The sequence below is a fragment of the Tachypleus tridentatus genome, chromosome 1 (assembly GCF_004210375.1).
Source record: "Tachypleus tridentatus isolate NWPU-2018 chromosome 1, ASM421037v1, whole genome shotgun sequence".
Taxonomy (NCBI): domain Eukaryota; kingdom Metazoa; phylum Arthropoda; class Merostomata; order Xiphosura; family Limulidae; genus Tachypleus; species Tachypleus tridentatus.
In genome coordinates, this window is record NC_134825.1 from 27005829 (window position 1) to 27294186 (window position 288358).

Sequence of the window (288358 nt, forward strand, 5' to 3'; positions counted from 1 at the left end):
CGAGTTCGAACCTCCGTCGCACCAAATATGCTCGCTCTTTCAGCCGGGGGGACGTTATAATGTGACGGTCAATCCCACTATTCGTTGGTAAAAGAGTAGTACAGGAGTAGGCGGTGGGTGGTGATGACTAGCTGCCTTCCCTCTAGTCTTACACTGCTAAATTAAGGATGGTTTGCGCAGATAACCCCCGAGTAACTTTGCGCAAAATTCAAAAACAAAACAAACATTCAGAGTCAAAACTCGGAGCTGCTTATAGCAAAATAATTGTTGAAAATTTTATTCATGTCAAGAAAACCTCAACAATAACATACGTTAAATCTCCATTTTAATTCTTAAAGTTCCATCATATTTTGGAATGTGGACATTAATGCGTGATTAATTCCAAATAACTTAGTGTAAAATATCCTGCTTGTGGAATAAAATCTGGCATCAATATTATTTTCATTTCTGTTCTCCCATTATTTCAAACATGAATGTTGAGCTTTTCCTGCGTGCGCAGATTTTCAACCGGCAGACAAACGAACGTTTGAGCACACACCTTGGTTCGCAATATATATAAGATATAGTTAAAACTCAGAGAGATCAAAACGATAACGCGCACCTTCTACAATTTAAAGTGTATTGGGTTGTTCTTAAGCACAGAGCTGGATACACTATGGGCTATTTGTGCTATATTCACTAAGGTATCGAAGCTCGATTTGTAACGTCTTAAACCTGTGCATTTACTTCTGAGCAACTAGATGACTACAATTTCAAAGTTCTACGAAATAATCCTCATGAAAGTGGACAAAATTGGAAGAGATTTCAGTGTTTCATATTTTGAAGTCTTCTCGCAATATCAATAAGAAATTAAACAAATATATCTCGAAAAAACAAGCTTTTTAAAAAGACAACATAATTAGTCAGCTAGAAGTGTAACAAAATAACACTTATAAAATAAAATCATAAACCAAAATTAACAATAATTATTTATGTTACAGAGCAAAACAATATATATTTTGATAAAAAATTGTAATACGAAAATGTGACATGTTTTTCTTCATTTCACCTAATTCCATCAAGTTTTGATTTCGACTGCTCGAGTATTTTACAGTAACCTAGTATCAATACTAACCTAAATTGGTAAGTACTTTCTTTGACGAGGAGTCAAGCATCCTACTCCTAAGGCCATGCAAATGAAATGACGCAGAGTAACAATCTTCTAGGTTAACTTTTTAACCGTAAATTGAGTCATAACAAAACCTTTTTATTTCAAAAAAATACTCTTTAATTGAATGTACGTTTGTTTTTTGTTTGTTTTTAATTTCCCACAAAGCTACTCCAGGGCTATCTGTGCTAGCCATCCCTAATTTAGAAGTGTAATACTAGAGGGAAGGCTCTAGTCATCATCACCCACCGCCGACTGTTGAGCTACTCTTTTACCAACGAATAGTGGGATTGACCCTCACATTAAAACACTCCCCCGGCTGAAAGGGCGAACATGTTTGGTGCGACAGGAATGCGAACCCGCGACCCTCAGATTACGAGTTGCACGCCTTAACACGCTTGGCCATGCCGGGCCGAAAGGAATGTATTTCATCGATTTTTAATATTATAAACGAAACTTAAATAAAATTATTTTAACCAAAGGGGTAACTGGTAATTAGATAGTTAAATATAAAATAAAAATCTGAGTACAAGTTAAACATTATCACTTTAAGAGGACTCGATAGATTTTTATATAGTATATCTAAAATGTTTTTTCTTATAATAATGGAGTATACTGCAGTTAATAAAAGTGACATTAATTTAAGTTGATCAAGTAAAAACAAAATAAAAAAGGAATATTTTCATTTTTCTTTCTCTTATTTTGCCTGTTAAAATAAAGTAATAATATTCCAATAATATCTATTCTTTTACCATTGTTTTATATCTGAATGTTTAAACGGGTGGATAAGTTATCAATAATTCACAGTAGTAGAAGCAATTATAAATAATAAAGTAATTATTTTTTCATGTTCTTTTCTTTGTTGTAGTGACCTCTGGTGTAAGTAAAAGCTGTTGCTACATCCGGCCGAAATAAAATTCATGATGGATTGGCCAGATGAAGAGTGAGATGTATGCAATACACTCTAATTCTAGGAGTTAGAAAAAGTGTATTTCAATTAAATTGAAGTATGTCGCGTCTAGCTGACTACTTTGTGATAGTTGGTTTCGATCACGCAAAAGCAAGTAAGTACTGAGTTATATGTAAAAGTAATATCTACTAAATGATAGATCAAGGGTATTTGAACCTTGAAATTGAACAAAATTGAATTTTGGACCACATTCGTACGAATCATAGTAAATTTTCAAAGTATCACGAAAAGTATTGATCAGTTTGATGTTACTTTTGTGTCAGTGTAGGGTGTTGCCAAGTCAATCGAAGGAACTTATTCTATGAAGTATTATAGTGAATTTTAATAACATTTTATTAATATTAACGTGGCAGTTTTTCTTAAATTGAAAGTTGAAACTGAGAGTTGTACTACTAGTTGTAGTGTAATAAATTAACCAGTCATTATACTCACTTTCAGTTCTAAAATACCCTTTAAAACTGACTGGTTGAATATGGGGATGGTACTAGTACTACTGAGTAATAGTGGTAGGGGATAGAAGAAATATTTATCTTCTCCTTGGAGATCTTCAGACTACAACAATCTCTAGTAGGTATCATAATAAAATGTGTAATGTGTTCAAAACAAGGTAGTGGAAAATATAGTTGTATACTTCCATCTATGTCTGAAAAGTTATTTCACTAACTAATAAGTGATATTTTATGTTCAAAGTAACACAAAATCCATGCGCCCCAAAATACTCACTCGCCACCCTTTTCCCACCACCAATAAAACCCAAGAAACCTGCTGCATCATGCAAAAATACTGGGCACACCCTGTCTTGGTGTCAACACTAGTATGATGATACTACATACAAATTAGATACTCTAACTGCACATATTACACATTTAACTAGATAACTATTATATATCTTGATATCCGTGTATTTATTGCTGTAGTCATTCAGTGTTTCACATAATATTCCACTAAACTATATTGATTGAAGAAAATATTTAAAAACATTTTGTTATAATATTACAACTTAAGTATTGTACTGAAATAATGAGAACAGACAAATATGATTTTACTTACAATAATTTGGTGAAGTTGATAATGTGGCAATAGAAATTTGTGATTTTCCAAATTAAGATGAGATTAAACAATTAACAAAACACTACTGCACTTTTACTTACAATTAAGATATTTTATTTGTGTTTAAACTTTTACACTGCATTGTGTAATAAAGACTACTTAGTTGGTTTGTTGCATGATTGGTAGAAAGAAAGCAGAAAAAGCTAATAGTAAGTCCAGTCAAATTGAACCTCTGTCACTAATGGTGTGCCACAGGGATCAGTGCTTATAACTTCAATTTTCATATTTAACAGAAGCATAGTTAGTAAATTAATAAATTTTGTGGATGTCATAATGATCTGTATTAAGGATGTTGAAGTACATCAGAATAATATGGATCAATTGAAATGTTAAACCAATAGTATGTGGAAGATATTGGAGTATAATTATTTAAATTACATTTAATGTAGATAGAAACACTCAGTAACTGTGATTAAAGAAATGTATCTTCACATAATGATGGTGAAGTCACTCAGACCATCAAAGCAAACTTAACACCTTAGCATGATTGAGTTAAATTGGAAAGAAATGATTTCCTGAAAAATATAGGATGTACTTTAAATTTTGTCTTTTCTGAGTATATAGGGATGGATTTGAATGATCAAATGTTGTCCATAATCTTAACATGATAAATATAAAAGTTTTTTTTCTTGTTTGTTATAATTTTTCAATTTTGATTTAAGAATATTTGTAGATATATTGTAAGATATACCATTTTTTGGATTTTTTTTGCTTTAATACTTATCACAACTATTTATTCAGATTTTTACTCTTTCATTCATAAAACAGTCCAATAACCATAGTGGTTGTGCATGCACTTGTACAACTATTATTGCCATGAATCACTCATGAAGTTGTCTTGTTTAATACTAGGAAGACCATAACACTGAGAATTGTACATTTAATATACAGTGTGGAGAACAAATTACAGATTGATTAAAATCAAACAAAAACTGTACTTTACATTTAAATCTTTAGAAAAGATATACAAGATTTAGTGAAACTTAATACTATTTTTCACAGTTATAATCTAATTGAAAAGTCTTATTTAGTGTTCTGTACCAGTTAATACAGCTAATAAATATTATTACATGCAGCAACTTGTTTAAAGTATGGACAGTTATAAGTGATGTAACCCATAAAAGAAACCAAAAATTCATAATTCATAATATTTTAGAAATTAGGCATATAATTTTAACACAACTATTTGAAATGTTTCATATAAACTACAAGTTTTGTAACATTCTAATAAGTCTTAGGTACTACAAAAGTTGTATTTGTGGAAATAAGTTGTATCTCCTGTATTTTTTAGTATAAGTAATTTAACTTTTTACTGTTAGTTCCATACACGGACATTTGTTTTTTTTTAACAAGCTAACAATTTTGAGCTATTGAGTGTAGCCACTGTTGTATGTTATTTCCACATACTAGGTTAGTGAACCTCTAGTTTGAATGAAAATTTTCCTTTCTTCCTTATTCATGAATTGTCTGCATTCCATCTTAGTGATGACAAATTTGTTTTATGATGTTATCAAGAAAAATTAGGTGTAACAATATATCATGCTATGGCAGTTCATCTTGAGCAAACTTCATTAATATTTTAAATTTATTGGAATTTTCATAGTCCATACACTGTGACAGACAAAAATATCTTAGCAAGTAATAATGTTGTCCTTAGTGTTTTTACAAAAGCAATGGATTTTTCAAAGATTAGTTCTCATTTCTAGCAGTCCTTTCTGCTGTGGCCACAGAAAGATACAGAATTTTGTTACACTGTTACTATATTTTAACTGTCACGTTTTTTTACGTTTGGCCTAAGGTGTATTTTTTTTTTATATATTTTATAAAGGGATCATTAAGAATCTTTTGCTGATACTTGTGTGGGGTTTCTCATCCACAACTATTTAAGAAAAATGACATCAGTTTTGAAGGGTTGACAATAATGAGTCATTAGACACTGTTAGAGGGTTGGGATCATGATTACAAGAGATAATTTGTAACTTTGGGTCAGTGTAGCCTATTATTATTATTATTAGAAGACAGGATACTTAGCTTGCTTTCCAAAGCATCTTAACTTGTGAGTTAAGACATTGTTTCAGTTTATAGATCCAGTTGAAGTCGCAACTTCCACTAGAGGTTTATAAGTGATTCCTCAGGTGTGACAGCTTATACAGAACCCACTTAGATGTGTTCATAACTGTCAAGAAACTCTGAGAAGACAATTTCAGTATACTCATATTTCTTCACAAAAACTGTTTCTTGTATATTTTAACATGTAAATGTTAAGTATTAATGTTAATCTCCATCTAGGTTTTTCCTATGACCCATTTTTAGTTTTCTCTCATGCATGCTATGATTTGTATTGTTTTGAGACTTTTTTTTGTTCACAATAATTAGTTATTATCTTGATTATTTTATATTAGTGCCACATGACTGTTCTGATGCCTTCATTATCTGGGGGTTTCACTGATATTGTATCAATTGCTATGACTTTTATAATCCTTCGATATTTGTCTACTAGGCTGTGTTGAAAGATGTACATCATTTAATCAGCTGATAATCAGATGTATATTCATAAAATCTCTGCTAATTCATTTTTACTTTCACGGTATTTCAGTTTCCATTGGGAGATTAAGGTTTCAGAATTTCAGTTTGTCTCTTTCTTTCATTATCTTCCAGGATCCTGTATGTAATGTTCTTTGATACTCACTACATCTACTTGTACTTTTTATGCAGCCTATCATCAATGTATGTGAGGTCTGTATTTATGACTCATTTAGTGACCCATTTTTTTATTATTTTTGTACGATGACTCCTTTTGTTCGTCATCAGATTATTGTTCTGAAATAAACTCTTGAATTTGCCTTCCTTGTGTTCTTCAGGCTTTTCGATTCTGTTTTCTATTCATCATCCAATTTTGCCTTTTGCAGTTTCTGTTCAAATTTATATCTGGAAATTTTTAACCTTTTGTGTGAAAAGTAGTTATTGATGTACTTCATGGTTCCTTCAATTTTTTTTTTTTTTTACTGTCTCTTTGTGTTGCCAAAGGCAACAGGAAATTGTATTTTTTTTTTTTTAAGTTTTAGATTTATATCCCATCTCATTTATTATGTGGAAAAACTTTGTAGATGTAACCTATAATAATCTAGTTAAAATTATTTCATCAAAATTTCAAAAATCCCTATTTAACCTTCCAATTTATCAACCTTTTCAACCATATATTTGTTTTTCATGTTGTGCAGTGGTGTTTGGCATGCTGTGTTTTCTCCTGTAACAAAACTATTTGTTGGTCTTCCACAAACACACCCAATATTTATTTTTATCATTACATGGATGATTAAGAGAGTTCTTACTCAGTGGTTGTTTCATGCTCTATTTACCTGCCAATTAACATCTTCTCTGGTATAAGATGGCTTATTAGTTTAACTCTCAGTTTGTGCTTACTCAATATCATGTTCATCTGAGATTTTGTATTAATACCATTCAAGGAACTCTTCACCTTCACCCTTCTCCTTTGGCTTTGCAATTCTTTCAAGTTTTTGGTGTGAATACTTCTCTATCTGTTAAACACATCCTCTCTGGTTTGAAAATGATGTTTAAGTTTTATGACAGTTCCTATAATAACTTCTCTCATTCTTTCCAGTATATCATATCACATTAAAAGTGATACTAGTTTTACTTATGTGTAAACTGCCAATTTCATATTCCTCCCCTTGGTGTTGATTCCTGTACATGGTGAGGGGATCTCCCAGGGAATGTTTTGTTCTTTCAGTTTACCTCCTCTGGGATATAAACATCCACCCATGTGTTTGCTGTGTGTGGCAACCCGTGAAGGGGAGGAGAGGATCCTGGTGGTGGAGGGGTCCAACCCTAACACACCTCTTTGGCCCTGAATTTCTGTAGATGAGCGGCGTTGGGGTAGCCCCCTTGGGTCAGTCGGCTGGTTTACTAGGGCTAGGTCAACCAAGTACCAATGTTGGATGTTCTCAACAGGTGTTATGGACATTGCAACTGATGCTGGTCTCTGGATATAGTGCTCACGAAACCCTGGCATTGCTGCAGTGTCCTTGTTTGACATTGTAGTACTTCCCTTCGTAGGGCTTCATGGTGGGTGGGGTCAGTTGGCACCGAAATTTCCCTTTATTATGGATATTCCAATTAAAAATCTCATTAAAATAGTGAAAAAACAGTCTGTAGGTAAATGACCACATCTTGAAGATTCTGAGCAGCAATCCTCACCATCTGTACATCTGTTGTACCTCATTTTCTTATATTGCATTCACTTTCAGACAGACCTTTAAGGCAAATGTCTCACTTTTTCATTCAGAAGGGACTAGAGGGACTTGCTGGCTCTCCAAAGTCAGTAAAGAAGCTTTGATCTGGTGACATATTGGTGGAAACAACCAACATTCAACACAGTGAATGCCTTTTGCATTCAAAGGCAATTGGGGATATACTTATTGAGGTTACACCTCATGCTACTTTAAATTTATCATGAGTTATTGTTGAGAGGGATTTGAAGAACATTCCAGAGTCAGAGATTCTCACTGGTTTTTCCACCAAAGAAGTTTCTGTAGTGAGGCATATATCCACTTGCAAAGATGGAATTATGATGCCAACCAATGTCCTAATTCTCATATTTACATCATCACATCCACCTGCCATCACCAAGGCAGGTTATCTTAATTGCAGAATAGGGCCATACATTCCAAACCCTCTGTTTCCAGTGTCAGTGGTTCAGTCACTTGAAAACGTCATGTCGTGGTTCCTTGATGTGTGCTTGTTGTAGTGGCAAGGATCATGATACCTTTCACCCACCCTACTTTTGTTCTTGCCCTAAATGGTTGGAAGAAAAAGAGGTGGAGCATTTGAAAATGATTCATAACATTACTTATTCTGAGGCTCGAAAATTGCTGTTCACCATTTTATGTTGGATGTATGCTGCTGCACTTCATTCCACAATTACAGAGGGAGTGCAGACAGATCTCTGTCTTTAAAAGAATCGTTCTCTGAACAAATGAAAAGTGTTTTGACCTCCATGGTTAAAAAAGTTGATGATCAACTTCAACACCCATCTGTTCCTTACACATGTTCCAACAAACTCCAAGATCCACATCCTTTGGTTTCAGGTAGAGGCATTTCCTCGAATACATCTTCTCCCACCCAAAGATGCAAAACAATCATTTGTTCACATCTTCAGTCACTGTAATCCCCTTCCAACAACAAAGACCTGCCCAATCGACCCAGAGCAGGATCCATGGAGGTTGATAGACCTCTCTTGATAGAGGACAGTAAGGAAAAAGATGTCATAAACAGAAGGGTCTTCCAGCCAATTTGCCTACACATCATACAAAATGGCCACCGAGATACAATGGAACTGTCGAGGTTTACATTCTAATCTGGATGACATCAAAACACTGATTGCTTCTGACCATCCTGTATGTCTTTCCTTACAGGAAACATTTCTGAAACCTGCCATTACAGTCACCTTTCAGCAGTTTTCTTTTACAGAAATGACAGGTTGAGTGATGGATGAGTGCATGGAGGGGTGGCACTGTTGGTTGATCAGCATGCGCTCACCCTGTCCTTGCCACTCAACATGCCCTTGGAGGCCATAGCCATACGTGTTTCCTTGAGTCATACCATTACTGATTGTTCTCTCTACCTGTTGCCTGGAGAGACATTTGATCAATCAGACCTTGATGCTCTCATTGAACAGTTGCTGTCTCCCTTTCTCTTCCTGGGGGACTTTAATGGACATCACCTAGTCAGTCCTATGCTGCTATTAATCTCAGTTTGCTTCCCTTCATTATTCTCCCATTTTTCATGGAGGGTTTACAATAATCCACGAGGCAGTGATCATTTTCTTATAATTTTGAGAGACTGGCCATGATCAATGCCACCTGATCCCTCATGCCCTGTTGGAAGCTGGGTCAGGCAAACTAGCTCTCTTTTACTGCTCTCGCAGAACTTGATCCTGCCATCATCTGTGAGCCATCAATAGTAACTGACTGTATTATACAAGTAGCTGCTCATGTATACCTAAAACCTCAACATGTTTTCCACTATATCTTCATCCATGGTGGAATCCTGCCTGCTATATGGCACGGAAGGCTCAGAAATGGGCCTGGGATACTTTCCATAGATATCCCACACTCTTGAACTGCATCGCTTTCCAATGGGCCCGTCCACATGCTCGGTGGGTAAGACATCAAAGCCAGAAGGAATCTTGGATTAAGTTCACAACCAGCATATTTTCTACCACCAGTTCCAAAGTCATAAGGGACAAGATTTGAAAGGTCAGTGAGCAATATTATTCTATCCCCCTCTCAATCTTGCTCTGATCACCAGGAAGTAGCTGAAACCCAGAACATTGCTGATACTCTAGGTGAAAGCTTTTGCTGCATATTTAGCACTTTTTCTTCTTCTTCCACCTTTTTAGCCATGAAGACTCAGGCAGAGCTATCACCTCTTTCCTTTCAAGCTGATTGTCTCTATGACTATAATCATCTCTTTACACTGGTGGAACTCAAATTGGCTGGTCTGGTAGTACATCAGTTGGATCTGATGATGTACACTATGACATGCTGTGCCATCTATGTCCTGTTTCTCTTGCTATTCTTCTGATTGTTTTTAACCGGATCTGGCAGGAGAATGGTTTTCCTGATGTCTGGTGCTAGGCTATTGTCCTACCTTTCTTTAAGCCTGGGAAGGATCCCAAGATTCCTTGAAACTGCTGTCCATTTGCTTTTACAAGCTGTCTTTGTAAGATCTTAGAGAGGATTGTTAATGCTTATCTTGTTTGGTTCCTTGAATGAAACAACCTCCACTCGCCCACCCAGTGTGGGTTTCGACGACAGTACTCCACCATGGACCATCCTGATTTGACTTGAAATGTCAATCAGAGAAGCCTTTTTCACATGACAACATCTTGTATCAATATTCTTTGACATTGAGAAGGCTTATGATACAACATGGAGGTATGGCATTTTGCAAGACCTCCATTTACACTGCTGGCCAAAATCTTAAGGCCAATGAAAGAAAGAAAAAGAAAAGAAAAAAAATAATGTTTTGTGTTGTTAGACTCAACCACTTATTTGAGTAGAGCTTCAAATGATGAAAATAAGAAAAGGAAAAATAAAAATAGGAAACATTTTTAGCATTTAATAGGGAAAAGGTGAACACTATGAAAGTAGCCTAAATACTAGCTGGTCAAAAGTTTAAGACCATACTTAAACAAAGCCTTAATAGGTAAACACGTAATGAAATTTAGTCATTTGTGTTCAAGCATTGGTGTTGGCAACATCTCCCACTGACATCTCCTGTGTTACATTGGGTAAAAAACATGGCAAAGGCTAAAAGGTTGACAGAGTTTGAACATGGCAGAATTATCGAGATGCAAAAGCAAGGTCTTTCTCAATGTGCCATTGCTGGTGAGATTGGGCATAGTAAAACTGCTGTTGCAAATTTTTTAAAAGACCCTGAGGGATATGGAATGAGAATTTTAAGTGGTTAGCCAAAGAAAATTTCACCAGCGTTGAGCAGGAGGATTCGATGGGTTGTCCGGCAAAACAGCAGCTGATCATCGAACCATATTAAGGCCCTTATGGACGCAGAATGCATCTCAAGAACAATAAGATGGCATCTACAAGAGAAAGGCTTTAAAAACTGTAAATGTTTTCAAAGGCCATGCCTCCTTTCACACCACGAAACAGCTCTGTTGACTTTGCTGAGAAGCGCCAAACATGGGACATAGAAAAGTGGACGAAGGTTTTGTTCACTGATGAGAAAAAAATTAACCTGGATGGTCCATATGGCTTCCAACATCACTGGCATGATAAGGATATCCCACTGGATGCATTTTCTACATGACAAAGTGGAGGAGGTTCCATCATGATCTGGGGTGCTTTCTCTTTCCATGGAACAATTTTTTTATTTTCCCTTTTATTATTTTCATCTTTCACAGCTCTACTCAAATAAGTGGTTGAGTCTAACAATGCAAAATGCATATTTTTTATTTATGTTTATTGGTCATAAGATTTTGGCCAGCAGTGCATTTGGGTTACGTGGCCATTTGCCCATTTTTATTAAAATTTTTTTTCATGGACAGGAGATTCCAAGTTTGTGTGGGTTTGACACTTTCCTGTTCTTTTCTATTGGAACTTAGTTCCTGAGGTCTGTGTTCTAAGTGTCACACTTTTCACTATAAAAATTAATGCCATCGCTGAACAACTCCCTCTTACTGTTGCAAACGGGCTCTATGTCAACGACTTTCACATCTCATGTCAGTCGTTGAACATGAGGTGTACTGAGCGGCAGCTACACACTGCCCTCAATTGTTCACTGAAGTGGACCACAGCAAATGGCTTTAACTTATCTCTCTCTAAAACCATTTGCATGCACTTTTTCTGCCAACGGGGTATTCACCCTGATCCTGAACTCAGTATCAGTGAAGTTGTGCTGCCTGTGGTCCTTGAGACAAAGTTCTTGGGACTTATCTTTTACTGTAAGCTGACCTTTATACTACACATTAAGCAGCTACAGGTCAAATGTACAAGAGCACTGAACATCCTCCGTTTCCTCTCTTTCACCACTTGGAGAGTGGATCGACATTCTATGCTAAAGATATGTCGTGCTCTTATTTGATCGAAATTTGACTATGGATCACTGGTCTGTGGCTCTGCCAGACCTTTTGCCTTGAAGATGCTGGACCTCATTCATCATCAAGGATTTTGGCTCTTCACTGGGGCTTTTTGCACTTCCCCAGTTCAGAGCTTACACATAATCTCATGAACCTTCTTTGCACCTCTGCTGTTTGCAGCTCTTTACTATATGTTTTGAAACTTCATTCCTTACCAAAGCATCCCACCAGGGTTTGTGTTTTCCTTCCTTGATGGGTCATGCTTCTTCAGACTAGACGGTCTGCCATTGCTCCTATTGGCCTTCATATCCAGGTGCAGTTGGATGAATTGGGTCTGTCCTTGGATAAGATTGCTGTATCCACTGGTCAGCCCATCCTACTAGAGCTTCTTAAAGTCCCCAATTGTGACCTGTCTTTAAGTCATCTTTTGTGTTCACTGCTGGACTGTGTGCCATTTCTCTTACCCTGGAACACATAGAAGCTAAGCAGTACTCAAAGTGCACTATTTATATTGACTCATTTAGTTTTCTACTGGCCCTGGAATCGCTTCACGTTTGTTCACACCCTGTTCTTGCCGATATTCAAAACTGACTGGCCCATTTCTTCTTAACATCTACTTCTAATCAGTTTTTCTGGATACTGGGCCATGTTGGTATTTGTGGGAATGAGCTTTCCAACACTGCAACTAAATCTATCTGCTCTGGCACTATCACTGCCATGCCTGTTCGATACATGGACTGTGGTCCTGTTTTCAAGGCTTGGCTTTGGTCGTATGCTATTTATGTGTTGTTTTTTTTAAACTTTGTTTCCTTTTATGAATTTTACAAAATTTACTTTTAACTTTTTACCAGATGTTTGGTGCAGATAGCCTAGCTGTTTTGTGCCATAAAATACTAAATCAAACAACCAACCAACCAGTTCATATTCCTCCTATATTTTTCTGCAATGAACACAACTTGTATTGGACTATCAATCAAATTGGACTTTGGAAATGTGAAAGGAAGGCATGATACAATTCTGCTCAGAATTAAATTTCTTGCATGGCTTCCATATGCTTTAACTGGCTATCCATGATCAGAAAGACATAACTTGTTTTATAAAAGTTCTTAGTAGTATTACTGAACTAAATTCTCAAAAAAATAACATAAACATAACATTTCAGAAGAGAATAATTTTAAAAGAAATTAATCAGTATTTTTTAGGGTGGGTTGAAGACATGACAGTGAAGATTAAAGCTGTGAAACATCAATTTTGTACTAAACATGCTAATAAAAATTTTGAAATGTCAGTTACAGCTAAGAAATTTGTTAATTCAATTTCTCTACCTGAGAAAACTAACTGTAAGAATTGTTGCAATTTTTAACTATTTTAAGTAGCATTTATGTTGTTTATAATACCTGGTCTCTGTTAGTAGGAAACATTGAATTACATTGCTACAACAAAACTTGACAATGAAGGCAAAGTTCCATATAATTTCTTTTTTGCATGAGTGTTTTTTATTGTATTACATGTGAAGAAAACAAGATAAATAAAAATTGGAAATTTAAAAACCTGCAAATTATATTTGAGTTGTGAAAAAAGTAAGGAAACAATGCTATAGACACTGTACACATTATTTACTCAAACTGCAAATCCATATTTTGGCTCAGTGCTGTTACTTAGAATTACATCTGGTGGAGTACTTAAATATTCTTAACAGATTTTATATACCATTCTTCCTTACCTCCAGCAACTAAGGAAAACTATTAACCTATTGCTGATACATTTCACTCCACCTTCCATGACTCACCAGTAAGCCTGAGGGTTTATAATGTTGAAAGTCAGGTTTCTGTATTTGTTGTGGGCACAGATAGACCAGTTTGTAGCATTTTGCTTAATAAACATATACTTCAATGCATTGTAATAGATAAATATTGTCACTTGGAAAGCACTTAGCACTTCCCAAGCACTTCATTAGGCATTTAACATATTTTTTACTGATTTAGCTCAACAACCCTCTTGGTTTTGTGTAACTTGTGATGAAGTAATTCAAAGTGTCTAACTGTATCATTATAGGATTTTATATGTGTTAGTATAGTACTTTAGAGGATGTGTAATACTGGCTGTAACCAAATTTGCCATTTTATTTAGTTATAAATATATTCCAAAAGTTAATGCAGGCTTTTTGTCTTCTTTTAGTGTGAAGCCCTTATTATTAGCAGGCATTAATATTTTTATGGTATATATTTCTAATGTGTGTGATAGTAAGTTCAGCAAGTAATAATGTAGGTCTAGAAAGTTCTACGAGTTTTTGTCAGAATTTCTAGTTATTTCAAGAGTAGTTCATAAATAGAAGGTTCAGTGAAGCAATGAAAAAAAATAGTAAAGTTATTCCTTATCAGTAAAGTGAATAATTATGTTTTCATTTTACAATAAAGTTTTAAAAGTAAGTTTATTCTTACATTAGTATTGTGCAGTTGATGTCATTTGTAAACTTGGCCGACAATTTACCTATGTTTTTGAGCTTTGAAAACATTAAGGATAATATATACTAGTGTAATCTTTATATGGACCAGGTTTGGAATTGTTTTCACCAAATAATTTAAAAGAACTTGTTAACCAAAGATCATTGTGACAACTGTTGCATCAGAAATGAGGTTATATTGGTAGGTATAAAATAAAAGATGACAAATTCAAGGAGTAAGAGTGGAATTTTATTTGAGATAAGAAAAGTATTTAAGCAAAATTAAAAGGAATGTTAAAGAAAAGCCTAAGAGAAGACCAGAAAGAAGAGGATAAAGAAGTCTAAGAAGATTGTTACAGAAATGTAAGGAAGGAGTTAAAAGAAGCAAAGAAACCTACCATTTGAAGAATAATAAAAATAAATGTAATTGAAGAATATTGATTAAGTTATAGCTATAGGGTATGCAGAAGGTTTACAACAAGTTTAGACAACTTAGGAATTGGAGAACTTCTATGATTTGTACCTATTAACACCACTGCTTTGCCACTGTTACTGAAGGACTTTCTTGAACTATTCCAGCCGTAACAATACCAAATGTCATGTAACCAAGTGATAGACAAGGATATGATAATTATGCTGAAGCACAATAGATGTACATTCTTGAAAACATTCTTCAGTTGGTAATGGAATTTTAATCTGTTGAAGTTGCAGATAAAGTATTAAAGGCACTATTTTGAAATATGAGAACATCAGATCCTGTGGCAAGAACTGACAGTTAATCATATAATTAGTTTGATAGAATGGAGGAAATGGATTACAATGGAATTCATGTTGCATTTTGTAAATTAAAAGGACATTGTGAGGAACTGTAGATAAAACCCAGTATGGAATAAGAATCCCTTGTTTTGACCTTCTTAGATCATCTTCAGGTTAAAGTTCTTTGTCAACTTGAAGATGCAGTGGTTTGATTCCTATTGGTGGACTCAGCGGATAGCCCTATGTGGCTTTGCTATGTGAAAACACACACAACTTGAAGATGACCAGAGAATGTTGAAACAAGTTTTAATACCCATACCTGCCATCTTGAAATACATTTTTACTTCAAGTGGGTTTCTCATCATCACGACATAAGAATTCCTCTTGGAAGATATTAAGAAGAAGCTGTTATTATAGAAAATATGGTCATTACAGTCTACACTGTAATAATTCAATTATTGTTATTAAACCAAAGGGAAAATACCATGAGGATGTGCATTTAAACCTATCAGTTCAGAGAAACAACATGGAGCTAACCAGACATTAAAAAAATAAGAACTAACTGGATTAATGGGCAAAGTCTATTGGGGCACACTTCTCTTACTCCAAATAGATAAGAAGGTCATTATTTGACAAAACTTGTCCATGAGTTCTTGGGTTTATTGATGAATATTCTTGCAGTGTGTTATTCAATTGTTCAACTTGATTTATTAGTGAAAATAGGAAATTGGCTTTGGAGATAAAGAAAAAAGAAATTTGATGTAAACAGGTGGACATTAAGTACTAGCAAAAGATAAATTGGAAGTTACTGTTACTGTTGAAAGTTTCTGTGTGCTTTGTCTTGTGTAGGTAATAACATTGAAGAAGAGTGCATTTTGGGAACTGTCATCATGCATAGAAAAGAGTGCAAGACTGGACAAATTGTAAATAATTTCACAATGTATGACCAGAAAATCCCTACATAGCATATGGCAACTGCTACATCAAAGATTGAACTTCTAGTGAAAACAGGTAGTTTAGTCATTGTAATACCAGAAGTTACTTGTAATAAATCTTCATCTACGGACTTGAGCATAGCAAAACCAAACACTGTTATTTGCTGAAGAATTGTTGCTTGCAAGAGTTCTCATGGATGTGAAGAATAATGATATCAGACATGATTACAGCCAGAGAACACTGGGATAAAATGCTGCTGAAATTGGATTTTTTCAAGATGACATTGTATGGCTGTATTATATCCATTGCAAGAAAGAGAGAATTCCAAGGTTTAGTAGGTGTTGTTCTATGTACATTATAGAAGAGAATCATTGATGCGATTTCCAGAATCCAAAAATATAAGTGATCCAAACATGGATGTTATTTAGAAGTACTCTAGTGAGAATATGGCCAAATGGGTGACTCCAAAAAAGAACTTGTCAGCAGAAATTCAACCTTCTAAGTTGTCCAGAGCTACTTCCTATTGAAGCTACTCTCAGAAGATGATCAGGGGTGAAACCAACAGTTAACTTACTTGATTGCCTTCCCAGAAAGATCCTCTGCCAGCATTAAGACAGTGAGTGACAATAAGGGGCAAGACACCCTCCAGTTATATAATATAGGTATTGGTATGGAAGATTTATAAAAAGATTTAATGAATGAGCTATTTTATTGGTATTCATGATGACTAGAAACCCATTTGAAGTAAAAATGTAGTTGAAAGACAGCCTATATAGGTATTAAAACTGAAGATTATTAGGATTATTTAAAGGACTTTACAATTTTGGAAAGGAGCAGTGTGATGAGCAGTGTTTTTAATTTTGTAAATTACATATCAGCTAATGGATGAATAATATCAAGATCAAAAGCTTATTTACAGGGCTAGAAAGCTATGAAGATTCTCATGTCAGAATTTCTTGTAAATTCAAGGGTAAAATATAAATACGAGTTTGAGCAAAACATTGAAAAGATAGTTGTTCTAGCCAGTAGAATGAAGCATCCATTGGGTTCTTGTACAACGTGAGTAGTAAAAAAGCTTTCTACACTCTAATTAAAGGGATTTAGTTTGCATCTTTTCTACTTTGAGCCTTTTTCAGGTAAACAAAAAACAACTGGCTATGATGAAGAATCAATTAAAATTAAAATACTCTTATGAAGAACGAGATAAGACAATATTGAGTAGTAAAATTACTATGATGAAGAGCGAAATAAGTCGATAGTAAAAAAACAAAAACAAAGTTATTTATATGTAAATATCTTTATTTTTGTTCACACACACACACACACGTATGTCATTTGTCAGCTTTAGGTGCTAAGTTTCTGCGAAGCTTAATAATGTGTGTATGTATTTTTTCCTGCCCTCAATTCTTTTAAATGATATATAAGAAAACTTTGGTGTCGATATATATATCCTGTGATTATGTCACGTTAACAAAATGTAAGAAAAATTAAAAAGTGTAATGATATGACGTTAGAGGACTTTTTTTCCCCCTGAATGAGAAAAACACAATTTTTTTTTTCATTTTGTTCATCTTTCGCGGCGAAGTAATACATTTATCGCAGTTTACACAAAGCTTAACCAAAAAACTTTCGTGGAATTTATCTTTGAATAATATGATACTAGAAATCGCACTCATTTTGCATAATTGAAAGAAATAATCGTGTTATAGTAAGCTTTAACAAAATATGTTCATGTACACGATAAATGGTTGTTTTAATCTCGTTATGTTTTACTGACGTACAGAATGGTAGTATCTGGCCGTTCAAAACTTTCTTTGCACAACCAACCTTGGGAAAATCAAAAAACATACCGTGTTTGCATTAGGAAGCAATAACATAAGATTACTCAGTATAATGCATTATTTTAATACCACAGGTAGTGAAGAATTAAAACATTGACAACGTAATGGTAAGCAATCAAGAGAGGAATCTCGGAGTTGGAATTTTTAAGTTGGAAGAATGTTGTGGAATGAACAAAGTGCTAACGAAATCTAGTCCACTATCTTGTCCTAGAAAACATGTACAAAAAGTAGAATACAAGTTTCAAGGATATCTTAGTCTTCCAGTGAATCGGCAGTAATTTTACGAATTCACAACTCGAAAATCCCTTTTCAGTAGTGAACAATGAAAAACATTATGGGATTTTCAAACTGAGAAAGCAAGATAATATTCACTGATCCAGTTCTTAGCATCTTTAATACAACAGTACTTCTTTAAATACAAGATTTCTATAATAATATAATACCAAATTCTAATCACAGACACTAAGATATATAAGCCCTTGTCGTAGGCCTAATGTATGTTAAGCCTTTGTTAAGTACATCCTATATTCTATAAATTGTAGGTTGTAAAATTTTATCAGTGTAACAAATTTAATCTGTAAAAGTTAAGAATGTTTTTATATCAAATATATTTTCGTACTTTAGATGCGAAGATAAAGGGCAATCAAAACTGGATATTTTGTATTTTGTGTTTGTTTTTTCTAATGGATTGCTTTGAAATTTATTATGTAAAAGTTCAGTTAAACATATCCACTGGAAGTATGTGATAGTTTGAATTACCACGTTTTGAGCTACAGAAAGTGAAAAATCGCTTAACTATCACTGCTGTTAATAACAAACTGTTTATTGCAAATTGTTTTGGCCTCACTACACATTATCGTTTATTTTAATTAAACACTAAAACTATGTACATCTGGTTTTGTTATTTTGAGAAAATTAGCATTTTCTACAGCTTTCACAACAATGGTATGAAAAATAGGCTGTTTTTAACTTAAGAAATTACAAAATATTATATGTAAACCAAAAACATATATAACTTTTACTTTATCTGTTGGCCTTTTTACCAAATTGTTGCATATCTATGAATACTGTGCGATTACTAGCTTGATTTTGTTGATAATTGCGTATACCGCAATTAAAATCTAACTGTAAGATCTTTATATAGATAAGTGTGTCCATGTTAAAGTAGTACAAAACTGATGATTTTCTTTTGTACAAGTAATCAGAAACTAGGTATGAATGTAGTTACGATCCTATATTACCGTATTGCATTAATACGCAAAAACAAAAACTTCGGAACTTTGTAGTTTTATAGGTACGTTTTATGACATAAAAAACACAAACACCAATTATTAACTTATGCAGCAATTGACAACAGTACAAGGAAAAAAAAAACTTTCTTTAAAGATTCACTTGAAAGAAGAACTTCTAATTCAATATAATCACTTCGAATGTAGTATGTCGAAATTCAGCTTGAGACTAATATTCAAGTGCTGAAATTCACGTTAGATGTACAGCTACAAAGGTTAGTGTTCCATTGTGAATTGGACCACAACTTGTCAATATTTTCTTAACGGTTTTCAACATTTCTCAATAAACGCAAGGCTTACAAGAAGTTACGAAAGTTAAGAGTAATTATTAAACTTAAACTCACTAATTCGTTTGAGTCATAAACAAAAAAGCAATGACAACTTATAAGAAAATCCAACGATTAATATCTAGGTTCGAAAGCAGTATTTATGATCTCTGATTATTTATTTTATTATCTGGAAAGGATTTACTGTTAAACATTTATTTTAATATCTGGGTTTTTCAATTTGATGCATGTGACGTATATTGTTGGATGTGTGTTGCGCAAGTCCTGCCTGTTTTTTAAATTTTTAGAAGATTCTCGAGAATAAGAATCAACGATATGTTTTATGAAAATACTAGCGTATCTTCGAATATTGTTGAACGTTCAAGAATATTGCCTGAGTATGAAAGGTACTATCACAAGAAGCGGGGACAGTAATAGAATATTGTTTTGTCTCTACATTTATTATACTATAAACCTCGGAAGCTATAATTGTAATAAACGCTTATTAATCGGAAAACTACAGATATTTGACCAGGAACATACATAGATTTCGAACATTACAAATCTTTCAACTTTAGAGAATAAACGTCATACGTTAGTGTTTCCACGAAGTCATTTCGTAACTTCAGCAGAAAAAACTTATGTGGGAAGAATAAAGTTAACCAGCATTCCCGCCAAGTGAATTGTATCTGTGTTTCAACCTAAAAGTAATTTGCTACTCGTGGACCTTGACTGTTGATAAAATATTTAGTTCTAAACCAGATAAAGACTGGATATTGTTCGTGAGTTTGTAAACTTTGTGTATATAAATAATTATTTATGTTAACTATTTGCGATGACTGTTATTATAAATTGTATTGTTTTTTCTTGTATATTAAAGCATATTTGTGTCAAGAATGAAAATTGTGTATGAGTCGTGGCTGGCAAATATAAATGTGATACATATTAATATTTAATTAACTTCTAAATTAAAATTTACCACTACTTAACATTGTAATACATAACGTTTGTGACATATCTTATACAGAATATATAAAGCTTTAGAATGCATTCTGTAACCAAGTAACCCACGTATGCCATGTTATGAAAAGCGTAAAAAAAAAAATTGGAGAAAAATATTGTTTCATATGAAAGATTTGTAGAATTAGCTACCGAACTTGATACAAGGAACCAAACAAGATAGGAATAGAAGTGGACGTGTCACTTGATCCATCTAATGATTACATAGCAGGCAAAGTTATCATGATTTTACATGGAAAATAAAATCCTCACATTTCTGGGTTTCTGACTGGCAAAACAACTGGAGCCAGAATTTTCAATCGTAAAATCTCACTTTATTGTAAAATAGTTATAAAAATATTAAATGTAACTAAAGGAAAGTTGTAATGATTAGAGGTGAGATTCCATTCAAACACCAAACTTTTGGTGGATAAAGTGGTGAAGTTAACAATGTAAGGATTTTATTATGCATGTAAAGTTGAGGTAACTTCGTTTGTTTATGTGATCATTAGCCAGACCAAGTTATGTATTCACTTTTATCTCCATCTTGTTTAGTTCGGTTTACAAGTTCAGTAACCAGTACCATATATCCTTTTTATTTGGCAATAATTTTTGACTTTATACTCTTGTATATTTGCACCTCGATAGTTCAGCCGTAATTTTGTTCCGCAAGGGCTTTTACGCTACAAGTAGTTTTCGACATTTTGGAATTGTCACAGCACGGATAATCCATTGTATAGCCTGGCGCTTAACAATAGAGAAATGTATCTGTATTGTCGTTAGTGTAGTTGATGGTTTCTAACATTTATTAAGTAGGATTTAGTAGCTCAACATGTAATTATCACTCTACAAACTGATAAAGAAATTATGGTTACGTTAATGCTTTCACGCGTAAAGGGTAACTCACATGTATAAAATGGTTTAAAACAATTTGTTGTTGCTTTTTATGGCGTATATTCAACCTAGATTTTACTGGGCTCCTCATGAGTGTGTTAAGTGTTTGAGGCTTTGTGAACTAACAAAGTACCTGTTCTCCGCCGTGGGATTCGAAGGTACATTAGCCCTCATGAAGCTTTGCGCGAAATTCAAAAGCAAAAACAAACTTATACTTAATGTAGGTATTTATTGGAAAGAGATGCTTAAGTTCATATTCTTCATATGTGTGGTAGCGTTCTTTTTCGTATAGAAGTTCGTTTTCATATAGATTATTCTGAAAGTATTTTAGGGTTGCATGAATGAGTCTGTCAGTTAGTGGTTGTATATTAGCATATTTATGTGGGAAGGTTGATGATGTTGATTATAATACGATGAATGCCGATTTTAGGGTGAATTTTGCATTTTTTAAATAATTTTCTTTTTATTTTTGTGGGTTCAATATTTATCCATGCTAGACGTCGTATTATACGAGGTCTGTTCAAAAAATACGCGGACTGTTTGAATTGCGCGGCTCCAGTTGGTTCCAGGGGAATCCGCTTGGTGTCGCTAGGTTCGCACAGATCAGCAGATTACGACGCCATTTCTCGATTGCAGATATCTTCATTTGTGTATTAGCTACGCGGTTTTAAGTGAAGTGCGTTTTTCTCGTTTGGCGGATTTCAGAATGAATGACCTGAAGGAGCAACGACTTGCTGTGAAATTTTGTGTTAAACTTGGAAAATCTGCGACTGAAACTTTTGCTATGCTTAACACCGCTTACGGTGATGTTGGTATGAAGCGTACGGCATGTTTCAAGTGGCATGAACGTTTTAAGGATGGTCGACAGTCCATTGAAGATGATGAGCGTCCTGGACGTCCTTCCACGTCAACTGACGACCCACACGTCGACAAAATCATCACCCTGGTGCGGGCAAATCGACGTCTGACTGTTAGGGAGCTTGCTGAAAAGTGTGGAATATCAGTTGGATCTTGTTACGAAATTTTGACCGAAAATTTGAAGATGCACCGCGTTGCTGCGAAATTTGTGCTTCAGAACTCGTGAGTTTTTGGCGAAACACTCGATCACTGTTTTTCCCCAACCCCCATACTCACCTGACCTTGCTCCTTGCGATTTTTTCTTGTTCCCCAAACTCAAAAGACCATTGAAAGGAAGAAGATTTGAGACGATTCCCGAGATTAAGGCAAATGCGACGAAGGAGCTGGAGGACATTACAAAAGAAGCGTACCAGGACTGTTTCAACAAGTGGAAACACCGTTGGGATAAGTGTGTGCGTTGGGGAGGAGAGTACTTTGAAAGGGTCCCAGACCTGTAACTTTTAAATAAAGTACATTTTGTTTTATGACGTCAGTCCGCGTATTTTTTGAACAGCCCTCATATAATGGCTCTGACGTATTTAGTGTTATTTTTATGATGTTTCTCGCTGATGTTCCTTTGTTGTTATCTAATAACATTCTAGCGTAATTTACGCTTTTCCAAGCTCCGGCTGTTATTTCGTTTGCAAAATTTGTCCATGTTAATATAAAATCATATATATATCAGTCTTACTTTTGTAGATATGTCAATCTGGATAATATTTCAATCTAAATAAACTTCAAGTGAACGTCTACTAGTTTTGATTGATTTGGTGAATAGTACTACAAGAGTTTTGTAAACACATTAATTGTATTTTATATTTTTTAAAATATTAAAATATATTTAGCTGTGGTTGTATATTCGTAGCTACTAAAGAGGGTGTTGGTGAGCTCTTTCAACTTGCCAATGTCGTCTGGGAATTTCGAGGCGAGGTGAAGCCTGCATTAGGATCATCAAATAACATGTCGCTAATATACGTGATGAAAGGTATAGGACTAATACGTCTTCCTGGGAACACCAACTTCAGGAGTAAAATACTCTGAACAGGTACCCTCCATGTTTACGCTTTCTTTCTTCAGAAAGTTAGACAACCAGCGAATAATGCCGCGTGGTAATTCTATTTCCATCATTCTGAACCAGATACCATTGTGTCACGCAGTATTTAAAGCTTTCTCCATATCGAGAAAGCATGCGTCAGTGTATTTGTTTTATAAAAGTTGTCTGTTATTTTTTTGATTAGTCTAACTAGGAGGTTTGTGATAGCAGGAATAACATTGGAATTTCGAAGGGTGGGATAGGAAGACAAAATCTGATGTTATATTCGGAAAGAGCGAACCTCTGTAAATTTGTGGTATCTCATTGGTAGGGAAATTATGCCATACAAATAGTGACATTTCCCAGATACATTTTTAAAATATTAGGTGCCTGTTGTTGACTGTTGCAGTTAAGGATTTTTAGGAACTTGTGTGTCTCCACAGAAATATTCTCGGAATATTTTTCATTGGTAGAGAGTTAATAAAACTTGTCCACTGGGCAAGGAATAACGTAATTTCTACTCCCAGGTGTGGAGCAATATAGATTTCCTCCAATTGCATTTGAGTCTATACCATATATGTTAATTTTTCCCAAATGGTGAAAAAATATTTAAAAAAAAAAGTCCGACATGCTGTTGAAACCAATATCTGTGCCTTTTGTGTGGGTTGTTGTTGGATCATTGTTTATTATCATACACAATAACATTGGTTGTTTGATTGTTGTTGTTTTTTACAGAATTTTTTTATATCCCTTGCTGGTTTAGAGTATTATACAATGTAATGTAACTCGGTTGAGTAGCAGTGTGGAATTTACCGTATGACGCAATGATCACGAGATACAAAAGTGGTAATACACCTCAAAAACTTTGTGTCGAGTTCGTGCACAGAGAGGAGTGCAGCTGATGAAACATCTGCAGAGCAAACAACTCGTCGTGCTTAGCGTGCTTTGTGTGGGGGTAGCTGAATATAATCACGAAGTGACCAGAGTGATTGGGCATAATTAGATACATATATATGGATGTACAGGAACACATTTAACTAAATAATTAAGTTTAAATTGTGTTTATAAAACTAGTATTCGTGTATTAACTTTATATTCTTGGTTTCGTGAGAATTTCACTTTAATGTAGTGTAAGTGTATGTGGTATTAATGTTAGGTCATTAATCAATAAGAGACCAATAGGAGCCAGGAGTTTTCAATATTGTTAAGCCTCTTCGAGAAATATATATAAAAAAATCATACAAATATACAAAACGAATCAATATTGATTTTGTATTCTTCAAGTAAAGGCGAATATGTTAGCTCGGTTAATGAAGCCATGAAGGTACTCGTACATAGTGACCATGTAATGTTGATGCATGCTTAGTTTAGTTCAGTGTTAAGTATAATGTTTAAGAGGCATTGAAAAAAAATTATCTTAAAAGTCGTCGTAAACTGAAACTCGCTGCAGTGACGTAAGCCTAAGCATGAAATCTGATGAGAGCAGTTTAATTTGTGTGAACTAATTGTTTCACGTTCTTACGTAACAAAAGTCAAATTGATAAAAACATTAGATTTAATGATGTATATATATACATATTCGTAGCATTATGTACATTAAAAGCTAACGCGATATGTGTGCAAACATAATTTATTGCATAATATACTTTTCCAAATGAAAGTACATTGTGAACATCATTTGGCCCTTACATTAAACATTAACGTTGCGATTGTTTTTTGAAGTATATAAAAGTCAAATGGAGTGAGTTCAAGTTATCGAGGTTATTAAATGAAGATAATGTTTTTTAGAAGTTCTACCAATGAAGTCTGCCTTCTCCCATCCCTCCCCACACCATCTTATGCTACTAAAAACATCTTGGCTGTACGCTTGAGTGCAAGCATAAGAAAGTTTCGTAAGGAAAAACAGCTGGTGTTAAGAAAATAGATCTACTGTAATCAATATATGGAAACTGGGGTTGCGGGCAATAATAGCTCAAAATATAATATCTCTCTCAGTGTTCTTTCTTAATGGTTGCTGTTACATTTAGTGTGTGTTACAAAGTTTTTCCGTAACATCGCTGTTACGTTCATTGTGGTACTTAGCTCTCCTTTTAAATATTTTTGTTACATTCAGCATGCAACGTAGTTTTTCTTTTGAGGTTACTATTACATTCCTGCATGCCTAAGGAATTTAACTTTGTTTGAAGAATTTCATTTTTTTTTATTTTTTTTTTTTTGTAGTTGACTTTCCCAATCCAGAATGTATGGTCCATCCATATTTATTTAGTTACTACTAATGAAAGTGAACATATTGCAAGGATTAATTAACAAAACAATTCTTGGAAATACAACATTACATGACATAACGTAATATTTGAGATAATTTTCTTGGAGTGAATGTAGTTTTGTTTCTTTATTTGTATCCCTGAAAGCTTGTCACATTCATTGTATTGTGTAGTCCTTCCTTAAAGGTTGTTGTAAAATTCAATGTTACGTAGCTCTTCCTTAAAAATAGTTGTTGAATTGAGTACATTTGTTGTACAGCATAGTTTTTCCACAAATGTTACTTTCAGTGTATTTGTATAGTTCTTTAGATATTGCTTCAGGTTTTCCTTGGACTTTACAAGTAAATTAAAGATGTCAAATTAGTCTTGACCAAACCATTCATTTTTTCCTCTTACATTTTTATGTGGCTTTAAGACCAGTTTGACCTAATAAAAGATGGTTAAGAAATGTAACAGTAATAAATAATATAAAGAACAAATGGGAACGTTACTCCAATATATATTAAGAACTTTAAGTTTCATATAAAAGTTAAATATATGTGAAAAAAATCAGTTACTTTAAATTTTGAACAAAATATGTTCTGCCTGATGATAAACAATTTTGCATACCGTACCAACACTCTCATTAAGCTGGGAAAATTATGTTGGTATAACTCACATTATTGTGCATATGTGTTACATATATTGGCGACTTGTTAACTTTTCTAATCTGACACAATTAAGTGCTCATCACTGACTCAGTGCAGCTTTCATCAGCTTAAAAGCACAATGTGTTATTGCATATAGACAGATTTATAAAAACTGTGATATTATGAGATATGTTATTTATCAGACTGCATATAAGGAACACAGTCATTTTATAATATTTGCAAATGATTAGAGAATCTGTTAAAATGATTAACACTTTACATAGTTTGTGTGAAAAAAAGAATTCACAACAACAGTCTTCCAACCAGGGGTGTTCATAGAGATAGTTTGCTTAATGTGCTGAAGTCATGGTTTGTTACTCTGTAGCCAAATATTATTTGAGATACATTGTACTATGAGCATTTGTATAACATCTTAAACTATTGTTGTTCTTATGAGTTGTTTCTTGTTGTATACTGATTTGGTTCATGTATCAATCAGGTTAAATGGTGTCAGTGTATTACTTATGAACAGTTATAGCTTGAAGCTGTAAGACTAAAACAATTATAGAGAAAAATCAATTCATATTAACTGGTAAATATATAAATAAGTCTTAGATAAATTTTGAAAGTGACTGAAAAATTAGTTGTTTAAAACAGCTGCACTCACCATTGTTGTTGGGCTTAAAAAACAAAATGGTCAGTTTCCCATGAAATTAAGTAATGGAAATGATAGGCAGTTTTATCCAATTTTTTTGTAATGATGGCTGAAATTTAAGTAGAAATTATACTTAAAAGGTGTGAAAATTTTCTCTAAATATTTTAATACTAATTTGTTCTGTTGACAAGTATCTGTATGCCTGTTATTTGTCCCCTGAGAGGTTGACTCCTGTACCTGGTGGGGGGACCTCCCAGAGAAGGTTTTATATTTTCAGTTTACCTCTTCTGGGATCTAAACATCCATCCACATGTTTGCCGTGCAAGGTGACCTCTGAAGGGGAGGAGAGGATCCTGGTGGTTGAGATGTCCAACTCCAACACACCACTTTGGCGTTGAATCCCAGGATCCTCCAAACAAAATTTTAAATAAAATATTGAAAAAAACATTCAGTAAGTAAATGACCACGTCTTGGCATTTCTGAGCAGCAATCTTCAACACCTGTACCACCTGTTGTACCTTATTTTCTTATCCTACATTCTCTTTCAGAGAAACCTTTAGGGCAAATGTCCCCCTTTTTTATTCAGAAGGGACTTGAGTGACTTGCTGGCTCTCCAAGGTCAGTGAAGAAGCTTTGATCTGGTGACATATTGGTGGAAACATCCACATCTCAACACAGTGAACTGCTCTTGCATTCAAAGGCAATTGGGGATATACCTATTGAGGTTACACCTCATGCTACTTTGAATTCATCATGAGGAGTTATTGTTGAGAGGGATTTGAAGAACATCCATTAGTCAGATATTCTCACTGGTTTCTCCACTCAAGGATTTTCTGCAGTAAGGCGTGTCTGCACTCACAAAGATGGAGTTACATTGCCGACCAATATTATCTTGTTCTGACATTTACATCACCATGTGCACCTGCCACCATAAAGGCAGGTTATCTTTATTGCAGGATCTGGCCATACATACCAAACCCTCTCCGATGTTTCCAGTGTCAGCAGTTCGGTCACTCAAAGATGTCATGTCATGGTGGGACAATGATATGTGCTCATTGTGATGGCAAGGATCATGATGCCTATGAGTTTGAAACAAACTGACATTGTATCAATTGCAATAGCTCTCACCCATCCTACTTTTGTTTTTGCTCTAAATGGTTGGAAGGAAAAGAGGTGCGGCATTTGAAAAGGATTCATAACATTACTTTTCCTGAGGCTCAAATTGCTATCCACCACTTCATCTCGGACGTATGCTGCTGCACTTCATTCCATAACTATAGTTGGAGTGCAGACAGATCTCTCTCTGCCTCCAAGAAAATCATTCTCAAAACAAATGAAAAGCCTTTTGACCTCCATGGTTAAAAAAGTTGATGAATCAACTTCTATACCCATCTCTTTGGAGAGGGAACCAAAACCTTACATACATTCCAACAAACCTCCAAATCCACATCCTTTGGTTCTGCATACAGGTATTTTTCAATATATCTTCTTCTCCCACCTCAAGATGCAAAACAATCATTTGTTCGCATCTTCAGTCACTGGAATTCCCTTCGAACAGCCCAATTGCTCCAGGGCAGGATCCATGGAGGTTGATAGACCTCTCTTGATAGAGGACAGTAAGGAAAAAGATGTCATAAACAGAAGGGTCTTCCAGCCAATTTGCCTACACATCATACAAAATGGCCACCTAGATACAATGGAACTGTCGAGGTTTACGTTCTAATCTGGATGACATCAAAACACTGATTGCTTCTGACCATCCTGTATGTCTTTTCTTACAGGAAATGTTTCTGAGATCTGCTGATACAGTCACCTTTTGGCAGTTTACTTTATACAGAAATGACAGACTGTGTGATGGATGAGTGCATGGAAGGAAGGCACTGTTGGTTAATCAGTATGTTCCTATCTTGTCTTTGTCACTCAATCACTCAACACACCCTTGGAGGCTGTAGCCATCCGTGTTTCCTTGGGTTGTACCATCACTGTTTGTTTTCTCTACCTGTCACCTGGAGAGACATATCAATCAGACCTTGATGCTCTCATTGAACAGTTGTTATCTCCCTTTTTAATCCTAGGGGACTTTAATGGACATCATCCCCTATAAGGAAGTGCCAATATTGATAGGAGGGGTTGCTCCATAGAGCACATGCTCTCTGATCACAACCTTTTTCTTTTAAATACTGGTTCTTCTATTTATTTTCATGCACCTAGTCAATCCTTTACTGCTATTAATCTCTCAGTTTGCTCCCCTTCATTATTCTCCTATTTTTCATGGAGGGTTGACAATAATCCATGAGGCAGTGATCATTTTTTTATAATTTTGAGAGAGACTGGTCATAGTCGATGCCACCCAACCAGCTTGCCCCAGTGGAAGATGGATCAGGCAGACTGTCCCATTTTCACTGCTCTCGTAGAACTTGATCCTGCCATCCTCTGTCAGCCATCAATAGACGACTGTGTGGCAGCTGTAACTGACTGTATTATAGGAGCAGCTGCTCAATGTATTCCTAAAACATCAACACGTTTTCCACTATATCCTTGTCCATAGTGGACTCCTGCCTGTCACATGGCACGAAAGGCTAAAAAACGGGCCTGAGATACTTTCCATAGATATCCCACACTCAAACCGCATCACTTTCCAGTGAGCCCATGCACATGCTCAGTGGGTAAGACATCAAAGCCAGAAGGAATCTTGGATTAAGTTCACAACTGGTATATCTTTTACCACCAGTTCCAAAGTCATAAGGGATAAGATGCGAAAGGTCAGTGGGCAATATAATTCTTTCCCCCTCTTGATCTTGCTCTCTGATGACCAGGAAGCAACTGATACGCAGAGCATTGCCGATACTTTAGGTGAAAGGTTTTGCTGGGTATTTAGCACTTTTGTTTCTTCTTCCACCTTCTTAGCCATCAAGACTCGGGCAGAGTGATAACCATTTCCTTTTGAGTTGATTGTCTTGATGACTATTATTGTCCCTTTACACTGGTGCAAATGAAACTGGCCCTTCGTCAGTCTGGCAGTATATCGGTTGGACCAGAAGATGTACACTATGACATGCTTTGCTATCTATCTCCTGCTTCTCTTGCTATTCTTCTAATTGTTTTTAACCAGATCTGGCAGGAGAATGTTTTCCTGATGCCTTATGCAAGGCTGTTGTCCTACCTTTCTCTAAGTGTGGGAAGGATCCCAAGATTCTTTCAAACTACTGTCCAGTTGCTTTGACGAGCTGTCTCTGTAAGACCTCAGAGAGGATGGCTTATGCTTGTCTTGTTTTGTTCCTTGATTCAAACAAACTCCTCTTGCCCATGCAGTGTGGGTTCTGACAACAGCTCTCCACCATGGACCACCTGATTCGACTTGAAACATCAATAAGAGAAGCTATTCTCAAATTACAACATCTTGTATCAGTATTATTTGACATTGAGAACGCTTATGACAACATGGAAGTATGGCATTTTGCGAGACCTCCATATATATGGGTTACGTGGCCATTTGTCCATTTTCATTAAAAATTTTTTAATGGACAGGATATTCTAAGTTTGCGTGGGTTTGACACTTTCCCGTTCTTTTCTATAGGAACTTGGAGTCCTCCATAGCTGTGCTTTGAGTGTCACACTTTTCAGTGTAAAAATGAATGCCATCACTGAACAACTTCCTCTGTCTGTTGCAAACGGGCTCTATGTCGATGGCTTTCACATCTGGTGTCAGTTGTTGAAAATGAGGTATATTGAGCAGCAACTACAGACTGAGTGGACCACAGCAAACATCTTTAATTTCTCTCTCTCTAAAACTGTTTGCATGCACTTTTGCCTCCAATGGGGTATTCATCCTGATCCTGAACTCTATAATGGTGAAGTTGTGCTGCCTGTGGTCCCTGAGACAAAATATTTGGGGCTTATCTTTGACTGTAAGCTGACTTTTATCCCACACGTTGAGCAGCCACGGGTCAAAAGTACAAGAGCATTGAACATTCTTCGTGTTCTCTCTACCACCACTTGGGGAGCAGATCGAAGTTCTATGCTAAAGATATATCATGCTCTTATTTGATCGAAACTCGACTATGGATCACTGGTCTGTGGCTCAGACCTTTTGTCTTAAAGATGCTGGACCTCATTCATCATCAAGGATTTTGGCTCTTCACTGGGGCTTTCCACACTTCTCCAGTTCAGACCTTATACATAGCCTTATGAACCTTCTTTGCACCTCTGCTGTTTGTAACTGTTTTTACTATATGCTTTGAAACTTTGTTCCTTATCAAAGCATCCCATCTGCGGTTGTGTTTTCCTTCTTTGGTGGGCCATACTTTTTCAGAACAGATGATCTGCCATTGCTCCTTTTGGCCTTTGTATTCAGGCGAAGGTGGACGAAGTAGGGTCTGTCCTTAGATAACATTGCAGTATGCACTGGTCAGCCCATCCCACCATGGCTTCTTACAGTCCCCAATTGTGACCTGTCTTTAAGTCATCTTCTGTGTTTACTGCTGAATTGTATGCCATTTCTCTTGCCCTGGATTACGTAGAAGTTAAGCAGTACTCCAACTGCACTATTTATACTGACTCACTTAGTTCTCTACTGGCCCTGGAATTTCTTCACGTTCGTTCACACCCTGTTCTCACCAATATTCAAAAGGACTGGCCATTTCTCTTTAACATCTACTTTTAATCAGTTTTTATGGATACTGGGCCACGTTGGTATTCGTGGAAATGAGCTTGCCAACACCGCAGCTAAATCTATCTGCTCTGGCACTATCACTGCAGTGCCTGTTCCATACAATGACTGCGGTCCTGTATTCAAGGCTTGGCTCCATGCCAGCTGACAGTTGACTTGGAGTGAGCAATGTGAGAACAAGCTTTACCAATTAAAACCTTGTGTTGGACTTCGGCCATCTTGCTTTTGTGAGGATCGGAAGGAGGAAGTTCTAACTAGTCTATGCATTGGTCACAGTTTTTTAACTCATCGTTTTCTTTTGTTCGGAACTGATGCATCAGTGTGTTGTCTGTGTAACACTCGGATCACAATAAGCCACATTTTATTTTCTTGCTCTTGTTACGACTTGCAAATGCAAAAACGCAAAGGAACATGGCAGTGGTTTAGTTTATAAAGTGGGGTGATCAGGAACGTTCTGGTTCCTCTACGTCCCCTCACATGAGATGTATTTTACTGTATTTGAAACTTTACCTGTATTTAATTTTTAAGTTTTACTTTTTTGAGGTATGAATTGCAATGGGACATTATAAGATTGTCAGGTGAGAGAGAGTGAAACAAAGGCAGCACTGATCTTTAAGTACTTTGACACTAGAACTTTTCTCTTGATTGGTTGGCATGTCTTTGGTCAAAAGAAACTGGGAATTATGAATGTCTAGATAAGCAAGGTTAATGTTCCCAGAAGAATGTAGCAGCTGTTTGCTACACTGTCTAATGGTGCTACAGAGTAGATAAAACCAAGTTAACTATAAATTTTGTATGGTTCTATGTGCCCTGAATGTTTTATTTAAACAACACAATACACACACATATGTGAATAGTGAATAGTTAGATAGAATAAGTAAAGAAAGAAAATAAAGAAAGAAAGTTAGAGTGGTGTATCTAAAGTAAGAGGTTAAAGAGCATGCAAAAACTATCCTCAAGACAGAATACACAATTTACACACTTGCTCATTGTAATGGTTTCATCTTAACAACAGTTTTGGGAATTACTGATGCCAAGTTCAAAACTGAACAAAGATATTTCTACCAATGCCATTACAACTCTCAACGACTGTACCATTTTTACATGTTCTGTCTCGAGGTTTGTCCATGATGTTAGTGTTATTGGTGATGGTGATGCTGTCCACCTTGGTAAAGTTTTTAGTTTTTTAAAGACTATTAATCTTTTTAATGTCATTTAAGCTTTTTTAATTTATACATTAACCTTTTTTTAATGTGGTTCTCTTATAAGAATCAGTCTCTATAATTCAATTTGAAATTAGAAAATGGCCATAACATTAAATAACTCAATGCCATGGCTGGAAAGGCCAACTTTAGGTGACTGACACTGCTATTTGAACTATCCTTTAGTCATCTTGGTGTATTATTATAATTTTGCTACACGTCTTTTAAAACTTTTTTGTTACTTTTCTTTTTGAAAATGGCCATAATGTCAATTAACTCAGAACCACGACTTGAAATGCTAACTTCTGCTTACTGACTGTGGTGCTTGTACTTAACTGTTAGTCTTTTTGGCGGGTTATGATAATTACCATTATGCTACAGTAAGACCTTTATGACTTCTCTTACTGTAGTTTCTCTCTTTATGTTATAGACCAGATGTCATCATTGGTTTTATGCTATTTATGGTTTTAAACTCTGTTTTGTTTTACCTTAATTTCCATTTATGAATTTTATTACATTTACTTTTACTTTTGTACTGGATGTTTGGCACAGATAGCCTAGCTGCTTTGTGCCATAAAACACTAAATCAACCAACTAAGCCAACTAGAACCATGCTGTGTTAACTGTAGTGGTCCACACCCCTCTTACTCTATTTCTTGCCTTAAATGGGTGGAGGAGAAAGAAGTAAATGCTTGAATACTATGAATAATAATATCTCCTACCCAGAGGTTTGGAAATTATCCCCAACTCCATCTTCGACATATAATGCTGCACTTCATTCCACTGCCACAATGGGAGTGCAGACAAATCTCTCCGTGATTCCAGCAGAGTCAGTTGCAAAACGTCTGAAGAATCTTTTGTCCTCGGTGATAAAAAGAGTTAACAAATCTATGTCTACTTCTATCTGTCCCTGCCACTCCTTCCAGTGACTGCCAAGTTCCACATCCTTTGGCTTTGGGTATTTCTTCAGGTCCATCCTCTTCTTCAGCCCTGAGTAGTAAAACAACCATTTGTTTATACCCTCAGTCACTGTGATCTTTGTCTACAGACAGAGACCTGTCTACTCGTCCCAGGACAGGATCCAAGGATGTCAATAGACCTTCATCCAATAAAGAAAAGAAAGTGGTGAAAACCAGAAGGGCTTTCTGCCACATTTTCCTTTGCATAAATGAAAATTACCACTCTGATCTCATGGAACTGTTGGGCTTTTCATTCAAATACAGATGATATTAAGGATTTGATTGATTCTTACCATCCTGTGTGTCTCTCCTTACAGGAAACATTTCTGAAACTGCCAATATACTCGCATTTCAGTAGTTTTCTTTGTACAGAAATGACAAGTTGTGTGATGCAAGAGTGTATGGTTGGGTGGCACTGCTGGTTGATCAGTATGTGCCCATCCTGTCTTTGCCATGTGATACACCCTTGGAGGCTGTAATCATCCATGCTTCCTTGGGTCACCATCAATATTTTTTTCTTTACCTGGCTACTGAAGAGACCTATGATCATTCAGACCTTGATGCCCTCATTGAGCAATTACTGTCTTCATTTTTAATGATTCCATTGGACACAATCCCTTTTGGGGTGGTGCTGATAATGATGGGAGGGTTCATTTCACAGAGCATATTCTATTGCATCACAACTTCTCTCTCTTCAATACTGGTTCTTATACTTATTTTCATGCACCTTTTTAGTCAGTTACTGCTATTGATTTTTCTGTCTGCTCCCCTTTACTTTTCTCCTACATTTCCTGGAAGGTTGACAGTAATCCATGGGGCAATAATCATTTTCCTATCATTTTGAGAAAGACTAGCTGCAGTCGATGCCACCTGACCCATGTACCTCAATGGAAGTTGGACCAATCTAACTAACCCTCTTTCATTGCTCTCTCAGAACTTGGTCCTGCCATCATCTGCAAGCCATTGATAGCATACTGCGTGGCAGCAGTGACTGACTGTATTATCCAGGCATCTGTTCAGTGTACTTGTAAAATCTCAACACATTTCCCACAGTATTCTCATTTTTTGTGAGATCCTGCCTGCCACATGGCAAGGAAAGCTCAAAAATTGGGTTGGCATATCTTTTGTAGGCATCCCACACTTTTAAACCAGATTACAATTCAGCAGGCCTGTGCACACTCAGCAAGTTGGGCACCAAAGCCAGAAGGAATCTTGGATTGAATACTCCTCTAGCATCTCTTCTACCACAAGTTCTGAAGTCATATGGGACGAGACTTGAAAGGTTAGTGGACAGTGTATTGTGCCCTCTTTTCAATCTTGCTCTCTGATGGCCAGGTAGTCTCCGATGCCCAGAGCAATGCCAATACTCTCATGAACCTCCTCAATACCTTCAACATTTGCAACTGTCTTTACTGTGTGAATCAAAACTTCAAAGGCTTTTCTCATGCATCTTGCTCTTCTGCTTCATTTTCCACCTTAGCCATCAAGACACAGGCAGAGCTATTGTCTCTATGACTGCAGTTTCCCCATTATGCTGGTGGAGCTCAAGCTTGATTTTTATCAGCCTGGCAGTACATTAATTGGAGCTGACGATATTCATTATGAGATTCTTTGCAATCTCTCTACTGCCTCTCTTGCTATTCTTCTTGTTGTTTTTAACCAGATATGCAGAAGAATGTTTTTTCTGATGCTTGATGCTATGCTATTGTACTTCCTTTTCCTAAGCCTGGGAAGGATCCAAGATTCCTTTTAAACTATCATCCTGTTGCTTTGAAGAGCTGTCTCTCTAAGATTTTAGAGAGGATGGTTAATGCTTGTCTTGTTAGGTTTCTTGAATCAAACAACCTTGCTTTGGGCTGTATCCCTCTCCTTTGATAATTGCTCTGTTCTTCTGGATATCTGGCAGCAGCTGTGTGGTGAGTACTTGCAGATAAACCCATAACCTTCAGTTTATGCAAATTTCAACAATGAATGAACTGAGCAAATCAGTCCTTACTCATCATGAAGGGCTCTTGGAACAAACAAATTTTGAAAGTTTTGCTTAGATACTAGTACAGCTAAGATTCATTTTTTTCTGGTTTTGATTTTCAGTGCAAAACCCCAGCATCTTCTCTTTTCACCAGCACTAGATTCCATACTTTAGCAATCACTTTTGTCAGTGATGGTGTTGAATGCATCACTGAACTATTAATTTTATCAGCATTCTTCTTAATGGCATATAGTTGGCTTACCAAGGTTGTCAGCATGATCAAGGTACTGAGCAGCCTTCACCAGCTTGTACATGCTTTAGAATTTCTCATTTTAATTTTAGCATCACTACAGTCCTCTTTTGTTTCATGGGTAAATTAGAGCTTAGAGATTGGAGATGAACTTGTAGCATGTTTGGAAGCCATTTCTATAAAATGTACAGGAATGTAAGTTACACAGTCCACAAAATACACAGAAGAAACACAGTTTCACATAAAACAAAATAGTGTTATATGTTCTTGCATATAATGAATTTATGACAGAAATATAGTCTTCAGATAAGGGTGAACTTGAATATGTTAAACAAGTGTATAATGAGGGCTCCCAGTATTCATTAGCGAACAGAATAAATTGGTTTGAAAGTTTATTCTCCACATGTTTCATGATTTATTTATAGTTATATGTAAAATAAATAGTTTGAATTGATATTTATAATTATTCTTCTGTGACTTTCAGGAAGTGGTATTAGCCTTGGAAAAATTTTTCAACGGTTTCCAGGAAAAGATTGGGAAGATGCACCATTTATAGATGGGATAGAACTGGTGCGTATCTGTCAGTATATGTGATGTAGAACATCAACATAAAGACTACATTGATTCCTGAAAAAATTTGCTTATGTGTAAAGTTTTATGTACAGTTACATCATGTGATATTGTATAATTCTCAGGTTAGGTTTTGTAAGATACAATTTGTAGACAGTTATAAATTTAGTTTAAATAAAATGTTTTATCAGTTGTGTAAATACTTCTGATCAGTGATAAATTGCAGATCAAATAAATTAGGATGCAAATTAACAAAGTAGAAAAGCAGGCACCTGCTGTTAATCATTTAATTAAGAATTGTAATTTATGAGAAAATGCCACACTAATTTCTTTAATATTTCATTTTATTGTGATGATTATTGAATTTTGTATTCTTACCCATGTATAAATGATTTGATAAGAGAGTTACACTGAAAGTGCTTAAGTTTTTTTCTATGTGATGTTTTGATTTCTTGTTTCAAGAATAGGTTTTTAGTTTGATATTTTATCTCCTGTATTTTGTATTAAACAAAATATGTAAAAATGTTGTAACAGTTGGTGATAACTATTTACAAATACTAGTATTTGATACTGTGGGTATATGGTTTGTTATATTACAAAAACTTGAGTAAGTTGTATTAAAATAATTTTGGATATGCAATTCAGCAAGCCAGATGACATTGACAATCTGTTTAAAGTCATGATGTGACAGAGTGTACCAGAACTACATTTTAACATTGCATACCACTAAACATTAATTGCATTTGGGAAGGGTATGTAACAATTATCCTTGATGAGAAATATTCATCCACTTGGATTGTACAGATGTGTTCAAATAAGGGATTTAGAATAATCATGATGGGGATACCCTTTATTCATTATAGCATTGAGAAACAAAGGATCATTCAGAAAGATACCTGCAAAAATGTTGTATCTTAGTTGTGGTAAGTAAAATATAGTATACTGTAACAGGTAAAATTCCATGACTATAAAAGACATTGGCAAAATCCATCCATGTGTGCTATTATCTGAGACATAACATAATAAAGAAATTAGTCTAGAAATGAGGCTAATAGTGTATAAGTTTACCAAGATAAGGCTTGTAGTTATACCTCCCATTCAAATGTAATATCTATAACAGCTGGAGAATGAAATTGTTATTCATGCTGTTCCATATGAAGATATAGCAATTAAGTCACTAGATGCAGTGACCATGAATTTATGTGCAGTTGGACTGTTGAAGTGGACATTAGAAAATTATTGTTCTTATACACTTGATTGATCATAGACAACCATGGGAGGATGTCACATCCTCCCAACAAAGATTATTACAATGAAAAGTATACTGCAGGGTTTTGAAGATGAATGGTATTTAGGTAAAGCATGACCAGATATGGTAATATAAAAGTAATGACAAGGTAAGGCTCCAAACTATATAATGTACTCAATGTAATATAACTTGTATCTAGCAGTAGTTTTATTAATGGATATGTCATTGACAAGTCATATCTGTATTCACAGGTGTCCATTTGCTGCCCTAAGAAAATGAGAAACATAATTCTTTGTTCAGTGATGTCGAGAAAACCCATTTGTAGAGAAATATATATGTAAAAATGGCTAGTTTGGGTTGAGAAAATATTTTACGTAGAGGAGGAAACAATGTTTCGATCTTCTTCGGTCATCGTCAGGTTCACAAAGAAAGAAAGGTAACTGACCGGAAGCTGACCACATGTTACCCAGCCCTTTTCAAACATGTGGTCAGCTTCCGGTCAGTTACCTCTTTCTCTCTTTGTGAACCTGATGATGATCGAAGAAGGTCGAAACGTTGTTCGCTCCTCACGTAAAATATTTTCTCAACCCAAACGAGCCATTTTTACATGTATATAATTCTTTGTTCATTTAGCATATATGTATGAATATTTTATTCACTTCACAGTTTCACACTTTTTCATGGTGAGCTTTGTGGGTGCTCATGTTGTACTGTAATATTAATGAATAAAATCTAATTAGAGCTAAAAGCAATAGGCTATGATATAGAAATTTAGTTGCAGTGTTCTCTCAGAAGTTTTCTTTTGTCAGTTTCATTGGAAAAAATATTAAAGGAAAACAAAATCTTTGTTTTGTGTTCATAAAATTATAAACATCAAATTTTATAAATTGTCTACATTTTTCAGATAAGATCCAGTTAGTTCAAAATGCTATGGGAAATTTTGGAAGATTTTGGGACGTACTTCAATAATTGGGATTTACTTATGGTTCATTAACTCCTTAGACCTAAGTAGATACTGGTTGCATCTGACCAAAAATCCTGATTAATTCATTGGACAATGATAGTGTCTGATAACATTTATGTCTCTCTGGCTAAAAAAAGTAATCCAAACAGTGTTGTCATCCACAAAATTAAGAAAACTGAAGTTTCTTAAGGTGTAGTGATAATTAAGAAATAAATAATTCAGGCAGAATGTACAAAATATTACTGGTTTAAAGTAAGTTTAAGTTATTTGAAAGCTTAGTTGTGCTCAGTGAAGATAAATTGTGTGTATAATGAGAAAATGTTTTCAAATATTTGTAATGTAAATTATTTCTCTTGATTTTATATAGCATAAAACAATGTTCAATCTGGCTGTATACATTCTAAAATTGATAAACTGATGCATTAGATTATTTCTTGTTGCTATTTAATTTTTGATGATCATGAGTACTGGTGCAAAAAGTGTGTTGTTTTTAGTTCTGTCAGCCACAAGGATGGAGTCTCTCAACTGCTCACAAACAACCCACCTTTTTTGTTTCTGTTTTGACCGACATCGATGCCAACCGTCATTACTGTGCATGTCTTTCCTTCAACGAACCAGTGGCCATAACTCCCACCAAACCACCAGACGAAGAAGGCGAAGAAGAAAGTTCAGATACTTCAAGTGTTCGACATCATTCCATCATGTATGCTCCAAAATGTTTGGTTTTCATCTCCAGCTTAGACTATATTGCTACTTTCAAGGTGTGTTATTATCTCTGCAGTATTGCATATAACACAGCACTTTCACTTGAATGCCTCGCTATGTGATTGTTTGTTTAAAATATTTGCATAGTGAAGTTATGTGACAAGTTCACAGGTAATTTAAATTGGGTGGCATTTTGGGTCACATTCGTGTTTCTTCTTAAGGTCACTGTGAGCTGACTTGAAGGAGTAGCATGAGAGGAATAAAAAATGTCTAACTTAACTTGGTTGGCAAATTGTCCCAACTGCTTTGCTTTATACTTTTTACCATATTATGTTTGCATGTAATATTTGTAAATCGTTATTGCTTGTTTTATGGTTACATTTTAAGTGATTTGTTTTGCTAAGAAAATCAAGTAAAAATACTTCACTGTTTTTACTAGTGAGTAATAAGTTTGAATATAAAATGTCAAGTAAAAATTTTAAATACAAATAGTATCATAATTTAGAATTGTTTTTTCAAGTCTTTACACTAGGTAAGGGAAAATGTTCTGCATTATTCCACCAACTGCTAACATTAAAAATAAAAATTATGATGTTAAAGTTATAGAAATAGGACACTTATTTCTGACACTACACCTTACCTCTTCTCACATAATAGCTTTTCTCAATTAATGCTGCTCTCTATATGTTCAATTTTTCTACTTGTCTTAATACTTCCAATTACCTCCATGTGCTTATTGTTGTACAGCTGCAGTGATGCACACTCCTGGTGCAGCTTTTTGCCTGCTGTATTATAGTCTAACCTCACTTCTCAACTTGGCATTCAAATTATTTGATATTTTTCATCACACATTAGTTTTCAATTTTTTTTTTACTTTAGTTCTTGAACTTTTCAACTTCAATAATGTAAAGAGTTGAATTTCTTTTGTGAATTTTCTTTCCTCTTTTGACAACTCATTTTTTGCCAAGATTTTTTTTCTTTTTGGTAAACTTATCCACTTCATATTTAGTGATGAATTTGCAGTTTATTGTCACAACAACTTCAAGTGTTACCACTGTATGGTTCATCCACCTGTTACTGTGACCATGGTTATGACTATCTGCAAAGGTTTTTGCTCTCATCTGTAAGAAAATGGAGTTGTGCATGAAGGCTGAGGGCTCTCTTTACCTTCAGCCAGATCTTTACTACCCTGGAGATACTGGACAGGGTGATGAAGACATGAACAGCCTTTTCTCTCATCTTTCCTTTCAGTTGCAGTTAAGGCAACCTTCCTCAGGTTTTCTGGACTTGGTAAAAGAGGTTTGTTATGCCATATGACCCTTTCTCTTCACTGTTTCATGACACAGCTTTTTCTGATTTTTGTTTTGTTTTTGCTTTTTATTCCAATACCAGAGTTTATGGTGAGCATTTTGCTGACCATTTATGTTTGGGGATTAGCATGCTGCATTTCCCTCACTCTTCTGAGGATCATGGGAAGGCCTGCCAGTTGGCTTTGAATCCTTTTTATGGATTCTAAACAGTTATATTCTTTACTTTCATTTTGGGGTTTGGACTGTTATACCTCAGTTCATTTCTCCCAGTCCAAGTTCTTCTGCCTTCATTTAATCGTAGCTTCCGTCCTTTGCTATCTCTCTTCTGTTCACTTTGTCTGAGGCTATTCATTGTTACTTATGCGGGATTTTTGGGGGATGGCTGTTCTTTATTATTGTCCATGTTGGCACATTTATCTTTCCTCACTTTGTCCTTTTTATGCATGGGCTGGCATGACCATTTGGGTAAGGCACTCTACTCCTGATCTGAGGGTTGTGGGTTTGAATCCCTGTCACACCAAACATGCTCACCCTTTTATCTGTGAGGGAATTATGATGTGACAGTCAATCCTACTATTCATTGGTAAAAGAGTGGCCCAAGAATTGGCAGTGGGTGGTGATGACTAGCTGCCTTCCCTATAGTCTAACACTGCAAAATTAGGGGTGGCTGGCACAGATAACCCTCGTATAGCTTTGCACAAAATTAAAAAAAAAACAATCGTGCCATTTATAGAGAAAGTACTCATGAAAATAAATGTCCCAATGAAATTGTTTATACTTTCCCAGAAAGCAGTGGCAAATTATCTAGAAATCCATACTCAAGAAAATACCACCAGGTTCCAAGTAGTCACATGATAGTACATATATGAATGCTACTTTTCCCTAATGGAATTAATACAGACCTACATCATCGACATGACACATGCTCAACCATGTTTCGTATGGCTGAGTTACTTTGAATTAAAAGTTGTAACATTTTCACTTTATCGAATCATTTGAGTTTTAGTCGACTCAGAATCAAGTGTTTTGGCTATATATTCACTGAAAATTACCAGTTTTTGTTTGGTATTGTTAGTGGTAAATAAAACTCAAATTACAGCACAATCAATTGGCAGTGAAAGTGTAACTAAGTAAATTATCACAGTTTTGTTTTTAGTATAAAACTACAACTTGTGAGCCTAATAATGGCAGTTACCTAGATAAGACATCCCAGTCAAATTTATTAATTTTATGTTAGTTTCTTTGTAAGGAATGCAATGATCACAGTCTATCAATGTGATATAACTATGTTTAAGAACATGTAATGGTATGGTGTTAGTGTATGTGCAAAAGAAAGTTATTTTAAGCCTTTGAAGTTCAGGAAGTTCATGCGTTAAAACTGTGTGGCTTTAACTGCTCTTTTACTGGCATTATACTTTTATAGGTATGGTCTGTTATTGCACTCTTGATGCATTAGTCTCTTTTCCAGGGGTATCACCGAGTCCTTGGAGTCTTGTGGGGAGTTGGCCTGTTTCTATTCTTTCTTCTCCCACTTGGCTTTGCTTGTCTTAATCCTCCCCTGCTTCTGTACCTGTATCCTATTCCTTCTGTTCAACCCATTTTCTGTTCCTTTTGCTCGGGCTTCAGGGGCAAATTGTTGTAGCATTCATTGCTGACCTGTCTGCTGTCATTGATATCAGTGATTATCTGATAGAGGTCAGGGTTTACAATTTTCATCATGTATAGAGAACCTTTATTACAGATCCTTGAGTTCTACAAGTTTATCAGAAGGTCTTTCCCTTCTTTTTCATGTTCCTTCTCTCTTATTTTCTTTTCCAGTTTCCTTCCCTCTTTCTTGATTTTATATCCAGCCTGTATTTTTCTGAGGTGGTTCTGAACCTTCTTTCCAAATGTGCTATAGAACGTGTGGCTTAATCTCATTGAGGGCTCTATTCCTTGTTATTTGTTGTTCATAAAACAACTGTGAATGGGTGGCTGATTATTGACTTTTTCCATATGAACTATTCTACAAGCTTTTTTTTTTTATTCAACTTGGTGTTGTTCCTATATCTCCAGTGGGTGTTTACTCCATGTCTGTGAATGATAAAGTTCGACATGTCTGATGTGTACCTCTTTTTCCCAAAAATTCCATTGGTTCTTTTCTTTGCCCATGAGGACTGGGTCCACCAATTCTTAGCCTTTGAAATCAGGCTAGCCTTAGCACCTTGTTTTTTGTTGGGTGGTCAAGGATCATGTCAAATGGCTTTATTCTTAAGGGCTTCATTTCCATCATTACATGGACTATCAGCTAATTCAAACTTTGTTTTTAGCAGTTTCTTCCTGCCACACTCACTTTCTTCACAGAGAAGCTGTATGGGTGGGTTTGCTCATCAATTTATAGAAGTTCATCCTGTTACTGACATATTAACTTCTTGTTCATGTTGGGGTCTTTTCAAACTTCTATCTCATTTATGCCCAGCCACCTCTGAATTGACTATGGTCCATGGAGCTGACAGTTCAGGAAGCACAATCCTATCTTATTTTATTTGTGCAGGTGGTTCTATTGCTTTTGGGGGCTTTGGAATTCTTGGAAGCCCTTATTCTACTGGTTCAGGCCCAAATAAGGACTCTTCAGTGAGATTTACATGATCATTGTGACCTCATTAGGGATCCCCTTGATTTTCCTATTGATCTTCCTCCCTTCCTTCTCAACATTCTTGCCTGTTGGTTAAACATAGACACTATTACTATTAGGTTTCTCTTTCACTCCTCAAACCAGATTTATACATTTTTTACAGATGTATCTCTGACAGGTTGAGAAATGTATTTCGATTCTTAAGAGATCACCAGTTAGTGGTTGAGTCCAAGTTTCATTATCACTCTCCTGGAATTTTTGGCTGTTCTTTGAAGATCTGGATTTTTTTATTTTTTCCTATGAACAGCAAGTTGGTCGTGATTTATTTTGACAACTTGACAGTGGCCTCTTACATTATCTGGCAATGGGGCAACTGTTCTCAGTTTCTCTGCTTTCAAACATTGGATCTTTGATTCTAGGGATACAGCTAGCATGTTAACCTTCAGGCTTTCCATATCAAAGGGTTTCTCAATCTTGTTGTAGATAGTTTTCTTGTTTTGACAGAATTCACCCTTTGGAGTGGTCCCTGATATTCTGGTCCCAGTTCAGTACACCTCAGTTGGATGTATTTACCACCCATTAGCATGACAAACCCTTTTCCTTTTGATCACCAGTTCCACTACCTTTAGTGGTTGCAGTAGATGCTTTCAACCAGGATTGAAATAATCATTATATCTATGCTTATCCTACAGCTGTTACCAAAATTACCTCTTCCTTTCTTCCCATCTCTCCTTTGTCAATCTATTATTACTCCTTATCCTTATGTGACTGTTGCCTTATCCAAGTTTCCTCTTCCCAAATTCATCATCTCACTTTGCCCCTGGTTGGTTGTTTTTGTTGTCCATTGGAGGGTATCAGCCAAGCTGGCATATGAACTGCTCTTCACACTTTTATTTCATGCTGCTTACTTCATTTGGCCATCTCCTCTTCAGCCAACTTTTGTCTGCCTCCCATTGCAGTCTTACACACTATTGTGTAACTGTACGGAGGTAAGGTTACTTTACTTACCATTATTTCTGTTACGGTTTCCTTTTATGGTGCTTTTTATTGGATTTCACTCAATGACAAGTAATGCCTGTTCATGTATACTAATTCTTAAATTCTCAGTGTAAGACCAATAAGGTTATTAGTGCCCACTGTTAAGATGGGATATTCCACAAGACTGCTTTTAGGTTTTTCCTTGCAGTGATTTGTATCATAAACATGTCCATTCTGGACTGTGCACTCATGAAATAGCATTAGTAAATCAAAAGGGAATTGCTTCCCATCTGTCCAGTTCCTTCTGTTGTATAAATCAGGAGTGTATTGCTTTAAAAATAGGGTTTTATGGTCACTTATTGCACCTTCTCTGGTATTGCATTCCTTTGGACTATCCAATACATTTCACCATTCTTTCAGTGGAGCCTTAAGATCCTTAGTAGTGGGGTGGTGGACCATGTTAACTTCTTCCTGATTATGCTGAATATTATTCAGTTGATATTAGGATTTTGTCTCGGTAGATGGTGTAGAACACTCCTCTTACCGTGGCCCAAAAGTGTGGCACCTAGTATCTCCTAGTTGTGGATTGGAGATGATCCACCATAATGTATTTCTCTCATCTTGCTGGGATCCCTCATTCTACTGCTGCCTGGTTGTTGGTTCCCAGGTGGTACGGATTAGAGCTAGACTGGATAATAGTATTCACAATGATGCATGGTTTTGGATTAGGTTGAACCTCCACATTGCATTTCACCTTCCTACTGTCATCTGGATGTTAGTTCCTTGGAGGACAGGTGTAATTGTGTTGGATATGCACACATGATGGCTTGAGTTCTCAGAATGAAAGTGATCCACTACTCTGTGTTCCTGAGTCTGAGTTCAATAGTAGAGGAACTTCTTACTGTGGGCTGAATGATCTCTTCCCAGTTCTGGTTTTAGATGGAGTTGAACTACTGATAACACTTCAGTGTGCCCTAGCCCTATGATTAGGGTTATTCTATTCAATACAAATGCTGCAGAAGATGAGATTTTTCATAGCTCTTGGATTAAGTGACAACATAACTTTTAACTATTTTATTAAAAGTATTATTTTAAAATAAAGGAATTAAAACATAGATAAAAAAAATTTTGAATTATAATGTATTTGGTGGTAATAGTTTCATTGAAATGTATTGAGGGTAAAATGGCTCAATAAATTTTGAGTGTATCTCAATGATACACAGAAAGGAATTTAAAAATGGTACCAGTTGTCTTAGGGCTAGATACTCCAAACCAGAATGACTGGTTTTAGTTGGTTGAGAACCTTCTGTTTACACTTTGAATACAGATGGATGAGAACTCTCCTCCTACCTGGGATTAGATGTTCTTTTCTAAGTTCCAACAGTTTGATTCTGGAGTTGATATCCTGACTACAGTTGGACTTACCTTGTCCACTGTCTATCTGGAACATGTATAGCTAATTCTTCTTTGTCTTTTTGCTGCCTCTTCAGCAACACTATCATACTTCAAGGGAGAAGAGTATACTTGGTTTAGATGTGATGCAGTCGGCCAATAATATGTTTTCTCTTCACAGAGATGTCACACTTTGTTGGTTCTGTTTAGAAACATTCTGGAGGAAACTTATTTAAGTCAATTTACAGTGGCTCCTTCACCAAGTCACTGTGGGATTCCAGTTATTATGTGAGTGGAGGTAAGGTATTGTATTAGTAGTTATAAGTTTCCTACACAGAAAATATATTTCTGAAAGATACTAACTTCTTTTCACACTTTCCACCCTTTCTCCTCAGTACTGGCATTTTGTTTTTGGTACCTAATCTTGAAGTGAGATTAGAAATTTATCAAGGGAGAGACAACTGTGTTAAGAGTGTGTGTCTTGCTTCTATTGGTAGAGGACTGTTACATGCTTTTTCATGCTACAATGCAACTGTTCCACATTAAACACATTGGATAGTTTGGAGTATCAAGGCTAGTCATGAGAAAAATAGTGCATATAAAGGGTTAGGGGTCAAAGGCCATGCCATCGTGTTTGTTGACTTGTATTCAAAAGTTTATTGAACAACCATTTTATAAATTTATTTCAGTAAGTTTGAAATAAAACTGTAGATTATAATTCAGACTTTAATATTATATTTGAATTAATTTCTTAATTTAAAGTAACTATTAAAATAACACACCTAAATATTGATTTCAGTGAGTCATTGTATGTTAAATGCAGCACTGTTTAAAATTAGATGTTTGTGATGTCAAGATATTAAGTATATAGTTTCAGACAAATTAGGAACTCAAATTCCCAATATTAACAAGCTAGAATATGAAATAAGAATCTCCTATTTCTTTATTTTACTGAGATATGGCTTATTTACTGAATTAAACACAGTGGTCCGATTCACCTCTTTCTATTTTTGAAAACAATCCCTTATATACTCTTACTTCAATATATAATGTTAATAACCATTTAACACCTTAAAATCTCCTTCTCGTGGTTTTCTTAGCCATTTTAATCTGTGGAAAGTCTATCACATTCTTTCTAACCCAAATTTCAAGAAGGTAGTTTGTCTTTAGTCTGCTCAAAGTTTCATATTCTTTTTAACCTAAGTACATCTTAGTTAGTTACAAAGCTTAATAAATTATAATGACATTCTATGGTATTGGTAGTTATAATTGATTTTTTGGTTCTTCAACTATATAAAAAGAAAACATAAAAACAAATTATCTGTTCTCCATGTGCAAAATTTTAAAAGGCTAAGCAACCTATGTCCAGCAGCAACTGAGTTCAAAGGCCATGATTAGAAGAGATAATTGTTTACTTTACTTCTGTATTTATTGTTCTGTATTTTAAGAAAAATAAGTTTAATAATTTATTTCCAGATAGTAATAATCTATATATAATGTATAATAATTTAAATTTGACTGTATATTACAAAATACTAGTCTGTTAAAACACAAGGAAGACTAAAGGTCAATTTTATATTATTGGATACTAACGTGAGTGCATGTGCACCTTGTCAATTCAAGTTATATAATGTTAGCTAAGCATGACTCGAAGGTTGATATAATAAAAATGTATATACCATTATGATATTTAAGCTACGTAGATGAAACCTTTATATTTTCATGCTATAATATGTAGTCATTTTAGCATGAAAAAAGCATAGTTTAAATTTATTTCTTAATTTTTTTATGATGGTTACAAGGTTTATCAAGTGACAGACCACACATAACTAGGTTATAGAAAATAATACTGAATATAAAGTCTTACTGAAAACAAATGTTTGAAATGTATTTAGAAGGTTGTAGAGATTTTGCAAATAATATTTAAGATTTTTGGAATGAAGAATAGTTTTTTAATCCTAACATGAAATCACCTTGCACTCAAGCAAGTAATGAAACAGTCTTGATATTTTCATAAACAAATCTTTATTAAATATATTTATTAAAAAAATCTGAATTTTTGTGCACAAAAAATTGTAATCTTTACTAAAAGTCTACCAAAATTTGCGAAGATACAGATGTATAAAAAGTTGTTGTGCAAATACTTGACATGTGCAAATGTGTAGACAAGCTCGTGTATATTATGCAGAGCCTGTTGCAAATGGGTTAATTGAGAAAAACCTGTTATATTAAAAGTTATATATCAGAATGTAAAAAAATATTTTTCAGATTGTATGTACAAACATGACTTGTAACAATCAACCCATATCTTATGTATTCTAGTCCTACATACATTTATTTTAATTTTAATAGGCTCTTTAGTTTATATACAACTGAAAATTTTGGAGTAGCAGTTTTAGTTTTCCATTTTTCTGTTGATTTTTCATGTTTCTTTATAACGTTAGCATACAGGTAATTTAAAATATTAAGTTAATAAATGTAATAAACAAATCTTTAATTTTTAATATGTGCAGTTAGAAAATAATAGCTGGGAATTAACAGTTTTATTCAAGTTTACAACAAGTCTTCAAATAAGAGTATTCTGACCTGAAAGTATAAAAAAACATCAGCATGACTGATTAAAGTTTGGTATTTACAGAATTCTCTCTGAAAGACGAGAGGAAAACAGAAAATGTATCAAGAAATGTGAATAAGTCACAAAATGTAATATTTTGATGACAGTATAAATTTTCTGCTTTGATATTTTTTTCTTTAAATATAATGTTGGTTTGCCTTGAACATAAAAATGAACTTGCAGCTGTTTTAGTAATTTCATAAAAGCATGAACTCACTGATGGCTCCAACAGCATGAAGAGACTTAGTAGTAGATTCAGAAAGGATAAGGCTGTTAAGCACTGTACGTGAAATACGTGAAAAAAAACAACTCAAATGTAGCTAAAAGATGGAAGTGGAAACTTTTTCAGTTCATTTAAGTGCATTTTAAAATTTTTTTTAGTAGAAAGTGACAAAAACAATTTTTCCATTTTAATTTCTTATTTGTTATACTTTAGCTCCTTACATATCCTCAAGTTACAGGAATCAGAATCAAAATTTATAAATATGAAATTAAAATTAAAATTTTTTCAGAATTGTCTGGGAATCATTTACAGTGTGTATATAGAAAACATGCCAGTACAAATAGAAACTCTCATAGGGAACATCTTAGGTTGCATTCAAGTTCCTCCTCCAGGTAAGTATATTTAAACCAATCTCCTGTATAGTAGCTGGATGTATTTTTGTGCATTGTGTTTATGTATGTAACCACGTGTTATTAGAAAAATAATTTAGAAGCCAGAATTGAAATTGAAAAATGGTATTCTTGCATTCATTTTCACAGAAGAAAATTATTGTTATTTTCACACACTATGAATGATGTTAATGGACCCAAAATTAATGGAGTTATGTGGCATTTAAGCTTAAGTTATGTATGCAGTGATGGCACTACATTGTAATTAAGCATGAATTAGGTCATAAGAATGAAAGTCTTGAATTATTATCTTTATTTTCTTATCAGGATAATAGTATTTTTCAGTTTTTCTTAACAGTAGATTGTAAATTGTATGTTCTGTTTCTATAAGAAACTAAAACTTGCATTGCAAAACTTTTGAAATACCTTTAACCCTTAAATAGAAGCCATCATCAACTGATGTTGCTACCTACAACATTCCAACTGTCGATGGTACAGGTAGTTGATTATTACTCTATGATGTGTAATATTACATCCTAGAAAATTGTATCACCTAATGATGAAATACAATAGTCCAGAACTGCTAAGTGTTGTGTAGTATACTGTCACCAGGAAACTATACCACCTAAAACAGTGCAATATAGTGGTCCAGAATTGTTCAGTATTGTGTAATATTTTATACCAGTAAACTGTGTCAACTGATTATGAATATAAAGTAGGCCAACACTGCTCACTACTGTGTAGTAATCCATATATCTATTATATAAGTCTGTGGTATCTTAAGCCAGTAAGAAGTACAGTATGGACATTAAAGTAAACTTTATATTTCAATTATAACAGTTGTACTAGTGTCATTATATCTGATTGTTTAAAGGATAAAGCCTAATAATTTGAAAAGAAATATATATATAAAAAATTGTAAGTCCAATCAGATTTGAACCACAGTAATATATTTGGAAATTAAACATTAAATCACTTATGAAGTAGTTCCCTTCGTTTATATTATTTATACTTTAAGAAGTGTTACACTTATTGAATGGGAGAAGAATAATGCTTTTATACATTAAACACATTAAAACGTATTTTGTTTCATTTAACCTAAAATTTATTTACTAATAATTCTGTTCACTTGCAGGAGGGCCTCAAGTACGGTTTTCAGTAGGAGCAGGTGACAGACAAGCATTGCAACCCCCACTTAGTACCACCCTTCCTGTTTCACACAGTACCGTCTATCAGCTTTTTGAAGACCTAGGTCAGCATTTATACAAAAACAAAAGAGAGAGAGAGAGAGAAATATGCACAATGATTTTGGCACTAATATATAAAGTTTGTTTAATGTCTGTCATGTAAAAATTGTTATAAAACTGGAACAAGATGTTTCAAATACTGTATGAAAAAAATAGATTAGATAACTGGTATATAGGCATTTAAAGAATATAAACTAACCCTGGTTATGCCTAAGAAGGCACAAAAGGCCAGTATTTAGCTACAGGTTTCTGTGGTACAAGAGGATGAGGATGGTGATGAATTCCACCCATAGATGGAATGTCAGTCCATTACAGATTAACTCCAATGTACCCACTGGTACCTATTGTGTAAACTGAAGAAATTGGGGTAAATGTCTTGCTCAAGGACGTAACAATATGTAATGGGGGTAATCTTAGAATCTGTGATGACGAGAAAATCCACTTGTAGAGAAAAAATATGTGTAAACTGACGATGACCGGAGAAGGTCGAAACTGTTTGTTCTTCTACATAGAACTTCCTCTACCTACAACAGCCACTTTTACATATATATTTAATCTTAGAATCTGTATCCTTTGGCTACAAGTCCAGGGCAATAGCCACTTAGCCATATTACCCCCTTATATTGTTATTTACATGTAGATAATTAAATGCAAAGAGTCTACATTGAAGTGATAAAGTATAATATAGGTACATGTAAAACTGTATTTAGTTAAGCATAAGTATGGTGAAATTGTGATACCAGAATTTAATAACATTCGGAGAAGTAACATGGAGAACTATATTTATACATTGAAACACGATTTATTTATTTGTAATACCAAATTCATTGTAAAAAATTCTAGTGTTTTGTTTAGATGGTATGTTGTGATTATGTAGATCTAATAAGATATTTTGTTCAAGACATAATATATCAGAGGTTGTTGTAAAAATAGTGTTATGGTTTTAATGTAATTGTAGCACCAATTTTCTTTAGGTATCCACAATGTTGTTACACTTTTCTCTGCCACAATGACCGAGCATAAGATCCTTTTTGAGTCCAGAAGCTATACAAGATTAACTGAAGCCTGTCATGCCTTGACGTCACTTATGTATCCATTTAAATACAGGTACTGTTTGATGGTTTAAGAACATATCTTTTTATTTAATCATATCTTAAATACTAAAGATATCAGAGATGCATTATGGAACTGAAAGTATTGAGACATTATACTTTGAAAAGTTATTGTGTTTTACTACTGGAGTCCAATACTAGTAATAAGTTAATGTACCTGTGCTACCATTTTCAACTGATTTATCATTAAATTCTAGATTAATGATTTAATACCGAAAATGTAGATTTGCTTCATAATACAATTCAGAGTTTGCACAGCCCAACCAAAGATATTTTTTGAAGTGGCAAGGCTAATACTCTACATTTAATATATCTAATCATAGATTTGAGTATATGTTGCTGGGCTAGAACAACAGCGAGATGGTTTCATGAATCATGGCAAGTCATATTGGTGGAGCTGTATAGGTAAAATGGTTGGAATAATGAAACAATTCCCAGTTGATGTTATGTCACAGTATTCAATACAACTATCAAAGTAGATGTAGTAATGGAAAATAAAGTTTTTGTAATAACCTTAAAAGCCTTTTGTAGAAAGCAGTGAAATACCTTTCTGTTATATCTTATGTTTTGCATTAAAAATATTTTGCCCTGATGTGACATTTTGTCTTGCAGGTTGCTACATATATCCATACTGGCGTTTATAACTCTTTCATCACTGGCTCAGTCAATTTGACAGACCTTGTGACCTCTTTGTATTTGTTTGAAGTCTTTATAGATCTAATACTTCTGACTTTCAATACTGTGTGTATATCTTCATTAAATTTGACAACCTTACAGTTAATATAAAGTCTTTCACACACACAAAAATCCTTCTTTTAGTTAAGCATTTTTAATAAAATAAAGGTTTGTTCATGAATATATGGAGCAGCAGTTGTTTTGAATAGTCCGTGTGAAAAGTAATTTTCATGTTAAGATTAAAAATACTTCTTCTCAGCTCAAGAATCTTAAATCTTCTTTGGTTGATTCCCAAAACCTTCAAAATACATTTCAAACAATTTCTTCCAGTAAAAATTTATACTTTGTTATTTTTCCTACCTTAACTCAAAATTGGATCCATAAATTTGACCAATTTTGAAATAAACAAAAAAATAAACCTGAAATATTCTTCTTTGCTTGAATAACTTCAAATTGTAACATGAAACTATATTAATTTATCCCAAGTAGATTCAAGTTTGTAACAGTATACATCTATTGATAATTAACTTTTTTGCTCTTTTGTTGTCCCTTGAATCATTTGTAACTAGTGTCCACACAACAAAAGTTGCAAGTCACTTAGGGCATGTTTCATCATCAAATTACATTACCTATGTGCTGGTTGTGTGCATGCCTCATGAACCATTTTTATTATTATTATTTATTTTACTTAATCTAATCTTACATTTCCTAAAAAAAAAGATCCCCTTTTTTTTACATTTTAGTTTATTTTATAATAATAATAATTAAACAATAAACATGAAAAATGAAATAAAATTCTTGATGATTTTTCTTGCTCTCAATTGTTGAGGATATTCCAGCCTACATATTGTATACTAATGGTAATAGTGCATTAAATAATTTTTATTTAATTAAGTAATGCACCAAAGAACATAAGAATAATAAAATGCTAAAAGTAGATAATTTTTAGTAACTTTCAAAGTTTTTCTGGCTTTCTAACTATGTAACAATAGTCTTTCAACATTCATCCAAATTAACTCTTTTGATTTCTGTTGCAACCAAAGTTTTATTATAAGTAATATTGATGCTTATCTATTCATAACATAATGTAATACAAGACATCATTTGGTAGATGAAAAACTTTGACTTTCTATTGGTTATGCGAGGCCAAGTGGTTAGGGCACTCGACTCATATTCTGAAGGTCGTGGATTTGAATCCCCATCACACCAAACATGTTCGCTCTTTTAGTCATGAGGGCATTTTAATGTGAGGGTCAATCTCACTATTAATTGATTGAAGAGTAGCCCAGGAGTTGGCAGTTTTTGGTGATGACTAACTGCCTTTCCTCTAGTTTTGCACTGCTAAATTAGGGATGGCTAGTGCAGATAGCCCTTGTGTATCTTTGTGCAAAATTAAAAAACAAACAGTTCTATTGGTTATAGGTACTGTCTAATTAAATGTAAAATGGAACAATTAACATATTGTGAAAGAGACAATGTGACAGGTAGGTTTGACAGGAAAGGTATTTTCTGTTTATAGCTCTGTAACCAAGTACTATTGAAAGGTATAAAAATTACAGTATCTGAGCAATAACAATTCTGTAGGGAGCAATTAATGTTTAATTTCATACATTTTGAAGGGATGGTGGATAAAATAGAGAAGATGCCTAGAGAAAATATGTAACTGTGTAACACTAGAAGAAGTACGTGACTTTTTAAAATATTTCCTTATGCAGTTAGAACTTAAAACTTACCTTACTGTTAAGATATGGATTATTAACTAATTTTTTATTCCATATTAATTGGTGTAATGTAAACAAAAAGTATTTTAATAAATTGTTGAACATAAGACACTAAAACTTTGTGTCGTGTAGTGAAGGATACCTAGGTCGAAAGAGATAAACTACTTTGTTTGTAAACCCCAGAAAGTAATGAAGATTATTGTTCATACACAAGCTCAATCAAAATAGTCTGTTTACTAGCCAGGGTTTTGTTGTTTCAGTATTTTTGGTGTTAAGTTTTTTCTTTTGAAGCATGTGCAACCTGTATATAAAATAATAAAATGAAAAAAAAATTAAAATTTGTGCACTAATATTTGGAAGTTTGGCTTAAAAGAATGTTCACAAACAAAAGGTAAATATGTAAAGTTTAAGTTTATCTTACTTATTGGGTGTATGTGTACAAGACATGTGATGACATTGAAATCTTTTATTTTTTCATTAAAGATAATTAAACAAAAGTGATTAACAGAGATAAATGGGAGTTTTTTTTATAAATTACTTCTTTTGTGAATTTAATTTCCATTCATTTGGATTAAAACTCTTTTGTTTTGGCATGAGTTTTGACTAAGTGTTATTTATGCGAGATCATCATGGACTTGTTTGGTCAATAACATTCTTCGTTGATATTTTAAAGCTACAATTTAAAAATATATCCTGTTGTATCTGGTTTTAGATATCTGTTTATTTGTAAGTAACAGGGAAAGCACTGCTTTGGAACATATTTGATAGTACTTTGTCTTATGTTTACCATTTAAATATTTTATTATTATTTTGAGGTTATTTCATTTTTACCTCAGGCATCAATGTTGCTTGAGGTGTAGGTATTTTGATACAGGTCTTGAGATAAATCTGCTAAAACATGTTTCTAAGCTAATTGGACAATGCAGTGTTAGGTTTATGCACTTTTTCCTGAAAAGCTCTTATGAACTGCATACCTTTTCTGATCTTAAACAGATTCCCTTCCTCTGGAATATTTAGATGACTTGGAACATATTAGAAGAAAAAGAGAATGGAAACCACTTAGTGTCTCTACTTATCATTGTGTATGATAAGCTGAGATACATTCTTTTTTAAAGTTACCAAATGTTTTATCTTTTGTTTTCTGTACTAAGATGCTTCAAATCCTAACTCCTTCAATTTTTTACAAAGTACTTTTGATTGTTTCGGGCAGTTTATCATGAAATTATTGCATTTACTATCTGCTACACAATTTTTATTTGAGAGCTTACATACTTTACAGTTGCTTCTGATAAAGTATTTTTCTGCTTATCTACTCTTTTTACTGTTTTGCTGTCACTGTTTTCTTCTGAATCAAAAAGATTTAATAATGGATATTTTTTTCCAAACTGTGGTTCCTTGGCAGTGGCTCATAGACAATAAGTTGAAGCTCTTTTTAAGCAGAAGTCTTTCATGTTGTAGCTTGTGTTAGTGAATGCTTTAGCTCCTTTGTGATGGATGCTTAAGCAGAAAGTACCCACCAGTCCATGATATGCTCCTGGGACCACTGGACATGAACTCATTTTTTCTTATCATGAATCATGATAGTGGTTCATAATAGGGATCACAATGAATTGCACAAAACCCTAATAGAATGTTTGGACATAAAACACCTTGAAGAGTAAAGATTCAGTTCCAAACAATGCTTTAAAATCTTTACTATTGACTGCTAAGGCTGTACTTGTATAAAAATGCACAGAATGGCCCATTTACAATTCTTCTTTTCCAAAACATGCATACGTCCTTTCACATGACAGTTACTACTTGACTGTTAGTTTTCTTTTTTTCACCATCTAAGCATTGATCTAATTTTTTTGAAGTCTTTTATTCCCCACTTAACTGCCCTTGGCACTATTTCTCTTGGGACACTCTCCACCTACATCAATACACCCTCTATCTTGGTACTGTATATGAATGCCTCCTTCAGTTAATGTTGTTACTTTTTCTAGACAAAGCATTCGTTGAGGGTTTCTCTGTAGTAAAACTGTTAGAGATACTTTGAACTTTCTTCCTGTCATTTATTTGATTTTCATACAAATTTTTTTTTTTATTTGGGAAATCAGCATATAGCATGAATTCCCAAATTCATGTATTTATCACAGAGGCAAATCAGGTCTCTTCTATCCCATGTCAGGTATGTAGTGTTACTGAAGATTAGGTGTGGGGAGGTTGCTCTCAGTTCATTCTGTCTGTAACTTTATCTGCAGTGAGATGGAAAAGTATGTCAAGTCAAATGGTGTTTCTCTGGGGAACTCTGAGGATGCACATGAATGATCTTGGAAATTCTGGATAGAATTTAAATTTGCTTTTTCCAGTAACTTAATTTATTTTGTTAACTTTTCATGAGGTTGGTTTGGATCAGCTGTCTCTGGCTTCTTTTCTTGTATTGGTAAATTGAGTGTGTGATGTTTTGGGTTTTTTGCCAGTTGCTTTAGAGTCTGTACCTTCCTTGATGGAAGGAAAGTATGAGCACTTTGTTCTCCCTCCATATCTTGTCATTGAGTTTCATGCAAGGACATTTATTGCTCAGTTAAGCTATGCCTTTTTGTCATGTTTGAACCATGTGAAAGCACATTTAGAATTACGAAATAGATCAGTTCCTGGAAATATGAGGTTTCAAAATGGAGTCTGCATTTTGAATAGATCACAATTTTCTAGGATTTGTCTGACCTTAACTATGGTGCTGAGATATTTATCATCCCGTACATCTTTTTTTGTGGAAGCTTCTTATCATTCACCACATCAATTTGATGATGAGTTGGGATCATTATTAGTGTCCACGTTGGTTTGATTGTTAGCTTCTGCACTTTCCCTTGTCTCTTGGCTGGTATGTTGTTGAGATTTATGAGATAAAGACATTGTTGGGGGGCATTTATTTACCTGCTGCTCCCTTTGTGAATTGCATGAGGCCTCTTTTTTTTGACCATTGATTTCTGTGGGCATTCCAGTCTTTGGAATCAAGGGTTGATGTTGCCCATTTGCATTCATCCCTGTCATTGTTCTGCCTGCATCCATGAGGTTCCTTCACTTGGTCAAAGTACTGCCACTGGTAGTGGTGACTCTTGTATGTTTCTGGGATTTAAGAATTTCTGGATGTGTAGAAAACTTTACAGTGGATCCATGGGTACTATAGGTTCTTGCATCAGGATTAGTCATTCAGTTCAATCTTCATCATTAACCTCCCAACCTGTGATGTTTCTGTCTCCAGCAGATTCTTGGATTTTGAAAGTTTGTTACACAGCTATCAGAGATTTGTTGGTCAAAGGGCAGGTGAGAGAATCATTCCAGTTCTTCCAGGGTTTTATTACTATCTGTTTATTGAGCTCAAGAAGATGGAAATTTGGCATTCAGTCATCTTTCTCATCTAAATCAATTTCTAGATCTTCTAGATTTCGTTATGGAGTTATTTCTCACTCTGTTTTCACTTGTGCTCTGTTGGTGGCACCTGATTAGCAAGATTAACCCTGGTTTCTACTATTGTGGTACCTTCAGGTGTGTCCACCATTTCCACTTTTTCTTTGGTATGTTGTTGTCTCCTCCATACTTTTATCTCACATTATTTAGATCATCTTGTAGTATCTTCCTCTGAAAGTTCTTCAATACCCCATGTAGCTAAATTAACCACATCTCCTAGATTTTAAAGAGGGGTGAGTAGTTTTATTACTAATCTCATATCTTTTATTTTCCAGAGTCTTTTACCTTTTTTCATAGGATTCCATTCTGTGACAAGTGTTGCTCAATCAGGTGTGTTTTTATCAAACCAAATCCACACTAACAATCAGCAACATAATAAACTTAATCTCGGTTGCAAGAGGCTCTGTAGTGTGACGTTAGGCAGGCTGAGTGACTGGTTTGGTTTAGCCATTGGAGTTTCGACTAATACTAATTTTTACAAGATTCATTTATCTTAAGTGAGGATGCAGTGGGTGAATGGAGCACACTCGACACTTTACAGTTAAAATAAACAAGCTAGAGACTAAGATTTCATGAATACTTCTTTTATTAACTTTTCATATACTTAATAGTCACATCCAACTTGCATCTTTTCAAATAGATTAGCTTTTTTTACTTCAGTTAACACTTTTACTAAATATTCATTTCACTCTATACTATTTAATATGATAACTGATGTTTAGGAAAAATGGCATTAGAATACTTACAAAGGGTTTGGATGAGGAACAGTTGATGGTCTCATTACGGTAGTGAACATGTTGAGATATTGTAGAGAATCTGTGTGGACTCTGGAGGCAATTTCTTTCTCAGGAGAGCTCCTTGGATTGTGGAAACAACTTCTATTGTTGCAGGAGAGTTCTCACTTTTTGACTATTATACGGATTTTTCCTAGCATTCTCATTATCTACCAATTGTATGCACATTACCTCAGATGTACAACAGATAGTACTATTATTATTATATAGTTGTGTGATGTATTCATAATGTCATATCTGCACTCTGAGAATGGAGAAAAATAAAGATCTTTGTGACAGGAAATAGAGGCAAAACGGTTAGATCGTGACTCATATTGCAAATCTACATGCATGCAGGATAAAAATTTCTTAAAGTTGGGGGTTGTACATCTCTTAATAAAAATGATATTCTAGTACCATTCAAGCAAGATTTCCATTTTATTATGATATGAAGAACAAAAGTTAGTAATATTCATTAAGACTTTAAAGAGCATTGTTAACACAAAATTAATTACAGTTTATTCAAAATCAAGAGAAAAGTGTCTAAAATATTATCTAGCAATGCCTCAGTAAAAACATTCTATAAGACCACCAAGAGACAGACTGGCTCATATCACTGTACTGTGCAAGACTACCACTCATGGGCTATCATGAGTGAAGCATAAGGGGAATTTTATATATGTGAAAACAGCTGGTTTATGTAGAGGAGCGTAGAAGGTTGAAATGAAACAATTTAAGATTTGAACAATCTTGCTATCTGTTTAACAAGAACTTGTTTAAAGGTTATAAAGTTTGAGTGGGAAAACCTCTCTACAACAGTATTTATCCAAAATATTTATTTTTGGTTGAAAGAAGGTTAAATAATCTTAATTTTTTGGCAATATTTGAATCCTCTACATAAAAAATTTTCTCAACTCAAACAAACTGTTTTTACATATATACTTCTCTACAAGTTGGTTTCCTCATCATCACTGATAAGGAGGATCCTGTTTATCCCTGCTGATTAGTGTACTGTATAAATCAGGATCAGTTTATTTTTAAAAACTTATGGAAGTTGGTTCACCTGTTACAACAAATCTAGAGCATTCTTACTCAGGACTCTCAAGCGTGGTTTCTACTAGTGGAGTTAGCAGAGTTCCTACAACTCCTTGTTCTCCTCGTTTACAGTCATTGAGGTGGCAGACAGAGGTTATTTCTCCAAAGTGTTCATGTGACTTCTCTCCACTTTTGGGGAAGAGGACAAAGTTGGGACCCTCCTGCACATGACATTGGATGTTTTGTTTTACCCCAGAAATTGGTGGAAACAGCACCAATTTATATGGGAGCCTACTTGTAATGCTGCATATTTGGATTGAGCGAGATCATTCTTTTTTATCAATATTGATTTAGTACATTGTTTGTGGAAGAGTTTATTGTCTCTTCATAATTCCAAATGCAGAGGTTCCTTCCTGAGTCCTTGGTTGAGCATAGTTTCCATGATGACAAGAAAACCTGCTTGTAGAGAAAAATATATATGTAAAAACGGCTGGTATGGGTAGAGAAATCTCTATGTAGATGAGTGAACGACGTTTTGACCTTCTTCAATCATCGTCAGGTTCACAAAGATAGAAAGAGGTAACTGACTGATAGCTGACCACATGTTTTAAGGTGGTTGTGTAATTGAGTGTAGGAATGTAGAGAGTGTGCTTAGATGTTGGATTATATTTATTAATATAGGTATTGGTTTATTTTGGATTTGAGTTGTTGTATAAGTAAGGCTTCTTTAATTTTGTGTTTGCTTATGTTTGTTTCTTTATTTAGCATTTGGGTGTTTTCTATGGTTATGTTGGGTTTATTTGATTTGCAGTGTTTGAAAACCTGTGAAATTACGTTTTTTTTGTGTTCTTTGAATCTGGTTTCCATTTTTTTACTTGTTTCTCCAATATAAAAGTTGTGGCAGTTATCACATTGTATTTTTAAATAATGTTGGTGTGGTGTTTGTCAGTGTAGTTTTTACATAGTATAGACCTTAGTTTTGTGCCTGATTTTTGAATAAATTTGGTATTAACTGGAATGTCATATTTTGTTACTAGTTTTTTTCCAAATGTTGGTTATTTTTCTGCTGATCTCAGGAATATATGGTATGCAGCAGTATGCAGTAATGGTTTTTGTCATTTTTTAAATTTTGGGGTTTATTTACATTTGTTAGTTGATTTTGCTTTTTGTCTAGGCGTGTGTGTGTGTGTATAATATTTTCTATGGTTTGTGGAGGAAAATTATTGATGTTAATGAAGTATTGTTTTATATTGTCTAATTTGTCATTAATTTTATCTGGTGAGCATAGTTTTATGGCTGTGTTTATTTGGTTTCTTAGCATGTTGAGTATTTGTTTTGTTTCATGTGCTGAGTCCCAAGGAATATATAGTCCAGTATGGGTGATTTTTTGGTGGATTTCTTTTTTAAATTGTGTATCAGTTCTTGTAATTTTGAGATTAAGAAATATTTGATTACTTTCTTTCTGTTCACGTGTGAAAATAATGTTGGGATGTATAGAGTTAATGTGATTTGAAAAAATTGTGTGTTCTGTAGATGTGAATCCCACAATCATGTCGTCTACATATCTGTACCAGTATAGTGATGGATGTAATGCTGTGTTAATTGCTTGTGTTTCAACTTGTGTCATAAAAATATTGGCTAGAACTGGTGATACTGGGTTGCCTATGCTTAGGCCATTTGTTTGTATATAGTTGTGGTTGTTGAACATAAAGTTTGTCTTCATTGTGGTGAATTTTATGAGGGTTGCTAATTGGTTGTTGGGAATGTCTAGTGATGGGTTAGGGTCTTGGATATAGAGTTATAAGGCTATCTTGCAGGCTTTAGCAGTTGGGACTTCTGTAAAGAGGGATATAACATCGAAACTGGCCATTAAGGCTTTATGATTAAGTTGATTCAGGTTAGATTTAAAATTAAGAGTCATTGATGAATGAGCTGGTTGATGTTACATATTTGGAGAATGCCCATGCTATGTATTTATCAAGATTGTAATCAAATGATTCATATGTGGACATTATTGGCCGTAGAATGTCAGCTCTTCTGTATTCAGAAACATTCTGTACCTTATATATTACTTAGGCTTAATTACATACTCAATAAATTGCTGCATTTTCCTCTTAATATCTTTCCAGTTTTAAAGAAAACTGGTGCAAGGGAATCTTTGATCTGCCTTTCCATTCTCAACCGTTATGTGTAATTACTTAAGGCTGTAAAATAATGTCACTGTACAACATTAAAATCAACAATATTAATATTACATTTTGAGAAAGTAGAATAGGCTTCACTAGGTAATTACTGCTAAGAACATTTGTGATTATGATATATAAAATTAATCAGTTATCTTTCTCTTTCATAGTAGTTTGTAATAAACTTTGAAGTCTATGAAAGCTTCAAGACCAGTTATGTTATCTTTTAGTTTCTTAACGTATTCAGTTGCATAAGTTATAGAATAGTGAAATAAACCATTACTTCCTTATTGGTTTATCATTGTCAACAAACTTCCCAAATATTGTTTGGTTAGGAGTTTTATAGACATTTTTTTTGTTTTTTTAGTGAACTAGTGTTGTATGTTAGAATATCACACATTTTTCAACATCTTTTATTATTATAGGAAGTTTTGAAAATGTTCATGTAGCCTGTTTTCATGTTATTTTGCTCCAGAAAACTGTTAAAATTGTTTTGTTCAAGTTGTCTTTGTGTCTTTGTTGTTCTTCAGCAGTTAGTATCTACTTTGCTTGTGAAGATGTTGCTGTAACTTTGTGTCAAACTAGGCCATTGGTCATAATGTTCTTTGCTGGCCAAGTGAATGTTATCTTTTGATAATGCTTATCATTTGATAATGCTTATTCCTTCTGGGTAAAACTGAAGTTATCTTTTATAATGGAATTTCAGTTTGAAGTAGAGTTGATCCAATATATCTTGGAAGGCAATAATTATCATTTGATGTACTGAACCAGTTGGAGAATGACTGTCCAGCATTCATCAAGTACACACACTAGTTTGTTTTTGCTTTATATTTAATATTGTGTTTCACTGTGACAAGTCCATTCTATTTATTTCCTAGCTCAAAACTCCGTAATATAGTTAACTTCAGATTTAATTTACGATATTCCTGGTTATCTTCCCATTATAAAGCAGGCCTATCTTGTACTTGCACAGAAATCAGTTTGCCTGAGAGTACTATGAAAACTGTTTCAACAGATTTGGAGTTTTTGCTATTCTGATATCGTTCTGTAGCTGGTATCTTCAACAGTACTAGTTAAGCATAATATTCATTGTTTGTGTGAATATTTGGTTTTGAGTGATGATTTTGTTGAGATTAAATTTTCTTGGTTTTGATTTTTAGGTATAAAAACAAGATTTATTTTACCACTTAGATTGCAGTGTTTTTTTTTTTTTAATTGAAAGTATTAATTGTTTCACCATAAAAACTTAAGAGTTAGTTAACTAAATTTATTGATTCCCTAGCCATGTATATATTCCACTTCTACCGGCTGCTTTAGTTGAAGTTCTAAGCACACCAACACCTTTCATTATGGGTGTTCACTCATCTTTTAAGGCAGAAATTGTGGACTTGGTGAGTTGAGATTCTAATGTTGTTTTTAGTTTAACTTGCCCATTTGTTTTAATTTTAATACCTTTTTTCTGAGTCTCTAAAGTTACCTTAAATATTAGGAACTTATGTGGTTCAACTTGCTTTCTCATTTGTGCTTAAGGTTTCCATTTCTTAATATACAGAAAGTTTTTCTTGTATGTTTGTGTATCATGGCTGTAGCTGATAAAATAATAATTACCTGTGGTGTGAAATTAATATCAAATGTACTTATTCATTCACATGCTGAAGTATGTTTGGAGATGATCTCATGATCTGATGAAGATGTGTAATGCCAAATGAAAATATCATTGCCAAACATTTAAACATGTGAATAAAGTTCCTTAAATCCTTTCAGAAAATTACTAATTTCCACCTAATCTTTTTCACATGTTATGAATGTATAATTGTAATAGATGTGAAAACAAAACATCAGGAAGGCAAAATAAAATCAGCTTATTGATTTGTACTGATACTATGTCCACTGTCCACTAAAATGAGAAAAATATCATTTTATGAAAAACACTGGAATACTGTTTTCAAGACTGTGTTCTGATAAGTGTAATGTTAGCTGCACAATTTAAGCTTTTATAACATTTGTTGTAATTTAATAAGCAAATTCTAATGCTGCCAGTTTTGTTTTTGATGCAATAGTATATTAGGATTGGGGTGGTGGTAATTCTGTTTGTTTTTGTTATAAGAAGAAATGGATATTTGTTTTCAGTTTATTGCCATGAATATTTTATGAGTGGTAAAAATTTGGTACAAAAAGCATTTTGAAAAAGAAACCTTAACAGGACCGTTAGTAAATTATATAAGATTAATTGTTATCCTTTCACTCTACTTCAAACAGTAATTAAATTTAATATTTCTACAAAATAATTCCATTGATATATTTCACAAGAATTGAAATTGTACAGTCATAGTTTCACAAAAAACTTGTACTGCAGTTACATTTTATGACTTGAATATCAGACAGCTCATTTATAAAATCAATCATGAAGACACTACTGTGTCTGAAATTTAATTACTTCTAAGTAGAAGACTATATATACATGAGGGTAAGTTCTGCTAGTTCAGAGAATTCTTTCTGTTGACAAAACATGCATTAACTGACCCAGCCAGAGCTGATGATCAACATGATAAAATTAAACAGTTTACAACATTCAGTTAAATTTTATTATTGGAGATTCATGATCTTTAGATTTATTTTAGTTTGATTAGCAGTCACCATCTGTAGCTAAGTATTTATGATTGTGAAAAATAAAACTATTTTCAGGGGAATCTGCACAAGGAAAATTATGATTAAGTTTTTTAGTATTTGAAATGATGGTATATCTCATCAACTGTAGTTGTGTTTGATTAAGGCTGCTACATTGAAGTTGAAACTAAATATTAGTACCAATAGAATTATTTAAGTAAAATATGGTTTAGACTGTATTTCTTAATTTTTTTTATAATTAAGAAAGAAATGATTGATTTAAGTTATTAAACAATGTTTTTTTTATTTTTGTTTTTAGTTGGATGTAATAGTTGTGGACCTTGATGGTGGTTCAATTGCTGTGCCTGAATGTATTTCAGTTCCGACATTACCAGAACCTCTTAATTCTCAACTGTATACACAGCTATGTATGGTAGGTAATTTAAAATTATGAACATTTATTACACTATTACAAAGGATAATATCTCAATTTAGAGAGTTGCTCTAAAGAAATTAGTATTTTTGGTGTGAGGAAAGCAGTGACAATAGAATATTGCTCGTGATGTGAAGAGTTTATTAATGAAGCAGCACATATATTGATAATTTGTGCTTGCAATATTTGGACAGGGATTATAATTGTCATTTCAAGGGTTATTTAGAAAAAATCTTAATTTGATTGGAAAAAGATCCACAGATATTACACAAAGTATGCATATGTGCAGATGGTGTTTCAGAATAAACAAAAAATATAAATACAAACAATAAATAGAAAACTCAGATGATATGATAAATCTGTTCAAGCCATCATTCCTTAGACCCAAAAAGAAAAGCATTTTTTGCCTTAATTTTTATCTCAGAATCATTCATAGTGTGTTAACAATAAATATAAAATCATGTAGTAAACTAATTTCTTTTTCCAAGTATCCCCTTTTGTTTTAATTCTTTCTTTTATTTGTAATTAAAGTTTTTTAATTTTAAAGTTTTTAAAATTTTCTAATCCAACATGCTATTGAAAGTCTACTTTTAAAAGTTAAATTTGCCATATATCAAGCCTATTGTACCCATAAATTGTTTGTACTTGTATTTGTTTAAATGCTAAAATGTATGAATTTGTCAGATTTTTTTCAGAACAAATTAAAGCTTTGTCTTACTCATTTGTCTCTGCAAACACAACCAGTTTCAGAATTCAAACAATTTATTATTCCAACATAGATCTTTTGATCAAAGAAGTTGTAGTTGTTAAAAAATTAATGTTTTTTGGTTAAATAAACTCTTATTTTTCTTTTAAATCAACTGTGAAAATCTTATATCTGTTTTGCATATTTTGGGTTACTTTTGGTATTGTGTTGATAACAGAACTTAACAGTTAAGTCTTTAAATAAACAGGATGCTTATCATGTCTGTAATCTGATAAAAGTAATTGGATAAAATTATGATAAATGTTACATAATTTTTCTACAGGCATTCTAGTGCCTATATTAATTAAACATTTATTTGAAGTATATTTGTCTTTATTATTATTGATACTTTGTCTTTTCAAACATGAGCATATTTCTTATCTAATGAAATTAAGTAACATAAATACTTTTGACAGAAATAAAATCTTAAATTGAGAAGAACAGAATAAATGTTTATTTTGATAACTGTATTGTTTTCATAATTTAAGGTATTCTGCAGCTCTATGTACCTTCTTACATAAATTTGAGATACTTGTAAATTGTTGTTTTTGATGATGAACTAGTATTTGTTTTAAAAGATTCTTGTCAAAAATGTTATGGTATACACATTTTGTAATATAATTTAGTAGATTACACATAGAGTAGACATTAACCTGCTCTTTAGTTGTTGTTTTATTGTACAGCATTGTTTTCAGGTTATGCGACCAGAATTGCTAACAGCAGATGATGCTTTTCCTCCCCAAGAACAGAAAGCTTCACCACCAAACATACTGGTGAGTTACAAAATGTAGCGAGGAAAATATGAGCTGTAAAACTAGATGTCTGCTCCTGCTGTAGCATGAATGAAATTTGAATTTCAGTTTGAAGCTATAGCCATTATTTTTTCCTCAGAAAATAAAAAATGTAACTATTTATCAAATTATGTGATTATTATGAATGTGAGAAAATGGGAATTACTGTGGTGTAAAGAACATCTTGTAGTAAAGAGCTACAGTTTATAGTTACATCAACTTGTATTAGTGTTACTGCTGAAGATTTATGATAAACAGTCCCTTCCAGTGGGAATTTGTGTAACTGTTAATGGGGAAGCTTGAATAGTGTGTATTTTATTTCAAAAGAGTGTTTAAGATTATCCAAGTAAATGTGAAAGTTTTAACACTCGTGTTGTTTTTAACCTATTGTGTGTATATGGTATAAGAAACATTATTAAAGCTAATTCCATTATGGGCATGGTCCCCAAGGACCAGCCTTGTAATCGTTTTGTGTTTGTTATAATTTTCACACTATAACTTTTAGAACAGTAAGTGTATCTTCACAAAATTTTGCAGATTATTAGTAAACATTGCAATGCTTTTATACACAAAATATCAGATTTTGTTTCAAGTTTAAAGATTTTTTAAGCTATCAAATGTTCACTATCCAACATTCAAAGTAATTTTGATTCTAAGGTTAAAAATATTTTTATGCACCAGATAATTTGGAAATTTAACATATGAATATCTTTAACCTTCAGATAATTATTAAACTTTTTTTATAGAAATAACTGTCATATTTTATCTGTTATTTTTACTACTGTATCTCTGCACAAGGTTGATCAATTTGATTGATCTTGTAACAACCATAAAAAATTGAGACATAAATATAAATTAAGGTGTTTTTTTATTTTAGCATGACTACAAATTATGAACAAAAACAAATTATATATCTATATCTATCTATTATTTATATTTTCTTGACCTTTCAACCATGCTTGGTTAACATTACAAAAGATACAACGATGCAGCACATGTATTCTTGTGTTACTGTACCCAAAAGTATAAAACTAATCTTTGGTAAAGTAATTTGTCTTGGTTGTGTTCTAGTAATAGTATTTTGTAAAATATTGTCACATTTTGGTTATGATACATTGTGACATACATAAATTAGTACTATTTACAAATAAGTTCTTAAATTTCATTTATTTTTCTTGAAACATATAACAGTAAATAAAGAAGTATAGAAAACATTTCTTTCTTGTACTTACAAACTTTGTACTTACTTGCTGCAAGTTGCTAAGCCTTTTCAAATTTTGCATGTGGAGATTTTTTTAAGTTTTCTTATATGTATTTTGAAATAATGAAAAAAATCATGAATTACTATATAAATACCACAGCATTTCAGCATTTCATTTATCAGGTCTAAGCTGTATTTGGGTCTTAAAATTATTTTCTGAGTTCATTAACGTCATACCTACGTTATGGCTTGGAATCTAGTATGAAAAGAAAGTTTCCTGTAGAAATATTTTGCAGAGGCTGAAAAGCTACTTGGGGACATTCTGAGCTTTTGATTGTTTATGTACATCTCATTGGATGAAGTATGTATATGTAAGCCATCATTTTCTAAAAATGGAGAAGGTTGGTGAGGCCACCTTGATTGATTCAATAAATGTATTAATGTTTCAGAAAATAAAAAAGATAAGATGTTTTTATCTCAGATTCTAGCTGGTCAGTATTGGTAATTTTCAAAAGTATTTAATTCTTAAATTACAGATTTTGTATTTAGACACTGCAAGCATCTAATCTGAACCAATGCTGAACCAATATTAATTATAATAATTATAAGCAATACTTTATTGACTGTTGAATGCAGTGTCCTTTTCATGGGGAATGATATAAGCTTATGTTTGTTACCGCATCAGATATTTCTGAATGTGGTTATAATCAGTTAAGGTCACTGTAACACTTAATATTCACATATGTACCAAAATTTCAACATTGAATAGTTTCAACAAAGACTAATAGACCAGTATGCTTTGAAATTATTGTTTTTGTTTATTTCTCAATATGAACAGAAATATATTTTTGTAAATATTCTTTTTATTTATTTTTACACAGTAAATTTTTGGGTGTAAGGATTTTGAATAAAAATAAAATGGGATACAAACACATTTATTTACATTTTTGAAAAAAATTAGGTTTGTGACTTTGTTATTAATTATAAAAAAAAAGGCTTACTTTTAGTGTTCCATGTGTATAAAACTAAAATACATCTGCCAGAACAAATTAGTATCTGCTGTATCAGAAGGTTATAAACAGTAGATACTTGAGTGGTTTGTTCATGACTTTTTTAAGTCTTCTCAGTTACTCTATGGTATCAGATAGTTAAAATCTGCTGTTGATAACTATCTGCCCCTGCCAGTACAGCAGTCAGTCCATGTATTTACAATGGAGGGGTTCAATTTCCCTCTTTGGGCTCAGCAGATAGTCTGATGTGGCTTTGCTGTAAGAAAAACACACAAACACACACATTATAACCACTCATTTGGGTCACAATGTTTCAAGTCTTCTCAATTATCCTGTGGTATCAGAAGGTTATTAACATTAGATATGAACTATTCAATAGATCAAACAATTTCAAGTTTTCTCAGTTAACCTGCAGTATTAGAAGGTTGTTAGCAGCAGATATCAACTAGTAATTTAGCAACACTTAATTGTTATTAAAATGATGTTTTCACATATGTGATCTAATGAAATAGATAACATTATATTTCAATTAATTTTGTTTTGTTTTATTTTTTAGTTTGCTGTATGGGAAGGAATAAGGTGAGAAAAAAATGTAAAATCTGTCTGTATGAGTGTATCACGTTTTTAACACTTAATTAACTTTTTAGTATGATTTGTTTAAACTAATAATGTACAATCATTATTCTTCAGATATCAGTATATGATTTGTTTTCTAGGATAAGGAAATTCGAGCAATTTTCCTCAGAATGTTTACACAGCTATTGCAAGGCTATCGCTCTTGTCTCACAATAACCAGGATTCATCCAAAGCCAATTATTGCATTTCACAAGGTGAGAATGTGTTAACAGAATGTGTATGAATGTTGTATTTACAGTATTTTGATATTCTAATATGTACATGAATATGCTGGGTATTATCATTGTAGATTGTTTGTGTGAAAGCTAAAATATCTTTTAAGTTTCTCTTTTTCATTACTGCATAGTAGTTGTTATTTGCAATTCTTATTTTATAGGCAGCATTTTTAGGACAGAGGAATTTTCTGGATAATGACTTTGTGACAAAAGTGTTAGACTGTATGTTCTTCAATACCTTTGTTTCTGAACGAGGCCCTCCATACCGTACGTGTGATATTTTTGATGAGGTAAGTTGATTATTCATCAAAACATATGCAAATGATTTAAGTAGTTTGTAATAGAAAATCATACTATGATGGAACTGTTGCATATATGATACTGGAAAAACGTTTTTATTGTGCAATGTGCAACCCTTAACTTCACAAACTTTTTATACTGTGTGTATGTAGATTTGCATTGGGGGTCACAACTTTCCCATTTCACTTCTGTTTCTTGTCATGGAGAGCTTTATTTTTCTTCATTCTCAGGGTGCAGATATAACATCATGAAATGTTGCACATGTATCTGATGCACTGCCACCATATTTGTAAATATAATAGTACTGTCTGTTGTAGGCCCATCTAAATACTTCACAGGGTATGGATGGATCTTCATTAGGTCCATGGGGAAATGCATACAAGTTTTCAATTTTGCATTTTGCAGTTTCTGTGACTGCTTTTATGTTTTTTTTTTCACAACATCAATCCTGTTGATGAATCCTCACCAAATTGGGCATGAAGGTTTGTTGGGTCCATGAGGAGATACAGGCAAATTTATGGTTTCACATTTTGTGTTTTGCTGTTTTTATGGGAGTTTCTATTTTTTTTTTTTTAAATTATATATAAAACAAACAACTCTTCATGTGTTAAGATAACCTTTTATTAATTGTGAATTTACATAACTTTTGTACAGAGTACAGGTACCCCAGCTGCTGTTTAACAGTTGCCCTCAATGCACATCTTAATATCTACATGGGTGGAATATTCAATTTTTGTAATACTTTCAGATTCAAAAGGTGACTTGTTTGTTCTCATGCTACTTACTAAAAATACTAAACATTTTCTTGTTGTTAAGTGTAGTGAGCTGACTGTCCAGGCTAATTTTTATGGTTCTGAAAAAAAAGATTCAAAATTTATACTACTGAAGTATTCTTTTTTTTTTTTTGCTGGAAATAACTTTCAATTCATTATGAAAACATTTAGGATAAGAATAAAACAAATGTTAAAGCAAAACATTCAGTCTGTGGAGTGTCTAAGACCAAGTTTGGTAAGACCTATCTTATTGAAAATAAAGATATTAGGTTTCAAAATGCTGTAAGTTTTAAATTTTTTCTTAAATTTATTTTATATATATTTTTAATTAATTTCTCTAGTTATGTTTAACTACATGTGGACAACTGACTTCATGATTACCAGACTTCAGATCAAGGATGACAGAATTAGTTTGTAATAAAACTTGTGAAAAGAAATAACTTTAAAGAGGTATATTAATAGGGTTTTTAATATAATTATGTTGTAATTTATATAGAGACATTCACAAGACTACTATTTTTGCTGCAGCGGAGTACATATTAGGAAATTCTAGGATATAATATTACATCCAAATATTTTTAGCAAATTATGTATTGTATCGTTATATTAGAGGGAATGTTTATGAGCAAATGATATTTGAAAGCAGAAATCTTCCAGAGATAGATTTAAATAAATAAAATTTGTTATTGTTTACATAAAGGTTTAAACAGAGGAGCAAAAACTCTAAAGGGATTGTTAATGTTATGAGTCTGTCTAAAAATTTTTTGATGATCTTCTGAGCCAAATGTTATTAAAAATATCCTAGACAGATGCAGTCCATTAACAGTGTTTTTCAAGTAGACTTGTTTGGCTTGATTTGTAGACATGCAAACAAGACAACAGCTTATTGAAGAAAAAATCTGACAAGATATCACTATGTACTTTTATTTGAAAACAATTCTGCAAATTAAATTTACCATGACACATGCTTACCCTTTCAGCTGTGGTATCAATAGAATGTGATGGTCAATCTCACTAATTGTTAGTAGCCCAAGATTTGGTGGCAGGTGGTGCCTTACATCTAGTTTTTTTACTGCTAAAATAGGTAATAGCTGTCATATAACTTTGCACAAAATTTAATTTAAATCAAACTTTTATGTGTCTCCAGTGAACTGACAAGTATTATTCAACTCAGAATAGTATATGTTCTTTTCTGTGTTAATTTAAGGTAAACTATATTGCCATTATAATGTGTCGGGAAGTGTGAAATTTAACCATGCTGAGTGACACACTGTTTCATTGTATTGAAACTTTTATGTTAGAGGCATTATATCATTGAAATACTAATAATTCATAATTTTTTGGTCTTCTTAATTTATAGAATTCTTAAAGGACAAAAATACAAAAATTAAGTATCACCTTGTACATAAAACGTTTACTTAAGTAGTCAATCTTATCTCTGTTAAACATAAAAAATATATTCAATTTTGAGACAGTTGGGCCAAGAGAAAGAGCACTGTTACAATTGGGTAAGGTTTATTGTATTTTGTTTTAACTTTGAGATTTAGTTTAAAATATAAAGCAGTTGTGAGTTGAAATGAATCTCATCAGTTTGAAATTATTAGTTGCAAAATCACTCTTACCTGAAAGTAATTACCCTTAGAATTACTTCAAAGGTTACATTAGGAGTTAACACAAAGTTCAGAAGCAAAGGAATAGACAGTGCTCTTTAACAATATAAGATGCTTTAAATATGTCCTTGTGTGACATCATAATTTTGCAATTTATGTCATTTTAAAATTCCTTAAGAAACTAATTAGTAATTTGTTGTGGAATTGACAAAGAGATGTTAAGACATTATATTTCTAGAGGAATCCTTTTTTTTTATCTGATTATCTGTCATGGTGAAATATAGTTGTGTACCACCTAGAAAATAGTTCTTGTCTTAGAATATTTTAGTGTAAAATTGTTTGAAGTTTTGTGACAACTAAAGTAGCACCTGGGAAATATTTTTTGCAAGTCACAAAAATAGTAATTTTGTGATAGTGTACAAAAGTTGTTTAGTGTAATAAGTTTATTGATTTCACTATCTTGTTATTTTGAAGTTTGCTGTTCAAACTGATACTCTAGTAATTGTAAGTGATATTTCTTATTGAAGTTGTATGCAGGTGTGCAGGATCTGCTTAAATCAGAAGCCAAGAACTTGGACTCAGTGATTGGGCATATTCAAGATCTTGCTCAAGAGCTTTTACAAAATGTGAGTTGTAATGTTCAATTTTGTGATTTTTTATAAAATATTCTAACAGTAGAAATGTATGAAATAGGATAAGCCTATACATACATTTTTTACTTCTTAAATATTTTGTCTTTTTTGGGTACATCATTTTACAATTGATCAGAATGTTTAAGTAATCTTTTACCTTACTGAGCAAAGTTAAAATTGTATTGCAATTGTTAATTTTGACTTTGTAAATTTAGTGTTACTTATTTCACAGTTAGAGATAATATCCTAAAATGTAAAATATTTATTGGAAGTGAGTACTACTATTTTATTCTTGAAAGTAGTTAATTGTAAATTTACATTATTGTTTTATATCTGAAAAAACTTCTGCATGTTAATATTAATTTTGTTAATTTTAGCTTGTTTTGAAATGCATGTTATAAAGCAGGGGTGTGCAACATTTTTCGTCAGTGGGCCATATAACCAACTTCATCAATCAAGCGGGGCCACTTAAAAAACAAGCTTATTCGTGTACATGCACAATAAATTAAAAAAAAATCTCAAAATGCAAGCAATAATATTTTATATTTTTGCATGATGATCATTTTGGTGTGACACTTGAAATTTAGAGTCCTTGCAGAGCTTGTCAATATCAGCTTTGACAGAAGTGGTTGCCACTCTTAACTGACTGGTCAAATGTTCATCAGTCAGCTGACTTCTACATTTGGTTTTGATGAGCTTCATTTTGGAGAAAAATTGCTCACAGCAGTAGGTGCTACCAAAAAGGGAGGCAATTCTTTGTGCATGACTGGACAAATTGGGAAACTTTTCACGTACACAGAGTTTGTAAAAGTCTAGCAAACTGTTTTCAGAGAATTTCCTTTTAGTGTCCATGTCAGCCTGCAGTTCAATGAGTTCCATTTGGCAATCATCAGGACTGTCTTCCACTGCCAAATCAAAAGGTTGAGCGAACAATTTCAATCTAATTTCAGTTTGTCTGAAATCTGGAAATCTGTTTGCAAACTCATCACGCAGCTTTTGTACACTGGTTCCATATTTGGTGCAATCCAGATTAGGAAATTCCAGTTTCCTGGTTGCAAGACATGTAAAATGGGTCAATATGGCTCTTCTCAACTGAACCTGGAAAAGTTCCAATTTCTTCTCAAAAGCACAAATATGCTCAAACAACTTATTCACAAGTTGACTTTTCCCTTGTAGTTTTAAGTTTAAATCAGACAGATGCTGTGTAATGTCTGTGAGGAATGCTAAGTCATTCAGCCAGTTCTCATTGCTCAAGAAGTCCACATTCTGACGTTTGCTCTCCATGAAGAACTTAATCTCCTCTCAGATTCCAGAATCTCTTCAAAGTAGCAGCTCTACTAAGCCAACGTGCAGCAGAGAAGTACAAAACATCTGAATACTCACTGTCCAGCTCATCTAAAAAAGTTTTAAATTGTCGATGATTTAATCCTCGTGTTCGAATATAATTTACGCATTGGACGACATTTTTCATGACTTCTGCAAAATCCAGAACTTTGGTGCACAAGCTCTCTTGGTGAATAATGCAATGGCTTACAACCACGTTTTGTGCTCCAATTGCAGTTAGAAATTTCTTGGTGAATCCATTTGTCCTACCTGTCATGGAAGGAGCACCATCTGTTGTAACACCACATAATTTATAAGGATTCAGTTCAAACTTTTCTAAAACCTTAAGCACTTGTTCACAAATATCCTGTCCTGTGGTTGTGGAGGAAAGGCTTGCCATATCTAAAAACTCTTCGAAAACATCAAAGCCTGCAGTAACAGCTCTGATGAAAATGACAAGTTGGGATGTGTCATTGATATCAGTGCTTTCATCCAAAGCCAGACTGAAAGCTTCACACCTAATTCAATCTCTTTCAAAGTTTCTTTGATGTCCTCTGAAAGATCTTTTGTCCCGTGAGACAGTAAAGCGGGAAAGGCTAGTTTGCTCCACCAAATATTTTTTCTCTGGACATGCATATTCTGTGAATATTGTTAAACAATTTTAATAAATTCTCCATCACTGAAAGGCTTTCCCTTTTCTGCCATACATTCACAAAGCTTAAAACTCAGTTTTGTCACCAGTTCTGAATGTTTCTTGAAAGTGGTAAAACTCCTTGTTGCTTTTAATGGATGTTTTAAATGTTCAATTTTGTCCTTTCGTGCCTGACCAACAATTTCATCAAACTGGGAGGAGTGCTTAGTTGCGTAATGTCGCTTAATATTGTACTCTTTCATGACTGCAATTGTAGTTTGACAGACGAGGCAGACAACACCTTGATTATGTGGGACAACAAGATATTTTGTGCACCATTCACTGTTGAATAACCTTCCTCATCATCAATTTTCGTTTCTTAACTGCTGACATTTTACTAGCCCTGAAATCAAAACAAAAATTATTCTCACGAAAATAGCAAAGTAGAAAAAAACATAGAATTTATTTACACATGGAACCTCTTATGGACAGAAACACATGTTTCTAAATTGGCATCCCGATCATAGCCTTCCGGTACTTAAATTAATTGAGAATAGCAAAATACAGTGTGACCTCGCCTATTCGCGGTTCGCCATTCGCAGCCCCGCATATTCGCTGGTTATGCGCTGAACTGCGCTTTTGTAGGTCACAGAGACTGAAAGGGCTTTTCGAGGAGATTTCTGTTGTATTTACTCAATCAAGCCGTTTTATCAATTGTCGTCTTCACCAAACAAGATTGGACTGCTATTGGCTGACTGCCTCAGCTTCCCAACAACGCAAACGGCAAAGCACAGCCCGTAACGACGGTACAATTTAGTGAAATACATAACAGTATGCAATATTGCTACATTATTACTGCATCAATGAGTATAAGTATCATTAGTGTTTGGGAAGCATTTCATATAGTATATAATCGCATACACATACGTTTTAAAACTGCGCCCAATATTATGGTTTTTCGCTATTCGCGGGAGGGTAAAGAACGTAACCTCCGCGAATAACGAGGTCACACTGTACATAGAATCAGATGCATCTGAAAGCAAAAATTTTAATAAATTCAGTAAAACGTCACCTATTCATGCCCTAAGGAGGCCGACCAATCGAATTCGGCCTGCTCCTCTCTAGCAAAGATAATTTTAGAAGTTTGTCGAAGTGAAGCCTGGGAATCCCGTAGGGATCGATGCTTTTAAAAATATTCCATTTGCGTTGGATTACAGATCAGGCCACATGGTTAGATTACAACAACTAGGGCCACACTAAATGGCTTGGCGGGCCGGGTTGTGGCCCGCGGGCCGCCTGTTGCACACCCCTGTTATAAAGGAATAATATTATCCAAGTTGTTTTCATCTTAACTATCTGTTTCATTTACTTAACTTGATTTGACATATCTACAAAGAAATAATATGATGCTGTATCTAGGTTGTCTGAATCCAGAAGCCATTATTCGGTTAATCTTTGCATGACCTGGTATGTTAGCTACGAAGGAATGGCATGGTATTGTATATTGTTGTTTGTTTCCAAAAGTCATTGGTTGTTTAACTTTTGCATAACCTGGTAGGTTAGCTGCAAATAAATGACATGGTTCTGTGTACCAGTTGTTTGATTCCAGAAGCCATTGTTTGGTTAACTTTAGTATGATGTGATATGTATGTAAGTTATAAAGAAACTTAATTTATATAGTTTCCAGATTTTTAGATCCAGAAGACAGTGTTTGCAGGTTTTAGTAAATCTAAAATTCAAGTTATTAGAGAACTTTAATGATATGGTTTCTATATCCAAGGTGTTTGAGTCCAAAAGAAAGCAATGTTTAGCTAGTTTGAGCTTGCATATACCTAGTTAGTATATTTAAATGTAAAAGGCATTTTCTGTCTAACTTTACCATGATCCAACCTCTAGACTGTAAAGGAATAACATGCAAACTGTATCCAGTTCATTTAAATCTAGAAGATGAGGTTTTAATATCTAGCAAGATTTTGCATATGTTTCAGAAGAATGTCATGGTACCATCTCTGAGTCACTTGGATTTACAGTATATATTCTTGCTACTTTATTATAATATTAAACATATATTTTAGAGAAGTGGCATGAAATTGGCTCTAAAGTTTTGAATCCAGAAGGCAGAAACCTTTTTTTCTTGTTTGAATATGATCTGACATGTATTATGTGAAGAAATAATGGGATATTGTTTGTAAGTTGTTAGATTCAAAAGGCACAGTTTGGATACATTCACTGTTATCTGTAAATGTGTTCTAAAGGACTAACATGTCACTCTTCATGAGGTTTGAGCTCAAAGTAATGTTTAGCTCACTTTATTGCAATCTGACATGCTGTAAAGGAGTGACAGAATACCATTTTTAGAGTGTTTGATCCTGTAGACACGATCTGGGTTAATTCAACATAACCTAATAAGCAGGTTGTAAAGGAAGGATAGGGCACTTTTTTTTTTTTTAAATTTAGAAGAGAATGTGTGAAAACTTTAAGTTGTAAAGCAGCAACATTGATAGTATTCCTATGATGTGTAGTCCAGATGTTAGTTTGTTGGTAGCATCAGCATAAGCTGGTATGCATGGAGGAAGTAATCTTTACCAAGTTATTTTCAGCATGAAACATTTTCTCTTATGTAGATTTAGTAAATGCTGATCAGTAAGTAGTGTAACTGGAGAGCTGGTTTTCTATTTCTTGTAATATCAGTTAGAACTTGGTGATTAACTTTAATCAATATAACCATATATTTGTGAGCATCAGTTACATAGATCAGTATCAGTAAAATAGTTGATTTATTGAAATTACAGTTATAGTAGTGTGTGTGTGTGTGTGTGTGTTTTCTTACAGTAAAGCCACATTAGACTATCTGCTGTGTCCACTGAGGGGAATCGAACCCCTGATTTTAGAATTGTAAATTCAAAGACTTACTGCTGTTCCAGCAGGGAAACAGTTAGAGAATAATGCCAGGAAAATAATCAATTAATGTTTTTAATCCTTCCAACTATCTAACAATCAAATTTGTGATGAAAACTCACAATTGATCTATAATACGTATATGTATGAAACTAGTTAGTTTGAGAAAACTTTTCCACTCAGTTAATGTTAAATTTAATGTTAGGTTTGAAAAGTGAGGGAATTATATTTCTGACTTTATTTTAACTTTCTGTTCTTTAGGGTCCAAAATTATAAAACATTTTTTCAAAAAAATTATTTTTTTTTGCTTTCATGCAGGAAAATCCAAATCCTCAACCATATGTTCAGAAAATCCCAAAACCAACGGAGGGAGCTTTCCGAAGGATTCATCAACCAACATTTCCTTTGTTAGATCATAAACTTGTAGAGGACATTATGCGAGATGGTCTTTCTAAGCACACTCTCAGAGCAAGGTAGATGTTTTGTTTAGTATTATTTTACATTGTGAAACACATAAGTTGATGTTACAGCTAAGTGTGCCATAACATATAAACGACTTGGTTTTTTTTTGACATACTTATATCACCTGTACCCACAGATAAATATTATTAAAAGAAAATATAAACTTCATGTAATTAAAATTTGTTTATAGTAATTTTTATGTGAAAGTTCTCCAGTAATGTAAAATGTGTACACATTAGAACACAATAGAAAACATACCTGTAATCATTGATGTTGATTTATCTTTAGAAGATACAATTTGATTTTTGCAAAATCATATACTTTTTAATTTTCTAAAGTGGATTATGTTGTTAAACAAAATATCGATATAATAAAATCAGAAAAGTTCAGGCAGTATCGTATGATGCTTTTAGAAAAAGTAGAATTCTCAGACTGAAACCAAATAAGAATAACTATAAACAGATATTTGTACTTCTTGTATGAAGGCTACAAGCAGTTCGTCCTCAACAGCCACGAATTGTGCCAATGGGCAGTTTAATTTCCTCGATACATGATGGAAATCCTGTTATAACAAACAGTGCCCGACGTCTAGAAGTTATACGTAACTGTGTCAACTGTATTTTTGAAAACAAGATTTCAGATGCTAGAAAAGTAAGTGTTCTGTGCTGGATTGACTTTTCTTTTCAATTAATTAGAGAGTAAAAGCATCTGGTTGAAAAGGTTCAGACATGATGTGCTGTGAAGATCACTTACAGGAATAAACCAGATGTTTGAAACTGCTTAAACTTGAAAGCCAGTTTGGTAACTGATAATTAAGTATTGTTCTTGAGTCGATGTCTGTGTTATGGATAGTTGAATGGTAGTTTCTTATGAACTTATTATGCAAATAGTGATTGTTATATAATAATTTATATCTAATGTATAATAGCCTATTTTTCTAAACCAAACAACTTATTTCTGCTGTACACTCTTAGGCTAAAACAAAAGAAAGTTTTGTGTGTGCATGGTTTTTCACATCTGTGTGTGTGTGTATATATATATAAATATAACTGTAGTAATGTAAATTTGAACATTTCCAGAGGGTATTTGTCACTGATATCCTTTCTCATAGTGATAATATGTAATAACTTTATATGAAACCTTGTACAGGCTTACTACAATATCTAATTTTGGCTTAAACAACTTCACACTTTTTGTCATTTTTATGATTGTGCTAAAAGTTTGTTTTGAGAAACTTTTGAAAGAAACATTAAAAATACTTTTGTCTTAGAATTTCAATATTTTTTATTATTGATCAAAATGTTCTATTTCAAATATCTAGTCAATTTCAGCTTGACTCATGTTGAGTAACATATATTTGATAGTTTATTGATTGGTTTAGTCATTTCTACTGGATATAAATAATAAAAAAAACATTATAAAAACTGACAATGATATACTGGTAATGTAGGACCTGAACTTCCAAAATGGTATCATTACCTTTGTCAGGCTAGGTAACAATATTTTTCATAGCTATATTCTTCCTTGGGATCAAATTATATTTCATAAATGTAGTTTCTTTTCAATAACTTATTCTACTTGACATTGTTTAAATTTGATAAACTTAAAAATAATGTTCACTAAATAAGGATTTGAGTTATTAGAATATTTTTCTGTTTCCTACCCTACTTGCTAAACTAAGTTTAACTGATGTTTTGTCATTAAAGAAAATTTCTTCAGCTTTCAAACAGATTTAACACAAAAATATTCCAAGTTTTGTGGTTTGTTCCTAGTTTACTAAACTTCCAACTGTTCATTTCAGCAGGAGTTCTGTCAAGCCATTTTTCCCCAAACCTTAAATTATATTTCTTGTCACTTTATTTGCTCTACATTGACAAAAAATAATTTGTAATATGCTGTTTAATTGTGTGTGTTATTTTGAAAGCTGTGCTTCATTAGCAATAGTACAGGCCACAAGCTGTGACAGCATAAAAATGTGGTTATCAAAAGCTATAATAATCAAGTCATAAAAATAAAAAGAGAATCATCTGAGAAAGAGATATGGATAATTATATTCTCAATGGATGATAGTTTTACAGCAAACATAAAACTGTGCACTGAAATGGTCAGTGAAATGATAAAAGAACTGGTATAGTGGATTGTTTACTAGTGAGATTCTATAGAGAAGAAATGAAATGAAGTTTTATTTTCTTTCCTAGTTATATTGATTAAATATTATAAAATGACAAAATATAAAATCTAAATATTATTGAACTAGTGTTAAAATATAAGGCCTTAAATTTTTAAATGTGAAATTATTGTTAGAGATTAATAAACAATATTTCAATTTAATATTATTCTTCCTTTGAGAGATGCTGTTTTGGTTGTCCTCTAACTCCTGCTAGGATTTTACAGATGGACCCATCAAATATTGTTTAATCTACAAGGAATAATTTGGGATGTGTCAAAAGGAAGTTAAAATGCATATATTTTGTAGCTCCAATTCTTGCTGAATATTAGAAAATACAAGTATTGTACCTCAAACATAGCATTTAATGATATATCAAGATAAAAGACATTTTAAGTTCTGAAACTGTAAGAGAAACATTGGAAAACCTGATAATTGATATATCCCTGGACAACAACTTATATCCTGGACTTTTAAACGAATTTAAAGATTTTATTTGTAAACTGCTAGCTAGTATTTTTTTTATAGGTTATTGAGTAGTGAAAGAATATTAGAAGACTGAAAGTTGACTGATGTTAGTCTGATATTTAAAAGAAGTGATAAACATTGTCTAGGCAGTTAAAGGTTAGTTAGTCTTACACCAGTAATTGGAGGGTATGATGCATTACAAAGTCACTTAAAGCAGTTTGAAATATTATCAAAAAACCAGCATAGTTTCATTAAGGGAAAGTTTTGTTCAACAAATGTTCTGACATTTTTTGAGTATGTTACTGTAAGAGTTGATGAAAGAACTTCTGTGGATTTGGTTTACCTTCATTTTCAGAAATTGTTTCATAAGGTGCATCACAAAACACTTGTTATAAACGTTAAATCTGTAGGTGTAGGAGAAATGTTATTATATTCAATAAAAAAAACTGGCTGGAGAGCAGAAAGCAGAGGGTAGTAATAAATGGAGTCAGATCTGACTGGATTAGTCTTAGAGCTCTGTGCTGAATCCTTTGCTGTTGGGTTTATATTAATGATATTGGCTCTGGAATGGCCAGCAAAATTTTTATGTTTGCAGATGACATTTAAGATTTTTGGGGTGGTGAAATGCATCAAAGATGCTGCAGATTTACAGGAAGATTTGGATCATTTCATGTGTTAGGTCAGTATGTGGCAGAGGATGTTTAACTATTCAAAATGTAAGGCGATGCACGTAAGTTTTCACAATTCATATTATTGTTACAATTTAAATGGCAAATATATATTGTGGTTAAAGAAGTAAATTTTGAATCTGTGATAAAAAATCAAGTCATCTCGTTTCACAATAGGGCAAATAGCATTTTGGGTAGCATCTGTTGAAATATTGAATATAATACAAATGGTAATGTTTCAGTGTATACATCACTTAAAGTACTGTTTAAAGTTTTGGGCTGCCTTCCTCAAGAAGGGCATTGAATTCAGGGAATATCATGTGAGAAGAGATTAATATTTTAAACTTGCTTTTTTTGGGAAGAAGGATCAGAGGGTATTTGGTGGAGGTGTTTAAGATTACTAAAGGTATTGGTAATATAGATCCATCAAACTGTTTAGTATTCAGCAATGAGAAAAAATAAGACAAGGGGTCATAATTTCAAATTTTGGCAGCTTAGGAGTTGTCTGCAGTTTAGAAACTGTTCAAACAGGGTGGTTGGCTTTTCAGTGATGGAGGCAGATAATTTACTGGGTTTAACAAAAGATTGGTTGAATAAGTGAGTAGTAAGGGTAGTTATAGTTGTGAGCTGGAGAAAACATGCTTAATGGATTAAGAAGCTTTAAAATTTTATGAATTTATGAGAAAAAAGTAAATAAGTTATTTGTCTATTAATTTAATGATCTTTATTACACTTAATGTATTGTAAAAGTTTCACTGTTTTACTTATTCGTAGTTTAATTATTATCTGTAAGTAAGAATTTTTATTATGTTTTTAAAAATGATCTATTTCTATCTTTTTTTAGACATTTCCTGCTGTATTAAGGGCTCTAAAAAATAAAACTGCTCGTTTAGCTTTGACTCAGGAACTAGCACAGCATGTAACAGGGAACAAAGCTATGTTAGAACATCAACAGTTTGACCTAGTTGTACGTCTCTTAAACTGTGCTCTTCAGGTAATACCTGATTTTTATTTATCTTTAAATATTGTACTGTTCATATAGCTTGTTAAAGGTTGAAGTGTTTAATAAACTATGCTCTAATATGTATTCAAACTGAAATTTTAAAATCCATAGATTTATAAAATAACTATTTCTAAGGTTTTGTAGTTTCTTCTTTTCTACAATAGGATGATTCAAGTATGGATGAACATGGAGTTGCAGCATCAGTTCTTCCACTTTGCATGGCATTTTGTAGGGTAAATTTATATTTGTGTTCCTGTTATTAAAAAAAAAGTTTTTTTATATTATTTTGTAAGCTGTTAAATATTCAAAAAGTTTCTAGTTTAGAAGTGTAAGTATATACTTTTCTCCAACAAAAACATATATCTTACTTGCACAGTACGATGATTGATGTTCCAATAGTTAATAAATGCATTTAAATGACTGTAATGCATCTGTGTATTTGATTTACCTTCCAACTTTTAAAAACACTTGTGTTTACTTGAGTTTTGAAATTGTTCAAACCTGATCATAAAAGACTTTTAATCAGATGTCATATCTTCACAGACATGCATCATAGATGAAAAGACATTATAGAAGCTTACACATAGTTTTGGTTTTAATGTAACTTTAAATAAAGTCATAAGTATTATGACTCACCTTGTGACATTGTAAGGAATCTGACTTTAATGATGAAGAGTATTACATATCATTTTTTTCATAGGATAGTCAACTATGATCACATGCCATGCTTTACTCTGGTATTCGTTGTATTTTTCATATCATTAAAGTGTTTCAGTTATTAAAGTATTCTCTCACTTTTTTCATTTCTTGATCAAGTTAAATCTAACCCTTGTGTGTGTTACTTGAATCAGGAACTTCCTGGAAGTGTGAAAATACAAATATTTCAATACAAACTTAATTATTAAATATAATTCTTTATTAAATCCTTCCCTATTAGCTAAGGTGTAATTAAAACTTTAAATAACTGTGTTAATAGTTTGCTTGCCAATTTACTTTTTTATGGTCTTGTACATGTAGTTTTATTTTCAGTTGTGATAATTTCTTTAGTTTATTAAAAAATGTTTTTCTTCATATGGATTTTGAATTGTATTTTGCTTTTAATGTTTTAGAAATTGTGCACTGGAGTGATTCAGTTTGCATTTACATGTATCCAAGACCACCCAGTCTGGGCCAATCAACAATTCTGGGAAGCAGCCTTTTATCAGGATGTCCAACAGGACATTAAGGCCTTATATCTGCCTCAGAAAAATAATACTTATTCTCAAAAAGAGAAGTCATTCTCTCATTTTGGTCCCTACGAAGTAAGTTCAATTTTTTTTTACAAAACATCTATTAATACACTTATTCATCCTGTTTAATCCTTCCATTACAGGTTGGGTGGAATCAACCCAGCTTGTAACCATGAAAATATCCATGAGAGTAATTATACTATAATTTTTGATAATGTGAGCATATGTTTACAAATTTTGCAGATTATTGGTAAACATTATGAAGCTTTCGTACACAAAATATCAGGTTTTAGATTAAGTATTAAGAATTTTTAATTAAAGATTTTCTTGTAAAATTTCTTTCAGAATGTTGACTATCTAACATGATGCATAAAATTTTCATTTTATGATTGAAAATAGTTTTATGAATCAGAAAATTTTCAAATTTTATGTGTGAAATCTTTATAACCTCCAGATATTATCAAATTTTGTCAAAGAAAAACTTTATATTTTGTCTGTTATTTTCATTATTTCAGAGTTTTTGAACAAGTTTCTTAGAATTAACCAATCTCAAAACCACCATAAAAAATTAGGAAATGAACATAAGTTATGCAGTTTCAATGATGCAGAGCACATGCACTCGTCTTACCGTACATATAAAACTCATTTTTACAAAGTGACCTGTCTTAGCTGTGTTTTTGTGGACTAGTGATAGTATTTTGTAAAATGCAGACACATTCCAGATATAATACATTTTGTACAACACCATATTGTATGTACATTATTTCTATTTAAAAAAATTCTTAAACTTATATTTGTTAAAAAATAGAGTAGTAAATAAATATATATTGTAAATAATTATATCTTCTAGTTAAAATTACCTTTGTTTTCTGCAAAACTGTAGATTTTGTATTTTTTATTTGGATGTCACAAACATATAATTTGAACCAGTGCTGCATTCAACATAGCATGTCACACACAGAAATCGATATTTAGGGGGGTTCTTTAATATTTACTTTTAAATTAAGAAACTGACTAATATATATTACTAAAATTTGAATTATATCCTGCAGTTTGATACCAAACTTACTGACATAAAATCATAAAATAGTAGTTCAATAACATTTCAAATGAAAGTCAATAAACACAGTGACATAGCCTTTGACCTGCAACCCTTTGTAATAGCATTAAAGAATTTGCTAATATTGAAAAATATTACTGATTCCATTTTATTTTATTTTAATCATCAGAAATGAGAAATTACTTTTTATTGCACTTTAAAACCAAACTTAAATAAAACTTTTGAAAGAAAAGGATATTTTTTAAAATTATTGATTTATAAATGAGAATATTATAAAAATTAAATTTTTTTTCAGTCCTTTTTGTGCATTGTGTTAGTGAGATGGAGTAAAAACTGTTTTGAAACTTTTAAATTTTAATAAACTAAATATAAATAAAATGCTGAATTCAATAAAACTGCAGTTGTTAAAATGCAAGTTTATTTTTAATTATAGAAAAAATGCTCCTTCAGTGGCTCAGTGGTATGTCTGCATATTTACACTGCTAGAAACTGAGTTTTGATACTCATGGCGGGCAGAGCACAGATAGCCCATTGTGAAGCGTTGTGCTTAATACTAAACAAACAAACAAAAAACTACAGAAAAATGTGTTATTAACAAAGGGAATTTTACATATATTTGTTATGTGTAAATGATTGATTTATTCATTGTTTAAAACCTTATGCTTTAATTTTTTAATCTACAGACTAAGGACTTTAATTCTGTTTGGAATCGAAATGTGGGGCGATCCGTATATGATATGATTAGCAGAAAGTCAACTTCTTTCAAACCACCAGAACCCAGTGCTTTAGAAATAGCTGCAGAACAGGTTTGTAAGCAACTTGAAAGAAATCAAATTTTGGCCTTACTGAAAATTACTAATTAGTTCTCTGTTACAAATGTGATAGGATTTAAATGAACAGTCTTGTTTAGTTTTTCTTTTTACACATATGTAGTTTCTAACATATTGAGGTAGAGTTTTCTGGTTTTATTAAATTTTTACACAGCTATGTCAAGCTTGAATTATTAGATGTGCTTTATCATTTTTTAATACACATTGATATGATGGTATCACAAGTTTAACATTTTACTTTAATAAAATATGATATTCTTCAAAACACATACTTGAATTTAAATCTGATCTTGGTTTATGAAAAGTTAGTAAAGTGTAAAATAATTTGTGGTTTTATTTGTTACAGATTTAAAGTTTTATAACATTTGTGATAAATTTTTGTGAATGAGTAAACACAAATCTAATACTCAGTTTGTAACACTCAAGTCTCTATTAATTTTATATATATGTATTAGTTTACCATGAACATAGCCAGTTTTAGGGCTTGATCTTAAATTAATTAGTTTTCAGCTGCTATCAGTATTTAATTGAAGTTTTTGTTATATTTTTTTTTTATAATTAGTATTTCATTAATAACGTATAAGTAGTTCTTATTTGAATATATTTCCTGTTACATTAAACACTTATTTTTTATTCTTATTCATTCCTAACAGTTTTGTCTACAAATGAGAGTGGTATATCTACAGACTTATGTCACTAGAAACTAGGTTTTGATACCTGTTGTGTACAAAGCACAGATAGCCTTTTCTGTAGCTTTGTGCTTAATAACTAACAACAACAAGAACCTAACATGTTGCACTATATTATATATATATATGATTGAGGTAGAAATCTTTACCTGAATCAGAGTTTTTTAAAACCTCTGGAAATAAACAAAAATCGTGTACCCTTTATGATACAGCTTCAGAAAAATCTGTTGACTGCTGTGATATTAAAGTCCAGTGTTTACGTACTATAGTTTTTAAGAACCATTACATATATGTAAGTGATAGTGTATAGATAGGAATAATGTATCTGTTACAAATGTATTTAATATATTTTATACTGTATCTATTAAAACAGAATCTAACTTAAAATTTCATTAACTCTGATGAAGATGAGACTGTGGACCACTATAACAAAGGAACAACAAGAAGAAATGGTATCTAATGAAGAGTCAACAGTTTATAGTCAGGCCATTCATTATGCCAACAGAATGGTGTCATTACGCATACCATTAGACATCAACAAGAATGCAAAATCTGTTAATGCTGAGCTAGAAAACAATAGCAACAGTAACTTGACAAACAGGTATAACCAGAAGTTATTTGTATAAAACACAGGTTTGTAATAGATATATATTCTTCAAGGTGCCATTTAGGTATAGTACTTTATATATTAATAAAAAATTTGATTTAAGAATCAAAGTACTGTCACTTTTATAATTTAAAATATAAAAATGCTAGCAACATTTTTCTCACAGATTAATTACATTGTTGTATTTTTGATATTTTATAAATAATTAATAATTGACATGAAAATGAAATTCACCCACACAATTAATTTATTATTTAATTTTATTATGTAATACCAGTGGATTCTTATTTTGGACATTTTTCTGTAGCTTATGTTGGATAATAAAGGTTTTAAAAAATTTCATTAAGAAAAGAAATTATGGTACTTGTAAACATTGCAATAAATGACAATTTGTGTAAGTTACTCTCAAAGCAATATATTAAAGACTGAATACTGTGGAATACTGGTTATCATTTCAAGTAACACAATATTTATATATACAATACAAATTATTTTATGAAAACTGGGCTCGGCATGGTCAGGTGGGTTAAAGCGTTCGACTCATAATCTGATTGTCCCGGGTTCGAATCGCCATCACACCAAACATGTTTGCCCTTTCAGCTGTGGGGGCATTATAATGTGATGGTCAATCCCACTATTCATTGGTAAAAAAGTAGCCTAAGAGTTGGCAGTGGGGCATGATGACTAGCTGCCTTCCCTCTAGTCTTACACTGCTAAATTAGGGACAAGTAGTGCAGGTAGCCCTCGAGTAGCTTTGTGCGAAATAAATAAAGAAAAAAAAAATTATGGAAACTGTCTTTCAATCTGCTTCAGGATTTGTCATTGGCTTTAATGAAAAACATAAATTTTACATTTTTAAAAAGAGCAACACTGAGTATGTTTTAAGATGCATGTTGATGTTGTTGAAAAGAGAATTTTTGTAAGTGCAAAACAAATGTTAAATAACATAGACTGTACCTGAAAAAAGTTAAAATATGCTATAAATACCTATTAGTATAACATTGTAATATTGTAAAGTAAGTTTAAATCTCATGTTGTATTTTGAATTATTTTCATAACTTAAATTCATTCTATAATGCTATTATGTAATTTTTGTATTAAACACATAAGGTCTCTGTTATGTCCTTTCTTGGGTTTACCTTGGCTTTCAATATGTGGAAACATTATTTTATTTTTGTTGCCAGAAATGATTATTTCTATTGACGAGTTGGACTTTTTCATTTTTCAGTAGCTTATCATAATCCAGATAACGTGCAAGTGTACGGAATAGTTGCCCTCAAAGATTGTATGGTCTTGTATGTTCCTTATAATGTGTGTGAACAAACATTTCACCAATGTGATATTTCTGATGTGTTAGATGTGATTATGATTTTAATGTGTAAAATGTCTCCTCCTCTTTTTTTAAACTATAACATGTTTGAACTCTTTCAGGACTAGTGAGTACCTTTCACATGTTAAGTTCACACCTGCATATCAAATCTCAACATTTTCCCTTAAATTGTTGACTGAGAAATATTTTACAAGTGATTTTTTTGTTATGTTGTAACATTTATCTATTAAAATCTTTTAATGTTCACCATTACATTTCTGCAGAGCTCTGAAGAGCTTTGCCTGTAATCAACACTCTTATTGATTTTCTAGTTTTTTTGAGTATCTTGAAGCATTTATTAATATTTACTATAAAAACTATTATTTTTTGAGAATACAATCCTATATGATTATTTTTCATGATTTCCCTTTGTATCCTATGATTTTATTAGGATGTTCTCTCTCTTATGATCTTGTGGCATGTAATCAGAACAGCTACTAATTGTAGTTCAGCTTTTAAATTAACTACAGAAAGAGTTTTAAATACCACTGGATAGAGCATGTTTTAAATTATTACTGCCAGTGTAGAGTAAATAATGTGGTCTGAGAAGTAATTTATGGCTTAATGAGAAAATGGCAAGATCTCACTTTTGCACAGACAACAGTTTAGTGTAGTCGGAGGTTTAGAAGATTTAAGAACAAATCTGGGAATTTTTCTATAATTTCATTTAATTTTGTGATAAGGCATCAGGTAAGCTTTATTAGATTGAGTGAACATGGAATGCGACAAGACATTTTGGTGACTCAGATCCTTTATTTATGGAGTATTATTCTTAAGTTTGTTATTTAAACAATACAAATAAATAAAAATACTTGTGATTTATTGAAATAAAGTATATTTATTAAATATAACTAAAATGATAAGTCAATGCATATAATTTGTGCAATTGTTTTCCTGTAATAATTATTCTCATTTTTGAGTAGCAGATTTATAAAAAGTGGACTTTTATTCTAATATATTCTTCATTCTTAATGTTACCATGTATGAGAATAGGATTTTGTCTTCCTGACCTCATATGATGATTAAATATAAAGTTTTTTTTTCTGTAGTCTACCAGAAACAGACAGTTTGGGTGTAGAAAGTGGATTTGAAGAAGATACATCTGAACTGGGAACAAATGTTATAAGGTTTGTCTCAAGATTTGTGGACAAAGTTTGTACAGAAAGTGGTGTGACTGAAGAACATATTAAGTCACTGCATCAAATGATTCCAGGTATATCTACTACCATAGAATACTTAATAATTATTCATTAATTAATTAAAATACTGACATATCTGTAGTTGCCACATAAAAATACATTTTATTTCATAAGATTCTGACAATGTATTTGTATGTGTGCACCCCTTCCCAATATAATATTTCCATTGCTAAACTTTTTGAGGATGGATTTATATTTTCAAATATCATGATAAACTGGCAGAACATTTTTTTAAAAACATTTTTATATTTTTATTTAATGAATTTTTAATAATATTTGTCGTAGTTTTCATAAGTTTAATGTTCAAGTGTTACATTTCTACAGCTGCTTTTCTTCTAACCTTGTTTTAGGCTACTGAAAAGGAACTGCATTAATTACTTGTAAACCAAAATACACATTTTCCAAAGATAATTTGTTTTCTCTAGTTCACTATTAGTATTATTGTGTTACTCCTTTAAGATGAAAAATTGCCAGCTCCCTTTATAGAGATTATGATCATTTGTTTATAATTTTTATACATTTATATTTGGTAATGATTTTAATTGCAGTGAAAGTTGTCCAAGGCACTAAAGTAACTTTCTTTTTTTTTTTTAAAGTTAGAAAAGTGTCAGCTCTGTATTATAAATAATTGATAAAGCACCTAGTTACGTATATAGTTATTTGGAATTTTTTCAAAATTTAGTCATCATATAAACAAAAGGAAATTAGGCATAATTTTTCTGTTTTTTTTTAGAAGTTAAATCAGTTAGGATATAAGTATTTTTAGACTAGAAATATTATATGGAGCTGGTGACAAAAGTTCATTATAATAAAGCAATTTATTGGAACAGACCCAATGAAAAAAGTGTATTAAAGTGTTTTTATTTTATCAGATGGTATGATAATCATAAAATAAAAATAATTGTATCATGTCAATTTGAATGATTTATACTAGTTACTCAACATTTCTACAAGTAATAGCAAGTCCAAATATAAAATATAAAGTGTCTTGTCTCACTTGTTATGTGAACTTAGGTTGTTTGTTTTTTTAAATTAAGAGATATATAATCTTGGGAATTTAATTGAAAAATATCTGTTGTTAATTTTGTATAATTTCATTGAATTGAAATATTTTTATTTTACATTTAAAACTATCTTGTTTTACAGGAGTAGTAGCCATGCAGATAGAAACACTTGAAACAGTTCACAGAGAAAGTAAACGACTGCCTCCTATCATGAAGGTTTGTTTTAAACAGAGAATATCTGTACACTATTGTTGGTATTTAATTAATATAACACTTGACAACTGTTTGGAGATATTTTTTTAATAGGAATTAGTAATTTTAGTTGTAATATTTTAAAACAGTTTACAAGTATTGTATTGATAAATTTGGTTATGAAATTGGTTGTTTACATCTATCATTATGTGAAACTTGGTTTATTTCCTAAAGCCAGTAATGTTTAATGTGGATGGTTCTAAGAAAACATGTAAGGACTACAAGGTATAAAATGTGTTATGTATTATCAATGGACTTTGACATGTTTTGTTTTTGAGATACTGTAGAAATATTTTAAGAAATTAAAGTAAAAATTAGATAGTACTACTGAAATTTTATGTAATTTTGTATATATTTTTTATAAGCAGACTTGTTATTTTAAGCATTGTAAATGTTTAAAATCAAGACATATACAGTTATAAAATGAAATATTTCCTTTTTTTTTTTTTCCAAAGAGACTTGTAATGATTTATACATCATAGGTGTGCTGTTTATATTAAATAGAAAGTTTAATCTTATTGAACAAAAATTAGGTAACGATGTGGTGTTTTACAAATATCTTTTTCTACAGCCTAAAATTCTTGCACCAAGTCTTTTACAAGGAGAGGAGCTTGTTATGGAAGGACTTCGTGCTTATCTCATTCCTGATGGACGAGAGGATGGTAGTGGGGGTATTTTTGGTGGACCATCTTTACTCCCTGCAGAAGGAGCAATTTTCCTAACAAATTATCGTATTGTTTTTAAGGGGACACCATGTGATCCTTTTGGTAAGTTTGATCTTAAATTAATTGCGTTTCATAATTTTGAGAATTTATTTATATATGAAAACTTCTCAAGTGTGTATGCTTATTATGTGTAAAGTGCAGGATCCTATATATATTTTCTTTTCTATAACCATTAGAAATAAGGAAAGAAAACTGATTTGGGGATGCCAATACCAATAATTCATTGGGAATATAATCTTCTTTAATTTTATTAAATAGTACTCTTGAATGATTAAAATTTCAACGAAGTAACTCTAACATAACCAGTGAGCACCTTTAAAGTGTCAAAAGGCACACCTGTGTACTAAAATCCAAACTTTAGCTAAAAATAGTAAGTGATTTAAGTTATAAACTTCTAAATAGTCAAGGAAATTTCACAATTGATATTTTTGTCATTTAGTAAAATTTATTTCTTGGAATTTGCATTGAAAAATGAATATTATTTCATTTTGGAGCAGTTTAAAGTAGTCTTTCCTAAAAATAATTCATTTAAAAATATTTCAGAGTATTTCTGTTCATCTTAAAGTACAGATTTATATTTGGTAAAGAACTGTCATCCAGATGATAACATATCAGTAAATGTTTTATTTCGTAAAAATTTCATAGACTGTGTTTTTAATAATTATTATTGTTTAACTTTGAAACTAAATAAAACCAACACTTGGATATGATTGGATAGAACAGTTTATAAACTATTTATTCCAATATAAAGTAATATAAGTAATTTCAGTAATAATTTGCAGTTTTTGTAGACTAAGATAGTTACTTTAGATATTATTTATGTTTCTAAAAATTTTTGAGTGTTATATCCATTCAAAAGTTACTGGAGTTTTCTTGCATGGTAAGATGTCAACCAGTTAAGTTTATTCAGGTTTAGCAAGTATGGTAGACAACAACAAAATACTCTGGAAACTCATATCCTTACTTATAGAACATTATTGTCAAGTTTATTATATTCAACTGATGCATAAGATAAAAGAACTTATTATTTATGGCAAAGAAAATATATTTATTAGATGTAAATTGATCTTGACTAAAATAGTTAGCAAAAATACTGTTACCTAGCCAAACAAAGATCAAGCCCTAAGTCATTGATAAATCTGTTTTTGCTTTTTTATGTTAATATCAATTGAATTTATAAACAAGCCTGGATAATAAAATGGAACTTTCTGATGAAGAATAAAAAAAATTAAAGGTGTTTTTTTAAAGCTTGGAAATTTTATAAAAATTATATATTTTTAAAGCTAAAATTAGATGCTGTTTTTGTAAGATTAAACAAGTTTAACAAAATATAAAGTATTACCATTGTGAGAAGGAAAAAATCAGAGGATCTTGGAAAGTAAATGAAAATTTTAGAAATATCATCCATCAATAAAATGGGGAAAATTCTAATACAAAATAAGTGTTGGTTTTGAAATGTCTTATCTTTTGTTAGCAATAAATTATTACTTGCATATCTTATAACTCTGAAAGTTGTTCAGGAACTCAGCACAAGTTTAGTTGTCTGTAAATTCTGTCAGCAAAGTTTTTATCAGTATTTTTTGAGAAATATTGGAAGAAAAATAATTAATTTATTGTTGATGAAAAATTAAGACAACGATGAAAATGCTGAGAAAGATGTGGAAATATTTAGCAGAAAGTGATAAAATTCCTAGTTTATTAATAAGTCTGATAGTTTTAGCACTTGATCTAATACCCAAAATTGGTGATAATCTTTCTTGTTATTTTGTCAAGAAAATTCAGTCTTGCATCCTTCCCAAATATGAGGACCTTGCTTCACCCTTGATTGCACTTGAATTTCTTGGGACACTTAGAATACTTGATATGTTTTTAAGTGTACTTAAGTATGAAATAACATAATACTCACTATTAATAAGCATTGTTGAATGTAGGGACTGATTAGTAAAAATCATACTTAAATGATAGAATAACTAGTTTCATTTTATAATATAACATCAACAAGCATGTTGCACATATGAAATTAATTTTCAGTTTGGTTTGAACATGAAAAGATGTGTGAATACCACATCAGTAGTCGTTGTTTCACATTTAAAACCAGTTGCAGGAATGTATGTAAGTTGTTATTCTACCTTTAATTGTCCAAGTTATTGTGTATACAGATAATTATAATCAGACTTAGAATGGTCATCTTATTATCTAGTAGTATTTCTTAGACATCTTACTTCTGGTGGATGTGAATGATGTACCTGTTTTTTTCCAGCATCTGAGCAAGTGGTAGTAAGATGCTTTCCAGTGGCAACTTTGACCAAAGAAAAAAGAATGCATGCACAGTGTCTAGCTCAGGTAGACCAGTTTCTCCAAGAAGGATTACAGATGCGTTCAAGCACATTCCAGGTACTTAGATGTTGATGAATGTTCTTTATTTCCAAATTATGAATTGATTTTGCACGAAAAAGTCTCAACAAAAAGTAGTCCACTCAAAATATTTTCGTGACAATAAGTATCTTTGAAAGTGTACTTTGAATAAAATGACAATAAAACATCGTATAGATCATAGTTCAGCATTGAAGACTGTTTCTAGTATGTGGTGGAGATTATAAACCAATTGTTCGATTATTTATTATTGAGATTTTTTTTTAATATATCTTCTTACCAAATTGACACTTTTGGCATAAAACAATTTTATATCATTTATAATTTAGTCTAGTACAAGTGACAATTTTCTGATACTTAAACAATAAAAAAAATATTAAAACAATTTTTAATTATCAGTTATTAATCATAAATCTGTGCATGGTCTGGTAGTTAGTGTGCAGAACAATGGATGTCGATGTCCAAGGTTTGAGACTGCAATATGCCAGTGAGTAAACACTTCAATCTCAGCTGTAGTCATGATATAGAAGTGACACTCAATCCTGCTATTTAAAAGTAGCCTTATATGTGTCACGTGCAACAAACAGGTTTTCCTCCATTTGGTCAGAAACTATACATGAAATTTGGGACTGGTAACTAAGTTGTTTGGCTAATTTTGTATTTAAAATTACTGTTAAGTATAAAAAAAATACTTAGTTTTCTGTACTTTATGGAATTGTACTATTAGTGACTTTTAGCAAAACTGAAACTAGTTAATAGTATAAAAGAGTAAGAAAATAAGTATTATTACTAAATAACATTTGAAATTGAAAAATGAAACATGAGTTAAAATATCTTGGAATTCTTGCTAAGAATTATTACGAGATTCAAGAGGATTGCTATGCTATAAACTAGTAGGTTTAATATTTTTTCAATGAAGACAGCAGAATTTGAGAAAATATGATCAAATGATTATTAGTTTATGTAAATAAATATTTCTGAAAGAAAAAGAAAATGTTTCTGATTTGGTCAGTTTTTAGTTAACAGTTACTGATTTATAGCTGTTAATCAAAAAATACAATATAGAGATGAAAATATGTTCAATTAATTTTTAAATTGTACAAAAATCACTCAATGCTGAGTCAAACCTAGTTTTTAAAAAATAGAAAATTATGCATTACATACTTATTTATAGATCTAGAAGTTTACAAAACAAATTGTGTTAGTTTGATATTGAAAACTTAATAAGTCTCCTACAGTTTCTATATGATTTGGTATTTATATATGTGTATATATGTATGTTTTTTTGAGAAACTAGAATTTTATTTAGCTTCAGTAAATATTTATTAGTGAAATGTTTACAGTTTTGTAATTGAATCTTAAAGTGTTCAGTTAAACAGGGGCCTTGCATGGCCTAACAGTTAGCATGTCAAGATTGTGAATCTATTCTAGGATCCAAAGTTTGTATCCTATTACCACTGAATATATTTATACACTTTGGAGCCATGGGTGAATAATAAGTGACAGTTGTATTGCACTTTTCAATTTGAGTAGCCTAAAAGTTGGCAGGGGTGCTCCTGCTTAGCTACCTTTCCTGTAGTAGATCAGTTTAAAATGAGGAACAACAAGAGAAAATGACCCATGTATAGCTCTGTGTGAATACCTGAAACAAACAAAGAAATTATTATATTAAAAATAGATGCATAAGTTGGGTAAACTTTTATTTCAATACAAAATTAGTTTGCTTGCTAAACAGTCAACTTGGTTACATTATATAGATAAGTAACTTATTAACTCCCTTGCTGTGAGTAAGTCAGAATGTGCATATCATGACCCCTTTTACAGAGTTACATTAAACTACATTATTATTAATGTATATGAATAATCTTGGTATTAAAACATAGTTAATAAAATACATTTTCAAAGTACATAAATTTTAAATTCTAAATTTTATAAGGAAATATTTTTAAAAATCGTCAGTCCATCCTAGTTTGATATTTGTGACACTTGTTCTATAGAACTTCTCTGTTATCTAATGTATTGATCAACCAATGTTAGAAGCTGCTAAACAGTTTGAACTTGTATGTAAAACTATAATTCATGTCTGATTGAATGATCTATAAATTTATAGTTCTTAAATAATAGAAATAACTTGAGGCATTAAACACATTTGTATCTGAGAAAGACAGGGTGTTGTATGAAATATGAAAATATTACCAAAAATAATGTAATATACAATACAAACTGAGATAGAGGGAAGGAGAGAAAATAAACAAAAAAGTTTAGAACTACAATATTTTTTCTCCAAATTTTATCAGTCTGAGTCTCATATTTTCAATTATAATTAGGAAACATGGGATTTGCACTGTTCATATTACAGCAAAAAGTTCAAGTGTTACAATAGTGTATTAAACCTACTTGATGTTTGATAGAATCAAGCACAAACAATTTCTTTTACCAATATTTTAAAAGTGCTACTCACTCAGAAAGCTAGCTTTCATGGGTTCTTTTGTCAGCAACATTGGTTGTAAACTGGGTGTGATATTGAGTGCTGGTTTGTGCTGTTTTCACACATGGGAATGAAAGTCATAAAATGTAACATAAATTCAACAACCACATCAGAAATATGGAACATCACAAATAGAATAGTCAAACATATGGCACAAGTTAGAGTGAGCAAAGTACAATGGGTCTCTGGGAGAAGTATCTGGCAAAATAGGACCTACATAACTACAATAAAGAGCCCTGTAGAAATATAAACTACTGATAAGAGCTGTATATATGTATTAATATTCAGTGTAAACCAGATGTTTTAAACTTCGTGTGCATCATCCAATGCTTAAACTCCCAGTGAAACCAGAAGGCTTATAATTCATTAGCAACTGACAGCAACTGACGTTTGACAAGAGGTCAAAAGTAAATACTATATTTTTTATATTATGTATATATTCTCTCTTTGTAGTAATAAGCATAACTAAAAAGTAAAAATTAAAAACTTGTTTGGTTAGGTTAGATAAGATAACGAAAAAATAATAATTCTTCACAAAGTGTCTGTGTATTATGCCATTCAATACAAAATGTGAGCTACACATTCATTGAGCAATTTACAACTTTTGTGGTGGGATTTTTAGTTACACATAGTTCAAAGGTCAATAAAACAATAAAATTAAGTGTAAATATAAGTAGACTTATGAGCTTTAAGTTACTTAGGAAAAACAAAGTTTTCTTTTGCACTCTGGAGTCATTTCAGAAAGGAAAAAGGGGTTATTTATATTTATATATTTTTTATGGTAGTTGCAAGATTGATCAAATTGTTTGAGTCCATATACAGTTAGGGTAGAGAAATTAACATATGAAGTATCAAGTTTTACTGGAAAGAAAAAAAAAATTATTTAGGAGGTTTTAAAAATTATACATGTGGAATTTGAAAATTTTCAAACAGTCACTACTCTGATTCCACATGTTCATTTACATGTCTTTAGTAAAAATACTTAGATAATAAATCTGGCTTTTTGTGTAAAAAAAAAAAAGGCATATAAGGTTTACAAAAAATTTTGTGAAGGTACACTAAATGTATTAAAAGTTATGATGTGGAAACTAATGGTTACTTATTGGTTAGTTGGTTGGTCACATCTCTTGACCCTGTATGGAAAAAGTTAACTAAAAATAGTAGAACATTTACCAATAAAAATAATGAAAATAATTATTTAACAAGTTTTAAACAAAATTCTGTTTTTATTTTTTTCATAATATGAAAGCATTGTTCCAAAATTGCTACAATGTTGAGTCTTTCTTTATTTTTCTAGTTAATTAAAATAGCATTTGATGAGGAAGTCACATCAGAGAACATAGAGATGTTGCGAAAGCTAATACACCGTGTGCATGCACCACCAACTATATATCATCTGTTTGCATTCAGTAGTAATTTAACTGTGCCTCAGATTCCACTACACAAAGACAAAGAAAAAAATGCAACACTCAAGTAAGTAAAAAATGAAATCGCAATATTATTACTATATCATAAAACTTTTGTTTCTATTATGTTTTCCTTTGACTATAGTACACAAACTTAGGCCCGGCATGGCCAAGCATGTTAAGGCGTTCGACTCGTAATCCGAGGGTCGAGGGTTCGAATCCCTGTCGCACCAAACATGCTCGCCCTCCCAGCCGTGGGGGCGTTATAATATGAAGGTCAGTTCCACTATTCATTGGTAAAAGAGTAGCCTAAGAGTTGGCAGTGGGTGGTGATGACAAGCTGGCTTCCCTCTAGTCTTACACTGCTAAATCAGGGAAGGCTAGCGCAGATAGCCCTCAAGTAGCTTTGCTCGAAATTTAAAAACAAAACACATAAACTTAACTAGGATTAGTATAGGATAATTCAGTATAATGAAATAACTTTGAATATATTTTAATATTAAATAAAATACATCTTTCTTTAATACAGCATGTAACATGCATTTTATTAATTTTTACTTAAGAGTTTTGGCCAAGAAGACATTGCTGAGAACTGCAATGAAAGCTGGTTTCAAGTCAAAGCCTTCTTCCAGAAAGCACAAATATATGATCCAAGGTCAACCAAGCATCCCCACTATCCTAAATCCTGGGAGAGGAACCAGTACTAATTTTGATAGTGAAACTGAAGATAGGCAAATCTCTATGTTTGATAAAGAATTATCAGGTACATTTTATTTCTCAGTATTTGGATACTTTGGTATTTGAAATAAAACTTCCATGTTTATAAATTTTATAATATTAAATTTGTTTTCTTATGCTCACTAGTTTTGAGCATTACTTCTTAGGTACTTTCAGTTTGAGATTGAAAGAGTAAGTCAGTGTAATAATTTGTTGCTCAAGATTTTGTGTTTGAACAGCATCATAATGAAGTTAATTTTAAAAAGAAGCTGTAGATGGGAGCTCCTAAAACATGTTAAGGAAATGATAAATTAATATAAATGTTTCTCCAATGATTTGATACGTATATTTGATTTAAATAACTACTTGTATTAAAAGCACGAATTACTATACTTAACTCCAGGTAGGTGTTCTTTCTATTTTTGTAATAAGTCTTATGTAATTGGTTAGTTTTATCTTGAAAATATGTATATATTGTTTTTAGAAAGATACAGGCTGTTGCACTTTCATGCTGTTTTGGCCATAGAACACTCTGTATATGATTAGCAGGGGTAGTGGTTTAGCAGTGTTTCCACTTTCTGTAGTTCCAACTGTGGTAATCTGAACTATCACGTGTTTTCAGTGGATATGTTCTACTCGACCCTCACTTTATATACCAGATTTCAAGGCAGTTTATTAAGAAATAATATGGTAAAAGAATGTATATTGGTTAGGCCAGACAAACTAAATTTGAAATTTCTAGCCCAAGAATTCAAAAGAATCTTATAAGTGAACAGTTATTATTCATTACTAACTTGTAAGCACAAATTCACTAAATCTTATGAAATTCTCCTTATTAAAGAGCATTTAGTATCATATGATGTAAGCGTAAATAGTGATGTTTTTTTATAGCGATACTGTGTGTATGCAAGTAATGACAAGAAATTGTTAGTTTAGATTCCATGGCATTGCAATAAAAGAAGTTATTATCACTGTTTTATAGAGGAAAACAACCGCAAAATATTTTAAAGCATCCGGTTGTTTTAGTAAAGTGTAATATATGACAATCCTGGAGCATGTCTTGGTTACTATTGTTGTGTATTATAATATATTTCAGGCAAGCTTCTGATTTATTATGTTATGTACGTTACATGTTACAATATCAAATAGCCTGAAATTGTGATATGAATTTAGAAGTTTATTGAATGTCAGTTTGTATGAAATTTATGATATTTCTCAACAAGATTGATACACAGTTTTCCTTTTTAACACAAACATATTTTAATGTACAAACAATGTTCAACTTATAATAATGCTTATTAAAACTAATGATTTATATACAAAAGTTTTACAAACAGTACTGAGTCTTCCATTTAGTCTGGAACTGAACATATTGATGTTTCACGATGAGCAAATTAATTTATTGTTGATACAGATACACAGGAAAATTTCCCTTGACAGGAAACCAGTGAGCTTCTTCACATTTGAGTTGTTTTTTTTCCAACAAAAATATCTAATATGCACACAGAAATACTAACGTCCAAAGGTAATTCTTTGAAGTTAATTGGTTTATAATATTCAAAGTCTGTAAACGTTTTTGATCAGATATCTGTAGCTGCTTGATTATTAAGCATTAATCACATTTACAGCTTTTAAGGTTTATAGTATACTAACTGTAAGAAACAAATGATATACATATGCATGTGTCAGTTTATAAACATTAAGGTGAGGTTCTAGAAATTTCAGTTGGCAATAGTGTAAAACATATATTGTTGATTCTTATACTTGAGAATCTTCTACAAATTTAGAAAATGGGTGGAAATTTCACAGCACATATTTAGCACTGCAAGTTACATACATTTCTAAATACATGATTAACTGAAACAAACGTCAACATTACAATAAATACATATAGTAAATCCATTACACTATCAAATTTCACTTTCTCACTTGTTGTGGTTTGTTGGTGTGTAATAAAAACAGTTGTATCTGTTTTTTAATTTTGTCTTTCTGTCCATCATTTTCTTTTCATAGAATGACATTATTTAAAGAAGGCATGTAATAAAAAAAAATCATGCTATCTAATCAAAAACACAATAGGTGGGGGAAAAAAGGTGAGTCCAAAAAGGTTGATTGTAGGGCTTACAGGAATGAAATTAGTAGTGGTAAGTGATAGCTACTCTTGTAGTATTGAAAAGGATTTTACTGCAAATATTTATTCATTAGTTAGCTAGAGTGCATATTATAACTTAAAAAAAACAAGCTGAAACAAAAAGAAATTAAACAACAAATGTTGCACTAGTTGAAAATATCCCAGGGTACAAGCTATAATGTGAGATTATATTATAAACTGTACCCTAAGTTTTGGAGGTGATTGTGGAAGTAGGACCCATGTTGCAGTGGGGATACACCACCTATTGGTCAATCTCCATTTGCCAGTCTCAGAAAAGAAATGAGTAGCAATAGATACAGAAATTAGGAGAGTTGAGATGTGGGTGTTCAAGCCCACAACATCCCACATATATATCACCCTTCACTGCCTGCAGACAGTTGTGGAAAGATGACTGCTCTCCAAAGTAAAGAAGAAAATTAATTGAAATAGGAATAAGAAAGTAAGGTACTACCATTTGAGGGTAAGTAAGTTGAACATACCTCTTGAAGTAAGCATTTCAGCAACCAATATGGCAGCAAGGCACTAATTGTTAGCACAGAAGTGCATATATACTTGAAAAGCAAGTATAAGATTTTTGAATGTTTCAAAGTGATAGTACAGCTCTTTATGAAATTCTGTTTTTTTTGTGTGTTTTTTATTAAGCCTTATTTATTTGGTATTTTAACTCCATGACATGCATAATTTATAAAAGTTTTAAAGAGATATTTTTTGATGAACAGATTTACTTGTGGTTTTTTTAAATGTTGAAAGATATATTCTTATAATGGTAGACTTAAATGTAGACTTAAATCTCAGTGGTAACGCACAAATCAACTTGAAGTCTAAAAACGTTGTTATGGTATGTACGGATGAATTTATGGAATGATTGCTACTTTTGAACCTGATAATGGATAAATCTATAAAGTACATTTGGATGGTTATTAGATATAACTTTAATGTCAGAGTCATCTGTACTTGCATATAACTTAAAATGACTATGAATGTTTGAGTATCATTATTGCATCTTTTTTAAAGTGATAATGCTGTTATGCTTTGTGATTGTAGGGAAATACATAGACTGATAAATTTGTCTTATGTTTCAGTACTTGATGAGACAGAATCCAGTCTGCAAACACCATATGTTGACTCCAAAACTCTGGAGAAGATCACTGAACGTTCTTACTGTAGAGATTATCAGAGACTAGGCTTAGGAACTGTCAGTACCTCTACCATTAGAAACAAGAATGAACTGTTCAGAGTAACTTCTCTCAATTGTAACTACTCAGTTTGCAGAAGGTATAGACATTTTATAAAAATCTAGGAATGTTTTAGGTAGTGTTTACAAAGATCATTGCAAAAATACATAAAAGTAGTGAAATTATAAAGTTTCCTTAAACTTCAGATGAGAAAATATTGCAAAACTTCTATTCAAAGAACTAAATATAACCAAGAGGTTTCATTTAGTTGTGAAATCAGTTCATTGTACAGTTGTGTTGTGTTTATATCAAGATAAATTTTATTGAAAAGTTAACTTATAGTTGCAATTATAGTATTGAATATTGAAATCTAAGTACAATGTATAGATTTTATTTGTACAACAACTTTTCATAGACCGACGCCAAAAGTTACAAACACGATCTTGTTTTCCACTAAAGATTGATATTGAACTGAGATCTGTATTAAAGGTTGAGTTTATGACAACAGTTTTTGAACAAGAAAAAATCGGTTGAATCTTTTAGTTAAAAATAAGTTTCTTGAACCTAAGGCTAATTATTATCCAGTGAGGAGTTTTAACCATCATGTAGTGAGTATGGGCAAATGAATGTTGAAAAATGTACTGGTTTGTAAGTATATGTATAAGAAAGAAAAACAGACTTTAGGGCCAACCAGAAATACAAGATCATGTTAGAAATGAATTGCTCAATTTAAAAATTTTTATAAGGCCTCAGAAAATTTTATATTTCCCTGAAAGGATCTAAATACTTGCTTAAATGTTAATTGTTTTGTCAAAACTTGGACTAACAAATAAAATGTAAAATGATGGAGATAATTTTTTATAAGAAACACTTTGGTTGTATACTTTAAGTTTATATGCTTGATGAAAATTATTGCTACAACAAATTACAGTGCTGGGAAGCAACATGAAGTTATCTAAAGTTTGTTAAAAATGAATGAAAACCTGATCACTGGAAGATAAAAGTCTATTAATGTGTTAATGAATCGTATTTTTATAAACAATACAAGTATTCTAAGGTTTGATGAAATTAAAACCTAAATCTTTTATCCCAAGAGGCATCACAGTAAATTTGGCAGAGAAAACATAAGTTATTTTAATAGAATGAAAAACTGCAACTAGAACAGTTGTCAAATTTTAGTGTAAACACGGGAAATAAAAACAAATATTTTCTAACTTAACTTTTTTTATACTAGTATTACAGACAAAATATATTAAACTGCTGTGAATGTTTGTAGAAAAGACATTCATCACAAGTTTTCAGTTACAGATTGCTCAAGTCACAATTAATTTTCTTTGCACTTTTCAATGATGTCCCATACTTGTAGTGTATTTGATTTGTAACTGTTTTTTTAATTCTGTCTTTCTGTGCATCATTCTCTTTTCATAGAATGACATTAGTTAAAGAATCTAAGTTTTTGTTTCCAATCCTGTTTTTATGGTACTAATTATTTGATGTAATTACACAAAAAGTGATAAAATCATTAAGAAGGAAGATGGCCATTGTTTCATTCAATTAATCAATGAACAAAATGTGGATATTCTTTCCATATATAATGATTCTAAGCATTCTTGTACTTTTGTGTTTTATCTTAGTGCAATTATATTTATTTGTTACATGTATATATTGAAGTGTCAATATAATTATTAACTTTGTTTTATTAATTTTATTTGCAAACTTTTTCTAAGTTCTGGCATTACATTAACTCTAGTGACAGTATTGTATTAACTCTAGTACTGTCACTAGTATTTTATATTTTACACGAGTTGAATAACTACCTAATTTTGAATATTTCTATATCACAAGAAGAATTTTTTCTTCTGCAATGTCATACCTGGATGTGCAGGCATTGGTAACCATGACTTTCTATTTCTCACTGTCCCCGATGTTCTTCAACTGTTCTGTGTTGTTATTCCTGGTTCCTAATCATCTTGTGAGTCCAACATATATCTTTGTTGTTTGTTTTCTTTTACTTCTCTTTCCTTCTCTTTTGTCAATTATTCCTTTGTGCTTCATCTGTTCTTTCTTTATTACATGATGTTTGAACTTTGCTTTTTTTATGTGTTTTTTTTTATTATAAAAATTGTGTTGGCTTATATCAATACCACAAGAAAGACATTTAAGTCAAAAATGTATTCTGAAAATATTAAGTTAGATTTTGGTTTGAATCCACAGTACGTATATAAATTTCTGAGCAATAATGTACTCGTTTATACTTGTGTATTTGGTATTAAAGGTGTACATTTTTGTAATTTGCCAGTGTGAGAATTTTTTATTGAATATATTTGATACTTCTTTGCCCATCATTTTTCTTAAAATGATTTTTGTGAATCAGATTCATCGAAACATTAATGTATTTTTTTCATTTGTTTTGTAGTTAAAAATAAATTTTTTACTTACAGTTACCCTGCACTTGTTGCAGTTCCAGCAACTGTAAGTGATGACAGTATTCGGAAATTTTCTCGATGTTATAAACACTACAGGTGAGTGTATTTTTCAGGAAAATTTTCATGACAGCTAAAGGTTTCTACTCTTACACAGAGGGTAATAATGAGAATTTTGTGAGCTAAAGGCTGTGGTGACACTATAACAGGAACTCATACAGTGTGAAATTATGTTTTCGTAATTGTATTCAACATTTATTACATGAAAGACGACATGGTGGCTGTCACTATGATTTTAAATGATTGCATTTAACAGTTATAGGACTTTTACTTAAGTGGAAACTTGAGTTATTTTAACTATACTTGCATTTATATTTTCTGTAGATATATATTAATCTTAAGAATGCAATACAACATGAACTTTAATTATTGTAGTTTTGTCAGTTTATCAATAAATATAATTACCATGACATATGGCTTATGAAATAAATATTTTCTTCTTATTATGTCCACCTCAATTTATCTAATGTGTAATAACAAAAATTAATAATGATATATATTATACAGGAAGAATATTCACAATCTATAATAATAATACAAAAATAAATGCTCCAGTCTCATAGCCCTTTTGTTGCTACTTACTATATTCTTTGTCATGGATCTAGTTATGGAATATTGTTCTGCAATGTAATTGTCAATGTAGGAAGCCAAGTCCTCTGAGGGCAAATGAAGCTGAGGCCACAGAAATATTTGAGACCCTTTAACCAAGCCTTTTCACAATTTAATTATAATTCTTGTGTTTATGTATTTGTTTGAACTTTTTTTTTACTCATTTTTATTTAGGTAGATATGTACACAGGAAAATAATGTTGTGTTTATATGTGTATCTCATGAGGTCTGGTGTGGGTATTAACACTTTTATCAAAATAAGGCAGAGAACAACATTTCTACCTTCTTAGTTTGTCTTCAGGTTAACAAAGAGAGTTTTCAACTGATCATTACCAAGCATGTTTTAGAGATGAGAATGTAAATGGGCATAATACTGTACGGGTTGTTGCAGTTGGATGTCAGGTTATTAATTGGTATAGGTATAAAGGTGTTCCTTTATATTAGTTTAATTTTGGTTTTAGTTGCTGTATAAGTAGGGCTTTGATTTTGCATTTGTTTATATTTGTTTCCCTACTTAGTATCTGGATGTTTTCTATGTTGTGTTTATTTTATTTGCAGTGTTCAAAAATGTGTGAAGGTATTTTTTATGTTCTTTGAATCTGGTTTCCATTTTTCAGCTTGTTTCTACAATATAGAAGTCATCGCAGTTGTTGCATTGTATTTTATAAATTATGTTGATGTTCTGTTTGTTAGTGTAGTTTTTACATAGTATGGACTTTAGTTTTTGAATAAATTTTTTTTCCTATTTGTAAGTGAAATTAATTTAATATTGGGGTGTATAGAGTTAATGTTATTGAAAAAATTAAGTGTGTGTTCTGTAGATATGAATCCAGCAATTGTATCATCAGCATACCTGTACTAGTATAGTGATGGGTGTAAGGCTGAATTGATTGCTTGAGATTCAATGTGTCATAAAAATTTTGGCAAGAATTAGTGACATGAGATTCCCCATATTTTGGCCATTTACTTGTAGGTAGTTTTGGCCATTGAACAAGTTAGATTTCATGGTAGTGAATTCTATAAAGGTTGCTAATTGGTTACTGGGGATGTGTATCAATGGGTTGGGATCTTGGATATAAAGTTCTAAAGTTATCTTGTAGGCTTCAGTTGTTGGGACTTGAGTGAAGAGGGGGATTACATCAATACTGGCCATTAAGGTTTTATGATTAAGTTGATTAAGAATAGATTTAAAGTTGAGTCTTTGAAAAAAGGAGTTGACTGATGTTACACATTTAGAAAATGCCCACGCTATGTATTTATTGAGGTTGTAGTTAAATGATTCATTTGTCGACATTATGGGTCACAATGGACAATCAGGTTTGGGGGTACCATGTAGTTGTGGTGTGCATGGGTCAGTCGTGCATAGGTGTTCTGAGATTCTGTTGGTTTTTTTCATTTCTTGTTATATTTTGTTTAATTGGTTTTCATGTGTTTTTGTTGGATTTATGTGTATAAGTTCAAATTTGTTTGTATTTGGTAAGATGTTCATTTTTTTAATGTATTCAATTGTGTTCATTATAACTATAGCATTTCCTTTATCTGCTTTCAGAATTTTGTTGTCTTGTTTTAGGTCGTTTATCGATTTAATATATTTTTGTGTGAGATTTTGCAGTTTTCTGTGAAATTATATTGATGGTTTTACATGAAAAGTACTTGAAAAATTTGTTTCAAATACTGATTTAAGGTGTTTCGGGGAAACAGATGTTTTCAGTTATACCTGGAAAGATAAGTTGTTGGTTGTCTTTTTCCTGGTGGTTGTTTTCCATTGTTTTGTTGGTGTTTTCAGTTTGTGTGGAATGGATCACGAGTCTTCTAACTTGGTCTTCCAGCCAGGCTTTCATTTTGACTGATGGAATATTTCTTGATGTTCCTGTGAAGTTGTTCTTTCTTGAGCAGATGTATCTCTTCATTGCTTAATTGTCAGTTGGATCTGTTAATTACAAGGTTGGTTGAGTTGTTGTGTTGGCAACTTTTTTGTTGTTAGCACCTTAGTTTATCTAGTTTTTTGTTGTAGAGGATCTTCTTTTCATTGTCATTCTTACTGTTAATTTGATTGATGTTGCATTGTGCGAGTTCATAAATGTTTGGTAGAATGAGGCAGGTCAGTTCATGGTCTAAATTCATTTTTTTGTTTGTGGAAGTCATTTAGTTATTTATATTTTGAGTTTAAAATGACTTTAGTAGTTTTTATCTGTAAATTATGGATAATGTTTGTACTGTTATCCCTAATTTTGTGAAGATAAAACTATGTGAGAATTTTAACCACTGTTTAGAAGAGTTTTTGTCTGCAGATTAAAGAAAGCACGATTATCAGCATCTTGTAAAATGTTATTGGAAATTCAAAACATCTGATGTGAAAAATTATTTCACTTGGGTAACATTTGTCTTGTTAACAGTCCCAGTGTCAGTTGTTTTCAAGTCTGTAATAAGTTTAATAATGGATTCCTACAGGCAATCCAAATCAAAAGGCCCTCCTGATTCCCCCCCCCCCCTTACCTCCGTATTTAGCCTGTTGGATGCACTTGCATAATTTACTTGCCTCCTGCTGCTGGTACAGTAATAAGTTTATGTACTTACAATGCTAAAATCGGGTTCAATTCCCCTCGGTTGGCTCAGCAGATAGCCTGATATGGCTTTGCTATAAGAAAACACACACAAACACATGCATAATTTACTTAGTCAATGCTGTCTCCTCCCCTTGTATATTTCCAAAGTCAATTAATTGTGCATGGTTGAATGTGTTTGAAGATTTGTTTTAGTCGTTTAAAGACAAAGGATCATGGAAGATATCTACAAAATTGTATTGTACGAATTCCCATTTGTACTTGCAACATGCTGAGGAACTGGCCATGTTGACTTGGATGTATGACTAGTTGCTCTGTCTCGATAGTTGTACGTTATTGACACATTCTTTTTACAACTATGGTATATTTATTGTAGAATAGTGACATGAACATGCTAATAGGACAGTATACAGAACAGTTTTAAAGTTTTTCTCGAATCTCAAAATGTTTAACATGCTTTTCAGCTGTGAATTATAATCACAGTAATCCCCCCCACCCAAAATTTGAAAACAAAAGATGTATGCTGTGTTATTTTGGAAATGTTATATTGCCAGCAGGATGATGATGAATAACAATAATTTGTTTTCAGACACTTAAAGGGAAGTGTGATTCATCCAATGTGGTGAAATACTTTCATTTGATACATAAATGGTACTACTATTACAGTTTTCAACAGTTGATTTTCCATTTAGCTATGTTTTATGGGAAAAGCTTAGAAGAATAGTTTTGTTACTTTTTAGGCCTAAATCCATAACTATTATTCAGTTTTTAGGCAAGTTTACTGTATTTGCATTTTTGAACCACTTCTGGTACCAGTTGTTTAGTTTTGTTTACTGCATTTGTTGTGTTTTAATGATAACGACTTATGAAGTAGTCTGTTTTTAGATGTTGAAATTGCAAGTTAGAATACTGTTAGGGTTAAAACTAAATGTAGTGGATGTAATTGTAATGAACCTATTTTGTTGAGCAACAGATTTCAGCTTTTAGCTTCTGCAGATGAGGAACTACTAGAGGGAAGGAAAACAAAAGAATCAGAGAAGGATATGGATTATGAACTTTAGAAGGTTATAGTTAAAGGTGATTCTTTGACAGGTTATGTGCATAGGATCATCTATGGGATAAGTAAAGAGAAAATTTGATTGTGCTACCCATGGGTACAGGTGGAGGATATAATTGGTAGAGTAAAAGGTTTATTACATAATAAAGGGGCTAAGAATGATGCAGATGGCCACATAAGGACTAATAATATAGGGAAAGGTAGGTTAGAGGAGCTATTCAGTAAGTGCAAGGGGTTGATAAAGGCAATTAAAGAAAAAGAGTATATTTTAATTGTGTCAGGGATATTGCTGAGAATTATTAGGATGAAATTATGAGTAAGTCACTAGGGCTAAATGCTAGGCTTAGGTTAATATGTAGAAAAAGATGAGCTAGTTGGACTTGTGGGATCTGATCAGTAGGAGAAGGCAGCTTTTCTTGAATGGGTAGTTTACATTTATATAGGATAGGGTCTGACTTGTTTGCATGGGCTATTAACTCAGCTGTAAGGGAAGACTTAAACTACGACCAAACAGCAGTGAGGGCCAAGGTAAACTAAATGTCAAGAAAAATAAGATGTAGAGAAATGTTTGCATAAGAAATAAGTATATAATTAGTTCTAGGGATAATATTAATTATTACTCTTTGTAATGCTAAAAGTATTTTTATAAATATAAATGTGATATGTCCATGTAACTGCTTCACAGGGTGTGGATGGATCTTGACCAATTTAGGTCTGGATGTTCAATATGTTCATGGGAAGAAATATACAAATTTTCAGTTTTGTGGTTTTTCATTAACATTTAATTGCCACTACTTCACCTCCCTGTAGATGGATCTTCACCATATGTTGTGTGAAGGTTCATTGATTCCATGCAGAGATACATGCAATTTTTGTGGGTGTTTCTTGCTATTACATGTAAGGGAAGCAACTTTCATGTTCTAAGGTAATCTTGAAATTGCATAACATTCTTCCAGGGAATGATGGGTATTCCAGCTAGTAAGAAATAAATATATAAAATAGATTACTTTAGAGCACTGGTGAGAATGAAGGCTTTTGATGTAATGGAAATAAATGAAATATGGTTAAATGTAGTTGTTTTTGATGATAGAAATTTGTAGGTTATTTAATAGGATTAGAGTACTAATGAAAGAGGAGGAGTGGTTTCATAAAAAGTGTTACATCCTGTTGAAATTGAGGATATCAAAGATATCAAGGAAATTGAATCTATATGGGTTTCTATAAGTGGATATAAATGGAAAAGGTTTTTAGTGGAAATTGTTACAGATCACCAGATATTAGTGAGAAACTTTACAGTGAAATTAAGATTTCAGTTCTGAATGAGGTAATAATTATAGGTGATTTTAATTTCAGGCATACAGACTGGGAAATGCTAAAGTCAAACCACGAGGGAAATTTTTTGTAAACTGTTAAAGATGGTTTCATTCACTGATTGTTAAGGAACCTGCTTGAAACAATGCCATTTAAAATTTAGTTTAACTTCTAATATAGAAATGGTTGAGGGGTGGAAATTGGGGGGACATGTGTAAGTGATCACTGCTGTATTAGGTTTGATATTTTGATGCATGTGGAAATAAGAAATGTTAATTTGGTTACAAATTTCAGAAAAAAATTGAAGATATGCAACTGTGAATTAGCAGCTGATTTATTTGAAGACACTGATTTGAAGTGGAAAATTTCAAAACATAAAATTTTAAATGTGGAAGTTCTGTGTATTCCTTATAAAAAGAAATGGGTGGCTGTAAATAAAAAATCAGATTGACTCTCAGAGGTTAGATATAAAATTTAAAAAAAATATCACAAATGCAAGAAATTTAAGTTGACTGGTATTATGGGAGATTTATAAGATTATAAAAAGTTGCTTAAACAGGAATTTAGGACATCAGAAAGCTTTTATGAAAATAGATAAGCTGAAAATGTAAAACTTAACAGTAAGGATTTCTTTCAGGTACTTTAAAGGTAAACAGAATGTTAGCATTGGGTTAGATGATAAAGGAAGGTTTGTATCAGATGATTATGAGGTAGTTTTGTTACTAAAGTCTGCTTTTTCTTCAGTTTTTACCTATGAAGATTTAACAATATTCCACATCTTGAACACTTGATAGGTGGAAATTAAACTGAACAAAATGACTGCATTAATTCTGAGGTGGTTCAGAAAAAAATTTGGAAGTTTAAAGAATGATAAGGTTCTTTCACTAAATAATATTTCCCCAATGGTTTGAAGGGGGTTAAGGATTGGATATATGAGCCATTTACTACTGAGAGGAAATAGGGTTTTAGATTTTATCTACAAGAATGCTGAATACAAGTCTAAAGAGGTTATAATTTCATTGTATAGAACACTGGCTAGGCCATATTTGGAGAACTGTGTTCAATCTTGGGCATTTAACCTTAGGAAGCACATTAAATTGTTAGAAAAGGTTCAGAGGATGGCTAATAGAATTGTGCCGGGAGTAAAGGGGTTGTCATATTAGGAGAGAATAAGAATTTTGAGATTGCTTTTCTTGAAGAGAAAGAAGAGTTGTAGGGAATCTGATTGAGATATTTGAAATTGTAAAGAGGAATTGATGATGTTGATGCATCATATGTTTTCAGACTAACTGGTAAGAATACCAGAAGACACAAATGTAAATTTGAGCAAGGTAGGAATCATCTTCAGTGGAAACAGTTATTTTTTAACAGGGTAATTGTTTTTGGATATTGTGTAGGCAGTAATTTTAAGTGATTTTAAGATAAAGCTTTAACTATGTTAACAATAAGGATTGGATTTAATATATATATATTATTTATAATAGTTTAGAGTTTGGGACAGCTACGATCGACCAGTTAGTCTTTTGTTGTCCCTAAACATTACATTATTATGTTATGTTAACTGATGTGATTCAACAGTACAACTATTTATATCTTTGAAATGCTATAACGTCATGTTTAAATGTACTCTTATAACCTCAGAATAGGTGAACTTCAGAAGGGGTCAGTTTTTAGATATCATTTGTACTTGCAAAGTGCTACACTTCAACTGAGTTCAGTAAGATAATGACTACTGTCAACCTGTGTAATCACAGTTCTGTGACTGTACTGATCGTAAACATACATAGTGAACAACTTCTTGTAATAATTAAAGAAATGTCATTACAATAACAAATAAATAAATAAATCATAATCAAACTCCTTTTCAAGGTGTCAGGTCAACCAGAATCACAGTTCTAAGCATGGCTTTTCTAATAAATATAACTGAAAGCGGCACTTCTAACACTTTAGTTTTCTATACAATTTCAACAATAGTTAATGTAAAAGTATTTTGCTCTACTGTCACAAAGAACTTTATTCAATGCTTCATTATTATGATATAGTGAGAGCTGAGTGGAAAGTGTTTGGTTGCATAGTAGCACCTAAGATTGCCACATTGTAATTTCAGTTTGTTCTTTATATGTCTCCTCACATTAGCACCACTCATTTGGTTTGTAAACAAGTTTGGACACATATTTACATGTATGGCTTATCCACGTAACCAGTTGCTGTGGATACATGATTTTCTTTCTGAGATCAAAATAGTTTAAAGAGCATGTTATTGATAAAATTTGTTTTCAAAGTGTGTAACACTTTGTATGATATACATATATAAATTACTTGTAGTATAATATACTTCTCTGTTGTCAGAACTGTTGCCACATGTTTAGATACTTGGATCCTTTACAGTCATAAACCTAATGCTGGTACTTGATACTGGATAGTAGTATTATGTTTTTTTTTGTGTAGTATATTGTACATAGGATTTGTATATATTATAATCTGTGATGATGAGAAAACTCGCTTGTAGAGAAAATTATATATTTAAATTTATTTGCAAATCAAATAAACACAACATAACCATAGAAAACACTCAAATACTAAATAAAGAAACAAACAAAAACAAATGCGAAATTAAAGAAGCTCTGCTTATACAACAACTCAAGCCCAAAATAAACGAATACAAAGGAACACCTTTATACCTATATTAATAAATATAATCAAACATCTAAGCACGCCCTCTACATTTTTACTCTCAATTACACAACCGCCTTCAAACATGTGATCAGCTACCAGTCAGTAACCAGTTCTTTCTTTGTGAATCTGACGATGACCGAAGAAGGTCGAAACATTGTTTGCTCCTCTCCTAATGCCTTCTTTACTCTTACCAGCAGTTTTTACATATATAATTTGTATGTATTATGTTTCTGTGGTATATTCAACATATGATGTGTTGCTTTGTTTTTCTAATGTTAGATTTCCAGTGATCACGTGGTGTCATCCACAGAAAAAGGCTCTTCTTTTACGTGGTAGCAGTTTTCTTGGCAAAGGAGTTATTGGTATATTGAAAGGGCCACAAGGTTCTTCAGGTAGTTTCATTATCATTTATCTTCCATGAACCTAGAAATTAAATGAATTATCTTTCAACCAACATTTTGGGTTTGATTTGGATAGTTTTATTGTTTCCTTGTGTAAAATAGTTTAATTAATAGAAACTGAAACTGTCAGATACTGCTTAAGAATAAAGTAGTTCAAAATTGTAGTTTCTTATCAAGGTAATTAATGTCAACGAACAAAGTTTTGCAGCATTAAACTACTGACTACTGATTTGCTGTATGGGGTACAGTCTGCCTCTAGCAGTTGAATGTGACTGTGCCATATACTGTACAATTCTGAACATGTTTAGAACAACCACAGTCAATGGTTAAAGTAACTGAGAAAAAAAGTTTGAGATTTTAACGAATCCTGTATGCTTAGTTTATTTGTCCTTTTTTTTATATAAATATTAGTTATTGCTGTTTGTATTTGATGACTTCTTTCTCACTTTTTAGGAAGTATTCCTTCCCATATTTAACACCAAAGTGTTCTACTAAAATATTTGACTCTTTGATTATTTTGTTTAACACAATATTTTCAACAGACATTTATTTAATGTGGTATTAATAGTAATAGCAATATTGGTCAGTTTAGAGAACAAAAATTTAGTAGTGCTAATAAGTTGTAAGAAGTTAAAAAACATAAAATAATACAGAAATTAAAGGTGACAAATAAAAATTAAATTTGGTATTAAATTTGTTTCTTTGTTTTGTTGTACTTCGTTATGCATCAAATACTTCCAGTTTTGATTGAAAAATTGTGAACGTTTTGTCGTATGAGTGCAAAATGCTGAATTAAAATTATATTGTTAAATGTTTACTCTGTGACATCTTGCAAATTACATGTTATTAAGATAAAACAAACTATGTTTGAGAATTGGTATCAGGATAAAACAAACTACGATTGAGAATTGTACCCACTGGGCAGAACATTTTATTATTTATGTATCTTACTCTTCATGTGAGTTGGTTAATGTTTTGTTTATTTTATTTAATAGCTCTATGTACTAGATTACAAGTTAAGGAAGAATCAAATAATAGGGATAACAATGATAGAAATGTTATAAACATACAGATAAGAATTTACAGACTAGTTAAAAAATTATTGAATTTATTATAATGAAGCATTATACATTGAAATTGTACTTCAACTGAAATAGTACTCCAGAAGTATTTTAACCAACAAACATGAGAAGAATATCTAAAGTTCTTAACTGTAAGTTATTTTTGAAATGCTAGACATTGTAAAGACATTGAACTTGCAATTTTACCAGAAAATGATCATTCAAGCTTAGAATAAGAATTTTATCTCTAAATAAATTTATTTTAAAATATTGTTTCATGTGTCCATTTATTTGTCTATAAAAGGATAATTTAAGTTAATATTAAGTATTTAAATAAACAAACATATGAACCAGTACTTACTAAAGGTGTTCAAAATTTCTTTGTTTTTCTTTGAAATAGGTACATCAAGTGAAACATCTACACACATTGAACAAGAGAAATTTATTTCAACCATTGTTGATTGTACACCAATTGTTCAAGGAAGTAGACTGGGATTTAATGATTCCACACTTAGTATCACTTCTTTATTGCTGAGTTCCAGTGGTCTTGACAATTTCCCAACATTAACCCCTGAGTTAGCAAAACGTGCTAACCCTTTGCAGAAGGCAGTGAACACCTTGCGATCATCTAGTGGCAAAAGTGGAAGACGTTAGTTTAAAATATGTTTTATTTTAGAATTTTAACATCATGCAGAAATTTTTATGAAATCTATATTTTTCATTTGTTAAAGAAATTGGAAGATTTTTAACTATTTTAGCATTTTATGTTATTGTTCTGTTATATTTTCACATACTTGTCATGAGTTTCAGGAGTGCAGGTCTCTAGAAATGTACCAGAACATGATTTAACATCTGTCTTCAAAATCCTTTAAATAAGATTTTATTTTATAATTATTTTTTGTTTAATTTGAAATGTTGTTTTGCTGGATAATTAGTTTTGATACATGCTTAAAAATTAAGGATAGCTTGAAACTTGATGATTACATCTATTATACATGAGGTATATGATGGATTCACTTATATTTGCTTTGCTCTTAAACATACCTTTTTTGAGGCATTGCTAAAACAGTTTTTCTGTATATAGAATATTAAGTTACTTTAAATGTAAAACCTTTATAACTGCAGTTCTCCTATGTTAAAGTTATTGCTATAAGAGTTGTGCATGTAAGATATATTTGTAATTATTTTGTACTGGTCAACATGTAAAGATAATTTCTACAATTAATATTTATGTAATCATTTTTATTAGAAGATACTACCACATAAATTCAAAATAACAGTTGCAATTAATAATAGATAGTCTAAATTATGAGTAATAGGCAAACTATAAAAAAATCTTTATGGCCATTCTATCAAATGATCACTTCAGTAGTCTTCATGTTCTCAGTCTTTATCTCAAGAACATGTCACAAGGATTAATCTGCATAGATTTAATGAAGCACCAAAACAGAACTGTCAGATGTAAAGTTTTGTGTATCATGCCTATCATATCTAGCTTGCAGTATTATTTGTGTATGCCTCTAGAAATAGTAAGCAGAGAAAAATTGAACTATTTGTTTGATTCACTTAGTTACAGTTATGACAGAAAGTGTTTGTACCCCTGCTTCCCGAGTGGTATTTTGCTTGTAACTTAAGTATCATGATTAAGCTTATAGAAGTGTAATATATTATAAATATTATACTAACACACATCTACATAAATTTTTATGTAAATTATATAACAAATAAACTGTTTATAAACAAATAACCAAAAATAGGAGGAGCAGAAAGTGTTTGTACAGTTCAGAACGTGTGAAAAAACTGATATTCCTGCAAACATTTTGTTTAGTTTGGTAAATAAACTACATTATACCATTCTAGAACTAGACACTGGGTTCATAATTATTGGAATTTAGCCAGCGAAATATTTACTTCCAGCAATTTAGTGCCGTCTCCATCATTATCTGGTTAGTCATCATGGCAAACAGGAAACACAAATGTCTGGTGATTTAAAAAACTGAATTACTGTAAAATACAAGTCTCGTGTGTGTCTCTCCGGTATTTCTACACAACTTAATGTGCCGAACTCTACTGTTCAAAGCATAATTGCCAAGTTTAAGCTTACAGGATCAATTGCTAACCTCCCTCGTTTGACGCCCCACCAAAATTCCAGAGAGAACCAAGAGGAAGGTTCTCAGAGAAGTTAGTAGGAACCCTCACTTAACACATAATGACATACAGAAACTGGTAAAGGAAATTGGGGTTGAAGTAAGCACCTCCATAGTTACGAACGTGTTATGCTTTTCTGGGTTCAAAGCATGCCATCCTCGTAGAACTCCATATTTAAAAGCCTGCACATTTAGAAGCATGATTGAGGTCTGCAAGAAAGCATGTAGATAAACCCTTTACCTCTTGGAAGAGTATTCTTTGGTCAGACGAGACTAAAATCGAGCTTTTCAGCCACAGTGATATTCGCTATACTTTCTGTAAGAAGGGGGAACGAAATTTTCCAAAGAACATCAACACTACAATTAAACACGGAGGTGGCTCGATCACGCTATGGGGTTCCTTCAGCTATTCTGGTGTAGGCAGCCTTCACCCCGTCAACGGAATCATGAAAAAAGAAGAGTATGTTGATATATTAGGCACTTATATCAAGAACGATGCTTGGAACTTGCGGCTTGGGCAGCATTGAATCTTCCAGCACGACAATGATCCTAAGCACACATTGAAATATGTGCAATCCTGGTTACAAAGGAACCATATAAGCGTTCTGGAGTAGCCATTGCAGTCACCCGATCTCAACCCAATTGAGAACGTTTGGCACGAGTTTCAAGACCAGGGTTCATCAGCGTCATCTGAAAAATGTGCAAGAGTTAGAGGCCTTCTGTAAAGAAGAATGGAAGAAAATACCAGTCAAGTACTGTCAAACGATCGTGGAGGGCTATGAGGAGAGATTGCGCCAAGTAATTCACCTGAAAGGCTACACAACTGACCATTAAAGTAGACGCATGAAGACTTTCTGCCCCTCCTATGTTCTGTTATTTGTTTATAAACAGTTTATTTGTCTTTACGTTTACATAAAAATTTATGTAGATGTGTGTTAATATAATATTTATAATATACTAGACTTTCATTATCTTAATCGTGATACTTTTTAAGTTATGAGGAAAAAACTAATCATGACGCAGGGGTACGAACACTTTCTGTCATAACTGTATGCACTTGGGTACATCTTGCATAGAATATTTTTATTTATTCAGAACTTTAGATAAATATATTTGTGATAAAGAATAAGAAAATTATTTTTAAGTTAGGCAATTTGTGTAGAGTACTTCTGAGCAGAGTACTTGTTTTTGCTCAAATCATATACTTTAGTCTTTATACTTTATACTTTAGTCATTCCATTATTTTTCACAGAGTAAGGTTATGACTGAAATTTTAATCTTCACAGAATCACGATGGGGCAGCCTTAAGGGAAGGAGACAAGGGTCTTTCACTAATTTGGGTTCAGAAATGGGTTATCGCACAACGCACACCTCTGATTTCACTGATGGATTAGAAGGAAGTATTCACACATTTCACCGAGTGGCACTATATGTCTTGGGAGAAAAAGCTCAGATCAAGGCAAGCATTGGTTCTCATTTTATGTTACTTTTTACTTTGCGTGTATAAATAACATGGTGTGTCAATAATTTACTTTGGTTTAAAATACTAAGTACACTGGAGCTATTTAATTAAGTGTACAGTGTTTTGCCAGCAGCATTATAAGGGTTAGAAAATTCCTAAAATTTATAATAGATTTCACTGACTTTAGACATAATAGTAGTAGTTATATTTCAGGATTTTGATAAAAATGGTATTTAATTATCTAATATAGTATTTTATTTGTTCTAAATGTGTGTACACTAAGAAGCATTACACCCACCAAAGTATTATATACACCAATACTTACTGACATAGCTATATCACACATACATCAAAACTCTAATACTTGCTAAAATACCTGCACCATACACATCAATTTTTTTATGAATTTTCTTTTGAAATAAATAGGGTATAAAACCTGAGTCCTACCCCAATTGTGACTTTGTTCCTGTGGACTTCACTGATGTGCGTCAGATCAAAACTAGTTTCAAGAAGTTGATGCGTGCATGCATCCCAAGTGACCCTATTACAGATCCTGACATAAATTTCTATAGAAGCATAGAGAATTCAGAGTGGTTGAACCAGGTAATAGAAAATGTATTTCATCTTATAAATTGGCATTTCTAAAAATAAATAATAAGTTTATTTATAAAAATAAAATATTTTTGGACAATTTCAAATTTTATTATTTGTGACTTATTATAAACGTTGATAGATCACAAGAATGTCTTGGGATAAAGTGCATTTTAAAATCATAAGAGAGTAAGTAATCGCTAAAGATTTTTTTAATACTTGTAACAACTTTCAGCTATTAGAAATGGAAATTATAACTCTAGGTATGTTTTTAACCTTTATGAAATAGTTCAGTGAGATGATTACCTTTCAAATTGTTACAAAAATCAAAACAAAATTATTATGAAGAATAGATTAGACAAACAAGAAAGCCATGAGCTATAATGTGATAATTTTTGTTTCAGTTTAAATTTATACAAAACTTCTGTTAAGCTCTTTTTCACTTAGATAAAGCCAAATTTACAAGATACTTATTATAGTGGTTCAAGTTATCAAATTATATAAAATTGTCTGAAAGATGGCTAGATCAATAAGAAATGATTCAGAGTATTATTAAACATTAGAAAGAGGACCAGGAAGCAACATCTGGTGAAGTACATTGGTAGAACAAATACCAAAATTGAACCTTTTTTTTATTGTATCAGCTATATTTTTCTACATTTTAAAAGGTGAAATAAATAGCTGTATAATAATTATGTGGTGACAGGAGCAAAATGTTTATATTGATTTGGACTTCCACAGTTTGGCTAAACTTTTTCATACTTAAAAAATTTCATCATTTAAGTGTTACTTTTTTAAAAAAATTATCACACAAAAAGTTTTTGAATTTTCATGGGCTGGTAATTTTAAAAAAATCACATAATATTTTATTTATAGAAGCTATGTACTCTGTAGGAAGTATTTATAAAGTGTCAAACTATTTTGTAGAGTAATCTCTTTCAGTGGAATAAAATTAACTATATGGTAAGTGCTTTGAATCAACACTACTGGGCGTTTCAGGGTTAAAGAGTTTACGGTTTGTAAATGGTACTTTGATTAGTAAAATAAAAAACATAAAAAATAACTTTTTTTTCTGTATTTGAAAATGATATAATGACATAGTAAGTACAGTGTTATATACTTGTAAAAACGGCTCATTTGGGTTAAGAATTTGTTTTTTTTTTACGTAGAGGAGTGAACAACGTTTCGACCATCTTTGGTCATTGGTTTTGAACCTGACGATGACCAAAGAAGGTCGAAATGTTGTTCACTCCTCTACGTTAAAAAAAAATCTCAACCCAAACGAGCCGTTTTTACATATATATTTCTCTACAAGTGGGTTTTCTCAACAATACTGAGTGTTATATTCTGTTGAATAGCTCTGTCTTAGGTAAAAATAGCAAATAATATTATACTGAAATATCAAATGTTTTATGTATTATTATTACTTAGTTAGACTTTTCATTTTTTAATTTTGTTGCTTCTTAAAACTGTATGTTGTTCATTGAGCCCCCTAGTGGTATATATGGAGACTTGTACTGCTAGAAACCAGGTTTTAATACCTGTGGTGTGCAGAGCACAGATAGCTCTTTGTGTAGCCTTGTGCTTAATAACAAATCAACAACAATATTGTTTAGTGAACATATACTTAATACCTATTTTTATTATGTAAGAAGTTAAATTTGTAAAATAATTAATTTAGTTAAAATAAATTTGCCTTTTGAGTAGTTTTTTTGTGCTGTGATACCTTGCAATAATTCACAAGTTAGAATATGAAATAATTAAGCATAGTTTTATCCCATGATTGAAATAAAATATTGTAACTTCAACTTCTTTTTAGTAATTATACACATTATTATTAAATAGCTTAATTTTAATTTGCATTTATTTGTTAATAATATGCAGTGATAATGTGTCTGCTTAAGAAGTTAGCACGCAGGATCACTAGCAAAAGATAGTTTGATGTTTTAATCTTTACATGAAATTTTACGGCTATGGAGAATCAAATCTGTAAAATAGTTAATTATGAAGAACTGTATATAAATACAGTGTTAGTTTATAATGGTGTTTGTTATATAATCATGATCAGCTCCAAACCATCCTACAACTCTCTGGGGTTGTGGTGGATTTGATGGATGTTCAAGGCTCATCAGTGATGATTTGTCTAGAAGATGGGTGGGATTTCACTTCTCAGGTGTGTGTATATATATATATTTTTTTTCCCAGTTGTTATTTGATGTAAACTTGTTTTTACATGATACGTTTTTTAATTTTCTTTGTTACAAGCTATCTCCATCACAAACTCCTTTTATGCTTTAATTTCAGTTTTCCAATGCATTTATCTCGTACATATTCACACATCAAAAATATTAAGTTTATTGGTTATCCAATTTTTAGACTTTCTTACATTGTTTTTTTTTGTCAATAATTATGCGAATGCAAAATATATTTTAATTACAGTTGATTTAATCATATTAAGAATTAGTTGAGTTTTATTTATTTGTTATTAGTCTGTCAATATCCAAAAGTTAATTAAGCTTTCCATAAAGTTAAAGGATTCACAGATTACAGAATGACATTCTAATGTTTTACAATGTGCTATTTTCTGTTTATTTTGCTTATGTATATTTCACAGACCTTTGTTTTTGCTCATAGGTATCATCTATTGCTCAACTGTGTCTTGATCCTTATTATCGTACCTTTGAAGGATTTCGTACCCTGATTGAGAAGGAATGGCTAGCATTTGGTCATCGTTTCAGTCATAGAGGCAACCATACTACTGCTACTTTGGCCAGTGGATACATACCTGTATTCTTACAGTTTCTGGATGTTGTTCATCAGGCAAGTTTAACTTGTAATTATATTTTTTATGCTTATAATTAACGTCTCTACACAGAAGGAAAAAATGTTACATCAGCCTAAAAGAGTAAAAAAAATTAGTGAAGCTTAAAAAAACCATTCTTGAGAATGAAAAACTTGATCTGTTAAAACTGTTTAGGATTTTTTTTATGTTTAACTTTTTTTGTGCATCATTATGCTATTGTGATATTATTTTTTTAAACTTTGCAAAGAGTACCTTTTCTTTAAATACTTTCATAAATTTTCAAAACTGGTTTTAAGTCCATTTAGTCATTCTGACAGTTACTTTTGGGAATATCAGCTGTGAATTTAGAATCAAAATGCTTTCAAGTTAATTAATGAATCAATCACCATGCAGTAAAACCTTGAAGTTTTCAAAATAACCTTGGTAAATAGACTATCTTGTTCATGTTGATGGGCTGTCTAAAGCATGTGAAATAAAATAAACCAAGAAATGTGATAATTTTGACAGTAAATGTTGTTTTAGATTGTAACTTACAGCTAGTGAGATAAAGAAAAGCTGGTTTAAAGTAACTGTTAGAAATGTTCACAAGAAAGAAAAAACATACCTTTGTAAAAAAAACAACAACAAAACAGTTAAGATATTTATTTGTACATGCATAGTAATATCAGTAAGCTATCATTGACTAACTAAAAGAAAGTTTTGAAAGTCTTTCATTGGCCATATTCTATAGTTAGCATGGTATGGCCCTTCATAAAATATGAGTTATATGGTGCAAGTTGTGTGTAATTTAAGTTATTTTACTATAATAAATGTTTGTAGAAGAATTTGTTTTTAATTTGAAAAAAAAACTTACAAAATGATATGTACATGCAAGCTATTTGTAGAGCTGTAATTTATTTTTGTGGGGATACATAATAATTAACATTGAGGTAACTGTTAGTTTTTACCACTTTAAACTATATTAGTAGGTTAGTATGCAATGTTATGTAAAGTAGTTTAACATGAAGTAAAGATCCACTATTATGGAATGAGAAGTTTATATATAAACAAGTTTTATAAAACTTTAAATCTCGTCTTCAGAAATAAAAGAATAAAGTTGAATGAAAGTGTCTGAACTTCCTATATAAACTTGTTTCTGTAAAAGTAGGTATTTTGAAATATATGTTGAATTTGCCAATGAAAATAGTTTAAATCATTGTGAAAAAACTATTTCATTGTACATAATGTCTTTTGTGATATGTATAGAGGGATAAAATATTTATTTCAATGTAATATTATACTTCTAAGCCATAACGAAAGAAGTTAATGTTTCTGTCTGTCCTTTCTTGTTTGTTTTCAGAATAGACATTTCTTTTCATACTATAATGATTAAAAATTTGTATCAACCAATAACTGTGACTTACATAAAATGTAATCTCCATCTTTCACTTATAGATTCATTTGCAATTTCCATTGTCTTTCGAGTTCAACCAGTACTTTCTGAAATTCATGGCCTACCATTATGCCTCGTGTCGCTTTCGCACATTTCTTTTGGATAGTGAGTGTGAGAGGGAAGAGGCAGGGTGGTTAACAGATGATCGTGGAACTAAATATCGTGGTCTAGACAGTGGATCAGATGATGAAACAAGTTTCTCTGGAAAGACTGGTACCATTAACAGCAGTACCTCAACTGTTCTTGGTCTTTCACTGTGGGAGTATATAGACAAACTGTGGACAAAATCTTCCATGTTCTATAACTTTGTTTACATTCCTTTTCAAGAAGATGAAGTAAGTGTTAAAATATTTTATATTATTTTATACAATCTAAATAAATTTTGGTATTTCCAATATTTTTAAAATAAACTATTTTACAATTAATATGTATTGTTTATAATGTTTATAGGTAAAGTATTTAATTTCTATAAATGATTTTATTTATCTATTATGTATTTACTATACGAAGATATGAACTATTGGATTATTTCTGTTTTAACAAAGAATGAGTGACACACCATATAAAATTAGATTAAAGAATTAGAGATACAGTGAAATCTAATTTAGCTGACTGAGGTAAGGCAGCAGTGAACTGATAAAGGTAGTAGCTAATCATCACTAAATTGGTGTACACAACAGCTGTTATTTTATAATTAGTGACTACACATGTGTTGTGTAGTCGATATCGTCGTAACTGTTTTTTTGGTACTAAACTATAACCTTGTCACCTTGAAAGTTGGTCATTATTCAAGTGTAACAGCTTTCATTTTGACAGTTGTGCAGCACTAAAACCTAAAAGCTGGCACCTTTACAATGAACCAGTATTAATATCATAAAGAAAAACAAAGTTATTTATTGCAATTTGTTTAATAAATTTAGCAACTTTTACCAACACAGCTGGATGAGTTTCGTTTCACTTGTACAAACATTTTATTGGGAGTAATATGTAATGTAAAACTTTTTATTGTTATATCATAAGAATGATTACTTACATTCAAACATTTTAGTTTTTGATGTAAATTACCTTAAAATCTTTAGTTTTTTTTTTTTTTTCTCTTGCTGATGTCTCAAGCGTACATCTTGTTTTTTTTAACCAGAAATAAGTCCGTTAGACAATAACAAATGATCAGGATGTTCTGGAAGAAATACATACATAAGAAAAGAATGTTACATAAGATAGAAATATGAGGTTAAAACAATTTGATAATGATGATATAGCAAAGTTAAAGAAAATAATAACAAACTATTTATTAAGGTTAAAGAAATAGTAAACAGATAAGTGTAACAACTGATACTCTGAGACATGGTCAGTATTTAACTAAATCATAATAGTTACAAAATCAATAACTAAATTGATAAGGTCCAATGGTTAACAGATGATTGAGGTTATAAATATTATGGTCTAGCTAAGTACTACTTCAGGTTGTACAACTGATTATGTGAAATATGCTTGGCTGTGAAAATGTTTAAAGTTATTGTTTTAATCTGTGCTTCAAATTAAATTGTGTGGAAAGAAATGTTAACTTTGTTCTGCAAGTATTTTTTATTGTCTGCTTTGTTCAATTGTAAATTGTTAGGTTTTACGACCATATTGTAATATTTCCAACTTGGAGATCTGGGATTACTATCTTAAAGAAGAGCTTTCACATGGCCCACCATATGACTTAGAAGCAATTGCCATGGAGAAGCAAAAGGAAGAAGAGTCAGAAGCAGCTGATGGCATTTCTCATGAGACCTCTCGCAGAATAGTTAATGCTTGCTATAATAACATTCAGACTGTTCAGCCAGATGTGTTTAGTCAGCTGTTAGAGGTATCACAGAACTATAAATTTGTATTCATATTTATGTGTTGGTTATCTTCATGGTTGAAACAGATGGTAGATTTTGACCTTCAAAGGTTTGAGATATTCAATAAATATTTAAACCTCTTTGAGAGCAATAATTTGCATGATATATGTTAGTGACCTCTTGATAATTACTAGTTTATATTGGATTGGAGATAATTATTCCACAGTAATTCATATAACTGAAATAAAGCATTTACTTGTAGCTTAAAAATGTATGACATAGAACATTAATCATGTTTTTATACTTTAAAATTTAAAATGCATGTGGTTCATGTATACATACTTGATGCTATGTTTGATTCTTATACAGCTGCATACAGTGTACTTGCATTATAAGGACACCCATATTATGGTAAATAAAACAACTTGAGCTGACTTATATAAAACATAACTTTATTAAAAAATCAATATTCCAATTAGGTTGACTCTTAACATGGGCTTGGTCAAATTGACTGACCATGTGACCATTTTGAATATGTCAAAGTCATGATAGTACTGACTTTTAATAGGCTAAACCTGAAAACGTATTCACCAAAGAACATAGAATAATAACATAGAAAAAAGTAGACAATGTTCCATTACCATCGCAATTTTTCTGGTTTTGTAACTGTGGCACAGCAGTATGTCTGCAGACTTACAATGCCAGGAAGTTCGTTTTGATATTTGTGATGGTCAGAGCATAGATAGCCCTTTATGTAGCTTTTTACTTATTCAAAACAAAACAAATTTGTCCAAGCTTATCATGGGAATGAAGCTTGTTATTTGTAATGTAAGATAATTGACAATTTTCTGTACAGAAAACAAGATAATATATGTCATTTGATGACTTAAAACCTCGACTCTGTATTAGTTCTAAATTATGTAGTATTGGATATGCTACAATTTTAATGCAATTTATTGAAACAATTCAGCCACTAAACCATGTGGTTTTATCATATGTGATCTTTGCTCCAGTGCATGAAGGTAGCTGTTATGTATAATGTTATTCTGGTGATGTATTTTTTTGTTTTGTTTTAAACACAATAATTTTTCATTAAATTGTGGGCATATATAAAACAAAACATCTAATTTTTCATGCAAATAATTTTTAACGGATGATTAATATTAAAAAATTATCAAACAGTTTCCATTAACAACAGGAAAACAAAATCATCTGACACTGCTTGAATGCTTCCTTTGAATTCCTGCTGAGCAAACAAGCCTTCTAACACATCCCTGTTTGTCTATCAGTTCTCATTTTTTAGTTTCCATATTTGCTGTGCATTAAATATCTTTCATTTTAGGATCTGATGTTTCTAGGTGTGGAGATTGGTTTTATCATTCACACATGTTGGTAACATGAGTTATGTCTAAGACAGCTCAAGTTTAACTAACTTTAAATAGATTAAAAAAAAATTACTTTTTTTATTTACCATGTTCTTAGCTTCTGTGTAGAGACCCATGATTGTAACAAATATTTGAAGAGTTTCTCTTGTAATATAGACAACAGGCTAGTGATTAACATAAATTTAAAGCTTGTTTTAAGTGACTTCATTTGTTTTTAGCAATTTGATATGAGGATAAAATACTAATATGATATGTATTTTATATTATTTCCTGATTTAGGATTGATTGTTATTAGATTGATAATTTTGTTGTTTGATTTAGTAACTAATAGTTTACTTTAATAGATAACCACATAATGATATAACCCCAGCTAAAAGGTTATTAATTATTTATCCAACTTGTTATACAAAACTTGATATCAGGGGTTTTTGAAATACTTCTTGCACTGTTGATGTTATTAACCACAACTTGAATGACATTGAAGAATTTTATAATTCACAACCAGTAAATTGATTTTGAGGGTTTGGGGGCTCTTGCATGACCCTTAGAATTAGATTTTCTCATAATATTTTAATCATTGTAGGAAAAGTGTTATTTTGTCTCTTTCTTATTTCTTCTTTTGAAAAGCTTATGTAAGTAAATAGTTAATTTAGAACCTGTGTTCAATAAATGAGAACTCATCCTACAAATTACCAGCTCAACACAACACAAGCGATGTTGTATGAACTTCTACATGTTGTCTAGTATTAGTTTAACTTAGTTTTTTAGCATGTTTATGACTATACTACAGGTACTTCTTTGCATTGTGTTTTAAGTTTCACTATGAGGCTTAAGGGTATGACATAAGTATGGATTTCAATTTTGTTTCTTCCATTATCTTCCATTATTTAATCATTCATGGTATTCACCTCTTGTCACTTTTCTCAGATCAGTCATATGCATGTTTGAAGTATAGCCTTTATATATCTGTTATATCATACTAAAACGTTTTTGAAAACAAATATAAATTGTGAACTTAATGTGCTTAAAATTATAGTATATCCAGGATTCATCACCTGTATAAACTGATCAGTGTTAGATTTTGTTTGTTTCTAGTACCTGCTGATCATTAGAAAAATAAGAGTAGAAAAGAATCTCAAATATGTGAAGTTGAATGTATGTAATGTTCACAAATACATAAATAGTGTTCTTGAATTGTGTTTTTTCCCATTTCAGGTCATCCCTACCCTTGAAACAGAACTTGGGCACTTACCACAAAAGTGGCTGGTGTTGTGGGATAAACTAGAGCTACCTACTTTGGATTCACATACAGTGAGTTTTTTGTACAGTTTTGATTATTATTGAAATTTGTTCTGAACATGTGGATGTTAAACATTTTGTTCTGTGAGTGCATTAGATTCAGTTGTGCTTCTCATACAATTTGCAAGAAATTCCAGTTCAACTGATGCAGTATTGTATTTCTATGTTCCTGTTATTCCATGATGTTTCATAGTACTTTGCCTTTGCTTCTAGTTGTGCTGTAGTTAATCTTTGAAACTTTACTAGACCTCAACCTGTGTGAAAATCATGTTTCTTCCTCTCACAAGTCCTCAGCCTGTGTGAAAGTCATGTTTCTTCCTCTCACAAGTCCTCAGCCTGTGTGAAAGTCATGTTTCTTCCTCTCACAAGTCCTCAGCCTGTGTGAAAGTCATGTTTCTTCTTCTCACTAGTCCTCAGCCTGTGTGAAAGTCATGTTTCTTCTTCTCACTAGTCCTCAGCCTGTGTGAAAGTCATGTTTCTTCCTCACGCAAGTCCTCAGCCTGTGTGAAAGTCACGTTTCTTCTTCTCACTAGTCCTCAGCCTGTGTGAAAGTCACGTTTCTTCTTCTCACTAGTCCTCAGCCTGTGTGAAAGTCACGTTTCTTCTTCTCACTAGTCCTCAGCCTGTGTGAAAGTCACGTTTCTTCTTCTCACTAGTCCTCAGCCTGTGTGAAAGTCACGTTTCTTCTTCTCACTAGTCCTCAGCCTGTGTGAAAGTCACGTTTCTTCTTCTCACTAGTCCTCAGCCTGTGTGAAAGTCACGTTTCTTCTTCTCACTAGTCCTCAGCCTGTATGAAAGTCTTGTATTTTTTTTTTATTAGGCCTCAGTCTATATGAAAGTCTTGTATTTTTTTTTTATTAGGCCTCAGTCTATATGAAAGTCTTGTATTTTTTTTTCATTAGGCCTCAGCCTATATGAAAGTCTTGTTTTGTTTTGTTTTTCATTAGGCCTCACCCTCTATACACATTTTGTTTTTCTTCCTATCAGTAGTCCTCAGCTTATATTGCAGGTTAACATAAACCTTGTGGCTCACAGACCAGAAAGAGATGTAGTGTAACAAACTTTCTAAAACTATTAAGATCATGATGCAGATCAAGCCATATGTTGATAGGATTATCAATATTGTGAATGAAGGCTTGTTATCTTATATCTCTCCTATATCTTTCTATTTTAATACTTAATTATCTTATTTGGCCTGTTTATAGTTTCGTCAATGTCACTGTTGTATCCTTCACTCCATGTACTTAGTGGAATTTTTAGTAAGGTCAAAAATCAAATTATATATAATATGTTGCTAATACTTGATTACTGTTATTCATCTGAAGGAGTTAGTTTCAGCTTCTTAATAATGTACTATAAAGTTTATTTTGTTTAAACAGGGTTCAGAAGTTCTTTGAATTAATTTAAGATTTAGAATTTGTTAGTGGTTTCTGTAAATAATTTCATTTTTATTTTCCAAGCATAGAACATGTAAATATCTTCTGTCTTCTGTATCTTTCTTACACAAACTTTTTACCACAAAATTTGCCAATTATACTCTTCAATATCATTTTTGGTTGTAATTTTCATATTAATGTTTATATATTATTATTGCTATCTATTTTGATCTTGTAACAAAAACTACCATAATATATTGAACAGTGCATTGACAGAACTACAAAAATCAATAGGAATGTAACAAAACTACTGTAAGATATTTGAAGACAACAGTGCATTGAAGTATCAATGCAGAAAGTAATTTAAAAATGGCACAGGGTGTTATAGAGTTAAATATACATAAAATAAATATGTATGAATTGAGTCCTCCTTTAGTGTATATAGATTATATGTATGAACTGAATCTTCATTAAATTTATATTGAATATATTTCATTACATTACATCTCTATGAATTAAATACTCTTTACATGTGCATAGAATACATTTCACAACTAATCTTTGAATATTTTTAGATTTGTATAGAACATGGTGTACTATTTGCATAGAATTTAAACAATTCTCAAAATGCTATGGCTTAATCTATTTTCATTGTGTCTAACAAAATATTTTTTTTTTTAGAGACAAGCCTCTATTACCACACAACTTATTAGATCTCATGGGAGGTCCATCCACAAAAGGTCAACAATTGAAATTTTGGTTAGAGGCAAAATGATTGGAGAGACCACCCAGCCTGAGGTTTACTCCCACCCTCATAGATTTGAGAAATATAATTACACCACACCAACATATTGTGACAATTGCTCCCACGTACTTTGGGGTTTAGTGAGAACTGGTAAGCATTTATTAAAAATTTTCAGTGATTAATCACAGTTGCAGTTGTAAATGGTAGGAACTATGTTTATAATCAATTAGTGTGATCTGTTTTGAGCTGTTAAAAGTTTTCTTATGGCAATTAAATTTTGAAAAGTGGTTGTAATATATACACACAATAATATATTCAGCATCCTTAATTTGATAAGATGCAAGTTATACCCAAAGGATGAGGGTTAATTAAAAGGGAAATAAAAGATTCACTATCACAGGAGATATCAAAATTATTTTCTCAGGATGTGATTAATTTACCACAAGATTTTACTGTGCTTGTACCAAAAATTATCATTTATTAATAAAGAATATTAAAGTACATTAGCTTTTTGATTAAAATTCCCACACATATTTAATGTATATGGAGACAGTTCAATGTGGGACCAAGATTTAATATTTGATCTCATTTACATACATACATTTTCAGTCTGTAATTGTATTATTATTATTTCAGTATAATGTTATTTATTACCATGTTAAATTATTCGAAGAATAAATAAGTTTTTTTGGAAAGAAGTTGATTTTTAACTTTTCTTACTTGATGCTACTAATGGTTTTTAAAATTTCTAGTTGTGAACCTCAACACCATTTTTGAACTTCAGAGATAAAATTCTTAATGTGTGATCAATTTGATCACCAGCAGAAAATATTGGTCATTTTAAACCTCAGAAATTTCTTTTTTTTAATATAATCTTAAGCTTTTTCTATAATTAATATTCCATTAGTTTTTAATTTCTAATTACACAAACTGTGTCATATTTCATCAGACCATGTGATGATTTACCTGGTTTTCTCACTGAAACTTTATTACATGTCTTTACATATTTAATGGGTGTACTTTGTACTACAATCTTTTTGTTGATTATTGAAATAAAATACTTTACATCAAAGGGTTACTTTTGATTGACAAATATATTGTATATTTGTAGGTAAGAGATGTATGGACTGTGGTTACAACTGTCATGAGAAGTGTACAGAATCGGTTCCCAAGAACTGTACGAAGTACAAGTCTGTCAGTGATTCAGGAGCTGCATCTGTTTCTTTGTCCAAGGGTGGAAGTGCTGAAAATTCATCAGTGGGATCTAGTGAGTTTTTTTTCTATTTCCCATGTGAAAATATCAAACACAGTTAAGTAGAGAAATATTTGATTTTGTATATCTATTATGTATTTTGCTTTTATTTAAAAAATCAATCAAACAGTATTTTAACTTCGATTTTGCATGTAACCTTAAGCCAAAAAAGGGCTTTAACACTTTAATTAATGCCCTTTCAGCTGTGGGGGATGTTATAATGTTATAGTCAATCTCACTATTTATTGGTAAAAGAGTAGCCCAAGAGTTGGTGGTGAATGATGATGACTAGTTACCTTCCCTCTAGTCTTACACTGCTAAATTACAGTGCAGATAACTTTTGTGTCACTTTGTGCAAAATTCAAAACAAACCAAACAAACTTTAATTAATGGTGGACACTTTTTGTTACATCACATAAATTAATAATACTTCAACATCGTTGTGAGAAATAACATCCAGTTTAGCTTTACTTTAGTCAGTCAGTGGTTCATACACTAACTAAATTATATTCCAACCCATGCTTTTGGTTGTCATAAGAGGACTTGTATCTGGTATGTTTGTAATTTTCCAATTTAGCTGTGAAAAATGTTAGAATTTGGAAACAGTACTTGGTATTGTTATTGTAGTTTGTGAGAAATATTTATGAAACAGTATGAAAGTCATAATTAATGTCAGTGGTTTTTCTTATGAATATCTTAACCCTGAGATTGTGAAATAAGTTTATTATGCTGGGAAATGAATGAATAGAGGGTTGACTGTTGTATTCAAATTATTTTGAATATACAAATGAAGTCATGTGACAACTATAGCAACTATATAGTCATGCTGAAATGAAATGTATCAGAAGTACATTTTGGCATTATTGGTATTTCATAAGTAGTATGACTCCCAGTAAATATTACTTGCTTTGGGGAAGGAAATATTGAAACTTGTACTGACACATGAATCATAGACATATTCAGATGAGTTAGTTAAGGTTAAAATGTTTGAATTACTAATTTTGTTTCTTAACTTTTATAAAAGTAAAAATGAATTCTATTATGAATTGGGTGATTAAATTTATAAAAATATCTGTTTGTAGATTTTGTTTATAAATATCTCATTTTATTTCCCTGTTTTATCATAAGCAAATATATCTTTTCATGGTCTTCTGGTGTCACTGGGAGTTAAAGCATTGGATTGTGTGAACTGAGTTGAAACATTTGATTTTAAACAATGTTACTGCATATGCATCTCTTGTCAGTAGAGTTCAAATATTTACAGGGTTTCTTGTTATAGTTGTATGGGTCCTATTTTGCCAGATAGCATTCCCACAGACACATTGTACTTCTATAACTTTTTAACTTTTGCCACATTGTTATTTGAATATTTTGTGTGTGAATGTGTGTAATATTCCATGTTTCTTGCATGATTGTTGAATCTATTTACACTTTTTAACTTGTGTTCTCAGGTGTGACAACAGTACAAACCAGCAGTCAGTATTACAACCAGTTTTCATCCAATGTTGCTGAAAACAGGACCCATGAAGGCTATCTTTTTAAACGGGGAGCACTTTTGAAAGGTTGGAAAAAGAGATGGTTTGTGCTTGATTCTATCAAACATCAAGTAAGTTTAATACATTATTGTAATACTTGAACTTTTTGCTGTAGTATAAACAGTGCAAATCCCATTTTCCCAATTACAACTGAAAATGTGAAACTGTTGAAATCTGGAAAAAAAAAATGTAATTCTACATTTTATTTTCTCTCCTTCTCTCTCTGTATCAACTTGTATTATAGGTTTAGTTATTTTTTTTATAAGATTTTCATATTTCTTACAACACCCTGTCTTTCTCAGAGATAAATTTACTTAATGACCTAAGTTATCTCTATGTTGCTATTATTTAAGTGTAAATTTATGGATCATTCAATCAGACTTGAATTCTAGTTTTACACACAAGATTAAACTGTTTATCAGTTACTAATATTTTGAAATGTTTTATATTTTAAAATACATATTTGAAAGGTATGTTCATTTTTGTTTTAACAAAAACCTAGAGAAAAAATTGGGTAATTATGAGTTTAGAACTGCATGCATGTGTATGAAATCTGCTAATATGATTTTATTGGGATACATCACTCTTTGAGCTTGAAGAAATGAAGTGTCATGTAAGCCATGCAATAAAACTTTAAATTCAAAATAAACATATGTGAAAAAGTAAACAGTTGAAATCATGATAATAGTGCAACCAAAAATGTGGTGACAAATAATTCCTTCAGAGAAGTTAAAAGGTGTTGTTCATTTTATTTCATAACTTTCAAAATTTCATATCACTGTACCCTGATTATTTAGTTACAGTTAGTGTTGGGGTAGAGAAAATAACAGAAAGTATAAACTTTCACCTGTGAGCACTTTTGATATTTGTTTAGGAGGTACTGGGGAAATATGAAAACTGTTAAATAAGAAAAATGTTTTTATTCATAGCATGAAAATTGCCTTGCACTTGGTTTGACTCGATAAAAGCTTCTGAAATGCACAGAAAAATCTTTATTATCATACATTATTAAAAACTCTACAACAATCTTGTAATGTTTACTGAAAGGTTCCTCAATTTTTAAAAATATACCTAATTAATTCAGAGTCCTACTATTCAAAGCATCATGACTTTCAAACTTACGTAAAATGACCAACTTGTGTATAGACTTAATACTGAATTTATTGTTTTGGGTGTTCTTAAATTAACAACAAATACAAATAGAAAATGCTCTAACCTGTATCTTTGCTTTGTTTATTAGAATGTTTTTATCAATGTGGATGGAAATTTTTTGTAAATTCTGGTCTGAAGTTAAAAATTGTAAGAGAATAAGAATCAGATCTATAGGTTCAGGACTTGTGATTTTTTTTGTTCTTATTGTTTATATCACACAAAAAGTAATTTGTACATTTTTATTATTTTCCAGTAGTGAAGTATAATCAAGAGGTTTTGAAACCTTATGTTTCTATGTGATGTACAAAAGTAACAGACTGGAAAAATTACTGGATTAACCATTTCTGTAAAGTTTATCTTGTTTTTGGTTTATTAAGTACCAAATGATCAAAATGTTTCAGATTATGTTTTTAAAGTTCTTATTATTCCACCATTCATTGGTTGCTTACTTAATATTACAACCAATTCTATTACTGCATCCTCACTGTAGTTGACTTTGCAAACACCAAAAGGCTGCAAAATGTTTTTTGGGTACAGTTTTATAAACTGTGCTAATATCCAAATGCAGTCAGTTTTTTGTTCACTGATATCATAGTTTGGGTTAAAATTGCATTTTGCAACATTACCACAGTTTTGTTGGATATACAGTGTGTTAAAATTATGTACAGATGTATAATAACAATGTTTTGTTGTTGTATCTGTATGTGAAATTTTTCTTGTCTTGCAACAGCACTATTTTCATGTTGTCATATGTTAAACATTGTTATTGTTTACTGTTGCAAATATTACTACTATTTGAATTTTGTTTTAAAGTAAACTTTATAACATCTCTGGTAATTGTACATTCCCTTTCTTGTCTTGGTGTCATGTTCTTAAAGATTATTGAGATATTTCTTTGATTTTATTTATCGTTACTATAAAAAATTGTTTAAATGCAAGGTTTATCTTGTTTTTTCCATATTTGGAATACTTTAATGGAATGATTTTCATATGATGCAAAAATTAGTGTTTCATGTTTAGAACTGTGTGTTGATGTTTTACTAGTTCTGTTTATATTTAAGTATTGTGAAATTTTGGTACATTACAGCTACGTTACTATAATGTTCTGGAAGAGCCACATTGTAAAGGATTCATCGACATGGAAGATGTTGTTTCTGTAACATCAGCTGTTTCACCACAGGGTGTTACAAAGAAATGTGATGAGAAGGCATTCTTTGATGTATGTCTTAGTATTTGTGTTATTCAGACATTATTTGTTACCAGTGCTTCCTAAATATGTTCCATGAAATGGTTTTTTAATGTGTCACAGGATTTTTGCTTGTGATAACTAACTTTTATTTGGTAATGTAATTTTATTATCAACTTAATAAATATTTAAAATGTTTAATTTGATTTATTTTATTCTTTATGCACAGTATAGCTGTGGTTTATGCTTGTCTTAGGTCAGTGCTGTTAAGCCTGTCATACAGACTTTAAATGTGCTTCAAAAAGTTTAAGACATTACAAATGTGCTGCAAACTGAGAAAAATTTGAGAAGCACTGGCATAGAACATGATGTAATTTTCATAAATCTCTGACATATAATCACAAATTGATCACCACAAAAGTTCTTTAATAATTATGTTGAAGGATGTCCCCAAGAAAAAACAAAGTATGGCCTAAAATGTATCAGAAAAAAACAATCTCCCTTTATCAGAAAGAAACTGTACACAGTCAAATTAACATTAATTGTATGATAAAATCCAGATAGTTCTTTATTTTTAATCTTTTATTTCATTAAATAAATTTCTCCTGAAAATCTGTCCCCAATTTTGCTAGAATAATGGATGTAGGAGAGAAAGTAACATAAGCCTCTTTATCTTCACTAATTATTTTGATGAAAAAATGTGAACATGAACCATTAATAGTAGGAGAAACTGGAGTACAGTAACTTAAACATTCATTAATAACATATTTGATAGAGGCTTTAATTTTAGAATAGGTAAACTGGGTTCAGATGCATATGATACTATCCCCCCCCCCAAAAAAAAACAAAACAAAAAAAACCCCAAAAAACAACCAAACTCTTTAATCTGTCGGCTATTCAGAAGTACATTTATGTGGTGAAAAATTCTCAGTGCCTTTCCCTAGGCCTCATTAATTGTATGATAGAGCTGAAATATATGAATAATTATTAGTAGTTTGTGTATTTTTGTTTAATATGTGAAAAAAGTATACTTTAGTTACAATCTTTAAAATATCAAAAAAGTACAATAATCTCCTGAAATTTCAAATACAAACCATGAAAAAAAATGTGTGTTAATCTTTGTAATTATCCAAAGTGGGTGTTTTAGTTAGTCCTTCTCAATCTCTTCGGCTAACAGTGAATATTGCAATACTTCAATTGGTTTATCAATTATGTTGTTTGGGTATTAATCCTGAGGTTTTTATAATCTTTCAATTAATGGATTTTAACTTTTCTTTCAATTGTATAATCCATCTGACAACAATTTATTTTACTGCACTGTAACTTGTATCATAATTAGCCAAAAAAAATTTTTAAATGTTATTTACATGTTATATACAAAATTCTCATTATAGTTGAAAATGGACAATATGAAGTTGTAATACAAAATATTAATACTTGACAATGTTTTTATAATAATTTGGTGCACTGTAGTAACATCTGATAATATAATATTAATTATTTGGTATTTTCTCTTTAAATCATACTTGTCAGTGTTATGTTTACTTATCACTTTGTTCGAAGTGCTGAGATTTTCTGTACAACTAGATAAAATCATGGCATTTCTCCAGTGCTCCAATAATAAAAACAATGTTTTCCATCTATAGTAAAAATATTTTTAGTTTAGTGTAATACTTTTTTTGTATACAACATCATATGAATTTTATTAAGCAAAGTTAACTAGTACATGCCTGTATTCAAACGTTAATTTTTTTGTATATTTAATTCTGTGTGAACCTTTTTCTGTTTTGTGCTGTTTATTTATTTATTGTGAATTTGATGAATGAAAACTGTGACTGTTTGTTTCCAGTTGAGGACAGTAAGGAGAATATACAATTTCATGGCAACTGATGGTCCAGCAGCTCAAGAATGGATAGAGAAGATACAGGCCTGTCTACAATAAGAAAAATAAAACCACTTGTGCAAGCTGTGTACATATTTCAAGTGGTCCAACCATTAAAAGTAGGAAAGTGAGCTCAATAAAATGTAATTCCAGTATATGCTTTGGTCCAGCATGATATACTGTTTTTTTAATTAATGTCGGGGCAATATGTTTATACCATCACTTTTGTACCATTGGTGGTGACAGGAAATGGAACTGGAAGTCGAGGCTTTCAAATGAAATTGAGGAAGTGGAACTCTTCACATGATACTTTTAGCTACAGGAAACTTCCTCGGGTGAAATGTAATAAAATAGTTTTTGTAGCTTGATATTTTGAGCAAACCAGAAAAGTACCATAGGAAAGTTTGATTGAAAATTCTAAAGTGATGAGATGTTTTTGGTTTTTTTTTAATAACTTGACTCAAAACAAAGCTCCAATACTTTTATAGTAATGTTGAAATAGGTATAACACCTAAAGTTTGACAGTTCGTGAGAAGAGAAATAAGTAAGATTATCTTCACTACTTCTGTAAGAAGAGTTGGACAACATTGTGATGCTTCATTGTTGGATGAAATCTCTGCCACTTGAACCTGTCATACTCTTTGTGCTCTTACATGATTGTTTATATTTTGGTGTTTTTTAAAAATAACGTGTTTCTGGTTGTAACTTAGGGATATAATAATATCAACAAAATACCTGTCTCACTCTTGTTTGTAAGATGGTATTACTACTTGCTTGAATTATTACAATTCCAGCACACTAGGTGGTGATTAAAATGTTCCTATATGACTTTTCTTATGTTATTAGGTACCTTTTGGCTACCAAACAAGATATTGTTTTCATCATGGTGTAGGTGCATTAATGTACCATGTTAGCAATGATGGGAAGTTAATATGAGAATACATATCCTTACCATTGACAACTTTGTTTTATTACAGAGAGAGTATCCTGAGATGTTATTGTTATTTTGCAAAGCAGTAACTGCATTGTTTTTATATTATTACATAAGTGTTTTGGTTTTGTTACAAAAATACTCTTATGTTGAAGGCAGTTTTAAACTTGTGCTGGAAAAATGCTTACATAAAGTTGATTTTGGAAGATTAGAAAATAAATTTCTTTATTTTTGTTTCTGTATATGTGGACAGGCTAAATCAAGAGATGTGATCTCACAAAACATCAATGAAAATTATTGACTATTTGTGGTTATATAACTTAAATAATTGTACCTTCATTTATGTGTTCATTGAACTAATTTTATACAATAAAATCTTATTTGTTCTTCCATCATGTAGATTGTACACTTTTACATGTGTACAGTGAAATGAACAACTTTTTCTAATTTAATATTGGATCATCAACTCCATCTTGTTTTGTTTGTAAGACACATTCATACTTTGTATTTTTAGTAATGCATGTTTCATAGATCATTGAAAACTTATTCATGTAGCAAAAATAACTTAAGTGATAGGAGTTATTCTTATTTGTTGGTATGAGTTATTTTAGAAGACAACAGAATGTTTAAGAGATCCTAATTAATATTTTTTGTTGCTCAATTTATTTAAAAGGATATTCTGTTTCATCTTACATGAAAGTTATATTTTATATATCATTAATGTAAACATGTAAATCATAGTTTGTTGTTTCTCCAAACTGTTTTGAAAGATGCTAAAAGCATATAAGAAGCAGAATTGATTGACTGAATGTATCTGCTGCAGTTAGAATGCATAGTCAGTGCTATATTGTTAAAAAGGAAATTAGTTTATAGTAGGCACGATGGATATTCAAGACCTTAAATGTGAAATGGGTAAGTGCATGGGAGCTGCACCACTGAATATAGTTGTTTCCACTTGAGATGCAAATATATGAATCTGTTGAATATGTTATATAATCACTTTATGATATATAGAAAAGAAGTCTAGTTTAATTAAGTAGTGTTTTGTTAAAGCTTTAAGTTAGTTAATACTGTAAAAGACTTAACCTTTAGTTCGTGCAAGCAGATGGTGTTCATCTATTCTATAACTTATTTCATATTTAGCATACACATATACAATCATTACATATATACGTTACTTATGTTTCAACATATTGCCATAATGCTGTAACATATGATTATGAAGTCAGAATTTTGATAGAAAATTTTGATCCATGAATTAAAAACTTGATTCATTGTTGGCTGAGGATCAGCTTCCATGTTGTAAAATTACTACTATAATTGAAATAAGCATTTAGTCTTGAGCTTACAGCTTTATCACTTTTTGTTATTATATATTTATAATTATACAATAAAGATATTTGAAAATGCTCAAGGACTACATATCAGAAGTTTTAATGAATTTCTTTGTTTTTTTAGATCTGTGAAGTAGCACATGTCTGTAAATATCCTCCTTTGTACTTGTGAGTTTAAACTTATAAGGTACGTCAAATTCAGACCCATTTTTTAAAACAGTCATTTTCTAAGCTATTTAAATTTTCATATAACACACGTTTATATACATACCTATAAATTTTTCAGGGTTTTTTTTTTTCATTGTAGTCTAGTTTCTCAGAAAACATAAAATTGCGTGTATGCTATAACAGCATTTCTGTATAGGAATCTCTCAAAGTCATTCTGGCTGGCTTGTGTTTCACTGTATGATACTAATAGCATATATTAATTAACACTTGAGTAAGAAATATGTTTTGGACTTTAACACATGATTTTTACATTGCACTTTAGTGATCCTACCGTAAATGCATATTTTTCAATTTAAAGTTATTGGACTGGTAGATATTTCATCTTAAGATATAATTATGAAAAACACTTGTATTAAAGAATATTTTTGAACTTTACACTGCTTTTATCATTTTTATACAAGAAATGATGGTATGTATATATGTTATGTATAATCAGCCATAATTATAGCTTGACAGTATGTTACCTTGTTGTTTTTATATTTTTCTTTTTTTTTTTAAACTTTTAAACTAAAAATTTAGAAGTAAGGTTTTATCTTTCATTGCAAATCTTGAGAAGTATTTTGTTCAGTTTGTAAAATCCTGAAAACGTTTTGTTCAAAGCAGTTTACCATTATAATTAGTAATTATCAAAATTATTTTTGCTACACAAAAATTCATGTGAAAACTGAAAAAATAACTTGTAAAGTATGTGTTTGGGTGTATTAACTATGGTGAATTATTTTTCTCATTTAAGGTTATCATTATTCCTTTGGAATACTAGTCAATCTATGGACTGCTTTATTTTCTTATGTTATTCAAAAAAATTCAGTAGTTTTGTATGCAAGTAATACAAGTTATGCCTTTTCTAATAATAAAAATAAAATTAAAAAACCTAAGTATGGATTTTATTTCAGCATTTTATTTGGATTACTAGATTTGGCTCTTTGATTGTAAATAGTCTTTCTGTTCCTTCTTCCTTTGGTGTTTTGGATTTTTTTATAATTTAGGCTTTAAATTTTACCATTTTAATGCATTCTAAGATTTAAAAAATGCAATTCTTGTGATTTGAAAATATTACTTTATTTTCAAACACTTCATAACATTAAACTGAACTGTACATGTGATTGTATTCCAACAAAGAGGTACTCAGAGAATTAGAATATGAGGATGATCATGTGACCCTTTTGAATTTTTGTTAAAATTGTAACAGTTTTATGAATTACAATACATTAACTTCCTGATACTTAAAGAAGTGAAAATTGCTGGCCATGTCCTTACATTTAGTAGAAACTTCCTGTTGCTAACAACGAGCCAGGAATAATTCTCCTCAAATAAGTCTATCTTCACATAGACTGTAAGCATTACAGATAGACTTATATTGGTTAATACAATGTTTGTACATGCACCTATTTTTGATTTTTTGGATGACAGAGTCAATTTTTTTAAAAGAATTATGATTTTGATAAAGGATTGTACATTTTCATAGAGAATTTTATTGTTATCTTTTGATGACAATGCAGAATTTTTGTGGACCAACCTGGTAGTTTTTTTTATATAAATATTTGATGTATACACCTAATTCTAAATGAAAAGGCTTTTATCCAGAAGAGAATTGACTACTTTGATAGTTGATGTTACTCAAAGTGGATTGTGGACAACTGGAGTAGTTTTGAAAGCTGACTACAAATTTAGAAGTAAATTAAATATCTTAAATTTGGTTGTTCACATAAAAACTGAATTTGTATTCAGTATTTGTATTCTCTCATTAAGTAAATATCTTTTTGACATTTCTTTTAACACTTGAACCACAGCTTCAGAATTGTTTAATAATATTCTAACTGCTTCAGTACAACAACTTCACTTGTCATGTGGATTTAAAGTTTTCACACCATCAAAAAGGCCTCTTGTAAATAACGTATATATCAAAAACAGCTGCCTGATGTATTGTAATTGTGTGTGTAAAATTAAGATGATCTAAAGCTTGTCACAAATTAGTAGTACTAAAACATGAACTGAAGATGCACAGTATGCAAGTGTAACCTTGAATATATGTAACCAAAATGTTTGTTTTCTTGTAAAATTTGTTTTTAAGTACAAAGCTGTACATTTGACCATCTTAGCCATACCTACCACAAGTACTTAAGTGAAGTTGTTATTATTATAAGTTATATTAGCTGAGACACTTTGGAGACATTTTCTATAAAATGAAAGTTGCATCACTACTCTGTCCTTATAATAGCACCTTCATAGTATTGTGTGGGAAAACATGTTTTATGAGTAACCCAAGATTCTTTGCAAGTTTTGCCTGTCCTGTTAAACTGTACAACAACTTACAAATCACTAAGGTTTGATTAGTGCAAAATAAGTGGGACATTTGAAAAACCTTGCTTGCATTACTAGTTGTAATTTGCATTCCCCTATTTAAAATGTCAATTGTGGTGTAATCCATGTATCAAATGAACATATTTTGTTTTTATATAGTCTGTTAATAAGTTTATTGTTACCTGACATAAACTCCACATGTTCTAGGAGACTACTTTGTTTTTAAAGAGTGATTCTTCCTAAAAGTGCTATACTGTGCCATGCCTGATGCATTGGACTCTCATATATACACTTTTGTCATGTGCCGATTGTTATCAGTTATTTTAGTAAAATATTAGCAGTTCAGTTTTGCAGCAACTTATGAGTGTTTGATATTTTTAAAAGAGTTCTCTGTTTTTTGTGCATAAGGTTGGCACTTATTTAATTTCTTAAACAATTTCACCTTTAGTTAAATCGTATAATTCAAAATACATCTTCAGCATAACACCTAACTCAGCCAACATGACAGGAAACATTAAAACTTTTGTTTTTGTTAGACTCTTTTAGCTAAGGGTAATTATCACACCTTTGTTTAATAAACTTTTAGTCAGGTGTCTTGGGAAAATGAGTTTCAAAAATTAAATGATAGGGGCCACAACTGCTCAATTTGGTGTCACTTTGTGAACCACTTGCAGGATTTGAGTAATTTAGGAATTTTACTACTACCTACAGTTAAATTAGGTATTGTCACAGGCATTAACCCATATGTCATATTATTATAAAAAATATTTGTATTAATATTATTACTGAAAAGCTCTTTCAAAGTTTTAAATTTTCCAAAATGATACTTCCTTCCACTCAAAATATTAGCTTCTCCCATTTTGTGCTGGCCCTTTATATAGGAACTTTTAAAACACATGCCACAAGCCTTCTACCCCCCCCCCCCTATTGGAATCAAAGATTCCAACATGTCTCTCATGTAAATCAACATTTGTCATTTTGCCACCAATATAAGAACACAACTATCAAGTGATTGAGTTCAGACATTATTTTTTTTGTTCATAATTACTCAATGTGGGTTAACTTAATTCACTTCATTTTCGAGAATGTTTGATTTACTCGTATTTTGTCATGAAACCTTTTGCTTGATCATTTGCTATCAAGCATGAATTTCAAAGTAAACATCTCTTTGGATACATCTAATTTGATACCTTAATTCAGGCTACAAGTGTTGGCAACCCATCAGAGGACTTATTGGCCCTTATTTCCAGTGAGATTGATCATTATGTAGGAAAATATTTGACTTATGCTGTTGTCCCTCTTCATCCTGAGCCTAGGATTTTGATCTTTACCTTCTTTCCCTGGAGTTTGCCCTACCTTCCTAAGTTTTACCTGCGAATTCTGTTAGGCTCTTGTTGGCTTTCTCGAATTTCATTTTTCAGGTATGTGATGTTTTGTCTATTACTCCTATTTCTTATGATTCATGTCCTTCCTTATTGCATAGTTCCACTTCCCATCTTTGTTTAATTTCCACATCCCCTGTTATTTGGATTCACACTGAGTATTTCACCTACTAGCTAGGACTGCTAGGTGATGGTATTAGTATGCCTGATACTCTGTGTAGTTTGAATGAGTCCACCCTCTCTTATCATAGGGTGGACTACCTCTATCTGGATCATTAGTTGTTGAATTTAGTTTTGTCTATTTGGAGGTGGGACCCAAATAACCTATTAATCTTACCAATGCTCGGTATTTTCGTCTTTGTCTTACCTTGATAACTTTTGTGGTACCTCTCGTTGGTCTATCTACTGTCTTGAGGCTCTTTATAGTAGCCCTGAGGGAGTTACTAGGGACGTCCTCTCCCTTTCTTCCATGTTGGTCTCCAGCTCTGGCTCTGCAAATGTGGTTTATTTGTTATTTGGACCTTTTAGGTCATGATACTATATTGTCACGGACCTGTCTTGAGGTTCCTTATATACAGGATCTTATGATGGTCCCGTTTTTGAGACAATTCATGTTTAACATGATCCTGGAGTCCTTGAATTCAAGCGTAACTTCTGATGGATTGTTTGTCCCAGTCTGAGCTGAGAGTGGCACTGATTCATGCCGCCCAACCCTACCATTCAGAGTTCTTGCCTGTTCCTTCTTCTTACAGAGTCATTTTTCATGGCGATGTATGGTATGCCAACAACAGTTTTTGTGACAACCTGGTGAATTTGGGTCCAGTGGAAGTTCTGGCGACCTTTGTTTGTCAGTAGAACCCTTTCATCTCTGATGTTTTGGTTCACTGGTTTTTTTCAGAGGCATTTGTCATATCTTATTTGTTTTTCCTCCCTTGCCCCACATATGTTTCTTTTCCTCCTTCAAGAGATCCCTTGTCATGCTAGTATCTGTCCAAGGCAGGCAAGACCTCACACAACAAGATATTAAACCTGCTCCTGGCAATTTGAGGGGTATTCCTGTTTGTAGTTCCCAAAAACTATAGGACTGGAGGCTGGTAATTGACCTGTTCTGTTTTAATGTGTTCACACCCCACACTTCACCATACTCTCTTGTGGGCTTTTTCTCTGGGTACTTGGATGACCAAGATGGATATCTCCACTGCTTATCTGCATATTCCCATATCAGTGTTCTCGTCCTTATCTTTGGTAATTTCATGCCCTGCCCTTTGGACTGGCTTTTGTGCCATAAATTTTTGTCGGGTATTGCAAACCTTTACTGTACATCTTCATGCCCTGAGGATGGAGCTTTTAGTTTTACATAAAAAATTGTTTTGCTCTTGCTCATTCCAAAAGGGAATTAGCCTATCATACTCTTCAGCTCTTTCTCAATGCTGCTTGGGTAGGCTGGTTGATCAAATTGGAGACATCATTTCTTCAACCTTCCCAGTACCTCATTCATCTAGTTGTTCTCTTCAACACCTATCTTAGTTAGGCCCAACCTTCTCCTCTCTGGCTCTTTTCTATGCAACCTGCCATCTGAAATCCCCTGTCTACTCCTTCAATTTCTGCTTGCAAGGTTCTATCACTTTTGGAATGTAATATTGTATGGCTCTTCTTATACCCCTTGTCTTGGCTCTCTACAACAAATTAAACTTTGCTTTGGATGTTTTTATAACCCTTCTTTCCTACATTGGGGACAACCTTTGATGGTGGATGGACAAGATTCATATTGGTGTGTTTTTTCACTTCCTCCTCCACGGCCAAATTTAGATATGTTCATATGTTCACAAATGCATCCTTTCACAGTTGGGGTGAAGGGGTCGATCACCAGAAGGCTTTGGGCCATTGATCTGTAGAAGCACATTTTCTTCATACCTACATCCTTAAATCCTTTGCTGTTTATAAGGCTATGGATCACTTTTCCCATCTCCAGAGTTCATCTGGTAATGATCATTTCCAATAATTCAACAGTGGTGGCTCATATCAATCACCAAGGTGGCTCCCAGTTGAAATCCTTGTGTTTTCTACATTGGATCTTCTCTTTTTGGCCCATAATCATCACATTTGTTTGATGCTGTGTTGCATACCAGGCATTTTCAATGTTGTGAAAAATCGTCTTTTCTGGCCCAACCAAGTTTATCAGATTAAGTGGTCCCTTCATTCCCTTGTTTTTGGTGGCTTTACAATTGCCAAGCTATTCCTCATGTAGATACATTTCCTACTGCCCAAATCAACAATTACTTTTTTGGTACCCATCCCTTGGATTGGTTGAACAGAATCTTTTATATTTATTCTCCTATCTGATTACTTCATTAGGTGAATACCCTCATCCATGTACCACTCCATGCAAAGTTCTTCTGGTTGCTTCTCACTAAACCATCCAACCATGGCTTTCTTGATTACTCCAGATACACTTATTCTGTCCTGTTCCTCTTCCTTTATTCCCTGGCCTTCTTTGTCAACCCCCAGTCACTGGTTCTGCATCCTGCACTTTGTCCTTCGGCTTCTCATCCTACAGTTGCTGGTATCTACGAGTTTCTTATGTGGCTTTTTGAGAATGGATCTCCAATATCAGATTATCTGGCAGCACTATCTTATACTTTTCATTTTTTTCTAGTTACCACAGGATATTTCTTTCCATTGTTCCTAGTCATCCAGTACTCATGGATTGGGATATTAAAGTGGTACTTCATTTCTTACATTACTTTTGTTTAAGCCCATTATGTTTTTTTTTTTTAACCTATCACTTAGGATGTATTTCCTTTCTGTGGCTTGTGTATGACATAAATTGGATCTGTATGCTGTACCACCAAACCTATCTGCTTCTTTATGTGATACATAAATCTTGCTTTTTGCCCATTTCACTTCCCTCTATTTCTCATCTTCAACCTTATTCTGATTTGGATGGACTTCTATGCTCTTTGTATGCCTTTTGTTGTTACATTGTCTACATGGCTTCATTCAGGTGTTCCCATTCAAGTTTTTTTATCTTATGGCAATCCTCCTCCTCCTTTCAGGATCTTTCTCCTTTTACCTTTACCAATTGGATTCTTTATGTAAACCATTTGGCTTATTCCTCTTTGCCTCCATTGGCACAAAGGTATGTATACGGACTCAAAGCACTAGAAACTGGGTTTTGATACCTGTGGTTGGCAGAGCACAGATAACCCGTTGTGTAACCTTGTGCTTAATTACAAACATACATACATTATTTCTCTTTCTTCTCTTCCCTGGCCTGGCATGGCTAAGCGTGTTAAGGCGTTCGACTCGTAATCTGAGGGTCGCGGGTTTGCATCCCCATCGCGCCAAACATGCTCGCCCTTTCAGCCGTAGAGACGTTATAATGTGACGGTTAATCCCACTATTCGTTGGTAAAAGAGTAGCCCAAGAGTTGGCAATGGGTGGTGATGACTAGCTGCCTTCCATCTAGTCTTACACTGCTAAATTAGGGACGGCTAGCACAGATAGCCGTCGAGTAGCTTTGTGCGAAATTAAAAACAAAACAATTACTTCTCTTCCCAATGTGAATTTTCCATTACTTCCATCAGATTTCACACCTCATCTTTTCCCTTGCTTCTCATCTGGACCACCTCTCAGAAGTTCATCTTCCATTGCTTACAGCACATCATAGTTTATTCTGTGACAACACTTCAGACGTTGCTGCAACTATAACACTAGGTAAGTCTTTATTAACGCTTTCATTTTTAGGTGGCCCTTGTATTGAATTTTGCTTTTTGGATGCTGCTCTGTAGTGAATGACGCCTGGCCAGGTATTATTTACTTGCACAAACAAATCTTCACTGTACGTCATGTTGATTCATATTCTCTTTCTATGGCTCTACACACTCACCTCCAAGATGGTGTTTCACAAGATTACTGAAGTGTTCTCGTCGATGTTCAAAACCAACTGGCTATTTCTTTTGATCATCTACTTTTATCCAGCTCTTCTGGATACTAGGCCATATTAGTATTCTGGGGAACGAGCTTGCTGATATTGTAGCTAAGCCCATCTGTTCCAGTGCTATCACTGCTGTGCTTCTTCCATACGTGGACTATAGTCCTGCATTTGTGACTCAGCTCCACGCCAATTGGCAGTCAACTCGGAATGAGTAACGTGATAATAAGCTTTTCCAGATAAAAACCCTCTATTGGACTTAAGCCGTCTTTTTTCTGTAAGTATTGGAAGGAGAAAGTTGTTTTAACTCGGCTACGCATTGGTTACAATTTTTAATTCATTGTTTTCTTTTATATGGAACTGATGCACCAATGAGTGGTCTGTGCGATACTCAAGCCGCAATAGCCCACATTTTACTGTTGTGCTGTCGTTACAACCATGAGCGACGGCACTATTTTAGACATATTTTTACCCTGGGCTAACCTCTAACGTTGGACAGTGTCATTGGCCATTGGGGAATAGTTTTATAGTGTAGTTATTAAAACATTCATATGACTAATTGAGGTGAGTGTCATTGGCAATGGTGACACTGTCCACCTTACAAATGTTTATAATTTTTTTTATATTCGCCTTTATCTGACATTGGGTCACTCTTTGTTTTAACTTAATTCCCTTTTACACTTTGTAATATTTTCAGTTATTTTTTAACTGGTTGTTTGTTGCAGATAGCCTAGTTGCTCTGTGCTAAAAACACCAAACAACAACAGATACCTAGTTCAGAAGTGGTGTGATGTCTCTTCTCTGAGCATCTGATTTGTTTCTTTCATCTACAGAAGTATCCTTCGGATGATTTTGGGAGTACATCTGAGCAGAGGAAGTACTGTATTAGAAGTTAATTTTCCTATACTGAAACTGTATTTCCAATAGGTACTTCGCTCCTCTCACACTTTCCACCCTCCTCACTATAATCTTCTGGTGCTTACAACTTCTGCCAAACTTTGAAGTGATGGTTCGGTAGTGGCACATTGTGAGTCACATGTTGGTAGTGCTCTCCTATTGATGGAACAATGATGCTTGATGATTTGCATGAGATACACGTTGGGATTTGATTCTAATAGGGAAGTGCAGAAGGCTTGTGACATGTGTTATAAAATATGTTGCCTATAGATGGCAGTACAAAACCAACTAATCTTATGAGAGGAGAGAAGTACCTATTTGTAATACATTTTCAGTATAGGAAATTATAACTTCTTAAACACTACATTGACTACAATCTGAACTGGTATTTTTTTGTTTCTACAAAACGTGGTGATATAAATATAATTTAAAACAACTGCAAACCACCTCATAAGTTACAGGATAATATTGAATTTTCACTTGACAATACAAAAACAATTGTACTAATGATACAGACTTGTTTCATATGATCAACTTAATCTAGGCATTATTGTGAACTGGTTAATATCAGATCAATGAACCATAACATACCAAGAGGTGAGATAGGAATAGACTGGAAAACTCGAAACTGATGAATGGATGTGTACTGAAGAAGTACTATGCAGACATCGGAAAATACAGTCGGTATGAGAAGGAGAAATACTTACAACATTGGAAAAAATACACGTGTTTCCTATTTCTAGATTTTTTATGGTTGCGGCTGTAATCAATCCCTAAAGGTCATACCACCTATGGCCTTAAGTGTAATGACACCTTAACATTTAATCCCATTTTAGAAATGCAACCACATATTAAAATTAAATAAAAATGTGATAAATTTGTCACCTGTTATTACCTCATAATGGTTGAGATTTCAATATTATGTTCCCTTGATATCAATTTACATATATTTTTGTTTGCTTGTTATTAATGACAAATCTACATAATGAATTATCTGTGCTATGCCCACTGTGTCAAACGGGTATCTTAAGTCACTGGAGGGTCATTTCCAGCGCCTTTATAAAAGTATTCACCCTTTTCAATAATGTCACATTTTGATGAAATACAAGTAGTGTGTGAAGATGTTAGTAAAACATGTAAAGAAAATACATAAATTGAAATTTGCTGATTGCATAAGTATTCAGCCCATACCTCAGTACTTGGTGGAAGCAACTTTGGTAGCAAATACTGCTGAGTCTTTTAGGATAGATCTCTAACAGCTTTGAATAATGAAATGGTATAATTTTGCCCATTCTCTCTGAAAAAATTGCTCTAATTCTGGAAAGTTCATTTGGAATTGATAATGAGCTGCAATCTTCAAGCCTTGCCATAAACTTTCCATTAAATTCAACTGAGGAATTTGACTAAGCAACTACAAAACATTCACTTTCTTCTTTTGAAACCTCTCCAGTGTGGCTTTAGCCTTGTGCTTCGGATCAATGTCCTGCTAAAATGTGCATTTTCGATGCAGTTTTAGATTCTTGGATGACTCGAGATTCTCCTCTAGGATTTGCATGTATTTTGCACCAAACATCATCTTCTCGGTCCTGGTAAGCTTCCCAGTTCCTGCTGATGAAAAGTTTCTCTGTAACATAATGCTGCCATTGAAATGTTTGATAGTTAGGCTTGCATCAGATCTAATGCTTTGAATTTTAGTCATATCTGATTATAAACCTTTCACATGCCATATCACTTACATTCTTTGCTACAAGCTCCATATGAGTTTGTACTATATTGTGTAGATTCTACATATAATGTTCCATTTGAAAGTTTCGTGATTCCAAGCTCAGATGACCTAACCTAACCAAGCTCAGATGACAACAAAATGTGGAAACTTTGCAGGAAGTGAATACTTTTTTAACATGCTGTAAGTTAAACTATTTGGGGTATAGTTTTATACTGTAGTTATTAAAACAGTCATATGACTAATTGCTTAGTTTTTTGTACAAGATGATATGGGATTTTACTGATACAAATGGTTGTTGATCCAGCTGAAAAACACTAAATTTGGTTGAATACAAAATTACAAACTTTTGAATTTCTTGATTGTTAATACATACATCAGGTTTGTGCCTGTGAAAAAAACATATGCATTACTGTTTTGATGAATACTAACAAAGCTATATTTAAATGCCAAAAGTTGATAAACCACTAGAAAATAAGAGACTGATCAAAAGCTTTGATAGGCTCCCCCTCTTTTTCCTTGATGAGCTTGTCATACTTCTTCCCCGGTAAGTAAAGTAGTAGCATAGTAAGTACTGGACTGGCAATTATAGCCAACAGCCCATTCTCTAAAACAAAAACTAACCAGTCCTTTGACACTCCTATTTTGTATATAAACTTTTTCATTTTATCAGTGCATGATTCAAGAGAGAATCACTTTATAAACAATTTGATTAGTAAATGTTTTAATCATCAATTTAACATTAAATTCCTAACACGATGGAGGATGGGAGTCTTTGTCACTTTCCAGTTCTGTGTCATTGAAGTAGTGCATCTTGGAGGAGGAGACATGATTGTTTGCTTTCATTCAGTAGATAGAAGGGCAGCAGTGTTCTGCTGTTGCAGGTGATATGTGATCCTCCAATCATATACCCCACCTTCATGTGGTGGGTCCCAGAGATTGGCGTTCTATCTGTTGGATGATGTTGCACATGTCTCCAAGTAAATATGCTCTGCTTCTGTACAGTGGATCCCAGAGGCTGATGTTGCACACAGCTTCTGTGTTGTTTTATCTGGAGGGGTGAGGTTGCTATTGTGCCCCATCCTGTGTGTGGTCCTATCCAGGAAATGATACTGCTTTGGAGTATATATGTGACATTATACTTCACTTCTTTGATTGGGATCCTTCATCTTTCATTGCCCTGGATGTCAGTTCCTAGTGAGTGATTGTGGATTAGAGCTGAACCAATTAACATAAATCCTCACACGTTGGTTGTGTTACTTCTTCCTCACTCAATTTGCCTTTAAATCTCCACCTCCTTACAATGAGCCCCAGAGGTTGATGTTGCTATATATTTCTAGAGGTGATTCCCTTATATGTGGTACCACTGTGCTCCAGCTTCTCTGCAGTTCTATCCAGAGGATGATCTTTATCAGAATGACAAGATTCTACCTCAGGTAAATATGGAGTGGACCCTCCTACCATGGTTCAGAGGTTTTATTATTGATACCACTTTGTTTTCGACGGAGTTGACCAAATGCATACAGTTCATCATGTTCTAGACACTACAACTTGAAGCACTTCCATCTGATCTTTCCTCACATTCCTGTCTGTAGATGATTTTTCTACATTCTTTCTTCTATGGGATTGAGTTTTTGATGCACTGTGATTTGGATTCTGAACCAACTGACTCTCTCTCCCTTGTTGATTGTACTTTTTCCACTTTTCACCTCTGTATGAGTATGATATCTTTTTCCACACTGGGCACAGAGTATACCTGGTACAGAAATGGTGTGTTCTTCCACGTGTTCTTTTCCCAATGCGGATCATGCTTCATGGGTGTTTTCAGGGACACTTTCAAAAGATAATTATTTCCTATCTTTCACACTATTCCCTCCAGATATTCAATGTGAGATGCTAGCCATATCTGTGAGAGGAGGTTATCATATTGGAAGTTATTATCCTATGCCGAAAATATATTTCTGATAGGTGCTTACTTCCTTTCACACTTCCCACCCTTCCTTCACATTTATAGCTGGTGCTTTTTTCTGCTTGATCTTGAAGTGATAGTTCAGTAGAATCAAATAAAGGGAGTCATAAGTGTCAGGAGGGTGCATTGTACTTCTATTGGTTGAGGGTTGTCACATAATAATTTACGTGAGAAATGCTGTTGAACCACATTGATCATGAGGTAGGTGGGAATTTAAGACTTGGGGCATGTGATAAATAAATTGCATATAGATGGCAACATTGAAAAAGAATAACTACACCTGTAAGAATAGGTAAGTACCTATTGGAAATAATAACTTCAGCATCTTATAACAAATAATAATTAATGGCAAAAGCTATCATATGCCTTTGTTAACAATATGCAATATGTTTGTTTTGTTTTGAATTTTGCACAAAGCTACATGAGGACTATATGTGCTAGCCATCCCTAATTTAGCAGTGTGAGACTAGAGGGGAGGCAGCTAGCATCACCACCCACCGCCAACTCTTGGGCTGCTCTTTTAACAGTGAATAGTGGGATTAACCATGACATTATAATGCACCCACAGCTGAAAGGGCAAGCATGTTTGGTGTGATCAGGATTCAAACCTGCAACCCTTGAATTACGAGTCGAACACCTTAACTCACCTGGCTATTCCAGACCAATATGTTACATAAACAAGAGGGATCTTCATCTGGAAATAAGGTCAGCAGGGTGTGGATTCACCAAGACAGAACATCCAGTCATACCTACCATATGACTATCACATATTTTAAGCAGTTAGAGAAAAATATAATTGTCAACTTGCTATATCTATATTCAGTGCCTATGTATTTCTGTGGGGTTGAAATCTTTAGACAGACACTGGGATACTAATGCCATAGTAGGCTAAATAAATTGTGCAAAGCATACAATGAGTACTGCTGTGCTCTAGACATTACAGCCTTATAATGGAACCTTTCTCAATGGAAATTGTACTGTCGGGTTATTGTCAAGATGTGCAAATGTCAGATAGAGCATGACCAGACTTGGACTGTAACAGTGTGATGTCTCAAAAATTGTTTTAATATAACACACCTTAAGCAATGTGCTCTGAGCTATGTGATCTTGTTAAAATTTCTTTTGCTATTATACTTGTTACTATAAACGTGTATTAATTTTGCTTACATTTATAACGCAGAAACACAGAAAAGAGTGATAAAACTGAATTTAATATCCAAACAGATTCATGAATTTTTTTCTTCAAGTGAAATTTTTTATCATTCAAATTCTTTAAGTGAGCAATAAATATGAAAATGGGCAAAGAACATATATTTTATCTCCTCAGACTTTATGATCTTACTTAACCTTAATATTGAACTAGAGGAATGCAAATGCAAATTGTACTCACTTTTATTACTTAACTCTTCTGTAGCCTAATTATTACTTTTAACTAATGCTGATTGCCACATTCCTTTTGCCTGTTAGTGCCAGATAGGGATGCATTACATAAAAAGTTTATAATTTGACTGGAAATGAACATGACATTTTTGTAGTTTGTTTGGAACGTACATAATCGGATAGCCAGTCCTGTTCAAACATCTCTGTTTCTTCCAAACTTCCCCACTACCACTGGGCATCCTGTTCTGAACTGGTCAATGGTTCATGTTCAGGTGGAGATGGGTACTGTACCTAGGGTGGAATTCCTGAAGTACTTGCTCAATTCCCTTTGATTTTGTTTTCCTTTCCCTGGTAGTGGAACATTGCCCCTCATGGTTTTAACTATGTCTATTCCCTTGATTGCTTCCAATTTTCTTTGTGTGCTTGGTCTACTTTCATTCTCACTGTCTTCCAAGTCTTCTTCTGAGCTTTCATATTCAAAACAGTTACTCCCTGAGTCTGAATCTTGCTGAATTATTTCCAAACTTAGCAGCAGTGAATGATGAATGCTTGTGCAAAGCCATCTTGGAAATTTTGTTGACAAAATTCTTCTCTTCAAAAGATCAGTTGTTGATTTATAACTGGAATTTTACCATTTCTACTCTTGAAAAAAGGGCAGTCTGGAACAAAACAATCTTCATTTCAGGAACTGTTAAGACATTTCTTGTATGTGCTTGCTGAGTAATCAGTAGACATTTTCCACACACACCACCAGCACAGTCTTCTGATTTCTCTTTTACTAACATTTGACTATGGGATCCTTAATGTTTGTGATTTACTAAGAAGTACCCACTAGTTTGACAGTATTGAAAGATAATACTCATTACTGAGTAAAAAGCAACTGTTGTAAGTTGTACATATCATTCAACTGGGCCTCATATTCCCTTACAATTAAAATTTTTGGTTGCATTTAAGGTTGTTAAGTGAGTATTACATGGAAATATTAACAGAGAAAACATATTTTAGTTTCTCAAACTTTGTGATCCATACAGCACAACTTACATATTGTACTTGCAAAAGTAAAGAAACCGGTAAACAAGCATGTTGTCCTATTTCAGTAATTAAGTTACCTTGGCTTACCACTCAGGACCAAATGTATACAACATTCACAGTTTTTTTTCCAACAGTAGTATTAGAATTGTAATGACGTAAAAGGCATGATGACTCGCAGCACATGAAAAACTTCTGTCATGTTACACAGAGTAACTGAGTGCAATGGATACATTTCTTACCCATACCACATTAAATCAGTTCATTCACAGAATATATATAACATATATAGATACAGATATGTATAAAATAACTTTTCATACACATCACATATCTGTACAGGTAACTGCATCTGTATGGGTTAATATTCTAATGTATATCACATAGTTTAATTCACATAATTATTGAGTCATGTATATTTATTGAACAGCCTTTAGAGTACTTCATGCATGCTGTAGCACAGTTTGAACTTTTATAAAAGAGAATATATATATGGTATAACCTTTTTAAAGCACTCTGTCCTGTACAATAACTCCATATCTGATAATTATTACTTTCTCTGCACTGTATGAGACATTTTAAATGTTCATAAAACAAATTCATAAATGTGAAATAAATTTTCTAAGAAATTAAAATGTTGGATAACAGAAGACCCACTGTTATTATACAGTAAAACTGCAGGGTTATTCAATATTTGTTTCAGGTGTAACTTATATTAACATTTCTGAATTCTAAATACAGTTTCATATAGCTTTGTAATCTTATACAAAGTATGTAAAAAAATGTGCTATTTTGTGTTAATATTTAATCCTCGTTGATTTTACAGTTACTTTGATGTCATAGAGTTTTCAGATATGCAGTCAAACTCCAAGCATTTATTATTTATAATAGTTTTAATATGCTCTTGTTATGTGTGTAGCAGATGAGAAATTAAAAAAAATTCTAACCACATCTGTAATATTCAAAAAGCACTTCAAATTCATCATGGAATTCACACTGATTATATGTTCAAAATGTAACTCAGTACAAACATGAGAACAGAAACAGCCTATTACTTAACAAAATTTATTTCAGAATGAAATCTGTACATATTTAAAATCACTTTCATAGTATAGTGGAACACATACAATAAAAACCATAAAAACTAAGTTTCATTAAAGTGCTAAAAATAAAATTGGCACAAATAAAAGAGGTACACTTTCACATAAATTCATAATGCAAAAATTACAGTTCAAATTATAATTTGTAACCTTTACAAATGATAATCCATTTTTCACATTGTGTAAATATTATAGTGCATATGTGCACTTCCATTAAACATGAAAGATTATCTTTATCCACTGTAAAACAATTTTTACAGTGTTATTCTTCCAGAGATTTCAGGATAGGTAATCTTCATGCTGTGCAAGATAAGTGTAAATTTAAACTACAATTACAAACCTAATAAAAACTTAATGAAAAGCATGCAACCATATTTTATAATCTTTCTTACACCACAAAATTTCAACACATCTTTTTATTATTTATGTTTTATTATAACTACTGACACTGACTAGAGAGCAAAAAACTATACAGTTGCACATTCCTGCATAAGTTTGTATGTATATATATATATAAATGTTTATAGGCAATAAAATAATTTGTGGAATAATAATCACCACCACAAATTAAACAAACATCATAAAACTTTCAGATCATGTTGCACATTTCAGCCACAGACTGGTTTACATGTACATTATAAAACTACAGAAGAGGATGTAGTAACTACAAGTTTTTATACACATGCCAATATACAAGCACAATGTGATCAAAATTCCAGTTTTAGAAACCTAGGTGATGTTGTTACAAAAACTATTAATGAAGTGAAAGCTATACTTTCATGATTAGTTAATGATTGCTAGTGCATTTATGTTCTATAATTATTCAAAAACAAATTAATCAAAACTTGAAATCTGATAATGTAAGAAATTTAGTAGATGTCAGTTAAATATGTGCTGTCAATATATAATGAACACATAATTACAATCCTCAATTTAACTTGCATAAATATAAATAAAGAAAACATACATGTATATTTATCTCATGTTGAACACTTTCCAGCAAGATATTGATAAGAAAATTCAGAGAATTAGCATTAAAAGATCACAAATGTGTATATTTACACATGTGGTACAGCGTACAATATGGGATACTTAGAAAATCTTTCTAATTTTACTTGAGAGAATTAAACAATTTCACTTAAATAAAAGTCTTAAAAGATTATTTTAAAACATATTTATGGACATTTCCACATTTTTGTTTTAAAAATATGATGTTAATTTTCAGTCTTTGTTTTTTAATTTTTATGGCTTTATACATTTACATTACATACAGAAATAATTAATACAGTATATTAAATGGTACTTCAAAGTTATACCTTAGTTAAGGAAAGAAGAAACTTAAAACATATTTTACCTTCATCTACTTGTTGTTAAGACTTTCTAATAACAATCAAGCATTTATTATTTTATCATTAAAACTGTCTTTAAAATTTTTTTGTGGCAGTTTGAACTTTTTAAACTTTAAGCACAACAGTAAATTATTGGCTCAACTAATGTTAAAACATCACTATTTTTATTGATGCTACTCTTGCATATTTACAACTTCACATGTATGATTATTGACTTATAGTTTATTGTTTAACAAAAAACTTTAATATTAATAAAACAATAAGACTATGATATACGCAGAAAATATTTACTCTTCAATTTTGATGAAAATCAAAATATGTGAATTTGTACACATTGAACTATTGTCAATTTAGTAATTACAGTTTTAACAGGTGTATATTAGTTTAAAAATTCTCATCAGAGGTTCATATTTCTTACTGCAATAGAAATGCCAATGAAAATTAACCAGGATAAATATATTAATTCCATCTACTAAGCCTTGAGGCATGCACACACACGCACAACATTTAGGGTAAAGCCTTTTGTATCAACTCTTGAAGTACTGTGATAGTTAAACTTTATCTTAATTCACTGAAAACTCTATAGAAGCACAATTTAACTCAAAAAATTACATGGAAACTTGTTCCTAAAATTTACATTGTAGGATATTCAACAAACTGAATTGGTATGCTTTTTATTCTTTGTAATTATGCACAAAGCTACACAATGGGCTATCTGTGCTCTGTCCACATATGGTGTAAGTCTGCATACATACCACAGTGCCACTGAAGGGCACATTTCTACATAAAACAAAAATTTAAGTCTACATGTTGTACAAGTTTTATACTTTGAATCAAATCATACTACAGGAAGGTCATCCTACACTACATGTATTAGCAAGATATGGATTTATGGTATACAAAGAGAGGATACACTTATAACCTTAAACAAATGATAGTTATATCATACAAAACACACCATCAAACCTTCATCCACAGAAAGGCATGAACTTGCATAAGACTGGCACACATCAACGTCACCAGAAGAAAAAAAATATATGTATACACACACACAAGTAGAGCAATAAGAACAACAACAAAAATATATTCTAACTTGAAATACACTAGTAATATTTATATACACAAAAAACATGTTTTATGCAAATAATACATGTGTGTTCTACTAATTAACAATCTATTTGGTCAAAACTGTGGACAAATACTGTACACACATTTCTTTCACAGGTATAGTAATTATATTAAAAAATTCCTTTAAAAAGATGTTTTTCATTTAATAAATAGATGTGTTATACTGTCATTTTTAAGAAAACCTATGGTTTAATTTCAGACCTATGATACATAAGTATAATAAATGCAGTGTAGATCAGTTTATATATATTTTAATTTTTGTTTTCAATTTCATTTCCTTGTTACTATATATGCATATTCAATTAATACAAAAAAGTGAATAATTTACTTTAAGCATACAGATATGAACAGTTTACACATGTTCTATAATTTTGCTGCACTGCCACAGAATTTATGTTCTATGTTGACCTTCTTTACCAATATTACCACACATATGTATTTGCTTTGCCTATCCATGTATATATAATGCATCCCAGGATGATCTCCAAGTTATCTAGTTGTGTGGATCATGAGCCCAACATACCTCAAGCAAGATAATGTGCTTCCAGAAAAGTTTTGTGATAAATCTCAAAGCTTTTCCACCATTCACTGCTTTCATTCTGCAACTAAAAATATTTTACAAGTGGTTTTGAGTGGAATGAAAATGACATCAGGAAACAAAGGATTTTACCAGAATATCGTAAATAATAGTTTTAATGGCTTTAAACTTATGTGGCAGAAAAATCACAATGTTTAAAGAAATTAGAAGAAAGTCTACAGAGAAAATAAATATTGCTACAGCAGGTAAGGGGAGCAAAATATGTGAACATTACTCGTATTTTGACAACATGCTACGTAAAATCATGTTCCTTTGATAACATATGTACTTAAGTTGTTTTTTTTGTAAGGATATAAAGGAATATGTAGCTGCCAAATTTCAGAATAATTTTACTAAAATCGCTGCTTATGCCATTTCTTGCTAAGCTGTAAACCTTTCAAAATAGTATTTTTTAAAGAATAATGAAATATTCCAGTGCATGTAATACTGTGGTGGAGATTAAGTCATAAAACTTTGTAATGAATCTACACATTGTAAGATAATGAGTCGAAGACTATAACTTGGGTCAGAAAGCACAGTGTTAACAGATAGATAAAAATTATGCAAGAAAGACAACTTTCAGGAATTTTGAAACAATGAAGCAGATGGTTTTATAAGTTAATGAAGGTACAAACACATATAGTATATCAATATTTAGTTGTAACATGTAATATACCTGTTAACATGTTTATGTAAGTGTTAGAAACTTCAATAATTTTCTGGCTAATAAAACATTATCTACATGTTACTGGTAGGCCATGTAAAAGAAAAAAAAAAAATTTTTTTTCCCTCAAGAATATTACAATGAAAGATGAGATGTTCAAGCAAATATTTTCACATATTAAATCACATCTACATAAATAAAATACCAATTTTCAATTTGTTGTAATGTTTGCCATCATTAAACTGTAATTTTTTCTGTAGATTCCCAATAGGTATGTATGTTGTTTTAATAATCTTGAAAAATGTTTTTTTTAAAACCAGGCAATTATCTTGCCATTATACGTATACTAGACATTAAACTACACGCTGATATATCAACAAATTATTCTAATACCATTCAGAAAATTAGTTCTTGCATAATTTATAACTATATTTAGAAAAAAAAATGACTATTTTCTATTAGAGAAAACCTTTGTAAGAAATTCCACATATTTTTTAAAGTTAGTATGTTGTACATGTTTGTTTTCTGTGACACTGTTTTAGAGTACCAAGAACTATCAGATAATATATGCTGATGGAAAATTAGAATTATTACCCATTTTTATACTCATTATAACCAAACATCCTACAGATTTAAATTTCTCAAGACTAAAATTTTCAATAATTTTCATCACTTTGAAGAGTTAGAAACATACTATCAATCAGTAAGATGCTGTAGATGAAGATATTGTATGCAAAACTAATTTTCACTTCCCAACTCTTCACCTGAAAGCACGAGAGACCTATCAAAATACGAGCAAATAGTAAGTTATAACATTCTTTCAATATTTAATGATCTCTTGTAGCAGGAGTCAAAACAGTTTTGTTAATATAAGAGGGTTTAAACTAATTTTATGACACAATTTATTATTTTTACATGCTCAGTCAACAAGTGAAAGCAGTTGGTCATATTTCAAGTAAAAAACAGCCAGATAAATATACAAGTAAATCCATACCCGATACACAGTTTACCTTGACCAGGAAGTTAGTTTGATCACAATTTGGACTGATAATGCCTTTGTAACTCATTTAAGTTTTTGTTAAAAGCTTGATAAATTTCATTTAGATACATAAAGTAAATTCATAATTACAGCTGTTCCAACAGGGCATCTGTCCTAGTGCACATTTGGTTAAATTGAGCAGTGTAGTTACACTGGTAATTCCTCATTATATGCTTAAACTTACTGTTGACATTAGCATGTAGAATTAAAGACAGACTTTTCTCTATGTTAAAATACTATTACTTGTAAGCTATCTTGCCAAAGACTTCTTGCCTGATAGAAACATTAGTTTACCTACATTATAAGTCTTACACAACAATGGTGACATTACCTTTAGAGAAGAATCATACTGTAGTCAATAAGTACTCAATGTCATGATGTACATAAGAAACGTTACTGTGAAATGTGTATTATATTTTACTTAAAATATGTCTCGTTGATTCAGAATTAATGTGTCTGTAAACAAGTACATATAAACAGCTATAAAAAACACTACTAGTAACATGTTTCACTTGAATTTTAACTAACATACACAGATTACCTTCATCAGGATTATTATGTCAAGACTATGACCGACATTGTACAGTACTTAGTGTACTTTATAAATGAATGCATTCCTACTTTTGACTGAAGTAAATAAAAGTACAATATCCTTTATTAAACATTTCATATAATATTAAGATACTTCACAACAGAATGCATTACAGAGTTGTTAACAGTTAGAAGCAGAAGGAAGTTTTGTTTTCCTATTTACATGTAGTGTGTTCACTTATGTTACCATTTTTACAACTGCATATATGAACATGTAAGGTTACAATAAAGTTTATGAAAATCAAAATTATATGGGTGTTTTGTGCCAAAACAGGGAACGACGTGTTATAAAATTCCTGGTTTTTGTGGCTTTTCCATGATTTGTATGATTTAAAGGTTTACAAGGCTGTTATCACAATGTGTTTACAACAGACTTCAAAATGTTTAGAGAATCATCTCATTAAAATATCAAATCACATGTCTTCTGTTACATGATGTTGAACAGTCTAAAAATGCCATCCACTCCTACACTTTGTACTTGAAAATGTCAAGGATTCTCACAGTAGTTTATCTATACAACATGTATTTTCACCTCTTGTTAGAACCTGAGACCTATTATTACTATCCAAATAATGAGAAATCCTTACATTGTATTGAATTTCCTTCCACAAAATAGAATAAAGTCAAGAAAGTTGAATAAACCCAATAAATAAAATCTAAGGTTGATGAAGACAGTGCTTTAACATTGACAAACAATTTTTTTATTTTCCTAGAATTATTTCAAAAAGTATGTTTTAATAAATAATTCTAGGTGAGATTAAGCATTTGTATAAAGATCTATTAACATGTTTCATAAAACCAAATATTAATATTAAAAATAAGAACAATATTGTGAACATGGATACAATTGATAAAAATAACATGTGAAAATCTTTTTTGTCTTTCACACATCTAGATTATTTATTGAAAACAGAAATAACAAGTTTCAATGGCTAGTACTTGACACTTATCAAACATTGGTTAAAGGAATGAAAAACTACCAAGAATAAATTACAATGTTTTTGTTATTACACAAGGAAAAGAATCATAATAAAATTATTGATATTGGGTTGATAAGTTCCAAATGTTGTATCAAAACAATGAATTTAGAAATTATGATACTTGCAATATGGGATCTAATGAGTCAAATCAAAATAATATATGCAATTATTTGTGAAAAGTTGCTCTTGTAAGTGTTTTAGTTTCTTTCCATTTCCAAAATATTTCCAGTATTGTACAGACTAGTAAAAGCATTAATGATAGTTCCACATGAATATACAATATATGAATAATTATTTTCAAGCCTAATAATAATAAACAAGTTCTTACAAACATGAATGGTGATACATTAAAGTATGTGTTTTCTAATAACCTTAATGACACTTTTGGCAATAACAATTTCAGCAACCTTATAAAATATACAAAGACTGTACAAAGGAGATGTGTTGGGATTTGACCTATCAATCAAAACTAAAACTTGTAATGTTGAAAGACTGTTAACTGAATGGTTTAAGTTATAAATGTTATTTACCTGAAGAGTTGGGCAATTAGTGTTACTTGCTAAATTATATTAATTGATGCACCCATTAACTGATTCCACACATTCCCCACAATCCCCCCTCCTCTTCTACAAAAGCCAAAAATATAATATTACTTCAAGACATTTCCTATGTTTTTAATCCTAAACTTTATACATGAAAATGTATCACACGTGTAACTATACTGTTTAAAATTTTGAAACAAAATAATTACTCACTTATTGAGAACCTGTTGCAAACAATACTGTATACACATTTCTATACTTGTTATTTCAGACAATTCAGTATAATGTTATGTTTATAAGCATATTTACAACAATGTTGAGGCTTTAAGTGTTGTACCTATAGCTCTGTAGTTACCTACATACTTTATTACTAACCAATGAAAATGAATAATCATATTTTATTTATTACACAAACAAGTAGTTATAAGAAATAAAAATCTAGTATTTTACTCTTCAAGTAGCTTATATTTCATGTCAAACAACATAAAATTACACTAACGTTAATTTAAGACTTTTAATAGTGATAACGTTATCTTATAAAGGTTTTAAAACTATTAAGGAATGACTAAAACTATAACTAGAAAGTCTATTTAGATAATGTTATGTTATTGTGTTAAAAATTAAATATAATATTTAACTTGTTCACACTAGTTGTAGTATTGTTTCATTTCCACAATGATGTTATATTACGTTAACTTTATAAAAAATCCAAAAAACTGTAATAATTAACAAAAAATCTCTACATTTTATATATATATAAAAAAAAATTTCACTATAATAATATGCTATTTTTGACCAGATTATTCTAAACTAACCTAAGTCAGATAAAGTTAAAGTAATATAAATTTTTCAAATGATTATATCAGTCATTTTACTGTAATACAGCAATTTCAAAGCTTATATGTTTATTTCTATTAATGTGAAAATAAAAACAGATGGAAACAAAAATCTCAAATGCTTTAATTTATGGTTATTTATAATGATATTAATAAATATTATAGCATTGGTAAATGAGATACTTATTTTCAAGATATCCTTAAAATGTCATAACTTATACAGTCATACTACTTACAGTTGACATCAAAGAACATCTTTCTCACAAGAATTTAACTTCTAAACAAAGAAAAGGGGATTCTGTAACATGTCTCTATTATAGAAGCTGCAGTTATCCTACACAACAACTTCCATAATAATAAATCTCTAAACCTCAGGACATGTTTACTCTGTAGAAAATGTACCAGGGCAACATTTAATTCTTACGTCTTGTTGTATTAGCTTAGAAATAGTCACTTGTTGGTTAAAAATTTAACTGGATTACTACAGACTCCAACTGTACTGATTTCAGAGAACATTCTCAAAAGTATTTTATGTAATTAAGAGTCCAATCAAATACAAACATTGGCATCTTATGTTTCCTTTCTGATACTATATGGTAATGTAAGGACATCTGGCTATCTTTTTTTTTGTCAATTTATGAAAAACAAAAGAGAGAGAGAGAGGTGGGTAAAATGCCCTTTAGACATGCTTCTACTTAAACAACATTTAAATAATACAACTATTAATTTGTGTGTGTGTGTCCTGTAATTGTCATTCACCAACAGGTTTGTTTCCTAGCTTGAAAATGATTGTTTGTTCAAAACATCACCAAGTTTATAAATTATTCTCATAGTGTTAAATGGTGATTTTTCTCTCCAAAAATTAATTTATAACCTTTGCATTTTTCTTCTTATATATACAAATGGATGAGGAGAGAGGGTTATCACCCCTGAGCTCCCCTAGATCTAAGCCTGCATACACAACATTACAGAACACAATTATTATTTTCTGGGGAACAAAAAAGGTTTGAAAGTTCTGGAAATTTCCCCTAGTTTGGCACCTTTTTCCTTGCCTGATATCAAGTAAAAATAATGGCATTATTTATATACCTTAAATAGTTGGAATAATGGAACATGGTAAATAATTAAAAATCCCCAATTTGATTATTTGATTTTGTTTTTGACAATCAATCATAATTTCAGTTATTCCACTCTTAAAATAACTGGAATCAACTTACTTCAACAAGTGGGTTATTTGGTTACTAACTGATTAATAAATTAGCTTATGAAACTAACCAATTTAATCATTATTAAACTGTCTTGTTCTATAAATGACTGAATGAAATTGAATTTTGTTTTGATTGCTTCCTAATTTTATGAATTGAAAAATGAGCATTGTAGGTTTAATTTTTTCAATTTTGAAATATCTTAGGTTTTTATTAAAAAAAAAAAAAAGTTAGAAAAATGGTACAAAATATTTCCAGTGTTAATGAGATATCAAGTTACAGCTATAATAGAAAGTTAAAAGTCTGAGGAGTCCAGAAAAACAACACGTTGAGCTCTGCATATTTTGAGGCTGGATTGCTAACACCTCTATAATGTAAGAAATATTCTTTCTGAATTAGAGGCCAACATATGGCTCCATTGAGACAGAGTCCAAGTCAATAGCAATTCCTCTGCATAATGTAGGTACACTGAGAGTCCTCTTTATGTGCACATTCAGCATATTTGCCCTTATGCAAGGGCCTTATTTCCACCAAAAAAATCATTTTATGCTAGAATAATTCAGCTGCATGCAGTTGAGCATGGAAGAACATGTTCCAAGTCAGACACACTATGCTTCTTGGTGCCACAGTGTCTCTGCTGATGGTAACCTGTGATGTGAATGGTACATTGTGGTCATGCTTGGGTTCCCACCACCTAAAGTAATGCACCTCTGCCACTTCAGTTTCGATTGTGTAATTTTCAATCCTGTACATTTTACAGCTGTGGCTTCCAAATATTCTGCAAGTTTACTTCTTACCCCTAGCTCTATAACCCACCCAAGCAACAATGCTAGAACTGAAGTTAGGAAATCTAAAGCTTGTGGAAACTGGTAAAGGTCCCTCTGCACTTGGTCATGCTTACAACATTGTTGTGTCAACTATATGCACCATTACAAAGAATGCTGATGAAACTTAACAGTTCAGAAATATGTTCAACACCACTGTCAGCAAGACTGATGGCTAAAGTACAGAATCTAGTGTTGGTGAAGATGGAGAAACCACTTGAACTTTGGATTGAACATTAAAACCAGAAGAAAACAAATCTTAGCTGCACCAATATCAGAAGTAAAGCTTTGAAAATTTATGAATGCTTGATCCAAGATTATGGTGGAGCTGAAAAGCCCTTTATGGCCAGTAAGGGCTGGTTTGCTAAATTCATTCATCATCAGAACTTACATAATTCTACTGCCAGACATCCAGAAGAACTGAGAGCAATCACTGAAGCAGAAGGGTACAGCCTTAAGCAAGTTTTTAATGCTGATAAAACTGTGATGTTTTGTAAGGAGAAGATAGCATTTGGTTTTAAGGCAGCAAAAGATAGTATGCTGCTGCTACTGTGATGAAACACAACAGGCGACTTCAAAGTAAAGCCACTGCTTGTGTTTCATTCCCAGAACTTTCATACTGTCAGAGGCCTTAACAAGAAAATATTGCCTGGGCATTGGGCTGCCAACAAAAAAAGACATAGGTTACAAATCAAGTGTGTGAAGAATAGTTAACTAATCATTTTGTTGTAAAGATTCAGCAATATTTCATAGAGGCTAAACTTACTGCTTATCAGGACACCCAAAACATTTGGACAACATTAATCCTAATGTTAAAATTTTGTCCTAACACTATCTTATTGCTTATATCTTTACTCCACTCCTTGATGAAAGACTTATCACAATATAAAAAAGTCAAATTATCAGCAAGCTTTTGGGTGATGCTATTGAATGTAACAAATCAACAATTCATGACTTTAGGAAAAGACGATACTGACAACATCAAACCAATATGTGAAGAAGGAAAATCATTTACAATGAACTCAGCATGAAAATCATTATTAGAAGAGTGCATTAATGACTTCCAAGAGCTTGTTGAACTTGAGTGGATGAGGAAGGCTTCCCAGGAAGTTGACATCATGGGACACACAGATTCTCATGATGAGGAGCTGAGTGTTGATGATCTCATTGAAATTTCTGTTGCTGATGAAGAAAATAAGGGAAAAAAGTAGTAGTTCTTGACATCAAGAACATGACAATGAAGAAGTTAGCTGACTTTAGCATGCTGAAGCTTTTGCTCAGGAAGTACCAGACATGAATACAAGCTTAGAACAGAACCTGCAGTTGCAATGGAAACATTGTCCTTACTTCCTACAAGAAGGTTAATGCACAAAGATAACAAACAATAAAGCAGCTTATAATTATGCAATTCCTAAAGCCTTGCTCAGCCATCCACAGTCATGCTCCAGCTGCTTCTCCTGGCTCTTCAAACTCAACAGCACATCCTCTTCATTGATTCTCTGTAGAAGTTACCCTGTCTGTGTCTTCTACAAATGATGTGGAATCAAACCATGATGACCCTGCAATGCCCTTTCCTCTAAACAGGTAGATTATTACCACAACCTACCAGCACTTCACATTCTTCCAAGGAAATTTGCAAGCTACCAACCTTATGAAAATTCCAACCATATATAACGAGGACTCCCAGTACATGGAAAGTTAACTGAAAATGTATTACTGACAGACAATCACCCCTATACACACAGAATAGCTTCTTTCCACTTGAGAATACACATTCTTCCAAGGAAATTTGCAAGCTACCAACCTTATGAAAATTCCAACCTAACCTCACATGAAATTACATGAATTTGTGCCATTACAAGATGGAAATGTCATGTAATAGAACCCTCCACTAATAGAATATAGCTCCATGCACAATGACTCCTTATACACTCTCACTCATGGAGCCTCATTTTTTGATGAGGTACTAAAAAAGTACACTAGGAAAGAGGGAAGGATGGATAGGACTATCAGAGAGGTAAATATCTATTGGAAATATACTTTCAGGTAAGAAAATATTAACTTTGAAACAAATACTCACTTATAAACACAAAATAAATAGAATCCCACACTGAGATGGAGGAGAGACTGGTGCAAAATTTTACCTGGATGAGCACCTTTCAAAAAGCATCCAAAGGAAGCCCATAGGTGTGATGAGGAGAGAGAATTAATGCATGGAAGAGCCAGAGAATATGCTCTGATAGCCATATGTCTTTCAGTATGAAAGAACTGTTTCTGAACACAGTGCAACAGGTGATTTAAAAATCCTATTTTTAAAAGCATTAGCCAGAAAAGTTGGTAGAAACAGTACTCCAGTGCTGGATTTTTTCTCAATATCCATGGTATGTGTATTATCTGTGTCAGAAAAGTAAAATGTATCCATAGATACTATGAGAAAACTAACACAGTTTTACAGAACATCCCATCTCACAGTGAGCATTAAAAAAACCAGAGCAAATAGTATGAGCACTTTTCATCATCCTAGCATAAAGAAAATTTTAGGTAAATGTATCCTGGATGCAACATCAAATGTTTATTGAAATGCTATAGTAATTCAGAGGTAAGGAAAAAACATATGTACACTCACCAGTTTAAATATGAAAGGTGGACTAAAGAGACGTGAGAAGACATCTAAATTTCTCCAGAAACAAGCCAAGCAGAGTAGCTAAATGATAACAAAGGTATGTGGAGTAGTCCACATGTCAGACTGGAAAATTTCATCTAACGGATAGCAAACATGAGCAGAAATAACATGAAGGAATGTCGAATCTGGTGAGAAGAGACAAGAAAGAGCTGATAATCATCCACTTCCAAAGAAGAGCACACCAGATGGATAAACTTATGAATTTGTCTTGTAAGGGTGGTAGGAGAAAGGTCTCTAGTAAAGGAAGGGTCCCGAGGAATGAAACATGGAATGACAGCAACTTCAAAAGGAAGATGTGTGAATAGATAACAATCAATACAGAACACAGGAGTCTGTCTGGGTCCAAATGCTAATACAGATGAGATATAGAGAGAACGGATATGGGAGAAAAGGTGAGACTACTTTCTGTAGCTGAGAAAGTATTTTAGAAGAAAGGACTAGTCAGGATAAAGGAGAAGATATGTGTGGTGGTAGAAAATTCAGGAAGAATCTATGGTATAGACATTAAAGTAATTGCAAGAAGGATCAGGAAACATGATCTTAGTGAGAGATGAATAAAAAACAAGTCACAAAAGGTTTGAACGAGTCCCACATTGGGAGAGACAGACAAGCCATAATTGAACAGCCACATGAAGAAGGAAATATGATGCTGTAAAAAAGCTGTCCAGGAGGGAGGATGGTGAAGGATAGACCAATAGTGATAAGCATGCCATTTATTTTGGTACATGGAGAAGATGGAAAGGAAACAAATGTGGAACAGAAAGAAAGTTATGCAAAGAAATAGCCTGGCTTTACAACTAATGAACTGGACAAATTTCTCTCTTTCATGAAAGACTGGCATTTGAAGTTGAGCAAGAAGTGGTGGAATGTTTGGAAGGTAGGTTTGGACAAGATGGATTAATGAAAACCAAAGTTGTAGCAAGGACCCAAGGAAGAATGCAGAGAGGATGATACACATACAGTCCACAGTGAGACAAATATGAAGAGATGTTTCTCATTTAGAAATAGAAGTGTCTGTAAAGAGGTGAAGATCCAGTATGGGATGAGGTAAGGAATGCAGGAGATGGTATTGGAGCAGTCCTGCCACATAGCAAGATCCTCCAGTGGAGAATAAAGAGGAGGATTGATGAAAATAGCATATATCTGGAAAGGCTCCAGTGGTCATGTAGGAGAGGCATATGAGGAGTTCCAGAAAAGCCAATACCCCCCAAAAAGAAAGAATTACTTATGCAGAGTTAGAAGGGTAAGTATGAATTTAAGTAACTAAACACTCAAGGTCTCATAAGTGAACAAAAGAAGTGAGAATTAATAGAAACTATACTTTTAAAATTCACACAAGTTTTTACTGTGTGTACATAGTAACACTTTTACTTATTTTATTCATAATGTTTCACCAGATTTCCTGTCATTATCAGGTAGGATACAAGAACTGAGGCTAACAGGATTTAATCTAAAAAAGAATCGATTGAGAATCTATAGCAATAGTAACCTACAAGTAACTGCAATATTAAAGTAATTTATGAATGAATTCTGTTAGCCTCAGTTTTAGTTTGCTACCCGATGAACACATGAACAGAATGGGGAGTGGAAGAAGGGCTATGATAAGGGAAAGAGGTGGAAGGGTGAGGTTGAGACAAACAAGAAACTAAAAAAGTAAGAAAAGATTGGTAATGGGCAGTTTCAGTCTGTGATTCAAGGGAATTGGGAATACCATAAAAAAACTCCTGGCCATAGATAAGGGGCAAAACAAAGGTTCCATGATAAAAAAGACTTGAACAGCTATGGTATTTCAGCCCAAAATGTCGAACTATACAGGAATCAATTACTAAGAGAATGCAGAAGAGGTAGAACATGCCATTGTAGAAAAAAAATGGAGCTAGTGTCTCCCAAAAGTCATCAGGTGAATGGTGAAGGGCTTCTGTCACAAGGTGAATAGAGAAGAGATATTGAAGAAGGGTAATAAAAAGGCTTGAAGGTAGAAAAGCTGTGCAACAGATAGAAAAATAGCTGATGATGAATCCATTCCTTGAAGAGACAACAGCGATTACAAAGCCTGATTATCAAGAAATGGTAAGTTTGAATGGAAAAGGTTTATGTGAAAGTGAATGGAAAGACAAAAAATATTAGTGGGAGAGAAGGAACTGTATAAATATAAGAAATGAGGTTTTGAAAATCAGAGGAAGACTGAGAATGTTCTTCAATATGTAGATTTTCCCAAAGCAAAAGTTGTAGATGGAAAAAGCCATTTAAATTTGTTCTCTTCAGTTTCAGGCTTAAAAAAAGCGTGGAAGAGACAAAAGCAGATGGTCCAGGCTACATAATGGATTCCACCACACAATAGCCATCATGTTTTCCATAAATAAAAAACTTCCTACCAAATTGTTAGTATTTTGTTCAGTGTAACCAAATCCTTTTCTCACATCAGCAGAAGTAAAGTTATATTAAACTGTGAATTCATTTTAAGAATATCTAAGCTCAGTGTAGTGAAATAATAAAGAAGTTGCAAATATCAGCAAATTCAAAAGATTTTGGTGCACTGCAACTCTTGGGCAGAATGTGCAATTTCAAGAGAAAAGAAGCTATTTGGTGTGTAAAGGTATTTGTTTTGGAATTAACATACTACTCACAGTCATTTTTCATGAGCTACTGTACCTCTGAATTGCTCAAACAGGTTTTCATAAGTCAATGTCATAGTTCATGGACCTTGTAAAGCATGTAAGCAAGAGAAAGACAATACTAACCACAGTGTAATGCACATATGCCTCCAGTAGTGGAAAATGCATTGGGAGAACAACAGTTTATAACAATTACCACAAAAAAGAATGCTGCCAATGGTAGAAGAAGCTGTAAAGCCTAGTCTCTCATCTTTCTATCACTACTATAGATTGCAAACACATCACCTATATATATATATATATATCTTTCATCTTAAGAATGCTAAAACATTATGGCAAATAAAACCATTTTCAACAGTCTCTTCTTTCATAAATTTGAAACTTCCTTACATATTCTGGAACCCTTTTAAACTGTTAGGAAGCTGTAATCATGTGATATTTCAAAAGATTTATCATCCCAACTGTTCATAAATTCACCTAGCATAGCCAAGTAAATGCTGTAAAAGTTCTGAACAGACCTTTTTGTATTTGAACTGCAGTATTTTAGACAATGAACAAAATAATTGTAACAGATGCAACACAGTTATAGTGTATGTGTACAATTACAGACAACTTATATATACATGCACTTTATTTTAAACATGTGAAATAAACACAGAATATCCTGACTGTTCAGTTCAGGTTACCAAACATGAATTTGGTTTGTGAATAATGTTACAAGTTACAAACCAGCCAAAACATGATATGTTTCATTTAGTATATGAAACATTAAATGATTTATAAGGTTTACTGAATGGTGTTACAATTTACTTAAATCACCCGACCATGTTTTCATACACGTCAGTTGAAGAATGTGGCTCAATGGTCTATTGTGAACTGAGTCATGATATTTTGTGTGAACTATAAAATGCCATCTATGTATATACATTTAAATATACATATGCATTTCACTACTTATAAAGGTTGTAGCAAATATGTCTACTGAAAAGAAACAATTAAGTAAAAAACTTTTAATATTCATGTATACAAATAGATGTATTTTACCATAAATTTAGTAAAAATATTTATTTGCATGTGTATATTTCTAATAAATTTATTAAAGCTTACAAATTCTGCTCTCTCCATGATTACTTATGCAAGTCCTATAAGAACAAATGTCATACAATATAGTTTGGTTATATCCAACTTCTTAATTAGTACAATAAAGCTGAAAATACTACATTCTAAATATATACAGTTCCTACTTTTTAATCCTAACACTATTTATAAATACTTACATGTACAGTTAGCATTCCAAATGAGAAATGATTGCTGATTAACTACCACTTTGTGCTGTATATGTACTTGACCTGTACTTTACATAAATCAAATTCAAATTACAGTACTATTCTTTTGATGTGGATAGTAACAATCTTGAATGTTCTTTTCCTAAGTATACATTGGGATCTTGAACTGAAGCCTGGACTACCATGCTCAAATCATCTTTCTCGTGGCTATCTTGATATGTGTTGTTAAAGTATAGATGTCGATAGATAGGTCCAAGAAATGACTGTGATCCATTTGAAGGTGTGCTTATTGGTGTGGTAGCTACCCCAGACTGTAAAGAGGTGCATGTACTGATTGTGCAATGGGAACTTTCAATCACTTCAGACTTGGCTATTTCTGAAATTTGATTATTATTTTTTAAAGTGTTTGTATAAGTTGGTACTGAATTGGACTCAGGTAACGATGATGATGAAGGAAATGCTGGCAAACTCAATGTGCGATTAGTTCCAGTAGAAAGTGAGGAAGATGAAATTACATGTTTTGATGAAGATGATTCAGCTTGCACAGAATTTACTACTTTTGTTTCATATCTTTCTTCCATTTTACAATAATGGAAAAAATGATCCGACTTAGCTAAAAAAGCCCGACCACAGTTGGTACAGGCAAAATTTGCTCGTGCAGTTTCATGTCGTTTCACATGCAGCTTCAGATTTCGCTGGTTTCCAAAAGGTTTATCACACATGGGACAAAAAAATGATTTACCCAGCTGATGAGTTGTCAGATGTTGGTGTAGGTTGCCCTTCAATGTAAATGTCTTGGAACAAATATGACATTCATAAGGTCTAACAGCACAATGTGTGCTTATGTGTTGACACAACTCTGATTTGTTAGAAAATGATTTTTCACAATAATTACAATCCTGTGAATTGAATCCAGATGTCATTGATTGCTCATGTATCATTTGCACATGCTCATGTAGCTTAGCAGCTGTGGAAAAGGTTTTGGAACATTCAGAGCAAAATGACAGCCCTCCTTGTGGTGATTCCACAGGAGAATGTTGTGTTACATTTGAAGAAGTTTGGGTTTTGGAGGTTGATGGAGGTGTGGATAAGTTAACTGCTAGAGTTCCATTGAGACTATTTTCTGTTGTAGACCTGGAAGAAGACTGTATACATATTTGTTTTGACTGCACTGTTGAAGACTGGGTTGAAATAGATGAAGATGCATAAGAATAACCTGTATGTTGTTGCATCTCATTGTAAGCAGTACCACACACATTTGATAAACCCTGAAATGTATGAAGAGATTCTACAACACCCATCTCTTTGTTTGTGATTCTTCCTGGAGGTTTCTCTCTGCTGTGTGTTCTTATGTGTTGAGTTAAATTCCCCTTAAGGGAAAATTTTCTTCCACAAACCCTACATGAATGAGGTTTCAGCCCACTGTGAATTAAGATATGCCTGCTTAAGTCCCCTTTTAAGCTAAATCGCTTTCCACAAGTTGTACACTCATAAGGCTTTTCCCCAAAATGTGCTCGAATGTGACGATAAAGGCTATCCTTTTGTGCATAGTTTTTACGACAAATTGTGCAAGTGAACTGTTTTTCTGGTGTATGTGTTCGAAAATGTTGCATTAGGTTTCCTTTCAAAGTAAACCTCCGTCCACACACTTCACAGGCAAATGGTCTTTCACCATTATGAATTCTCAAATGGCGCTTTAGATCACCATTTAGCATAAAGGCTTTTGGACAATAGTTACAACGGTATGGACGAAAACCTCTATGTACAAGTAAATGTCGTTGCAGACTACGACTATCTGAAAATGTTTTACAACATCTGTGGCAAGGAACACCTTGTATTGTTATTCTTTTACTCTCTGCTTTTACACCACTCTGTACAAGTAGGTGTCGTTCCTCTGTATATAATTCTGGTTTAATTCCAGCACGTGCCATAATTGTAGTTGACTGAACTGGAGATTTGGAAACTAATGCATTGTTTGTAGTTAATGAAGACAGTGTACAAGTATTTTGTTGTATACTTTTCAAATTTGATTCTTGGTTATTTGACATGTTTATTGCAAAAGGCACATTTTGTTTTATTGGTTCTGACTGACCATTAATTTCATCTTTAAGAGGTTCTTGTTCAACTTTTGATTCAGGTTTTTCAAGATCTTTTGTTTTTGTAACATTGTTAACAGAAGGAAACTCTTGTTTGTTTTCATTATTATTTGTCAAGCAAATTTCTGAAGCTGTTTTTTTTCCAGCATATGATGTACCCAAAAAATGTTTCCAGTAGACAGATGGAGCCAAAGTTCTGCAGCTATCCATCACATTTTGTCCAGATCGAGAACTAGAGACACGTGTTATCTGTTCTACAACCTTGGCTGCTTGCCTCAAGAACTGATGGTGCATTTCATCATCCATATTTGGAGAAACATTCAACATCTCACGAAGGGATGGTAGGGGTTGAGGAGATCCTCTATTGGTAAGTATATTTTGTGAAGGTATTCTGTTTGGGGTAATCCCAGAATGGTTGGAGACTCTCTCTACTAACATATTTTCTGTGTGTGAAGAAATCTGAGATGTTACGATAACTTCTTCATTCACAGGTTTTTGAGATAATGAAGGAGAAGAAAAACCTGACTGAACAGCAAGAGCTTCTGGCCTAGATGCCATTCCATAATTCATAATAACATCACTGCAATTAGAAGATGTGTCAGTATTATTATGCATACTTACAGTATGACTACATGGAGAAGCATCTAAGTTCAAAATTTCTTTTGGTGGTGAAACCTGAAGTTCAGCAGAATTGTGAGAAGTTCTACTAATAAAATGTGGATGGGAAAAAGCAGTATCACAAAAATTGTTTCCACTTGCTTTGACTTCAGTGTTGCACAAACTTGCTGTAGCCACTCTTTGATTTAATTCTTGACTTGTGAACAAAATGTTTTCATCACTATTTCCATTCATTCTTGAATATTAAAACATGAAATGTAAAGTGATGAATGTAGTTAAAAAACTTGAACTTCTAAGGTTTTTCAACTTCATGAGCAAACCATGTACTCACAAGATACACTTTCATGTCTGATAATAATTATGAATTATATCTGTATCTTCTAACTCTTATTAAGAACAACTGGTTCCTGTAAAGACAAAAGAAAACAGATACACTTACTTAGTTACAAACTTCACCATGCCCAAGACAAATTATTATTTCAACAACAAAAAATACATATAAAGGATGGAAAAAAATACACCAATAATGAACTTAGTAGCTAATATCATGCTTAAGCAAATATATGCAAACATTACAAGATATCTGTGCACAGAACCACAGTCAAATGGTTAACTAAATCTTAATAACATAGGTTAGCCTATTTCATATATATGCACTGTATGCAAAAATTAACATGAATTATTAAGATTCATGATTGTAAAAGCTCATTAAGCTGGGGCTTCTCTAATGAAACTAATCAAAATTACTTGTGTACTGCTTTGTGCAGTCTTGGATAAGATATCTGTACAACACTTATCTGATATGTGACAAACAACAAAATGAGCAGTAGATAACGGTACTGTTAAAATGTGTAATTCTGAAGATATAAAATACAGTAATTAGCTCTGCAGCAGAAATGAATATTTTATCAACTGAAACCATTATCAAAGAAGAGAGTAAGTTGAGCAAGTTAGATTTTCAAACAAACCTACAACTGAAAGATCCCAAAAAAATTTCAGGACTTAAAAACAAAGAGTATTGTTTTGAAACACTTAGAATAACAAAATAAATTATTGTAGACCTCAAACAATGAACATATCTTTAAGCTTAATTATTATAAAAAGTCCTATATATAACTGATCACATTTTAATTACTTTACTTTTGCTCAGTGTTGTTGATTAACCTCAGCTTCAGAAATGTGATCTGTTCATGTGACATTTGTGTAATGTTAACTCCATAAATACTCCTAACTGCTTGCCTTATACTGTTTGAGTTTAAGTAATAAGAAAGCACAGTTTCAGAACTTTACATGCTTTAACCTAGATATCAACAAAACATTTTTACTAACAAAGATCTAAGCAATATTCTTCTGAACAGTTTATAGATGGAAACAAGATCAAACAAACTGATCACATTAATATTGAGCTTGTTCAGAAAAAACTTGTGACATTTAAAGATAATATTACCTCAATGGTTTTTGAGAAGGTTAGGATTATAAATGAGAGTCACTTGTTAGAATTTTCTTTTTAGGTGTTTGAATAGAAAATGGGTGCTAGAGGATGGATAACATTACTTCTCATTTTAAGGGAAATGATAAAAACTTCCTCAATAATTATTGACTCTAGTTGTTAAAAACACTTTAAAAAGTGTTTTAAACAATTTTGTAATTTGTTGGATAATCAACATGGTTTCACTAAGAGAAAATCCCTTCTTACAAATATTTTGACATTCTTTAAAAATGTTACTGCTTATGTAAATGAGGTTAAGGGTGTAGATTTAGAGCATTTGGTTTTTCAGAAATCATTAGACAAGATACGACATAAAAAAAAACTTGTAAAAATAAGTACCTACTGAAAATACATTTTCAGTATGGGAAATTTATAGTTTCCAATACAGTAAATTCTCTCTTTCATATAAATAGCTAGAATCCCACATGCAATAGATGGAGAGACCTAGTGCAAAGGAAAGAAAGAAGCTTCCAAATTACACTCCCTAAAATGAGACAATCATATTTTAAGATCTGATAGAAAAAATTGTACCAAATCTGAACCACATATACTTTTTGCTATCAGAAAGAAATGTCTTGTATATGAGCAGAAAACAGAGGAGCACATCCTACTGGGAGAGAATTATGGCCAGAGTACGATCTAAACCAAGTAAAATTTATGAAACTCAATCCCAGAAATTATAAAAGTAGGTAAAATGTAAAGGATATACCTCTAGGTGTAGAATTACTATGGCATGACAGACTGCATGCAGCATGTCAACTACACCCAAGACTCATGCTACTGCAAACTGACATCCACATGGGGGTAGAATGAAGACCACACTGTTGGTAAATCAACTACAACAAAACCAAAGCCTCTGGGTACCGACATCTCTGTGGGATAGGAAGGAGAATCACACCATTGGCAAGTTGACTACAATACAAAACTCATACCATTGGGAACTGACATCTAGTGGGGATATGAAAGAGGACCATACCATCTCCACCTCAATTTCATTAGTCAAAGGGAATCATTTCCTGAATGTGAATATGATAAGTTAATAAATTGATTTGAGAACCCAATGTTCGGTATCAAAAAGATGTCTACATAACGTAAACCTTTTCACTCAGAAATGAAATCGACTACAACTACTCCAAGCACATTAACATCCTTAGAATAAAAAACACTGATGGATAGTGGAGGGAAAAGAACTGTAAAAATCTGCTATTACCTCCACAATAACCCAAAACACCATAGAGTGTAAATAAGGGAAAAATGTTGACATTTGTAATGCATATGTAAGGACTTATCTTGATTGGTTCTACTCTAAATCCAAAACCTAGCCACAGGGAACTGACATTTATGTGGTGATGGTAGGATGAGGGGTCCCAATCAAAGGGGTGAACTGCAATTTTAATGTCACACTACAAAACAAATTGTTTTTATGTTTCAGCCTGGAGAATATCAAGTCACCTACACCAGCAGAACATCACTGCTATTACGCTCAATCGAATAGTTCTATAATCATTTCTATATTTTGTTAGTATTTCATTAACCCATTCAGGAGGATGTCTCAACAGTCAACCACTCCAGCAGCTCAGAACTGGAAAGTAAGAAGGACTCTCAAACTCCACTACAAGAAAAGGGGAGTAAAATGGGGTTAAGAGTCCAGAGGAACAACTCCTGAAACAGTGAAATGATTGACAATGCAACTTTGTTTTTAAAAGCAGACCATGCCAATTTATTGAATACAAGGTATGGCAGGGAAAGTCAGCTGTCCCCTTCTGCTTTACCTATGTTGTCCATGGGTAGGTACAGTCTGGGATGTACAAAGTTATGAAGAAATTCTATTGTGAGAATAGATCTACAAGTATTATTCTAAAATACTTCACCTCTACAGTATGCATTGTGTGGCTATGGCATTACAGTATGCAAGTCTACATGCTTGACAGTGCAAATTTGAGGGGCTGAGAATACTTGGTGTGTCAAAACTATCAACAAAGCAGGATACAAATAATGAGTAATAATACAAAGCAAAAGAAGGTCCCTGAAAATAAAATAAATCACAATAATAGTGCATAATTTACTTAGGTAAAGATCCACTGAAGTTTGAAGAAGGAATACATGTGGAAGACAACTACCTAAAGTGGAAGAAACCACGATAATTTACAAATAGTGAGAAACAACTGTATTAATAGTAGTTCACATGCCTGATTGAAGAATTTTCTCCAATACACAACAAAGATAAGACACCAGGGAAAGAGTAAGGCACCAGAAATGATGAAAAGACATCTAGAATAAAGTACAATAGGAAGAAAATAAAGAGGAATAAGCCAATCAAATAAAAAGCCAAACCCAACTGGTGAGGAATGATAGAGAAACATCATGAAGAGGATAGCTGCCATGGAATAAAAAGGTGTGAACTGCCACTATACAAGGAAGCTGTAGAGGTGACATAACAGCAAAGAGCACACACAGGACATAAAAGTTTAACTGGATCAAGCCTAAAATAAAGCAGGAAATGGATGAAAAACAAATAAGCAAAGAGGAGGACTTACTCTCCCTGGCCACCAAAGTCTTTCAGAGCAGAGAATGATCTGCATAAATGAGAATATACATAAAATAACATTATGATATTGTGTAGGATAATATTAAGGAAAAGGTGAAACAAGGAACACTTGAAAATTAATTTCAACTGAGGCAAATTAATCAGTGAAGAACCACCCTATACATCCCAGTCTAAAGGACAGACAACTTCAGTGGACAATGAATCTGGAAGGACTATAACAACAGGGTAGACATAGGTATCCAAGGTATTGGGAAAAATGAAAGGTGGGAAACAAGGCTGCTTGATAACCTGTGACTGGAAACAGAAGATCCATGAATGAAAAGCCAAGTAAGAAAAATCCACAATACAAGAAAAAGTGGGTCAATCAGTGTTAAACATACAGGCCAATGGCAGAAAAACTTTATATTTATATTGATAAACCTTCATGAGGGAATACCAAATAGAATGAGATAGAAATGAAGCTCCTTGCCAAGGGTTAAATAAAAAGCAGGCATGAAGATGAAAGACAAGAAGAACTAGATGAAACAGCAGAGACTGAAGTTTGACAAGAAAGAGATACAAGAAGGGTAAACTGAGGCTGGAGAAGCCACAGAAACCACAGCTGAGCAAGCCAATAAGGCGCAATCAGAAGAACGTAACAAATTTCATGGCCTGTTGCAACAAAATGTCTCTTACCACCTCTGTTAGGAAGGGTTGAGAAAGTAGAGGACAAGTTCCTCTGATACAACCCCAAAAACCCACTGATTTGTAACTAAAGATTGGCAAAGGGAATAAATTTGCACAACCTAGTTCTCACTATACTGGAACTCATTGGCTATCACTGGTACTGTTGGCATTGTGCCAACTTTTGTGGCATAAAGATGCAAGAACCATAGATGAAGGAACAGGTAAGGGCTGAGAAAGACTAGTGTGGGAAACAGGATTAAAGCCATGTCATAATTTCAACTGTGACAAATAAACTACCACTGAGGAAAAGTTAACTTATATACAGAATTTCACACACGATTCCAAAGCCTTAAGTACATGGTTGAAAACATACCACCCAAGAAAAGGGGCCATACATAAATCCTTTAGTTAAGTAGAGGGACTGAAAACAGTGCAATAGGAGACCATAAAAACCTTACTTTGAAAAGCAGCAAATACCTGATTTCATCTAAACCATGGCTGGGATCAGCAGCTATCCTCTTCCATTTTACCCAGAAATGAATATGGTCTGGAAAAGGCACATTAGTGAAACAAATATATCACAAGAACAAACCCATAAGCATTTTTGTGGAACACCCCATTTCAATAGTGAGTGTTTTATGGTTATGGAAATTAAAAGTAAGCAGTCAACATGACCTGGCAGTGAAGATTTGACTATGAGAATTATACCTGGTCCAACACTATTCACTACAGAGAATGATCCTGACAGTAACAAAAAAAAAAAAAAGAAAAAGCTCCTGAAAAATAAGATATATACATATAAAAGATAACCTACCCAGTCTCACCAGAGTCTGAAGAGTGGCTACAGGAGGAAGACGATAAAGATGAAGATACAGTTATCCAATGCAAATTGTGAGATATGAAGATATGAGCAGTAGTCCATATGCACAACTTACCCAGTTACTGAAATCTGAAGAATGTCAACATATGAAAGACCTGAACAGGTAAAAACAGTAACATGATTCAGATGGTTGAGGTAAAAGTATGCAGAGCAGTTCACATGCCCACTTAATGAATATCCTCCAAAAGACAATGCAGATAAGATGCCAGGGAAAAGGTAAGATGCCTAATCTAATGAGGAGACACCAGAAACAAATTATGGGAAGAAGGCATTAAGGAAGAGTAGGTCAATTGAATTAAAACCAGAACCCAACATGTCAGGATAGAAGGAAAAAAGTCACAAACAGACGATGTCTACCAAGGAATGAACAGGTGGAAACAGGCACCACAGTAAGAAGCAGTGCAGGCAACATAACAATGAAAAGCATGAACTAAAGATAGTAGCCTATCTGATTAAGATAAAGTGGAAAGTGGAAGAAATGGAAATTAGGAAAAAGGAGAAATTACTCTCATTAGCTGTAGAAGTTCTTGGAAGGAAAGATCTCCAGATAAAGGAGAATACATGTGGAATGATAGAGACTATATGAAATGCTGATAGCAAATAAATCTCAATTATGACATCCACAGGCTAAAAGAAGAAAATAAGTCTTGATAGTAAAGTTAAAAAATTGAGCACGAAAATGGTGATTCAAATGGAGACAGTGAATAATCACATTAACATCCCAACCCAGAAGGACAGAATGTCAAGTTGGAAGAGGGCTAGGATAGAAGAAGTAAAAATGTTATAATACAGGGAAAAATGAAAAATGTGGAATAAGGCAGCACAATAACCTGTGATCTTGAAGACTGAAGACCCCAGATCAAAAAGCCAAGTAAAGAAATCTGTAATATGAGGAACAATGAACTAGCAGATGAAATTTCCTGATCCAACAGCCAATGACAGAAAATGTTCCACTGACATTGATAAACATTGTGAATGAACCATGTTAAAAAAAATAACCTGCTGGGAAAAATCAGATTTCTTGACCAAGGAACAGATAAAAATCAGTTGTGAAAATAGAAGATACGTAAAGCTGAATGATATGCTGGTGACTAAAACTGATGATGAAGGGATTGAATAAGAAGAAGAGGTGAAGGAGAGGCAGGCAGACTGGAACTGAATCAGCCTTGGGAACCACCATTGTGCAAGCCAGTAAGGAGCAGCCAGAAAGACTAGACATGGTGTTCCATAAATGATCAAAATCACCCTGTGAAGGAGAAAATACAGGTATTTGTTGGTACAATCTTGACTGAAAGCATCAATACCTAGAGTACAAGGATGTGGAACCAATGACCAAACCAGATGTAATTTGGTATAGAGGGTTAAGGCAAATGCATCCAGGCAAGAAGTACCCCATTTAAGGTATAGCCATGAAAAATGTGAGGATCGAAAGACGACTCTATTAAATAAATTTTATCTGGACAAGAAAGATAATCAGCAGCAAAATTTAACACACCTTGAACATGACAAGCAAGTATATGAATACTGAGTGTGTGGGCACAAAAATGAAGATCCAAAGTCTCACCACAAAGGGAACAAGAATGGGTGATATCTTGGTGATTGAGATAAGCTACTACTGTAGAAGTGTCAGAATTGATCACAACCAGATTTTTAGCAAAATGAAGAAAATTATCCAAAGCATGATACTCAAACAGAAGCTCCAGGATGTTGATATAGTAACATTTTTTGGTCAGAGACCAATGACCTGAAGTTTCATACTAATCAACCCACAACTCCCAGCCCTGATGGGAAGCATCCATGAATATATGCAGATTCGAACTGGAGAGAGAAAGCAGACCACCCACCAACATGTGAGCCTTGTCCAACCATCAATGTAGATGTACAAGGGAAGTGTATCTTGCAGAAGATTCCAGAGTCCATTGAAGAAACAGCATATTTGCTCAACCAAAAAGAATAAGAGCTGCCATGGAATACCACATATACAAAAGCAAAAGAACCTAAAGAATTGTAAGGAGAGAGCTGTAAGATCATGAAGAACTGAAATCGCCATAAAAGAAGTCGAGGAAGACAAGAATGGGCTTGGCTGAGATGAGTGTTGAAAAAGACACCCAAGTGGACAAGATATTCGATAGATATAAGGAATGACTAACCAGCCCACATGGGCTGTCTCCAGGAGTAGCAGATAAGTGTATTGAGCATATTTCTGTTAGAAACAAAATAACAGAAGCTAGTCATCCATGTAATGATAGAAGCACAATCCCCAAGCATGTAAATGTCACATGAATGCCTTGACCACTAGATAAATGACAGAGGGCTAAAGCAAGTCTGAAGGGCAGAGTGCAAAATTGATAAAATAACCTGAGATGAACAAACTGAAGATGGAATCTCAACTTACAAAATATTGGGATATGGAGGTAAGCATTCATGACTTCTATCTTGATCATCCAGAAACCTGGAAAAAAAGCCCATCCGATGATACAAAAAGACTATTGTAAAATGGGGTAGAATAAAAAAAATTTATTGAGGCAACATGCATTGATCATAGGTTGTCAATTTCCAGTTCTCTTGGTTATGACAAATAGCCTGGAATAAAGACCTGGAGAAGGATGATTGACAGGAGATCCCAACAACAGAAAAACCATGTATGTAAGACTATAGCCAAAGAAGACAAACATGCTAACATGAAGATAATCTGGAAGAGGTAATCCCACAACAAACATACACAATCCCCATGAACTGCCTCAGTAAAAGGGTGGATAGTAGATAAGTGCAGGAGGAGAATCAATAGAGTAAGATGAAGGTGAGAAAATTTGGCATCAGCTAAACAAACAGGATGATCAAGGTCTGCAAAATCATTCTAATTGTTGAAAATTAAGAACCGGACATTCATCTTAATTGTAAGTCAAGGCATGCTGGCATCCTTAATCATCTGAAAAACAAAATATTCAGCATGAACCCTAATATCCAGGGAAGAGAGAAACTATATATTAAGAGGAAGAGGTACAATGTTACAAAGAAGGGAGATCATATGAAGTTGGAAAAATTAATAAAATAGAACATACTTGAGAAATCATGTCTAAAAGAGCTGTATTAGGTCTAGCTGATTCTGCAGTAGGGGGACAGGAAGACACAGCAAAATCAGGTGAGGAAAAAAATCTCTCAAAATCCTCTTCATCCCAAACAGGTTTGGCATGTTCAGGAGGAAAAGAAGCAAGATTAGGAGAAGCATATTGATTCATATAATGATCAATTTCATGGTGTCATGGTGAATGATAGCTGATAAATCCAAAAACAAGTCCCTTCAACCTGTAGCCTGTGGGAGTGTGTTAATAGAAGGTATTACCTTCAAAGTGGTAATGCAAACTTCAGAATTCATTGTGTAAAAAATAAAAATCAAACATAACTGTCTGATGATAAAAAAAAATAAAAACTGAGAAAATAAGTCATCTGAAAAATCATTACCTGTTAAAAAACAAAAAAATTCAGTTTGGACAAATTTAAAGAGCTCAACAAAAAAATGTCTTGACAGAAGTACTGCCAAATGGAAAATGACAGTCCAAAAGAATCATCCCCCAGTGGCTCAGCTGTATGTCTGCAGACTTACAATGCTAAAAACCGGGTTTCGATACCTGTGGTGAGCAAAGCACAGACAGCACATTTTGTAGCTTTGTGCTTAATTCTAAAACAACAACAACAACAACCAAAAGAATCAAAAAAGAGGGAGTTGTGTGTCAAGAGAGTGAGTCTGTCCCAGTGTAACTGGTGGAGGGTTGTAATATTTGAAATTGTAAGGTATGTGGGACATCAAGGCTTGTGGCATGAGGAACTTTTTTTTTGCATATAGAGAGTAGCACTGAATGAGAATAGCTATTTACATAAGTGGAGGTAATGTAAGATATTGGAAATAATTTTAATGTAAAACCCCAGTTTAATTCTAGCAACCATTATAACTTGTAACAAAAGCAAAAAAGTACCTGCATTTATGGACTTGTACACTTTAAATTCAGCAAAAAATTGTAATCTTGGTATCACATATTTTATACATTTTTTGAAAGAACAGGATGATTATTTAAATTATGTCTTCCCTAAACTCATAACTTTAATATGAATTTATAACATACATATGTTAATTTAGAGAATTAATTGGTACTTCAAGTCTGTCCTTACACAAGTACCCTTAAAAATGCATTTAAGGTCATCCTTTTATATTTCAGGAGATTGTTGATTTTCCTCTAAAATTCCTGTGAAGTTCTGGCCTCCACTACTGTTGATAGCAACTGGTACCAAAAGCCAATCACCTTGTTAGAAAAGTAAAACTGACTCAGCTAGAAATTACCTGTCTTTTATAAATCTTAAACTTGTCCTCACATCTTATCTTCAGAATATATCACAAAGAAATCAGAAGCCTTTCCCTACAAATCCCCTGAATAATCTTACTGTAAACTTTATAAAGTCCACTTCTTCCTCTTTTTTTTTTTAAAAAACTAAAAAAAACAAGTTATTTACCTATCCCCATAAAAATAACAGTTAAAGGAAAAATCCAAATTATGATAACCTAAATGCATTACCTTGACTTAATGTAATCAAAGGTCATTTTTCTAAATACTTGTCCAACTTACTAAAAGGTCATTCCAAGTCAAATCATCCAAAAGACTGCAGGTGACCCCCACAGAATGCCTTGAAAAAATTCACATGTGCTCATCTACCCCTATAATGAAAAACTCCCAAAGATTAGATCAATATCTCTAATAGTTTCTGATTTATAGCCCTGTAAAATTTAGTTAATTTTTTTTATTTTTGGGGAATTCACTGTCGGGCAACTTTGGTTGTTTAAAGCTGCAAGAGTAATGGTGGTAGAAGGCTGAAATTTGCTACACTGACTGAATTACTCTCACAGAATTCAAAAATGGTCTCAAACCAAGTTTATCTCTCTTATGATTTGCATAGTGAGGCAGTAAAATCACCTGAAAACCCCAAATCATAAAATACATTGGCTTATGTAATAAGCCATAGCTCTAAGACTTACACTCTTGTGCAAATTAATTGAAACAAATGATCATTTTACAATATTTTCAGTATGGCGGCCAGTGTAGGCTTGCTGGACCCACTGATTTCCTTTAATAGTCATTTTTTCACACAGACAGCATCATTAGTTTGTTTTGCAATATGGTTGATCTATTTTTGGGATATATGACAAAATTTTGAGGAATATTATGTCATTTAAAATTGCATTAGAAGGGCAGGAAACCAGTTAAAAAACTTCTTACCAACTCAATGAAGAAAAACCAGTATCAATGGGGTCTGAAATACAAGAACTGGATGCAAGAACAATGGAGGAAGGTGTTGTTCAGTGACAAGACTAATTTCTTCATACAGGGTCAAAGAAGTTTGCATGTTCACAGATCTCCAGGTGAGAAACTTCGAGAATCTCACATAAATCAGTTCGTAAAACATCACTTGAAGAAGATGTTTTGAGGCTTTTTCAGCTATTATGGCGTCGGAGGCTTACATATCATAGAAAGTATGATGTGAGGACCACAGTACATTGAAATTTTGCAGACAAGAGTTGTTCCAGAATTGAAAAAGAGATTTTCAGATGGATCTGTCATTTTTCAGCAAGATCTTGCTCCGTGCCACTCATTGAAAGTTGTGAAGAATTTTATGACTACAATGTGAATAAAGGTGCTGGACTTCCTGAAAACTCTCCAGACTTAAATCCTATTGAAAATCTTTGAGTGATTTGCAAAGAAAGACTTCGGGGAAAAGACTGTACTATGAAAGATAAGCTAATTGAGGCCATAATTGAAGTGTGGTACAGTGATCTAAAAATTAGTAAAGATTGCAGTTAACTCGTGGACTCGATGCCAAAGCGGATTAATGATCTTCTGAAAAATAAAGGTGGTCATATCATGTAATAATTTGTGAGTAATTTTTGGATTCTCAAAATAAAATGCAAAAAACTGAAAAAATCGTAATTTTCTGTCTTGCTTCAATTAATTTGCACAAGGGTGTAATACGATACAAAGTTGAATTTTGTTTTCTAATTTTCTATAACATATCAGTTGATAAATCAGCAACTGTTGTAATTAAGTGTCTGTTAGATCTCCTGTAAAAAAAATTAGCTGCATGCAACTTTTTGTGATTCAGCTAAAATAGCCATACTTCAGGCCACAGTTTGACTATGTCACCAGGTATTCAGCCTTTTCAGATTTTTACCATATATTCTTACATCTCTGAATATGATCTACAAAAAAATCTGGATGGTGTTAAACCTACTTTTTTGAGTTATAATTTTTTTAAAGTATCCTCTGACCATACGGTTTTTATTGAAAAAAACAATTCGGTTCAGGTGTGTTACTGTGTGCAAATATATCCATACAATTTTGAAAAATACCTGTCAGAATACTATGAATCCCACTGAAATATTCTAACCAGCCTTTTACAATGTTAAATAATGAAGTTGTAAGAAACAAGAAAGAATTAATTCATTACTGAACAAGTTTATTGGCATAACTAGTTAGATCACATGGCAATGCAAATATATTGTGTATGCATTACAGTTATGTAGATATGGCTGAGTTTAAGATTCATAATATAATAAATACAAAGGTAAATCAGACACAAAAAAACACAGTGCTACAACAGGGGATAACTGAGAAAGATTATAGTCACACCAAACTGCAATAATCGTGATAATGAAACGTTTCAAAAACTGCTTTGGCGATAAATTAGCCTTAACGACATCAAGTAAACATTGCTTTGTTTAGACAGCTTGAACAAATATCTGATATGAGTTTGATTATGTTGAGATCACTTTGACTTAGAACATAGTGGCGAGCACTACTGCCTTGCACGGTAGGTGCACTTATCAGACAAAGAATATGTTGGAAAGGAACCCAGCTTTCATCTTTACATGACCTTGCAAGCCATGAAAACAGTTTGTTTCTTGATTTCTTCATAAATGACACCAACACATTGGAATGTTCATCTGATCTATTTTTTATGTTTCCCACATACCATTCATGATCGTATATGCATGCCATATATTTCCCTGGCTGATAATTGTCATTACTATCATTAGACCCTATTTGAGCTGCTGCATCATCACTTTCACTGCTTCTACCAACAGTTACAACTGTGTACACATCATCAACTGACAGCCTTCTCAAATACAATTTGTTGGTAGAGTGGGGAATAAAGCTATGATGTGACCTAATACCTGCCACAGTTTTGCAATTTTCATAGTGCTCAAGTGTATGAAACTTTACACAATTCTGCAGGACTGATTCCTGATTGACAAGAAAGAACTGAATGCCCTGAATGTGGTCCTTTGCCCAATGGTACATATCAGAGATACTTAAAATTTGATAATTTATTATTTTACACAACCTTGAATTTTTTGAAGATCATGTTCAGGGATGTAAGAATATATGGTAAAGGCTGATTAGAACATTTCAATGGGATTCATAACTTATTTCAAAATTATATGGATATATATGCACACAGTAACACCTGAATTGAAGTTTTTTTTTCAAGTAGACAACTTATGTTCAGAGGATACTTTAAAAAATTATAACTCAAAAAGTAGGTTGAACACCATCCTGATTTTGTTTGTAGATCATATTCAGAGATGTAAGAACATATGGTAAAAATCTGAAAAGGCTGAATAAATGGTGTACATGGTCAAACTGTGGCCTGTAGTGGGCTATTTTAGCTAAATCATAAAAAATTGCTAGCAACTCCATTTTTTTACAGGAGATCTAATAGACTTTTAATTACAACAATTGCTGATTTATCAACTGATATGTTATTGGAAATTTGAAAACAAAATTCAGCTTTGTATCATATTAAGTCTTGGAGCTATGGCTTCTTAAATAAACCAATGTTTTAATGATTTTGGGTTTTAAGGTGATTTTACAGCTTCACTATGCAAATCCTAAGAGAGATAAACTTGGTTTGAGACCATTTTCGAATTCTGTGAGATTAATTCAGTCAGTATAGCAAATTTCAGCATTCTACCACCATTACTCTTGCAGCTTTAAGCAGCCAAAGTTGCCCAAAAATGAATTTGCCAAAAATAAAAAAAAAACCTAATTAAATTTTACAGGGCTGTAAATCAAAAACTGCAAAAAATCAAACAGAGATATTGATCCAATCTTTAGCAATTTTTTATTATATGGGTAGATAACCACATGTGAATGTTTTCAAGGCATTCTGAGGGGGTCACCTGGAAAATGTTCCAAAATCTGGATGATCTGACATGGAATGACCCTAAGGAATCTAAGTCATTTTATATTACCTTAATATTCCCACTATAGTTTTAAAAACCCAAGGAGATAGGATTATAAACAAACTTTACTAACTATGCCATATCAATATCACTAGAGAAAGGTAAGACAAAAGCCTAGTGCCAGGCATCAGAAAAAAACATTCTCATGCCAGATCTGGTTAAAAACAATCAGATGAATAGCAAGAGAAGGAAGTCTGACCAATGTACTGCCAGACTGATGAAGAGCCAGGCTGAGTTCCACCAGTGTAAAGGAACGATTACAGTCATAGAAATAATCTGCTCAAATGGATTGAGGTGATCATTCTGCCTGAGTCTTGATGGCTAAGATGGTGGAGGATGAAGCAGAAGTGCTAGATACCTGGCAAAAGCTTTCACCTAGAGTATCAGCGATACTATGGGTATAAACCGCTCCTGGCTATCAGTGAGCAAGATCGAGAGGGGGACAGAATTATATTGCCTAATGACCTTTAAAATCTTGTCTCGTATGACTTTGGAACTGTTGGTAGAAGATATGCTGGTTGTGAACTTAATCCAAGACTCCTTCTGCCTTTAATGTCTTACCCATCTCACATGTGCACTGGTCTGCTTGAACGTGATGCAGTTTGAGAGTTTAGGATACATATAAAAAGTATTCCAGGCTCATTTTTTAGCCTTCCATGACATGTGACAGGCAGGATTCCACCATGGATGAGGATATTATGGAAAATGTGTCAAGGTTTTAGGAATACATTGAGCAGCTGCTTGTATAATAAAGTCATGCAGTCATCTATTGATGGCTTACAGATGATGGCAGGATCAAGTTCTGCAAGAGCAGTGAAAGAGAGTCAATTGGCTTGATCCAGCTTCAAATGGGGAAGTGGGTCGGGTGGCATTGATCATGGCCAGTCTCTCTCAAAATTATAGGAAAATGATCACTGCTTCATGAGTTATTGTCAACCATCCATGAAAAGCAGGAGATTAGCAAAGGGAAGCAAACTCAGAGATCAATAGCAGTAAAGGACTGACTAGGTGCACAAAAATAAGTGTAAGAACCAGTATTGTAAAGAGAAAGGTTGTGATTGAAGAGCATGTGCTCTAAGGAGTGACCTCTCCCATCAATATCAGTACTTCTCCAGAGGGGATTATGTCTATTAAAATCCTCCAGGAATAAAAAGGGAGATGGCAATTGTTCAATGACAGCATCAAAATCTGACTGATCATAGGTATTTCTAGGAGACAGGTAGAGAGAACAAACAGTGATGGTATGACCCAATGCAACACAGCTGGCTATGGCCTCCAAGGATGTGTCAAGTAGCAAAGTCAGAGTGAACACATGCTAATAAACCAACAGTGCCACCCCTCCATGCACTTATCCATCACACAACCCATCATTTCTGTAAAAAGAAAACTGCCAAAAGGTGACTGTGTCGACAGGTTTCCTGTAAGGAAAGACATACAGGATTGGAGGAAACAATTAGTGCTTTGATGTCATCCAGATTAGAACGTAAACCTCAACAGTTCCATTGTATCAAAGTGGCCATTTTTATTTATGTGCAGGCAAATTGGGTGGAGAGCCCTTCTGTTTTTGACCATATCTTTCATCTTTATTTGAGGGAGGTCTGTAGACCTCGATGGATCCTGTCCTGGGTCTACTGGACACGTCTTTGACATTGGAAGAGGATTTCATTGACTGAGTACATGAATGAACTATCATTTTGCATCTTGGAGTGGGAGAAGATGTACCTGAAGAAATGCCCATACCTGAAACCAAAGGAAGTGGATCTTGGGGTTTGTTGGAATGAATCTTAGGGACAGACATGGGTCTTGATGTTGATTCTTCAACTTTTTAACCATGGAGATCAAAAGACTTTTCTTATGGTTTGACAATAATTCTTTTGGAGGCACAAAGAGATCCGTCTGCACTTCCACTGTAGTAGTGGAACTAAGTGCAGCAGCATACGTCCGAGAAGAAGTGGTGGACAGTACTTTCAACCCTCAGGGTAAGTTATGTTTTGAACCTTCTTCAAACACAACACCTCTTTTTCTTTCAACCTCTTAGGGAAAGAATGAAAGTAGGATGGGTGAGAGCCATTGCAGATGATGTAATGGGGGTCAGTTTCACAATCACAGGCATAGTGGTCTTTGCCACTGCAACGAGCACATGTCAAGGAACCATGACATGATGTCTTTGAGTGACTGAAAAGCTGACACTGGAAACATCTGAAAGGGTGTGGAATGGATGGTCATACCTTGCAATTAAGATAACCTGCCTTGACAGTAGCAGGTGAATGTGGTGATGTAAACGTTAAAATGAAGACACTGGTCAGCATCATAATTCCATCCTTGCGAGTGAAGATATGCCTCACTGCAGAAACTCCTTGGGTGGAGAAACCAGAGAGAATCTCTGACTCGGGGATTCTTCAAAGTCCTCTCAACAATAATTCCTCGTAACTAATTCAGAGTAGCATGGAGTGTAACCTCAATGGGTATATCCTCAATCGCTTTTGAATGTAAGAGGAGTTCACTGTGTTTAGATGTGGATGTTTCCACCAATATTTCATCAGAGCAAAGCTTTTTGACTGACTTTGGAGAGCCAGCAAGTCCATTCTGAATAATAAAAAAAAAAAGACATTTGTCCCAAAGATTTGTCTGAAAAAGAATGTGGTATAAGAAAATGAGGTACAAGTGTTATAGATGTTGAAGATTGCTGCACAGAATCTTCAAAATGTTGTCATTTACCTATGTACTGTTTTTCGCTATTTAAGTTTGTATTTTGTGGATCCATAATAAAAAAAAAAGAATATTTCCACCAATATTTCATCAGAGCAAAGCTTTTTGACTGACTTTGGAGAGCCAGCAAGTCCATTCTGAATAATAAAAAAAAAAAAGACATTTGTCCCAAAGATTTGTCTGAAAAAGAATGTGGTATAAGAAAATGAGGTACAAGTGTTATAGATGTTGAAGATTGCTGCACAGAATCTTCAAAATGTTGCCATTTACCTACGTACTGTTTTTCGCTATTTAAGTTTGTATTTTGTGGATCCATAATAAAAAAAAAAGAATATTTCAGTGCCCACTAACCTCACCTACCATGGAGCCCCACAAGGGGATACACTACAATGACAAACAAAGACACTGCAGTAACATCAGGGTTTTGTTAGCAAACATCCCCCAAACATCAGAATCAGATACAATGTCCACAACACCTGTTGAGAACATCCAACACTGGAACTTGGTTGACCATAACCCAAGTGGACCAGCCAATTGACCCTAGGGGGCCACCCCAAGGCCACCTATCTACTGGAATTCAAGGCCAAAGTGGTATGATAGGGTTGGACCCTTCAACCACCAGGATCCTTTCTTCCCCTTCACAGCTCATCATGCACAATAAATATGTGGGTGGATGTTTAAATCCCAGAGGAGATAAACTGAAAGAACAGAACCTTCCCTAGGAGGTCCCATCACCATATACAGGAATCTACACCAAGGAGAACATGTATTTAATTAATGTTATTTATGTATAGTTGAAAAGCAGTATTTGAATATTTTTAGTGTAGATTATCTGCAAAATTAGATCCCAGACTTAAAATTCATGAAACTGGTGAAAAATAATTAAGATGAGAAAGAACATTTCAGAAATAATAGTGTTTTGTTATTTGTATCCACAGGTGTAATACTACATGTGGTTTGCTAATATTTATGTATAAACATAATGCTTTTCTAAATTGTACATGTACATAAGGTTAAAAACAGATGGGAAAGACAGGAGCAAATACATAACACTTAGTAAAGCAGCAAAGTATTAGCAACTGCACATTAGTTTCAAAGCGAGCTAAGCAAGGTACTTCATTGTTGCATGTACATTCAATGGTTCATTGATAACATTTTATCAGGTAAAAATACATTTTATGCTTTATTAGTTGAAATGGTACTTTCTGGTACATTAGAAATATTTGGATCAATGACACTATAAAATGCATGTCTTCTGAAGATCTACTGTAATGTATATATACCAATTATTCCCAAAAACAGTAGATATGAAATGTAATGAATAAGGTAAAAAAATGCTTGCCATTATTTTGTCTAAAACATATACTAATATTACAACATACTTTCTGCCTTTATATAAATTAAAATTATGTACACAACTTACATATTAAAACTGCATAACTGATTGTTCTAATTTCATTTTAGCAATATATAAGAAATAAAAATAATGTTTTAAAGTGGTGCTAGACATCCAAGGTTTGCCCATTTAGGATAATTTGTTTGCGAATGATAGAATTTGTGTTATCTACAAATTTAGTAACATTGCTAGGTTTCTGATATTTTTTTTATTGTTCCAACAGCATGACTTTTTCAGTGTTTTACAAATAACATCTTTAACATGATTTTATGTTATTAATGCTAAGAATTTTGGTAATCCCTGGTTATTTGGGTCCCTATATTTATCAAGGGTCCTGACCTAATCATTAGAGTACACAATTAAAAACTGCTTTTTCTTGTCCTTTAGAGATAGAAAACAGGTAATTAACCTCCATATTGAAAATAATCATTATTAATGTAGTACAAGATACTATTCTGTAATTTGTCCTCTAGTACATCAAATGTCTTGTGCACCTCTTTGTTGTGATATTAGTGCCACATGAACTCACTCATCAAGGTAATGCAGCAACTGTTTATTTTCATATAATTAATGCAAACTAGTCTTTTCCTTTTTTATTTATTGATGGAACTGGTATGTGTGTGAATGGAAATCATGTTATCTATAATTGTGTGAAGATGGAGTCCATGAATAGCTTGTTAGTATGTCTGAAGCTCTTTATCAGTAATTTTATAACATTATTAAATTATCTGTTGACTTCATAAATTGTGTTTTTAATACATTCAAGGAAAATGTAAACAACTGTAAATCAGTTGGTACAGAATACAGAAGGTTGCTTACTGTGAAAAAATGTTAATACATATATCTATGTGCATGCATTTCTAGAGTTCTCACAGCTTTTATGTGTGAACATTACCAAAGCAGAATGAACTATATACATTTTAATCTTCTACATAATTTTCTTATCTTAGTACTTAGCAATGAACATACACAAATTTATCTTAGCAAAAGTGAAAAACTACTGTATTGAATAACTTTTACTTTACTCTCTAATTTTCAAATAGTAAATACATTAAAAAATAGGTATATTTGTCTATAAACATTAATAAAACTAAGTTACAAATAGTATATGCATAAATAATTTTATTTATCTTGTTTAACTTGTATAAAAGATTCCAAACTGATAACATAAACAAGAGGTATGCTAATTTCTAAACCAAATTCATCATCACTGTTTCAGTTTCACCTTACATCCAGTATTGGAATTAACATTTTTGATCACAAACCAATTTTCATTTAATTTTCAAGTTACATTGACATTTCTTTCAGTATGATCACAAGTACAAATTCTTAATGAAATATGCTCCATTTACATCAAATGAACTTAGTAGTATAGCAACTACTATATAGTAGTACTATATGGTATTTTGAAATACCAAGCTACAAATTATTTATAAGAAATAGGAGTCATTATTGCTAGAGCAGGAGAAAACATTTTTATACAAGATGAACCTAAAAAAAAACATGTATCTATCACAGTGTTAAGTCACAATGAAAGTTACCTCATTTACATCAAATGAACTTATTAGTATAGCAACTTGTCACAATGTATCAGTTATATTAACAGTAGTTCATATTAGTACCCCAATAGGCCTAACTAAATATATAACTTTTAATAATAACTAATTAATATTTCTAGTAGTGTTCCTAGTAAGTAGAATGGCCTAGTATGCGATATTTAAAAATTGCTCGGGAATGTCTTAAAGATAGAAAGTTGTATTACAACTCAAAAGTAATAAAACCAACTACTCAAACTAGCAGTAACAAACACAGCGATCAATACTTACTTTAAACATGTAGTAACAACATACCTTTAGCAAACTTTACTACGCGGTTACATGATTACATTTCCACAGACAAAAATTAATGCACTTTTCAACATTCACTAACAATAGTAAGTAATGTTAGTGCAATTATTCCTCGAAAACATGATCGCTGTATTGGTAAATAACTATATTTACACTGGGCCTAACCAAGTTTCACAACTCGGGAATCTGACGTTTTATTAATGTTTTCTTTTAATATAATTATAATAACCAAATCTTTATTTACATTAAAAACTTATATATATATATTTCCTAAATGGCAAAATGGTCATACACGATTCGGATGTTATAATTTTTCAAAGTTAAACCTATATTAAAAGTCAACAATACCGACACAACAACGATATCTGACGTCACAATCTCACAATATCTTCTTAAGTCTATATATAACCTGTAAGTTACGTACTTGACGTTTATGATAGTCCTATACAATAGATAAATAAATAAAATAAAATTCGAACTTTATCCATTAGTCATTAAAATGAATTTGTGTATGGCAAAATTACTCTAAAATTATATTAAAAATATGCGAATTAAAAGTATTTTTTGCTAGCTTCTTGTTGATAGTTAAAATATCATTTTTCGCGTTTCATCTGCTATTTGGGTATTTGTCAAAGTCTGCTAAATTTGCTACGGCCTTACAATGATGGTAACAAAACTTCTGTACTTTTATCTCTTTTCATACACTTTTACGTTTTCAAATAAGAAACCATAATTTTGAAGAAACGTCGTCTATGTATTAACACAAGCCCAGGTAACTTCACTCTAGCGGTCAATACGAATATTTTGTGCAAATTTAAAAGTATCCTGTAGAGAGGCATTTCGTGCATAGCGCGACTTTATCAATGGAAAGTCCAACAATATCAAATAATTTCTAAATGTTCCACTATATTCTGAACAAAATAAATTTGTGACCAATAAAGTAATGATATTTATCGTTCAAGAAGTTAAATTATTATAAGTAATATATTAACGGAAGTGAAGTTTAAGTTATTCTCTTTCTCTAGACCAAATTATAACCGTGAGTACGAAACTGCTTCGCAATCAACATGACTCACCTTTAGTTTTCATTGATTTGACGCGCTACAACAGTTCTGAAAAAATATGAACTAGATTCTTAAGATATTTATAAATATTGCTTAGTATCTTAACATGAAACATTTTGGTGGTATTTTTCTGAAGGTGTGAGAAAACATTAAGAATGATGCCACGAAAGCTGTGTGTCACAGAAAAGGGATCATAATAACCATATCAGGCCTTTTTGCTGCTTCCAATTTTAATTTGTTTATGTGCACTGTCTCCTTCAGTGTGAATTTATTATTTCTGCTTACCTTGGAGATGAAACTCTTGTGTTAATGAACCAGCCAATATCTTCTCTGGTTTCAGGGATGAGTTTAATGTAAACATACATATACTAATAAGATTTACTAGTTCGGCTGGAATACACATTGTAAAAAAAGTTTTAAAGTTATCTATTAGGATTTCAAAGTAAACATGTTTTTCAAAACCATGGTCAAACTTACTTAGATTTCTAAGGCTTTTATAGGTCTTTTAAGCTATTTTTAAACCTCATTCGGATACTAATCTATCAAATATAGAACCAGAATTGTTTTATTTTTCTGACAAGCCAAATTGCCAATTCCCTCTGTTGTAAAAGGGGATATTCAAATATTGTATGTAACAAAGTTAAATTATTGGCAAATAACAACAGTGGCGTATTTAGGTAGGGGCTAGAGGGGGCTCAGCCCCAGGGCCCATGGTTTTAATGGAGGCCCATTGATAATTTTATTATATGTAAAATTATATGGGATGTAGGTTCACAAAAATTATTAGCCCCTGGACAAAAAAAATTTAAATTCGCCACTGAATAAGAACAAACTCAGGAAAAAATTCCTGAAAAGAAACCAACAGTACTATCCTCTCTAGAGAAAGAAGCTATCATTTAGACTTAGTTGCCAGTAGTAAGTGTTATTTTTGACTCAATAAGTTGATTGGTCAAATGCATTGTATAACTGTGTCACTGTTAGGACTAAGCGCTATTTTTATCAAGAGTTTTAACATTTGATCGAAACTTATTTCTATGTTATTCTGTACTTTTTAATGCGTCTATTTTTTTTCTCCTTTCAAGTTTTGATATCGAGCATCAGGTGTTGAAGAATGCATGACTAAGTCCGTAAAAATGTTTATGATATCATGAAGCAGTCTCATTGCAGCGCTGAGTACATTCTCCTCTTCCCTAAACGGAATCTTGGTAAAATATATATGTTTAACGCAGGAGCGTAGCCAGAAATGGCTATTTGGTGGGGAGGAATTAGTTTGAGTGCTTGATGCAAGAGCCACAGACACAAATCCATGCTAGGGAGAGCCGGAGGCATGCTCCCTGGGAATTTTTAAAATAAAAACATAAAAGAAAAGCCTGAATTATGCATTCTGAGACCACCTTTATGGTAAATTTTAGAATGGCACACTGAGGTGTTTGTTTTATTTTTTTCATCACAAATAAATATATAGGCCTATGTATATATAATATATAACTTAAAGTTATCAGGCCCAGCAAAGTAGGCCTACAGTCCTGTCAGCAACGTATAAAATATAGAGCCATTCAGGAGAGTGCAAAATATATGTATAGTGTTTATATTACGTATTCAAATATCATAGACAGTGTATGTTCAGATTCTCTGGATTTCAAGAATTAAATTCACGAATAAATAGTGGGTGGCACCGTGGCAGGCTGGCAGCATCATGGCACTAACCTAGTACCATTGGCGCCATCTATAGTGAATCATTCACTATAGATGGCGCGAATGGTACTGTGAATGTGACGTTGACAAACAGAAGTTGCGATAAACAATCATTCACTATGTCAAGCCGGAAAAAGCAAAAGACACTGCATGGGTTCTTTAAACCCATTCATGAGGCTGAACCTGATCAATCTGTTGCAGCCAGTCAGGTTGAATCTGAATTGTCATAGTCATCACCGTGGCCTTCTACCAGTGCTGCCACTACCACCTCAGGTCCAATCTGGGACATTGGAAATTACATTTCTGATGATATCAGCATTGGTAAACAGATAAGTCGACCCCTCATTATATTAATTTTGTATTAAAAATCATGTAAACACTTTGCATCGTTGACTTTAACAATGGAGATGGCTACTCTACAGTCAACATGCAAAGGGTGCTTTCTTGCAAGTACTGCTGTCTTTTTGCTCCTGATGGTGCTGGTGTTGGAAGCCAGAAATTTGGACAACCAGTGAAATTTCCATATACAAACTGGAAGAAGGCTGTTGAAGACTTCAAGGCACATTAATTGAAACAGTACCCCAAGACAGCGAAGAAAAAGCTAATAATTTTCTACAGGTCGTAAACACAAGTTTATCTGTGCACTTGCAGCTTGATGCAACTTACAAGCAAGTAATGAAAAAGAACCGGCAATATTTAATGCCTATTATTGATACTGTATTGCTATGTGGGAGACAGGGTTTAGCTTTGAGGGGAAAATATGATTCTGGTCCAATGTTTGTTGGTGAAACTGATGAGGAGCCCATCAAGAATGATAGGAATTTTTGGACAATTTTGCGCTACAGTGCAAAGGGTGATGTCAAGCTTTCAGTAAGCCTTAAGAGTACAAAGAGGAATACTACGCATCTGAGTTCTCAAATTCAAAATGAAATCATCAATGCCTGTAATACTCATGTTCTTGATGCTTTGGTCAACAGGGTTAATGCTGCAAAGTGTTTCTCAATATTTGCTAATGAAACAACAGATATTCAGCCATTGAACAGTTTTCGCTGTGTGTTAAATATTTGCATGCCAATGACAACTCTTTTGCAATGAGAGGAGATTTTTTGCAATTTATACCTGTTTATGATGTCATAGGCAGAAACTTGGCTGATGTTATCATAACCAATCTGACAAAATATGATATTGACATGGCTTACCTGCGAGGACAAGGATGCGACAGTGCTACCTCTGTGAATGGGAAATTCAATGGTGTCCAGAGACACATAACTGATAAATTCCCACTTGCACCCTATGTGCACTGTAGTGCCCATTCCCTAAACTTGGCAATTTCTGATGCTGGTAAAGAGGTTCCTGTGCGAAATTGCATGGAAGTAATTTCTAGCTTTGAAAACTTTTCAATACATCCAAACGAAAGCACGTTTTGGCTCTTTCGGTGGAGAATAAAGCATCTTAATCGAAAAAAAAAGTTTGAAAGGTCTCTGCCCCACTCGGTGGGTTGAGAGGCATGACTCAGTCATTGTTTTTCTAGAATTAATCCATGCAGTTGCAGATGCCCTTGAGACCATATCAGATTGGCAAGACAGAAGTTCTGCCACGCAACCCAATCAATTGTTGTGTTCTATAACACAGTCAGAATTCATCATCACTCTACTTACCATTGCTAAATTGTTTTCCTATAGTTTACCTCTATGCCACTTACTGCAGCAACAGAACATTGATTTAGGTGCTGCAATGCATCACTCAGAAATAGTGGAAGATTTAATCCGTTCACTCAGAAATAATACTGTGAATTAATTTAACACATTTTCTGTGAGGCTCAAACTCTGTGTAGTGAGCTCCAAATTGACGTCATAATGACAAGGCAGGCTAAAAGGCAGATGTACAATGCTAACCCACAAACCAATAGCCGTGAGGAGTACTTTCGTATTGTTGTATTTGTACCATTTGTTGATCACTTTCTTTCACAAACAGGCCTGGCATGGCCTAGCGCGTTAAGGCGTGCGCTTCGTAATCTGAGGGTCGCGGGTTCGCGCCCGAATCGTGCCAAACATGCTCGCCCTCCCAGCCGTGGGGGCGTTATAATGTGACGGTCAATCCCACTTTTCGTTGGTAAAAGAGTAGCCCAAGAGTTGGCGGTGGGTGGTGATGACTAGCTGCCTTCCCTCTAGTCTTACACTGCTAAATTAGGGACGGCTAGCACAGATAGCCCTCGAGTAGCTTTGTGCGAAATTCCAAAACCAACCAACCAACCAATCTTTCACAAATATGTGACCATCTGTCCAGTCACAAAACTCTCCTTACAAACTTCATGTGTCTGCTACCATAAGGATCTACCACAAAACGATCAGAATCTACAGCACAACATTATGACCAAATTAAAGAGTTGGTCAATATATACAAGGCTGAGATTGACAGCACCTCACTAGCTGCAGTAGGTGAACTTAGGGTATGCGAACAAATCACTTGCGAACAACAGACCAAAAATGTCATAGATGCATATGCAATGTGCAATGTAGAAATGTTCCCAGTCATTTCTAGACTGTTGAAAGTATTTGCCACGCTGCCTGTGTCAACGAGCTCAGTGGAGCGTTCGTTTTCAACTTTCAGTAGACTCAAAACGTATTTGAAAAATACCACCACTGAAGATCAATTGAATGGTCTGGCTTCATTATACATTCACCGTGATATTAAAGTTGAACCAAACTGTGTTGTAGATGTCCTGGCAAGAACGAACAGGCGTTTGAGCCTTTCATAGATATTCGATTGTATTTCTCCAGTTTTGACAAAACTTGCTATATTAAAAAAGTGTTCAATCAGAAATTTGCATTTGACCATTTATTGTGTGTGAAATTATCTGCATTGCAATCACGGATCTTTATGAAAGTTCACAGGTGGCAACTGAACTTGTCTAAAAAGTTTGGGTCCATGGGGGGTTAACTCCAACCCCCTTGGCTACGTCCCTGGTTTAACGTCTTTGTAGTGCCATTGATCTCTGTTTAAACCTAACTTTATCTTGTGTCTTAATATGAATATCAGCAATACTTCAAGTGATCGTCGGCGACTGTTGTTCAGGAGACGAGTTTTTTTTTTAATTTGGAAATGTTTTAGTTGGAACCATGAAATGTCCTTACGTTTTATATCTTTTATTACTAGAAATTGACCTGAATATGATACAACGGTTTGAATATCTTTGTTGTCAGTTGATATTTGTCTTTCTACTTTTTCTGAAGAACTTTCATTTAACTGACAATTATGACTGTATTATTTGAGGACATTTTATTTAATGGTACTTAGCAGTTTTAATTTTATCAAGTTATGAAAATATGTGCTAAATGGTCAGGTTAGAAACACCAAGGTTTATGCATAGCCGTCCCTAATTTAAAGCCACTAACTACAGGGGAAGAAATAATCAGTTAGCAGCACGTACTGTTTGTAAGGATCAACAGTAACACAGTTAGCAGCACGTACTGTTTGTAAGGAACAACAGTAACATTTCTTATGTTCTTAGCTCAATGATGAAGGAAGAGAAGGACAAGATAAATTAATAAACGAAACGTTAAGGGCCAAAAATCATCTTGAATTTCAAGGGCCTATTAAGACCAAATGTCATGAAGTTGACTTCTGAGAATCTAGTAGGACCAAAAGTAACCAATTTAAATTCTGAGAGTTGAATAGAACCAAAAGTCATGAAGTTCTAAGAGCATAGTACGACCAAAAGTCATAAAATTGATTTATTAGTATTAAATGAGACCAAAAGTCACCAAGTTGATTTATAAGAGCCAGAATTCATTAAGTTGAACTCTAAAGGCGGACTAGCACTAAAACAGTTTTGGTTGTCATCAAAACAACAGATAACCTTGAATAAAAGAGAGAGAGAGAAAAATTATTTTGGATAAGATTTGTTCTCCTAGAAGTAGACTAGGTTTTGATTATTATCAATTCAAGTTTTATGATAGTAAGAGGTTGTGGGAAAATGGCACTGAGAGAAACGACCACAATAGGTCGTTTGGTATGTGTGAAAATGCTAATTAACATCATCTTTAAAAGTAAAAAATGTTTAGAGATATATAATTTAAGCTGTAAGTTCATAGTAGGATATACTAATTCTCTAAATTCCTTTGTAGGCTTAAACGACATTGACATAGGAAGAGTTTGTACGGTCGAATATCTATTTCAAATTCTGATATAAATCATTGAAGGATTAGACAGTATTGAGGTACAATGTATGTTCTATGGAAAAGTTATATAGATTCATAAGAACCTTTTACCCCTCCTGACGTTTAACTTAAATGCAATGAGAGCTTGACAGGATGTTCTAGGTCCGATTCAAGTGTCTTTAGTTAAGTTTTGAAACAACTGCTACGCTCCATTTTTCTTACTTTACCCCAGCATTACAAGAAAAGAGGAGTTAGTGTATAATGTAACAATAGTGAAACATCTTGGTGCTATCTACAGCATAGAAACTATAGACATAAACTAAAGGCCTCACATATGCGTTGGTTGACAAACTTTCAGAAGACAAAAGGCGCGATTTTTCATTGGACTGCTATGCTGTATGGATGTTCATCCAATACTGAATACAGTTTAAGTAGCAACATAAAATAAACACAAATAAAGTGGCTCAAAAGTTAGTAACAAACACGCTGTTTTAGATGTTAACTATATCTAATCAACCAAACTAACATAAACTAATGTCATAAAGAATGTTCTTTCTTGTGATTGTCTTCGATACTGAAGTTAATCTTAACTTTATCAACTATTTTCGTGTCAGTTTTTTATTTATTTATTTATGAAATAAGTTTTTTTCGCTTTTTTGACATATTATAGTGATAAAATGATAAATTCAGGCAATTAATTAAAGAAAGGGCGTGGAATTATTTACCCTAATTAACTCGGGCTAATCATTAAAGGGTTTAAACACTGGTACTGCATGTTCATAGTACGGCGTTCTTTCAATGACAAATTTATAATAAGCATAATAATTCACGAGTGATGTAACTAGTACTATTTAAACAGTTGAAAATATTACGAATTAAGAACTGGGTGGCATCAAAGTCTTTTACCACAAACAAACTCGTCAACATCAAAGAAGGGTCTAAACAATGGTGAAAGATGTGTAGAATATTAGAGGCAATGCGAAAATAATAAATAAGTAAATATAATATATCGAAAATAATAAATAAATAAATATAATATATCGAAAATAATAAATAAATAAATATAATATATCGAAAATAATAAATAAATAAATATAATATATCGAAAATAATAAATAAATAAATATAATATATGACAAAACTGAATTGTTTTTTTTATTCGACTAAAGGCCAAGTGTGTGTCTGTTATAAATATTTCACATATTTTATCTGCTCTTTATAGAACTTAATCCTTCTTTTATTATTTCTTAATGCTTAACTGTGAAAACAGATTCATGAAAAAGCTACCCTGCACCTTCAAACGGTACTTTGTAGCTCTGACAATCAACCCTTTTACAACTATATAATTCAAGATATCCATTCGGTTTTATGCTTTCGTATTATAATAGTTTTTATTTTCTTCTAAAGTTTGCATATTGAGCTGTTTTACCTCAACACTCAAGTTACTTTGCTCCAAAGATTACGGTTAATTCATGCATATATATATGTGTGTGTATGTCTATATACACTTGTGATGGTTTCTTTCAAAGCTATGACTAGGCCTTGGGTCACTTTTACACTTATGGTGTACAGTTGCATATTAGAGTTAACAGTTGAAAGTTGTTGAAACAGTTAAACCATTTATAGGGTGAACTTATCCATGTCTTTATTAAATTTATGTCTCTCTTTTTTTTTTTGTACACGCAGTGCGCAGCGTAACATGTAGCTTATTTGTATAATTATGAAAACTGTTTTTCATTTCACTTATTGGCTCAGCGCTGTTTTTGAGCCACTGCTGTCCATATATTAATCATTTCTGATCCTAATTCACTGATGTGTGCGCGCTGTTTCTTTATTTTTGATGTAACCGGATTCTTTATTTTTTTTTCTCGTTCCTCAATTTTTATTTTTCGATACTTCTGGAGCAGTTACAGTAACAGCATATTCAGCATCTTCGATAAAAATCTTTTTCTGTTGTGAGATGATTAATATGGTGCTTTACTGAGTTAATTGTTTCTAAAAATGTTGAATACAAAACGTTCGGCAACATTTCTAAATATTTTAACTTATTGTTAGTACATTTACTGTGATCCTATATAGTAAACCCAGTTCTGTCTTCGTAAAAGTTTGTGTAGTTATTTAGAATTACTTAGTAAAATGGATGAATACCTATTGGTTCCGATTTACCTCAGTAGAGAAAAAATATTTGAAATTTCTTTCTACAGTTTTAAATATAGTTTATTTTTTAATTTTGCGCAAAGCTACAAGAGGGATATCTGCGCTAGCTGTCCCTAATTTTGCAGTGTAAGACTAGAGAAAGGCAGCCAGTCATCACCACCCACCGCCAACCCTTGGGCTACTCTTTTACTAATGAATAGTAGGATTGAACGTCACATTATAAAGTCCACACGGCTGAAAGGGCGAGCATATTTGGTATGACGGGGATTCGAACCCACTACCCTCAGATTACGAGTTGAGTGCCTGAACCAACTGGCCATGCCGGACCCTTTAAATACGGTAAACTATACTTTAGAGTACTTCAGTGTGATTTGATGTGAAGTTGCGTGTGTGTGTGTGTGTATCGAATTACTGTAGATACTTTTGGAAAAGTGTACATAACAATAAAGAAAGAGGGATAGATACTGTTTTCTGGTTGGAGAGGTAACATGGCGTTTGGATCAATCTAGTTAAACACATAATTTTCCACTTCCTTGAAGTTCGTTAGTTTGTTTGATAAAATCGTGCACTTTACTTTCAATAATGCATTTAAGCGAAGAAAACCTAAGACCTTTGTGTATTTGACAGTAACGAATTCATATTAATCTACTCTAGAAAAAAAAACAATCTAAAGCAACTATCAACTCTTGTTTAGATTGTAATAAAATTTTATAATGCTAATTTTTATAAGTTTACAATAAAGACAGCAAAAATATAAGAATATACTGCTTCATGTCGTAAAAACATAATATAACTAAAACAATCCCTCGGTGAACTCAGCAGGTAACACGATTTGGCTTTGCTATAAGAAACACACACACACACTAAAATTCAGATAAAATCAAAAGACACAATGTGTACAATATGAATGCTTTTGTTTTACTACAATGGGCGTAGTATGTATGTCAATATCTATGTATCTAACCAAAATAACTGCTTCATTTATTGAATGGCACTACAAACAAAAATACATGAAAATTTCCACACTTTGGGTATTTAAGATTTAGACAATTCGAAAAATAACTGTAGTATTTCTTTATAATGTAGGCCCGCAATGGCCAAGCGTGTTAAGGCGTACGACTCGTTATCCGAGGGTCGCGGGTTCGAATCTCAGTCGAACCAAATATGTTCGCCCTTTCAGCCGTAGGGGCGTTATAAGTTACGGGCAAACCAACTATTCGTTGGTAAAAGAGTAACCCAACAGTTGGATGTGGGTGGTGATGATCTTACACTGCTAAATTAGGGACGGCTAATGCAGATAGCTCTCGAGTAGCTTATCGCAAAATTAAAAAAACAAACAATCATTACAATATAACACAATTTTAAATAAAAATACTCTTTTCACAACAAGAACTTTCAATAGGATTGTACATGAGAGTATGAGGGTTTGGTTATGGCTTTATTGATGTCATTTTTAAATGTAGTACCAAGAAAGGAGTTCTTAAAACTCTTATTTTGTCAATAAATGATACCACTTTTAATATATAAAAATAATCAGTAAAATTTATGACAACTTTAGCTCTGTACATTGAGTCACTTTGATGCAATAAGTTGCACATGACTAATTAGTACAATGCGAGCACCTCTCCTGTGTAGTACTTTCTCCAAAAATATTTTTAGTAAATGTTTTTTCTAAGCGTTTTAATGATGTATGAATACAACAATTATTAATAACACAAACCATCCGTAGAGTGGTGATTTTGCCAGTATTGTTAATAATGCGAAACAGTTTTGCTGTTAGTGCCTAAAACTGTAAATGTTCTTTTCCTTGCCTTGATACCAAGTGACAGCATGAAGACAGTGTAGTCAGAAAAGTTTATGTTCTTTAAATTTTCTGCATGCTCTTCTTATGAAGTTCATATGAACAGTTTATCGGAGGTTGAGTACATTAGATTAAAATGATATTGGAGCCTCACCACCTCGTTACAGTCCATTTCTCTACATCCGGCCATTTTCTATCTGACGACTGTTCATCTTGAACATAGCATGGCAGCTTAGTTTTCATTGCTAAAAGCTCGTTGCAAGACTGCTATACTTGTAGCCTACTCATTTTTTTTTCAGGCTTTCCACAGTCCATCTAGCTTACAAGGATGACATTTTCCCAGCGCCTCTTTCGATTGTATGAGCACAGAAATTAACATGAGTTGCATCTAGACACTTGACAGGTATATGTCTATAATTAATTGCATGAATACAGCTTTCTTGCTTTACTACTTGATGGTTGAACTAATATGTCATGGAAAAAATTGTGCACATGTCACTCGTGTCACCTTTTCAGACGTAGATTCTTCTGTATTATGTTTTGTAACTTAAGGGCATGTGGAAGGCTTTTGCCACAGTCTAAGCATTCGTGGATTCTCAACTGTTACAAGACGCTGCATTTTGCTTATCACGACTGATGTATAACGTGTTGTTTACTTTTATGTAAGTGACCCTTCTTGCTGAGGTTGATTCAGATTCCTTATTTTTTTACAATACCATTAAGTCTTATAAACTCTAACTCATTGTTCTAAACAAACTTACGTGATCAAAATTTATGACTACTTTGTGTCGAAGGGGCTGTTGTTTAAACGCTATGAAGTTTTGGTGACGTAACACTAGCTATAAAAGCTAAACAATGTCAAATTATTTTTTTGGTATATACCACCACACCGTGACTTTATATAATTAAAAATTATTTGCTTTGGAATTTCGCGCAAAGCTACAAGAGAGCTATCTGTGCTAGCCGTCCCTAATTTAGCAGTGTAAGACTAGAGAGAAGGCAACTAGTCATCACCATCCACCGCCAACTCTTGGGCTACTCTTTTACCAACGGATAGGGAGATTGACCGTTACATTATAACGCCCCCACGGCTGAAAGGGTGAGCATGTTTGGCGAGACGGGGATTCGAACCCGCGACCCTCAGGTTACGAGTCTAACGCTTTAACCCACCTGGCCAAATTAAAAATTAAAAAGTGAAAATGAACGAAACATTGCAATTTTGAAGTAAATGTTTAGTCAAACAGAATCATAATTTGGTTTGAAGCTCTTTATAGCGTATAACATTTTCAAGAAATACATGTATTTTTTTGTCTTGGCAGAGTCAATGGTGACAGAAGTTTCATGTTTAAAAAATCTTAATGATAGGTTAGTTGAAAAATCAATAATTTGTAGCTTTCTTTTTGTATAAAACCTCTTGTATGTATTTTTTCCCCAATCCTACATTTCTGTTTGCTTGTTATTAGATTTAAAGGTACACAACGAGATATCTATGCTGCACCCAGCATAGGTATTGAAATCCAGTTTTTAGCGTTATAAGTCCTTAAACTTACCGTTGAGAAACTGTGGAATATTGTTATTAAGTAAATAGAAATATAATTGAAAACATATTCACTTGTTTCAGATTTGGTACAGTCAGGTGGTTGGGGACACTCGACTAGCAAACCACTTGTTTCAGATTTGGTACAGTCAGGTGGTTGGGGACACTCGACTAGCGAACCTGTAGGTTGTGGGTTCGAATTCCCATCTCATTAAACATGATCTCCTTTCCAATCGTGAGTGCATTATAATGTGGCGATCAATCAAATTGCTCGTTGGTAAAAGCCTAAACCAAGAGACAGCGATGGGTGGTAATGAATAGTTACCTTCCCTCCAGGCTATTACCTCTAAATTAGGGACGACTAGCACAGTTAGATCTCGTGTATCTTTGGGTGAAATTCAAACAAACACTTACATTTTGTTCAGTTTATTTTATTCTGTGAAGAAGAAAACTTAGAAGTCAAAACGCATTGCATGTTTTTACATCTTGATTCACATTTTATGTTCTATAATGTTGAGACTGAAAATAATGCCTCTTAATATATCTCATATTGATTCATATAAAATTATAACTGTACGATAAGTAGACATTGCAAGCATAAATTTTTGTGCTCATTGAGCCAAAATATCTTTAAATCCAATCATTATGTTGAACAAGATAACTTGTCTGTTTTGAGTACTACTTTGATGTGAGGAATGATACAGGTAAGTTTATTGTTATGAAAGCTAAGCGATTTACTAGAAGATTTATTCCCCATATTAAAAACAACAACAACAACTAATTATAAGATAAGCTCGTGTGTTATAGTATTATCGATGTTTTATGATAGCCAATGAGAAGGTTTGAAACAATATGGAATGACAGACCACTGTAAATAAATAAGTATAACAAGGAATTTTTAAAAGTCAACTTTTTAATGAGAGCTTACATTTTAGAAACATACCATAACTGATTGCCATATAGAACTTGGCACATTAATTACCACCCAATATTCACTAACAATTGTGAGAAAAATTAATGTATCAACAGAAAATTAAAACAACATTACACATATTTTGAAATAGATATTTCATTACGACTCATGGGACATTCATACTGTAAGAGAGAGTTATCTTTAAAATATCTCAGACTTTAATAAATAATCTAGTATATCTCCCTTTTTCTCATAAATTGTCTTAGTCAACTGTTATTAAAAGTATATAAAAATAACTTGAGAAATGCTATTAACCATTTGTCAGTGATTAAAATAAGTAGAATATATTATTTTAATTAATGGGATTATTATACTTTCCTATTTAATTTATTTGTAATTTTCACATCAGAAGTCGTTATTTGCTATATTTCATAATTTAAGACAAACAACACACTCTCTTTGCGCTTTCAAGTGATGATTCGAAACTTCTTAAGGTATAAAACGCACACCAACAACTGTTCGGAAAAGTATAATCAAGAACAGTAAGGTATTTGGTTTATTTTTTATTTTAAATATGGTAAATCTAAATAAAATCGGACGAAAAAAGCAACTGTTCTTTCCTGTTTTTTAAACGTAGAATATTTACTACAATAAGTTTTCTGAAAGGAAGAGAAGCACAGTGACAGTTAATGGACTAAACGTTAAGAACAAGTTATATCATAAATCTAATCTACTTTTTATATGAAAACATATCGTTTTATTTAATTTGTTTGAAGCAAGTATTCGTGCTATATTAATTACACATGAGGCAATAACATAACTTTTACTCATGTCTAATTCTATGCATTTAGTAATTATCTACAGAACAAAAATTGAAATATAAATTGCGTTAAGCTCAGCCAATTATGTGCTTTTGCTAAGTGTCTCTAACATACCAAGAAGATAAATATTACAGATTTTTCGCATATATTTTAAATGTAAAAGTTAATTGTAAATATTGTAATTAAGAATAATGCAAATTAAATATGATATTCTAGAATATTGAAAAAAATTAAATAAATTACTAAAATTCGTAATATTTGTTCAAATTTTACTGAGTCAGTTATGAGTCAATATTTCTAAACTGCCTTAAAATCTCACGATTGAAAACTCAAATATTTCACGAAATTTTAAAGCAGTTCATAAATATTGACTCATAACTGATTATTAATAATTTTAATATCATATTTTCTTCAAGTAGCCCACCGCTAGTACAGCGGTATGTCTCCGGATTTACAACGCTAAAATCAGGGGTTCGATTCACCTCGGTGGGCTCAACAGATAGCCCTATGTGGCTTTGCTATAAGAAAAACACACAAACACACATTCTTCAAGTAATGAATTCAAATTAACGAGGAGTTTGACAACAGGACACGTCCTCTACTAACTATTGGAAAAACATATTTACTTTCATAAGGGACCAGGAAAAGTCGATAAAAGGATGAGAAATTTTAATTCATTTTACACAAAGTTATGTTAAGAAGAATTAATATTAATTAATTAATATACTCCTCAGTATTTCATGTTTCTTGTAAAACAGTTTCCCAGTTTGAAATATACATTAAGTTTATGTTAAGAAGATGAGTAAGATGCAATATTGTATGAATATCTGCACCTTTCTGTACAGATAAAAGGCTACCGCTGACAACAGACGACTATACAAAATTTTACATGTAAAATTAGCAATTTTGGTTTTTAATTAGTTTCAGTAAAATCCTCACATTCGTTTAAATTTTGAGAGAGTATAACATGAACAATAATTTCTGGTCATTAAAAGAATATCTAGATTTTACTTGTTTCATTTTTTTTTAGTTTGACAAAACCTTGGTGAACTTTCTGAATACAAATATTGTACGGTTAGACATCGCTGGACACATAGCATAAAGTTTGGTGTACTTTGCAAACCAATAAAACAAAACGAAAAATTTTAGTGTTTAAAGTTTCATTTAATAATTATTACGACACATCTAGTTAAGTTAACTCTTCAAACTATACAGTAGAATTACTAGCAAACTAGTATTAGCTACTGAATTAACTTGTATACTTATCCCAATCTTTTAATTTAACTAACACCAACACGTAAAAGTCAAACTAGTTTAAAAGAAAGTATGGTGTCACGCCACACTATGACATAGCTACATTTCTTGTTGTAAATTCACTATATAATGTCATAAGATGGCGTCTTACATAAATACCATAGCTATAAACTCCTGTCAAGTGTTGTTATTATTATTACTTGTTTCAGGATTTTAATCGGTCATCCGGCTTTATCTGAACAAATCATATGAACCAGTAGGATGCCATAAAGAAAACCTTACAAGTTTGGTTATGTGTCGACTTAACCTTTACGTCTCCAGTATTTCCAGATTTAGATTTTAAAATTCTCAGTCTTCTCACGCAAAACAATATTCAGATTTCAATCATTTATCCAGATGCACGTTTCTTGATGGATGGCAATGCTCAGATTTCTTTGCACAAACAAATGGCGAAGACCATTCCGAATATCTAATGAAAAGAACATGAAAACTTTAGCTTTGGTTTATTTTGTTTTAGACAGAACTAGAAAAAGAAGCAACTATACAAGCAAACACAGTCTTGACAAAAATATTTGCATATTTTATAATAACTAAGATTATTATTATTAAAATGGAATACAAAAATTCTCACCACTGTCAGCATGGGAAAACATGTTAAATTAAACATCTACAACATACATAATTTTAGTTACAACATGAACGACTTATTAGGACGGTAAGTAACTTTATCAGATACCCGAAGAAAGTTGTGTAACTCAGGATTTCATCTAACACAACGAAACTGTACCTAAATATATAGAATGGCAAAATATAACATCAAGTTACTTTAAACGGTGTTTTTAACCTTATATCAGTTCATATTAAACATTTGGTACTTGGTTGGTTCTCCTCGTAGTTTAATAACCTCCACAAGACGATGTGGCATACTTTTGATGATGTTACTGATGTAACCCACCGTGATTTCATTTCAATTTGTCACTAGAGGGTGCTGCAGTTTTGCTACAATAGCTAGTTTAGGGTCGTGGTTAACAATTTTCCGGCTCACTACTGCCTAAAAGTCCCCAATGGGATTACAATCTGGAGACTTTGTTAGTCATAGCAATCTTGTAATGTCCTCTTGGTCGAGGTAATCGTATACAATATGCACACGGTAGGCAGTGACATTTTCATCCGAGAGCATAAAGCTATTTCCAAACCTTTTTCTAGTATATGTCAAAAACCGTCTCCATGTTACAACTATAGAAGGCGATAGTGATGCTTTGCTGGAGAATATGATATGAAAAGCAGTTTTTCCAAAATGATAAATAGCTGCCCAAACATGTACTGCACCATCTCCTGTATGTTTCATGTGGAAAAGACAGTCCTCCTTCATCTGTTCTTCAGGAAAGCAAAGAACTGTAATTCTACCACTAACTTTAGCAAGCCAAAAACAGGACTCATCTGAAAAGATGACATGTCGTCAATGTATGAACTGTAAGTTGGGATGCTGTCTAGTACAAATAGCTCAGCGTTGACGGTTAATTTTGATAAATATCAGTTTACATTTAGACCTTCTTGCAAAACAGCCTTTTCTGGCTAGTCTCATATTTGTCGATACCATGGAATGAATGTGTTTATGCTATTTCTGTCGTAAGGTGTTTCAAGACTTCTTTCCATCTTGACGTGTTAACCTGATCAAAAGATGGAAATATACAAATAATAGTAAAGTAATGTGACGTAAGTAAAAATATAAAGTATGTCTTGTAAACAATTCTGAAGATGATGTAGGTCACGTCGAAGCTTGTACACGTAGAGTTTCATTTTAAAGTGGAAGTCGCACAGCTTCAATAAAATTTTTAACTGTGTAAATATGACAGGTTGTTTTTAATTTATTATTGTAATAGTCATCTCGGGCAACAGTTTTCGGCATCTACCAGCAGACTTTTCTGGAACAAAGTTTCCTGTAATCCGATGAGGTTTCAAGAATCTGGATACGGTACATTGAGGATACTCTACTGTTCTGGTGATATCTGTTTACTTTATACCATTTATGGACAGTGAGCAATTTGACGCCCTATAACTTCTGGTGTGTGACGAGGCATGACTCTGTACCAAGTACAGAGAAACTGTTTGAAAAAAACAATAATCTCTTTCAAGAAAAATTGTACCCCAAGTACGCCCTTTTATAGAAAACAGGTGTGTATGTATTTTTTGAGAACAAATGCTCAAAACAACTTACATTGATCAGAATAACAACTCTGCATGTTTGTCCGGTCATATATTACCTTCTCTGTCACTACGCGGGCATTTACTCAATAATTACTCCATGTATGTTGACAATATCATCAATATAGAGCACCATGCAAACATTTGGGCCAAGTCTGTATTACCATAACGAGAGCTGAGAAAAACACGCACACACAAGAAAACAACATTTTACCCTCAAGAAATGGTTTGCTTTTATAAAGCAAAGCTGTATAAATACCATTAAATGGCTCCATTAAAATAATATCATTTACTATGATTTAAGAAAGAGCAGTGAATAATCATATTCGACCAACACAAAGACATCTGAAATATAATAACTCGTGGTTATATTACAATGATACGTTTTACAATAAAACTAAAGACAGGTTGATATTACCACAAAACAGAAGAACAATAAATGCAATTTTACAATAATACAATTTCATAAAGACGTAACCAAACAATATATCTATCATATTACAATCTGGAAATAAACATACAGAATAGCAGCATCTGTTACATTGCAACAGTACATCCCTCTAATTGGTCAGCAGTAAGTTTACGAAATTATAAACTAAACCTGTGATTAGATTCTTCACTGTGGACAGAGTGCAAATAACCCATTATGTGTCTACGTAGTAATAATACTGCAGCTTCAATAACACAGTTTCAGAAAAATCTAAAAATAACAATAATAATTACAGTTTAAACCTCGAATGCTCTCCAAGCACAAGAAACCAATAGGTCTAAGATTTGTTATAAAATTCACGTTAAATACAGATAGTCTGTCCACTGTGGATCCAAAATGAAAAGATAAATTTAAATGCTGTTTTTGCACTATTCTAATTTTAAACCCAATACTTACAAACTAAGAGGTATGTAAGGGCAAAACAAAACATTTGCAGTTAACATGATTTTCACCACAAATCTTAGGCTCATTGGTTTCAAGTCCTTTGTCAACTTTCACCTTTAAACAGTTACTATATTACTATAACAGCACAGTTATGTAGTTTCTAAAAAGGTTTAAACATATTAGAATAACAGAATGTCATGTTAAAATAACATAGTTTCAGAGAAAGTTGAAAATAAATATACCGTAAAGTTTTATATCATTGTGGAGTATTTTATCTAAAAACGGTTGCAGGTAGAGCTAAATACAGTACACAAGTAATGCTATAAGAAAATTTTAAAATTTAAACAATAATTTTCTACCACAATATTCAAATATCAGTAATCAAAATATGAACTATTTGATTTAAGGCTATGTAGCTCTGTATAAGATATACATGACGAATATAAAGAATATCTCTCTTACATGCACTTTGGTCATGCTTTCCAAATACGGTACCTCTGCTAATACGTTAACAACCTTTTAAATCCACTGCCCATATGCATAAAATGTCAAACAGTAAAGTAAATGAAGTGTTTAGGATATATATACGAGTGTTGTCTTGAGTTCAATTATGCATATTTTTGTTAATTTAGACTGAAAAACATATAAATTATTTGTTTATAACCAAAATGCTTGGGAAATTTATTAACTACCATAGTTTCGTAATGGAGAAATTATTCTAATAAAATAATTAAAGAAAATATGTATCAGATATTTACATAAGTTTATTAATCGTCTTATGCACGCTATGCCAAGCAACGAGACATTGGGTCAAATTTATTATTCTGTAGTAAACGGATCATCAACGTTACGTGGATGTGGTTTCAACCAAATGACTGTTTCTAAAAAGTCAAAGTTTCTCTTAGCCTGGGTCCGGCATGGCCAGGTGGTTAAGGCACTCGCCTGTACATTTGGGGTCGCGAGTTCGAATCCACGTCACACCAAATATGCTTGCTCTTTTAACCGTGAGGGCGTTATAACGTGACACTCAATCCCACTATTCGTTGTTAAAAGAGTAGCCTAAGAGGTGGCGGTGGATGGTGATGACTACTTGCCTTCCCTCTAGTCTTACACTTCTAAATTAGGGATGGCTAGCGCAAATAGTCCTCGTGTAACTTTGCGAGAAATTCAAAACAAACCAAATATTTTAGCCACACCTTGACATTCAGTTCTTCTTATTGACAAACAGGTAAAGTTATTACTGGCGCAAACTTCATTTTAAATTAGGGTGTTTCCAGTGTATAATTGTATACACTGGCAAAAACTTTTCCATTCTGCCCTGATTTGATCATTACATTTTCCCAAACTGTGGAATGATTTTTTGACGTTTGATCAAATATATTTACTCCGTCTAGGTTTATTTTAGGGAACACTTGGGTCACGTAGTTCTTTATCTCAGAAACTCATTAGGTTGGTACTCGAGTGAACGATCTGTCTCTTGTTGTGGGAGCATCTGCTCAGCTGATTTGTGCGACCACATAACGATCGAGAAATATTTTCATTTTCTATTTAAAAGAAACAACACTTTTTGCCCCAAACTGAGTTTTGAAAACTTAGCCGATCTAAATACAAGCTTCCTCGTATCTTTGAAGTTAAAAAATTTGATTATGCTTGCTAAATCAATCTCCATACTTGGTGGGACACCTATGGGACTAAGAAAATTCAAGTTACGTTAATAGCCTTAAGGTTTTCTTAAGTCCTTAACACATCAAAATGTATGGATATATATTAACAAAGGTCGATGACCAAATTTCATTTTTTCTATGTTTTGTGATAAAAAAAATCAATTTTGAATAGTATGTTCAGTTTGCAAATGTGCAATTGATTTTTACGTAACTTTAGAAAACATAGATTATAATATCTTGAAACTTGATATAGGAAAATATGTAAAGCATAGTTATGTATTAGGTTGTCCAGAAATAAATGTCGGAATTCTCATAATGACATTAGAAGATGAATGTTGAGTTACTGTTGTTGGTTGGTTGGTTTAATCCAACGTTTGTCGCTTACAAGGTGTCTTAATTGTCTACTGTTTTAACTCTACTCAGAGTAAGTTTTGCAACCCCCAAGGCAGCATGGACAAAAAGGACTTTCGTCTGATTTTTCTCTACGACCACAAACTTGGACGAAAAGCTACCGAAATTACACGGAACATCAACTAGGCATTCGGCCATGGATCAATTATCAAACGTACAGCTTAGAGTTGATTTCAAAGGTTTCGACATGGAGATGAAAATCTTGAAGACCATGAAGGTCGTGGAAGGAAGCCATCCTTAGATGAAAACACATTAAGGGAAACAGTTGAGACAGACCCTCGCACAACAGTACGCGAGCTTTCAGAAAAGCTAGGCATAAACAAATCAAGCATTGCCAACCACCTAAGTACAATTGGAAAGACGAAAACATTGGATATGTTGGGTCCACATGAGTTGACTGAAAATCAATAAAATTGGCGTTATGAGACCTGTCAAGGATGACAGGTCTCAAAAAATTAAACGAATTGGGAATCGAGGTTTTGCCTGATCCACCTTATTCCTCAGACTTTTTCCATACATATTTTCATTTTTTCAAGCACTTTGACAACTTTCTGAACAATAAACGCTTTCAAAATCAAACAGCTGCAGAAGAAGCTTCAGGGAGTTCATTGACCATAAAAACTCTGATTTCTGCAGCAGGGACATAACCAGTATCGTTACAAAAGTGTGTTGAAGCAAATGGTGCTTACTTTAGTTAAAGCATATTTTACCACACTAGTTTATATTTTCCCAAACTTTGCAGTTCAAAAACGACATTTATTTCTGGACAACCTAACACATCTCCAAATAAGAGCATTGTGATGATTTTTAAATTTCGTGAAAGATATATATATATATATATATGTGTGTGTGTGTGTGTGCTGATAATTATCTAAAGCTACTTTACATAACTAAAATTTAAGTCTTTTTTATTCGATTTTACTGGAAGTTATATTTCATGCAAATCACAAACAAACTCTTGGTGAATGCAAACAGAAATCAAGACATATGATGCAGCTTCTTACAATGTACTAACATAAATTGGTCTTCAGCTAAAAAATGAAACAAAAGTTAGATTTTTCCAAAATATTAAGCTCAAGGTTTTGTGAGTGCTATCTTTAGAACCCCCCCATCAGTGGCACAGCGGCTTGTCTGTAAATTTACAACGCTAGAATACGGGTTTTCATGCCCATTGTGTTGCTTTGGGATTAACTTAGAAAAAAGACAAATAAACAGTCTTTTGAAGATAGTCTGCCAAGGTCTGATCGTTCATGCACTCTCCGAAAATTCTGGTCCTGTAAGGTTGTTGACAAGGCAACATTGTTTTCACAACCCTCTTAAGCATGTATGAAATTAAAAATATCAATACGAGATATGTGGTAGACATGATTTATGTAATGCTTTCTTGACTATTTTAAAGTAGTGCATTTGTGGTACTTGAAAATGTGCTTGTTTTATTTATGGAAAAGCTACTAATGCAACATGATGTTGTTCCTAATTGTAGTTAACAACATCAGAAGCAGGGGGATGCAACCGGCAACAGCACCTACTGCCAATTATCACAGCCCGACTTCGATCCCTTGACCTGAAAATTGAAAATATAGCACCCTGACTGCCAGACAATGCCAGATCGATATGTGAGAGAGACAACTTAATTAATGTTTGAAAACAATTATTATAAGGTACTGTGTCAAAGTGCACCCATGTTAGCAAAATATGAAAACTGTTCTAATACAAATACTGTAGGAAGATAATGTATTTGTGTTAGTAATTAAGGATTTTATTAGATGTTATAAATGATGTTTGAAATATGAGAAAATGCAAAATACAATGATGAGAGTGAAACTTCTGCAGCCACCAGCTGGGTCAGGGAAAATGTTTGGATTCATAACGTTAAAATCCGGAATTCGAATACTAACGTTGAACAAAATATGAATATTCCAAAAACTACTCTTTTGCTCGAAACTGTAAGTCGTCGTATGTGTTTTTTTTTTTTTTACCTATGCATTTGTTTGATTACTGGTATTTAAAAGCAAAGCTACACAATGAGCTCATTGCACCGGGTCCATCAAGGATATCGAGGGCCTGGCATGGCCTAGCGCGTTAAGGCGTGTGCTTCGTAATCTGAGGGTCGCGGGTTCGCGCCCGAGTCGCGCCAAACATGTTGGCCCTCCCAGCCGTGGGGGCGTTATAATGTGACAGTCAATCCCACTTTTCGTTGGTAAAAGAGTAGCCTAAGAGTTGGCGGTGGGTGGTGATGACTAGCTGCCTTCCCTCTAGTCTTACACTGCTAAATTAGGGACAGATAGCCCTCGAGTAGCTTTGTGCGAAATTCCAAAACAAACAAACAAACAAGGATATCAAAATCGGATTTCTTGCGCGTAATATTTTAAGCTTAACTCTTATCCATTGCAAGGCGAGCTTATGTATTTTAATGTGACAACTCTTGGCAGTAACTTTTACGTCTCCTGTGGTTTGAGAATTTATAATGCTAAAATGTGGGATTTTATCCATGCGGTAGGCACAAAACTGATGGTTTTGTTCACCTTTGTACTGAAAAAAACTTAAATAAAACTGACAAAATGACTGTAAGACAAGAATATTTTTGCTATTTGTTTGTAATAATTTCACCCACTAGTGAAGAAAAGCATTTTTTTACGGAATTACTATTCAAAGTAGAGTAATGTATATTATTAAAAGAAAATAAAAACTTGAAAATGTACAAAATCATTTCCATATTTTATAATCTACAAAAAAGTTTAATCTCAAATGAAAAAAGTGTGACAGTCTCTCAGTTCATTATCATTTATTGCTTTTTAAACTGTAAACAAATTATAAAGGAACAATTTCTTTTCGAATTATTATGAAAGACTGTATCCAAGGAGATAAAGAACGTCAAAAGAAATTCCTCGAAACACTTAACAGTTTTACAGCCTCATATATTTAAAAATGGTTTAAATTGATTAGCATGTAAACGTAATATACATATTAGTAATAAAAACAAAGTTACAAAGTGGTGGTACGAATAGTTCTCTTTTATACTTCTAAGCCTGACTAGTAAACATAAGTTTGGAAAATGTAAGAATTGAATGTCATTCGAAGGTCTTTTAATTTAACAAAATTATTGAATAAATGGTCACTTAGTAAATTATTTAAAAGTGAATTCTAGACCTACTCAAAGTATGATAGGATCTTATTTATTATGGAATAGAAAACGTTTTCTCTGAGAGATCCAGAGCCATGATGAAAAAATACAAAGACCTGAGCTGATTACAAATCTGTTAAAAATTGAATAAGAAAAAATGTCTTCTTTGAGTGGTTGAGAGATGTGAGAAAAGTATTGACCAATAAATCTCCTGAGTGGATAATAGACTTCCTTAAAATATAGTACTGTATGAAACGTCTTCTCTGATTGGTTGAAAGATATTACAAACGTTTTAAAGGGATTACAGGCCTGCTTAAAACTAGTTCAAAGATACTTTGATCTTAAAAAAAGAAAGAAGAATCTATTATAATAAATATACGATCGTGTGTTTAGTATGGATTATAGTGTGGAAACTTTTTCCTTGTAAGGAATTTGGAACCAATCAAAATGCAATAAAAACTATTAAGAAACTTATGGGCTGGACGAAAACTGAGGGAAGAAAGTAAACATGTGACAAAACAAAGAACTTTATCATAATATAAACTGTTCAATTATTAAGACTTTCAGTTGCACCCATACTGATCATATACATCAACGTACCTCTAATCCTGCTATTCCACATCCAATACCCAACAACACCGTACTCTCCGAACGGATAAATTCCTCTAACTTTATCAAGCATCCCTGAAATAGAAAGACATGTTGAGACATTCAGAGGTATTTGATATAAAACATTCGGTCTTGTTTCAATTCAAAATAAGCTATAAGATACGTTGAACGGCCTCTTTATAAGATCCTAATCTTTCACCACACATTTGTGAAACACTCCATTTATTTGCATAGATAAAGTAGACAGTTCATGTGACGCATTAGGTAATTATTTGAGCCATATAAATGGTGAGTCTATAAGACGAAGCGAATGATAGCGGATACTCGCCTAGAAATAGTGTCTTTAATAAAATTATTTATCCTTCACAGTTTTTTTCTGTTCACAGCACCAATTGAAAGGGGCTACGTCTGTCACTAGGAAAATTGTGGCTGCCAACTGTTGTTGGCTGACTGAAAGAAGAGACAACTGGATATGTTTGTAAAATACAACAGATACCAGTCTTTATATCTACTAACCGACATTTTACAACTGAAGCGAATTTGACTATTTTCAACCGTATCATTCAAACATGTTACAAAGATTATTGCATGGTACCAAAATCCACTCTGAGAGCCCAGTGCTTAACGTGCCCGACTGTGGATTTGAGGTTCCATAGGTTGCACTCCTTTACCACCAAAAAATAAAATAACAAAATTCTGCCACTTCAAAATTAAGGACAGTTAATGTAGATAGTTCTTGAGTAACTTTGTGTAAAATTGGCAAACAAAACTACTCATTTAAGATTAAAACAGGAAATAGAAAGCACGAATTCTCGGATTCTTGGAAGGCAAACTTCAGACAACAAATCATTTGAAGCAAGTGATGTAATGTAATTAGTCGCACTGGATGTTTTTCTACGCTGATTGTAGAATAAAATAAAATTATTAAAAACGTGCAGAAGAAGTCTGACTTTTGCTATCCTACAAGAGCAAGCTGCTTAAGGTGGTATAATGGTGTAAGAAATGTTATTTCGGTAGATGTTGGGCCTACCCTTTTCTAAAACAATAATGAAACAATGCAATGCATTAATATTGTTTGAATTTATTCATATAGAATGAACATAGATTTTGTCATTTTATTTGACCAGCAGAAACACTAATCGTTGTATTAACTGAAAATTTGTCATTCTCTACTGACATATGCGCATCATTTACAGGCTATATTCCGTGAGAAAACTAAATACAAGTGAATAATAGGCCTTCTATTATTTTGTAGAGTAGGTTTAACATATTAATTAAGCCAAAGATAATCAAACTTGACATAATTTGGATGTCTAACAGAGTGGCCAGCTGGTGTATGTATATATTATTCAGTTCAGTCCAGCGCATTATTAAGCCTGAGATTTTGTGAAACACAATGATTAGTTTTCAAGTTTTATCAATAATAAATATACGAATATAAAATATTGTTAATTAAAAAACAATGGAGTATATTACTATACAAATCTTTTTTATATGGGTCACAACCTCATTACACGTTCTCAGAAAAAATGTTTTCGATATAAAATAAGTATTTTTCAGTTATGATCATGATCTTGTAGAAAAAGTTACAGAGTCTTAAGTATTATTTGAATGCTATTTTTGGTTTATATTGAAATATTTGTATTATTGTTGTTTTTATGACGTTTTTAAAGATAAACATAGTATTTAACCATTGTAACAAGGACTATAGTCTTTCAGCTAATAATCGAAGTCTTGTTAAGAATTTTAAACGACGTAAATGGCACGGGCGAATGTGTGATAGTTCTCTATGAGTTATTGAGCAACGTAAATACAGTGTAGAAAAAAAAGCTTCACATTATATGAGAATGTTTGTTTTGAATTAAGCACAAAGTTACACAATGGGCTATCTGTGCTCTGCCCAGATGGGAGGCTAAGAGTCTATAAAACAGTCTTTCGGAAGTGAAGTTTTCTAATTAAAGAAAGATCAGCCCAACATCTTTTGGCACAACTACTTTCATTTATTTGATTTTACCCACCCCTATCTATTAGCCAACCGTCTGTTTGAGCTGTGAAAACCTAATTAATATTAAATCTTGAAGAGTGGGCAGTTAACCATTGTAACTGTTTCATCATTTCCAGCTGAGTTTGTTATCTAACAGTAGATTCGTTCCAAATTAATCTGATTTAAGCTCGGACATCTTTGAGCCTTAAGATATCTCTAGAACATGTATTATATGGTGTTCAAAGCTTCTCGATGGCGAAGTAATAGATCAACGACAATTTGTGAACATAAAATAGGCTTTGATCGTGCAGAATGTTTGGAATATTAAGTTCGAATTAAGTTAAACAGTTACATTTTTAAATTAGTTAATACACTGTAAATATTTTCAATAATTAACTTTGAAAGCACAAGCTCTGAGATTTTTGAATATTATTAATTATGGACAAGCATTATGTGCACAAGAGTAATGAACATTTCGAGCAATCGGAATGATAAAACAGCTAAAAATGAAGTTTCAAAAATAAGCATTAACGTTATTATGTTATATACACATAGCAATGTTTATGTTTTTTATAAATGTGATGGACACAGCACAAATAGATTACTGTGTAGCGTTGTGCTTAGAAAGGAACAAATAAGGATCTTTTTTTTTTCAATCTCGTTTATAACCTGAATATGTTTTTATGTGTGAGGTTCTCTCTTTTATTATAACCTGAATATGTGTTTTTGTGTGAGGTTCTCTGTTTTATTATAACCTGAATATGTTTTTATGTGTGAGGTTCTCTGTGTTATTTTTTAAATGTTTTTTATATCTCTTGAGGCAACTGCTACTTTTTGATTTTGTTTCTATCTACAGATGTACATGACCTTTAATATGTTCCCTGGTTCCACCTATAGATCTTTTGAAACGTGAAAGAAGGGTTTGTAAAACATGCGAAAATTATTAACTTCGTTTAAAGATCTGTTTGTTTCATATTAGCCAAACACAAAGAAAAATATTACATGTTGGTGAAAATCTATAATCTCTTTAAGTTTAGTTGTAATTATCATCAGATAATATTAAAAACGTTTTAATACAAATGGTGTGTTGCAGCTGAGCAGATATTTTGTCAGGAATAATGTATGACGTAATTTTTTGGAATTTACATATAATAAAAATTAATATTCATTCTACACATTTATACCTTCTGATGACGGAAATTCATGTTTTGCTTTGAATCTTGGGATTGACACAAAGTTCCGTTTAAAGGTATGGGATTCTTGAAAGCATCGTCGTCGTCGCGATTCTTCAAGACACAACAAGTCTTGCTGACGTTGTCGTCCTGGCCGAGGTTGTCAAGCTTCCATTTACTTTTATCGTAATCCAAGGCTTTTTTGACACCGCAACAATCAAACTTTCGTGAAAGAAATACAAGAAAACATATTATTCAGCATTCACATATTAGGAAAATATCAAAATAATATAATGTTATAGCTATAAAGGAAGCAGTAGATAGTTTTAATGAAAAAATAATATTTAAATCTACTTTTCTGTAAGAATTCTAATCGATCGTGCACGTGAGGATCTTCAATCTTGAAGTGACAAAAGAAGTTACTAATTTCTTTAAACATGTTTTGAAAAACTAACTAGCTGATTACCCACGGCGCCAGTGCATTAGATTCGCCTGTGATGTATTCATGACGTCATATCTACACCCTGAGAATGAAAAAAAAAGTTCTCCGTGACGGGAGATGGAGGCAAAACGAGAAAATAGTGACCCCTATTGCAGATCTACATACACATGGGTAAAGATTTAGCGAAGCTAGGAGTTGAATATCGCATAATGAAAAGGTTTTTCCAATATCATATAAAGAATAATTTCATTGTTGTATGATGATGATTAGGTTATACACAATTCTAGAGCGTCTATTCTATTCTAAATTTATATTTTACTTTTACAGAAATCTAGGACAAACTTGGGTGTAGTGTTTTAAAGATTAAATCTGTTTCTTCCTAAATTAAAATTATGGTGCAAAGTAACGAACGTTAGCTGCTCAAATTGATTATACTTATAACAAAGGTATCATATCCTACTTAATATTTGTCATAATTTGAAGTAATAACTGGTTTGATGCACCTCAAAATGGACCCTTCCCTTTGCTAAGTGGTAAGTTTGAGGCCACATATTGCCAAAAATCTTGTTTCTATACAATTTTGTATGCGCTTAACAGCAAACAAACAAAACTTACAATGTTATGTTTTAGCAGTTTTGCGTAATTCTCACAAATAAATTAACCATGTATGAAATACGATACAGTTAATAAGAAATACATATGTATTAGTAATTGTAACCTGTTTTATATGATGTCAATACTTCTAAAACCAAAACACACTTCGGAAGTAAGTCTTTAGTTTGTCAGTGTACCTTGAGCAAAGAACCCAAAGGTACCGAACCTTTTGATAAACTATAATCTCCTGGTAATTTTCTATACACATTTCAACAACAGGCGCGTAGATCCTGGAGGGATGGGGGTATACATCCCCCTTCATTTTAGGTGGGGGTATGGTGCATACAATCATCCCCCCCTACAGTTTGGTCTGTTGAATTGTTTTATTGCATCACAGGCCTACAAATTGTGTGTTTGTTCTTGTGATTCTCGTGTTCTTACCAATTGAATTACATAATTAGGCCTAGATGTAGGCTTTTTCAGTAGCCGAAATGTACATCTTTAATATAGGCATGCTTCTAAGCTTTTCGATCTAAGCGATAGTTCGTAAGTATCAGTCAGTAAGCCTAAGTATACATGCAAGTATCGTGCAATAAGATTACTCTGTGACTGCATGTTTACAGCTTTCAGGTTTACGTAATCAGAAATTACCAATTTGCAAATTGAACAGTCCACGTAAGTGGTTGCAAAAATCAGCACCCCAACGGGTGTAAAAAATCTACGTCTCTGTTCAACAATAACAAACAATAGCAGTACTGAGAGCACAAGGTACAGCGAAAAAATATGTAATAAATATATACAGTAATATGTAAAGATATAATTGAGTTTTAAAGATGCTTTATTAGGCTTATTGTAGAGAGTTCAACTATCACTGTGTTGTAAGTTCTGCGTCTCTCAGTAACAAAAACAGAAAGAAAGAAATCTAACATATTTCAGTGACATTAAATTTAAGTTTCAAAGACAGTGAGTAAAAGTTGGATTTCAAGCGATTGTGTGCTTTTACAAGTATTTAGTGTTAGTTCTATTCAGTCAATCCATGTTCCACTAGTTGCGTTTCCTGGTGGTTCAGCGGTAAGTTCACGGATTCTTTTCTGTGAGCACGACTCCGACAGCCCATTGTATAGCTTTATGTTAAAACAACAACATTAGTTATATTCTCAAAACCCTTAGGCCAAATTAGATATTACAGTCTTTTTCCAATTTTGGCCCGGCATGACCAAGTGCGTTAAGGTGTTCGACTCGTAATCCGAGGGTCGCGGGTTCAAATTCCGGTCGCACCAAAGCCCTTTCAGCCGTGGGGGCGTTATAATGTGATGGTCAATCCCAATATTCGTTTGTAAAAAAGTGGCCCAAGAGTTAGCGGTGTGTGGTGATGACTAGCTGCCTTTTCTCTAGTCTTACACCGTTAAATTAGGGACGGCTAGCGCAGACAGTTTTCGTGTAGCTTTGCGCGAAATTCAAAAGAAAAATCCCAACAACCTAAGCCATTGTAATTGATAAAAACAAATAAGGTATGCATACACTATTTTTAGTAATGTTAGAACAACTAAGTAAATAATAACTTATGTAATTTAATAAATTGGTTTCACGAAAGTTTACACGTTCTCTAAGTATTCATAAAGAAAGGAAACAAATCACAGAACCTAACCATTGTTAGTAATTAGAGCAAATGAGCAGATAATAATTTATATAATTTGATAAACTAGTTCCACGGAAGCTTAGAAATCTTCTAAGTATATATAAAGAAAGGAAATGGGAAAGTAGTCACATGATATAAAGTTTTTTTGTTTTTTTTTGGTTTAAGGCTACAACGTGAATCTAGCATTTCATTTTGTAAAGATTTGAAACGTACTCTTAGTATGCGTCCATTAATTTTTTTCGATTTTCGCACAAAGCTACTCGAGGGCTATCTGTGCTAGCCGTCCTTAATTTAGCAGTGTAAGACTAGAGGGAAGGCAGCTAGTCATCACCACCCACCTCCAACTCTTGGGCTACTCTTTTGCCAACAAATAGTGGGATTGACCGTCACATTATTATGCCCCCACGGCTGATGTTTGGCGACCGGGATGCGAACCCGCGACCGGGATGCGAACACGCCCATGACCCTCAGATTGTTGTTTTAGCGCAAAGCTACATTTTAGACTATCTTCGTTCTATTCATCGCAAAGAATCGAAACCCAGGCCATGCTATAAACGGGTTCCGGCCACGTCCATTAAAAGCAGCTGTTGTTTTTAGCGCCAAGCTACATTTTAGACTATCTACGTTCTATTCATCGCAAAGAATCGAAACCCAGATTTTAGCGTGTATGTCTATAAACGTATCATTGGTTCACGGCATGGCTAAGCGTGTTGAGGCGTGCGACTCGTAATCTGAGGGTCGCGGGTTCGCATCCCGGTCGCGCCAAAAATGCTCGCCCTTTCAGCCGTGGGGGCGTTATAATGTTAACCCAAGAGTTGGCGGTGGGTGGTGATGATTAGCTGCCTTCCCTCTAGTCTTACACTGCTAAATTAGGGACGGCTAGCACAGATAGCCCTCGAGTAGCTTTGTGCGAAATTCCAAAACAAACAAACAATCATTGGTTCACTGGGAGTTTCATTAAGATTGATGGCCCGGGATGGCCAGGTGCTCAAGGCACTCGATACGTAATCCAAGAGTCGCGGGTTCAAATCCCCGTCACACCAAACATGCTCACCCTTTCAGCTACGGTGGCGTTATAATGTGACGGTCAATCCCACTATTCGTTGATAAAAGAGAAGCCCAAGAGTTGGCTGTGGGTGGTGATGACTGGCTGTCTTCCGTCTAGCCTCATACCGCTAAATTAGGAACGGCTAGCACAGATAGTCCTCAAGTAGCTTTGCGCGAAATTCAAATCAAACCAAACCATTAATGTTAAATAAAAATTCAAGAAAAATCTCAAATAAAAGTCTTGATTTCAAACTAAAGCTGAAAAAAATAATTTTACAAAAATATTTATGGTGAAGTAAAACGGATTGAAAACTTTCTAGATGTTATATACATATCACCATTACAGGAGACTTAATAGTATTTCTTTGATTTGTTGATCCAAACTGTGTTGATAAGTCTTAAATATGTGAAACCGAAGTTTACAGAAGAGGGCGTACGGCCAATCAAAGACTGCATTAGACCTTTATGTTATAGATCTTTTTTTCAGCTTCACGTTTGGCAAAAAAAGAAATCTTTAACACGTATATACAATCTCACTGAAAGTTGCAAAGATGACAAAAATACATATTCTAGAGAACAAGGAAAAAGACTGCCTCATTTTAATAATCGTTGAAAAAGTTATTTCGTATCTGTTTCCAAATACATACTATCTTTCAGGAGAATGATGAACCTTATTTTGTTACAAATAAGACCCACACAAACAAGTTTGTAACATCTTGGGCTAACAACACATGCAGAAGCTCGTAAATATATTGAAATTAAAGCATAACACATGATGTGATAAGCTGTCAGGTTTTATTTAAAATCAAATCATTGTTATCTGTAATCCACAGCCTATTTCATTTTAGATGTGAAGCAGTTAATTGTACGATTAGGTTTAAATAACATTTGTCTTTTTTTATTGTTCTTCCTGTCATTTGATAGTTTACTTAATTATAGTAACTCACAAAAAGCTCATTTATTGGACAGTAAATATTTTCCTTTTATCCAATCATCAGAAACTTCCACGAATCATTAAACACAGAACTCGTATGATACAAACCTTAAAACCTAAGTAAAGGTTCAGTAAAAATATTATACACGAAGTGATTCCAAGCATAAATTTATTTATGTGTTAATTCTTTTATCAGCGAATTGAATTCATTTTAAATTTTATAGTGTGCTGTTCTACATAATTAAATTTCTAAGCTGTTGTCTGAAGAGGTAAGTCCATCACGTTTGATCAGTTTGGATTTAACCGTATTTTACTAGCAGAATTTGTACCTTACAGAAGGTAGTTAACTCTATCTTTAAATCTTTAAATCTTATATTCATTTTCTTTGTGATTCATTATAAGTTTGTTTTATGGCGCAGTATATTCCTAGTCAGTGCGGTTTATTAAATTTGTTGCATTTAGTATTTAGCTAAATTTTAGCCCCGATTTATGTAAGTTGCTTACTTTGACGATAAACTATTCTCACTTAATGTATATATCTGCTTCTAAACAAACATAATATATATTACATCAGAAGCTTTGTTTTGTTTGTTTTTGAATTTCGCGCAAAGCTATACGTGTGCTATCTGCTCTAGCTATCCCTAATTTAACAATGTAACAGTAGAGGGAAGACAGCTAGTCATCACCTCCCACCGCTAACTCTTGGTCTACTCTTTTACCAACAAATAGTGGGAATGACCGCAACATTATAACGCTCCCACGGCTGAAAAGACGAGCATGTTTGGTGCGACGGGGGCTCGAACCCGCGACTCTCAGATTACGAGTCACACGCTTTAACCCATCTGGTTAACAACAGAAGCCAAAATCAGTCAACATTTAGTGTTGTCTGGAAACATCAAAGGAAATCTGTTTCCAAAAATGTTAGAACATGATAAGCATTAGTTAAACAAAATTAATTAAATTATTGTTGAAACATTTTTTTTTACATATAGATTTTACATTCAAGTTGGATTGCGTTTTAAAATAACCATTCCAGTTTGTTGTAAGTTACAGATTTATTGCATTATGATGAAACTTGTTTAAATAGACGGCAACTGTCCGTTGTATTGAAACACAAGTGCTGAGGACAACACTTTAAAAGTCTAGGTCCTTTCGTCAGGACTTGAAGACAAAGGCGGAAGATTTTTGGATGTATGTTCTCTGTACTTGTGTTTCTATCAAATTCAACCAAATTTCACCATGAATGTTCTGTCTACAAAATTTATCAAAGAATGGTTATATTAAATCCCATTAGTATTTAACTGTACAATCCAATACGTTTATTGATACTGAAAGACACCCACCTTTGCTTGAGCCAGGTCTATGGATTCTGTTATAGTTTCATCTAGTCCATATTTATTCTTCAGTTTTGACGACACATTTTCTTCCAATGTTTTGATTACCTAAAGTGTTTTCAAAGGTAAACTTAACCAAACCAAAATTATGGTTAAGCTGATTAAAAGCCTAAAAGATTTTTACTAAAATACTGAGGACTGGTGAATCGTATATAATTAAAGACTGAGAATGAAAGAACATGCTGAGATCGATCCGTTGGTTTTGTATTTCATGTGTTCTCGTTTAGACAAAGTTTTAGTAGATTTCTAGGTTCTAATTATCTTTCATAGGGACTAATGCGATTAGTTTAATAATGTGATTAGTTCAAATCTGTATGAAACTCAGCATGCATTTTAATTCGTTCCTTATGCTTGTTTTGTGGTTAGAAGCAAATCTACACAAACTAAATTATGGTGAAAACAAGGTGTTATAAGCTCTGCATTCAAGTTATAACTTTTCAGATGTGTTGCGCAAATAGGAAGCTTTGGAAACAATAACGATTTTTAAGACCAATAATATAAATATTTATGAGAAAAAACAATTATGAATATTTTATCAAAAATGACGTAAGTATGCAAGATGCATAATATAAGTTTAATTGATTGTTGTTCAGAGTTTATAATAAGTTTGACAGTTCTACTGAACATTGAATTGTAAATTACAGGCACATATATTCACTGTTTTACCAATAATAACAGAAATAATTTTACTCATTTGAACACAACAGAGAAACATGAAATATTACTCGTGTGATATCTACTTTAATAACAATAAGTATATTGTTTTTATTTCTAATCATATTCACAGTACTAACTATTTCACATTGTATAAATCGATACCTTAAAATAAGTGTTTTATTTCTAGCGTTATCGATGCCATATCTCGTTTTCCTGGGTATAGAGAATGGAGGAACAGACCCCACTTATAAACATACGTTTTGTCGTTTATTCTAGTTTAGTATCTATTTATTAGTAAGAAAAACAAGGAGAGACTGCCTTGGATAAGTTGTGTTTTCTTAGATTTCTAGATATGTGATAATCATATTTAGGCTTTTACACAGTTTACGCTATTTCTTATTCCTAGAATCATTTTGTTTCATAGGAACTTGGTACATATGATAATAATATAACTTGCTATACAATAAATGATTCGGCATGCTTTAGAATTGATAATAATTCGATTAATAAAATTTCGGAACACGTATACCTGTACAATATTCACGTTTACAAATCTTTCTGCCATTTTATTGTTTCTTCCAAAACAGTAAACCACAAAAAAATACGAAAGAAATCGCACCTCTGATTTGTGTATAATTTATTTTACAGAATTTCTCAAAGGGGGCACACCAATATGGATCCCCACTTATGGTTTCACCATTCATTTCATTTTTCTTCTAAAAGTATCACCCCTCTTTTATAGATTTCTGCCAACTCCATTTTATTTATTTGACGTTTTGGACGTTTCGTTCCAAACTAAATGGAAATTCAAGGTGCTGACTTTTGTAGTAGGTAACCCAGTTTGTTAAACAGAGATGTCTTACCTTGTCTTGGAATATAACTGCCAGAATTCCTACTGCAGTCTCGCACCCAAGAATAAGGAAGAGGAAAATGAAGTACTAGAAAACCAGTAATATATCATTAAAAGATGCTTCTGTTAAGAGTTCATTAAAAATAACAAGGTTTTGATGTTAAGTTTAGTTTTAACACTACATTGAACTTCACTGTACCTACTTTATTAACCGACAACTTTAATATATACAACTTAAAAAATCAAAAGTTCAATAATTATAATTACCTTTTAAAGTGATTTCATTTAACAATCAATGTTTTAGTTTAAATGTTAAAGGTTAGGGGACTCTCTTTGGTTTTATCATCCCACCCTCTCTCACACACAAACTATTTAACTGTCAATAAAACTGATGGGCGAGGGTTCTCAAAATATGAAATCTCTTAGAATAGTTAATATAACTTGTCATGTACGTCTTGTAAAGATACGTGAAGTAACAACCAAGCATATTGATAAAAGTGTCTTAGTAATATAAAAATCATAACTTTCTGGTGTCAGAAGAATATAAGAGACAGGAACTTTAGTCTTTGTTTCAACCTATTGATATGTCACAGATTAACACTGACAATGTCACCTCTGAATTTTCAATTTTCGGTCTGTGTATTGAAAGGATGTCGCAAACACACACTTTATTGTTTCGGTTTGTTGGTAAGTGATAACGTAATGTCGTTTGAACAGGGAAACTAAAGATTCAATCTTACCGTAACTAGCATACACTTGCTCTCTCTAACGGCTCCACAACATCCGAAGAAACCGACGACAAACACAAGTCCCCCAACTCCAATCAAAGCATAGGCCAGGTAGTGTATTAAAGCGTAACTACCGTCAGTGTAGAACAGGCGATATAGTGTAACTTTGTCTGTGTCGACCAGAAAATATATACCAGTACCCAGCATGGCAGCCCCGGAGAGCTGTTAGAAAATAGATGCGTAATAAATATTAGTGCTGTAGGACCACTAGAAAGTTATTTTCTTTCTTCATGTTATAGGCTTAATTAAATTACTTTCTCAGGTTTGTAAATTATAATTAAAGTTGGATTAATTGTGTTAGACGGTTCACAGTAGTTTAATTTTTTTTTTTTATTCCATTTATCTGGGCTATGTTAATTAGACCATCATATTTTAATACATTTTACATGATTTTGTTATTCATCTAATTTGGTTCCCCAGTGCCTCAGCGGTATGTCTGTGGACTTACAATGCTAAAAACCGGGTTTCGATACCCGTGGTGGGCAGAGCACAGATAGCTCATTGTGTAGCTTTGTGCTTAATTCAAAACAACAACAACATCTAATTTGTTTTCATAAAACATTAACTTTTTTAAAGCAGTATCTGTATACTTCCTTCATAAGATTCTATAACTAAACAGTAACGCCTGCCATTGTAATATTTCTTAAATGTTTAAGCTACTTTAAAGTTACATTGTCGAAACCATTTAAGTAGGTTGCATTATTTGTTAGAATGTTTAGAAAACATTGTATAAAGGTTTACTTATAATGATGTGGTGATTTTGAAATTGAACAAAAGGTTTCTTGAGCAGCGATTTGTGGCAGACAAAATACAGATTTGAAATGTTATTTGTACACGCCTCTGATTTTAACCCATAGTGGACAACATGAGAGGAACACGAAACAAGAACATCTGCAGTTAACTTGATTGTGATAACGGTATTTCGGCATATTATTTTGCAATAGTACTTTCTTATAGAAATTTAGACTAATACAAATCTCTTAAACTGGCCGATTTTGTGAGATATTTTTGGGATTATGGCCGAATATATCGCTAACGGTAAATAAAGGTACTCAAATGATGAATCAATGCATTCTAGTAACCTCAGCCAAGAACTAAGTAATAAATTACATATATTCATTTGTGAGCTAATTTTTAGTTATTAGCTCTGCTTTGAGTAGATGTTGATGATAACATTCAAAGTATCGAACTCACCAACTGCTGCAAAACGAGTTTAACAAGGAAAACAAAGAACGAAAATGTGTAGAAGACAAAAAAGAAAATAATGATGGAAAGGTTTGTGTTAGGTTTGAAGGAAAGAAACATGATGTTAAATACGGCAATTATTATTGCAAACCCCAAAATGTACGAGTTTTAGTACTGTAACGAATTTGTATTGTAAGGATAATAGATATTACAATGTTTATTCAGTCAAAATAAATGACATATTTTAACACTTTGACGGATTAAAAATATTTCCATTTTAAACTGAATGTTATATTTAGTTTTTAACTGTACTCTGCTTTATTCTTATTTAATAAACATTATGTAACATTACATTAGTTCATAAATACTATCGCATAAAGTGCACGATTCGTAATAAACCTGGAAACTTAATATATATGAAATGTTAATTTCCCAATATCCAAATACGTACACGACTGAAACATCTGAAGAGACTGGTGGGATTATTTGTTCTTAATTTGTAAAAGGTGAATTTTAAGAGTTTAGAAACATTTTCTAATATTTTTAATGTTTAACCGAGATGTTTCGTGCTGTGAAAGGAGGCGTGGCCTTTGAAGACGTTTACGGTTTTTAAAGCCTTTCTCTTGCAGATGCCGTCTTATTCTTCTTGAGCTGCATTCTGCGTCCATAAGGGCCTTAATCTGGTTCGACAATCGGCTGGTGTCTTGCCGGACAACCCGTCGAATCCTCCTGCTCAACGCTGGCGAAATTTTCTTGGGCCGACCACTTGAAATTCTCATTCCGTATCCCTCAGGGTCTTTTAAGAAGTTTGCAACAGCAGTTTTACTACGTCCAATCTCACCAGTGATGGCACGTTGAGAGAGATCTTGCTTTTGCAGCTCGACAATTCTGCCACGTTCAAACTCTGTCAACTTTTAAGCCTTTGCCATGTTTTTACCCAAAGTAACACAGGAGGTGTCAGGGGGAGATGTTGACAACGCTAATACTTGAATACAAATGACTAAATTCCGTTACGTGTTTAACGATTAACGCTTCGTTTCAGTATGGTCTTAAACTTTTGAGTAGCTGGTATTTAGGCTAATTTCATAGTGTTCATATTTTCCCTATTAAATGCTAAAAATGTTTTTTATTTTTGTTTTCCCTTTTCTTATTGTCATCTTAACAACGCAAAACAAAATGCATATTTTTTTATGTTCATTGGCCTTAAGATTTTGGCCAGCAGTGTATGTATCAAGCTAAGTTGTCTTTACGCGTCGTTTGGTTTGGTTTGGAATTTCGCGTAAAGCTACACAAGTGCTATCTGAACTATCCGTCCCTAATTTAGCAGTGTAAGACTAAAGGGAAGGAAGCTCGTCATCACCACCCACCGCCAATTCTTAGGCTACTCTTTTTTAACGAATAGTGGGATTGAACGTCACATTATAACGACCCCACGGCTGAAAGAGCGAGTATGTTTGGTGTGACGGGGATTTACGCGTCGTAAAGGGTAGGTAATAACAATACATTATAATACACGTATAGCGATATCTAAATAAAAATAAACAAACACTAACGTGATGGAGAATGCGGAGCTCTATGTCAAAGGTCAACTATTTTCTAATAAATTAATATAAATTAATAGTTACACAAATTGCTGAATGTTTTATATTATAATTTTTATTGTCTATTTTTTAAAACAACAGTACAAAACAAAAGCATGAGACAAAATGTTAAACTCAAAATTTATGTAAAATAAGAATATTGACCAAACATAGACTTACCCAGAATATCAAATTGAATGCTATAAGGACACCTTTAGCACATTTCGCTCCACAGCCCAACGCCATCTTGTAATAGTTGAAGTGCGATGTGCAACTTCGAACCTATTTGTATAATACACATTGATATTAGATTTACTATTCACCTATTTTTCACGCTACATGTTACATAAAACGTCTTCAAGCGTAAATGATAGTACTGTACTATCATACTACAAAAGAAACAATTTACCACGGTAATGTACATTTTCAAGTTTTCAGTTCAAGTCTAGATTTCAGGATAAACGGAATGTATAATTTCTTTCGAGTTATCACCTACCCATTCATCTATAAAGTAACACGAGAACACGATTACATTCTACATACAGATTACAAAAAAACACAAAACAAAATGGAATAAAAATATCGGACATACAACTTCAGATATTTTGTGGGAGTTTTTGTGGGTTTCATATTTTATATAAATTGTTCAGGGTAAAATTTTGCAAAATCTGTAAAGAAAATACTTTTGGTTATTTCATCAACCGAAAACGAGTTAGAACATGTTTCAGGTAATGTCATCAATAATTTATAACTGTACTAATGTTACGAGAGGCCCGGTATGGCCAAGCGTATTAAGGCGTGTGACTCGTAATCTGAGGGTTGCGGTTTTGCATCCCCGTCGCGCCAAACATGCTCGCCCTTTTAGCCGTGGGGGCGTTATAATGTGACTGTCAATTCCACTATTCGTTGGTAAAAGAGTAGCCCAAGAGTTGGCGGTGGATGGTGATGACTAGTTGCCTTCCCTCTAGTCTTACACTGCTAAATTAGGGACGGTTAGCACAGATAGCCCTCTAGTAGCTTTGCGCAAAATTCACAAACAAACAAACATTACGAGAATAAAACAGTTATTACCCCTGAAGTAAAGACAAACACGAGCCGTAATTAGAAAGCACAGCAGGAGGTATCCATTAAGAAGTAAAAACTGAGAAATAAAAGAGTATTTTTTTGCATCACGTACAAACAGTAGTCAATCACATATCTTTCTGAACGACACTTGGCTCAGATCCAGTTCTAGATGCGGGAATTTATCACTATGAACTGTTCTTTTTACTTAAGAGGCAGACAAGTTATGTGAACCAGACGAAGAGTGAGTGACCTGACTGTTTGGTGTAACAGAACTGGATCATTTATCCTCTTTACAGTTTTCTAACTGATGTATTTCCAACATAACTGTTCACGCTCATTAGAAAATAATCGTGTTATTTTTCGTCGGATGAAAAACTAGATCAGAAGTTTGAAAACATATTGACCGAGTTCTTATCACTAATCAAAATAAGTTGGGTGCCACGATGCTTAATATCTATATAAAAGTATGTAGATTTGAATGGTTCTAAAATATTAAACTTCATTTGCAAGTATCACTTTATATTTTATGCCAAAGTTTAATAACAAGAAATTATATTTCTCTTGATTGACGTAAAGTATATCTTATGATTTTACCTCTTTGATTAATATGCTTTAGGTGACTGGATACAGTAATACCTTAAAATGTTTTCAATTAAAATAAATTGTACAGTAATACCTTAAAATTCTTTTAAACAAAATAAATACGTGGCTGCTATATTTTGCTTCAGTTACTGGGAACTATGTGGCAAGAGTTAGTTTTGTTGTATTCATTATGTTACTGAATTTTGTTTTGAATAATGTCCATATTTTTGATCTCCCAGTTAGTCTGTTTTGAATTTCGCGCAAAGCTACTCAAGGGCTATTTGCACTAGTCGTCCCTAATTTAGCACTGTAAGACTGAGGGAAGGCACCCATCGCCAACTCTTCTTGGGCTATTCTTTTCCCAACGAAGAGGGGGATTGACCGTAACATTATAATGCCCCCACGGCTAAAAGGGCTAAGACGTTTGGCGCTACGAGAATGCGAACCCGCGACCCTCGGATTACGAGTCGCACGCCTTAACCCACCTGGCGATGCCGGGCCTCCAAGTTAGACAATCTCATCAACTGCTGAAAATTTAATGAGTAACTCACAGTTAAAAACGTTTTTACTTGATAATGTGATAATTACTTGTTAGAACATTAAGTGTGGATGACACGTCTTAACAGTTTTTGCCCAAATATTCATTAATGCATCTACCTAGAAATTAGTATGAGAACGGACTGCTTAGTGAGTAATCTGATAAAAGTAAGTTTCAGCTTAAAGATAAAATGTCTTATATCCCTATATCTTAGGCAAATTAATTCTATAAATATTTAAAATCCAATATATTAGAGTTTAACTACCTGTTTTTCACAGAAATTTACTTTCATACTACTTAGATATATCGATATGCTTAATCACTGAGTGTCAACTAATATAATTTATATTTCAAAACTGACTTCACGTTTAGCTATTTAGTTATTTTCAAATTCAGGAACTGACAAGTAGTTGCACATTAAAAAATGTTCAGACATTTCTTTATAATATTATATCGAATTTGTAGTTTCATTTATCAAACTAATATATGGTATCAGGCAAACTGAAACCTGGCCATATTGGAATGCATTGATTGCAAACTTTCATTTTAATCTAAATACATTAAAGAACTTGAGATAAAGTTATAGGGCTGTTGACATAATGTTACGTAGTGAGTTACGAATTGTTGATACCAGAATATTTTGTATTTAAAAAAAAATACCATACGCTAATTTGAGAACATCCGCTGAATTCAGGAACAGTATCTCAGAAAATATATTTAAATTAGAAAGATGTCGCCACAAATGTCAGGTCCGGCATGGCCAGGCGGTTAAGGCACTCGACTTGTAATCCGAAGTTTATGGGTTCGACTCCCTGTCACATCAAACATGCTTGCCTTTTCAGCCGTGGTGGGCGTTATAATGTGACGGTCAATCCTACTATTATTTGGTAAAAGAGTAGCCCAATTGTTGACGGTGGTTGGTGATGACTAGTTTTACACTGCAAAATTAGGGGCGGATAGCGCAGATAGCTCTCGTATATCTTTGCTCGAAATTTAAAACAAACAAATATTACATTTTCGTAGCGTCATTAACAGAAGTTTGCTTTTAACCCGCATCAAGCTTTAAGATCATTGAGAAGTACCTGTGGGTCAGATTTTGTTGTATAATGGCTAGCTAAAAGAATGTGAGTGTAAAAAAAATCAAGTGAATGTTTATAGTATTCATGTTATAAGTAATACACGAGTATAAAATGATATAGCAGCTAAAAGAAAATTCCATATGAACGTTGTATTCGATTCCTTTCTTGGTAGTGTTTCGAGGGCACACACACCGTGCCTAGGGTTAACTTGCACTTATGGGCTTTACAAATACCTTCTGGTTGCAACGTTGCTCAAGACTTGAGTTATCGAAGTTAGAACTAATCGAACACGGACCAACTTGGCATGAAGCCAAACGTTTTGAGTGCAGTGACGAGTTAGGAACTGGAAAGCATGCGAACGTTAAAAAAATCAGGAAAACGGAAATCTTTTTGTCAATAGAATCAAAATAAAATAAAAACCCTTCATGAAAGGAAAGCGAAGAATATAAAGGAACTAAGGCGTAGTAAGTATAGATGACGTACATATACTAATATCTTTAATTACCACTTGAAATGTAATGTAAAGACGAACAAAAACATACAAAGACAATATAAACAACTTATGGAAATAAGATAGGCTATCTTTGTCTAACGAGTTAGAACGTGGGGAGTGTATATCATACTTTCAAAGATATAAAATTAATTCAGGTGGTATAAAATTCAACTATGATATATTTATTGACACTAAATCACTGTGAAACCACCATTATTAGCACCAAATGTCACATTTCCATGTTTACAAAATATATTGTTTTATCATTAATGCGATTTATATTGCACATCAAAAGTCTTCAAATTTAGACAACTGACGTTATAAAAGGATTCTAAAATAATGTTTTTGCTGCATTTTTGTTAAACAGTAACTTGTGGAACAAGATGGTCTCAGAACAAATTCCCACTGGCACAGTGGAAAGTCTACTGATTTACTACACTAAAATCAGGGATTCGATTCTCCTCGTTGGAATCAGCAGATAGCCCAATGTGGCTTTGTTGTAAGAGAACACACCCACACACATTCAAAACGAATTATTCTTAAATATTCTAAATGTTTCATCTCAAAAAGTAAGCCATAGCATGTAAGTAATTAAAGTGATGTGAAACACGCAAGAAAAACGAAATACCTTAATAACAAATACTTGTTTTTATTTAGGAGAAAGACAACTAACGTTTATATATTTTTTGTCAAAAATTAAGGTATAACATCGTGCAGATGACGTAAGCTACGGGAAAACCGCAACAATAAGACAGTGAATCGCCATATGGTTGTAATTCTCTGCCACGTAGTGACTGATAATTGTGGCTGAAACAGCTGTTTTCTTAACATTCCTATGTTTTCATACTAAGTTGATTAAGACTTCTATTTAAGAAAACAAAGGAGATTAATAAATACAATGTTCATTATTTTCTATCTAAACATGAAAATATGTTATTTACAACTACTTTAGACTTTATTAAAGTAAAAATCGTATAATTTTTAAAGTAAAAATCGTATAATTATCAAAATATTTGTTATTGGTCATTGCTGTTTTTTGTTTAGCTAGATGGAAATGAGATTGAATAAGATGATCACATTAATTTTGAGATTTTAAAGACAAATTACGAAGTTTAATGCATGATGAAGTTCTTGGGCTAGATGGTATTTACCCATTAAAGAGGTTAATGATTAGACATGTGAGCCATTTGCTACTATTTGTGTAAGTATTTGAATAGTAGGCAGGTACTAGAGGATTGGAAGTTGGCTAATGTTAGCCCTTTTTAAAGAAGGTGATAAAAACTATCCCATTAACTGTAGACCTATTAGTTTTGCATTAGTTGTGGGAAAAGTAGAATATGCTTTTTAAAGACAGTTAATAAAGTTTAAAATTTGGCTGGGTAGTCATCAAGGTTTATTTTGGGGAAGATTTTGCCTTACTAATCTTTTGATATTCTTGCGAAGATGAGGGTGCGGATGTGGATTTGACGTATCTTGATTTTCAGAAAACGTCTGAAAAGGAAACACATGAAAGGCTTGTTAAAATGTTATTTCTGTATGAGGAACAGACTGACTCATTAGATAGAAAACTAGCTAAATGGAAAAAAAAGATGCTGTTTTATTTACAGAAATGCAGAATACCAGTCTAAACAGATTTAAGTTTTATTGCAAGAGTAATTGGTTATGCCGCATTTGGAGTACTGTGTTTAGTCTTGGACTCCTTATCTTAGAAAGAATGTTTAATCGTTGGAGGTGGTTCAAAAGAGGACTATTAAGATGATATATGGGATGGAAATTTTGTCATATGAGGACAGATTAAGATCTCTGAACTCTCTTTGTTCTTGAAAGAAAAAGATAGGGTTAGAGTAGGTTTTATTGAAGTCTTTAAAACTGATAGCGTAGATTCATCAATTTTTGTTTCTAATGGTGAAAAAGATAAGGTTCAAGGACACGTATAAATTTTGGCAGCTTAGGAGTCATCTTAAGCCAAGACAGCTTTATTTTTGAAATAGGGTGGTTAAACTTTGGAAAGGTATGAACGTAACTGTGGTAAATGTAGTTAATCTAAGGAAACTTGAGGGTAAGCTTGATAAATATTTGAATGACAAGAGCTGCCTTTGAGTTTTTTGGTGTTTAGTTAAATTTAATGGATAGGATGGCCTAGATGAAGCACTTTCTGGATAAATAATTGTTGTTGGTTAATACTTGGGTAAATGCAAAGCTCATTAGAATAACGAAGTGGAAATAAACAAATATTTCAAGCGAAAGAAAAATAGTTCCGGTAGATCATATAAAAGCTTTCAAGTAGTTTGCTGGAAAATGTATTTATAATACGAAATAATTGTGAGTAATTTAAATATTCACTTTCAGATAAAAGAGAATTAGAGTCGTGTTATTAGAATCATTACAAAGTATCATCATTAAAAATGACTCAGTATCGGGCTTGAAATGTCTTTTCTCGGCTACGAAAGAAACAGATTAAAAAATGTTCTTAAACTGGAGTCAATGTATTTTTGATGTGATGATTAGAACAACTTAAATTAAACTTCTATTAAGCTTCGAAACTGAGATTCTGATTTCAGGAAAGTATCCAGTTAAAATCTTAACTACTTTTATATAACTTATTTGTTAGAAGTAATTCGAATAACAAATAAATCCCGTTAGAGAGTAAATAAAAAAACAAACTGAAAATACAAAGAAATGTTTGAGACTTGCTTGAAGAAAAATAACCATGTGGTCAACATTCGGATTAAGTGATCTCCAAAATGTTTGGCCAAAAGATTGACCATATATTGTTTTTCCTTTGTTAAATTTTCAACAATTTCTTTGTATTTTCACACTACATGGTAATATTAATATTAAATCAACAAACGTGTATTTTTAGCCTGCGTTTCTTCATCAAAACAAAGCTTCGAATTTTCTGGTTCTTATTTTCTTTATTGGCATGTAATAAAGTACAAACAACGTGGTGACGTTTCTCATCCTGATTTGTTATGCCTGTCACTGATGATTATATACACATTCCAGTCCTATAATAAATGGTAATTTAACTGTCAATGCCCAAATACTGACCCACTAAGATAAAAGTATAGGTAAAACATATCACGGCTAAAAATATTGCTTAGTTAACAGATTAGCAAAATAGTATTATTAATTTTGATTAATACATTTACCTATATACATATATCAGAACTAAAAATTAATTCTGTAATGACTATAGTTTAATTAAAAATAAAAAACATTAATTCATCAGTTGGGTATTATTGTCGTTAGCGATGCTTTTGGCCGTAATTCTAATAAATTCTAAATAGGTTCTGACAGATTATGAAATCTAGGCTAGTTCTGAATTAATAAGATAAAATAGCGTTCCAGAGTCACTAAAGAAGTCTGGAGCACAAAAAATTCACAATCTTATATACCATAATGGAACGTTAGCGAAATTAATAAGGCATATATATTTGAAAAATTTAAATCTGGGTTTGTGTACCAGTGGTGGAAAATAGAATTTAAATTATTTAAATCTATTCTCTACAGAAAGCGCAGTGAAGACCATAAAATGTTTGGATAAATTCTGATAAATGTTGAAAAAACGATTAGTATATTTTAAAATACTTCAGCACAGAAAAAGTTTGTTTATTTAGAATTAAGCACAAAGCTACACAATCGGCTATCCATCTCTTAAGAACATGTTAAAATGTCAAGAAAACACACATATTTATATCTAAAATAGATAAACTTAAAATTTTGAGCATTCTAACAGAAGTTTTGATGATGAAAATGTATATTTAATGGTTCGTATACTTCATGTCTATTTATAATCCTGATAAGTATAAGTCTGACTAATAAATTTAATGTAGTTCAAATGATATAAGTATGCCGAAATAAAAACATGGAGAATCTAATTTACTTCAAAACATTTGTTATATATTAATATGACCATCGAACATCTTCAACATCACGGTATTTTGAGCATTATAGATACGGCTGTTAAAGTGTTATTATATCTCAGTAACTTATTAAAGTATTAATAGTTGCATCATTTACCTCAAGGAGTTTGAGTTATAAAAATGTCATTGCAAAAAACAGATCAGCACACTTAGAATTATATATATCGAACTAGAATGGTAAAATCATTGTGGTTAGTATATATTTCTCTTTAGTACGTAGTGCCTAAATAACTAGTTTAAATGTAATTAGTAACACAAGCAAAATAATCTGTTTACTCTTGCACTTTAACTACATTATTCTGAATGATATAGCTTCTTAAATTTATGCAGTAGAAACAACATGAAATATACCTACTACATGAAACTAATTCTCAGCTTAACTGCACGAATCTAATTGGTGTAAGTTATATACTCACTTGAACTTGTATGAAACTAATTGGTGTACCGTCCTAGTTTCACGCAGCACAAATAGCACAAAACTGACTAACACCTCTCATGTATTTCCACTTTAACTTTCATAAATTTGGCTGATAATACTTTCCTAATTTCATGTGATAGAAATAACACAAATCTGGCGAGTACATCTCTATAAACTCCTACTGTATCTGAAATGAATCTGGTCAGAAGACAAGTATACTTTATATTCTCACAATCTACCTTCTGGACTTACCTCAGATTTCATTGGGCTACATATGGTCATGTTCACTGATGCAGATCCAGTGAATTTGTGCGTCTTCACTTTACCTTATTATATCTCTAGAACTTACATTTACGTAAAGTCGACGATATGTAAAAATATTTTTCAAGAATTTGGGTCTAACATAGACCTCGTCGTTTATTGCAGAACCCAGTTGCACATGATGGGAATAATTGTGCATAATCAGTGCCATATAATTAATGAAGATCGATGAAGCAGTTTCAAGATTAACATATAACTTCGAACATTGTTCTTATGAAGTGCAGTTGACTTTCAAAATTATACTCTATACCTCCATAAGGTGAACAAAATCGAATTCTGATCTTAACTTGAAAGCTGGACAATCATAAATACCCACTTGAAACGCTAAAAGGTTCAAACGTTCTTTTGCTGGTAAGACAAGAAATATTGCTTACGTACCTAGAATCCACAGTAAGCTTATTTAACTCGTTTGTGCCATATCTGTAACTCTTACAAGAGTCCGGACTTTAAAATAGATACATTTACAGCTTCGTATCATTTTTCTCCGTCAGTACAGTAAGTCACATTATACTGCCGCATCCATTCTTTCATAGCCACTTATTTCTTTACTTCTGCATAATATTCCTCATCTGTTACAGCAAACATGCGTTTACAATGCTTATTTTGATATTAACTGCCACACAAAACCTGTACATAATTAATAGTTAATAGTTTGATTTTCCTGCTTTAGAAGTTGCAAGTTTACAGACTAACAACGCTAAAACCCGGGGTTTGATTTTCCACAGTTAACACAGTAGATAGCTCCTTGTGGTTTTACTTTAATACAGACAAACTTTAATACTTGTTTTGCTTTACTTTGGGATTATTACTTTCCTGAAATGTGGAGCAGAATAAAACAATCACATTTGTAGATCTGTTGAAATAGATAAAAGTTCTGTCGTTACTAAAACTATTTTGGAAACAATCTAATGGAAATCTACATGTACAAAGAATAGTTCATAGCTTATTTTGACCTCTTGTGTTCCTTTATTTAGCAAATCCTACATCATCTATATTTTATAAGAAAAACACCTGTGTTTTATAACGTTGTTGTATTTATACATCGAGTAGAAAATAATGCCATGATAAAAGAGTAATCGGAGAAGAGATCCATTTGAGAATTTTATTGAATTTAATAATAAACACACATAGAAATACAGTTCATTAGAGTATCATACACATCCATTTGCATCTCTTGAGAATGTTTATGCAATATCTACTAGAACTACACTTAAATATAACGTTAAGTACGATATAAAGTGACAGCATCATAGTTTAGTTTATTACGAGTACGTGCTTTTGTTTATTAATATTTACATTGCTTTTTATCAACATACTACCGAGCCACTTTTTATACCTAGGTACATACAAATGTTATAAGGATACGGGACATTACTGTGTGTAGAAACTATAGTGACTTTAGTATGGTTTGTTTTGAATTTCGTGCAAAGCTGCAAGAAGGTTATCTACGCTAGCAATCCCTAATTTAGCAGTGTAAGACTAGAGAGAAAGCAGCTAGTCATCACCATCCACCGCCAACTCTTGGGTTACCCTTTTACTAACAAATAGTAGGATTGACCGAACCATTATAACGCCCCCACGGCTGAAAGGGCGAGCATGTTTGGTGAGACGGGGATTCGAACCCGCGACCCTCAGATTACGAGTCGCGCGCCTTAACACGTTTGGCCATGCCGGGCCAGTGCTGAAGCGCATAGAGCATAAATATCGTCTGTCCACAGTCGTCGTTTCCTTCTCTATGTTTATCTAGACACTTTTACCGGAATGCAGTCTTTAAAGAGTTTAGTTGTTACAAACAACAATTAATACAGTCTTTATAAAAATTAGTTGTTGTAAGTGCTGAAGAATATAGTACTCAGATTAACTGCTACAAGTAATGACGAATCTAGTTTTATGAATGTCAATGTCTACAAACAGTGAAGAATACAGCACTTATATCATAACAAAGACTCTTCAAACACTGATTAGCAAGATATTTAGGCTCACTAGCCTGGATGGCATTTAACGTCTGTAAATAGTGTCGAACTACGTTTTTAGAATAGAGAAATTGGTTTGGTTTGTTTGGAAATTTCGCACAAAGCTACTCGAGGGCTATCTGTGCTAGCCGTCCCTAATTTAGCAGTGTAAGACTAGAGGGAGGGCAGCTAGTCATCACCACCCACCGCCAACTCTTGGGCTACTCTTTACCAACGAATAGTGGGATTGACCGTCACATTATACACCCACACGGCTGGGAGGGCGAGCATGTTTAGCGCGACGCGGGCGCGAACCCGCGACCCTCGGATTACGAGTCGCACGCCTTACGCGCTAGGCCATGCCGGGCCTAGAGAAATTGGAGAGTTTGGCGTTGAGAAAACCATTACAAATGAAGTTTATGTACAAAAAAGTCCAAAGTCACTGGGCCGGCAGGGCAAGGTGGCTAAGGAACTCGACTCGTAATCCGAGGGTCGCGGGTTCGATTCCCGGTCGCATCAAACATGCTCGCCCTTTCAGCCTTGGAGGCGTTGTAATGTGACGTCCAATCCCACTATTCGTTGGTAAAAGAGTAGCCCAAGAGTTGGCGGTGGGTGTTGATGACTAGCTGCCTTCCCTCTAGTTTTACACCGCAAAATTAGGGACGGCTAGCGCAGATTTCCCTCGAGTAGCTTTGCGCGAAATTCAAAAACAAATAAAACATGGATTTTGTTTAAATTTAATTTTTATTCCAACACAATTGGAAAATTGTTCAGCAGATAGTTCATCACTAAATAACGTTAATTACCTGTTAATTAACTTTTTGATTGCTTCTGTGATATGATCAGAACAAATCCAAGCGAAATGAAATAATTACATTAGAGTCCACAACATTAAGCATTACATTTTAACCTTTATCTTAGAAAATTTATTCTAACTTTCATGCAACTTTGTACAAAAGCTTTCGATGCATCTTTTATAAATGAGAAAGAATTAAAAGTAACCAACTGTTAATTGAGCTTACGCTGAGACCAGTGAAATTATGGATTATCAAGTTCTTGCTAATTAAAGACCAAAGGACTTCTTGTTTATTGTTCGGTTCAAATATAAAGATATTTTATCAAATTTGTATTATTCAACTCACAATAACATTTAAGGGTGATATTGTAAAAATTATAGATAGAATATTTCATCGCAGTCTAATTGAAATAAACGTGCATTATAGAACGGCCCGGCATGGCCAGGTGCATAAGGCACTTGACTCGTAATTTGAGGATCCCGGGTTCGAATCCTCGTCACATGTTTGCCCTTTCAGCAGTATGGGCGTTATAATGTGTCGATTAATCCCACTATTCTTTGGTAAAATAGTAGCCCAAGAGTTGGAGGTAGGTGGTGATGACTAGCTGCCTTCCTTCTGGTCTTACACTGCTAAATTAGGAACAGCTAGCGCAGATAACTCTTGGGTATCTTTGCGCGAAATTAAAAACAAAAACAAACAAACAAGCCTTATAGAATACCTTTAGATAGGCACTCAAAATGAAACGCCGAACAAGATTCAATTGAGCCCTGACTACAATTTATTTTCAGAAAAGATGTTCCATTGGTTAAAATGCCGTAGTATAGTCAACATATGTTTAAAACTCTCATCAAACACAGCTTGAAACTATACTTCTCTTCTGACTACGTCACGGGTTTTATTTTGTATTTTGCCAAAAATGACTTATTTTTCCAATAATTCACATCACAAAGTGATGAAAACATCAATTTAGGTCTATACTAGACAAATTGAAAGCATATTTCAAACGAGCTGATATAAAGGCGAGTATATAAACAAAAAATCCGAACTGAAGAATCGTCTCGGGTAAAAACTGTTAATAAATCTCTAAAGTCGACTTAAATTAAACGATAAAGAAGTGACACTGCTGAACTATTCTGTAACGGATTACCGTTATACGTTTATTTTAATAGTACGCTTGTTTCAGTGTAGTTTTCTTTTTTCAATGTGACTTATATTGTTAGTGGGTATTGCGCAAGTCCCGTCTGTTCTCTAAATTTGTAGAAGATTCTTGAGAACAAAAAAACAACAATATTTGTTTCTTGAAAGCGCTAGTTTGTTTTCAAACATTGTTGAAACTTATAAAAACTCGCGTGAACCGTATAAAAACAGCAAGCCGACAGACAGTAGAAAAATATTATTAGTCAGCTACATTCAGTGTGCTATAGGCCTTCTAAGCTATAATTGCTTTCAATTCATAGGAAAACTGTAGAATTTGACAAGAACCGTTTATAGATTTTGAACATTATCATTTCTATGAGGACATTAAATATCTCAGCCGAAAAGAAGTCAGTTTGTAAGCGGTGTGAGATGAACCAAGAAACAACAGCTAGTTAGCTAAGCGAAGTGTGACAATGTGAAATCAAAATTAATTTGTTCTTCATGGACTTGAATTGTCAATAAAATATTCAGTTTTAAATTGGATATAAGACTTAGTATTGTTTGTAAATTTGTAAAACTTTTGTATATAAACCATAATTGCTATTATAAATCGTATATTAAAACTTATATGTTGAAAAAAACTGTGTGTCAATCTTGTTGACAAATATAAAAAAATAATACTTATTAATATTTAATGAACTTTTAAATTAAAATTCAAACTTACGACTATTTGAAATTTTAATATCTAGTATATGTAACATAATAACTTGGAGACTTGTCCTAGATAAATTATAATACGTAACATTTCAGTGTTTAAGAAACCGTGGAGTGAATTATTCTATTTAAATTAATGTGAGTTAGTAGGTTTATTATCGCAGTTTCGTTAGTGTATTACCAGAAGAATGTTGACCCAAAATTATGCATGTTTAAAAGTATGGTTTATTCTGTGGTATTACCTTCATGCGTAAGCAGTGGTTAGTATTTTTATTTCAAAAAAGGGCTACATTGTACTATTATAAATCGTATATTGACTTAAAAAAATTCAAAGATTTACTCAACTTGAAAAGAGTAACGTTATTAACTTTAGAATAAGTATATAATTTACAAAAAATGTGAATTTCTGTCTGTTTCTTCATTACCTAACTATTTCTCAGGTCTCTGGACTAATCTCAACTAATCTTGGTTGGATGATAGTCTAGATCAAGGGGCATGTTAATTGGAATTCACAACCCATTCCGCCTACAATTATTATTGTTATTGAACATTTGCCTCCTACTAGTACATGGGTAAATCTCCGGATTTACAACGCTAAAATCAGGGGTTTGATTCCTCTCGGTGGGCTCAAGAATATATAAATGGACGAGTAGCTTAAACTACTCATTCTATGTATTTTGGGCCCGGCATGACCAAGCGTGTTAAGGCGTTCGACTCGTAAGCTGAGGGTCGCGGGTTCGAATCCCGGTCGCACCAAACATACTCGCCCTTTCAGCCGTGGGGGCGTTATAATGTGACGGTCAATCCCACTATTCGTTGATAAAAGAATAGCCCAAGAGTTGTCGGTGGGTGATGATGACTAGCTGCCTTCCCTCTTGTATTACACTGCTAAATTTGGGATGGCTAGCGCAGATAGCCCTCGAGTCGCTTTGCGCGAAATTCAAAACAAACAAACAAACAAATTGAACATTTATTATTTTTACGTAAATTAGCGTTAAATTTTATATAGATGGCGGTTATAACACAAATAAACAAAAGCTATGAAATCCTATATTAAATAACATACACACAGAAGTGAGTAATGCAATGGAAAAATTGGGCGCTGCTATTGTAGTACTACATAAACACAGCTGACGTTTCTACTCCAACATCTACCATAAAACTGTTATAAAGCGCTGTTTCTTGAGTTATGTCCACTTCTTACTTTGGCGGGTGACTTTACAATTTCGTAAAGTCGTTTTTCGTTTGCAACCAATGGTCATCAAGTAATCACGTGAAACACTGTAGAAGGAAATTAAAAGGTTGGTGTTGAAAGTATCCCTACTTTTGTTGTTATCTCTTCCTACAAAGTCACCACTGAATACCATGTTTTAAGTATACAGCTACTGAGTTGTTAAAGCTTATATAAAACATTTGGTGAGATAATAACGGATACTTTAATAGTATGTTAATGTTATAAATAAATTGTGAAAAAGTTAGATTTTTTGTGTTATTTATTATGATAGCCATCTCTACATTCTCTTAAGCTCAAAACGCGATCAAAGGGTGGGTGGGTGTTTTCTTATAGAAAAGCCATAACGGGCAATTTGCTGAGTCTATCGAGGGGAACCCAACCCCTCATGTTAGCCTTATAAACTTGAAGACTTGCCGCTGTACTCGCGGGGAACCTTAGATAAAGCAAGGATACCTTAACTTGTGTGTTAACGAATGATGTACTGTAGAACAGATGAAATGAGTCAAATATATATTCACCTATGAAATATCTTTGAGCATTCTCAGATAAAGGCAAATGGTTTTATATCACATAGCTGCTGGGTGTTTAAACCAGATAATCGGTAATCGCTAATTAAAGAATAAATTAAATGCGAAGTTCTGTCAATTTTTTATTCTTATGATGTGATATCGCTCATTACAGGTATTCTTATGATGTGATACCGCTCATTACACGTATTCTTACGATGTGATATCGCTCATTACACGTATTATTATGATGTGATATCGCTCATTACAGGTATTCTTATGATGTGATATCGCTCATTTCTTGTATTCGTTTGGCTGTGCTACTCTTTGTGGTTTTGGTGGTGTAAGCTCACTAAATGCAAGTTACACCCTATAGTCTTCCGCTGGGACAGTGATAACTCTTCAGATTTACAACGCTAAAATCAAGGGTTCGATTACCTTCGGTGGACACAGAAGATAGCCCGATGTGGCTTTGCTATAAGAAAAAAACAAACGCAAAAATACACCCTATAAAACTTGCCTTTGCTTATATGAATTATTGTTGTTTCTAAGCTTCATTAGGAGCTTCAATCTTTATTGCAAAGAAAAAGAAAGAACCTGTATTTTAGCTCTTTAAGTCCATATATTTTGTGCTGACATACCGATTACTAACACAGAATTAAAACCTTCTTAAAATATTAGTCATAACTAAAATATTACTCTGTTTTACGAACCCTCCAAACAAGTCTGTTTATGTGCCAGCTTATAACTGGCTAACCGAAGGACTGGATATTGTCAAACCTGGCATGCACACTTAAGACCCACCGAAGAGTTACAAAGAGGGATCTATTTCACACCAGGGGCCCGTGTATCTTCTACGTGTGTTGAATGTGTCCGACTAGTGTGTTTAAACATAGTGTTTGAGCGCTTGTAATTTTTGATGAAAACTAAACGCACTTCTTGGTAGAAACATTGTGTCACTAGGATCATCCAAATATAAAGATTTTATTTGGTTTTACGAAGTTTAGTTTTTGTTTTGTAGATAATATTTAAAATGGATATACGTTAAAGTAACTTACAGACTGTCTCAAACCTATCATGGATAGCGGAAATATGTCACGTTATATATACTTATTTTGACACTGTGTTAGTGTAAGCGATCATTCGCAACTAGCAGTTATTGTATAGAAACGACTAAGTAGTCTGGTATTGCTAGCTGAGGCTGGCACATTCACTGTATCCAACTTGACACTAGTTTTGGAGCAACTTTGGAAAAAATCACTGCTGAGCTAACGACATTTACGTGTTAGGCCACACTGATACATCAGTAAGTAATATAATTAGAGTTTAATGTAATCAAAATACGGAACTAAAGAATGAAATACGAATTTGTATTACAAACAATATATTATAATCCCCTTCCTCCACATATAAACAGAAACAGAGTTTCGTTGATATACACCTTTACTGCCCATCTGTTTTAGAAGTGTAACATGTTTCTGAGTAAAGTGATTTCAAGAATTAGGCCTCTTAGACACGAACAAACACGAGCATTATAATGTGACGGTCAATCCCACTATTCGTTGGTAAAAGAGTAGCCCAAGAGTTGGTGGTGGGTGGTGATGACTAGCTGCCTTCCCTCTAGTCTTATACTGCTAAATTAGGGACGGCTAGCACAGATAGCCCTCGAGTAGCTTTGTGCAAAATTCCAAAAAAACAAACAAACAAATGTTTGGTGTGACAGGGATTCGAACCCGCGACCCTCAGATTACGAGTCGAACGCCATAACCCACCTGGATATGCCGGGCCGAGTTAGTGATATGATAGCGAGTATAAGAGGAAGAAATTCCAATAAAAATTTCCTACCCCGAAATTTGATACTTGGCTACAATTTAATTAACTTGTTTGGTTTATATTTTGCCTGGTTGTAAATTTGTCTGATCTGCCTAAATAAAGCTAAGTACAATGATATATATGTAAATGCTATGAACAAGTTTCTGTAATCACCAGGTGACGACTTACATAAAAAATTCGTTTGATTTCTTGCGTGTTTTATTTTATTCTCGCTCAAAGCTACATCAGGGTTATCTGCGTTAACCGTGTAAAACTAGAGGGAAGGCAGCTAGTAATCACCACTAACTTTTGAGCTAATATTTTTACCAACGAATAGTGGGATTGACTGAAACATTATAACTCTCCCACGGCGACATGTGATGAGGATTCGAACGCCCGACTCTCAGATTGAGAGTCGAGCGGTCTAGCTTCCTGGCAATGCCGGGCCACACTTTGGTAACATTGAAGATTTAACAATAATGTATCTGAGGTGATTTAAAATACAGTACTAGCAAATAATATCAACTTATATAATTCATACAAGTGTTATTCTTGACCTCCATCCTCCCCCAAAACGTTTGTTTGTATAATAACGCTTTTCTTATTCAACCTATTTTTTCTTGTGTGAAATAATCCCTATAGACAAGAGAAAACTAAAAAGCATGTATACACTTTAAATAAATGACAGTGAGTGCGATACACAGTTGAGGGGCCAGGCATGGCCAGGTGGTTAAGGTACTCGATTCGTAATCTGAGGGTTGCAGGTTTGAATCCCCGTCACCATACACGCTTGCCCTTTCAGCCGTCGGGCGTTATAACGGGACGGTCAATTCCACTATTCGTTGATAAAAGAGTAACCCAAAAGTTGGTAGTGAGTGGTGATGACTAGCTGCCTGCCCTCTAGTCTTACACTGATAAATTAGGGACGGCTAGCGCACTTAGCTCTCGAGTAGTTTTGCGTGAAATTCAAACCATACCAAACACAGTTGAGGTGCTTTAATTTGTAAACTGTCTGGAGTTAATTTTTTTGAAATAATGTTTGCTTCAAATGGTCTTTGCGTATCACGAAATTCATCGGTTTTGTTCCGTTTTAGAAATTAAAAATATTAAACCTATTTTTTTATAAATATCAATTAAAATTAGTATCTGACGACTAAAATATGTAAAAAAAATATGTGTTTGGAAACAGTGTACAAAGAAGTAAAGTTAAACTTCAGTGTATAAGAGGTAGTATTCCAGTCACGGCGTATTGTATCAATGTTGTATTAATTACATTGTCATTAATTGAAATAAATAGTCATTTTACAATATTTTCAGCATGGCGGCCAGTGTAGGCTCGCTGGACCCGCTGATTTCCTTGAATTATCATTTTTACCAACTCAATGCAGAAAAAACGGTATCAATGGGGTCTGAAATACAAGAACTTGGCGCAAGAATAATAGAGGAAGGTGTTATTCAGTGACGAGACTCATTTCTTTGTACATGGTCAAAGAAGTCTGCATGTTCGCAGATCTCCAGGTGAGAAACTTCGAGAATCTCACATCAATCAAGATGTTTTGGGGCTTTTTCAGCTACTATGGCGTCGGAGGCTTACATATCGTAAAAGGTATGATGCGAGAATCACAGTACATCGAAGTTTTGCAGAGGAGAGTCATTCCAGAATTGAAAAAGAGATTTCCAGATGGATATGGCATTTTGAGCAAGATCTGGCTCCGTGCCACACATGAAGAACTTTATGACTACAACGTGAATAAAGGTGCTGGACTGGCCTGAAAACTCCCCGGACTTAAATCCTATTGAAAATCTTTGGGCGATTTGTAAAGAAAGACTTCGGAGAAAAGACTGTACTACGAAAGATAAGCTAATTGAGTTGTGGTACCGCGATCTACAAATTAGTAAAGATTGCAGTCAACTCGTGGACTCGATGCCAAAGCGGATTAATGATCTTCTGAAAAATAAAGGCAGTCATATCATGTATTAATTTGTGAGTAATTTTAGACTTTCAGAAATAAAACGCAAAAAAGTTGGAAAAATCGTGATTTTCCGTCTTGTTTCAACTAATTTGCACAAGGGTGTAATTATACATTAAATAAACTAAATGTGTGAGGATTATTGATATGCTTTGAACTTTTGACTGTTAAAGTACCTTATTAGGTAATAACCAGCCACCTAATACTATATATATAATAGAGAACTTAGTATTCTAAAATCTAATTTACGGATGCTAATAAATATACAAATATCTAGTATAGTATAGTATAGTTTGTATTAATAATCATGTGGAAATAAAACCTAAAAGACAGTATAAAAAATTAAGTTAACAAAACTTTCATGAACATATTTTGCGTGCTTTTTATTTGTTTGTTTAAAATTAAGTATAAAGCTACACAATGGGTTATCCATGCTCTGCCCACTACGGATATCGAAACCCGGTTTCTAGTTTTGTAAGACTGCAGATATACCGTTGTTGTGCCACTGGGGGGGAAGGCTATCTTGTGTGTAATAATGTGTAAGTGCCAGCTGTACAATACAGATCTATATATTTCTTAAATTATCTTAAACATTTCAAGGAATTAAATTGTGGAGAGAAATAACAGGTGTTACATTTAAAGCTCCGAGAACATTTAGGAGACTAATTTGTAAATTTCTGTTCAAAAACTTACGTAATTGTTGGAGCTTTTAAATACCTTTCCCAACAAATTAAATGATATAATGCGATAAACAGTTATTCCGGCTGAAATTCTGCATAACAAATTATGTTATGTTATTTTTCTTACAGGCGTAACACTTTAGCAATTTCTTCTTTTACTCTGAGAAGCTATTAAACATTAAGTTAGACAATAAAGTTCATAAACAACATATTATTTCTGATGTGAATAAAAAACAGCAACAAAGAGAACGAAATATTGTTATACAACTTGAACAAGGCTGGTTGAGCAAAAAGCTTCATTTCCATCTTGAGGTTTAAATTACATTCATGGTTTGCTATAAACTGGTTATCTCAGTAATGTACAACTAAACCTATTTAACGATTTCGAAAAAGTTAATATTAAATAGCTACCTTTTCACTCTGAAAATATATGACAAGGCCTACCAAAACCATGATGTTTCAAAATTTGTGATCAATTGCCACAAAGCTGTTCGAATTCATATTTTAAAATCACGATCACAATCGCGGTTTCAAACCTCAGCAATCGATTTTGAATTCGTTTAGTTTCTACTGCATATAAAAAAATATCTGGAAACCGTTTTAACAAACAAGCACAGTTACTACTTTGTCTAAACATATACGTATTTCAGATGTTTGCTTCAATTAATCACATCTTACAATTTTACTGAATCGAGAAATAAAATTCAATCTAAACTTTAGTACCAGAGAAAACTTATTTTAATTAGGCGTCAAAACTGAACTTAACTTATAAGAGATTGATTAAATATAGTTTTATTTCTTATAATGATAACAAGTTACGATAATGACTGACATGTATGTAGTAATAAGGTCTTCGATTTCGTAATAATAAACTTTTGTAACATTACATTTAACAAACGGTTCACTGGGTTTGATTCGAAACACAGGATCATTTACATTATTAAAATGTTTAATAACCTAACTATGTATCATGCGTAGTTATAGAGCATCAAATACTTTCAAAAACTGAATGAATTTACTTTAAACACAAACAGAAGATTTTCATCAGCTTAAGTAGGTTGTACCTAATAAGAATCGACATGGATTCCAAATTCGTAATGACGAGAAACCCGCTTAAATTATACAACAATTCAAACCAAAATTAAACCAATATAAAGGAACATCTTTATACATATACTGAAACGCCCTCTACAATCCCGTACACGTTCACAGTCTCATCTCTAAGACATGTACCCGGCAGTGGTTAGTTGCAAACTATTTTTGTAAACCTGAATATTGCCTAAGAAGATATAATCGTTGTTCTCTACTTTATTTTAATAAAAGTTTTAATACCTATACTAGCCGTTTTGAGATACAAAGATTCCAAATAATTTACGTGCCGTGAAACCGCCCTATCGAATCCATAAGCGAAAACCGACCATTCAGAGTATTCTTTACAACATACTATGCGCATGTATACTAAGTTGCTGACATTTCAAGTATAACAACTTAAAATTTTCTAAAACAGCAACTTTTTCGTCTACTACCTACTGAAACACGTCAGCGGGGCTAGCACCTAGATGGTCGGACTATCGCTGTAAGTTTTTACAGCTTGCTTGATTGATCTGTGGGTATTTGTTTTAATATTTCGATAAAAATTCCACACATATATATACAGGTATAATATAAAGGGTAAACATAGCATGCGCGTACTTAAATATCTTTACAACCCAACGATACGCTACATATTGATGTTTTATTTATTTGTTCGTTTTTGGAATTTTGTGCAAAGCTACACGAGGGCTAGTTGCGTTAGCCGTCCCTAATTTGACAGTGTAAGACTAGGGAAAGGCAGTTAGTTACCACCACCCACCGCCAGCTCTTGAGCTACTCTTTTACCAACGAATATTAGGATTGATCATAACATTATAACGCCCCCACGGCTGAAAGGGACGAGCATGTTTGATGCGACAGGGATTCAAACCCGCTACCCTCAGATTACTAGTCGAGCGCCTTAACCACCTGGCCATGCCGGGTCCATATCGATGAATAAACACGCGACACTTTTTTAAATGTAAAATATATATTTGATACAGGTATAACATAAATTGTAAAACATACACGAATATTAAAAAATTAATTCTACACAAAGTAATGACACAATAATTAAAACCACAATCACAAATTTATAACACTTAATCCCTACTTTGTCAGCTTTATACACTTATGTGTAGGCCAAAGTGAGGGTTACATTTTATAAATTGGTGAATGTGGTTTTAGTTATTGCTAAATGTATAGCTATCAGAGATATGCTATACCAAAAGTGTATATATGTTGTATCCATTCCATGGACGTATACAAACTGAACAAATAAATAGGAGAAAAAAAATTAACTGAAAGTACGGGTCGTTAGCGATTCGTATAATTGCTATTAGAGGTATCTAGAACAAAATAAATACTACAACAAGAAAGTACACGCACAAATTGTTTGTTTGCTATTAAGCACAAAGCTACAGAAAGAGGGCTCTGTGCTTTGCCTATCACGGGTATCGAAACCCATTTTGTGGTTGTATGAGTCCACAAATATACCGATGTGCCACTGAGAAGCTCGCAAACAACTAAAGTGATACTAATTGGATAGATTATAATGAGTTTTCAATATGTAAGTTAGTTGGCAAATTTAGACTGTTTCATTTAACTATACGAATCGCAATACCAACCAATGTAGCGATTGAAAATAATTTGAGAATCTATCCAAGTAGCATCACTTTACTTGTGTGTGTATTTTTTTTCAGCATTTATTTTGTTTTAGATGTTTTTTGTAAAAATTCTAAGAATAACCAATAACCAGCAATCTCTATTTTCAATTAAAAGTTTAATTTTGTTTCCTATTTATAATTAAATATCCGTTGGTAAAGGAAACTTCGAAGGAATACTGTTTGATAAAAGGTCTCAAACTGTGACAGACGAAATGATTTTTCATTAGTGCACCTGCTTAAATTAAGAATAATCTCATCTCGTGAGCTTTATTAAGTATGTACAATATTCACACAACATACAGGGTGTTCCAAAATGAACATACGAAAAACATAAAGTTTAATTAATTTATTGATATTTGTTACAACAACAAAAGTTCGATATAAAAACAAGTTTTAACTGTAATAATTAATGGACCTCTAGATGCTTCTCATCTTTCGTTATAATGAACCTAACTATGCATTTACATTCTGATAAAATATTTCCCAGCACAGCAGTAGGGATGGATAGGTTAGTATCTCGAATCGGATGTTTCAGTTCTCTAAGATCCATTTGTTTATTATTGGAGACTTTTGTTTTCAAAAAAGCCTCAGAAATGAAAATCTAAAGGAGTTAAGTCGGGCGAACGAGGGAGCCAGTTGATAGACCCCCCCCCCTACCAGTCCAACACTCTGAAAAAGTTTGGTTTAAAAACACTTCAACAATTTGAGCCCCCCCCCCCGCTAGTGCAGCGGTAAGTCTACGGATTCACAACGTTAAAATCAGGGGTTCGATTCCACTCGGTGGGCTCAGCAATAACCCCATGTGGCTTTGCTCTAAGAAAACACACACATGCACTCAATAATTTGAGCAAAAATGGGGTGGTGCTCCATCCTGATAGAAGATAGCTCTTTGTAAGAGGTTAGAATTCACTTGGAGTTTTGAAATAAGAACTCTTCTATCGTGTAGATACGAATTTCCACGAACATTTTTTTCGTCGATAAAACAAGAACAAAAAGAAAATTAATACATCAAGACTTCTATTTATATTTAACTTTTATTGTTATCTCAAATAACAATAAAGTTACTCAACTTTATTGCTGGTATACTTATTTTCGGATAATTTGTATTTACGAATAAGCAGCTAATATTATTATATTAAGAAACCTCTGGAGTTATTTCGCTAGAGTTATTGCCGGTTTTACCCACTAAACATTTACACAATATCTAATACATATATCAAAAATAGCAGTCCCTCACTTCTACTCACAGTTTAACTATCCTTCACCTGCATTTCCTAGTTCCACTCTTAACATTTTAAAATGTTTATCATTTATCCTTATGCATGCTTTTTTTTTTGTCGCAGGGAATCAAACACTGGATCTTACAATTGTCGGTTCGTTTACAGGAGGGAACAAGAAGCTTCAACAATATGTAGAAAATAAAACAACACTAATGGTTGCTTCATAAATATATCACTGATCAGAAGAAATTCTAATTACACTTCTATACAAAAACGTGGATTTTTTACTGTTAGCAAGGTGTTTGTTTGTTCATCTTAACAACACCTTATGAACACGAGGAACTAAACGGATACTCCAGAGTCTCTTATGGTTGAGGTATAGCTGTTCTTGATTTGGAACTGTGAACTAGAGGAAAGGCATCCAATCGGAAGCACCTGCCACCTGAAGAAGTGATATTATTCGAATAGCGCGACTGGCTGCTACTCTTATAACCCACTTACATCGAAGTGCGAAGGGTGATTGTAACACAATATGTCGAGCCCGGAATTTTCAGATCATCAGTCTTAATAGTAAAATATTGTGAGTACAATTGTAAGGATCACTTAACGTTTCCCAAAATGGATATTTTCTCATCAAACTGCTGACTTTTCAGAAGGTAAAAAAAAAAGGAAAATAAGGTTTACGAACATAGAGTCGAAATGTCTTAGTTGGAACAATACACACAATACAAAGAAGTAAAGAAAAATAAATATACATATTATTGAAAGATGTTCAGCGTTTGTATGTAGTAAGTAATATTTGTTGAAATGAGTAAGGAAGAAAAAGAGCTGACGTTTTCCTTCCAAAATTAGGAAAAACATTTTTGTTCATTGAGGAAAATAACAAAAACAAAACAGTTCGTAGATTAGTTGTTTTAAGTCGTATAAAGTGACGCCAATTACTGTTAAAAAATAACCTAACAACCAAGAATTTCTTACTCTGTGTCCAGTTACAATAACCTTTTCCTTCATTTTTTTAGTATGACTCGAAAATGCCTCTTGTAATATAAACATGACATAGGGGTTAGGGCACTCGACTCGTAATGTGAAAGTCGCAAGTCACAGAACATCTATTCTGATTGACGACTGGTTCGACTACTAAGCGTAAATATTCTTGGCTTCCAAAATTAGCGGTCGACCTCAAACTAGTTGAGAATAAGGTCGTTATGGAAAAGAAGACATATGTATCTTCTTTATTTGGCAACTTATTGTTTCACACAATGAGAAAGTTCTTACAGTTACACATTTTGTGCTTCAGACAACTGGAAAAATATCAAAGTGACAATCATTTTCAATTAACGTAACTAACCCTAACTAACGCATTTTATTTTAAAGGAAAACAATACAAGTAGTATATGGAGTTACAGTAAGAATTCGTGGGACTCTTTTCTTTTCGTAAGTTTATTTTTTGGATATTAGTGAAACAGGTGTTCGATTAATGCTCTATAAAATAATCCTGACGTCTGATAATACGCTATAGGTACAATTTCAAACACAGAAAGATTCTTATATTATATCTCATTTCGCTTTACAATCCAACAAGCATACACATTTGTCATACATGTCTATCATATTAAACTTTTACACGTTATCTGATACATATAACAAAACAATATTCTGTCGTCTTTACTCACAGTTTAACTTTCCTTTACCTTTAAACTGTCAGTTCCATTTAAAAAATATATATCATTTTTCCTCATCTATAGATTGCCACTCTTTCCTTTACCACATTGATAAATCTGTCTCTTATCATCACAGTCTCGGCCTCATTCATATTTATTATTAGAGTAGCATCTAACCATCACTCTCACTTGCAGTTTACGAGATCCACGTCTAATACATTGAAAAATATATTAATTGTTTTCAGTTATTTCATTTATTCTTCCATAAATTTTTTACCATGCTCTGAGATCCATACTTTGATTCACGCAACGTTATTGTTAATAAATTAGAGAACTGTTATTAATTGTCAGTTATTAAAATATACAAGGTATTTTCTCTTTATTTTTTAAATCCCCTTTTAAAATCTTACTGGTAATATGAAATAACTTTAAAAGAGAAAACAAACTTTTTATGATAAATATATTTCTATCTTACTACTTTAATACGTTACCATCTTTTAAGCTTAATGACTATCATATACAGATATTCAAATATATGTTTTCAGTTATGTAAGCGTGCGACTGCTATTAGGTTTATCATACCGATAACGTATGACTAATACTAGGTCTATGATACTGACAACGTACGACTGGTGTTAGGCCTTTCAAAACGTTACGTTAATTTATTTGTGTGCTTATTTTTTGAATTTTGCGTAAAGTAGTTTGGGAGCTATTAACGCTAGCCTAACTTTGAAGTTATAGCCTTCAGGGGAGGAAGCTAATCAACACTACCCACCGCCAGCTCATGGGTTCCTCCTGAATAACAAATAATGGGATTGATTGTAAAATTATTACGCTGCCACGACTGAAAATACGAGCATGTTCAGTGAAAGGATTCGACCTCACGACCCTCATATTACGAGTCGAGTGCCCTAACCATCAGGCTTTGCCAGGCCGATAGTTTAATAACAGGCGACATTATATTTCACATGCATTCTTAGTTTTTGTTTCCAAAAAAAAAAAGAAGGAATAGAATACAATGTGTTAGAAGGTTAGAAGAAGTGACAAAACTTATATTCAGAATTTGTTCAAAAGTTTTACAAAAGTCGTACTAACATTATTAAAATATGACTACTTCCTTAGAACAATGACGCTAGATGTTCAAACACAGCTTCACTGTTTGAATAAGTTAAGAACAAGAAGTAATAAGAAGATAAAATTTGGCCAATTTTCATCATCAGTAATTATCTTAAAGTACCATGAGAGGGCGTCACACAATTAATTTATTGATTCTAGTTCAAAATTGTTATTTTTAAGGATGCAGACACAACTCAAATTCCAGATAAAGTTAATTCAGCTCTTCTACGCTCTTAAATAACTAATATAATATTGTAAAGTAGTTTCATTCCCTTAGAATACCTCAATACTTTAGCTAATTTGGAAAGCCTGACTGCTTTTCATTGGACAGTTAACCATGTCTCGAAAGGTTTCGCTTTAGGTAGAATAAAATTATGAATAAATAGAATAAAATACAACTACGTGGTATTCTTAGTTATGGTTAAAATCAACAGCTAATGTACCAGAGCCACAACAACAGGAGACATAGTAAGATTTGTAATGAGAAGTGTAACTGAGATACACTCTACCAGTGCTGGCATCTATGTTGTGCTACTGGAGTTAATGATCAGATAACTCCACTGGCAAAGAACACAAAGAAATTCTCTGTCTCTGAGACGTTCCGCGATTGCAAGAATAATGGATTCAGGGTTGGTGAATCTTGTCCGTTTAGAACTTGTTAAGAAGTTCAGAAACTTGTGTTATCATTTTGAGACGATTGCATGAATAAAAAGACATCATTTTACGGAGTTATTTGTGGTCTCAACATATCAAAACTACAGATAGTTAAGAAGTTTCCTACAACGAAATCTAAACAGGGATTTAAGGTATGCAGCGTTAAACGATTCATTCAATACACTTACCGAGTAATTGTGGTAAAAGCTAGATACTTTGCTACATATATTTATGGAACCTTTACGTGTAATGTAACTATTTTTACCACATATATTTGCTCAAGAACTACGTAATATTCGACTGTTCTTCTGGAGACATTTGTACAAAAGCTGTGAAAACGAGCTGTGCCGATAAAGACGTTATTGAAATACTTTATTATTGATTTAAGAATCAGTTTGAATTTTTCTAGAATTTAGGAAATTCACTATTAGTCATTAATCTTCAGTTTTCACGAGTTTTTGCTGTTGTTTTTTTATGTCTAAACAGATGTCAGGTTGTAGTCTTTTGTCTATGTATAAATAAATACACAGTTATTATATGGGTTGTATACGTATAAAATACACAGGTCTTTTGTTTCCTTAATTATACTCTGTACCATTTAAATGCTAATATAAGTTGTTTGTGGTTAAGCTGCTTGTGGTTAATTCTCAATTCTATTTCTTGGTCAGCTCATAAGTCGTTCTCTAAAGTTGTATTAGGTCAAAATACTATGTTCCTCAAAGAAACGACGAAGATGGAGTGTCAGAGAAAGATTCGGAGGAAAGAGTAGTATATTTCTCACGTACTCTATATTTATGAAGATCGATCGTTCTCTCATCCTGATACAGTGATCTTTGTTTACCAAACGCTAGTTTTTTACAAAACATAACCCTGCCGTGACACGATTATGCTTCTCGACGATTCATCTCTCTCAAATTTTCTTACAGCATCTGTTATCTTGTATTTATTAGAATGATTCCTCACAATTAGATGCTAAACACTAACGTAATAGCTACGAGTTTGATGTTCTTTGATACAGACACACGACAAAAAGTACATGTTACTCGGTTTTATTGGCAGAATGACCTATTTATATTTCTTTAAAACACTCTTTACACAGTGAAACATAGAAACTTCATACGATTTTATTTCAAAGTTCAAACAGAAGCACGTTCAAAGTTGTCTTCTGCCAAGCTTTAATAAATTTTTTTATGGTTGGATCATATATCTTTAACATGAGAAAACTATTAGTTATTTACATCAAAGTAGCCTAATTCTACAAATGTTAACTTCTTACCACGTTAAAATTATGCTGGGAAAGATGAGTTAGTGCAGCGAGTTTTTACAAGAACACTTTCACTTGTTAAGTCCGTTTGGGATACAAAATATCCAAAACCTTATAATTTTCTTGTTTCACTTAACATTTTGTTAATCGCACCACATTTTCTTCATAATCTAAATAATTTTACAACAGTTTCACATTTTTGATACGGGTAGGTTTTTAAGAATAGCACTACATTAAGGCTTGATGATGGAATATGTAACTACAAGATTTTATGAGAAAACATATTGTGAGAAACTTTTCATAAACGTTTTACTGTTCAAAAAACATTAGCCACGTTTGTTATTAATAAAAATCTAATGCATGTGTGAAAAATATTAAAATAACGTTAAACCCATAACTACACTCAACGTGCAGCAGCCATTGAAAGAAAATCAATAGATAAACAGACCTTATCTAGCTTACTGAGAAAACCAAGGCAAATATGAAAATTTGCATATTTTAGCAACTGACGATCACGCTTTTCTGTAACAGAAGTACGCATAGAAAACTAAATATCGTGCTTGTTTGTTGTATTGTTTATACCATCAGTTCGAATTTAATTACATATTTTTAAAATATAGATAATCAAATTATACTTATAAATAAGTACGAAAGCTTGCAAGTTACGCTTAAAATAGCATTTTATTGAATTAATTCAGTGTTTAAATTGCATCTGGTATTTATTGTAACAGTGAGTCTATGACTTATAATACAATATGATTCGTTTAAACAAGACGCAAATTTTGCTCTAATTAAAACACTAAATATCTTTTTTAGAAGATCCGTATGGAATTTTCTTATAAGGTCTCGTGGTCTATGTGGTGTCAGATAGTCAATGAAGTATTCAACAAGGGCGCACATAAACGTGTAAAACACATCAACTTTTGTTTCCTTAATTATACTCTGTACCATTTAGTCGCGAATATAATTTGAACAAAGGCTACATGAATTATACAAGTATATTTAATTTTTCTTAAAGAAAGAGAGGTTATACCTGCTCAAATATATAGGTAGCGGATATCGAACAAAGATATCTTAAATTATATGGAATTATAAGTTATTTTAAAATACATCGACGAGGCTTTACCGCACATCCTGCAAAAAAAAAACATACACAAAAAAAGAAATTATGGTCAGTAAGTTAACTTATATGTTTTATTTCCTTTAAACCTGTCCACAACCGTATTTTAGCAATCAGAAATAAAGTATGCAGATGTGTACAAAACAAATAGAAAACTGAGACGAATTTGTAAAAATGTTTTTCACAATAATATATCATAACCCTAATTACATTAAAAAACACTCCACGGGTAAAAACAAATCAAATAATTTCCAGGAAGAAATATAAATCAAGGTAACATAAGATAATCAAAAGGAGTTAGGGACAGTTCTTTCTTCGTTTTTTCACTGAGATAGCCTATTAAGTTCTAAAATTAAAAGGGTTAATGGGTGTTGCTATCGAGTTATTACTGTGAATATTTTCAAGAGAAAAATCTCCACAAACATCTAGCTAGCAATACCTATAAACCATTACTTTCTACCATGCTAGTACAGCATTTGTTGTTTTTGTTTACTTTTTATTTCGCGCAAAGCTACACGAGGACTATCTGCGCTAGCCGTCCCTAATTTTGCAATATAAGATTTGATGAAAGGCAGCTAGTCATCACCACCCATCGCTAACTCTAGAGCTACCCTTTTATCAAAGAATAGTTTGATTGACCGTCACATTATAATGTCTTCACGCCCGAAAGGACGAGCATGTTTGATGGGAAAGGGATTCGAACCCGCAACCCTCATATTATAAGTGGAGCGCCTTAACCACCTGGCCATGCCGGGCCTGTCGGTACAGTAACTCATTTAGTTAAAAAAATCTAATAATTAGTGGAGATTAACATTTACACTTATTGTTAAAACTGCATTTTGCTAATCGTTTAACCAATATTATTAATTACTGCCAAAACAGGATTTTACTAATTGGTTAATCAATATTACTAATTACTGATAAAACAGGATTTTTCTAATCAGTTAATCAACACCACTTCTTACTGTTAAAACAAGATTTTACTAATCAGTTACTGAAAATCACTACTTACTTTTAAAACTGGATTTTGTTTAGTGGTTATGTTGCTTGAAAGTAGCTTATTCTTGTAGACGAATGGTATCTAGTCTTGAAGAGGAAATTCTCTACGAAGAGTTATATACTTAGAACAGATTATGTGTTTAGAACAGCGAGCTTTGAAAAGTGGGACACAAGCACTATTGGTCCATATGAAATCTTAAGCTATACGTACACACTCTGATGGTGATAGCTGTAACACGCTCAATCGACAATGCATTAAGTAGAAATGAGGAAAAGTGAAAACGATTCGATATAGTTTACGGTGTAACAGTTTAGGGAAAAAATGGTATATGCTACTTGACAGACTTGACAACTAAGAAAGTATTAAAGTCGGGGTTAAATACCGTCGGTAGCGCACATGTCACATTAAAACAAAAGTGGGCAAGGTTGTGTAAACATCTCCATGTAAGAGCACAGTCTTTAGAACGGGCCGAATTCCTCTGTTTCCTTTAGAAAATGTTGCATACAGTTATAACAGTGTACAGGAAAAAAGAATAACACTCCTCTTACCTACAGTTAGTCACTAACTACATATATACGCTTACCGATAATTTCACTCTCTTTACCCAATTATTTGTTCTGAATTCAATGCTTACTGGCGTCATTGCTTGTACAGTTTCACATAGTGAGTCTACATGATTTTGAACATTTACTAATGATGACATTGCGCATGCGCAACTCCTTGTAGCACCAGTTTTTGTCTCGACATCATCCGCAACATCTAGAGCATCGATCTTCATGTGCGCTAGCTATGCTGTTAAGCGCTTCACTTCGCTTCCTCTGACGTATTCGTCGACTCTAGGAGAGCGAATTTTCCTGTATTGAGCGGAGTTAAACCACAAGATCTGGGCTCAACTACTCTAACGTGAGCACCACTGGACCGCTTTCTGTCTCAGCAGCGATAGGACAGGTGGGTTTAATGAAACAAAAACGAAAGAAAAACTAGAACATATCCACATTCGCCATTTACACAAAGCAAAATAACACATTCTTGTATACATGAACAAATAAACTTATGTATTTATCACATAATATCGGTGGGAATTTTAGCTGCATTCACGAGTCGACTCCGGCTATCCCAATCTAATGGAAAAAATACCTCATGTGTAAAAAAAAGAAATTACGACGGAAAAAGGACTGAGTAATGTGTAATTTAAAGGAATGAATTCAGAACTGACGGCCAAAGTGTTAGATACATTTATAGCATCGATAATAATTTTACAACAGCTAATGAATAAACATTTGCTGGCCGCCAATTTTGACTTGATTTTTTAAATCGCTCGATTAATTTAATGTTTTTTGCCCACCTTTAGTTCAATTCTAAGATGTTTTAAATTAAATATCCCGACTTTTTGTCATTACACACCTAGCTCTCAGTGGCATAGCGATATGTCTGCGGACTCACATCGCTATAAACCGGGTTTTAATACCTGTGGTGGACAAATCACAGATAACCAATTGTGTGGCTTTGTGCTTAACTTCAAACAAACAAACAAACAAAGCATAGCTTTGCGTTTAATTCCAAACAAACAAACAATCAACTAGTACACACCAACAAACCACAATAAGTTAGAAAGTGACACTCGATAGTAACAGACATAATCTTTAGGATCGCAGCCCTGTTATTCGGAAGAGTCCTGTACTTTACAAAACCAACCAGATTCTTTAATATATCTGGTTGTAGTTTTCCTCTTTAAGACAGTATTATTGAATTACTTTATACTAACGCCACTAAATTTAAATTAACAGTTTCTTGTCATCGCCTCAATGCAAGCGGTACAACCGTATCAAGCATCATTATTTATGCTAATTGCTTTAGCATGTAGCACGAGATACTAAACACTCTTTAGTTAAGATAATCTAGTAAAATTTTGAAAAGTTATACTGAAAAATGGCAATGAATAATCAATAATGATAATCCAACTTTATGATTCTTTTAGCAAACATAAGCTAGAATCTGCCAATCTAGTTGGTTTGGCTTAGCCAATACTTGTATACTGCATGTCTTCTCACCTTATAGTTTTATTGCTCTCAATCAGCCGTCTTTAATATGAACGAGAAAAAGTTAAAAATAGTTCACTTTTATTCTTAGATGGAGCTGAATAAAAATGTTAGACAAATAGCTCACGTGAATTTTTCTTGCGTAGACGTGCGCAAATATTTTCGTCAAATTTGAGTGTTTTTCGTTGAATAGCTTTGCACATGCGGTTTATATTTACACCAAATGAGATTCGTAATTGTATGTTGTAAAGATCTACTAGTGTACCAAATTATAAAAAAGATTCCATAAAAGTTCAGTATGTTTTTCTATCAAACAAAATTTCCGTATTTTTGGTGCGAAGAAAAATCAAATTCAATAAAAATTAGAGATGTTTTATATGTATCTCAGGTACTTCATAATGAATTGCCTTGAACTCTGATATGTGCAGTAAGAGTTCAGTAGAGCACATCCATTGAAAATGTTCCAGTAGCTTGGATTAACACAGACTGAGAAACAGAAGCTGAAATATTGCTAACAGCCATCACTCCTGTTAATAAAACACAGTAGGTTGTTCAGGTCACAGGTCACACTACTCTTTGTCTCGATACCCTAATCCTATATCTTCAGCCTTTCAAGTTGTCTTTTTATAATAAGATTTGGCATTAGGGCTGGTGTTGCTCTTCATTTGTTTCACTCAAGTACTCTTCCATGACGTTTCTCTTTAAGTACATTTCTTCTCACGATACTTTCATGACGTTTCTCTTCAAGTACATCTCTTCTCACGATACTTTCATGACGTTTCTCTTCAAATATATCTCTTCTCACGATACTTCCATGACGTTTCTCTTTAAGTACATCTCTTCTCACGATACTTCCATGACGTTTCTCTTTAAGTACATCTCTTCTCACTATACTTTCATGACGTTTCTCTTTAAGTACATCTCTTTTCACGATACTTGTTTTGGAATTTCGCACAAAGCTACTCGAGGACTATCTGTGCTAGCCGTCCCTAATTTAGCAGTGTAAGACTAGAAGGAAGGCAGCTAGTCATCACCACCCACCGCCAACTCTTGGGATACTCTCACGATACTTCCATGACGTTTCTCTTCAAGTACATCTCTTCTCACGATGCTTCCATGACATTTCTCTTCAAGTAGATCTCTTCTCACGATATCCAATGGCAATTTCTTCTTAATGGTATTTTCCCACAACTGCTGTGTCCACCGAGAGGAAACGAACCCCACACAGTTATAATCTCGACCACACTTTTCTTTTTGTTTTTAATCTAAAAGTACTAGAAATCCGTAACAATAAACCCGCTTTTAAAACAAGTTTAATCAACGACTATTCCCATAAGATTTTGTTGTCCCAGAAATATATAAAGGGTGTTATGTTAATACCAAAATATACCAGTTAACAAATGCTGACATATTTTAACGTGTAATTACATGTAGTATGTACGAATAAAATTTAATAGAAGCTAATGTATTGACTATTTGCTTGCAAAAGAAAGCGCTAAAGGAATTGTTCTTGTGTAGAAATGGGGTTAGTGAACAAAGCTCCTAACTCAGCAGTCAGAGGTGAAACATTGTGGTAATTTCGTGTATTCATTCAAGGATATCCCATGTTTCTATTATTTATACGAATCTGGTGACGCATGCCCTATTTTCTACAGTTGTTATACAGCAGTAAAAGGGCTGAGTAATATTTTCATAATAGGTGTCACATGTTCCTATTATAGCGGGTAAAGTCTGATTTCAGGCAATAGGTGACAGTTTATTGAATCATTTTGTATCTGTATAGTGTTATCGTGCACAAATGTTTCTGTTTATGTAACAAATTTATCCACTATTGCGAGCTATAATTCAGCATTTTAAAGTTCGACTAAATCACTATAGATATTTGTAACATCCATATATATTTTACCAGTCTAGAGGGAAAACTAACCTCGACTAATTTTTTTAAAGAAGATAAATACTTATAAAAAATCACCAACAATTGTTTTTATTACATTAACAAAACATTGATTTTGATTGAAAAATATTTTATCGATAATCTATTCCACCTTTCATTAAAGGGTAATTTAATGAAAATCTATCCAATGTTATTACAGTAAATAAATGGGCCTTTTTCTAAGCCTAAATAATTTGATGTTTAGTTTAACAACAGTTAAAACAGGAAATCAAAGAGAAATTAAACGTACACTAAATGAGAAATCAACATTTCTTTCCCAACTGGTTTTGATATGTTCGGATAGACACCTAACAGTAGAAAGTGATATTAATAGCGTGGAAATATGGTGACGGTGAGATGTTAGAACAAATAAAATGTGTATATGAAAGCTTGTTAATAGGTGGAGTTTGTGACTTAATAAATTATCTTTCTTTATTTATCTATTTTTTTGTTACTTTAATCGCTTCCTCTGCGAATGATATTCCTATCCGAAGGATTTAAATTGTGTTTAGGTAATTTTAAATGTTGGAAGACAGGAACATGAAAGGAGAGAATATATTCCTTTAATTTAACATTAAGTTTGTTGCCAAATTCCCTTAAAAATCTATGCATCATTAGCAATAAGATTTGTATGTTACCAGAACCAGAGTGATTATGTTTTCGATATTTATTTGAGAGAAGTGTAGCTTGCACGAAACAAAAGAAATATCAATACTTTACACCGCCACCTTTTGGAGTATATTTTTCTCAGGACTCGAAAATGTGGAGTGAGTTCTTTTTTTTTCAATAACGGGAAGCGAACCATGATCCATCTTTTTCAAAATCCATTCATGCTAGACATAATTCTTTTTAGCTTATATATATATGAACCTTAATTACATCTGTATTTTCCTAATGAACTTATTTATTGTGAGTGACACTACAACATTATGTTCATATACCTGACAGTCCCTAAAAATAAACTGTAAAAATTTGGCAACCATAGTTTACCAAACACCTTTTTGTATACAACAAATCACACATTACAGACACTTACGCTTTTGACCTATTTTACAGAACTGTCAGCTGAACACGTTCATTTAGAAATTTGTTGACTTACTTGATTGGAACTTTTATGAGTGAGTAAGAAAATCAAAAACACCTTTTTTAAAGAGTAATAAAAATGAATAACAAATATAACGAACACATTGTTGAAGTTGTGTTAGGTATTGGTTCTATACCTAGTTTTAGATGTAAGTTATTTTTTATGGATAAATTAGCTGGCCACCTATGTAACCTTCCAGACATGGACCTGATCTGAACAGCAAGTGCAGGTTAAATTGATCATTCCACTATAGCACAACACTTATAAATGACTGGGACAAGCACATATGCAGTCAATCAGATATGGAGAAAGGAAAGATATTGCGCTGTTCAAAGGAGGCATGATATTAAATCTAGGGTATCATAGTTGCCAAGACAGTTTCGTTTGTAGGTTGTACCAAGAAACTGGTCACATAGTTTACCAGCAATGGCGATAGGTGAATAAAATCTGAAGATACTTAAGAAGATCGAAACGTTGTTCTGTACTTTATTTTAATTAAAGGTTTAATACCCGTACCAACCGTCTCGAGAATACCTTTTCACATTAGTGTGTTTCTCGTTATCACAAACGACTATTGTATTTTCTCATAGTGTTTATGTTGTTAGTGTACTGCAGTATAAGCTTTACAGTTAAATCAGGGTTAGAATTTTAGGTAAAAATATCGAAAAATTAAGAAATTCAATGAAAAGTGTTGCTTTATCTTCCAAACATTTTGTAATAAATTAGCTTAATTGCAACTTCTACTACAACTATTAACAATAATGATCGTTCAATAAACCTGCTAACGGTTTGTTAACCAAGTTACAAAATTCTGAGCTATCATAATTCTATTATTTATTCGTTGAACAAACTCTCCCTGTTTCAGTTGAGAGGAAAAGTCGATGTATGACATGTTTTTCTTGGCCACTGTATTGAAACTTCAAAATCTAATCATTCAGAGAATTTTCTATAATTTTCCGCTTCTGTAGGTCTCTTTAACTCCTCTCAATTTCAGTTATTTTATACCTAATTTATGGTTCTTTTCACACGATGCGTCTGAATTTTCATTTTAATTTTTACAGTCAACTATCCCGACGTTATTTGTCAACTGAAGTGGAGGAGAATGGAAAAATTATAAACGGTATTACAAACTCAATCATATAAGTTACGTTTTTCCAACGAAACTCTCTTTTCAAATTTTGGGGCGTGATACATTTTTCTAAAGTTTGTCTTCGCTGTTAATTAAATATTGCATAAAGCTCATTTTAATTACAGAGAACTAAAAATTACCTGTTGCTTGATCTTATATGATAATTGTCTATCAACTAAAACTAGAAAATAAGTATAAACAAAAGAAACAACAAAGTGAAGTTTTGTATGTACATTCACTCAGTTTTGAAACATTTAAATAGAATTTGACTGACGTGAAGCGAGAGCAAATCTAATATGTCAAATGTGGTGTAGTGGTTAGTATGCAAGGTTGAAAATTCGAGGACCCAGTGTTCGAGTCTATTTGTCTCAAAATTGTGTTCCGCACTTTGAGAATATTAGTTTGTTATAAAAGTGACGGTCAAAAGTGGCGATGGATTCCATTGACGAGTTGTTTTTCTTTAACTCATAAGTTGAAAATTAGAAACAACTGGTGCATGTAGCTCTTGCATGTGAATATTTGCGCGAGTATTCAAAACAAATACTGGGGAAATTTTTGAATGGTGGGTTGCCTTTGATTTAACGGACGATATCTGGCTAAGCATTCTATCTAACAGACAGGTAATAAGTATGATTTAAGGAAATAAAAGGTTTTTCCCTCCAATGTCGCTAAAATATTATTGAGTTTGTTATTTCTTTTCTCATAAAATAAAACGCATTTCATTTTAAACTAAGATTATCTAAAACCCGGTATTCAATACCCATAGTGAGAGGAGAGCACAGATAGCCCACTGTGTAGCTCTGCGCTTAATTAAAAACAAACAAAACTAGTATCAGAGGCTCATCAAGTAGGTTAAAATTAAAGGCTGTATTTCTTAAAACATATTACTACTAGAAATTCTGTACTTACCTTTAAAATTATAAGTTCACTTAGGTTGAGACTTTTGTTTTCTTTGACAAATGATAAGTTTCAGCTTGATTACGCCCTTTATATCAAAGATATTCACTTATCTTTTCTGCGTTTTTATATTATTTGTTGATAATTCATTATTACAATAAAGACAGTGTTAGAGAACTGATCTTTAAAAAATACTTCTCATGTCGAACCGAAAATAGCTTCCAAGTAAAACTGCTCTCACACATAAATATTTGAAGAGAATCTCGCTCGTGAAGTTGTTTGAAAAAATCCAACTTGAAACAAGCTAAATATACTTAAATTTTCGTAACTGATGGTTCAGTAGTGGCGAAATCAACCACCAGGAACAGTTCTGTAAACAGCAAATTCACTATACTTGTATAGAACGTACGCTAAGGGAAGTCTTCACGCGCGGCATAACACAAACAAGTTTCCGTTTCCTGTCCCTTTTGTGTAAAATAACCGGCGTCGTCTGACATAGCTTGTGAAACAGCTGTTTACTGAACTATAGAAGCTTGGAAACACGTTATGTTAAGACTCACATGATTCAGCCGATACTTCACTTATTCAATTATTCAAACTTTGAGATATAAAATTTACGCACACTTTAATTATGCCTCATTCCTATCCACAAGAACAGATTTCTTTACGTTGTCATATAAATCGATATAATAATTATTGAAAGTTATGTTGTTTTTATTGGATACACTTTGTTTACGATTTAAAATTTGGTGTCGCACATTTCAGATAGTGTAAACTTCATAGATAGCCTATTGTTTAACTTTGCGTGTGAAATAGAAAAAAGTTCCAGATAAGTGTTATACAGAAATATACACCCTGCATGCTTCATAATATGCGTGAAAGTTTTTGTTTTACAAATTGTAATAGTTTTATATTAATGCATTGTCCTATATTTCCGTTATACAGAGGTTTAGCTACAATGTGAATTTCAGTTGGATAACAAAAATGGTTTTGACATTTAAAACACTTGTTTTCAGTTGATCAAAGAACGTCTAATGAAATGTTTGGGAATATGTTTGGTATTTTATTAAACTTTTATGACAAATTTCGATTAATAATCAACTTTGTTAGCTACAAAAATTGTGTTTAAGGAATATCTCACTTTGAATACATAATACGAAGACAAATCAATTTCATCGTTGATGGGAAACCAGTGTTGTGCTAGGTAGTTGATAGTATTACTTTACTTTGTAAGTGCTCAAGTACAGCACAAAGCATAAATGTAAAAAACTCATGTAGTCGTAAAGCTGCAACAAAAAGGAGGGAAGTTTGTTTGTTTGAAGTTAAACATAGAGCTACACAATGGAGTATGTGTGCTCTGCCTACAGGGGAGAAGAGGCTTGACACATCGAAGAGGTTTCTGGGGTGTTGGCACGAGCAAATGCTTTTGTTTCTGTTTTTTAAGGTGGTAGTCGTCTTGTATAAGATGAAGAAACCCCAATTATTAATAGTGGTTAGAATTAGGGTTTTTATTCCTTTAAGCAATTCATCATCGAACACAGAGTTAAAAAGCAGTAACATGAATGCAGTTCATGTTTTATCAGTATTTTTGGCAGAAGAAACTCTTCACAAAATAATAACTAATTTATTTGTTCGTCAAACGCTAAACCAAAGGTTATGCGATTAATGCACAAACTGTTACCTGATGGGAAATGAACCATAATGATCGCGTACTTAAACAACAACTGCCCTGTTAATTTAGACGCACTGTTCCAATTGAACAGCTTTAGTGACCTTCCTAGTAAACAAAATTATGGAAAAAAGGATACATACATCTGTAAATTTCGTGTTGCAAGTTACATTGGTGTACCTCAACATCAGAGTGGCATGAAGAATTCCTTGTGTCTGTTTGACAATATAATTTCAACTTCCGTTAACAATGAATACATCAAATCCGGGTTTTTATCATACACAGGATACGGCTGTAAAGTTTATTTTTAGGACGAAATAGCTGAGATACTCAACAGATAATCTATGGGCTATATAGAGTTACCAGCTTTGTGTTAGCTTATCAAGTACAACTAAAAACATATGGGGTTCTGTTATAAAACATATAAGTAAACAGTATTTATAATGGGTTATAACAATATACCTATCTAACGATGTTACGTCAAGACCCGACAATTTTGGTAGAATTAACACAAGAAATAAAAAAGGAAATAATCAGTAAATGTACACAGGTACACATCATACATACGAGTCACCCCCATAATTGGTGTGTTATGTTTCTAACACTTTAATACTACAAAACTACATTCGTGCTTGACATACAATTCTTTGTAGAACGTTTATAAGAAGTGAAGTACTTTATTGCCTGTTAATGATAATATTACAATTTGAGTATAAACATAAAGCTGTACTTTGTTTTTCTTTACCAAGTTATAGTTAAGATTGTGTTACATGAGCACATAGCAGCTCACTGTTAATAAAAACATTGGCTAAAGTCCTACTTCATCTGTAAATTATACGTAGAGTACTAGCAATTGTCTTGTTCGTCTCTATAAGACGATTTTTGTTTGTCAAATTGCCATTGTCAGGCCTAACTCTGTAAGAAGTAGTGAATAAAAGACATTTCTGATGAATAAAGTTCATGATGTAAAATAATCTTTTGTAACCAGATCTTCAAATAATTCCGGTGACATCTATTTAGTCTATGGGATAAAGTATGATAAGGAATAAATTGACACATCTAAGCGAAAATGTTTTCTGTTTCTATTTTGTGCAACGTTTTTTTACTGCCTAACGAATAGTGTTTGCCCGAAACTTTGCAAAAAATATTTTTTTTTTGTGGAACAAAACCTATTCAAGAATTTTTGTGATCCACATTTCTAACACTAACACTAATTCTATATTTATTACACCTACTTCACAAAGTCTTAAGTTTTCAACTAGTAAAGTTAAGGTAATGTAACGCAGTTAATTTATATTTTGCATTTCCTTTAATTCCTTTTAATATTTTATGATATTCTATTTGATCTACATTGGTAGGTAAGATCTAGAAGTAAATTTCTTTTACGGAAAACAGATAGAGTAAAACTGAAGTGATTTACACGACGTAGAATTTTTCATACATTCACATAAAGAGTGTTTCACTGGACTGAGTTTAAATGACAGCCGTCCATTTTTATTGGTAACTTATGCATAAAAAAGTGATGTTTATTCATTTTATGACATTACGCCCCAATTCTTAATTGTGTTCGACTTAACATATCAATCAGGAAAGGTTTAACTCCTGTTGTGTTAGGAAGTTAAGAAAGTTCTACAGCCTTCAACATCAAGAGATATATGATATAGTAAGAAGTATATGCATATCTTTGTGGTAATGTTATGCAAACTATGAATCCGAGTTGATGATTCCTGGCCCATTTGAACCAAAAGAACCTTTCGCTCTTTAGAGCACTGAGTGTGCTTTGGGCTGACGACAATAATCGGACTATTCTGTCACACAAAGTAGTCAAATAATTAGGGTGTGTATTTTTGACTAGTTGTCTTCTCTCTCGCCTACTAGCTCAAAATAAGGGCGAGTATGTACAGACAGCATTTTGTGTAATTTTGGAAGAACATTCTAAAAAATATATCTCGCGATATATTCTCAGCTAAATGTTGTTATTTTCATCTTTTTTTCTAATTGTATCCTAGAAATTTGAGAAACGAGCCGTGTTCTTCCGAAGTGATGTTCTAGTGATGTTTTAGAAAATATATCGCGAGATATTATATATTTTAAGCTAAATATTATTATTTTCTTTTTTGTTCTTTTTCATAACTGTTTCCGACAAGTCTAAGAAACGAGCCGAGTTATTCCGAAGTGATGTCCTATTATCATGGCTATTTCCGTTACTGCTTTTGGGAGAATATGTTTTTTATGTTATTCAATATTTACTTGTAATTTATTTTTCGTTAAAGTTAATCATTTCATTAATAGCAAATAAAACGGTAAGGATATCGTTGGATGTTATGATATACGTTTCTTTACTGCCTACAGTGCAGGATTTATATGAATCTTTCTGTATGCCTTTTAAGTTGTGAAATCACTGGCAGTGCCTCTATTCAGTATCCCGGCATGGCCTAGTGTGTTAAGGCGTTCGACTCGTAATCTGAGGTCGCACCAAACATGCTCGCCCTTTCAGCCGTGGGGGCGTTATAATGTGACGGTCAATCCCCACTATTCGTTGGCAAAAGAGTAGCACAAGAGTCGGCGGTGGGTGGTGACGACTAGCTGCCTTCCCTCTAGTCTAAATTAGGGACGGCTAGCGCAGATAGTCCTCGAGTAGCCTTGCGTGAAATTAAAAAAAACAAACAAAGAAACAAACTTTACCTTTGTTGTATCTGAAGTATCCAAGATTCCAATGTTGTATCTGAAGTATCCAAGATTCCAGTTCTTGGTGCTACCATTTCACATTATTTTACGATTAGAATACAGCAATAATAATCTCGAGTAACTTTGAAAAAGATCGATTGAACGAAATAAATAAGAGTTTAAATATTAGATTTTCTACCATGTTTACCACTGGAAATACACTATCAAATATCAAATACACTACCAAATATCTTTATACAGCTCTGCTGATCCTATCTCAGACAGTGTCTGAATTATTTCAACAAATAGTGAAGGTTATACGATGTGATTTAGAATAAATTCCTCACATTTTCTAAGTTTAAAGGAACTTTCTAATAAAAAAATATAATGACGATTCTTTTTCAGACTATCTGCATGGATACTATTACCTTTACTGCGCATGTACGGTCATCAAATTAATTATGGAGACTTAAACAGCTGTGTCTTAGATTTATTAGAGCAGTAAAATGTGGAATTAAACCTAATTTGTATAGCAAAATGTAGGCTTTATTTGAAGAATTTTTATGTACAATTATCGGAAATTATATTTCAGCAATAAACTGCGTACTTCGGGATAAATCTTTGGTTATAGGAAGAACTGAAGATGCAATTTCACGAAAGGCAGTATAAATACATATGAAAAATAATTGGAAGAAATATTAATTCTTTACACTAAATAACCTTAAACTCATTAACTATCACATCACTTAACTTCTCTAGTACGAAAATACACTCAAACAGTTTATAACGGTTTTACGTAAGGCTCTATAATTAGATGATTCTTCAGTTGATACTAATTTCAATAGTTTGATTTTCTGTTCACTCAAATTAGGGTTAATTATGTTATTTTAATTTCGTTACAACACTGAATGATTATTAAGACTATTGAAATAATATGTAAATCATTCACGTGAATTGAACAGAACTTTGAAATTAAGGTACTTAAGTATTACTGCTTAACAGTTGAAAGCATTTAACATTAAGGTATTTGTATAGCAGCATTTCACACTAGTCAATGTTTAACGTTAAGGTATTTATGTAGCAGCATTTCACACTAGTCACTGTTTAACATTAAGGTATTTGTGTAGCAGCATTTCACACTAGTCACTGTTTAACGTTAAGGTATTTGTGTAGCAGCATTTCACACTAGTCACTGATTAACGTTAAGGTATTTGTGCAGCAGCATTTCACACTAGTCACTGTTTAACGTTAAGGTATTCATGTTTCGCACTTCACAATGAAAAGTACTTGGTAAGAAGGTTTGGATTGTTTTCAATTTTGCACAAAGCTACTCGAGGGCTATCTGTGCTAGCCGTTCCTAATTTAGCAGTGTAAGACTAGATGAAAGTCGGCTAGTCATCACCACCCACTGCTAATTCTTAGGCTACTCTTTTACCAACGAATAGTGGGATTGACCAAAACATTGTAACGCCCTCACGGCTGATAGGGCGAGCATTTCTGGTGTGACGGGAATTCGAACCCGCAACCTTCAGATTACGGGTCTAGTGCCTTATCCACCTGGCCAAGCCAGGCATTGATAAGAAGGTACTTGAGTATCAGTATTAAACTTCACAGTTAACAGCACTTAGCATTAAGGTATCTACGTATAGGCACTTCACAATTAAAATCACTAAATATTAAATTAATAAGTATTGGAACAAATTTCTTTCTGGAGAAAGAATCTAATTATTTTACTTATAAATATTTGATAGTTCTAGTGGCCTTCTGGTGGGATAAGGCACTCGTAATCTTATGGTAGCAGGTTCGAATCCCCGTAGCACCAAATATACTCATTCTTTCAGCCGTGCGGTCGTTATAATGTGACGTTCAATCCCACTATTCGTTGGCAAAAGAGTAGCCCAAGAGTTGGCGGTGGGTGGTGATGACTAGCTACCTTCCCTCTAGTCTTATGCTGCTAAATTAGGGACGACTAACGCAGATAGCTCTCGAGTAGGTTTGCGCGAAATTCCAAAGCAAACAAACAAATCGTCGTAAAGAAACGAATAAAATTCATAATTTTTGAAGTTTTTTCTGTGATGATAAGTGATTGAATATAAGGAACATCACACATTTTTGAGAAAAAAATATAGAACAAAAACAGGCACTCTACATCTGGTAAAAGGTTAAAATGACAAACTCTTAATAAAAGTCCTCGCAGTTTATTAACTAACTTAGAATGTTGCAGGAAACTTTTTATAGGTAAATGAATAGTTTTATAGTTTAACTTAATAACTGAAAGTTTATCTTCATGAAAGTTGGGATCCCCACTCACACAGTTAGAAACCAAGTTTCAATACGCGTGGTTGGCAGAGCAGGGATAATCCATTGTATAGCTTTGTGTTTAATTACAAGCAATGAAAGCTAGAGAGTGTCTTAAGCTTTACTGAAGAAATCATTAAAAGAGAATTACTTCACTGTGTATATACATATATATCACGAAATTAATATACATTGCCCCTAGCATTGAAGACATTGTATTAATACATACATATATATATATATATATATATGTATTAATACATACAACCTTATGTATATAGCTTTATAGCCTTAAACAGGAAGTCATCGTGTTATTTCATGTCTTTAGATTATAGCTGTACATATCGTAGATTTTGTGTCACAACTAAAATAGGTACTAATAATTTCACACTTCCGTAACTGCTTTGGTATATTAGCTTTGAGTACTTTAATAAACTGTAACTTCTAGTTGAGTATCAGAAAAGTTGAAATGCGCAAATTAGTTTTGCCATACACCACAAACCCTACTAATTAGTGGTTTCAGCTATTTCAGTCACACCCATTGCTAACAGATGCATAAAATCAAGCATACAGCCATGCAATCTCCATAGACAAACATTGGCAGTAGAATGGGTCGTACTGAAGAGTTCAGTGACTCACACCGTGGCACTGTTATAAGATGCCACCTTTTCAACAAGTCAGTTTGTCAAATTTCTGTCCAGCTAGAGCTGCCCCGGTCAACTGTTAGTGTTGTTTTGTGAAGTGGAAACGTATAGGAGCAACAACAACTCAGCCACGAAGTGGTAGGCCACACAAGCTCACAGAACGGGATCCCCGAGTGCTGAAGTTTGTTTTGTTTGTTTGTTTTTGAATTTTGCATAAAGCTATTCGAGGGCTATCTGTACTAGCCGTCCCTAATTTAGCAGTGTAAGACTAGAGGGAAGGCAGCTAGTCATCACCACCCACCACCAACTCTTGGGCTACTCTTTTACCAACGAATAGTGGGATTTACCGTAACATTATAACGCCCCACGACTGAAAGGGCGAGCATGTTTGGCGCGATGGGGATGCGAACCCGCGATTCTCAGATTATGAGTCGCGCGCCTTAACATGTTTGACCATGCCGGGCCAGTGCTGAAGCGCATAGAGCATAAATATCGTCTGTCCACAGTTCCAACACTCACTATCGAGTTCCAAACTGCCTCTGAAAGCAACTTCAACATAAGAACTTTCGTTGAGAGCTTTATGAAATGGGTTTCCATGACCAAGCAGCCGCACACAAGACTAAGATCACCATGTGCAATGCCAAGCATCTGTTGGAGTGGTGTAAAGCACACCACCATTGGACTCTGGAGCAGTGGAAACACATTCTCTGGAGCGATGAATCACGCTTCACTCTCTGGCAGTCTGACAGACGAATCTGGATTCGGCGGATGCCAGGAGAATGCTATTTGTCTGAATAGTTAAAGTTTTGTGGACGAGGAATAATATCTCGGGATGTTTTTCATGGTTTGGGCTAGGATCTTTAGTTCTAGTGAAGAGAAACCTTAATGGTACAGCATACAATGGCGTTCTAGAGAATTGTGAGCTTTCAAATTTGTGGAAACAGTTTGGGAAAGGTTCTTTTGTGTTTCAGGATGACAACGCCCGCGTGCACAAAGCGAGGTCCATAAAAACATGTTTTGCCGAGGTTGGTGTGGAAAAACGTGACTGGCCTGCACAGTGCCCTGACCGCAACGCCATCGAACACTTTTGAGATGAATTGGAACCCCTACTGCGAGCCAGCCCTTCTCGCCAACTTCAGTGCCCGACGTCACTAATGAATGCTCTTGTGGCTGAATAGGAGCTAATCTCTGCAGCCATGTTCCAAACAGTGGCGTAGCTAGGAGGGGCAAGAGGGACATGTGTCCCCGGGCGCAGCATCGGGGGTAAGGGGCGCCAAATTGATGCTACATAATTAGGAAAATTGTGTAACGAGGGGGCGCGAAAATTGACTTTGTTCCTGGACGCTGAAAACCCTAGCTACGCCTCTGGTTCCAAAATCTATTGAAAAGCCTTCCAAAAAGAGTTGAGGCTACTGTAGCAGCTAAAGAGGGACCAACTCCATATTAAAGTTCATGGTTTTGTAATGAGATATTACACAAGCACATATGGGTATGATGGCCGAGTCTCCACATATATCTCTCCAAAAAGAGAAGCACTCCTATTTCATAGCCAGCAACCTAAAAGAGAAGCACTCCTATTTCATAGCCAGCAACCTAAAAAAGAGAAGCACTCCTATTTCATAGCCAACCCTAAAAAGAAAGCACTCCTATTTCATAGCCAGCAACCTAAAAGAGAAGCACTCCTATTTCATAGCCAGCAACCTAAAAGAGAAGCACTCCTATTTCATAGCCAGCAACCTAAAAGAGAAGCACTCCTATTTCATAGCCAGCAACCTAAAAGAGAAGCACTCCTATTTCATAGCCAGCAACCTAAAAGAGAAGCACTCCTATTTCATAGCCAGCAACCTAAAAGAGAAGCACTCCTATTTCATAGCCAGCAACCTAAAAGAGAAGCACAACCTAAAAGAGAAGCACTTTTTTATAGCCAGCAACCTAAAAGAGAAGCACTCCTATTTCATAGCAAGCAACCTAAAAGAGAAGCACTCCTATTTCATAGCCAGCAACCTAAAAGAGAAGCACTCCTATTTCATAGCCAGCAACCTAAAAGAGAAGCACTCCTATTTCATAGCCAGCAACCTAAAAGAGAAGCACTCCTATTTCATAGCCAGCAACCTAAAAGAGAAGCACTCCTATTTCATAGCCAGCAACCTAAAAGAGAAGCACTCCTATTTCATAGCCAGCAACCTAAAAAGAGAAGCACTCCTATTTCATAGCCAGCAACCTAAAAGAGAAGCACTCCTATTTCATAGCCAGCAACCTAAAAGAGAAGCACTCCTATTTCATAGCCAGCAACCTAAAAGAGAAGCACTCCTATTTCATAGCCAGCAACCTAAAAGAGAAGCACTCCTATTTCATAGCCAGCAACCTAAAAGAGAAGCACTCCTATTTCATAGCCAGCAACCTAAAAGAGAAGCACTCCTATTTCATAGCCAGCAACCTAAAAGAGAAGCACTCCTATTTCATAGCCAGCAACCTAAAAGAGAAGCACTCCTATTTCATAGCCAGGAACCTTAAAGAGAAGCACTCCTATTTCATAGCCAGCAACCTAAAAGAGAAGAGAATAGCACTAAAAGAGAAGCACTATTTCATAGCCAGCAACCTAAAAGAGAAGCACTCCTATTTCATAGCCAGCAACCTAAAAGAGAAGCACTCCTATTTCATAGCCAGCAACCTAAAAGAGAAGCACTCCTATTTCATAGCCAGCAACCTAAAAGAGAAGCACTCCTATTTCATAGCCAGCAACCTAAAAAGAGAAGCACTCCTATTTCATAGCCAGCAGAGAAGCACTCCTATTTCATAGCCAGCAACCTAAAAGAGAAGCACTCCTATTTCATAGCCAGCAACCTAAAAGAGAAGCACTCCTATTTCATAGCCAGCAACCTAAAAGAGAAGCACTCCTATTTCATAGCCAGCAACCTAAAAGAGAAGCACTCCTATTTCATAGCCAGCAACCTAAAAGAGAAGCACTCCTATTTCATAGCCAACAACCTAAAAGAGAAGCACTCCTATTTCATAGCCAGCAACCTAAAAGAGAAGCACTCCTATTTCATAGCCAGCAACCTAAAAGAGAAGCACTCCTATTTCATAGCCAGCAACCTAAAAGAGAAGCACTCCTATTTCATAGCCAGCAACCTAAAAGAGAAGCACTCCTATTTCATAGCCAGCAACCTAAAAGAGAAGCACTCCTATTTCATAGCCAGCAACCTAAAAAGAGAAGCACTCCTATTTCATAGCCAGCAACCTAAAAGAGAAGCACTCCTATTTCATAGCCAGCAACCTAAAAAGAGAAGCACTCCTATTTCATAGCCAGCAACCTAAAAGAGAAGCACTCCTATTTCATAGCCAGCAACCTAAAAAAGAGAAGCACTCCTATTTCATAGCCAGCAACCTAAAAGAGAAGCACTCCTATTTCATAGCCAGCAACCTAAAAGAGAAGCACTCCTATTTCATAGCCAGCAACCTAAAAGAGAAGCACTCCTATTTCATAGCCAGCAACCTAAAAGAGAAGCACTCCTATTTCATAGCCAGCAACCTAAAAGAGAAGCACTCCTATTTCATAGCCAGCAACCTAAAAGAGAAGCACTCCTATTTCATAGCCAGCAACCTAAAAGAGAAGCACTCCTATTTCATAGCCAGCAACCTAAAAGAGAAGCACTCCTATTTCATAGCCAGCAACCTAAAAGAGAAGCACTCCTATTTCATAGCCAGCAACCTAAAAGAGAAGCACTCCTATTTCATAGCCAGCAACCTAAAAGAGAAGCACTCCTATTTCATAGCCAGCAACCTAAAAGAGAAGCACTCCTATTTCATAGCCAGCAACCTAAAAGAGAAGCACTCCTATTTCATAGCCAGCAACCTAAAAGAGAAGCACTCCTATTTCATAGCCAGCAACCTAAAAGAGAAGCACTCCTATTTCATAGCCAGCAACCTAAAAGAGAAGCACTCCTATTTCATAGCCAGCAACCTAAAAGAGAAGCACTCCTATTTCATAGCCAGCAACCTAAAAGAGAAGCACTCCTATTTCATAGCCAGCAACCTAAAAGAGAAGCACTCCTATTTCATAGCCAGCAACCTAAAAGAGAAGCACTCCTATTTCATAGCCAACAACCTAAAAGAGAAGCACTCCTATTTCATAGCCAGCAACCTAAAAGAGAAGCACTCCTATTTCATAGCCAGCAACCTAAAAGAGAAGCACTCCTATTTCATAGCCAGCAACCTAAAAAGAGAAGCACTCCTATTTCATAGCCAGCAACCTAAAAGAGAAGCACTCCTATTTCATAGCCAGCAACCTAAAAGAGAAGCACTCCTATTTCATAGCCAGCAACCTAAAAGAGAAGCACTCCTATTTCATAGCCAGCAACCTAAAAGAGAAGCACTCCTATTTCATAGCCAGCAACCTAAAAGAGAAGCACTCCTATTTCATAGCCAGCAACCTAAAAGAGAAGCACTCCTATTTCATAGCCAGCAACCTAAAAGAGAAGCACTCCTATTTCATAGCCAGCAACCTAAAAGAGAAGCACTCCTATTTCATAGCCAGCAACCTAAAAGAGAAGCACTCCTATTTCATAGCCAGCAACCTAAAAGAGAAGCACTCCTATTTCATAGCCAGCAACCTAAAAAGAGAAGCACTCCTATTTCATAGCCAGCAACCTAAAAGAGAAGCACTCCTATTTCATAGCCAGCAACCTAAAAGAGAAGCACTCCTATTTCATAGCCAGCAACCTAAAAGAGAAGCACTCCTATTTCATAGCCAGCAACCTAAAAAGAGAAGCACTCCTATTTCATAGCCAGCAACCTAAAAGAGAAGCACTCCTATTTCATAGCCAGCAACCTAAAAGAGAAGCACTCCTATTTCATAGCCAACAACCTAAAAGAGAAGCACTCCTATTTCATAGCCAGCAACCTAAAAGAGAAGCACTCCTATTTCATAGCCAGCAACCTAAAAGAGAAGCACTCCTATTTCATAGCCAGCAACCTAAAAGAGAAGCACTCCTATTTCATAGCCAGCAACCTAAAAGAGAAGCACTCCTATTTCATAGCCAGCAACCTAAAAGAGAAGCACTCCTATTTCATAGCCAGCAACCTAAAAGAGAAGCACTCCTATTTCATAGCCAGCAACCTAAAAGAGAAGCACTCCTATTTCATAGCCAGCAACCTAAAAGAGAAGCACTCCTATTTCATAGCCAGCAACCTAAAAGAGAAGCACTCCTATTTCATAGCCAGCAACCTAAAAGAGAAGCACTCCTATTTCATAGCCAGCAACCTAAAAGAGAAGCACTCCTATTTCATAGCCAACAACCTAAAAGAGAAGCACTCCTATTTCATAGCCAGCAACCTAAAAGAGAAGCACTCCTATTTCATAGCCAGCAACCTAAAAGAGAAGCACTCCTATTTCATAGCCAGCAACCTAAAAGAGAAGCACTCCTATTTCATAGCCAGCAACCTAAAAGAGAAGCACTCCTATTTCATAGCCAGCAACCTAAAAAGAGAAGCACTCCTATTTCATAGCCAGCAACCTAAAAGAGAAGCACTCCTATTTCATAGCCAGCAACCTAAAAGAGAAGCACTCCTATTTCATAGCCAGCAACCTAAAAGAGAAGCACTCCTATTTCATAGCCAGCAACCTAAAAAAGAGAAGCACTCCTATTTCATAGCCAGCAACCTAAAACAGAAGCACTCCTATTTCATAGCACTCCTATTTCATAGCCAGCAACCTAAAAGAGAAGCACTCCTATTTCATAGCCAGCAACCTAAAAGAGAAGCACTCCTATTTCATAGCCAGCAACCTAAAAAGAGAAGCACTCCTATTTCATAGCCAGCAACCTAAAAGAGAAGCACTCCTATTTCATAGCCAGCAACCTAAAAAAGAGAAGCACTCCTATTTCATAGCCAGCAACCTAAAAGAGAAGCACTCCTATTTCATAGCCAGCAACCTAAAAGAGAAGCACTCCTATTTCATAGCCAGCAACCTAAAAGAGAAGCACTCCTATTTCATAGCCAGCAACCTAAAAGAGAAGCACTCCTATTTCATAGCCAGCAACCTAAAAGAGAAGCACTCCTATTTCATAGCCAGCAACCTAAAAGAGAAGCACTCCTATTTCATAGCCAGCAACCTAAAAAGAGAAGCACCCTATTTCATAGCCAGCAACCTGAAAGAGAAGCACTCCTATTTCATAGCCAGCAACCTAAAAGAGAAGCACTCCTATTTCATAGCCAGCAACCTAAAAGAGAAGCACTCCTATTTCATAGCCAGCAACCTAAAAAAGAGAAGCACTCCTATTTCATAGCCAGCAACCTAAAAGAGAAGCACTCCTATTTCATAGCCAGCAACCTAAAAGAGAAGCACTCCTATTTCATAGCCAGCAACCTAAAAGAGAAGCACTCCTATTTCATAGCCAGCAACCTAAAAGAGAAGCACTCCTATTTCATAGCCAGCAACCTAAAAGAGAAGCACTCCTATTTCATAGCCAGCAACCTAAAAGAGAAGCACTCCTATTTCATAGCCAGCAACCTAAAAGAGAAGCACTCCTATTTCATAGCCAGCAACCTAAAAGAGAAGCACTCCTATTTCATAGCCAGCAACCTAAAAGAGAAGCACTCCTATTTCATAGCCAGCAACCTAAAAGAGAAGCACTCCTATTTCATAGCCAGCAACCTAAAAAGAGAAGCACTCCTATTTCATAGCCAGCAACCTAAAAGAGAAGCACTCCTATTTCATAGCCAGCAACCTAAAAGAGAAGCACTCCTATTTCATAGCCAGCAACCTAAAAGAGAAGCACTCCTATTTCATAGCCAGCAACCTAAAAGAGAAGCACTCCTATTTCATAGCCAGCAACCTAAAAGAGAAGCACTCCTATTTCATAGCCAGCAACCTAAAAGAGAAGCACTCCTATTTCATAGCCAGCAACCTAAAAGAGAAGCACTCCTATTTCATAGCCAGCAACCTAAAAGAGAAGCACTCCTATTTCATAGCCAGCAACCTAAAAGAGAAGCACTCCTATTTCATAGCCAGCAACCTAAAAGAGAAGCACTCCTATTTCATAGCCAGCAACCTAAAAGAGAAGCACTCCTATTTCATAGCCAGCAACCTAAAAGAGAAGCACTCCTATTTCATAGCCAGCAACCTAAAAGAGAAGCACTCCTATTTCATAGCCAGCAACCTAAAAGAGAAGCACTCCTATTTCATAGCCAGCAACCTAAAAAAGAGAAGCACTCCTATTTCATAGCCAGCAACCTAAAAGAGAAGCACTCCTATTTCATAGCCAGCAACCTAAAAGAGAAGCACTCCTATTTCATAGCCAGCAACCTAAAAGAGAAGCACTCCTATTTCATAACCAACAACCTAAAAGAGAAGCACTCCTATTTCATAGCCAGCAACCTAAAAGAGAAGCACTCCTATTTCATAGCCAGCAACCTAAAAGAGAAGCACTCCTATTTCATAGCCAGCAACCTAAAAGAGAAGCACTCCTATTTCATAGCCAGCAACCTAAAAGAGAAGCACTCCTATTTCATAGCCAGCAACCTAAAAGAAAGCACTCCTAAAAGAAAGAGAAGCACTCCTATTTCATAGCCAGCAACCTAAAAGAGAAGCACTCCTATTTCATAGCCAGCAACCTAAAAGAGAAGCACTCCTATTTCATAGCCAGCAACCTAAAAGAGAAGCACTCCTATTTCATAGCCAGCAACCTAAAAGAGAAGCACTCCTATTTCATAGCCAGCAACCTAAAAGAGAAGCACTCCTATTTCATAGCCAGCAACCTAAAAGAGAAGCACTCCTATTTCATAGCCAGCAACCTAAAAGAGAAGCACTCCTATTTCATAGCCAGCAACCTAAAAGAGAAGCACTCCTATTTCATAGCCAGCAACCTAAAAGAGAGCACTCCTATTTCATAGCCAGCAACCTAAAAGCAACCTAAAAGAGAAGCACTCCTATTTCATAGCCAGCAACCTAAAAGAGAAGCACTCCTATTTCATAGCCAGCAACCACTCCTAAAAGCCAGAGAAGCACTCCTATTTCATAGCCAGCAACCTAAAAGAGAAGCACTCCTATTTCATAGCCAGCAACCTAAAAGAGAAGCACTCCTATTTCATAGCCAGCAACCTAAAAGAGAAGCACTCCTATTTCATAGCCAGCAACCTAAAAGAGAAGCACTCCTATTTCATAGCCAGCAACCTAAAAAGAGAAGCACTCCTATTTCATAGCCAGCAACCTAAAAGAGAAGCACTCCTATTTCATAGCCAGCAACCTAAAAGAGAAGCACTCCTATTTCATAGCCAGCAACCTAAAAAGAGAAGCACTCCTATTTCATAGCCAGCAACCTAAAAGAGAAGCACTCCTATTTCATAGCCAGCAACCTAAAAGAGAAGCACTCCTATTTCATAGCCAGCAACCTAAAAGAGAAGCACTCCTATTTCATAGCCAGCAACCTAAAAGAGAAGCACTCCTATTTCATAGCCAGCAACCTAAAAGAGAAGCACTCCTATTTCATAGCCAGCAACCTAAAAGAGAAGCACTCCTATTTCATAGCCAGCAACCTAAAAGAGAAGCACTCCTATTTCATAGCCAGCAACCTAAAAGAGAAGCACTCCTATTTCATAGCCAGCAACCTAAAAGAGAAGCACTCCTATTTCATAGCCAGCAACCTAAAAGAGAAGCACTCCTATTTCATAGCCAGCAACCTAAAAGAGAAGCACTCCTATTTCATAGCCAGCAACCTAAAAGAGAAGCACTCCTATTTCATAGCCAGCAACCTAAAAGAGAAGCACTCCTATTTCATAGCCAGCAACCTAAAAGAGAAGCACTCCTATTTCATAGCCAGCAACCTAAAAGAGAAGCACTCCTATTTCATAACCAACAACCTAAAAGAGAAGCACTCCTATTTCATAGCCAGCAACCTAAAAGAGAAGCACTCCTATTTCATAGCCAGCAACCTAAAAGAGAAGCACTCCTATTTCATAGCCAACAACCTAAAAGAGAAGCACTCCTATTTCATAGCCAACAACCTAAAAGAGAAGCACTCCTATTTCATAGCCAACAACCTAAAAGAGAAGCACTCCTATTTCATAGCCAGCAACCTAAAAGAGAAGCACTCCTATTTCATAGCCAGCAACCTAAAAGAGAAGCACTCCTATTTCATAGCCAGCAACCTAAAAGAGAAGCACTCCTATTTCATAGCCAGCAACCTAAAAGAGAAGCACTCCTATTTCATAGCCAGCAACCTAAAAGAGAAGCACTCCTATTTCATAGCCAGCAACCTAAAAGAGAAGCACTCCTATTTCATAGCCAGCAACCTAAAAAGAGAAGCACTCCTATTTCATAGCCAGCAACCTAAAAGAGAAGCACTCCTATTTCATAGCCAGCAACCTAAAAGAGAAGCACTCCTATTTCATAGCCAGCAACCTAAAAGAGAAGCACTCCTATTTCATAGCCAGCAACCTAAAAGAGAAGCACTCCTATTTCATAGCCAGCAACCTAAAAGAGAAGCACTCCTATTTCATAGCCAGCAACCTAAAAGAGAAGCACTCCTATTTCATAGCCAGCAACCTAAAAGAGAAGCACTCCTATTTCATAGCCAGCAACCTAAAAGAGAAGCACTCCTATTTCATAGCCAGCAACCTAAAAGAGAAGCACTCCTATTTCATAGCCAGCAACCTAAAAGAGAAGCACTCCTATTTCATAGCCAGCAACCTAAAAGAGAAGCACTCCTATTTCATAGCCAGCAACCTAAAAGAGAAGCACTCCTATTTCATAGCCAGCAACCTAAAAGAGAAGCACTCCTATTTCATAGCCAGCAACCTAAAAGAGAAGCACTCCTATTTCATAGCCAGCAACCTAAAAGAGAAGCACTCCTATTTCATAGCCAGCAACCTAAAAAGAGAAGCACTCCTATTTCATAGCCAGCAACCTAAAAGAGAAGCACTCCTATTTCATAGCCAGCAACCTAAAAGAGAAGCACTCCTATTTCATAGCCAGCAACCTAAAAGAGAAGCACTCCTATTTCATAGCCAGCAACCTAAAAGAGAAGCACTCCTATTTCATAGCCAGCAACCTAAAAGAGAAGCACTCCTATTTCATAGCCAGCAACCTAAAAAGAGAAGCACTCCTATTTCATAGCCAGCAACCTAAAAACCTAAAAGAGAAGCACTACTATTTCATAGCCAGAAACCTAAAAGAGAAGCACTCCTATTTCATAGCCAGCAACCTAAAAGAGAAGCACTCCTATTTCATAGCCAGCAACCTAAAAGAAAAGCACTCCTATTTCATAGCCAGCAACCTAAAAGAGAAGCACTCCTATTTCATAGCCAGCAACCTAAAAGAGAAGCACTCCTATTTCATAGCCAGCAACCTAAAAGAGAAGCACTCCTATTTCATAGCCAGCAACCTAAAAGAGAAGCACTCCTATTTCATAGCCAGCAACCTAAAAGAGAAGCACTCCTATTTCATAGCCAGCAACCTAAAAGAGAAGCACTACTATTTCATAGCCAGCAACCTAAAAGAGAAGCACTCCTATTTCATAGCCAGCAACCTAAAAGAGAAGCACTCCTATTTCATAGCCAGGAACCTGAAAGAGAAGCACTCCTATTTTATATCCAGCAACCTAAAAGAGAAGCACAACCTCACTATTTCATAGCCAGCAACCTAAAAGAGAAGCACTCCTATTTCATAGCCAGCAACCTAAAAGAGAAGCACTCCTATTTCATAGCCAGCAACCTAAAAGAGAAGCACTCCTATTTCATAGCCAGCAACCTAAAAGAGAAGCACTCCTATTTCATAGCCAGCAACCTAAAAGAGAAGCACTCCTATTTCATAGCCAGCAACCTAAAAGAGAAGCACTCCTATTTCATAGCCAGCAACCTAAAAGAGAAGCACTCCTATTTCATAGCCAGCAACCTAAAAAGAGAAGAACTCCTATTTCATAGCCAAGAAACTGAAAGAGAAGCACTCCTATTTCATAGCCAGCAATCTAAAAGAGAAGCACTCCTATTTCATAAAAAACAACCTAAAAGAGAAGCACTCCTATTTCATAGCCAGCAACCTAAAAGAGAAGCACTCCTATTTCATAGCCAGCAACCTAAAAGAGAAGCACTCCTAGCACTCCTATTTCATAGCCAGCAACCTAAAAGAGAAGCACTCCTATTTCATAGCCAGCAACCTAAAAGAGAAGCACTCCTATTTCATAGCCAGCAACCTAAAAGAGAAGCACCTAATAAGCAAGAGAAGCACTCCTATTTCATAGCCAGCAACCTAAAAGAGAAGCACTCCTATTTCATAGCCAGCAACCTAAAAGAGAAGCACTCCTATTTCATAGCCAGCAACCTAAAAGAGAAGCACTCCTATTTCATAGCCAGCAACCTAAAAGAGAAGCACTCCTATTTCATAGCTAGCAACCTAAAAGAGAAGCACTCCTATTTCATAGCCAGCAACCTAAAAGAGAAGCACTCCTATTTCATAGCCAGCAACCTAAAAGAGAGAAGCAACCTAAAAGAGAAGCACTATTTCATAGCCAGCAACCTAAAAGAGAAGCACTCCTATTTCATAGCCAGCAACCTAAAAGAGAAGCACTCCTATTTCATAGCCAGCAACCTAAAAGAGAAGCACTCATTTCATAGCCAGCAACCTAAAAAGAGAAGCACTCCTATTTCATAGCCAGCAACCTAAAAGAGAAGCACTCCTATTTCATAGCCAGCAACCTAAAAGAGAAGCACTCCTATTTCATAGCCAGCAACCTAAAAGAGAAGCACTCCTATTTCATAGCCAGCAACCTAAAAGAGAAGCACTCCTATTTCATAGCCAGCAACCTAAAAAGAGAAGCACTCCTATTTCATAGCCAAAAGCAACCTAAAAGAGAGAAGCACTCCTATTTCATAGCCAGCAACCTAAAAGAGAAGCACTCCTATTTCATAGCCAGCAACCTAAAAGAGAAGCACTCCTATTTCATAGCCAGCAACCTAAAAGAGAAGCACTCCTATTTCATAGCCAGCAACCTAAAAGAGAAGCACTCCTATTTCATAGCCAGCAACCTAAAAGAGAAGCACTCCTATTTCATAGCCAGCAACCTAAAAGAGAAGCACTCCTATTTCATAGCCAGCAACCTAAAAGAGAAGCACTCCTATTTCATAGCCAGCAACCTAAAAGAGAAGCACTCCTATTTCATAGCCAGCAACCTAAAAGAGAAGCACTCCTATTTCATAGCCAGCAACCTAAAAGAGAAGCACTCCTATTTCATAGCCAGCAACCTAAAAGAGAAGCACTCCTATTTCATAGCCAGCAACCTAAAAGAGAAGCACTCCTATTTCATAGCCAGCAACCTAAAAGAGAAGCACTCCTATTTCATAGCCAGCAACCTAAAAGAGAAGCACTCCTATTTCATAGCCAGCAACCTAAAAGAGAAGCACTCCTATTTCATAGCCAGCAACCTAAAAGAGAAGCACTCCTATTTCATAGCCAGCAACCTAAAAGAGAAGCACTCCTATTTCATAGCCAGCAACCTAAAAGAGAAGCACTCCTATTTCATAGCCAGCAACCTAAAAGAGAAGCACTCCTATTTCATAGCCAGCAACCTAAAAGAGAAGCACTCCTATTTCATAGCCAGCAACCTAAAAGAGAAGCACTCCTATTTCATAGCCAGCAACCTAAAAAAAGAGAAGCACTATTTCATAGCCAGCAACCTAAAAGAGAAGCACTCCTATTTCATAGCCAGCAACCTAAAAGAGAAGCACTCCTATTTCATAGCCAGCAACCTAAAAGAGAAGCACTCCTATTTCATAGCCAGCAACCTAAAAGAGAAGCACTCCTATTTCATAGCCAGCAACCTAAAAAGAGAAGCACTCCTATTTCATAGCCAGCAACCTAAAAGAGAAGCACTCCTATTTCATAGCCAGCAACCTAAAAGAGAAGCACTCCTATTTCATAGCCAGCAACCTAAAAGAGAAGCACTCCTATTTCATAGCCAGCAACCTAAAAGAGAAGCACTCCTATTTCATAGCCAGCAACCTAAAAGAGAAGCACTCCTATTTCATAGCCAGCAACCTAAAAGAGAAGCACTCCTATTTCATAGCCAGCAACCTAAAAGAGAAGCACTCCTATTTCATAGCCAGCAACCTAAAAGAGAAGCACTCCTATTTCATAGCCAGCAACCTAAAAGAGAAGCACTCCTATTTCATAGCCAGCAACCTAAAAGAGAAGCACTCCTATTTCATAGCCAGCAACCTAAAAGAGAGAAGCACTCCTATTTCATAGCCAGCAACCTAAAAGAGAAGCACTCCTATTTCATAGCCAGCAACCTAAAAGA

At 33.3% G+C, this 288358-nt stretch overlaps 3 protein-coding genes across 10 annotated transcripts; 1 reads left to right on the plus strand and 2 right to left on the minus strand.

Annotated features, from left to right (window-relative positions):
- The first annotated feature begins 2038 nt into the window (after nt 1–2038).
- On the plus strand, nt 2039–138456 carry LOC143244837 (myotubularin-related protein 13-like). Of its 3 annotated transcripts, none has more exons than XM_076490234.1 (41): nt 2039–2211; nt 36283–36368; nt 39076–39342; nt 48707–48809; nt 49942–50058; nt 51028–51160; nt 62285–62393; nt 63929–64042; nt 65483–65560; nt 68506–68619; nt 68802–68930; nt 71851–71949; nt 77126–77280; nt 77755–77920; nt 81417–81566; nt 81740–81808; nt 82685–82876; nt 84548–84670; nt 85791–85984; nt 88409–88572; nt 89705–89778; nt 90386–90581; nt 92800–92933; nt 96698–96873; nt 97370–97569; nt 100758–100950; nt 103292–103372; nt 111830–111942; nt 113413–113661; nt 116446–116618; nt 117048–117224; nt 119281–119385; nt 119847–120032; nt 121450–121782; nt 123066–123299; nt 125877–125972; nt 128018–128231; nt 129193–129348; nt 130785–130939; nt 133108–133239; nt 135056–138456. In XM_076490234.1, the coding sequence occupies exons 1-41, from the start codon at nt 2157–2159 to the stop codon at nt 135146–135148; spliced, it is 6087 nt and encodes a 2028-aa protein (XP_076346349.1). In that variant the 5' UTR covers nt 2039–2156; the 3' UTR covers nt 135149–138456. The 3 variants fall into 3 exon arrangements, with proteins under 3 accessions (XP_076346349.1, XP_076346358.1, XP_076346367.1); XM_076490243.1 differs by lacking the exon at nt 2039–2211 and adding an exon at nt 23179–23213; XM_076490252.1 differs by lacking the exons at nt 2039–2211; nt 36283–36368; nt 39076–39342; ... (2 more) ...; nt 51028–51160; nt 62285–62393 and adding an exon at nt 68346–68368 and having other exon boundaries at nt 63982–64042.
- Nucleotides 138457–153247: 14791 nt separating this feature from the next.
- Nucleotides 153248–192534, minus strand: LOC143244850 (uncharacterized). 3 transcript variants are annotated; one of them, XR_013025353.1, is made up of 3 exons: nt 192158–192534; nt 168090–172736; nt 153248–163012 (listed from the first exon to the last, which is right to left on the minus strand). XR_013025353.1 is itself a non-coding variant. In XM_076490268.1 (2 exons), the coding sequence occupies exon 2, from the start codon at nt 172561–172563 to the stop codon at nt 169714–169716; it is 2850 nt and encodes a 949-aa protein (XP_076346383.1). In that variant the 5' UTR covers nt 172564–172736; nt 192158–192534; the 3' UTR covers nt 164707–169713. The 3 variants fall into 3 exon arrangements, 1 of the variants encoding a protein (XP_076346383.1); XR_013025349.1 differs by having other exon boundaries at nt 153248–164679; nt 164836–172736; XM_076490268.1 differs by lacking the exon at nt 153248–163012 and having other exon boundaries at nt 164707–172736.
- Nucleotides 192535–205464: 12930 nt separating this feature from the next.
- LOC143244860 (CD9 antigen-like) lies at nt 205465–268155 on the minus strand. Of its 4 annotated transcripts, none has more exons than XM_076490299.1 (8): nt 267801–268155; nt 230890–230991; nt 227897–228106; nt 227170–227244; nt 225599–225697; nt 219612–219821; nt 216435–216518; nt 205465–208025 (listed from the first exon to the last, which is right to left on the minus strand). In XM_076490299.1, exons 2-8 carry the CDS (start codon nt 230953–230955, stop codon nt 207981–207983), a joined length of 789 nt encoding a protein of 262 aa, XP_076346414.1. In that variant the 5' UTR covers nt 230956–230991; nt 267801–268155; the 3' UTR covers nt 205465–207980. The 4 variants fall into 4 exon arrangements, with proteins under 4 accessions (XP_076346414.1, XP_076346421.1, XP_076346400.1 ...); XM_076490306.1 differs by lacking the exon at nt 267801–268155 and adding an exon at nt 265399–265417; XM_076490285.1 differs by lacking the exon at nt 267801–268155 and adding an exon at nt 261290–261505.
- Nucleotides 268156–288358: the final 20203 nt, after the last annotated feature.

Bases quoted from the DNA above. Each gene is read 5' to 3' on its own strand.
- LOC143244837 (XM_076490234.1), top strand. From the start codon at position 2,157: ATGTCGCGTCTAGCTGACTACTTTGTGATAGTTGGTTTCGATCACGCA. The intron at 39,343-48,706 runs GTGTGTTATTAT...AAATTTTTTCAG, and splicing joins ACTATATTGCTACTTTCAAG to AATTGTCTGGGAATCATTTA. The intron at 71,950-77,125 runs GTGAGTTGTAAT...GCTTTCATGCAG, and splicing joins CTCAAGAGCTTTTACAAAAT to GAAAATCCAAATCCTCAACC.
- LOC143244850 (XM_076490268.1), bottom strand. From the start codon at position 172,563: ATGAATGGAAATAGTGATGAAAACATTTTGTTCACAAGTCAAGAATTA.
- LOC143244860 (XM_076490285.1), bottom strand. From the start codon at position 261,484: ATGAAGATCGATGCTCTAGATGTTGCGGATGATGTCGAGACAAAAACT. The intron at 228,107-230,889 runs GTAAGTCTATGT...ATTTTCTAACAG, and splicing joins CATTCAATTTGATATTCTGG to CTCTCCGGGGCTGCCATGCT. The intron at 216,519-219,611 runs GTATAAATGTGT...TTTCTATTTCAG, and splicing joins TGAATTTCCGTCATCAGAAG to GGATGCTTGATAAAGTTAGA.